This window comes from Saccopteryx bilineata, chromosome 1 (assembly GCF_036850765.1).
Source record: "Saccopteryx bilineata isolate mSacBil1 chromosome 1, mSacBil1_pri_phased_curated, whole genome shotgun sequence".
NCBI classification, from domain to species: Eukaryota; Metazoa; Chordata; class Mammalia; order Chiroptera; family Emballonuridae; genus Saccopteryx; species Saccopteryx bilineata.
The window spans coordinates 152444239-152711097 of record NC_089490.1 but is presented as its reverse complement, the minus strand read 5'-3'; the positions used below and the strand labels follow the sequence as shown (position 1 = coordinate 152711097).

At 46.7% G+C, this 266859-nt stretch overlaps 7 protein-coding genes and 2 non-coding genes across 18 annotated transcripts; 4 read left to right on the top strand and 5 right to left on the bottom strand.

Moving 5' to 3' along the window:
* The first annotated feature begins 53780 nt into the window (after positions 1–53780).
* ACSBG2 (acyl-CoA synthetase bubblegum family member 2) lies at positions 53781–71538 on the top strand. The gene is made up of 9 exons (XM_066253365.1): positions 53781–53813; positions 54769–54918; positions 60714–60890; positions 63649–63830; positions 63956–64189; positions 68278–68495; positions 70492–70631; positions 70770–71016; positions 71465–71538. The coding sequence occupies exons 1-9, from the start codon at positions 53781–53783 to the stop codon at positions 71536–71538; spliced, it is 1455 nt and encodes a 484-aa protein (XP_066109462.1).
* A 9769-nt stretch (positions 71539–81307) lies between these two features.
* Positions 81308–157039, bottom strand: MLLT1 (MLLT1 super elongation complex subunit). Of its 5 annotated transcripts, XM_066274559.1 has the most exons (13): positions 156816–157036; positions 153516–153575; positions 147784–147964; positions 137059–137141; positions 102281–102424; positions 98366–98491; positions 93922–94476; positions 89523–89610; positions 87633–87741; positions 85041–85140; positions 84592–84663; positions 84310–84381; positions 81308–84088 (listed from the first exon to the last, which is right to left on the bottom strand). In XM_066274559.1, the coding sequence occupies exons 3-13, from the start codon at positions 147878–147880 to the stop codon at positions 83960–83962; spliced, it is 1575 nt and encodes a 524-aa protein (XP_066130656.1). In that variant the 5' UTR covers positions 147881–147964; positions 153516–153575; positions 156816–157036; the 3' UTR covers positions 81308–83959. The 5 variants fall into 5 exon arrangements, with proteins under 5 accessions (XP_066130656.1, XP_066130684.1, XP_066130647.1 ...); XM_066274587.1 differs by lacking the exon at positions 137059–137141 and having other exon boundaries at positions 156816–157039; XM_066274550.1 differs by lacking the exon at positions 153516–153575 and having other exon boundaries at positions 156816–157035.
* TRNAS-GGA (transfer RNA serine (anticodon GGA)) lies at positions 128608–128683 on the top strand. Its single transcript has one exon. It is a non-coding gene; the product is annotated as a tRNA-Ser (tRNA).
* Positions 157040–159264: 2225 nt separating the features above from the next.
* ACER1 (alkaline ceramidase 1) lies at positions 159265–185411 on the bottom strand. Of its 5 annotated transcripts, XM_066274503.1 has the most exons (7): positions 185256–185360; positions 184670–184791; positions 168194–168308; positions 167971–168112; positions 166697–166834; positions 163596–163733; positions 159265–163320 (listed from the first exon to the last, which is right to left on the bottom strand). In XM_066274503.1, exons 2-7 carry the CDS (start codon positions 184775–184777, stop codon positions 163152–163154), a joined length of 810 nt encoding a protein of 269 aa, XP_066130600.1. In that variant the 5' UTR covers positions 184778–184791; positions 185256–185360; the 3' UTR covers positions 159265–163151. The 5 variants fall into 5 exon arrangements, with proteins under 5 accessions (XP_066130600.1, XP_066130617.1, XP_066130625.1 ...); XM_066274520.1 differs by lacking the exons at positions 184670–184791; positions 185256–185360 and adding an exon at positions 184567–184646; XM_066274528.1 differs by lacking the exons at positions 184670–184791; positions 185256–185360 and adding an exon at positions 184523–184627 and having other exon boundaries at positions 159266–163320.
* A 25954-nt stretch (positions 185412–211365) lies between these two features.
* On the top strand, positions 211366–217854 carry CLPP (caseinolytic mitochondrial matrix peptidase proteolytic subunit). Its single transcript, XM_066274446.1, has 6 exons — positions 211366–211596; positions 211684–211755; positions 212281–212377; positions 214078–214265; positions 215046–215151; positions 217500–217854. Exons 1-6 carry the CDS (start codon positions 211399–211401, stop codon positions 217670–217672), a joined length of 834 nt encoding a protein of 277 aa, XP_066130543.1. The 5' UTR covers positions 211366–211398; the 3' UTR covers positions 217673–217854.
* A 5628-nt stretch (positions 217855–223482) lies between these two features.
* On the top strand, positions 223483–225709 carry ALKBH7 (alkB homolog 7). Its single transcript, XM_066274478.1, has 4 exons — positions 223483–223727; positions 224912–225085; positions 225174–225298; positions 225479–225709. Exons 1-4 carry the CDS (start codon positions 223524–223526, stop codon positions 225639–225641), a joined length of 666 nt encoding a protein of 221 aa, XP_066130575.1. The 5' UTR covers positions 223483–223523; the 3' UTR covers positions 225642–225709.
* A 135-nt stretch (positions 225710–225844) lies between these two features.
* On the bottom strand, positions 225845–228764 carry PSPN (persephin). Its single transcript, XM_066274491.1, has 2 exons — positions 226366–228764; positions 225845–226283 (listed from the first exon to the last, which is right to left on the bottom strand). The coding sequence occupies exons 1-2, from the start codon at positions 226508–226510 to the stop codon at positions 225976–225978; spliced, it is 453 nt and encodes a 150-aa protein (XP_066130588.1). The 5' UTR covers positions 226511–228764; the 3' UTR covers positions 225845–225975.
* Positions 228765–228872: 108 nt separating this feature from the next.
* GTF2F1 (general transcription factor IIF subunit 1) lies at positions 228873–240946 on the bottom strand. Of its 2 annotated transcripts, none has more exons than XM_066274465.1 (12): positions 240568–240946; positions 240444–240490; positions 238728–238800; positions 236491–236684; positions 234124–234294; positions 232337–232521; positions 231605–231755; positions 231339–231517; positions 231143–231216; positions 230915–231053; positions 230596–230710; positions 228873–230505 (listed from the first exon to the last, which is right to left on the bottom strand). In XM_066274465.1, the coding sequence occupies exons 1-12, from the start codon at positions 240577–240579 to the stop codon at positions 230301–230303; spliced, it is 1545 nt and encodes a 514-aa protein (XP_066130562.1). In that variant the 5' UTR covers positions 240580–240946; the 3' UTR covers positions 228873–230300. The 2 variants fall into 2 exon arrangements, with proteins under 2 accessions (XP_066130562.1, XP_066130553.1); XM_066274456.1 differs by having other exon boundaries at positions 231339–231520; positions 240568–240945.
* A 23617-nt stretch (positions 240947–264563) lies between these two features.
* TRNAM-CAU (transfer RNA methionine (anticodon CAU)) lies at positions 264564–264639 on the bottom strand. Its single transcript has one exon. It is a non-coding gene; the product is annotated as a tRNA-Met (tRNA).
* Positions 264640–266859: the final 2220 nt, after the last annotated feature.

The window sequence follows — 266859 nt, the reverse complement described above, 5'->3', positions numbered from 1 at the left end:
GAAGCACAGAAAGATGCTGATAAGAGAATGGAACAAAAAAGTTTCTCCTGGCTGTAGCCCTCGGGAACCTTGACTCAGTTAAAAAGCCTGGACCTCCTAGGAAGGATGGAACAACGGGATGCCAGCCCCTGAGACCTGATAATGTGCATACTGCAAAGAGATCAGACATTGGAAAAATAAATGCTCCAACCAGAAAACAGCCTCTGGCCCCACTGCCAAAACCTCAGTCAAGGAAAGAAAAGTATCAACCAGAACCAGTGGTCCAGAACTTGATTGGGCTAACTAGGGTTGCTTTTGATTAGTTAAGATTGGGCTCCATGAAGTCAGGCCGCCAGGAGCCTATGGCCAGCAGGATGGTAGGGGGCCAGCCAATTACTTTTATGGTAGACACAGGAGCAGAACATTCAGTGATCACCATGCTGTTTGCACCCTTTACCAAATGGGAAGCCACAATAATTAGAGCCACGGGTGCCCAAACTGCTCAACCCTTCTGCAAGTCCCAAACATGTTGACTGGGGGGACATCAGGTTGTTCATGAATTCCTGTATCTACCTGAATGTCCTATCTCCCTCCTAGGATGGGACCTACTGACTAAGCTAGGAGCCCAAATAACCTTCACTCCTCGAAAACCTGCCAGCTTCACTTTAGGAACACAAGAAAAAACCCTAATACTGTCTGTAACAGTACCCAGGGAGGCTGAACAGAAGCTCCATGCCCAGGAGGTAAATGAGAAAAACCCTCCTGAACTCTTAGAAGAATTCCCACTGGTCTGAGAAGAGGAGAATCCTCCTGGGATGGCCAAAAATCACACATCTGTGGTAGTGGACCTGAAACCCAAGACCGTCCCAGTGAGACAAAGACAATACCCAGTGCCTAGGGAGGCTTGGCTCAGAATTCAAGAACACATAAAGATACTCAAGGAGGCTGGGATCTTAGTTCAATGCCAGTCCCCCTGGAACACGCCACTATTACTGGTAAAGAAGCCTGCTGGAGGTGGATATTGGCCAGTCTAGGATCTGTAGGCAGTTAACACAGTCACCTCTGGGTTCCAAACCCTTACACCCTCATGAGACTACTTCCTCCTGGAGCCAGCTGGTTCACCTGCCTAGACCTTAAAGATGCCTTTTTCTGCTTGCAACTGGCTCCCAAGAGCCAGACACTGTTCGTCTTTGGAAGGAACCTCACACAAGCAGAAAAACCCAGCTAACTTGGACACATCTGCCTCAGGGATTCAAAAATTTACTCACCTTATTTGTTGAGGCTTTGGCTGCCAACTTCACAGCCTTCCTGTGGAGAAAGGTAAATTGTGCCCTCCTACAATATGTAGATGATCTTCTCCTGGCCAGCAACTCCTGAGAAGATGGCTGGAGAAGTACAAGAATCCTGCTACACTTGCTGACTGACAGAGTACAAAGTGTCATGGAAAAAGGCCCAAGTGTGCCGGCCCCAGGTCCAATATCGCTGGTTCATCATCACTAAAGGACATTGTTGCCTAGAACCCGAGAAGAAACAAACCATCTGCTTGATCCCTAGATCCGACAACAAAAGGAAGCTTCGAGAGTTCCTAGGAGCAGCAGGGTTCTGTCACAACTGGATCCCAGGGTTTTCAGGGAAGGCAAAACCTCTATGTGAGGCACTAAGTGAGCCAGAGGGAAAACCCCTGGGGTGAAAAACAGGAGATGGCATACCAAGAAATAAAGAGACTGCTTGCCAGTGCCCTGGCGCTAAGACTGCCAGATGTAAATTGTGAGTTCAGTCTCTTCATCTGTGAAAAGGGCCATGTGGCACTAGGGTTCCTCACCCAGCCTGTCGGGCCATGGCAGAGACCAGTGGCCACTGGGTGGTCCTTTTGCCTCCAGGCACTAGCCGCCACCATGACACTAGTCAGGGAGGCTGACAAGCTCGCCTTAGGCCAGAACATCCATGTGAAAGTTCCACATGCACTGACAACCTGATGAACAACCAGGGGTACTGGTGGCTAACCAGTGCCAGGATAGCCCACCACCAGGGACTATTGTGCGAAAACCCATGGGTGACACTAGAAATAGTATACACACTGAACCCAGCCACATTCCTCCCCACTAAGGCCAGGCTGCCAGATCATGACTGTGAGGAAAGCATGGATGAGGTCTACTCAAGCTGATCTGATTTAACAGACACCCCCTTCACTGAACCTGAACTGTTCACAGACAGGAGTAGCTTCATCCAAAATGGAGAACGGAAAGCTAGATATGCAGTGACCACCGACGACCGGGTCATTGAGGCAGAAGCGTTACCACAGGGATGGTCCACTCAGAGCAGAACTATAGGCACTAATCCAATCGCTACAATATTCAGAGGGGAAGAAGGTCAACATTTTCACTGACTAAATATGCTTTCACAACCCTACATATGCATAGGGCAATTTAGCAGGAAAGACTAACAGCTGGGGGTAAAGAAATAAAAAACAAAGAAGAAATTCTTCAACTATTAGAAGCAGTCTGGAAACCCAAAAGAGTAGCAGTCATACCCTGCAAGGACATCAAAAAGGAACAGACCCAATAAGCTTGGGAAACTGTTTCACTGACCAAGTGGCAAAGAGGGCTGCTAAACAGCCTGGTACAAACTCTGGCTCAGGACAGACTGCTAAGATTCTATTGGCGCCAGATCTGTCCAAAGAGCCAAAATACACCCCAGAGGAGGATCAGTGGGCAAAAAGTGAAGGGTACACAAAAACTGATCAAGGATGGTGGCAGTTGCCAGATCAAAGACTCTATCCCCAAGGGACTAGCCTACTACATAACAAAACAGTATCATGAACTGACCCACTGGGGCAAGTCGGCCTTAGAACAGGCCCTTTCCCAATACTATTATATTATGTAGCCAGACTTCCAATGCTATGTGCCCGAATCAGTGCCCGCTGTACAATTTGTGCAAAGAACAATGCAGCACAGAACTTTAGGCCAGTCCCAGGAATTCAGTCCACAGGAACAATCCTGTTCGAAGACCTAGAAATTGAGTTTACTACAGTAAAACCATGCCAGGGTTATAAGTACTTACTTGCCTTAATATATACCAACTCAAAAGAGGTTGAGGCCTTTCCCACCTGCACTGAGAAGGCTCAAGGACTGAGAGAAATAATACCCTGATATGGACTTCTGCTCTCCATTGGGTCAAATAATAGGCCTGCTGTCATGTCATCCCTTGTTCAGGCAATAGCAAAAGTATTAAAAATCAACTGTAAACTACATACTGCATACTGCCCTCGGAGCTCAGGGAAAGTTGAATGTATAAATTGGACCTTAAAGACTACCCTAGCTAAGTTCTTCCAAGAGACAGGCCTCCCTTGGGTAGATATGCTACCCCTTGCCTTCGTGTGGACTTGATGCACTCCTGGACCCACAGGATACTCCCCCTTTGAGATTTTACATGGGAGACCCCCACCTCTCATTAATAAGCTGAAAGGAGACCCCTGACAGGTAGAAGAATTAGGCCTCTCTACCAAACTCCAGGTGCTAGGAAAAACATTCCACAAAATAGCTTGAAATGTTTTAGAAAGGACCCCAATTCTGCTAGGAAACTAGACCCACCCCTATCAACCTAGAGATTTGGTATGGGTTAAGAATTGGAAAAAGGAACCACTCCAAACTGTTTGGACAGGTCCACATATAGTTGTCTTGGCTATTCCAACTGCCATTAGAATTGCAGGTATGGCACTGTGGATTTACCACACCCTAGTCAAGAGAGCCAGCCCCGAGGACCTGCCAGAGATCAGGACTGCCCAGAGGGACTCCTCCAGGCCATTATGAATAACATTAAAGAAAACCATAGCCAAGAAAAAAGACTTGAAGGGAATAACTGTGTGCCCTCCTGCCCACTTCACCATTGTCGAACTCCTCGCTCTGCTTGCAGGAATTGGGTTAGTAGGAGCAGCCCTAAGGGATTAGACTCTAGTAGAAAGACTTTTCCTTACTTGTCTACTACTTGTAGGATGTGTGCTTACCCTACAATGCTTGTAATATTGACTCTTTTTATTCTCCCTGGGTACCTGATGGCCCCCACTCCAGGACTTCCTGGCCTCCCAGCACCTTGAGCAAACCCTGAATTACACCCATCAGTTTTTAAATAGATCCAACCCATCCTTGGCAGGAGTCTGTTGGCTGTGCCTGTCATTGTCTTCCTCTACTCATACTTCCATCCCCACTCCACTCACCAGATGGGATCAGGTCAAAGTAACCCTCTCTTATAAGAAGGAACTCGGGACCATTACCACTGAGACAGCCAACACGGCCTTAGGTACCTACATGACCTCCAGGGCTGAACAGGCAGCCTACCCTGCTTCTCCGAACTTATACTGAAGCCCTCTCAAAACCTGAACTAGACCCCTGGCCAATTGGCTCAGCAGTAGAGCATTGGCCTGGCATGTGGAAGTTCCGGGTTTGATTCCTGGTCAGGGCACACAGGAGAAGCGCCCATCTCCTTCTCCACCCTTCACCTTCTCCTTTCTCTCTATCTCTCTCTTCGCCTCCCACAGCTAAGACTCCATTGGAACAAAATTGGCCCAAGCGCTGAGGATGGCTCCATGGCCTCCACCTCAGGCACTAGAATGGCTCCCGTTGAAGCAGAGCAACGCCCCAGAAGGGCCTAGCATCACCCCCTGGTGAGCATGCTGGGTGGATCCCAGCCGGGTGCATGCAGGAGTCTGTCTGCCTCCCCCTGCTTTTCACTTTGGAAAAAATACAAAAAAACCCACAAAAAACCCTGAACTAGGCCAGACTGAAAAACCAATATCCGGCTCAGTCTCGGTAGATACCCCACTATTAACCCAGGCCCCCCATGCTTCTCCAGCACTACGGAGAATGTCTCAGTAGGGAGCTTGTCAACAACTGCCTGCAGCAGGACAGTGACTATCCAACTCTCTAACGGTCACTGGAATCAACGGGTTAATTATCAAGTTTCCCTGGAAGCCAATGGAAAATTCCTACAACCTGTACAATAAACAGGCTTCCCCAAGGTATTGGCGACTGGCCATAATTGTTCCTTTCCCATAATGTCACTGTTGCCTTGGATAACTGACATCTCTGGTGTCACCACTCATTTTCACTGTGCCAGGGTTGGCCAGAGCCACCTATCTCTCCTAGTCAGTAGTTCTCTGGCCTTAACCCTGTCTGCCTAGAGCACTGAACCTGTAGGCTCCAACAGTATCTCTTAACTCTCCTATTCTCGCTCCATCTCACAGCCTGCCTTACAGGTCAAAGAATATTTTTCCTTTGGGGCAAGAGTGCATATTTGTGTCTACCTACTAATTGGACAGGCATCTGTACCCTGGCCTTCCTTAGCCCCAATGTAGAAGTTACTCCCAATAGCCAATCTTTGCCAGTCCCGCTAGTAGGACATGTCTGAAGCAAGAGGGCAGTCACCGTCCTCCCCCTCCTGGCAGCACTAGCTATCACAACAGGAGTGGGGACAGATATTGCGGGGCTGATGACTGCCCTCTAGTATTTCCAGGCTCTCTCCTGGATATAGCAAAAAGTCTACTCCAACTACAGGACCGGGTAGATTCCTTGGCTGCAGCTACTCTACAGAATAGGAGAGGATTTTATCTCCTCACCGCAGAAAAAGGCAGACTCTATTTCTAGAAGAACATTGTTTATATGTAAACCAGTCTGGTCTAGTTCGAGATGCAGCAAGGAGACTAACTGAACACACTGCCAACATCAGGGAATGGCAGGCTAGTATCTGGTACACGTAGCCACAGGGCATTAACTAGTCCACCTGGTTACTTCCACTTATAGGACCCCTGTTACTCTTAATCAGCTGTCATGTTTGGCCCCTGCCTTATTGGCTTATCATCTCTTTCCTCCTAAACCATATCCCGGCCATCACAACTCAATCAATAGGGCGGATCCTTATAGCCAGGGGTATCAGCCCCTCAAGCCTAGGCATCCAGACTATCATCCCATAGACACCACATATAATGATGATGCCCTATAGAGTTTAGAGATAGGGCATCAGAGGGGGAATGATGTGATAAGGTGCCAAAGAACTGTAAAACTTAGCATTGGCAACACCATTTTAAAGATGAAAAATCAGACCTCTTACCCCCTCCTTTCTGTGGAGAAAGGAAAGAAGAATGCAGGAGCTTCCTGGCTTACAAAGGCAGCTGGGTCATCTAGTCATAGTTTAGCTGATTCCTAGAATTCTCTGAAAGGGTGCCTGGGGCCACTTGCCACACAGAGCAAAGAAGATAGAACTTATCTGAAAACCTTAGAAAACAGTGTTTATGTACCTTAATCAAGAATTCCTATACTCAGACTCACCCTAAAGTCATGAGAGTAGCATATACTTCTAGACAAAGGAATCACAAGCCCCTCCTTACCCACTCCAGCCAGTACTTGATTTTGTATAAAAGCATCTCAGAACTGTATTAGGGCCCTGGCCAGTTGGCTCAGCGGTAGAGCGTCGGCCTGGCATGCGGGGAACCCGGGTTCGATTCCCGGCCAGGGCACATAGGAGAAGCGCCCATTTGCTTCTCCCTCCCCCACCCCCTCCTTCCTCTCTGTCTCTCTCTTCCCCTCCCGCAGCCGCAGCCGAGGCTCCATTGGAGCAAAGATGGCCCGGGCGCTGGGGATGGCTCCTTGGCCTCTGCCCCAGGCGCTAGAGTGGCTCTGGTTGCGACAGAGCGACGCCCCCTGGTGGGCAGAGCGTCGCCCCCTGGTGGGCGTGCCGGGTGGATCCCGGTCGGGCGCATGCGGGAGTCTGTCTGACTGTCTCTCCCCGGTTCCAGCTTCAGAGAAATACAAAAAAAAAAAAAAAAAAGAACTGTATTAGGCCCTACATGATTTGGGATTGTGCCCTGTGTAGCTAGCCGGCGAATTAATAAAGCTCCTCCTAAAATTTCTTCTGTAAACTGCCTTGGTGTCTCTATGTAACCCGCAGTTTAAAGTACAGTACTTTTAACAATGATATAGCTATGACTAAGTAATGGCAAAGCAGAATGCTTCACCTGTAACTGTCCTGCTTTGCTAAATCTAATTCTGCTTTTGTAACCTTGCTTGCTTCTTGCATCAGCCAGGGCTATAAAAGGCCCTGAAGCCCTCCGGTTGGGGCTCAAACTTCGGAGTGCTAACTCCTGTGGGCCCACCGGCATAATAAACTGGTTCTCCAATTCTCCGAGTGTGGCTTGGCTTCTTGGACGTTCCAGTCCACCATAACACAGGAACAGTTTAGGTCCGCCATCAGCACACTCTGATCCAATGGGCACCCACTGCCTGTTTTTTATAGCCCACAAGCTGAACATTTAAAAATATTTGTTATTTAAATGGTTAAAAAAAAAACCAAAAGAATCTTTTGTAGCATGTGAGAAAACATGAAACTTTATTTGATTGACTCTAGTATTTTCATTTCCTTCCAAGAGTTGCCAAATTGTGGCCAGTGAGCCAAATTCTGTCTACCTGTGTTTGTAAATAAAATTTTATTGGAACAGACTCTCACTCTAAGGGAAATGGAGGGAGGCTTTCACACTACAGGGTCGTGGAGAGTTGAGTAGTTGCACAAAGGCCGAATGGCATAAGCAGAGCCAAAAATATTAATATTTACTATCTGGTCCATCGCAGAAAATGTTTGACAGTCCTCTTCCCTCCCCTAACCCTCAAATGGTAGGTTCAACTGAGTAGGATATTTGCACCAAGGTCAGAATGAGAAGGGAAAAAGAAAGAAAATTTCAGGAATTCAGAATCCCTGGGGTGGAACTTGTGTCGAACAAACAAAAAGCAGGTTCTTGGGTGTGGCTGGAGCAGATGAATAGGGGGGCAGGAGTGGGTGCAGGGTGGTGAGTCAGAGAATGGAGGGAGTTATTACATTTGAGGCCTCATGGGCCATGGAGAAGAATCATTGGCAGATTGGGAAGCCATGGGAGGGTTTTCAGCAGGAGGAAGATGTAATCTGATTTGTGATTTGTGATTTTTGAAGATCATGTGTGGAAAACATTGTAGAAGAAAGAGAATTTGGGTGTGTTACAGTTCCCCTGGGCTTGGATTAGGAACCTGATGGAGGTGAATATGAATGGGTAAATTGAAGGTACGTTTTGGAGAACATGCTAATGGGCTGGATGTGGGGAGGTGAGAAATAAAATTTTAGGGTGTGATGGGAGGTGCCTTGGAGCCATCTTCATTGTCTATTCTGTTATAACTTCTGTTTTGAAAATGTGACTTTGTCCTAATAAGGTGACATATTTACAGTAGTAGTTATACGTTTCTTAACCAAGTAACATGTGTAAAAGTCTGCTATCTCAAAAGAAATCAGGAGGGAAATTAGAAAATACTTTCAGATTAATGAAAATGAAACACAACATACCAACATTCTATAGGATACAGCTTAGTAGAGGAAATTTTATAGCTGTAATCACACATGTTTTAAAAAGAAAGATCTCAAATGAATAATCTCACCTTCCACTTAAGAAACTGGAAAATAAGAATTATCTAAACCAGAAGCTACCAGAAGAAATGAAATGATAAATATTAGGGCAGGAATAAATGAAATAGAGAATAGAAAATGAATAGAATTAACAAAAACACAAGTTAGTTTGATATATTAATAAAGTTATCAAACCTTTAACTAGACTCACAGACAAAGATAGAGGACTCAAATTACTAAAATCATAAATAAAAGAGGAGACATAACAGCAAACCTAGAAAAGGTGATAAAACAGTACTATGAACAATTGTATGCCAACAGATTAGACATCCTGGATAAAATGGACAAATTCCTAGAAAGACACAAACTACCAAAACTGACTTCAGATGGAAGAGAAATCATAATGAGCCTATAATGAGTAAAGAAACTGCATTAATGATAATAATAATAAACCTCTCACAAAGAAAAGCCCAGGACTATATATGGCTTCACTGGTGAATTCTACCAGATGTTTAAAGAATTACCACTGCCTGACCAGGCAATGTTGCAGTGGATAGAGTGTCAGCCTGGGACTTAGAGGACCCAGGTTCAAAACCCCAAGGTTGCTGGGTTGAGTGCAGGCTCATCCAGCTTGAGTGTGTGGTTGCTGGCTTGAGTGTGGGATCATAGATATGACCCCATAGTCACTGGCTTGAGCCCAAAGCTCTTGAACCCAAGGTCGCTGGCTTGAGCAAGGGGTCACTCACTCTGCTTTTGCCCCAGGGTCAAGGCACATATGAGAAAGCAATCAATGAACAACTAAGGTGAGGAATTGATGCTTCTCATCTCTCTCCTTTCCTATCTGTCTGTCCTTCTCTTTGTCTCTCTCTCTCTCTCTGTCTCTGTCTCCCATAAAAAAAAAAAAAAAAGAATTACCACTAATCTTTCACAAACTTCTTAAATATAGAGGAAGAGGGAATAGTCCTGGAGTCTGTTCTAACATTATTTGAAGCAAGTATTATCCTGATACCAAACCGGACAAATATATCACAAGAAGGAAAAACTAAAGATCAACATCTCTTATGAACATAGATGCAGAAACCCTAAACAAAATACTATGAACTAAATCCAGAAACATATAAAAAAAATTATATACCATGACCAAATGGAATTTATCCCAAACATGCAAGTTTGGTTGGTTCAATATAATTTTTTTTAGTAGAATAAAGGACAAAAACTACATAATCATCTTAACAAATGCAGAAAAAGCATTTGACAAAATTCAATACTCTTTCACGATTAAAAAAAAAAATTAACAAATTCCAAACAGAGGAGAACTTCTTCAACCTGATAAAGGGCATCTACAAAAATGCAACTGAGAATGATACTTAATGGTGAAAAACTGAGTACTTTCCCCCTAAGCTCAGGAACAAGACAAAGATGTCTGCTACATCCATTTCTATTCACCATTGTACTGGATGTTCTAGCCAGGGTAGGTAGGCAAGAAAAATAAATAAAAGGCACCTAGATTGGAAAAGAATCAGGAAAACTACCTCTATTTTCAGATGACATGATCTCATGTGGAAAATTCTAAGAAACCCATCAAAAAGCTATAAAAATTAATAAAGGAATTTAACAAGGTTTCAGAGTTCAAGCAAATATATACAAAACTCAATTGTTTTTCTATAAATGAGCAATGAACAATCTGAAAATGAAATTTAAGAAAAGAATTCAATTTATAATAACACCCAAAAGAATAAAAGACTTAGAAACAAATTTAATAAAAAGACATGAACAAAGAAAACTAAAAAAATTATTGAAGCAAATTAAAAACACAAATAAGTAGAAAGACATTCTATGTTCATGGATTGGAAACTTAATGTTATTAAGATAGCAATACTCCCCAAACTGATCTACAGACTCAATGTAAGCTATCAAAGTCTAGCACCTTTTTTTTTTCTTTGCAGAAATTGACAAGTTGATCTTAAACTTCATGTGGAAATGCAAGGATTCCAGAATAGCTCAAACAATCTTGAACTACAAAGCTATAGTATGATTTTGGGATAAAGCCAAACATACAGATAATTTGAACAGCATTGAAAATTCAGAAATAAACCTGCACATTTATAGTCAATTGATTTCTGACAAGTGTGTCAACATTTAATGGAGAAAGAAAAGTCTCTTCAACAAATGGTGCTGGGACAATTGGAACTCCATATGCAAAAGGATAAAGTTGAACCCCTACCTCATACCATATACAAAATTAACTTAAAATAAATCATAGACCTAAATGTAAGAACAAAAACTCTAAAACTCTTGGAAGAAAATATAGGAGATAATCTTCATGGCCTTGGTTTCTTAAATATGATACCAAAAATACAAATGAAAAAAGAAAAAAAACCCAGATAAATTGGACTTCAAAATTTAAAACTTTTGTGCTTCAAAGGACACTTTTTTTTTTTAATCTTTTTTTTTTTTTTTTTTTTTTTACAGAGGCAGAGATAGACAGGGACAGACAGACAGGAACGGAGAGAGATGAGAAGCATCAATCATCAGTTTCTCTTTGCGCGTTGCGACTTCTTAGTTGTTCATTGATTGCTTTCTCACATGTGCCTTGACCGTGGGTCTTCAGCAGACCAAGTAACCCCCTGCTGGAGCCAGCGACCTTGGGTCCAAGCTGGTGAGCTCTTTGCTCATGCCAGATGAGCCCGCGCTCAAGCTGGCAACCTCGGGGTCTCGAACCTGGGTCCTTCCGCATCCCAGTCCGATGCTCTATCCACTGCGCCACCACCTGGTCAGGCCAAAGGACACTTTTAAGAAAGTGGAAACACAGCCCCAAAGTGGGAGAAAATGTTTGCAAATCATATATCTAACAAGGGGCTTGTATCTAGAATATATAAAAGCTCAACAATAAAAAGACAACCCAATTTAAAAGTGGGCAAACATTTCTCCAAAGAAAATATGCAAGTGGCCATAAGCACATGAGAAGATGCTCTATCTATTGGTCATATGGGAAATAAAACCTGAAATCAAAACCACAATGAGCTACTGCTTTACACATATTAATAAAAAGACAGATAATAAGTATTGGTGAGGATATGGCAAAATCAGGACCCCTGTACACTGCTTGTGGGAATGTGACATGGTGCGACCACTGTGGAAAACAGTATGACAGTTCCTCAAAATGTTAAACAGAATAGTTATGTGACTCAGCAATTTCAGTCAAGTATACATACCCAACAAAATGAAAACATATGTTCACACAAAACTTGTATGCTAATTTTCATAGTGGCATTATCCATAATCGCCAAAAGTAGAAACAATGCTAATACTCATCAAAGGATGGATGAATGAATAACAAGATAAATCCACACAATGGAATATTACTAGGCAATAAAAAGGAACAAAACCCTGATACATACTAGCACATGGATGAACCTTCAAAACAGTATGCTAAATGGAAGATGTTAGTCACAAAAAGGTCATATATGGTATGGTACCACTTATATGAAATGTCCAGACTAGGCAAATCCAGAGATAGAAAGTAGATGAATGGTTATCAAGGGATGGATGAGGGGGAGGGAAGTGACTGCTAAAGTGTATGGTGTTTCTTTCTGGAGTGATGAAAATATTATAAAATGATTGTGGTAATACAATAGTTGCAAAACTTTGTGCATATTCTAAAAAACACTAAATTATATGCTTTAAAAGGATGAATTTAATGGTATATGAAGTAGCTGTTAAATGTCTACAACCATATTGGTTGTTTCTTTTTAAAACTGTACAACTTACTGATGATATTTTTAGGTATTGTCACTGTAATCCAATTTTACCACAAGCCCTGTGGTTTTTATTGTGTAATTTAGCCCGGGGCAGTGATTTTTTAGGAACATATATATCAGGTTATAGCAGAACTGACTACCATAGTAAGCTGTTTTGGTTCCATGTTAGTAAGCAGGAGGTTTAGGCTGATCAAGTGACAGCTGTCCTTGATAGAGAGACAAGACAAAGTGGGAACCCTGCCCAATCACAGGTTAAGAAAATCCAATTACTTTTGGCCATTTAGTTCAAAGGGAACCTCCTCAGAAGTTTAGCAACAGCCGGTAACATCACAGCTCTTCCCTCCAATGACCTACATTGGATTGATGTCTAACATTACCGCAAAGTCTTGCTCAGTCCCTGGAGGAAGGAGAAGACCAAAGACTTTGGAGCTAGAATACTGAGCTGCACCCTGCCAGTCAGCCTGTGTGAAGACTCCTTGTTCAAATGATTAAGAATTTCAAGATGTGACAACAGAGCATTATTAAACCAAGCTCAGGGGTCCCTGGATACACGCCCCCCCCCACTTTGGTGGGCTGTTGTGGGCAGTACCAGGCTAAATTCTCTACACTGACCACAACTTCCTATCTTCCTAGGGATTCAGGAACCACCACCTCTTGCTTATGTTCTGTTCTGCGAGAAGGGGCAGGATAGGCTTAAGGAGAAATTTTAAGATGCCCCCATGCCAGCTGTCTCCTGTTTATGACATGAGCACATCGAATTCCTGAGAAACACACCACTCTCCCAAACAAACCCAGCATTTGCAGGTCCATTCCAATGAGCAGCAAGCTGCCTTTGCCCAGCTGCCAACAGACAAGCAGCCCCCTCTGGTCCTACAGTTCCCGGGAGGAAGCAGACACCAATCCAGCATCCTTCCCTGGGGTTGCTGCATTGCACACTCCCTGCCCCTCTGGGCTCTTGCTTGAGCCAAAGTGCGCTCTTCAAGTCCCCCTGACCCAGATTAGGGCGAGTACAGACCCCTCCTCGCAGTCAGCCCTCAGCACCATGTATGTTCTCTGTTGAGAAACCCTTTTAATAATCTCTCTTTCAACGTCCTCTCGCACCTGTCTGTATGCAGGCTTTTTGACTTGGGAACCTCTTTCTCAGTTATTTTCTCTGAAGCCTGCATGTCACTAGGGAATTCCACAACCTTCCTGTCTTAGTGCCTGGTTGCAATTTCAGTTTCACACCTGTTTAAATTTGTTTTCTGTCCTGCAGGGGACATTGGGCAATGTCTGGGAACCTCTGTGGTTGTCCCACAGGGAAAGTGGTATTGCCTTCACTGTGTAGAGACTAGGGATGCTGCTCCGTACCCCACAATGCCTAGGATGGCCTCCCATGGAGAATGATGAGCCCAGTGTCTGCAGTGCTGAGAAAAGCCTGTGTTCATTTTCTGGGAAGAAGCTGGAGTTCGGTCTCTGCTCACACTAAGCACCAGAATAAATTCCCAGTGGGTTGAACAGGGTGACCCCAGCATCTGTGAGTCACCTCCTCTCTTCATCCCACCCAGGCTGTGTACTTGAATGTGTGCAGCATCCTAGGACCTTGGAAATCAGATGGTTATGGAATGCAGAGTCTCCGGGGGGGGGGGGTCAATGGAATCCCTAACACAGAGAGATCTCACCTGGGGTGATTCTGTTCCTTAGAGGACACTGGGATGTCTGGGAACATTTTTGTTGTCATAGATTGGGTAGGGAGAGCTCCTGGCATTGAGTGGGTAGAAACTGAGCATGCTGCTTAACACCCTACAATGCTCAAGACGCCCCACCAGAGAGTGACCAGTCCCAATGTCAAGAGTGGAGGCTGAAAAACCCTGGTCTAGAAAAAGTCTCGGAACACAGCTACTCCTCAATAAGTTGCTGTGGAGTAAATGGATGGTGGAATGCCAAGCCTGCAGGTGCAAACTTCTTGCCCAAATCTGTTTTTAAATTTAAGGCTTTTTTGTTTGTTTGTTTACTGAAGTTCCAGTTTAATTTCCCATACATACAGAGTTATATAGTATGTTAGGGCCAGAGGGCACAGATGTGAATTTCTCGCAAGGAAACTTTAGCTTGGGACTTATGCTCTGCTCCATCCCTTTTAGCTCCTCACTCTTTATTCTGGCCCAAGAAGAAAGAAATCAAAGAAGGACCTGACCCCTGCTGACACAGGACACTCAGGGCAGACAGGGAGAAGAGAGATGATCCTCTGTTCCGAATGGACTGGACGGAGGAAAAGCTGAGACTTCTCTCCTGTGGACTCTGCCCCCAGGCCACCCCAGAGAGGAAGCTCTGCCTGCTTAAAGAAGCCACTCAAGGCCCTGGCTGGTTGGCTCAGTGGTAGAGCATCGGCCTGGCGTGCAGGGGTCCCGGGTTCGATTTCCGGCCAGGGCACACAGGAGGAGCGCCCATCTGCTTCTCCACCCCTCCCCCTCTCCTTCCTCTCTGTCTCTCTCTTCCCCTCCCGCAGCGAGGCTCCATTGGAGCAAGGATGGCCGGGCACGCTGGGGATGGCTCCTTGGCCTCTGACGCTCCTGGTGGGCAGAGCATCGCCCCCTGGTGGGCATGCCGGGTGGATCCCGGTCAGGCGCATGCGGGAGTCTGTCTGACTGTCTCTCCCCATTTCCAGCTTCAGAAAAATACAAAAAAAAAAAAAAAAGAAAAGAAAAGAAAAGAAAAAAAGAAAAAAAAGAAGCCACTCAAGGAAGGACACTGGACTCGGGGATGTGAACACATAATACAGCGTACAGATGATGTGTTGTGGAATTGCGCACCAGGAATCTGTATGATTTTGTTAACCAGTGTCATCCCAATAGGTTAAATAAAAAGGGGAAAAAAGAAGCCACTCCAAGCACACAGCAGTCTTTAGAGGGCACAGCTTGGAGGTAAATGGCAGAGCAAAAGTCTGCAGCACAGGAAGCCACAGAACCAGAAGAGCCGGGCAGTGGTGGAGGGAAGGGGATGCACAGAAGGCAGGGCCTGGCTTGTTTTGTCCTCTTATCGAAAGCTTGAAGGCAAATGATGTCAGTGCGGAATCATTTATAGGGTGTGGGCAACTCGTCTCAGTTTCTTTGGGACTTTCCCACTTTTAAAACTTAAAGGCCCAGCTCCTCAAAAAGTTAAACAGAGTTACTATAGGACCCAGCAACTCTACTATGTATATAACCAAAGGAACTGGCGAAGTTCATCCACACAAAAACTTATCTGTGAATGTTCATAGCAGCGTGATTCCTCATAGCCCTAAAGTGGAAATGACTCAAATGTCTATCAAAAGATGAATGATTACACAAAATGCAGTCCATTTACATACTGGAATGTTACTCAGCCATGAAAAGGAGTGAAGCACTGACACTTGCTACAATGCAGATGAACCTTGAACACATGATGCTCAGTGAGAGAAGCCAGACACAAAAGGCTGCAGAGTGTGTGACTCCATTTACATGAAATGTCCAGAACAGGCACATCCAGAAAGACAAGAAGAGGATCAGTGGTTGCCAGGGGCTGGGGGTGGGGGGATTGAGGGGAGGCTTAATGAGTACAGTGGTATAGGGTTTGCTTTTGGATTAGTGAAAATGCTCTGGAATTAAATAGTAGAGATGGTTGCACAACAATTTAAATACACTAAAACCACTGAATTGTACTCTTTAGTATGATGTAGGTCATGTTATGTGAATTGTACCTGAATAGTAATTTAAAAAAAAAATTTTTAATCCTGAAGGTTCCATGTCCCAGGCAAGTTTCACCTCAGCCCTGAGCAAACCAGACAGTCACTCCAGCTGTTGCAGTTTGTAGGTTGTAGGCTTGGGTACAGACAAATAGATAGTGAGTCCCTGCGACTCTTTGCTTACCAACAGTCTTACTGACTATAGCCAGATGCTCCATGAAGCAGGGCTCTGAAATGAAATGATGACAGTGTCCAACAGCTTATTAAAGGCCCTGAGAGGTCCTGTGACCAATCAAAGTTAGGACCACAGCTTTTGGAACCTTCAGACTTGAATTGAATTAGGATCTGCTGTGTGTTAGCTGAGTGCTGTTGGACAAGTCACATAATCCTGTGAACCATAGTTTCCTCTTCTGTAAAACAGGTTTCTAATGAAAGCCTACTGAATGGGGCTGATGATTAATTGAAATGAACTCTGTAATTCATTGAAATGAACTCTGTGCCTGGGATAGATATTGCAAGTGCCCAAGAGATGTTACTATTATTTGTCAATGAACTTTGTTAATTCTTTTGAACTCCATGTTTCCCAACCTATTTAACCACAGGCCCTATTTTCCCTTTATAACACCTATGAACCCCTTTGCCTGGGGAACAGCAGTTAGCTATTAAAGATTATTCTGGTGTATTCCCAAATTGCTGTCTGTGTATTGTGTCTTTGCCTGAGTCATTCCCACAATAAAGCCACAGCTCTATTCCCACAGAGGGCTTGTGAGGTGTGCAGCAGCCACTGGAGACCTGTGTTTGGGGTCAGACAGCTGAAAAGGGAGAGGTTCTGACTGAAGGTAGGGGGTGCCATGGAGCACTTGGCCTCCAGGAACCACAGCTTGAAACCTTGGTTTGGAATGATTCCAAAGATAGGTCTCTTCTACCTCAAACAGTCCATAACTAAAAACATCATTATTTATAATGGGCACTGAGACAAAATGGATGACAAACCTGGGGACATCCTGCCTGACCAGGTGGTGGCGCAGTGGATAGAGCGTCGGACTGGGATGCGGAAGGACCCAGGTTCGAGACCACAAGGTTGCCAACTTGAGCGCGGGCTCATCAGGCTTGAGCAAAAAGCTCACCAGCTTGGACCCAAGGTCGCTGGCTCCAGCAAGGGGTTACTCAGTCTGCTGAAGGCCCACCGTCAAGGCACATATGAGAAAGCAATCAATGAACAACTAAGAAGTCGCAACGCGCAACGAAAAAAACACTAATGATTGATGCTTCTCATCTCTCTCCGTTCCTGTCTGTCTGTCCCTGTCTATCTCTGCCTCTGTAAAAAAAAAACAAAAAAAAAAACACCTGGGGACATCCTAAACCACCACCAATAAAAGACTCATTAAATAAAGTAGTATTCAGGTAAACAATGGAATACTATGCAGCAGTGGAAAAGAACGAGATGACTGTGTGAGCCGATGCGGGAGAATGGCTGTGATCTATGTATTAAACCAGGGGTCCCCAAACTTTTTACACAGGGGGCCAGTTCACTGTCCCTCAGACCATTGGAGGGATGAACTATAAAAAAAACTATGAACAAATCCCTATGCACACTGCACATATCTTATTTAAAGTAAAAAAACAAAATGGGAACAAATACAATATTTAAAATAAAGAACAAGTAAATTTAAATCAACAAACTGACCAATATTTCAATGGGAACTATGGGCCTGCTTTTGGCTAATGAGATGGTCAATGTGCTCCTCTCACTGACCACCAATGAAAGAGGTGCCCCTTTCGGAAGTACGGCGGGGGCCAGATAAATGGCCTCAGGGGGCCGCATGCAGCCCGCGGGCCATAGTTTGGGGACCCCTGTATAAAAAGTAAGTGCACAGCCTGACCTGTGGTGGCGCAGTGGATAAAGTGTTGACCTGGAATGCTGAGATCACTGGTTCAAAACCCTGGTCAAGGCACATATGGGAGTTGATGCTTCCTGCTCCTCCCCTCTTCTCTCTCTCTCTCTCTCTCTCTCTCTCTATTCCTTCTCTCCTCCCTAAAATGAATAAATAAAGTCTTTAATAAAAAAAAAAAGTAAGTGCAGGACACTGTAGTGTTTTCCTATTTGCATTTTTAAAGGAGAACATTCCTTTTAAAAGGGGATGAATTTAGGAATATACTATCCTTTTTAAGTAAATGTGTAAACATTTATTGAGTGCTTACTATGTGCCAGGTCATTTTCTCATCATTTTGCTAATATTAACTCATTTCATCTTCACACTAACTCTTTTGTGTGTTTGACAGAAACAGAGAGAAGAATAGATAGGGACAGACAGACAAGAAGGGAGAGAGATGAGAAGCATCAATTCTTTGTTGCGACACCTTAGTTGTTCATTGATTGCTTTCTCACATGTGCCTTGACCGGGGGGCTTCAGCAGACCGAGTGACCCCTTGCTCGAACCAGCGACCCCGGGCTCAAGCTGATGGGCCTTGTTCAAACCAGATGAGCCTGTGCTCAAGCCGGTTACCTCGGGGTTTTGAACCTGGGTCCTCCGCATCCTAGTCCAATGCTCTATCCACTGCACCACCACCTGACCAGGCTCTTCTTACTAACTCTTGCATTATGAGTCCCATTTTACCTATGAGGGAGCTGGGTATATTAATTATCTACTGCCCTATAACAAATTGCTCCCAAATTTAGCAGTTTAAGCAACCAACATTAATTATATCAGATAGTTTCTATGGGTCAGGAATCTAGGTGCAGCTTAGCTGGGTTGTTCTAGCTCAAGGTCTCTCTCATGAGGTTGTGGGCAAGCTGTCAGCTGGGGCTGCGGGCTCACTTGAAGGCTCAACTGGGAAAACAGTGCCCTTCTTCCTTCCATCCTTCCTTTCTTTTTTTCTTTTTCTCTTTTAAATTGTGTTAAGAACACTGAAAATGCACCCTTATAACAAAATTTTAAGTATACAGTGCAGTGTTGTTAAGTGGAGGCACACAGGTGTACAGCAGAGCTCTAGACCTTACTCATCTTGAATAACTGAAACTTTATAGCTACTGGAAAGCAGGGCTCCATGGAGGAGGATTCACTTCTAAGCTCACTCACATGTTGTTGGCAAGTCTCACTTTCTTATAGGCTACTGGCTGCTTGAGTGTCATTATGACATGGCAGCAGGGACCTGGCAGCTGCCTTCCCCCATGCACTCAAGACAGAAGCCACAGTCTTTTTATACCTAATCTCAGTAGTGATGACATCACATCAATTTGGACATATCTGTTAGAAGCGAGTCAGTAAGTTCAGCCCCCACTCAAGAGAAGAGGATTACATAAAGCTGGGAATAGAAGGAAGTGGGGATCACTGAGGGCCATTTTATTTGGGGGCATCTTAGAGGCTGCCTACGCTTTTGGGGTACAGAAGCATCCCTTCACTTACCCAAGCTCACAGAGCTAGCTAACAAATTGCAGAGCTGGGGTTTGAAGCCAGGCCGTCTGGCTCTGATACCACATGCCTAACTGCCCAGTACTCCCTCTCCTCCTTGCTCTTTTGCAGCATGCTTGTGTGTGCAGAGAATATTCCTGGAAAATGATACATAGAAACTAAGACTATACACAGCAGGAGGAGGGAAGCTAGGCTTTTCACATTGTTGAAGCTGTCTCTATATCTTTGTATGTATTTCCCACGTGCAAGCCTTACTTTTCTAATGTTGAGGGGCTCCAAAAGCCCCCAAAGGCATGATAAAATGAAAATATATCTTTTGCTAAAATAAAAAATAAAAATCCAACAAGAAAATGTAAACCACATACTTATGAGAATAGAATTAGCTAGTACAACCACAGGGCGACTACAGATGAGTTTTGAGTACAAGGATGGTGTGGAAACACCGCCCAGGAGCTTTACAGGTACCCTCCGGTGGACTCACCCTCAGTGGTTATTAAAACTTTTTTTTCCCCCTCCCAGGCAGGCTTCTTCCTAATTGACTCTTTTTTATTCAACTAATGACTGTTAATTAACCAGCGCTGTTAGGACTTTAAAGGCCATTTATGCCTTGGTGGGTGGTTTTAAGAGCCACTTATTTGGCACAGACCTGAGTGCAAGCATCTGACATGCACCATTCAACAGTGGCATAAAAGGACAATTTCCCTAATGACAGGCTTCTGAATGGAGCATTTTGTATGGAAAGCACCTGTGTGCTACGAAGACCTTTCTATGTATTTCTCACGGCTTTCTTGCCATCTGCAACCACATTTCTTCGCGATGCTGAATTATTTCCATAGCAAACTGCCACAACAACCAACAGCCTTCAAAGGGGCAGGCTGAATACGCGTCCAACACATTTTTTCCTAAGTTCCATTTTTTCAGCAAGTGTATCAACCACTTCTAGGCAACCGGGGTGCAGGGGAATAGAATGGTCGTGTCTAAGTTCCGTATTGACTGCAAATAGAAGGAAGAAGGAAAGGAAGGAGGAAAAAGAGAAAAAGAAGGAGAACTAGAGGTAAATGAAAGTGAAGAATGAGGAGGGAAAGAAAGAAAGAAAGAAAGAAAGAAAGAAAGAAAGAAAGAAAGAAAGAAAGAAAGAAAGAAGGAAGGAAGGAAGGAAGGAAAGAAAGAAAGAAAGAAAGAAAGAAAGAAAGAAAGAAAGAAAGGAAAAGAAAAGAACCAGGAAGATAAACAATTCAATGGCAAAACTAGTCAAGAATTTTTATTACTTGCCTTACAAAAATGAAGCTAAGAAAAAAAAATAATAAAAATAAATAAAAATAAAAATGAAGCTAAGAATGTTTGATTCTGAATTTACTTCCAACTGCTCTGGTTGTAATGGTAACAGTGCTGACTAGACAGGATTCTATACGTGAAAATAGTGACTTTTAAGAAATTATAGAAGGATCTGCCTAACATTTTGGCAAAACAATCTAACTGGGGGCGGGGCTGCACTTCAAAGCTTACTCACATTTTTATAAAGGACTCTGGTTATCCATGTTACTGGGGGGATGTGAATTCTGCCACATTCATTATTACTTGGAGGAAATTGCAAATAGGAAGAATACATAATTTCTTAAACAATGTGAATGGGTTTATGGAAGGTGTTAAGTGTGGATTTGGTGTTCTTCTGAATTTTCTTGTGGACAGCTAATCTTTTTTTCCCCAGACAACTACTGTTGCAGAATATTCACCTTTTTTTGTGTGTGTATTTTTTCTGAAGCTGGAAACAGGGAGACAGTCTGACAGATTCCCGCATGCTCCCGACCGGGATCTACCTGGCACGTCCACCAGGGGGCGACACTCTGCCCATCCGGGACATCGCTCCACTGCGACCAGAGCCACTCCAGCGCCTGAGGCAGAGGCCATGGAGCCATCCTCAGCGCCTGGGCCATCCTTGTTCCAATGGAGCCTTGGCTGCAGGAGGGGAAGAGAGAGACAGAGAGGAAGGAGAAGGGGAGGGGTGGAGAAGCAGATGGGCGCTCCTCCTGTGTGCCCTGACCGGGAATCGAACCCAGGACCTCCGCACGCCAGGCCAACGCTCTACCACTGAGCCAACCGGCCAGGGCCTCGCCTTTCTTTTTAAAGATTTTATTTATTCATTTTTAGAGAGAGAGAGGAGATAGAGTGAAAAGGGGGGAGGAGCAGGAAGCATCAACTCCCATATGTGCCTTGACCAGGCAAGCCCAGGGTTTTGAACCTGCAACCTCAGCGTTCCAGATTGATGCTTTATCCACTGTGCCACCACAGGTCAGACCATTTTATTTTTCTTAAATAAGAGAGGCCTGAGATCCTTCCCCAGCCACCAGGAGTCTAGGAGATACGTTTGGGGACCTTGAACAAGTAAATTGGGCTTAAAACACAGGTGAAATAAAATTACTGATGTTGTTAAAGTTACAATGAATTCTGGTTTTATCCTTCACTTTTGGTTTAAGAAGTGGTCAAATAGAGGGGAAAGAAGCTGATCTTTCAGTTCACATCTGGGTGTATTTATTTTATCCTGTTAGGAGGATAGGCAATAAGGATATTAATAAATAAAAGGATCTGGATTAAAATGAACAATTCTCAGTCTTTCAGTGTTCTTCAATCATTCTTGCTGCAAGGTCTACATTAAAATGGTATTTATGTATTCATATAAAATTTCCTCATGAAATTTTTTAACCTTTTAATAAAAACCTGAGCTTTTTTGCTTTAATATAACTTTATACTTCTATACTACATACAATTACTGATTGAGAAATTTTGTGAATGATCTCTTGAAATTCTATTTAATACTATGAAATGTTTATAAACTTTTTGATAACATTTTTATTTTTTACTGAGCTATAACTTACATCAAGTGAACAGTTTTTTATTTTTTACGTATGTGATTTTTTTACATGTGTGTGGACCTTTGTCACCAGCACCTAGGTCAAGGTAGAGAACATGTCCAGCCCCACAAAGGATTTTCTCATATCCTTTTCCAGTTAATAACCCCACACATTTATTCAATTTCTCTCATCATATTTACTTTATTTATTCTTGAACTTCATATCAATGAAATTACATAGAATGTACTTTTTTGTGTCTTTTTTTGTGTGTGTGTCTGGTTTTTTTTGTATAATATTACATCTGTGAGATTCATCTCTACTGTTAAGTGGATCAAATTATTCTTTTTAAAAAACTGTGTAGTTATATTCTATTGTATGAATATGCCACTATTTATCTATTCATTTTCCTGTTGATAGACATTTGCTTTGTGTTCAGTTTCCTCAAATACTTTTTTTAATGATCTCTGAAATTTTTAATTGGCCTTCTGCCCCACAAGGGTATACCCCACTTCTGCACCTTAACGCCTCAGAACTTTGGTGTCATTGACTTCAGATACCACCTTGCTGTCCACAATCCTGCAGTGGCGTGTGTGTGTGTAGGGGTGTCTTTTAAACGGATTGCATGGAATTGCTGTTGTCCAGGGTGTCACCAAGATTGGAATCCTTCATTTCTTCCAGCTTGAGCTTGTTCAGCAGGGCCTCGTATTTCTGGGTCTGGTGCTGCTTGTCTGCATGGCATAGTGCATCTCCACCTCCCTCAGGCTGTTCTCCAAACTGGCCTTCAGATTTCTCATAGAATCCAGTTGCAAGGACTGGAAGCTTATCAGAGTGGGCCCAGATGTTCACCATGATATTGCTGTGGTCCTGAGAATTATAAGCATCAAGCACCAGAGTTGGCAATCTGGTTTTGTAGACCATTTACTTCCTTCTCAGGTTCTTCTTCAGGAAGAGCAGTTACTTAACGACAATGGCATGGGTGACTGCATGGAGCCCAGGGTCTGGTAGTCCTTGTGGAGAAGCTGGAGCAGGTGCTGAAGATCATACTGTTCTGGGAGGAAGGTGAGAGGCTGAGACTCAGTTTTGAGCAGCAGTACAATTGCCACAAATTCTGTATAGGCACAATTGGCAAGAAATTTTGGGTGTACACAAACAAGTGGTAAAAAATTAAAAAACAAACAATTCTTGCAAATCACTCAAAAATTGCAACAGGTAAAATATAGAAAATTTAAGACCACCTTTTGCAAGTTATTCACAATGAAAACATGTGAAATTGTATTGGAAGACCCCTGTTCTTCCTCCTTGTTCATTGACAGATACAAGTATGACAGTTTCTTCTAATGATGTGCTTGGATTTTGAATCCAGCTGAACATTTTTTCTACCAGGAATTTCACATAATGATGATGCTCTTATTTTCAGGACATGTTTGCACTGTTAGAGTAGTCATCAGCTTCTGACTTGGTCCCTACGAAAAGGGACAAAAAAGCCTCAAGTTGATACCCATGAGGATGGGGACCTGAGCTTTTCCCTGGAGCTGTCTCTACTCAAAGCTCTCTTCTGTCTCCTTGTGTATTGTTACTCTTTTTTTTTTTTTTTTTTTTTTTAATTTTTCTGAAGCTGGAAACAGGGAGAGACAGTCAGACAGACTCCCGCATGCGCCCGACCGGGATCCACCCGGCACGCCCACCAGGGGCGGTGCTCTGCCCCCCAGGGGGCGATGCTCTGCCCATCCTGGGCGTCGCCATATTGCGACCAGAGCCACTCTAGCGCCTGAGGCAGAGGCCACAGAGCCATGCCCAGCGCCCGGGCCATCTTTGCTCCAATGGAGCCTTGGCTGCGGGAGGGGAAGAGAGAGACAGAGAGGAAAGCGCGGCGGAGGGGTGGAGAAGCAAATGGGCGCTTCTCCTATGTGCCCTGGCCGGGAATCGAACCCGGGTCCTCCGCACGCTAGGCCAACGCTCTACCGCTGAGCCAACCGGCCAGGGCCTGTTACTCTTTCTTATAAGGACACCAGGTATTGAATGTTGGGCCCATTTTATTCCAGTATAACTTTACCTTAATTTATCTAATTGCATCTGCTTAGACACTATTTGCAAATGAAATGGCATTCTGAGGTTCCAGGTAGGCATGGACTTTGTGGGGAGGGGACACTATTCACCCAGTCCAGCATCTTTGAAAATTGTAGAGCACTTTATAATGTTAAGAGGATGAAACAGGACGCATGAGAGAATGCTGACTCTCCGGCCACAGCTATAGCAACAGTAGGTACAGCGACCAGATTGGAAGATTTGGATTTGGATTTGGGGTACAGAGGGTTTACAGACCAAGATTCCCAGAGGACAAAAAGGAAACTGATAGATTATCCTATGTTGGGGGTTGGCCAACTTTTTCGGTAAAGAGCCGGATGACAAACAGTTTTGGCTTGTGGTCATATGGTCTGTTGAAATTACATAGCTCCACTGTTATGGTGCAAAAGCAACCAGAGACAATTCAGACATGAATGGGTGTGGCTCTGTGCCAATAAAAATGTAATTATAAGAACAGGAAGGGGCCAGATTTGGCCTGCAGTCTGTAGTTTGCTCATCCTTGTCCTATAGGTTGGAGTATATGGGGGAAAATAACCCTTTGGTGAGCCCATGGCAAATGTAATAGGAAAAAGTATTAAAGCGTACAAGAAATGATGATTGACTACCAGGGCTAGGATATTTGTAGGGTTTGAGAAGGCAGGGGTGGCACAGAGGTTTGTACTTTGTTACAAACCTTTATGATAGTTTTGATACTCAAACAACAACAAAAATGTGTATGTATTACCTTAGTAAAAAAAGGAAAAGCTTGGTTAAAAACAGCCAACTGTCAGGGCACTCAATCGTTGTTGCCGGAATTATACCGGATTCTGCACGAGAGTCTCTCCCTGCCTGTGGAGAGAGGTGGGAGCTCCCACCAGGCGGCGCTGTGAGAAAATTTATCAGTTTTTCTCTGGTAAATAAAATAAAAATCTCCCTAGCTACTCTACTCTAGGACTAGCCAATCTACCTCGGGTAGTGGGGATGGGGGTGGGACAGATCCCACGCTCTGCCAGAATTTATTCTGTTTGTTTGTTTTTTGCTTTGCTATTTTATTTTTATTGAGGCCTAGTTGACAATTTGATATTGACATATATTGCAAAATGCTCACCACAGTAAGTCTAGTTACCATCTGTCACCACATACAAATACAGAATTTTTTACTTGTGATGAGAACATTTTTAATTAAAAATTTTTTATTTAAGTATAGTTGGTATACAATCTTTTATTGTTTAGTTTCAGATGTACAATACAGTGAGTCAACATTTTTATGCCTCACACAATGTAATTACCCACTAATTCTAATAATCATCTGTCACCATGCAAACCTATCACAATATTATTGACTACATTCCCCTTCTCCTTTTAATCACCCCGTCCCTTCTGGTAAACATCCCTTTAGTCTCTGTTTCTTTGAGTTTATTTTGTTTTGTTTTTAGATTTTACATATAAGTGAAACCATATGGTATTTGCATTTCTTTGCCTATATCACTTAGCATAATAGCTTCTAGGTCCATTTTTGTTGCCACAAGTGGAAAATTTCATTCTTTTCTTTATTGCTGCACAATATTCCATTGTATATAGGTATGTATGGGTATTGTATCATCTTTATCCATTCATCTATCCAATGGACACCTAGTTTGCTTCCCTATCTGGGCTATTGTAAACAATGCTGCAATAAACATAAGGATGCATGTATCTTTTTGAATTAGTGTTTTCATTTCTTTGGATAAATACCCAGAAGTAGAATTGCTGGGTCATGTGGTATATCTATTATTATTTTGATGAATCTCCATGCTTTTGTTTCCCATACGGACTGTACCAGTTTGCAGTCCCACCAACAGAGCACAAGGGTTTCCTTTCCTCCACATCCTTGCCAACACACATTATTTGCTGACTTTTTTTTTTATTTATTCATTTTAGAGAGGAGAGAGAGAGGGAGAGAGAGAGACAGAGGAGAGAGAAACAGGGGGGAGAAGCTGGAAGCATCAACTCCCATATGTGCCTTGACCAGGCAGACCCAGGGTTTCGAACCGGCGACCTCAGCATTTCCAGGTCGACGTTTTATCCACTGCGCCACCACAGGTCAGGCTTTGCTCACTTTTTGATAGCAGCCATTCTGACTGGTGTCAGGTAATATCTCATTGTGATTTTGATTTGCATTTCCCTAATGATTAGTGATGTTGAACATCTTTTCACGCCTGTTGGCCATCTGAGTGTCTTCTTTAGAGAAATGTCTTTATATGTCTTTTTATGTCTTCTTACAATTTCTTTTTTTTTTAATTTTTATTTATTTATTTTTTACAGAGACAGAGAGAGAATCAGAGAGAGGGATAGACAGGCACAGACAGACAGGAACAGAGGGAGATGAGAAGCATCAATTATTCGTTTTTCATTGCTCATTGCAACACCTTAGTTGTTCATTGATTGCTCTCTCATACGTGCCTTGACCACGGGCCTTCAGCAGATGGAGTAACCCCTTGCTGGAGCCAGCGACCTTGGGTTCAAGCTGGTGGGCTTTTCCTCAAACCAGATGAGCCCGCGCTCAAGCTGGCGACCTCGGGGTTACGAACCCTGTTCCTCTGCATCCCAGTCTGATGCTCTATCCACTGCGCCACCACCTGGTCAGGGTACAATTTTTTTTTTAGAGAGAGAGAGAAGCAGTCATTTGCTGTTCCATTTAGTTGTGCATTTATTGGTTGCTTGCCGTATGTGAACTGACCAGGGATCAAACCCACAACCTTGGTGTTTCCAGATATAAATAAGTGAGATCATATGGTGTTTATCTTTCTCCGTAACTTATTTCACTTAGCATAATACTGTCTATGTCCATCCATGTTGTGGGAAACAGTAAGATTTCATTCTCTTTTTTTATAGCCAATTAATATTCCATTGCATATATGTACTACTTCTTTTTTATCCACTTGTCTATTGATGAACACCTAGGTTGCTTCTATTTATTGGGGTTAATCACTTAGATAACATCTGCCCATCATAAACTGTTAGCTGCTGTAGTTAGCCCAGAAATGTCATTTGAAGCTAGTAAGTTATCATTTTTGACTACATCTAAAAGAAAATGTGGGCTTATTTTTCTCACAAGATCAGGTAGGCTGACTGAGGCACATGTGGTGAATGGAGGTGAGATCAAGGCTAACATCTGGCCATCCTTTACATCTCAGCTCACGGAACCTCTCCAGACCTCCCTGCCTAAGTCAAATTCCTCATCAAACTCTCTCAACACACCTTGGGTCTCTGCACGATTGTAAGTTTGCATTTGTTTGCGCAGTTCTAGATTTCCCTGCTTTCTCCTTAAACAGACCTCTCCTGATTTCGCTCATTTTTGTGTCCCCAGCTTTCAGCACAATGCTCGACACAAGGGCTGTGGCTCCACACAGACTTCATCAACACATGCAGAAGTGTGATACATGTATGCATGCATGAGTGAATGAATGAGTGAACAAAAAAACAACTGCAGCACTCCTGGCTAGGGAGCGGTTTCCTCCAGAGGTGGGGGTGGGGTGGGGAGGCAGGGACAGCCTGTGATGTCACAAGAGGTGTCTAGGACAGAAGGTTCTGGAAAGTTGAATGGGGTAGAAGGGTTGTCTGGGAGGGAAACTGCCCACCTTCCTATCTCTCATCACCACCCCATCCTGATTGGACCAGATGGTGACAAGGGCTGGAAAGAGGCAGCACATGTTCAGGTTTCCAGGAGGGCAACTTGTTGATCACCTTTGAGGAAGAAGAAAACACCTTGAATGCCCAGATGTCTCAGCAACCAAAGATTTGTTGTGATGACCAGACTCATACCTCATGAAGAGTGGCAGGTACTAATGGTATGGGAGAGGGGCACCTGGGGGTCCTTTGGGATTCAGTGTCTGACTATCATTCAACAGCATATTTCACTAGGATTTGGTCAAACCACAGACACGCATTTTGGCCTTAAGCTAGACCAATTGTCTTTTTCTATTACAATTTCTTATTGGTTGTTCCAGAACACAAGAAAGTTGTTGATTTTTTAATACTGATCTTTTGCCTAGTCACTTGACAGAACTTTTTATCTAATAGCTTTTCGGTTTGTAAAATAGTATAGGAAGTCAAATTATTTGCGAAATGACAGTGTCTGTTTCCAATCTTTATTCCTCTCATTTCTTTTTCTTATCTTACTGCATTGGCTAAGAATCTCCAGGCCAATGCTGAATAGTAACAGTGACAACTGATGTATTTGTCTTAATTCTGACTCTGTGGAAATTCTCCCAGTGCTTTTGTTGCTATTAAATATAATATTGATTGTATATTTCTGGTAGATAATCCTTTATCAAGTTAAAGAAATGTCTTCAATTTCTTATTTGCTAAGAGATTTTCATAAAAAATGGGTATTTCATCAAATTCTATCTTGAAATCATATGGTTTTTTATTCTTTGCCCCTTATATGTAGTAGCTCACATTGATAGAATTTTAATGTTGAATAATTTTTGCACTGTTGAAATAAACCAATATGGCCTTTTAAAATTGTAAAACACACCACCTGACCAGGTGGTGGCGCAGTGGATAAAGAGTCGGACTGGGATGTGGAGGACCCAGGTTCGAGACCCCCAAGGTCGCCAACTTGAGTACGGGCTCATCTGGCTTGAGCAAAAAGCTCACCAGCTTGGACCCAAGGTCGCTGGCTCCAGCAAGGGGTTACTCAGTCTGCTGAAGGCCCGTGGTCAAGGTGCATATGAGGAAGCAATCCATGAACAACTAAGGTGTTGCAACGTGCAATGGGAAACTAATGATTAATGCTTCTCATCTCTTTCTGTTTCTGTCTGTCTGTGCCTGTCTATCCCTCTCTCTGACTCACTGTCTCTGTAAAAAATAAATTAATTAATTAATTAAAATTGTAAAACACACCTTAGACACAAAATAACATGCAAAACATATCTGCACAATTTATTAATAGCAGTAAATACCTATGTACCTACTTCCCTTCCTGAAACAAATTATTACAAGTAACTTTGATGCCCTCTGTGTGCCCTACCTTTTTCTCACGTTCCTCCTTCACCTGAAAAAGGTAACCACTATCCTGAATTTTCTGCAGAACTCCTAAACAAGTACTAATTAATGCTGTCTGTTTCTAACTTTATATAAGCAGAATCATACTGCCACCTCCTTTTTTATAGCATGGCTGGGAGATGCAGCCAGGAGTTTTTGCATCTGTTCCTATGTTTTCATCGTTAAATAGTATTCCATAACAGATGCATCCATTCTTCTGTTGATGGACATTTGGGCTCTCTCCAGGGTGGGGTTCTGTGAACACTTTTTTCAGGTCTCCTGAGGCAGATGTGCAAGAGTTTCTCTTGGGTAAGTACCTGGGAGTGAAAATGACAAGTCAGGGGTACATGCGTGTTTACTATTAATGGTTAACGCCACACTCACTATTTTCCTGGTTGGGGTGCCATCTTTAGCTCCCACAAGCAGTGGAAAAGAACTCCCATTGCTCTTCTTTGCCAGCATCTGGATGCATTTCTGCTTGTCTACTCGGTAGTGAGATGATATCTCATTGTAATTTTAATGTACATCTTCATGATTACCAAGGAACCTGAATATCTTATCCTGGGTTTAGAATCCTTTTTTTTTTTCTGTTCTGTGAACTGTCCATTCATGGTCTTCACTTATCTCCTGTTGGATTGTTTACCTTTGTCTTATTCATCCAGAGCAGCTCTTTGTATAGTCTGGATAAAAATTCTTTCACAGAATGTGAGCATAACAAATATCTTATCCTGGTTGGTGACTTGTCTGGACTTACTACTGTCTGATGTCTTGATGAGTGGACATTATTCATTTGATCAAAATTCTTTTAATACACAGCTGGATTTGCCTTGTTGAAGAATCAGATCACCCCCCACTTACCAGCTGCACATGATGAGCAGTTCCCAGGACCAAAAAAAATTGTGCTGTGACCATAGGCAAACTAACATCATCATGTTTCAGTTTCCTCATTTGTAAAATGGGGAATAAGAGTAACAGTACCTACCTCGTAGGAGTGTTGTGAAGAGTAAATGAATCTGTGCATGTAAAACTTTCAGAACCACACGAGGCACATGGGAAAGACACATGTTGCTTGCTTTTATTACTGTTGTTGTTTTGTGTTTAATATGTTCACCAGAACTTAACTCTTGCTGGTTTTATGGGGCCCCTTTCCACCTGACAGTATAGAACAGTGGTCCCCAACCCCCGGGCTGCAGATTGGTACTGGTCTGTGGGCCATTTGGTACCGGTCTGCAGAGAAAGAATAAACAACTTACATTATTTTCGTTTTATTTATATTTAAGTCTGAACGATGTTTTATTTTTTTAAAATGACCAGATTCCCTCTGTTACATCTGTCTAAGACTCACTCTTGACACTTGTCTCGGTCACATGATACATTTATCCATCCCACCCTAAAGCAGGTCCATGAAAATATTTTCTGACATTAAACCGATCCATGGCCCAAAAAAGGTTGGGGACCACTGGTATAGAAAATGTCTCTCTTTGTAGGACTCTCTGTATTACTTCTGGGTACAGAAAATATTCAAACTGTGCTAGCTATTTGCATATTGTAACTGCATTGTCTAGTTCAGGGTTGCTCCATGTCGATTCTGTTGACATTTGGGGTTGAATAATTCTGGGTTGTAGGAGCTACTTGTACATTGTAGGATGTTGTAAAGTACCCCTGGCCTCTACCCACCAGATGCCAGTAGCAACCCCAACTTGTGACAACCAAAATGTCTCCAGACACTGTCAAGTGTCTTCTGGAGGGCAGAATTGCCCCTGGTTAAGAACCACAGGGCTAATTCAATCAAAATATTTAGATATGTATTCATTCATCTAATATTAATCCTTTTCTGTGCCAGGTACTGTGCTTGGTGTTAGGGATATAGCAATAAAAAAGATAGCTACTGGAATTAGGGGGGGAAGGCGGGATCTGGGGGCCGAGAGCGGTTCGCGTGCTTGGGGCCTAGTCTGGACTCGCCGCCTCCACTGCCATATTCCCATGGCATCTTTCTTTGTCCGTATTCGGGCTCGCGATCTGCCCTCTGGAGCCATGTCAGGAGTGGACTTGATTGATATATATGTGACGAGGAGTTCAATCAGGACCCAGAATTCAACAATACAGATCAGATTGACCTGTATGATGACGTGTTGACAGCCACCTCCCAGCCCTCAGATGACAGAAGCAGCAGCACTGAGCCACCTCCTCCTGTTTGCCAGGAGCCATCTCCCAAGCCCAATAACAAGACCCCTGCAATTCTGTCCACCTACAGTGGCCTGTGTAATAGGCGAGCTGCTGTTTATGTGGGCAGCTTCTCCTGGTGGACCACAGACCAGCAGCTGATCCAGGTTATCGGCTCCATCGGAGTCTATGATGTGGTGGATCTGAAATTTGCAGAGAATCAAGCAAATGGCCAGTCCACAGGGTATGCGGAGGTGGTGGTAGCCTCTGAAAACTCTGTCCACAAATTGTTGGAACTCTTGCCAAGAAAAGTTCTTAATGGAGAAAAAGTAGACATGAGACCAGCCAACAGGCAGAACCTGTCACAATTTGAGGCACAGGCTCAGAAACGAATACTTCCACGGACTCATTCCCGAGAGTTCAGTGATTCTGCTAATGGACGGGCCACACCCTCTGAGAACCTTGTACCCTCATCTTCCCGTGTGGATAAGCCCCCCAGCATGCTGCCCTACTTCAATTGCCCTCCTCCTGATGGGTCTGCCCCCACCTCCAATTCCACCCCCACCACCTCTCTCCTCAAGCTTTGGGGCCCCCCCTCCTCCTCCTGGCATCTACTACCAGCATCTTACGCCCCCTCCTCCTCGATTACCTCCTCATCTGGCTGTACCACCCCCTGGGGCCATTCCACCTGCCCTTCACCTCAATCCAGCCTTCTTCCCCCCACCAAATGTTACAGTGGGGCCTCCACCAGGTACATACATGAAGGCCTCAGCCCCCTATAACCACCATGGCAGCCGAGATTCGGGCCCTCCGCCCTCTACAGTGAGTGAATTTGAAGAGATCATGAAGTGAAACAGAGCAATTTCCAGCAGTGCCATTTCCAAAGCGGTATCTGAAGCCAGTGCAGGGGATTACAGCGACGTGATTGAGACGCTGCTCACAGCCATTGCTGTTATCAAACAGTCCCGGGTCACCAATGAGGAGCATTGCCGAGTCCTCATCTCCTCTCTGAAGGACTGTCTTCATGGCATTGAAGCCAAGTCTTACAGTGTAGGGCCAGTGGGAGATCGTCTAGGAAAAGACATCGGTCCTGAGAGAGGTCACTGTAAAGCCAGTAGCCACGGCCACCATCACAGCCGCCTGGCCCATGCAGGTTCGCATGGATTCGGACAGTCGGTAAAGAAACAATGGAGCCAAGAACTGGTGGGCCTTCATCTTTAAGTCTAGCTTGCACCCGGTGGGCAAGTAAAAACACACACTGGGCTCCAAAACCCACTCACATTCAGTGCTCACAAAGCTACTGATTTATCCGAGTTTCCTAGAATCAAAGGTTTCTAGCTCACCAGCCTTATTCTCCTCAGTTCCCCATGTCCTTCCTTCTCTCTACACAAACTGGCATCTCACTCAGCACTCCGCCATCTTGGCTGCTTCTCCTGGCCACATGGCCTCTTTCCGCTGCTCTCTGCTCTGCTCCCTCTGCTCTCATGCTAATCATCCCAGGAACCAAGAGAGCAAGCTCTTGTTCTGCCCCCATTTTATAGTGTAGAAATCCAAACCTTTAATCCAATATACAAAATAGGGAAGTCTCTACTACAAAGTCACTTCTCTGAGGCATGATTGGATTGTACTGCCCCACATCAAAAAGGGTGGGAAGGCTTAATCCCAAAACCAAGCCCCAGGCTACAAGGATCCTGCCTGCCCCCAACACACATTAACATCACCTGGGCTACGGCCTCACGTGGGCATCACCATCTTTAACAAAGTGAGCATAATACATTTTATCTGCCCAACAGTCACCTAGCTATAACAAAGTGAGCATAATACATTTTATCTGCCCAACAGTCACCTAGCTAGTCCCCGGAGAGCAGCAGGAGGCACCGGGACCTGCTTCACAATGAAGATCGGCATGATGATTATTTCCAAGAAAGCAACCGAGAGCAGGAGAGACACCGGGATAGAAAGCGGGACCGGCACCACTGAGAAAGGAGTCTGGTTGGAAGCAAATGTGTTTTTAATGGACTTGCATCTCCTCACCTTGATCAGGACTAAAGGACAGAGGCCGCTCCACCTCTCTCTCCAAACCCCCACCCTCCAGGCACCCAGGGACATCCTCTGCCCACAGGACGGGAGAGTGCCTGCGGCCCTCCCAACCCCGCCCCCGTTTGCCAGAGGAGAGAACCGAAAGACTTGGTGTGATGGGGAGAGAAGGCTGACAGGAAGAAAAGATGTCCAGGCCCCTGGTCTCCATAGAGAATGGTGCTTTGTTCAAGGAAACAAGAGTTTCTGATTCTCCAGGAGCAGTTAAGTGGTGAAGTTGATGGGAAGTCTTCCTTCTCAAAGAAACTGAGTCCTTCGTGTGGGATCTGGGAGAGTGACTGGGTGTGCCAAATATGCCCGGGGCCCTGTCCTCGGCACTGGATCTGATGGGGTACGAGGGTCCAGACCCTTGCTAACATACCACTTTAACTCCTTCACCTTCCCAGCCCTTTGAGGAGGGACCATGAGAACAGAAATTTTCTTAGGAAAAGCTTCTTTTATTCTTGCTTTTCCCTCTTACATATTGACGGTTTGTTTCCCTGACCTCCCAAAGGGCTGAGTCCTTACAGCTCCTCTGCCCAGCCTCAGTGGACTTGCCCCTCCTAAGCAGAGGCGGCCTACGAGGCTGCTTTCTGTTGGGGGGCCCTGCAGAGCCAGTTACTCCCTCTGCTACTTCTGCTTGGTTGCAGCTTGGAATAAACAGCTCTACTAGGTGTTCCCTTCCCCCAGGGCTTTGCCATGTCACAGTGGAGCCCTTCCCCCAAGACTGCTGCTTCATTGTTTTAGAGGGAGGGTGCCATTGGGAGGGTGGGGACATTGGACCTCAGCGCTGAAGAACCCTTGTGAAGTACCAGGAGTGGGGAAGGCGCAAGTGTGGCAGGGTGCAACCTACTCCCATAGGCTTCTCTGTTTTCAGGTTTGATGTAAGCATGGGCTTGCATCCCCCAGGTACTAGTTTTGCTTACTGTGGGATAACCTGGCACTTGAGACAGGTAAAGGTCACAAATTTGATGTCTTTCCACCTTTTGACTCTTTGACTTAATAGCTCTCCTTGCTCTGCCTGTAGGTACTTCCTGCCTCTGATAAGGAACAGGGAAGAAGTGGAGCCTGACTTGAATGAGCTCAGCATTCTAAGGACCACCGATCTAGGGGCCATTTTTCACACAGGCATATGGAATTGCTTTTCCTGTCACATCTAAGTTGTGGTGTTCTTGTTGCTGAGGGAAGCAGCAGCAACAGGGTCCTGCAGTGCCCATGGGGCAATGGATGCTATTTGTGTGTGCATCTACAGGGCACATGAATCCAACACGAGAACAGACGTGGCATGTGAGATGTAGGGTCATTGGGATGTAGGACCTTTCTGGCTCAAAGGGGAGAGACTGAATTGGACTGAGCCCTTCCTCATCCCTGCACGTTTCTGACATAGCCCTCAGTCACCGAGGGAGGCCCCCAGGGTTGGAGAGGCACGTTCCCTTAGGACAGAGGCTACAGGTTTGTAGCTCCTTTTTCCCCTGTCCCAAATCACCTTCCCTCCTCCACTTCAAAACATGGCAACCCCCCCAACTGGCCAAGTGTTAAGTGATGCGCCTATCCTCTAGAGCAGCTCCAGCCTGACCAGGCGGTGGCGCAGTGGATAGAGCGTCGGATTGGGAAGCCGAGACCCCAGGTCGCCAACTTAAGCGCGGCTCATCTTGTTTGAGCAAAAGCTCACCAGCTTGGACCCAAGGTCACTGGCTCGAGCAAGGGGTTACTCGGTGTTGGGCAGATAAAATGTATTATGCTTACTTTGTTAAAGTGGCGCTGCCCACGTGAAGGCCATTGCCCAGGTGATATTAATGTGTCTCTGTGGGCAGGCAGAATCCTTGTAGCCTGGGGCTTGGTTTTGGGATTAAGCCTTTCCCACCCATTTTGATGTGGGGTGGTACAATCCAATCATGCCTCAGAGAAGTGACTTTGTATTAGAGACTTCCCTATTTTGTATATTGGATTAAGGGTTTGGATAGCTACAGTATAAAATAGGGGCAGAACAGGAGCTTGCTCTCTTGGTTCCTGGGATGATTAGCATGAGAGAGCAGAGTGAGCAGAGCAGAGAGCAGAAAGAGGCCATGTGGCCAGGAGAAGCAGCCAAGATGGCGGAGTGCTGAGTGAGATGCCAGTTTGTGCAGAGTTTGTATCTGGGAGAAGGAAGGAGATGGGGAACTGAGGTGAATAAGGCTGGTGAGCTAGAAACCTTTGATTCTAGGAAACTCGGATAAGTCAGTGGCTTTGTGAGCACTGAATGTGAGTGGGTTTTGGAGCTCTGTGTGTTTTTACTTGCCCGCCGGGTGCAAGCTAGAATTAAAGAAAATGGCCTATCAGTTTTTGGCTCCATTGTTTCTTTACCGACTGTCCGAATCCAATGCGAACCTGCATGGGCCGGGCAGCTCTGATGGTGGCCCCGGCCCTGGCTACTGGCCATACACTCGGTCTGCTGAAAGCCCGTGGTCAAGACACATACGAAAAAGCAATCAATGAACAACTAAGGTGTTGCAATGTGCAACGAAAAACTAATGATTGATGCTTCTCATCTCTCCTTTCCTGACTGTCTGTCCCTGTCTATCCCTCTCTCTGACTCTCTGTCTCTGAAAAAGAAAATTTTAAAAAAACTAGAAAAAAAAAAAAAAAAAGAGCAGCTTCGGGTGTCTTTTTAAAATATAGAAAAACCAAGGAAGGTGACAGTGTAAAGAAAAATATATAGAGAATACCAGAAAAACTGTTTACCTGGAGATTTTTTTTCTCCCCACTTTGTTTTGTTTTTACTCAATGACACAATTTTTAGTTTTATTTCCTGATAGCAAAAGGAAAGAAAAAAAAACCCCAACCCTCAAAAGGCTAAAGGCCCTGTCCCCCTATTGTCGGTGATTTGTTTGTCCTTCTGATAGGTTGAAAATTGTGTAATAAACTTGATGACACTGTCAATCTTAAAAAAAAAAAAAAAAAAGATAGCTACAGCCTGACCAGGCGGTGGCGCAGTGGATTGAGCGTTGGACTGGGACATGGAGGACCCAGGTTCAAAACTCCGAAGTCACCGGCTTGAGCATGGGCTCATCCGGCTTGATTGTGGGGTCACTGGCTTGAACGTGGGATCATAGACATGACCCCATGGTCGCTGGCTTGAGCCCAAAGGTCTCTAGCTTGAAACCCAAGGTTGCTGGCTTGAGCAAGGGGTCACTCGCTCTGCAGCAGCCCCCCAGTCAAGGCACATATGAGGAAGCAATCAATGAACAACTAAGGAGACACAACAAAGAATTGATGCTTCTCATCTCTCTCCCTTCCTGTCTGTCCCTATCTGTTTCTCTCATTCACTCACACACACACACATACACACACACACACAAAGATAGCTACACACACACACATATGCCTAATTGCAAAGGTAGAAGTGCAATGAAGAAAAAGAGAGTGAGATGAGAGGGCGTGGAGTCCAGCCCAGCCTAAAATAATAGAGGATATTTCCCTGGTGAATAAACTCATAAGCAGAAGCTGAGAATAGTGGGGGTGGGGGAGATTGATAGATGAATATTAGGAAGAACAGTGTTTTGAGAAGAAAGGACAGCAGGTGCAAAGGTCTTGAGGTAAAAGGGAATTTGGAGTGTGTGGGGGATGGAGACAAAGTCTAAATAGCCCTAGCTAAGGTGATGAGGGGATGTGGCATGAGGTGGGATGGTCTTTGTATTTCTTTATTTCCATATACCTCTCTCTCCCAAGGTGCCAGACATGCATACTTCTGCACCTCAAGCATGCCAAGCTGGTTCCTGCCTTACATCCTTTGCATTCATAGTTTCCTGTGCTTAGAACACGACTCCCCAGTAGAACTCTCATATCCTTCAGGTCAACTTGGATGTCACCTCCTCACAGAAGCCCACCCAGCATTCTCTATCACAACGTCCTGTTCTATTGTCTCCATTGTGGTCATTACTAATTTGATTTTTTTTAATTGAAGGGAGACCCACATTACACAAAATTCATCATTTTAAAGTGCATAAATCAGTGGCATTCAGGACATTCACAATGTTGTGCAGCCACCACCTCCATCTAGTTCCAAAATATCTTTGTCACCTTAAAAGAAAACTCCATCCCCATTAGCAGTCGTGCACGCCCCATCTCCCCAGTGCAGCCCCTGGGAACCACTGATCCACTTCCAGTCTCTGTGGGCTTTCCTGTCTGGACACTTCCCGTGGGCGGAATCACACAGTACAGTAGTGCTCTTTGCCTGTGGTTTCAGTGTCTGCGGCCTGAAAATATTAAATGGAGAAACCCCAGCCCACGTCATCTCATCACATAGGAGGTGCGTCATCTCACGTCATCACAGGAAAGATAGTGCAGCATAGTAAGATATTTTGTCAGAGAGAAACTACATTCACATAACTTATTACAGCACATTATTTTAATCATTCTACTCTATTTTAAGTTTTTTTTTCATTGATTTGAGAGAGACAGAGAGGAAGGGTGTGAGGGAGGGTGAGGGGGAGAGGGAGAAAGAGAGAAGCATCAACTCTTTTTCATTTAATTGTTTCATTTAGTTGTGCATTCATTGATTGCTTCTTGTATTCACCCTGACTGGGGATCAAACCCACGATCTCAGCGCACTAGGATGATGCTTTATCTTCTGAGCCACCCAGCCAGAGCCTAATTATCTTATTTCATTATTAGTTATTGTTAATCTCTTACTGTGCCTAATTTATAAATTAAACTTTATCATAAGTGTTTATGTATAGAGAAAAACATAGTATACACAAGATTTGCTGCTATCTGTGGTTTCCGGCATCCGCTGGGCATCTTGAAGGTAGCTCTGCAGATAAGAAGGGAAGATTATGTGTCTTTTGGCTTCTTTCATTCAATATGATGTTTTTGAGACTCATCCTGTTACTATCTGAATTGATCTTTATTTCCTGTGTGTTTCTCCCATTGCCAATTCCAGGAGGGGTTTTTGTCCCAAGTGCCTGGAACACTGCCTGCACACAGCAGTTGCTCAGGAAACACAAAGGGAAGAGAACAGCTGAGACCCAGAATCAAACCTTCTCCTCTCTCGCTGAGTGTGCAAGAAACATTTTTAATTCTGGTTAAGCTTGTAAGAGATCAGGGCAGGCCCCTGATGGCTGCAGGCTCTTGGGGACTTCATGATATCATCATACCTGTCATCCGGTGATCCATCTTCCCCTTCTCAGGGAATCAGCGGTCAACTTTGGGGTCAGATTGCTTGCATTTTGCATGATGATAGCCTAGGAGGTAATGGCTTCTTAGACCATTGATAGACACACATTTTTTTTAATAATTAGGGGTTTTTTTGCCTGACCAGGTGGTGGCACAGTGGCTAGAGCGTCAGACTGGGAAGCGAAGGACTCAGGTTCGAAACCCCAAGGTCGCCACCTTGAGCACGGGCTCATCTGGTTTGAGCAAGGCTCACCAGCTTGAGCCCAGGGTCACTGGCTTGAGCAAGGGGTTGCTCAGTCTGCTGTAGCCCCACCCCATCCCCCTCCAGTCAAGGCACACATGAGAAAGCAATCAATGAACAATTCCGGAGCCTCAACGAAGAATTGATGCTTATCTCTCTCTCTTCCTGTCTGTCTGTGCCTATTTGTCTCTGTCTCTGTCACAAAATATATAATAATTAGGGGGTTTTTTGTTTTTGTTTTTAAAAATATTTTTATTGATTGATTTTAGAGAGGGAGGGAGTGAGAGAGAAACTTCAACTTGTTGTTATACTTATTTATGCATTTATTAGTTGATTCTTGTGTGTTCCCTGATTTGGGACTGAATTGGCAACGTTGGCGTATTGGGACGACAGAAATCAGCTGAGCGACCCAGCTAGGGCTACAAATTTTTTCTAGAGTCATAAACATATATACCCATCCATCACCTACACAAATGGTCAGCTTCTTTATATATTGTCCTGAATCTTCATTTTTTAAAATTTAATATTATATCTTGAGGAACATCTCATTTCAGTAACAATGAACAACTTTTCTGGTGTTTTTTTTAATTTTGAGAGGAGATTCACGTAACATAAAATTAACCATTTTAAAGTAAACAGCTCGCTAGCATTTAGTACATTCACAATGGATTGAACAACGATCACCTCTAATTGGTTCCAAAACATTTCATCATCCCCAAAAGGAAACAGCCACTCCCCACCCCACCTTCAGCCTTTAACCACTGTTAATCCACTTCCTGTCTCTGTGGATTTGCCTAATCTGGACATTTCACATAAGTGGAACCACACAACACGTGACCTCTTGTGTGTGGCTTCTCTTACTGAGCGGCGCGTCCTCAGGTCCATCCATGTTGTAGCGAGTGTCAGGATTTCTTCTGGTTTTTTTTTTTTGTTTTTTTTTTTTTTTTTGATTTCTTCTGTTTTTGTGGCTGATTAATATTCCATTGTGTATGTGGACCATATTTTGTCATCCATTCATCCGTTGACGGATTTTGGGGCATTGTGAACTGTGCTGCTGTGGACAATGGTGTTTTCCCACAGGTCTAGCATACTCCACCACATGATGGTTCAGTGCATATTATCAGTCTTCTACCGTGGGATGTCTGCATTTTCTCCGGTCTTTTGCTCTTCAGATAGTGCTGCAGTGACTATTCTTTGTGTGTAGTTTAAGTAGCTGTCAGGTGAATAATTCTTTGACATTTCCAGTTGACTTTGGTTTGTCCTAATGGGTGTTCATTCAATGTATTTCCAATCCTAACGCTGTGGAGACAGACATTCTGTGAATATCCTGTACGGCAGCCACAGATGGCTTGTCCTGGTGTCTGGCATGAGGTAGATCTTTCAATACATGTTTATTACTTTTTATCCTAAATTTCACTTTTTGGGGGGGGTTATACAATTTTGGTGTACAATATACTTTTTCCTTTTTTAGTTTGCCAAGGTAAACCTTCATTTATAAAGCATTAATTGGTGGAAATTTTTTTTTGTTTAGGCTGATAGAATGCTATCACCATGTAACATATTTGAGAAAGTGATGAAGATTTTTTAACAACTAATACATGATTGACATATGAACAAGACCCAAGTCTATGTAGAAACTGGGAAGCTATTTGCTAATGTTATTTTTTCCTTATATTTTATCTTCAGTAATACCTGAAAACACAATGAATTAGCCACAGAATACTTTTAAATTTTAAGATATATAGTCCACTTTTTCCACATATAATAGAGTTTAGTCTTTTTTGATATATAGTTCTATAGGGTTTGACAAATGCATAGAATTGTTTAACCACCAATTAGGTCAAATACAGTATGTTTCCCTTACCCCTCCCCAAGTCCCTCATGTTTCCCCTTCGTAATCAACCCCTCATCCTGCTACAGCCCTTGGCAAGCTCATACCCGTTTGTCACTATAGTTTTGTCTTTTTCAGAAAGTGACATAAATGAAATCATGAAGTGTGTGGTCTTTTGACTCTGTCTTCTTCTACTCAGTGTAATGCCTTTGAGACGCACTCAAATTATTGTGTGAATAGTTCACTCCTCTTTGCTCCTGAGGTCCCCTGTGTGGATGTACCACAGGAGTGGTGGAGAGGTGACTTGCTTTCCCTGAGGAGACTTCAAAATGTTTTCTTACCCACAGGACCACATATAGGTTTGACCCCATATTCCAATGTTTAAGAGACTTCTGGAAACACAAATTGAATATTTTCTGGACTTCACAATTGCTCTATGATCTGGTATACAAGCCACTCTTCTCTCCTCCTAGGCCCAGAACCGTCATGCCTCATGGCCCCAGGGTTCTAGGCAGGCGTGGCCAAGGCTCGGAGGTGGCCTTAGCCCTGCAGCCCTTTCGCAGTCCCACCGAGCTCCCTGCTTTATGCCTTGCAGTACTGTGAAGAATAGTCTCTGCGGACCTGGAAGGGCTGAAACTCCAACTACTCAAGAGGAGGCTGAGGGACCCTGGAACGGACATGAGTAAAACAGAAGGCACGTGTGGGAGAGAGAAAGGTGCATTGGCTTGGCCCAGGCTTTTCCTAAAGGGGCCTGGTGTGGGAGAGTCAGGACACAGCCATTCTGTGTCTGAGCCCCTGGCCTCGGCCAAGGTGCCTGAACCTGGGAGGTGGAGGGGTGGGGGGGGGGCTTCTCTACCACTCAAGGAGTACAGGCTTGTGATTTCACAGCCTCATTTATATTTTATATTAGGGCAGCACTGACAATAGCACCTGCCTATTAGGAGGTGAGTCTGTGTGGGAGGGACTATATATAGTGTGTCTGTAAAGTCATGGTGCACTTTTGACCAGTCATAGGAAAGCAACAAAAGACGATAGAAATGTGAAATCTGCACCAAATAAAAGGAAAACCCTCCCAGTTTCTGTAGGATGATGTGGCAGCATGTGCGCATGCGCAAATGATGACGTAACACCATGTATACAGCAGAGCAGCCCACAGCCATGCCAGTCGAGATGTGGACGGTGGAGAGGAAAGTTCAGTGTGTTCTGTGGCTTGCTAAATTCCAATCCGTGACCAAAGTGCAACGTGAATATCGGAACGTTTATAATGAAGCGCCACCACATAGGAATAACATTACTCGGTGGGATAAACAGTTGAAGGAAACCGGCAGTTTGGTGGAGAAACCTCGTTCTGGTAGGCCATCACTCAGTGACGAGTCTATAGAGGCTATATGGGATAGCTACCTAAGGAGCCCTAAAAAATCTGTGTGTGAGCCCACATTGAACTGCACTGAATAGGTATGAAACTGGGAGAGCTTTCCTTTTATTTGGTGCAGATTTCACATTTCTATTGTCTTTTGTTGCTTTCCTGTGACCGGTCAAAAGTGCACCATGACTTTACAGACACACTGTATATATTTGATGTAATTATATATATAGTGCAGATATAATATATATAGTGCAGATGTAATATTATAAACATATAGTGCAGAATAATATTACATATAAAGACCAGATGTAATATGTGTACAGCTATAACATAGTACAGATGTAATATATAGTGAAGATATAATAATATATAGTACAGAGGTGATAATATATCATATATAGTGCAAATGTAATAATATATAATATAGTAGATGTAATTTTTATAATGGTCTTTTATCATTATGTTGTACACCCGAACACTTGGAGGCACCACACGATGATCAAGTGCCTTTGTCCTCTAATAGCGGCCCTCTCCAGGCAAATGATTTGTTGGTGAGAATGATAACTTTCACAGTCGTTCTCAGAGACTAGTCTTCTAAGTCTCATTTTGGTTATTGCTAGATTGCTGGGACGGCCATGACAAAGTCCCCAGACTGGGTAGTTGAAACAACAGAAGTGTCTGCCTCCCAGTTCTGGAGGCCAGAAGTCCAAAATCCAAGTGTCAGACAGATTGATCCCCTCTCGAGGCCATGATGAAGAATCTCTTTCATGCCACCGGTGGCTGCTGGTGATCCTTGGTGTTCCCTATCTGCACCCTCATCACTCCAATCTCTGCCTCTGTCTTCACGTGGCCTTCTACATCCTCTCCTTTTCTTGTAAGGACACCCGTTGTTGACTTTAGGGCCTATTCTCACTCCAGGATGATGTCATCTTGAGATCCTCAACTGATTTCTCCTGCAAAGACCCTATTTCCAAATACAGTCACATTGGAGATGCTGTACATGAACTTTGAGGGAACACTGTTCAACCCACTATAGTCATTAAAATATCCCCACACGGCCCTGGCCAGTTGGCTCAGTGGAAAAGTGTCAGCCAAATGTGTGGATATCCCAGGGCTGATTCCCGGTCAGGGCACAGGAGAAGCACTGATCTGCTTCCCCACTCCTCCCCCTCTTGCTTCTCTCTCTCTCTTTCTCTCTCTCTCTCTCTCTCTCTTTCCCTCCTGTAGCAATGGCTTGATTGGAGCAAGTTGGCCCTGGGCACTGAGGATGGCTCCATGGTCTACACCTCAGGCACTAAGAAGAGCTCGATTGCTAAGCAACAAAGCAATGCCCCAGATGGGCAGAGCATCACCCCCTGGTGAGATTGCCAGGTGGATCCCAGTTGGTGCATGTGGAAGTCTGTCTCTGCCTCCTCACCTCTCATTGAATAAATATATATATCCCCACCCATATCCAGGTGATACCCCTCCATATATTTGCCCAATTTCAAGCTTCTCCACTCCCCCAGGTTTTGTGTGAATGCCTGGGATGGTGGGGGCCAGGGAGTCATGATGACCTTCAATGTCCTTGTGCCCCATCTCCACTAGGCAATTTTGTTACGAGCTGGTGAGACTCCCACTGCTGATTCTCCCTGGGAGGTGGGGGGAGCTATGAACTAGCCTTTTTTTTAATGTAGATTATTATGGGTTGAATTGTGTCTCCCTGCTATGGTCTGAATGTTGCATTCCCCCTCCATTTATATGTTGAAATCTACCCCCACTCCCACCCCCAATGTGATGGTATCAGGAGGTGGGGCCTTTGGGAGGTGATTGCATCATGAGGGTGGAGCCCTCCTGAATGGGATTAGGGCTCTGACAACAGAGGCCCCAGGGAGCTCCCTCCCTCCTTCTTCCATGTGAGGATACAAGGAGGTGACAATGTCAATGAACCAAGAGGCAGGGACACTGGATCTGTTGATGCTTTGTTCTTTGACTTCCCAGCCTCCAGAACTGTGAGAAATAAATGTCTGTTGTTTCTAAATGACCCAGGTTATGATATCTTATTATGGCAGCCCAAGTAGACTGAGACATTTCTCCCAAATTCATAGGTCGCAGTCCTAACAGTTACCCAGTGCTTCAGAATGTGACCTAATTTATAAATAAGGTCATATTTATAAGATTGGATGGGTCTTAACCAATATGACTGGTGTCCTTATACAAAGTGGAAATTTGGACACAGACTTCCATACAGGGAGAACACCATGTGAAGATAAAGGTGAATATCAGGGTGATGTTTCACGATCCAAGGAACTCCGAAGAGTGCCAGTGAGTCACTGGAAGGCAGGGGAAAGGAGAGGGCAGACGCTCCCTCATGGCTTCAGGAGCAACCAAGCGGCTGGCACCCTGATCTCAGACTTTCTGTCTCCAAAACTGGGCGAGAATAAATCTTTGTTTCAGCCCTCTGTCTAGAGCACAGGCATATCTCGATTTATTCCGCCTCACTTTATGCACTTGGTAGATACTGTGTTTTTACAAATTGAAGGTTTGTGGCAACCCTGCTTTGAGCAAGTCTATCAGCACAATTTCTCCAAGAGGCTTAGATGATGGTTAACATTTATTTTTAGCAATAAAGTATTTTAAAGTTAAGATATGTGCATTGATTTTTTTAGACATAATGACAATTAATTCTGGACTGTGGACCATTCATCCGGATGGAGAAGTCCTTCTGAGGTTCTCAAAACATGGGCCAGGCCATGAGACCCCGATAACCATCCCAGATTTTTTTCGGGAGTCAGTCAACCGATTTGGGGCTTATCCAGCCTTGGCATCAAAGAACAGGAATAAATGGGACGTACTGAATTTCAGACAGTACCACGAGGCTTGTCGGAAGGCTGCGAGAGCTTTAATCAAGGTGTATTAGTCATTTATTCCTTTTTCCTTCCTTCTTTCTCTCCTTCCCTCCCTTCTTCCTTCCTTATCACTTATTAAACCATTCATTCAGAATAGGAAATACATATACACACATATGGTATAAAATGCACAAAGCACCACAAGATGGTGAAGGGTAGCTGGTGAAAAATTTCTCTGCAATTCTTTGGCCAGGTGGTGGTGCAGTGGATAGAGCATCCCACTGGTATGCTGAGGACCCAGGTTCAAAACCCTGAGGTCACCGGCTTGAGTGCAGGGTCACTGGCTTTAGCACGGGATCATAGCTATGACCCCATGGTTGCTGGCTTGAGCCCATAGGTCACTGGCTTGAAGCCCAAGGCCACTGGCTTGAGCCCAAGGTCGCAAGGGGTCACTCACTCTGCTGTAGCCCCCTGTCAAATCACAGCTTATTTTTCTCATTGATGAGAAAGAAATCAATGAACAGCTAAGGAGACTAAGGAGCCGCAATGATGCTTCTCATCTCTCGCCATACCTTCCTGTCTGTCCCTGTCTGTCCCTCTCTTTGCCTCTCTCTCTCTCTCTTTCACATACACACACAAAAATTCCTTTTAATTCTTAATTTCTTTTGTATGTAGGCAGCCACCATTGCCAGTTTTTTGTACATTCTTTTGGGGAATAAATTATGTGTATGTATTATATAATATGTCTGTATGCAAATGTTTACACACATGGTAGCCTACTATACCCACGATTCTGCATCTTGTCATTTCCCCTAAGCATAGTATCTCTATGTATTACTTAACTACTGCTGCATAACAAGTCTCTCCTAAATTTAGTGACTTAAAATGACAAACATTTATAATCTCACAATTTCTGTGGGTCACAAATCCAGGAGAAGCTTAGTTGAATACTTCTGGTTCAGGGTCCCTCATGAGATTGCAATGGAGCTGTTGGCCTGGGCTGCATCATCTGAAGACTTGAGTGGTGCTGGAGGGCTTGCTTCTAAGCTGGCAATTGGTGGGAGGCCTCAGTTTCTTGCTCCATGGCTTTTCCCATAGGGAATCCGTGGAGTATTATCACAATATGGCACCCAGTGAACATAATGGGAATCATGATAGCTTTCATAATCTAATCTCAGCAATGACACACTATCACTTTTTCCATATTCTATTGGTTACACAGACCAACTTGATGCACTGAGGGAGGAGATTATGCATGAACACAAATACCAGAAGATGAGAATCACTGAGGACATCTTGAAGGCTGGCTCCCACACTCTGGGGTCTTTCCCTGTTGATTTATTTGAAAACATTCACATTCTTTTCAACAACTGCAATGATGTATAGAACAGTATGACTTAACCAGCCCCCTACAGTGGCCATTTCAGTTATTCTTAGCCTTTGCTACCAGACATGGTGCCACAGTGAACTTTGCACAATGGATTCTCACATAGAGGTGCCTGGGCACACCCATTCCAATGTATGAGAGGATCTGCTTGCTTGTATTCTTGCCAACATCGTATTATCAAAAATGTTCGTTGTGGCCAGTCTGATAGGCATGTGAGGCAGAATTCTAAGATGACCCGAGATTCCCAGCATCTGGTATATCATGCTTATAGCCTCCTCTCCTCGAATGCAGGCAGGACTTGTGACTAAGAAGGATTTTCCTTCCAATGGTGGCAAAGGTGAAGGACTTTAACAGATGTCATTAAGGTCCCTAATCAGTTAGTTGGCTTTGAGTTCACCAAAAGGAGAAGTGCTCAGGGTGGGCCTGACTTAATAGGGTGAAGCACTAAAGGAGAGATTCTCCTGCTGGCTTTGGGGAAGTAAGCTGCCATGTTGTGGACAGGGCCACAGGGCAGTGAGAGGCAGACAGCCTCTAGAAGTTGAGCACCATCCCCAACTGACACAGCTACCAAGGAAATAGGACCTCAGGCATTTAACCACAAGGAAATAAATTCTGCAAACGACCTGAGAGTTTGAGAGAGAATTTCATGCTTCAGAGGATGCCACAGACCCCACTGAGACCTTTACTGAAGCTTTGAGAGATCCTAAGCAAAGGACCCAGCTAGACTGCCCCTATCCTCCTGACCCGTGGAAGCTGAAATAATAAATGTGTGCTGTTTTAAGCTGTTAAATTTGTAGTAATGTGTTATGCAACAATAGACAATGACTGTAATAGGTATCTCTCATTGAAGAAGGGTATCTTCTGGTGGTTTGTTTGTTTGTTTATTTTAGCAGGTAAGAGAGAGGCAGGAAGGGAAAGAGATGAGAAGCATCAACTCATAGTTTCATCACCTTAGTTGTTCATTGATTGCTTCTCATACATGCCTTGACTGGGAGTTAAGCTGAGCCCATGATCCCTTGCTCAATCCAGTGGCCTTGGGTTTCAAGCCAGCAACCTTTAGGCTCAAGCCAGTGACCATGGAATCATGTTGATGATCCCACACTCAAGCCGGCAACACCATACGCAAGCTGGAGAGCCTGCACTCAAGCCAGATGGAGCCTATGCTCCAGCTAGCAACATCAGGGTTTTGAATCTGGGACCTCAGTGTCCCAGGGTGATGCTCTCCCCTGTGCCATCACCAGTCAGGCTCTGCTGGTGGTTTTAATATGCAGAAAGTTAGGTCACATTTTTTTTTAAAGAATGCTTTTTTTTATTATTACAGAGACAGAGAGAGAGTCAGAGAGAGGGATAGATAGGGACAGACAGACAGGAACGGAGAGAGATGAGAAGCATCAATCATTAGTTTTTCGTTGCGACACCTTAGTTGTTCATTGATTGCTTTCTCATATGTGCCTTGACCATGGGCCTTCAGCAGACCGAGTAACCCCTTGCTCGAGCCAGCGACCTTGGGTTGAAGCTGGTGAGCTTTTGCTCAAACCAGATGAGCCCGCACTCAAGCTGGTGACCTCGGGGTCTCGAACCTGGGTCCTCGGCATCCCGGTTCGACGCTCTATCCACTGCGCCACTGCCTGGCCAGGTCACATTTTAACCCTGACCCCAGTTTCTCTCTCCCCTTTCCTGTTGCCCATGTGTCTTTATCAATAGACTGTGAGATGTCACAATTAAGAACCATCTGCTTGGGCTTGGTTTCTTTTGGCTGCCCCATCCCGTGCCAGAGTATTGTGATTAGTTCACCTCTCCCAAAAGGTGAGCCTTGTTGGCTATGCCCTTAGTTGTGGAGCTCAAGGATCCTCTACTTTCCTAACCTCAGGGATTCAATCACAAATACATCAGTTTATCTGCACTGGAATAGAGACATACTTCCACAATGAGGACAACCTTTTTGTCACTAAGCAGAAACATTTGGCATTGTGTTCTGAGTATTAGCAGACGCTGTCCAAATGCTTGTGTTTTCCCTTAGAACAGATGTCCCTGCCAGCCTTGCTTCATATGACCAAAAAAGCCAACAAAGTTGGAGTTACCCCAAACCAAACGGGTCACTCACACAATGGTCACCTTTAAATCCAGGCTTCCTGGTTCATCCTCGGCCATAGTTCAGACCAAGGCTATATCTTTAAAAGTGCAATTTCTCTCCATTATAAAATATTTTTATGTTCAATAACTTGTGTTATTGAACATAAAAATAAATTGACCTTAGCTGGGAAGCTCAGTTGGTTGGAGTGTCATATTGATACATCAAAGTTACAGGTTTGATACCCAGTCAGGGCACATATAAGAATCAAACAATAAATGCATAAATAAGTGGAACAACAAATCAATGTCTCTCTCTCTCTCTCTCTTTCTTTTTCTCTCTCTCTTCTTCCCTCTCTAAAATCAATTAATAAAAAAATTTAAAAATAATAAAACTAAATTCACACCCATTAGAATGTCTATTATATATTTTTAAAAGAACAGAATATAACAAGTATTGGTGAAGATGTAGAGAAATTGGAACCTTAATGAATTGCTGGTGGGAATGTAGAATGAGGCAGCCACTGTGGAAAGCAGCTTGGCAGTTCCTCAAAAAATTGAACATTGAAATACCATCTGACCCAGTGATTCCACTTCTGGGCACATACCCAAAACAATTTAAAGCAAAGACTTAAACAGATAGGTGCACACTCACGTTCATAGCAGTGTTATTCACAATGGCTAAAAAGTAGAAGCAACCCAAGTGTCCATCAATAGATGACGAATAAACACAATGTGGTCCATCACACAATAGGATATTATTCAACTTTTAAAAGGAAGGAAATTCCGACATGGGCTACAACCCAGATGAACTTTGAGGATATTGTGCTCAGTAAAATAAGTCAGTGACAGAAGGACAAATACTGTGTGATTCCACTTACATGAGGCCCCTAGAGGAGCAGATTCATAGACTCAGGAAGGAGATGGGGGGAGCCAGGAGCCAGAGGAGGGGTTGGGGAGTGAGTGTTTAATGGGGACAGAGCTCTAGTTTGAGAAGATGAGACAGTTCTGGAGATGGATGGTGGGGATGGTCACACAACATGAATAAACTTAATGCTTCCGATTTGTATACTTAAAATTGGCGAAAATGGTACATTTATGCTGTAAATTGTTTACCACAATAAAACTAAAGCAATGGGGGCAACCAGGATCCCAATAGTCTCTAGAAAGTCCCACCCACATTTTAGCCTCAACTCTGTTTCTTCCCCATGCAGTGGGCTTGAAGCATGCTCTCCCATGTCCAGTGAGCAAAACAATTCCATTTCCTGTTCATCTGTTTTTGCCTTCCCAGCTGGGCTTGGAGCGGTTCCACGGAGTCGGAATCCTGGGGTTTAACTCCATCGAGTGGTTTATTGCTTCTCTTGGTGCCATCTTAGCAGGGTAAGACCTGGCACAGTTTGCTGTCAATGTTGATGGGTGGTGCTCAGGGCCTGGAGCCCTGGGCTTGTTCTGACTGAGATGTGAGTGGGGACTTCAGACGCAGCCCCTGGTGAGCAGGTGAAACAGACACAAAGATCAATTAACCTAACGAAGGACGGTATCTTGAATATAGAAGGTACTTCTAGAACTCAGTAATAAAAAGAAAAAATATTTTAAATGGGCAAAAGACTTGAACAAAAAATATCACAGCCTGACCAGGCAGTGGTGCAGTGGATAGAGAATCAGACTGAGATGCAGAGGATCCAGGTTTGAAATCCCGAGGTTGCTGGATTGAGCGTGGGCTCACTAGGTTAAGTGCGGGGTCGCTGGTTTGAGTGTGGGATCATACACATGACCCCATGGTTGCTTGAGCAATGACCCCATGAGCTTGAACCCAAAGGTCACTTGGCTTGAAGCCCAAGGTCACTGGCTTGAAGCCCAAGTTCACTGGCTTGAACAAGGGGTCACTTGCTTGGCTGTAGCCCCCCCCAGTCAAGGCACATATGAGAAAGCAATCAATGAACAACTAAGGTGCAGCAACAAAGAATTGATACTTCTCATCTCTCTCCCTTCCAGTCTGTTTGTCACTGTCTGTCCCTCTCTCTGTCTCTCTTTGTCTCTCTCTCTCTCTCTCTCTCTCACACACACACACACACACACACACACACGAAAGAAAAGAAAGGAAAGGAAAGAAGGAAAGAAAGAAAGAAAAGAAAGAGAGAGAGAGAGAGAGAGAGAGAGAGAGAGAGAGAAAGAAAGAAAGAAAGAAAGAAAGAAAGAAAGAAAGAAAGAAAGAAAGAAAATCATCACAAAGCAAAGTAGGGGATGAGGAGGAGTTGAAAAAATGCTTGATGTCAGCAGTCATGGGGGAATGCAGATGAACTCCACAGCAGGACAGGTAGAAGCAAGGACGAGGGGCTGTGGAAGAGAGGCCCAGGTGCCTGAGTGGGGTCCAAATCTCATCTCTGACATTCATTATCCTCCATGCACTCTGAACAGAGACTCCACTACTCGAACTCTCTGTTTCCTCATCTACAAAATGGGGTGCTGTGGGGGTTCCACGATCTGATGTCCTAATGACATCAGAGGAGTTGCTTTCACCATCATTATCATCTGTGCTGTTTTTGTCATTGAGTTGTGGAGGGAGGGAAGCGTGTGCCAAGACTGCAAACTCAGAACTTGCCTGCAGACCTTTCCCCCCATCCTTGACATTCTCCCCTCGCACGCATGCACATGACAGGCATGTGAATTTTCTTTTCCCAGGGGCATCTGTGTTGGCATTTATGCCACCAACTCTGCAGAGGCTTGTCAATATGTCATTGCTCATGCCAAAGTGAACGTCCTGGTGGTTGAAAATGACCTACAGCTACAGAAAATCCTTTCGGTAAAATCCCTCTCAGCACTGCCTGCCAGTCCCCCAGGGGGGTCTTGGGGCTCTGACCAGGTGTCTCCATGCTCCCAGGTAGACGCTAACGATGCCCCCCACTGTGGGGCAGCCAGTGGGGCTTGCTGCACTCACAGGGTCAGTTAGAGCCCTCCACCACTAAAGTGCAACTGGCAAAGCTGCTTTTGTGAGGAGCAGGGTAGATTGGAGAAGTTTCATTTCCAATTCATGTCAATTTAATTTCCTACTCAGCCTCCATTTTAAAAAAAAAACAAGTTAGTGCATAATTTTATACACAGTCCACTGCTATTTTTCGTTTAGAAGTGTGATTATTTTGACCCTTGTAATTTTCTTTGTTTCTTAGAACTGTCTGCCTTTCCGCAAGCAGCGCTTCTGTCTTCGTCTTCAGTTTCTTTCCGGAGTTCCGCAGCCTCCTGCCACTCTCTCTGGCCACCGGCGCCCTCTTCCCTGTGGCTTTGCTTTGTGTTCTTCCTTCCCAGCTGTGTTCACTTCCTTATGTTTTAAAAGTTATGCTGGAGTGCGGGGTGGTAATTTTTCTTTGCTCTGTAGTGACTTCATGAAATGTGTCTCCTCTCTTATTGTCTCTTTTTTTCGTTGTGGTATCTTTGTGTGAATATTGTGGAAACTTTTCCTTGTGTTTGAATGAGCTGCGGTTGCCTGAACCAGTTTGGGCAGGAAGATCCGAAGGGGAGGGGAGGGTTAGGGAGGGCTGAGCCTAGATGACCAGACTCATCGCTCAGCCTAAGGGCCACTGTGACTGTTTTTAAGTATTTCATCACTTCTGAACTACACACTTCTCCACTTTTTAATGTCTCTGGAGTCGAGATGTGTCTGGCCATCGATGCTATGTGGATGTTCTCTCACATTTTCACACCTCTGAAATTAAGGTCCATTTTCTAGACATAATGAAATCCTAGCTGGACTCAGTGAAACGGAACATGTCGTGCCACCAAGTGTCCTTCCACACCTCATTCCTGACATGGTTCAGACTTCTACCTGCAGCCTGGAGCTGTTTTTGGTACTGCTTACTTACATGTTGCTTCTGTGGTCCCTGATACTCATATCATGCCCTGCCCGCTCTGTTCCTAGCAGGACACACTAGGGATGAGGGATGCGTGATGAGTGTGGGGCTTCTTATTCTTGCCATTAATACTGGCTTACTATCGTGGAAATCATAGAAGCAATAGCAATTAATGCCTTCTGATATTATGTTGTTACTAAGCTATCTTGCAGGTGCACTCCATGTATCTTTAAGTAAAAGTTACATTTAATGTTATGCCAATTTCTCAGTAAACAAGCTTTTTGAAGTCTTGTGAATAAAATTAGGACACAGCGTGAACTCGGGGCCATTTGCCTGAGCGAGTGGTGGTCCTTTGCTAGTCCTTGATGATTTCGTCTGCTGATCTCTCTCTTTGTGCCCCCGACTCACAACAGCTTACGATCTGGATTTTTCCACTGTTAGAAAATTCCCTGTATCCCATCTTTCCCCCTGCACCAACTTCACTTCTATGGCTTCCTGTCCTACTTCTGGTATATTTGACCTCACATGCGTAAAGAAATACCCGAATTATTTCTATTAGTCTGATTGGAGGTATTGCTAGTGGGGGATTTGTGGTTCTGGTTGCTCTATATCAGCGGTTCTCAACCTGTGGGTCGCGACCCCGGCGGGGGTTGAACGACCAAAACACAAGGGTCGCCTATCTTTCTCTATATGAAAGATTCAAAGCCAGGCTCCTGACACACTCCTCCCAAACTGCATATTCAGCTCCACTGGGTAATCTAATTCTGGGCAGCCCTCATGGCTTATGCCTCTGCAACTCTCCACTGTTCCCCTGACACCTTTAGGATAAACTTCAAACTCCCTGCATTGCCTCCATCATGGCCTGCCTGGACCTCACCAACCTCTCCTGCCTCCTCCCCTGGTCTCCCCTCCATCCAGTCCAGCCTTCCCAAACTCTTCTCTTTCTCAAACATCCCAGGCTGATGCCTGCTCTGAGCATTTTGGATATCTGCTTCTCTCTCTGGAAAACTCTTGTCCAGCTATTGTAAGCACTTCTGTCATCTTTTCTCTCCCATCCACACCACCAACATGGCTATAATTATAATGAGCTTCATGAATGCTGGAAGTGACTTTCTCACAGGATTGGCTAGCAATGAAGAGGGTACAAACATCCCACAGGCCTGGTCTCGTGAACTATACCGTTCTAGGTATGGGTATAAAGTTCTGAACCTGTCCAGGTCCCAGCCACCTTCACAGAGGATTTTTGTGGCCTGACTCCAACAAGAATGTTCATGGAATCCTGGCTGCCTTGTGCAAGCTGCCTGCTCACTGATTCTGCTGCAGAATTCGGCCAGAGCCTGTTGTCTCAGGGAGGCTATTGTCTTCACCCCCTTCCATTGTCACAGGCTACTGATGCTGGCCACAAAGAAACCAGCAGTCCTAAGTCAGTCAGGACAAGAAGCACCACTTCACAGAAAAGAGAAAGAGGGGATAAAAAGGCACTAGGGTTGTAGTAGGAAAGAGCTTGGGACAACCATCCAGTTTCTGTCTTTCCCAGGGCTGGGTTGCCATGAGGCCCATGCTGAACTTTCTTTCAGATTCCACAGAGCCAGATGGAGACCCTAAAAGCGATTGTCCAGTACAGGCTGCCAATGAAGGAGAGCAATAAAAATAACCTGTATTCTGTAAGTGTGGGAGGGGCACAGAGCAGAGGGGACGGTGGGACTCTCAAAGGAAGTGGATAGTGAGCAAGAGAGAGGGCCAGGTTCCACAAAGGAAGTGCGCAGGCCTTAGAGACAATTTTTTAATGAAGAGTGTAGTTTAAGCAAAAGGATAATTTGTTGACTCCTGTGACTACAACTCAGGGTGTGGATTTCAGGCATGGCTGGAACTAGGAGTTCAATTGTGACCCAATCTCCATTTTGCCCTCTTAGTTTCTTGACTCCACTCTATGCTTGTTTTCTCCCATAGTCCTGAGATGGTCCAGTAGTTCCCAAAGGCTACATTTTCACTCATTCTTGTCTAGATAGCACTTCCAGCAAAGGCCCTGACTTTCATTGTGATTGGACCAGCTAAGGTCACGTGCCCAGACCCAATCCAATCACTGTGGCTCATGCAAATGAAATCCTCTGCCTTAAACCAATCAGGACTGACTTCTGGAATTGAGGGTGGAGTAGGCCCCATCCATCCAGTCACCAAGAAATTTGGGGTGTGGAGTAAAACCTGGGAAGGCAGAGATCAAATAATATCAAACTCTACTGTCTAAGCATTTTATATATATTAATTTATTTACTGCTTAGAACAACCCAAGAAGTTGTGTTCTGATATCATTTCCATATTATGAATGAGGAAGCTGAGGTGGCCTGCCTGGGAGTGCAGGAACCCGGAGCAAACAATGTGCATTGTAGGATGTTGAGCAGCATTCCTGGTCTCTACCCACTAGATTCCAGTAACACCCCCCAGTTGAAACAATAGCTTTTGTAAGAGGAATCAAGACTGGCAATCCTAACTAAACCTTTGCTTTAGGAGAAGCCAGTGGGACAAAATATGACTGGGGAAAGGGGATACTTGACATTCTGAGGTCACTTTTCACACTTCCTGAGTCTGGCCCCCACCCCGGCTTGTCTTTTCTTTCCACAGTGGGATGATTTCATGGAACTTGGTAATAGCATCTCTGATTTCCAGCTGGACCAGATCATAGCGAGCCAGAAGGTCAATCAGTGTGCTGTACTCATCTACACTTCTGGGACTACAGGCAGCCCCAAAGGAGTGATGCTCAGCCATGACAATGTAAGTGCTGTCTCTGCCTGCAGTAACCAGCGTGGTAGCATCCAGAATCCCTTCACTCAGGGGCAGTGGCCTTCAAGACCCACAGGAGCAGGGTGGCATTTGGGGGTCTAGCACACAGCCCATAATCAGTGGCCTATAGAGAGTCACATGGACATTTATGAGGGGCCAGAAGAGTGCAGGGGTTGAGATCATGGACTTTGGATTAGACCCAGGTCCAAACCTGCCTCTGTGATATTGAGCAACATATATAACATCTTCAAGCCTCAGTTTTCTCATCTGTACAATGGATGTGATATAATAGTTGTTCTGATGATGATATAAGTTAATATTTTCAAAGAGCTTAGAACCATGTTTGATTAAGTAGGTGAAGGCTGCCTGTTTGGGAAACACTTAGATATGTCTGGATGGAGTCCAAGACTGATGGTAATTAAGATAACTGTCAGGAAACAAAAGGGAATACATGCTAAAAGATGTCACTTATAGAAAATCCTAGAAACTCAAACTTATCTATAGGGACTGAAAACAGGTCAGTGGTCACCCAAGGAGGGGCCTGAGGGAGGCATCACAAAGGGACATGTGGAAATTTTGGGGGGTAATGAAAATTTTTGTATCTTTTTTTTTTTGGTCAGAGAGAGGGATAGATAGGGACAGACAGACAGGAACAGAGAGAGATGAGAAGCATCAATCATTAGTTTTTTGTTGCAACACCTTAGTTGTTCATTGATTGCTTTCTCATATGTGCCTTGACCGTGGGGCTACAACACACCAAGTAACCCCTTGCTCAAGCCAGCAACTTTGGGTCCAAGTTGATGAGCTTTTGCTCAAACCAGATGAGCCCATGTTCAAGCTGGCACCTCAGGGTCTCAAACCTGGGTCCTCCACATCCCAGTCCAACGCTCTATCCATTGCGCCACCACCTGGGGTGGTACCTTGACTGGGGGGGCTACAGCACAGTGAATGACCCCTTGCTCAAGCCAGTGAACTTGGGCTCAAGCCAGAGACCTTGGGCTCAAGCCAGTGACCATAGGGTCATGCCTATGACCAGTGACCTTGGGGTTTCGAACCTGGGTCCTCCACATCCCAGTCCAACGCTCTATCCACTGTGCCACTGCCTGGTCAGGCCAGATGATATTTTTCCAGATGAGAAACTGAAGCACATGGAGGTTGAATTACTTGGCCCAGGTCACACAGCAAGCAATCTGTGAGCAGATTCAGGATTTGAACCCAGGCAAGCTGGCTCCACTGTTCACATTTCTAACTATACTGTAGATCTGTGTGGCTGATGTACAAAGATATTTAAATAGGCAATATAAACACTTAAAAGTAGTTACAGAATAGTATACAGAATACAATATAATTTTTTTTAAATGAGAGGACTGGAGGTAGTGAAACAGACTCCCATATGCACCCCAACCAGGATCCATCTGGCAACCCCTATCTAGAGCCGATGCTTGAATCAATCAGCTGAGCTATCCTCAGTGCCCAGGCTAAAGCTTGAACCAACCGAGCCACTGGCTCTGGGAGGGGAAGAGGGAAAGAAGGGGGAGAGGGAGCGGAAGAAAAGCAGATGTGCCCTGACCAGAAATCAAATTTGGGATGCCCGTATGCCAGGCCGAAGCTCTATCCACTGAGCCAACTGACTAAGGCCATGAATTTTGTTAAAAACTAAAAAAGGCTCCAAGTGATTTGCAACTTGTGTAAGTTTTAAAAGCAGAAAAATGTCTGGCAGGACACACATCCATCTGGCCATGTTGGTTCTCTTCATGCGTCAGAAAGAGTGCTAGTTTTAAAATGAAGATTTTCTACTTTATAAGGGCTTTGCCCCCAACCTAACTTAATAGTTACCAGCACACCTGACATTTACACTGGCCATTCCCTCTGCATATCAGAGAGCTACCCAGCATGCTTCTTTACCTCCTTCCAGTCCCTGTTCAGACATTTCTTCCATCAGGAAGCCCTCCCCGACTACCATGTTTAAAATAGCAAACAGTAAACCATCTCATTTGATCCTTCATTCTCCTCTGGCTGGTATTTCTCTTACACTGTCATACAGTCATTTGTTTACCATGGCCATCAGCTACTTGAGGGCAGGGGGTTGTCTGTCTTGTTCACTGTTGTATCTCCAGTTCCTGGCACAAAGGAGACTCAGTCCACTTTTGTGGAATGAATGAATGAAAGGCATTTTATTAAACTCTCACCAGACCCTGACCGGTATTTATACTCTCAGTGTGCTTATATCTGGTGAGATAGTTTCGTAACATTGGTATGACAAGCATAAACCCTGGAGCGAAGCTTTGCGTTGCATCCTACCTCTCCTACTTGCTAGCTGTGTGACCTGGGATAAGTTCCTTAACTCCTTTGGATCTCACTTTCCCCATCTGTAAAACAGAGACTAGAATGGTTTCTACTCTTAGAATGGCCACGAAGGTTGAATTCTTTCATATACCGTGTCAGTTAGCTACTGCTGCGTAACAAGCCATTCTAGAACTTAGCAACTTTAAACACCAACAGTGTGTTATATCTGGGTTTGGAATTTGGACAGAGCTCAATGGGATGTTTCTTCTGCCCCATGCAGTGTCAGCTGGGGTCACTCAGCTGTATTCAGCTGTTGTTTGGGCCAGGCAGGAAAGTCCAAGAAGGACTTTACTCATGTGCCTTGCAGCTTGGGCATCCTCACAGCACAGTGGCTCAAGGTTGTTGAACTGCTTAACATGGTGGCTAGCTCCTCCCAGAGCAAACATCTCCTTATACCAACACAGAAGCTGCAGTCTATGAAGGCTCAACATCAGAAATTACAGTGTCATTTTGCTCCATTCTGTTGGTCAACAAGTCACCAGGCCAGTCCTGTGAAAGGAAAAGAAAACAGACTCAGGCTTTGAGTAGGAGGGTGGCAGAGAATTTGCTGCTGTCTTTAACCCACCACACATAAATAGAATGCTTAGAACAATGCCTGGCACACAATGAGCCATATCAGTGTTAGCTATTGTTAGTTTTTAAGTCATCATCATCCTCTTTATAGTAAGAACTTAAAGCTAGCCCAATATTCTCAACATATATCAATAGCTCAAAGTTTCTCCCATTTATAGGGTAGTAACTATTTAACACACTGAGAAAAACACATGTTGATTTCTCACAAAAACCCCAAGAGGTAAGTTGTGTTGTTCATGCCTTCCACAGATGGGGAAAGAAAGGCTCAGAGAAGGGAACTGACTTGCTCAAGGTCACAGAACCAAGAAAGGTCTGAGCCAGGATCTGAACCCAGGAGTGCCTACACTGTACACAGTTCACACACGCTGAGCCTTTCCCTCAGTAAATGGGTGTGGGGTGCGTTGGAGCACAGGCTGTGAGTGACAGGGCTTATAGAACAGAAGTAAAATCCCTTCATCCTAAGGCCCAGAGAGGGAAGTGGGACTAATCTTGAGGGCCTACTATGGGCCAGGTGTTTTGCATACATTACCACACTTAATCACTTCTGTTTCCTCATTCATTCATTCATTCATTCATTCATTCATTCATTCAACAAAAATGTATTAAGCTTGTACTATGTACTGGTGATACAGCATTGAACAAAACAAGCTCAGTTGTGGCCCTCAGAAAAACAGAAAGGGAATGAACATATAAAACCATTTGATCTCCAAGATGACAGCCAGATGGCCAACAGACACATCAGAAGATGCTCATCATCACTAATCATCAGGGAACTGCAAATCAAAACCACCGTAAGATATCCCTTCACCCCTGTCGGATTGGCTATCATCAAAAAATCAACAAAGAACAAGTGCTGGCAAGGATGTGGAGAAAAAGGACCCTCCTTGTGCACTGTTGGTGGGACTGTAAATTGGTGCAGCCACCAAGGAAACAAGTATGGGAGTTCCTCAAAAAATTAAAAATAAAACTATCATATGACCCAGCAGTCCCACTTCTGGGTATTTATCCAAAGAATCCAAAATCATGCCTGACCAGATGATGGCACAGTAGATAGAGCATTGGACTGGGACGTGGAGGACCCAGGTTCAAAACCCTGAGGTCACCGGGTTGAGTATGGGCTCATATGGCTTGAACATGGGCTCACCAGCTTGAGCGTGAGGTTGCTGGCTTGAGCGTGGGATCATAGGCATGACCCCATGGTCGCTGGGGCTTCAGCCCACAGTCACTGGCTCAAGCAAGGGCTTTCTGGCTCTGCTGGAGCCCCCACCCCCACCCCCCGTCAAGGCACATATGAGGAAGCAATCGATGAACAACTAAGGTGCTACAATGAAGAATTGAGGCTTCTCATCTCTCTCCCTTCCTATCTGTCTGTACCTCTCTATATCTCTCTCTGTTTCTGTCACCAAAAAAAAAAAGAATCAAAATACTAATTTGAAAAGACATATACACCCCTATGTCCATTGTAGTGTTATTTACAATAGCCAAGATATGAAAACAACCTAAGAGTGTCCATCAGTAGACAATTGGATAAAGAAGATGTGGTATATATTTATTTATATATGTAATGGAATGTTACTCAGCCATAAAAAAGAATGAAAGCTTGCCATTTGTGACAACATAGATGGACCTAGAGGGAATTATGCCAAATGAAATAAGTCAGATAGAGAAAGACAAATATCACATGATTTTACTTTTATGTGGAATCTGAAGAACAAAATAAGTGCACAGACAAAACAGAAACAGACCCACCCATAGGTACAGAGAACAAGCTGATGGTTGCCAAAGGATGAGGGGGTGGTACAAGGATGGGAATAAAAAAAAAATTAAATAAAATAAAGAAAGCCATTCAGGTTATAGTGAATGATACCTAGAGAATTAGATGTTAGTGATATTTAAGCAGAAACTTAACATGTGAGGAGTCAGTCATGGGGAAAGCTGGAAGAACAGCAGTCCAGGCAGCGAGAAGAGCCAGTGCAAAGGCCCTGAGGCTAGATCCTGCCTGATGTATTGGAGAAACAGCACAGAAGCCCATGTGGCTGGATTAATGAAGTAACTGCTTACAAGAAATTTATGATACCAGAGAGAAATACAGACTACAAAATTATACACTAAAACTTTACATCACTGTATGCATTGGAGAAAGAAAAACATTAATATGTTAGTTGTTGGGTGTTTATGGGATGGGATTATGGTTGGCCTCTTTGTTGAACAATATTGGTTCCAGAATTTTATACAGGACAGGAGACAGCTCTCTGCCCATTTTACAGATGAGGAAATAGAGGCTGCAAGGGATTTTAAACAAATAGCCTAGGGTCACCCAGCTAGCAAATGGAGGAGTCAGAATTTGATTCACGGATACTTAACTGAATCCTTCAGACTTCTGACTTTCCAGGTAGATATTCTGACTCTAGGATCTGTTGTTGGACCCAGGGTGTCTATTTAACCCCCAAAAGCTGCCACTGAGCTTTTTGTCTTTTTTTTTTTACAGAGACAGAGAGAGAGTCAGAGGGAGGGATAGATAGGGACAGAGAGACAGGAACGGAGAGAGATAACAAGCATCAATTCTTCGTTGTGGCACTTTAGTTGTTCATTGATTGCTTTCTAGCTGCCGCTGAGTTTTAGAACTCCTTCCAGCTGCAGGCAAATTAGTTGACTCTCTGTGCTTCTGTTTTCTGTCATAAAATAGGGGTAATTGTACTTACTGACCCCAGCGTGTTATGATGAGGATGAAACAACTTAATGCTTGTAAAGGATGAGAGTGGTGCCCACCTCCTAGTAGATGCTTTGTGTTTGTTAAAGAATTGCATATAAGTGGCTGTCCAGCCAGGATAAGGCACCCTGGATTGTAAACCCCACTTTTGTTCCAGATCACGTGGTTGGCCGGGATGCTGGCGAAGGACTGTGGCCTGTCTGGCGCCCCAGAAAAGCAGGAGGTGGTGGTTAGCTATCTTCCCCTCAGCCACATTGCAGCTCAGATGATAGATGTCTGGGTACCCATGAAGATCGGGGCATTCATCTACTTTGCTCAACCGGATGCTTTCAAAGTAAGGCTGATGGGGATGGTTTCATTAAAGCCCCAGTTCCAGTGCTTCCTTCTCTGTTTAATTTTATGCTTCATTTAGCATTATTGAAAACAGTTGACCACATTCTTGTAGTTTTTATTTTTACCCGTGTCAGGGCATCCATGTATGGTTATGTAGATTGTACACTGAACATCCCAAGACTAAGATGTGAGGGGTACTGGAAGCGCAATGTGTGTGTAGTTCTTTTTTATTTTTAAGACAGTATTCCCAACTTTCCCAAACTCCAAAAACCAAACCTATCTCAAGGCCCTAATCACATCTGTAAAGTCTCTTTTGCCATGAAAGATAACATATTCACAGGTTCAGGGGGTTAGGATGTGAATATCTATGAGATGCCATAACTGTGCCTTCCACACTCTATCAAACAGGCTGTCGTAGGACCTTTTGCAACTCCTCCTAGAAGGTTCATTTTTCTGTTCTTTGTGTGAGTGATAACTCCTTGTCATTTAGTTCTCTGCTTAAATTTTTTCTTGGCCCTTCTCACATCCCCCAAGTTTAGTGTTTGAGATGTAGTAGTTACTCAATAAATAGTTTTTTTGGCCTGACCTGTGGTGGCGCAGTGGATAAAGCGTCGACCTGGAAATGCTGAGGTCGCCAGTTCAAAACCCTGGGCTTGCCTGGTCAAGGCACATATGGGAGTTGATGCTTCCAGCTCCTCCCCACCTTATCTCTCTGTCTCTCGCTCCTCTCTCTCTCCCTCTCTCTCTCTCTTTCTCTATCCTCTCTAAAATGAATAAATAAAATAAAAAATATATATTTAAAAATAAATAAATAGTTTTTGGCTGAATACATAATGTATACACATGCACTCACCTACAGGACCTGAGAAGGCCCCATTCTCCTACATCCTCATCAACCCTGTAATGTCACCAAAAACTTGAAATAATCAACCTGACAGCTGAGATAGGTCTTTCACAGTTTAAGGAACTGACAGGCTTTCCCAAAGTGGCCGCACCATTTTATATTCTCACCAGAAGTATATGTGAGTTCCAGTTTCTCCTCCTCACTCACATGTCATCTTCATTATTATGATTATCCTGATGGATGTAAAGTGGTATCTCACCCTTTTCAGTGGCATTTGCCTAATGACTCATGGCAGAGAAGTTTTCATGTGCTTATTGGCCATTTGTATATATTCTCTGAGAAAATGTCCATTCACATCTTTTTGCCCATTTAAAAATGTGGTTGCAGCCTGACCAAGCAGTGGCACAGTGGATAGAGCATCGGACTGAGACATGGAGGACCCAGGTTCAAAACTTTGAGGTTGCCAGCTTGAGCACAGGCTTATCCGGCTTGAGCGCGGGGTCGCTGGCTTGAGCATGGGATCATAGATATGACACCATGGTCACTGGCTTGAGTCCAAAGGTTGCTGGCTTGAGCCCAAGGTCGCTGGCTTGAGCACAAAGTTGTTGGCTTGAGAAAGGGGTCATCGGCTCTGTTGTAATCCCCCCACCCCTGGTCAAGGCCCATATGAGAAAACAATCAATGAACAACTAAGGAGCCACAATGAAAAATTGATGCTTCTCATCTCTCTCTCTCCCTTCCTGTCTGTCTGTCCCTATCTGTCTCTCTCTCTGACTCTCTCTCTTTGTCTCTGTCAAAAATTAAAAATAAATAGATAAAAATAAAAATGTGGTTGCATATCTTCCTATTCTCAAACTTTAAGGGTTCTTTATACATTCTGGATATAAATTATTTCTTAAATATATAATTTGCAAATACTTCCTCCCAGATCTGTGATTTGTCTTTTCGTTTTGACTCTGAAGTCCTACTTCTTTATTTGTTTTTCTTTTTTTTCATGCTTTTGGTGTTGTATATAAGAATCTTTGCCCATTCCAAGGTCACAGAGATTTTCTTCTGTGTTCTTCTGCAAGCCTTTCAGTTTTAGTTCTTACATGTTAGATTGGTAATCCATTTTAGGTTCACTTTTCTCTTTGGTAAAAATTAAGGCTACAAATTAAGCTCTTTTTTCATTTTTGGGGGATACGAATATCTTACACCATTCAATTGCTTTGGCAGTTTGATTGAATGTTAATTGATTACAAATGTGATGATCTAGCTCTGGGTTTGATATTCTAGAAGTTCCATTGAGCTATATGTCTATTCTTACACCAAAACCATACTGATTTGGTTTTCCTGGCTTTATGGTAGGATGGCTATCTTGTCCCAGTTTGCTGGGGACTTTCCCAGTTTTGTAACTGAAAATTCTACATTCCAGAAACTCCTTTAGTTTTGGGAAAACTGGGATGGTTGATCATCCTATTTTATAATAAATTTCAAAATCAAGTAGCAGTTTTTCCGATTTTGTTCCTTTCCAAAATAGCTTTGGCTATTATAGGCCCCCTGCATTTCCATATCAATTTTAAGATCAGCTTGTTAATATGAATGAACAGGCCTGCCTGGACTTTGATAGGGATTGCATTGAACCTATAGGTCAGTTTGGGGGAGAAATTTTAACAGTTGTAAAATATTCCACTGCATGCTTGGCCAACAGATTTTTGGTTTGTTTTTTTTTTACCAACCTGCCACTTTCCATCCTAGAGAGAGATCTAATTGGCTGCCAGACAGTCAATGAATTAGCTTGCTTGGGCCAGGAGCTCACCTTATCCAATCAGCCAAGAGAAGGATGTCCTGGGCTGAATTGAGTGGCTGGGCTGAGATGGACATCTGGGGTCCAAGAAAGGTTTAGGTATGGCTAACCCAGCTCTGTCCCATGCAGGGCACCTTGGTCAGCACTCTAAAGGAGGTACAGCCTACCGTTTTCCTGGGGGTGCCCCGAATTTGGGAGAAGATGCAGGAGAAGATAATTGAAAGTGGTGTCAAATCTTCAAACTTAAAGAGGAAGGTGTTTTCATGGGCAAGAACTATTGGCCTAAAGATCAATACAAAAAAGATGTTGGGGTAAGTGAAGGGCCCAGTGGGTTGGGTGGGGAAGGTGGTGGCTGAGGGGCTCAGCCTTCTGCACCTGGGACCCATCATCCTGTTTGGATTCAGGGTTATAGAGCTTTCCTTGGCATTGTTCACAGGACAAATGACACCACCATAAGTTACCACATGGCGAAGGCACTTGTGTTCAGCAAAGTCAGGAATGCCCTTGGCCTTGATCACTGCCACCTTCTAATTAGCGGCGCTGCACCCCTCAGCACACAGACTTCTGAGTTCTTTTTAAGCCTGGACATGCCTATAGGCGAGATGTATGGTATGAGTGAAAGCTCAGGACCTCACACTGTGACTACTCAGACTGACTACCGGATTTTAAGGTACTGGCCTCCTGAACAGACCCGCAGTCCTTCAGCAACACAGGGCCCGGGGAAAGAAGATGGGAGGTGGTTGGGCCTCTGGGCTAAGATGAATTCTGACTTGGTGCCTCCAGAAGGATCCCTGTTCTCCTGCTCCCAAGCCCCAAATCTTCATAACCGGGGGAAGTCCCAGTTGTCAAGAGTCCACTGACTAAGGGAAGGGCTCTCAGAACGTTGCATGGTCTCCCCCTGATAGCCACTGGTGAGCTCTGCCTCCAGAAAGACCACCTGCGCTTACTCACCCAGGTTCACCTGCTGGGACCTCAGGGCCCTTTATCTCCGTGACGCTCCCTCTCGAACACGTCCATGGGCCTTTTCTGGCTTTCTCCCAGGCTGTAGGATTGAACCTAGTAACTCTGAAACAGTAAGAATACCAAAGGCAGGGTCCACTCTGGGTCTGAGAGTTCGATTCCTTCGCAGAACCTGCCGGGTGTCTCTCTTTCTTTCCTGCCGCTATGTGCAAGGCCAGTTTGTCTGTCATGCTTGGCCAGGTTTCACTGACTTTAAATTAAGTTGTAATCCAATTTGGTCCTGGGAGGTGGCAATTGGAACATCTGCCTACTCTGTCGTCATCTTTGAATCTTCATCACTGACTTTAAATTTAGCAAAAACTAACTTCAATCTTCTTAATCTGCAAATCATCTCTTGCCTTTTACTTTAACTTGTAAATTTGATTTGTACCTCAGTATCTCTTCCTCTCCACTCCACAATCTTATCTGCGGTCTGTTTTCTGCAGAACCCAAATGATTTTAACCAAAACAAAAGGATATTCCTTCTCTAAAGAGAGGTGACACTGTCCCAACTCTGGAGGAAAGGTACAAACTCCAACAAGGAACACATGCACACAGAAAAATCAGCAGGTATAAAATGATAGAGTGAAAAGTTCCCTTCCTCCTGCTCCAAACCTCCTGTTCACCCTGGGTGAATTTGCTGGGCTGCCATGACAAGATCCCACAAACTTATACACAGAAATTAATTTTCTCACAATCTGGAGACTAGAAGTCCAAGATCAAGATGTCTGCAGGGCTGGTTCTTTCTAAACCTTGTGAGTGAGAATGGGTTCCATGCTCTCTCCCAGCTTCTGGTGCTTACAGGAACCCTGTAGCATCCTTTGGCATCATCCTAATCTCTGCCTTCACTTTCACATAGCACTTCTTTGTGTGTGTGTCTGTGTCCACACTGCCCCCTTTTTATAGACAACAGTCATGCTGGATTTGGGGCCATGCTTCTCTAGTATGACCTCTCCTTAATTTCAATTACATCTGCAAGGATCCTGTTTCCAAATTAGCTCACATTCTGAGGTACTGGGAGTTAAGATGCAAAATAAAAAAAAAAAAGATACAAAATATAAAAACAGGTGGGCACAATTCGATCCATAACACCCTCAAAGAGGCAAAATAACTACACCATAGTCTTTTAAATTAATAGTGCATTGCCTGACCAGGCAGTGGTGCAGTGGATAGAGGGTCAACTTCGGATGCAGAGGACACAGGTTTGAAACCCTGAGGTCGCCAGCTTGAGCACAGGCTCATCTGGCTTGAGCACGGGCTCATCAGCTCGAGCATGGGTTCACCAGCTTGAGCGTGGGATCATAGACATGACCCCATGGTTGCTGGCTTGAGCCCAAAGGTTGCTGGCTTGAAGCCCAAGGTCACTGGCTTGAGCCCAAGGTCGCTGGTTTGAGCAAGGGGTCACTCACTCTGCTGGAGCCCCCGGGTCAAGGCACATACGAGAAAGCAATCAATGAACAACTAAGGTACCTCAACGAAGAATTGATTCTTCTCATCTCTCTCCCTGTCTGTCTGTCTGTCCTTCTCTCTCTCTCTCTCTCTCTGTCTCTCTGTCTCTCTTTCTCTCTCAGTCTCTGTCTCTCTCACTAAAAAAAAAAAAAAAGAATGCATTACATATACACTTTTATCTCAAATGGAAGCATTTCCCACATAAAAATGGACACAAAACTCATCCTTTCTGCTATGAGTTCAGGAACCAAAACATGATATCCCTCTGGATTCATAATACAAACTTCTACTCAGTTTTGACTCACACCATCCAAACTCAGGAACCAACAAGTTTTGGTTACTAAGAGGTTCTTGTAGAGATTGTTTTCTATCAGAGCAAACGGCTGCCTCGTTTTTAACAACTGCATAGTATTCCACTGGGTGGATATAGCATAATTTATTTAATTGGTCCCTTTTTTGATAGATATTTAGGGCTTTTTTTCCTCCATTTTTTTTGTCACCATAAACAACACTAAAGTGAATACTTTATATATATACCATATGTTTTGCTAAATCAATTGGAGGAAATGGTATCCCATCACAACTGACCTTTACATTCCTTTTATTGTAAATGAAGTTGAAAAAAATCTTTTCATACGTTTAAAAGCCATTTGTATTTCCTTTCCTCTGAACTCTCTGTCACTATCATCTACCTCCTTTTAAAACTAGATTATCAGTCCCTTTATTATTGGTTTGTTGGCACTCTTTATATATTAGGAAAATCATCCCTTTGTTTTTGTATGAGTTGCAAATATTTTACTCCTAGGTTTATAATTGAAATTTAGTTTTAGCTAAGGTGATTTTTGCTGTGCAGAATTTTTTTTTCTTTATATGGTTGAATTTATCAACCTTTTCTTAATGGCTTCTGTGTTTTTCTACATCCCTAGAAGGGCCTTCAGTGGGGAAGTCATAAGGAAGCTCTTAATAAATTTTTAGCTTCTTTGGTGTACCTTATTTTTTCTCTTGCAAACTAAGGGAATCCCTACAATTAGCCCTAAAGCCACAGGCCCTTTTACTGGTGAAATAGATCTCAGCAAAGCCTCCCTCCCAAATGTTATCTCTAGGAAAATAAGCCTTATAAGAATTCAGATTTCATATATTGCTATTATCTTATGGAAGTAACTTATTTTTCTTTTTTTGAGAGAGGAAAGGACAGAGATGAGAAACATCAACTTGCAGTTATATCACTTTAGTTGTTCATTGGTTGCTTCTCATACGTGCCTTGATTGGGGGGGGGACTCCAGCCGAGCCAGTGACCCTTTGATCAAGCCAGCAACCTTGGCCTCAAGCCAGCAACCTTGGACTTCAAACCAGCGACCTTTGGGCTCAAGCTAGCAACCCCGCACTCAAGCTGGTGAGCTCGTGCTCAAGCCAGATGAGCCTGCACTCAAGCTGGCGACCTCGGGGTTTCAAACCTGGGTCCTCCGCATCCCATAAATATGGTTCTGATGCTCTGTCCACTGTGCCACCACCTAGCCAGGTTAGAAGTGACTTTAACCTCTGAAGAAATGCTGGTTGTTGTCCTGGTCTTTGCCTGCAGGTCTATATATCTATCTGTCTTCTAAAAGATGAGGGGTTTTGTTGCTATTCTTAAGCCAGAAGCACTCTGTCCTTCTCCCATTTAATGTGGAGATTAAAACCTATAACTTCTGGGCGCTGGCCGGTTGGCTCAGTGGTAGAGTGTCGGCCTGGTGTGCAGGAGTCCTGGGTTCGATTCCCGGCCAGGGCACACAGGAGAAGCGCCCATCTGCTTCTCCACCCCTCCCCCTCTCCTTCCTCTCTGTCTCTCTCTTCCCCTCCCGCAGCCAAGGCTCCATTGGAGCAAAGTTGGCCTGGGCACTGAGGATGGCTCTGTGGCCTCTGCCTCAGGCGTTAGAATAGCTCTGGTTGCAACACAGCGATGCCCCAGATGGGCAGAGCATCACCCCCTGATGGGCGTGCCAGGTGGATCCCGGTCGGGCGCATGCGGGAGTTTGTCTGACTGCCTCCCCATTTCCAACTTCAGAAAAATACAAAAACAAACAAACAAAACAACAACCCTATAACTTCTGTGTTTCCCAGTTCACCAACTATTTGAGAATTTGACTCACTGGATCAAACACCTGACAAACACCTTCTTATGCCCCCAGGTCCTGGGGAGAATGAGAGAAACAAACCCAGCCTGGGCCAGCTGAGCAGAGTGTTAGGAGCCTGAGCTATAGACCCAGGCTGATTTGTGTCCGTGACCTTGTCTTTCTAAGCCTCAGTTTCCCTGTTCCCATTCCCTGGCAGCTGTGGCAAAGTCATAAGCGGGTGTCAAAACATGCTGTACAAGCAGAACGATGATGGCACTGGGGAGGTCTGCATTTGGGGCCGGCACGTCTTTATGGGCTACCTGGAAAGGCAGGAAGATACCGTGGAGGTCATTGATGAGGAAGGCTGGCTACATACCGGGGACTTAGGCCACGTGGACAACCATGGTTTCCTCTACATCACTGGCCGCATCAAAGGTACTGGGGCCAGGCTCTGCAGGGGTCTCCTGCAAGCAGGCCCACCCTGAACATCTAAGGGCCTGGCATCCCAGCACAAATGGGCCCTCAGCTCCCTTCCTCCTGTGGGTGCACAGCATGGATATACAGGGTCATTCTGTCCCGCACAGCCCAGCTTTGTCCTTGTGCACAGCTTCTGGTTCTCGGCATGATGGACCTGGGAAAGATGCCCACTCCAGCCCTGAAACCTGTTTCTTCCCCTGTAATTTGAGAATAATAATAATCTACAAAATTATAATGATTAAATGAGGATGAAATGAAATAATTAGAACAGGGATTGGACAACTTCTCCTGTAAAGGGCCCGATTGTAAATATTTTTGGATTTTCAGGACATATGGTCTGTCGCTGCTGCACAGCTTGGCAGAAGGACAGCAGGGACGCAGCCACAGACAACGTGTAGACAATGAGTGTGACTGTGTGCCACTATGAATGTCGTATAACTTTCTTTAAACATTTTTTAAGTGTATTGATTTTAGAGAGAGAGGGAGAGAGAGGAAGAGAGAAAGAGGGAGACAGGAACACAGATTTGTTCCTGTACGTGCCCTGACTGCGGAACGAACCAGCCACCTGAGCACTTTGGGGCCACTCTAACCGAACAAACTCTCTGGTTAGGGCTCATGTGATTTTCCTGTATCATAAATACTATTATTCTTTGGATTTCCTTCCCACCATTTAAAATTGTAAAATCCATTTTGGGCTCATGGCCATACAAAAACAGGCATAAGGCTGCATTTGGCTCGTAGGCTATGGTTTACCAACCTCTGATGCAGACCAAGCATTTGACCCTGAGCCTGACAGAGGGAGTAGCTACTCAGTAAGTGGGCGGTGTTAGCACTATTTCCATGATAAGCAACAGAAAACTCTTCTTAAACAGGTTTGAGTGAAAAGGGGAAACTTGTTTCAAAACTGAAAAGTCTTTTGCTTCAGGCATGGCTGGATCCAGGTGCCAAAACAATGGCACAATGAATCTCTTTATCCTTCTCTTATGGAGCTATCTTCTATGTTGGGGCTATTCTTGAAGAAGCTTTTCCACATTTGGTGACAGGATGGCTGCCAACAGTCTGGGCTTACCCTAACTCCCAAGAGATGTGTGTGTGTTATTCTCAATAGTTTCAGCAAAAGTTTTAGTCCGGACTCTCACTAGGTCGCATCTCAGAATGAATCACTGTAGAGGATGGAATATGCTGATAGGTCAGAACTGGTCACGTGCTCACCCTATTGTTCACCTGCCCAAATCACATAAAGATGGAGAGTAGTTAGTTCCCTTGGGTAACACCACAGTGCAATTATCCAGATGAATCAGTGGGAAGACAGCATGTCCATCATTATTACTACTGTGAAAATGACATCACTCGAGGTGACTGCGAGATCCTGAGATGAGGTGGAGAGAGTTTGGGTACGTGGAACAGGAAGCAGCCAGCATCCCAAGATGAAAGAACAAGTGAAGAATGTGTCTGCGGTAGGAGGAGGAGCTCTTAGAGAATATTAGAGGTTTACGGGGGGAAAAGTGACACAACGTTTTTTAGACATACCAAAATTAGGGATGCGACACAAAACCCCTGGGTAAGACTGGACTTAAGTTTTTGGGGGGTTGCCAAGTGATGGAAAAATCGGACAGAGAGACAGGATATGGCCAGAAGCATTTCACTATATTCCAAGTGAGACATTAGAGGGTCTGGACCCAGGGTATGAGGGACTGAGAAATAGGCAGTAATGAATAAGACACTGTCCAGGTGGAGTGCACAAGATTTGGACACTTCATGGAAACTTGAAAACAGGAGAGGAGGGGCAGTGACTTTGGGTCTGTGGCTTGGAGAAGGGCAGGTTCCTCTTCTGCTCCTGGGGTTCTATAGGTGAGTGGCTATCTGTGCCAATATCTGTCCCCTCAGATCCTCAAGAGGGTGGGGGTTTCATATTGTTGTGGTTGAACTCACATGGAGCTGTGCACTGTTCCAGAAATCCTCATCACGAGTGGCGGCGAGAACATATCCCCTGTTCCTATTGAGAACATGGTGAAAGAAAAGATTCCCATCGTCAGTAATGCCGTGTTAGTGGGTGACAAGGAAAAGTTTCTAAGTGTCCTGCTGACGCTGAAGGTAATGTGGGTGCCCTGCGGGATCTCTGCCCCAGCGTCCAGAGGGTGCGCCCCTGCAGGTTCCGGATCTCCTCCTCGGTCCTGAGGGCTGGTGGGGAGTCTGTGTGTTGGGTGTGGTGACAGGGGTGTCTTGGGGCAGTGTAAGATGAACAGGTTGAGTGGAGAGCCGCTGGACAAACTGAGCTTAGAGGCCATCAAGCTGTGCCGGAGGCTGGGCAGCAACGCGTCCACTGTGACTGAGATTGTGGAGCTACGAGACCCACTGGTCTACATGGCCATCCAGAAAGGCATAGACGCTGTGAACCAGGAAGTCTCCTCTAATGCACAGAGGATTCAGAAGTGGGTCATCTTGGAGAAGGACTTTTCCATCAATGGCGGAGAGCTGGGTGAGTGGCCTGGAGAGCTGGTGGTCTTGGCAGTTGGAGGCTGGGCCCTTGCTAGTGTCCAGGACCATACAGGCTCTGAGGAGACATGCCCTATTCTGGGAATCAGAGGGTCTGTGGGACCAGCTGGGGACAGAGAGAGGGAAGCTGCCACTTCTATCTGACTGGTGCCCAGTTCCTTCGATCACAGGCACACAGACACACAGCTCCTTCCACCCATGTAGCCACATCCCCCACTTTGGGAAGAAAAACCAAACTCCTTATATAGCTCCATGTGAGCTCTCGCCATCTGACCTCTCCTTGTCACTTACTGCTCCCCAGTGATGGCAAAGGTGGTGCACACAGGAAGTGGGCCACCAGCTAGCCCCAGCCATGTGACCGTTATCTAGTCATGCACAGGGCATGTGGACTTTTATCTTTACAACTGACCTGGCTTCTCTTTTCTCAATAGGTCCAACAGCAAAGATCAAGAGACATTTCATAACCGAGAAATACAAAAAGCAAATCGAAAGCCTCTATCACTGATTTGACTGACAGAGCTGCTCTTAGCTGTCCCTATGGTGAGACTGACTTTCCTGGGCTGTGCCTCGAGTGAGTCCGACAGAGGTAGTCTCCGTGTGGCAGGCAGGGTCTATCAGCTGAACTGCAGAGGCCATGTGTGCACATATATCCACATTCAGTTGCCATGGGTCTGGGTAGTATCTGGCCTCAACTCATGCTCTACCAGAGTCATGGCAGGGCACACAAACTTGTTCACGGTTGGCCACCAAAGTTGTTAGTTGTTCTTCTGGCCTTTTCCACATGTCTCAAAGATGGAGCAGAGCAATTTTCCCATGTAGGACTAGAATTTTTTTCATTAAACATCCAAATGTTTCATTGTGGCTTATTTGGAGAAGGCCTTCTGGCCAGAAACTTTGTGCGGGTGGGGGGTAGTTCTACTAGTCAGGAACCTAGGGAATGAGCTATGTTGGCCCATCCCAGATGGTAAGGGATGGAGAGTTGAGTTACTCCAACCCACTCCTTTTCCTCTCCTTTCCCCCAAGTTTCATCCAGAGGAGCCCCTAGGACACCATGAGTTACTAGATGCACAGTGCAGGCAGAGTAGAACGCATGGCCAGTTATCCTAAGGGCTACTTGTAGCCCTTTCACAGTGAAATCATTCCCTCTGACGCCCCCAACCAACACACTGCATTTACCTACTAGGGCTGTTATAACCAAGTGCCACAGACTTGGGATCTTAAACAGTAGGAATATTTTTTTCTCACAGTTCCGGAGGTTGGAAGTCTGAGATCAAGGTGTGGGCAGGGTTGGTTCCTTCTGAGGCCTCTCTCCTTGGCTAGTAGATGCTATCTTCTCCCTATGTCTCTGTGTCCTCAAATTCTCCTTTTGATAAGGACACCCCAGCCACATGGATTGGGGCTCACTCTAATGATCTCATTTTAACTTGATTATGTAGGTAAAGATATCGGTCTTCAAATAATCATATTTTGAGGTACAAGGGGTTAGGACTTAAACATATAAATTTGGGAGCGAGGGGATACAATGCAGCCCATAATACCACGACAGTCTGTTTTCTTTTCTTCATCATTAATTGGTTTAACAACTCCACATCTTCACTTGTCAAAGTCTGTGGGTGAGCCCAGCAGGTAAACACATCATTCCTCATCTTTTGAAACATTTCCAATTTCACTTTGCGTTTGGGTAAGAGATCATCGACACTGATTGGGGGATGGAAAATGGACCCTCTATACCAGCGCCGCTGTCCACAATGTGACACATCTGAATTGAGGTGTACTGTCAGTGTAAACTGTGCATTAGGTTTTTTTAAACTTTCTTTTTTTTTTTTTTTGTATTTTTCTGAAGCTGGATACAGGGAGAGACAGTCAGACAGACTCCTGCATGCACCCGACCGGGATCCACCCGGCACGCCCACCAGGGGGCGACGTTCTGCCCACCATGGGGCAATGCTCTGCCCCTCGGGGGCGTCGCTCTGCTGCAACCAGAGCCACTCTAGTGCCTGGGGCAGAGGCCAAGGAGCCATCCCCAGTGCCCGGGCCATCTCTGCTCCAATGGAGCCTTGGCTGCGGGAGGGGAAGAGAGAGACAGAGAGGAAGGAGGGGGTGGGGGTGGAGAAGCAAATGGGCACTTCTTCTATGTACCCTGGCCGGCAATCGAACCCGGGTCCCCCACACGCCAGGCCGACACTCTACCGCTGAGCCAACCGGCCAGGGCACTGTGCATTGTTTTGAAAGCTTAATACCAAATTCAGAACATAAAATGCCTCCTTAATTATTTAAAAATATTCATTACATGTTGGAATAATATTTTGGATATACTGGGTTACATAAAATATATCATTTAAATCAATTTCACCTGTTCCTCGTTTTGTGGATACTAGGTGGTTCACAAGCTGTTTTTCTTGGACAGTGCTGCTCTGAAGTTCATTGGACAGGGACTCAAGTTATTCTCATTTATAAATAGGCCCATTCATTTGGGAATATTTTCATCTTATGGTAACTGTGAGGCCTCACAGAATGAATACATTTTTCAAGGACTCCCATGTGATAACTTGTCTTTCTCCTCTCTCTAGTCACCAACAGGAAGGCCTACCTCATCTTCATACATGAGTTACTGCTCTGGGTAGGGACTTTCTCTTGTTTTCAAGAAGATTCTGTATGTGTCAGTCTGTCGTTGAAGAGGTGCTTCATAGGGACCTGCCAATACCATTTGAAGTGATAGGATCATCATAATTATTTGAATTTCCGATGCACCTTCCAAAGGAAGGTTCCCCTCCTAAGGGAAGCTTATGGGGAGTTATATGAAGAACTGTCTGTTTTAGAAGAAAAATCTGATCTTGTGGGTTTCAATTGGATTTGTTTTTCTCCCCAGAGGATTGACTGAGCCCTCATAAAGAAAAGCATTCACAAGTTTGAAGATCTGCCCCCCAAAACGACTCATCTTCCAGGATGCAACTGTGAAACTCTTCTAATCAGTTCTGTTAATAAAGCACATCAGCATCCAGTGTCCAGACACAAACATTTTGTCCTTTGTTGAGAAGCTCAGACTCTGAAATTAGTTCTGGGTTCAAATTCTGCCTAGCTGTGTATGAGTTCAACCTTCTGAGTCTGGGTGGTATTTTTATCTATAAAAATAGACCCTCACATCATAAGGTGGCTATGAGGTTCACTGAGATGACCAACAGGAGCGCAGCATCTGACACCTGAAAGCCCTAATACTCATTAACAATGATCATCAAAACCCAATTGGTCTTGGTTAACAGCTCGGATTGTTTTCATTTAGGTAGAGATCAATTAATTTTATCAGCTATAATTCTTGATGAATTGCATCTTTTGGGATGAGTTGTGCTGTGATCGTAAGGGCAACTGGAAGCAGATGGTCCCTGCCGTCCCTTGGAGCTCTGGCAGCCACCATAACTGCCTCCCCCACATCACGACATGTCTCCTGGCCCTGGCTGCCTGGCCCTTAGGTGGGTTGGGGACAGTTATGTGCAGCTCTGTTCAGTTGGGGCCTGAGGGCCAGGGTGGGATGGGTCCAGGGCGGCTGTGGTGGGGCTGGCAGGATGCCTCATCATGCCATGTGGTTCAGGGCTCTCTGATCGACAAGCTGCATGAGTGAAGATAGCATCCATGAATCTAGGAGATTGTTGGATAACCTGAAGACCAGCCAGCTTGCCTCCACCCTGTTCTGGTTGTTGATCAAGAAGTGGTCCTTGGGTGAGACTGGGACGCAGGGCTGCATGCAGGGGGGCCTGCTGGGGCCAGATTGGGCTTCCTGAAGCCTCACCCTGTTCCTCTCTGTCTGCTTCTTAAGGCAGATCCATCTCTCGCTGTGCTTCAGCCTTGCCAAGAGGCGGCATTCAGGAAACTAAGCCAGGAAATCCCTGGGCCTGCACTGCTGCCAACAGTTCCTCAACACGGGCAGGGGCTCCCCAGGGCTCCCCTGCATCACTTTCTCATCCTCCACCATCTTTTTTTCTTTTTTTCATCAAGAGAGAGGAAGAGAGAGACAGACAGGGAGAGAGATGAGAAGCATCAACTCGTAGTTGTGGCACCTAACTTGTTCCCTGATTGCTCTCCCATGAATGCCTTGTCCGGGGGACTTCAGCTGAGCTAATGACTCCCTTGCTCAAGTCAGTGACCACACTCAAGCTGGAAACCCCGCGCTCAAGCTGGTAAGCCTGCACTCAAACCAGTGACCTCAGGGTTTCGAACTTGGGTCCTCAGTATCCCAAGTCAATGCTCTATCTACTGCACCACCACCTGGTCAGGCTCAGCATGCCCATCCTTGAGCTGTAGGCTTGTCTGAGAGCACAGGCATCCATGTGCTCTCCTGCCAACAGGACTACAGGCTGCTCAGATGGGTTCCGGTGGAGGGATGGCCAGGGTCAGCCTTGAGCTTTTGTGCACTTCCTGAGTACATGCTGTCAGTCACCCTGCTCTGCTCCGCATCTCTGTGTGCACATCCAAAAGGAAATGAGTGAAAGCAAGAGAATTCATCTGTGGGATGACCTGAAGCTCTTCGGGTGTATTTTTTAGTTTGAAGGCCATTATTTTTACTAATAGCTTATTTTTTTACACCCTGGCATCTTGAGGGTAAAAATTAACCCCAAATTTAGCAGCTCAGGACAAGAAACATCTCACAGTCTGGGCGGGTGGGGAATTTGAGAGCCCCCTGCCTAGCTGTGTGGTCCTGGCTCAGGGTATCTCATGAGGTTGAAGTGAAGCTGGTAGCCAGGTTGTCTCATCCAAAGGCTTGACTGCAGCTGGAAGAGTCGCTTCCAAAGTGACTTCCAATGTGGGTGCTGGTGGGAGGCCCCAGTTTCTAGAGTGCTGCTTGGAAGTCCTCCCAACATGGCAGATGGCTTCCCTCAAGTGAGAGAGCCAGAGAAAGCAGGTAGAAGCCACACTCTCCTTTGGGACTAGCCAGATTAGGCAAATAAAAACATGAGTGAAATGTGAACTTAGAAAAATGATGGTTTTTTTTCCTGCCTTAGTATATCCGTTGCAGTATTTAGGACATACTTATATGAAAAAAAGTGTTTTGTTTGTAATTCAAATTTAACCAGGCATCTTGTATAGGACCTGACAATCCTGTTATGCTCTAACCTCAGAAGTGACACTTGGTCATTTCCACCACCTTACAGGGCACATGAGATATCCTGTTTATGAGGGGAGAGGGTTACATAAGGATGTCTATTATGTGCAGACAAGAGCATCTTTGGGGGTCATCGCGGAGGCTGGCTACCACATCTGCTGGTTTAGTTCAGATCTCCCATGAGGTTTCCTGGAGGATTCAGCCTGTGTTGGGGGAATGGACAAGATGGAGGACCTAAAGTAAGTCACGGTCCTTCTGATGTGCGGGCTTTCTCCCCTGGTCTCAATCCTCCTAATGCCAAGTACTCTTCTTCTTTTTTTTTTTTTTTTTTTAATTTTTCTGAAGCTGGAAACAGGAAGAGACAGTCAGACAGACTCCCGCATGCGCCCGACCGGGATCCACCCGGCACGCCCACCAGGGGCTACGCTCTGCCCACCAGGGGGTGATGCTCTGCCCATCCTGGGCGTTGCCATATTGCGACCAGAGCCACTCTAGCGCCTGAGGCAGAGGCCACAGAGCCATCCCCAGTGCCTGGGTCATCTTTGCTCCAATGGAGCCTTGGCTGCGGGAGGGGAAGAGAGAGAGAGGAAAGTGCGGCGGAGGGGTGGAGAAGCAAATGGGCGCTTCTCCTGTGTGCCCTGGCCGGGAATCGAACCCAGGTCCTCTGCACGCTAGGCCGACGCTCTACCGCTGAGCCAACCGGCCAGGGCTCAAGTACTCTTCTTTTAAAGGGTGACCACATCAGAGATACAGTCCGACACTAGTTAAAGCGATGGGGCAGATTTTATTCTTAACACTACTGCAGGAGGGAGAAGGGTCCAGTGTGAACTGAACTTCTCTCTGGGCAGATGTGATTGGGTGCCTCACAGGGAGGATGAGGGAGTGGGAAGAGTGGTTGGGATTTGAGCAATTGAGGAAATAGAAATTCACAAAAAAGGGAAGGGGTGCTGTCAAGGTAATCAGGCCCTTTGGGCTGATTAGCACTCATTTGGAAAAGAAACAAACTCCTCTGTTAATGATAGGAGGCCCTGGTGTACGCTAGAGCTAGAGCAAGGCACTCTACTCTGTCAGTGAGGCCCTTTCCCTCCCCCAGGGACCAGAGCATTTCAAAGCCACAGCTCCCAGCCCCCCCCCCCCAGGAGAGGGTTCTGGTGGTAGCTTTGCATCTCAAAGGGCAGAGAAAGTGCTTATCACTGCAAACTTTGTAATGCAACTGCTCTAGGATGGGTCTGGGGGCCATCTGCCCAACCCAGGTTTGTAATGGAATAGTCAATTCTCCTGGCAGGGCAGAGCTTTCTCAGGAAGAATTTATGGGGTTGAGTCATCCCAGGGATGTGGCCTTGAGCTAATGTTTGCTCAGGCCTCTTAGTGTGTGTGATGGTGTTGGGGCAATGGATAAAATCATTTGTGCTGACAGTCTGAAGTTCTTCTAGCCCAAGGTCAAGACCTAGTGAAGACAGCTCATTGAAATCTGACTAGAGTTTGCTCAAGGAGAATCTGTATCACCATCCTTAGAATGATCTTGGCTTTGGAGAGCTTGAAGCACCTTTCAGCAGAGACAAGGAACTACTTTTCTCACCCTCGGGGTCTCCTTAACCCCCACCTCCAGACACAGACAGGCAGGGTGGAAAGGGGACAGGCTGAAGGAAGCAGAAGTTATCTGGCCAAAGTTATCAACTGGCTGAGTAATGGTATTCAGTTTCCATTCCAGAGACCAACGATGATTTCTAGAAGGCCGTTTTCACTTTGGATGCGTGCTGAGTGATCACCACCTGCCACAGTGTTGTGGGTGCTGGGCTTATGGTGGGAAATCAAGGTCAGCAATCCCTGCTGCATGAAGCCTAGGATCGAAGCAGCCACATAGCTCTAGACCTATTCAGAGGTCCAAGCACAGATCAAGACACATGAGACTAAACAGCTCGAGGTGGGGTTAGATGGCAAACAGAGGACCATATGAAGGCCTCTGTTTTCCATGCATACGTTAGGTTATTTGTTCATTCCTTCAGGGAACATTTGAGTGTGAATATGGAGCTTGTATTGTGCTAGGGGTTGGGCATCAAGACAGGCCTGGTCCCTGCCCCTGAGAGGTAGTTCTTGGCTTACGCTGCTATCACAAAATACCAGGCTCGAGGCTCAAACCACAGAAAATTATGTCTCACAGTTCTGGAGGCTGAAGCCTGGGATCAAGGTGCCACCTGTTCAGTTCTGAATGAAGCCCTCTTCCTGGCTACAAGCAGCCAGCTCCTTCTCGCTGTGTCCTTACAGGGCAGAGACGTAAAGAGGGGGCAACCTCTTTTATGTCTTTGTAAAGGGCACCAAACCCATAACGAGGACCTCATTTCTCAGAACTTTATCTACCCAATCACCACCAAATGTCATCTCATTTGGGATTAGGGCTTGAAACAGGAAGTTGGAGGGAACAAGATTCAGTCCATGTAGGGGTGCACCCTGGGTATTGGCGGGACTAGCTCTGAGGCCCCACTTGGGGTCTCCATCCTGGGGAGAAACTAGGGTGAGGATGGGTGCCCAGGCGCCCTGATAGAAACCTGAAGCTTCGAGAAGGTGCTGGCTCCCCAGTTTCCAAGGAGACAAGCAGAATGGTAGATCCATCATTCTCACCTCCAGCCTCCAGAAGAAACACAGGCCTGCTGACACCTTGATTTTAGCCCCATGAAGTTGATTTCAAATTTCTGAACCCCAGAACTATATGAGAATAAATTTATACTGTAAACAAACAAAACAAAAAAACACCAGAGATAAAAGACATATTATCCTCAAAGGGGCAACAATGACCCTGGTCAGTTGGCCCACTTGGTACAGCGTCAGCCCGGCATGTGGATGTCCCGGGTTCAATTCCCAGTCAGGGCACACTGCTTCTCCAACCCTCTCACTGCTCTCCGTCTACCCCCACCCTCCTCCTGCAGCTATGGCTCAATTAGCTACAGCACCTTGGCCCCGAGGATGGCTCTGTGCCCTCACTTCAGGAGCTAAAAACAGCTCAGTTGCCAAGCAATGGAGCAATTCCTCAGATAGGCAGAGCATTCACTATAGGGGGCCTGCTGGTTGGATCCTGGTCCAGGGGTATGCAGGAGTCTGTTTCTTTGCCTCCCCTGCTCTTTAAAAAAAGAAGAAAAAAAAAAAAGGTGGCAACAATGAGACTTAACAGCTGATTTCTCAACAGAAACAATGGGAGCCAAAAACAACAGAATGAGGTTTTGAAAGTAAATGCCAGCCCTGGCCAGTTGGCTTAGTGGATAGAGTGTCAGCCTGGCATATGGACATTCTGGGGTTGATTCCTGGTCAAAGCACAAAAGAGAAGCAACTATCTGCTTCTCTCCCCCTCCCTCTCTCCTTCTTCCCATCCCGCAGCCAGTGGCTAGATTGGTTCAAGCATAAGCCCCAGGTACTGGGGATAGCGTGGTTGGGCCCAACATCAGCCTCAGGTGCTTAGAATAGCTCAGTTGATTTGAGCATCAGCCCAAGACTGGGGTTACCAGGTGGATCATGGTTGGGGTATGTGTGGAAGTCTATCTCCCCTCTCACTTAGAAAAAAATGCCTGCCGACCTAAAATTTTATACCTAGTAACAAATATTCTTACAAAATAAAGATGAAAATAAAAATGTTTTTGGATACACAACAGCTGAGAGAATTCATAGCTGCACTAAATTAAATGCTAACAAAAGCTCTTCGGGCTTAAGGGAAATGATTGCAGAGGGAATCACAGAAAGATGAGAGTGACATAGGACAATTATGTGAGTAAACAAATAAACACGCACTGCCATAAGCAACAACACATATGTGGGCCTGAGTATCAGAAATGAGCCTACTAGCTGTATTGTAGGCAGGTCAATGCTGTCTCTTCATCTGTCAATGGGGATTCTGATGGCAGTACCAACCTGAAGTGACTGTGAAGGGTCTGTGAGATAATTCTTAGTGTAGCACCTGGCCTACAATGAGCCCTACTGTAATTTTCACACCAAGTAGTCCCACTGTCTTATGCAGATCTGAAAACTGTGAGAACCACTCTAGACTCTCACTCAGATCCAAAATTATCTCAAAAGGCCTACACAATCTTTCTGTGTAGGAAAAACATGGGCAGCAAAGGCCATAGTCCTGATGTTAAAAATGGGGTTTCTGGCTATCGACTAGGAAGGACAGGAACCTATACCTCAGTGTGACCAGCTGTCTCCCCAGCTGCTGCAAACAGGGTGGCCAGAAGGTAGTGGCCTGCAATGGTGACTACTGGCAATAGAACATCTGGCTCTTCTAGTGAGGCTAGGCTCACAGAGTGGACAGGGCTGCTTAAATGGGCTGCAAGAGCTTTGTCCCCTTGGAGTTCACTCAGCTCCACTACACTGAGTCCAGAGTAAAAAACCATGGACAAACTGGCAGATGGGCAGCCCAGCTTCCAGCAAAGGATGTCTTTGCCCACATTTTTGTGTCAGACTTTCCATCCATCCATTCATCCATCCATCCATCCATCCATCTTCTGAAGTCAAGCATGCTTTCCAACCTAAACTTTGCTGCTAACATCCAATGAAAGAACATAACATCAAAAGCAAAATCTGGCCCTGGATGGTTGGCTCAATGGTAGTATGTTGGGCCAGTGTGTGGAAGTCCCGGGTTGGATTCCCGGCCAGGGCACACAGGAGAAGTGCCCATCTGCTTCTCCACCCCTCCCACTCTCCTTCCTGTCTCTCTCTTCCTCTCCCGCAGCCAAGGCTCCATTGGAGCAAAGCTGGCCTGGGCAGTGAGGATGGCTCCACAGCCTCCACCTCAGGCACTAGAATGGCTCTGGATGCAACAGAGCATCGCCCCCTGGTGGGCATGCCGGGTGGATCCCGGTTGGGCACATGCGGGAGTCTGTCTCTGCTTCCCTGCTTCTCACTTCAGAAAAAAACAAAGAGGAAAAACCTGAGACCAAGTTCTTCACCATCTTCTCCCTCTCAGATTCCTGGTGGCATTATCTCTATTCCTCTAGAATGTCAACCTTTCTCATACTCCATCCTCCCTCCTGCTGCCCCATAGGCTTTGTACCAACCTTCTCACCTCTTCCTGGTTGTTGATCTAGAAGCACTGAAACAGGGAGAGAGGACAAAGGGCCCAAAAGTATTTTGTATTTCTCCTGTCAACTCCAAAACAGTAGGAACCAAAGGGATGAACAGGTCTACATATAGGTCTGCTTTCCCATTTGACTTTATTTCACTTTTTTTTCTATAAAATTCCTCCATAATTTCACAATTTAACAAAAAGTTTAAAATCCAGGACAAAAACAATCCTGTAACTTATTACAAACACGATTCTCCTTATTCCTTTAATCCAGGAGTTGGTCTTGGGCTGATGAGCGTCCTAGTTCCTAGTGAGACACAATCTTTGTAAAAACCCTTATGGGTAAGAAAGGTATTCGATACCTTTGCTTTTAGGTGTTGGTTTACATTTTGTTCAGGAGATAGCAAAACAAAGGGATTTGCACTGGGGGCAGGGGGCTTAACACTAAACACGCAGCAATCACAAAGTGCCTGCCCCTTCCTATGGAAGTGTTCCCAGAGCCCTCATGGGCCCAGCTGCCAGGCAGCTGGGGGGTGAGTAGGGGGCAGCTGGGAATGCTGTGGTTGGGGCCCTGGCTGCCTGGCATGTCCATTAGGTGGTCATGGGCCAGCACTGGGCCCAGAGCAGCTATAGAGGACAGCGCTGGAAGCCTTCTGGCCAGTGGAGGTAACTGAGAAATGGTTCGGTGCTTCTGAAGGCCCGGAAACAGCAGGAAGGGCCAGATGGTGCTGACGCTGAGGGTGAGCCAGACAGCCTTTCTCCAGCTGCCTCCGGTGCGAGCCCAGCTCCAGAGCAGACAGCTGCCTTTGTAACCACATGAAGCCTGCAGCCCTTTCCAGGAGATCCTCATGAAGGAGAAGACTAGTGCCCTTGAGCTGAGGCTCCTGCCTGGGACCCCTGGCAGACTGTGCAGAGGGCCAGGCAGCTGCTGCCTTTTGAGTGGCCCATGTCAGGCAGTTCCTTCTGTCCAATGTCCTGAAGTTTCCAGAGAAGGATGGTGCCCACTTTGGAGTACTGCTGGCCTGCCTGCAGAAGGGGGTGGCAGGAGCACAAGGCCTGCCACACAGGCCTTGACTCTTCTTAATACCTCAAGGCAGTGGGTCAAGAGAGAATCTGAGTGAACGGTGAGGTGTCACGATAGTTTCCTCTGAAAGTTCTTGGGCCTTCCCCCAAGAGTTCTGGGGCTCTCAGCAGGAAGGCTGGAGTTCAGGGAAGCCTTAGAGGCAAGGATCACCAGGGAGTGTTCAGGGTCTGCCTGACAGACGGAGTCAGAGCATGGACACGAGACTCAGGGACCACAGGGGAGGGATCATGGCGCTCCCCACATCAGAACTCAGGAACTGGGAGAGAGGCTGACAGTGGGTTGGAAAGAGGTGAGCCTATCTCTGGGCCCCCACATCTTGTTCAGGGCAAAAATTGAGGGGGACTGGAGGAGCATTGAGTCAGGGTCTGAGGAAACAGAGGCTGAGCAAACAGGTTCTCAGGAGCCCCACCCAAGGTGGGCTGACTCCTTGAGGACATTCTGACCCTGGAAGGTAGGCCAGAGGGAGGAGGAACCGGCCTGGCCTCGGAGAATCTCAGTCATTTGAGGATTAAGTCTCAGGGCTCTGGACAAGTGTGAATGGTAGGTGTTGGAGGGCCAAGCCCAAACCAGGTAGAGACAGGTGTGCCCAGGAGGGCCTGCCAATGGCGGGGCCCGGGCATGAGGAGCTGGCTCTGAGTCCTGATACTCCTTGAAAAAACTGCACAAACTATCATGTCTTATTTGGCAAAAGCTCATTTTTTTTTCAAAGTTTGAAGACTCGATCAACAGAAAGGAGGAAGAGGATCCTATGGAAGGAAGGAGAGGCCGAGGCCCAGGGTGCCGTTACAAGTGGCCTGTAGCTGGCTGGAGCCCAGCAGGTCTGCTCCTAGAGACGGCTGCCAGTCTGACCAGTTGCCTGAGGACCTATTGCTCCATCGTAGTGTTCACGGGCCCTGGGCTGTGCCTTCTGAATCCTGGGAGGAGGACGAGGCGTCCTTGTACCACTGAGGGAGGATTCCTCCCTGCACCTGGAGAAAGCCAGCTGGTGCTCCGGCTCGGCCTCTAGCCCAACGACAAGACCAGTGGAGACATCTTAACCTAAAAGTCCCACCTTACTCACCCCCACCCCCCACGTGCACTGCTGCCACAGAAATGCACACCTGGAAACCGCTCTGGTACCCACAGTGCATACATACATATATAACAGAGAACTATACAGCACAGAGTCCCAGCACAGTGAGAGCCAGCGGGAGCTGCACCCAGCTCACATGGAGGACGAGCCGAGGCCTGGCCTGGAGCAGCTAGACCCTCTGAGGTCCTGGGGAGCTGTGTGTCTGAACCGTTTGGGGAGGCTGAAGGTGGTACCCTAGCTGCTCAGAGAGGCCTGGGCAGTGACACTGTGCCACATGCCCCACCATGAAGCAAGGCTGGGCACATTTCTTCCCCTATAGGAATGAGGCCCAGTGCTACCTTTAACACAAGCCACTTTCCAACGGGGACCCAGGTGATGGTCCCTGAGTGTCAGGGAGCAGCAGCAGCACTGGCCCAGCCCCCCTCGGCCCCAGGGCTCCCAGTGAGCTGGTGGGCAGGGCAGGCTGAGAGCCAATGAGGAAAGTGCAGCTGGCCATGTGGGCCAAGAACAGGGTGGTCACTAAGGCAGTGCTGCGGGCGGGTGAGTCGAGAGAAAGGCAGGCAGGCGGGGCCCAGACGTGGCCTCCCGAGACCCCGATGACAGGGGCCGGGCACCTGGTCCAGGGTCATGTGGCCACGGCCTCCAGGTAGCTCTGCAGCTTACGCACGGTGGTCTCATCCAGGGAGAAGAGATCAAAGTCGAAGGTGGTGTTGGTGACATTGAAGTGGCCTGTCTCCTCGATCAGGTTCACAATCTGGAAGTTGGTGGCAGGGCAGCTTCAGGAGACAGGAAGTTGGGCTGGGGTATCCCCCCACCCTCTAGAAACCCCTGAGGAAGAGGAGGAGGGTCCCTGGAGCTGAAGCAAGGGGTTCCAGCAGCCTGCAGGCCATACAGGCACCACCGGCCCCAGGGACTCGTGTGTGATAACCCGTGTCCTCAGCAGAACCGAGGGCAGGGCGGGCTCCATCCTAGTACCTGTTGCAGCACGTTGCGCTCCCGCAGGGCCATCAGTCTCCGATGCAGCTCCACCAGTTCATCCGTGTAGGCCTGGGAGTGGGAGACAGGCACTCAGCAGGCAGTCTCAGCCCTTCCAACTGCCCAGCCTTGAGGGACCCCACCTGTGGTCCTGCCCATCTCAGCTGGGGACCTGGGACAGAGGTTGGCCTTGTGCCCCTGGGGCCAGCACCCTGGCACATCTGGGTTCACCCAACCAGTTCTGAAGCCCTGGGATTCCCTCCACCCACCCAAGACCCCCACCTTGTCGTAGGTGCCCCTCTTGAGGATCTTCTCAGACTTGCTGCAGGACTCAGGGCTCCTCCGGCCTGATGCCTGCAAAATGAACTCAGGTCTGCTCTCAGCTCCTACCCATACCCCATATCCCTTCCCAGCCCCCCACAAACTGTTCAACCTCACCAAGGCCACCACTGACTGCTCAGAGCCAGCCCAGAGCTCTGGGACTGCCCAGCCTCCTTCCTCTGGCATCTGACCCTAAGGGAAGCCCATCCAGGGAAGCAGACATACCTCCAGCAGCTGGGAGTGAACCAAGCCTCTCTCTGCACCCACCACCCTGTCTGGGACCCTTGGACAACCCCAGGCCCAGGACCAATGTAGGCCCAGCCTTTAGCCCTGCCTGCAAGACGTGACAGAGACTTGCCCACTGGGTAGACATCCTTCTCTGGGCAGAAGCCCCTGACTCCTGAGCTCACCTTACTGTTGGGTGGGGGTGGCTTCTTGGAGGGAGGGGGCTCGCGGCTGGGCAGGCAGGAGTCAGCACTGTTATCACTGTCGCTGTCACTGAAGCTCAACCTGAACAAGGGACAAGATGCTCTGTCAGGCCTCTGCCACCCTGTTGCTTTGGGATCCATGCATGACCCATGCTCACCTGACAATGGAAGACCCCTTCTTGTGGGGCAAGCATGCTCACCCTAGACCTCAAGAGATTAAGCTCACTTAGCTCTGGGCAGTCACTGTTGACTTAAAACAAAAATAGAACGTGCCGGTGCTGCCTTCAAAGGGCAAAGAAGCCAGAGTCACAGGCATGCACCCTAAGAGGCACACCCCATGATATAGGTCTCCTGAGACCAGCACAATGGGGGGGACACACCCTACAAGCTAAAAGGATGGGGTGTGTTGGGTTCTGCTCTGTTCACATGGTCCTGCTGCAACCACTGTAGTTAAGAGGGCAGCTTGCAGGACTCTCTGAAGGAAACCTTCCCCTTAGCAGTTTCCACCTGCCTGAGCACTTTGGATGCCAGGTTTCCTCAGTGACATCAGGGCATTCCCCTGTGGGAGGGGCCCTGAATGTGATGTGTCTCCCGGTGACTCAACCTCAAACTTCCTGGGGGGCAGGGCCCTAGTTGGATCCTCAACCCCGCCTCCATTTCCTTATCTGTAAAATAAGGTCCAGGAAGTAGCGCACAGGGGAGGGGTGGACTCACAATAAATGGGTCACTAGGTCTGGGGAGGGGGGGAGGTAAAGGTATGGTTAGTCACAGTTCAAAATCCCCGATTAGCTAGAATTGAAAAGCCTCTCTGTAGAGTTGCAATTCTAGAGTCAAATTCTCTCTCTCAGTCTCAGTCTGGATCTCAGTCTAGAAAACATGGGCTGGTCCATTTCTTCCAGCTTTTTCCAGAATCTCACACACAGTGAGAGGGTGTAGAGAAGCAGATTCCTCTCCAGCTCTGCCCCTGCCCCGGCTGGGAATGACCTGTTCTCCTGGGGGCCTCCCTTGGGAAAGACTCCCTCTGGGATCCCTAATCCCTCACAGACATTTTGGGCTTGATCCAGCAACGAGAACCGAACAACTGTTCCTCCACAACACGTCTACACACAGTCAACCCTGCCTGCCGCCTTCTTCCTGCCTGAACCGCCTCACTGGGAAAGCAGTGCCAGGAATGCTGCATGTAGCCTGGGCCTCAGGGGCTCCTGTCTTCCTTCCCTTCAAGGCCAAGGCTGTCTTATTTCCTCAGGAAAAATTCTCCCTCAGTAAGCATCAGGCCCTGGGACCCCTGCTCTCCTGAGGCCAAGAGGTTTCTCTCCTTGACTTCCCAGCTGCAGATTACACCAGTGGGAAAGGCAATAGTGTCTCCTTGTTGCCTAGGTGACACTACCGCATCAGCCAGACCCAGGCTCATCCCACTGTTCTGTATACCCCTCAAGTCCCCCTCTTCCTGGGGTCTACCAGGTGGCAGCTGAGGGCCAGCAGACTGTGGGCCTCCCCAGGAAACACACCAGGATGAGATGAGACTTGGCCAGCTCCTTCTAGCCAGCTGCAGCGCTGATGTAAGGTCTGTATGGCCACTTCCCTGACAATGGATGCTATGCCCCCCCTTGATGCCCAGGGAAGCCCCCTAGGCCTTCCATGTCTGTCCCTGCAAAAGGATGCTTAAGGTGCTTCTATGTGTTTAGTCCCTGCACCACTGTGGGAAACCCTTAAAATGGGACCTTCTCAATTCCCTGCTTCTAGTTTCTGTGCCGTAGGCACCCACACTGAATGCTGCCAACACCAAGCAGTCAGGAGCCATGGCCGTTAACCCTACCTCCCACCCCCACCCCAGTTAAGTCTCCTTTAAATAGCTTCCCATAGCCACACACTCAGGATGCTGTGTTTCATCAGCTAGACTGACATAGACTGCCTATAAGCACCTGTTAGGCATCCCTGTGCCTTGTGGGTGAAGACTGGGTGATTGGCCCAGCTCAAGGAGCTGCTAAAGCCTGGAGGCCTTAGCCTCCCAAGGAAGAGGGGCTGAATCTGAGCCCAACTAGACCTCTGACCACTGAGTGTGCCCCTTCCTTGGGCCTGTGGCCAAGGCTGGCACTTGTTCTGGGCTAGAGGCTGAGAACACAGTTATCCCCAAGGTGCTCACTCCCACAGGACATTTCTTAGATTGTCCTCATCCTGTGCCATACACGTGGGGAAAGGGGAAAAGGTCCCAAAGCCTGAGGAGAGTGAAACCAGCCTACCCCCATCCCAACCCCTGCCTCTGATCAGAACTGGCCCTAGGATTGCTGGGCACTGCCTCTCCCTACTTCTTAGATGGTCTCCCTCATCATCCCACCCCTCCCCACCAGGCAGCCCACACTTTCCAATGACAAGAGGAGGGATGCCACCTAAGACCTTTCCACTTCAAGAAACAGGAAACACCATGTGGCCCCAAGGCAGGGCACCGTCAAGGCGGCTAGGATGCTTTCTTTGCCCCCACCCTAGGGAAGCTCCTGTCCTAGTCCTGTATCCTGGAGGCCCCACAATCTCAGAAGTCATCGGCATTACCCCCCCCCCCCCCACCAGCCTGGGCACCTGGAATCCCTTCCTGCATTTGTCTTGCCGGCAGCCTCCTCGCCTGATGAAGAATCATCCTCGTCAGACTCTTCAGACTGCAGGTCCTCCACCATGGAGCGCAGGGGTCCTAAGCCGGGTGGCAAGGAAAGGAGGAGGGAGAAGACAAAGTGAGGTCAGGTCTCTGCCTGGCCCCTGCAGGGTCCCCACCAGCTCCAGAGCCATACGAGCTTCTTGACACCATAATCCCAAAAATGTACCCACACAAACCCACCCAGGAAGTCGCTTGGCCATGTGGGGCCTGCCACCCATCTCCAAGGACTGTCTCCAAGGCCACCCTCTGCCTAAGGGACACTGGCTCCCCGTTACCCCCCTACCTTCCTGGCCCTGCTCGCAGGCCTCTGGCCCCTGGCCTGAGGCAGGAGCACAGAGCCCTTCCATTGCCAAAGCCAAACAAGCAGCCTTCCTCTGATCCTAGTACTGAGATTGGAGTCTCTGCTTGGAGACAGTACCAGCCAGCCTGCCCGGAGAATGAGGCGGCCAGAGCCCAAAGCCACAGGTTCTGCCACCAGCCTGTGCTCCTGAGCAGGCTTGCCCAGCACCTCAGCAATCCCCTCTGCTGCTTCCAGCCCAATGTCCTCCCCTTTCTCCAGAGGCACCCGGTTCCAGTCCCCTACAGAGGAATCTTTGGTTTATATTCTTGTTACCAAGGCAACAGAGGGACACAAAGCCCTCAATTACCTTGGTCACATGATCCTGCTTCAGCAGGTTCCCCCTCCCTTCCTCATAGATAAGAACACTTGAAGAGAGTAGGGGCTTCTAGCACCCCATCCCCCAGGTTCCCTCAGTGACTGCACATCTGAATTCCGGGTTAGACCTCCTCATTCCCAAATACACTTTCCTCCTTCAGCTTTCCGCAACCCTTGAAAAGGATTCTAGGCTATGGGGGGGAGGAGACTGCAGGTCCAATCCACCAGAAGTAATGCTTCAGGATTGAGGGAGAGTGGCAGGGTCAGCAGGGCTCGTGGGCCCACCCTGCACCTCAGGAAGGCCCTCACTAATCTGGGGAAGCCAAGTGGGCCTTATGCCCTCTCCCCTCAACAACCTCCTAATTCCCAGGGGTCCTACAAGAAAGTGGCAGAAATGCAGACTGCTGAGTGCCAGCCAGACCTGCTGCAGGAGCAGAGCATCCCTGCCCTGATCCATGAGAGCTCTCCTGTGATGAGATGGGTGAGAGGGCTGGCAAAGGAACATATGCTGCCTTGTCGGGGAGGAGCTGGTGAGGGTGTCTGGAATGGATAGGTCCTAAATCAGAAAGGGCCTTCTCCGCTGGCCCACAGTACTTCATCAGCACAGCTCAAAGCCCTCATCATATAGCAGGGTGTTCTGAGGGCCCAGGGGATGGATAACAAAAAGAGTAGCACTTTTCACACCTGGCTGACAGGGGAACTGTTCCTGCTTTTCTTTTTAATATACTCCCAGAGCTTCAACAACCTATGAATGTGAGTCTCTGGGGGCCCAGACTGGGCAAGCAGCAGTACACTGAAGAAAAGTCCAGGGTAAGTTCAGCTCAGGCATGAGGCTCCTGGCCTTCCTCATTCAGGGCTTCCTCCCCCATACTAACACTTCTCCATCACTCCAGACCCATCCCCTCCATCCCTACCCTCCTCCTCACTGAAGAGCCTGCTCCTCACACCCTGCCTTGGGTAAGGTCAATGGGTTTTTCTGGCAGCTGTCAGATTCTGAAGCTCAGGCATGGAGTAAGCCCCACGTAAGTTATGGAAATTATATATAAACCCCCTCTGATTCAGTAACAAACCCAGAACCCTACCAGCCTCCAGACAGAGTCAGGAGCTGTCCCACAGCATTAAGTCACAGCACTTTCCATCTCTTTCCTCTGTCATCACCCACCTTGACTGTGGTTCTGAGATGGCTCAAAATCCGAATCTGAACTGGAGTCAGAGCTGGAGCTGGAGTTAGATAGGCTCGACTGGGCGGACTTCACCCCACAATAGGGGTGCAGTGGGACAGCAGGGAGAGAAGACAAGGATAATCTTTTAGCCCAAAAAAAGGAGTGGATGAAGGCACCAGGCTCAAAGCACACAAGAGGACCCCTGCATACACACTCCTGAGAACATGGCTTCCTGGGTCCACAGGCACCCAACTCCCACCACACCCCAACTTCAGACCACCACCAGTTTGCATTCCAAATGCAATGGCCTTTCTTTTTCCACTGACAAACTTTAAATTTCTAGTAGTTCCAGAACCTAAAATCAGTATGCTGATTTTCCCATATATCTCGGCAGAAGGACAGAGAACTCCATGAAAGGGGGAGGGGGGCTAGCACATCTGTTTGTGGGCCCTGCCATCCTCCTATGAGGGCTAGAGCTGGCAATGGAGGCTGTGATGCCATGGGGAAGAGAGGAAAGATCTAAAACAAGAAAGGTGGGTGCAGAGACCCAGCTTCTCATTCTGCTCCTTGATTCCCCACAGCCAGTCCTGAGGCTGAGTGATGACAAGAAGCTGTCTCCCTGCCACATGCTGCTGTCACCCACCAAGTGTCCTGAGGCGATGACGAGTGTGCCTACTGTACCCAGAGTAGGGTTACATCCTCTTCTTCCTGCAGCTGTCTATCCCAACTCCACCACCAGGGGGCAGTAAAAGCCAAAACTAGGCCACTAGGCCTTAGGATACATGGGTAGAAAGGAACTGGTCACTTCAAGACCCTACTCAGGGAAAGGGCCTCTAGTCTCACCACACTGAGTGCTAAGCTAGAACAGGGCCCTGGTTTCTGCCAACAGGCAGCTTGTAAGGTATCTATGGCAGAGCCAGCCACATATCTGCGGCACAGGCTCTGAAGGACACAGGGCAAATTCCACAGCTTTGAAAGTCTGCCCTGGCCCAGAGCGCCCCAGACACCTGGAGGCTGCCTCCCCTGCAGGAAGCTGTCATCATGTCAGGCGCTGTCTAGCCCTCTCGCCTCGGGGGAGGACCATCTGGAGCAGGGGTCCCCAAACTACAGACGGACACGGCGGGCCACATGCGGCCCCCTGAGGCCATTTATCTGCCCCCGCCGCACTTCCAGAAGGGGCACCTCTTTCATTGGTGGTCAGTGAGAGGAGCATAGTTCCCATTGAAATACTGGTCAGTTGGTTGATTTAAATTTACTTGTTCTTTATTTTAAATACTGTATTTGTTCCCGTTTTGTTTTTTTTTACTTTAAAATAAGATCTGTGCAGTGTGCATAGGGATTTGTTCATAGTTTTTTTTTATAGTCTGGCCCTCCAATGGTCTGAGGGACAGTGAACTGGCCCCCTATGTAAAAAGTTTGGGGACCCCTGATCTGGAGGAATGGAACACCTTGAATGCTTGGGACTATCCACCTCTGGGAACCTCCCTTGTCAAGAGGAGAGGGGACCAGGTGTCAGGCAGAGGCCCCTAACAGCATCTGCTCAGTCCTGCATTTGTCACGTGAGAGAAGATCCCAGGAAGAGTCCTGGACCGCAGGGAAAGTCCCTCCTGAAGGGTGAGCTGAGGGCAGCTCCTAACCTGCAGAAGGGACCCAGGAAGGCACAAGTCTCTGCTCACTCAATAGACACAGAGAGTGATCAGGCCACCCGTGGAAAGAACATTTGTCACCCGAAGAGTTAAGAGGCCTCTTCTCTGGAGTTAACCTCGGCCCAACCCACCTGCTCCAGGCCCTCCCACAAGGTCCTGCAGACGCCCTCCACTCACATGCCTCCACACTCGAGAATCCTTCAGGGGAAACCCAGCCTAGATTAGCATCAACCACCATCTACTGTGGGGGTATGACACAGACCAGCATAACTTCCCAAACCCCAACTGGCCTGGAGCCACATGGCCCCTCAAGCATGCAGACCCCTGAGTTTTTATTCTGGTTCAGGGTCCTGGTTCTGACTGTGGCTTTGTCACCAACTAGCCAAGGCCATTCCCACCCAGCTTTAAACCTTAGTTTCCCCTATCTTCAGACTCTGCAAGTGTTTGTGTCAGCCACCAGCACACGAAGGCTGGTGCCCATTGTGCCTCTGCCATCTGGGGCAGAGAATTTGAATAGACCTCCTGGGCTGGGGGCATGAGCAGCAGGGTCCATGAGGCTGACACAAAATAGCAGGTTCAGGCCCGAAGCTGGACCCAGGTGGCTGCCGTTGAGTATGCAAGCTCAGGGTAGTAGGCTGGGCTGGCTCCAGACCCTGTGCTGGGGCCAGAGGAGGGACAAGCTAGTCAGGCAAGCTTCTCATATGCATTTGACCCTTTTCCTTCCACACAAATCCAAGAGGCAGGAATGGTTTGGGCCCAATGGCAGAAATGGTGAGGGTCCATAAGTACAGAAGGGGTAGTTGTGAGTGCTGCTGATAAGGGCCATTGCTCGGCCACATGCAGTGTCCAGGAGGGCAGAGGGGCCTGCTGTGCTCCTAGCACTCCGGGCCCATGTCTGAATAGGACCCCACAGGCCAACGAGACCATAAAGAAGCAGCTGGAGGAGCTGGGAGCTTGGCCCAGGGACTCAGACAAGAAGCCCCTGACCACCTCTCAGCCAAGTGGGAGGAGGCAACTTAGGTTCCATGCTATGGTGAGCTTTCCAGTGGTGGTGCCCCATGCAGCCTCAGGGTGGGATGGCCTGAGACTGTCAAGAGAGGTATACGCAACACTATCTCACCTTCTCCTCCATAGATGTCTGTGCATCACCAAGGTCCCAGGATTGGAAACATCACTGAGTCACTGTCCAGCAGCCCTACACACCCCTGGGAACCCCATTAGTGGCCTGGGTCTCACAGCTACATGGACCCTGAATGGCTAAAGCTTATCACTGAGAAGTCTCTCAGGGCTGGGATGTGCCACTTCAGCCAGGAGAAACCCCCTTTTTTATGGAAGCCAGGGCTACCAATACTAGCCAGTATACCAATACCAACCTTGGGTGCAGAAGGGCCTCACTTGAAACCCTCTCAAGTGGAAAGGGGGTAAGGCACCTGCCCAGAGCTCGAGATGCTGAGCAGATAGATGAGATGCTGTTTAGCACCCAAAGAACCTGCAGCAGCTGAGAGGGATACTGATATGGCCCTGGATGGCCAGGAGGGTTCCAAAGAAAAGATGTTCTAAAGTCCTGCCCCCTTACGTTCACGGCTCAACAGCGTCTCCTGGTTGTGAGGAGCGCTAGGCACATGGCATCACCAGCCCATGTGTTCCTAACCCAGTGGGCTTATCATTACTCATGGACCAAATTGTCACCCCAGCACTGTTGCTTCCAACGGGGGTACCTCTGGAAGCCATGCACTCATGACACAAAACAGCTCTAGCTTCATCTCTGAAAGACACTTTCAAAGACCCAATGGAGCCCTGAGAAGCAATGATGGAGGCAAAGTTTCAGCCTTTGAGAATGACTGAAGATTTAGAAATAGCAAAAGGCCACTGAGCACTGGGGCGGTGCTATAGGTCAGGGGATCACTCATCACTCATCCATCCATTCATTCATCTGTCTGTCTGTTCAGGCATCTGTTCTCTGACCACCAGATACCGAACACAGCACTAGAAGATGACATCACCACCTGAGGCCTCAGTGAGGTCTGGACACACAGTCAGCAATCTGGCTACAGGCTCCTTTGTAGTTCAAGGGATCTCTCACAGTGATCTTCAGAGTTACCTAGAAACACTGCTGCAGGAGAAGGCCAGAGCCTCTCAGTTAGAGACTGCTGCTCCCAGAGAGGGGTTCTGGCCCCTGCTTAGAAAATGAGCCTTGCCAATTCAAGATCCCTGTGTCTGGGCTCCATGAGCAGGAGTGGACTAGCAGTAAGGGTGGTAAGGCCTCAGACCCCACCAGCCATCTGAGAAGGGAGCCTGGCGAGGCTCAATGGCCAGCATTAAACTTCCAGACCAGAAAAGTAGGAGCAAGTTCCCTAACAGAGCAACCCTGCGGTGGCCAGGGAAGGGGCAACAGTGAGACACGACTGCCCACTGACCCCAAAGTGGCTACCAAGACCCTGAGCCATGCAAGGGGCTCCTAAGGTAAAGAGCTCAGAACCAGGTACCAGACTATCATGTTCTAACAGAAACATCCTTCCCTAAGCACCAATGCCAGAGCCCCCATAGACAGGCTTTACTACCCTTGAGAGAAAGGGAGACAGGCTTAATGAGGTGTCAGGTATGCCCAAAACCACAAAGAGTAAGCAGGAGTCCTGGGCCTGGGATCTCAGCCTCCTTGTCTAACCTTTGGGCTGACAAGGCTTCCAGTGGTTCAGGGTGGGGAATGAGCAAGAGGACAGGAGTGACAGGATGGGGAAAGGAGGCACCTCACCTCTGTCTTAAAGGAGGCCTCGTCCTCTGAGTTGGACTCCTCCACCTCCGGGGGCTTTTTGATCTCCCGGGGCTCAGTCTCAGTCTTGATCTTCTCCACTTTGGCGCTGCCCTTGTCCTTGGCTAACTTTTTGTCCGAGAAGGAGGAAGATGAGGTGCGGGGTGAAGTGCTGGGGGCACTCCTAGACCCCTTGGAGCTGCTCTTTTTCTGCTTTTTGGCACTGGGCTTGGGTGAGTCAACGGCGGCTGGCCGCTTGCTGGAAGACTTGGGTGGGGGTGGGGGTGGGGGGCCGCCTTTGGGGGACAGGCTCTCCAGTTTGGTCTCCTTCAGGGCCATCTTGGGTTCCTTAAATGCGGCCTTTGGCGGCGGGGCCTTTTCCTCTTTGGGTGGCCGGCCCTCGACCAGCTTCCGTGCGGCATCCTTGGCACTCCGAGCCTGTTCGCGCTCGGGCTCCTTGGAGGGGCCCTTGCTCTCTGAGTCTTTGCGTGGCCGCTCCCGGTGCTCCTTGGCTGTTTTGTGGGCCTTGCAGGCCTTGCTGCTTTCCCTGCTGGCGTCCTGAAATGTTGGGCGGGAAGGGAGAGACATAGTCAAATGGCATCTCCGGTCACCCTGCTCCACCTCCCCCGACCCCTACAAAGTATAATCCACCTGATTCAGACTCAGCTAAAGAAAATCTTCCAAAAAGCGAAAAAGTAAGGCAGCAGGTGAGAGTTTTAAATGGAGCTGTCCCTTTAAACTACTAGGAAGTGTCAGCAGGTCCCAGGCGACAGCAGGCTAAGACTCCCCTCTGAATTGAACTGACATTCCCTGAGGGATTCAAGAAGAGCACATGTGAGTCACACAGAGAAAGGCAGCCACACAGACCCCTCCCACTCCAACACCTTGCAGCTCCCCGCTGGGGGCACTAGCAAGCAGGATCCCCTTTTCTGTTCCCACTACAGAGCCTGTGTGCACTCTGCTTGGTCACCCCAACCCAGCCTGGCCTGCCAGGCATAATGGTTCTTTCACTACCATAGTCAGCACTCATCAAGTGCCTGCTGGGTTCCCAGGTGTGGTGCAGGACCAACAGCTCCTGACTTCTTGGAATAGAAGTAGCCTGGGCAGTTTTTTTACAATGTGTATGGTTCCTAGTAAGTTCAGAGGGTTCAGGGTGGATCAGCCAGGTCAGGAGGTTCTGGCTGGGGACAGAGGCAGAAAGCAGCAGCCCCGCCCCAGGCTGCTGGGAAAGCTGGGCCAGGTGATGCCAACCCTTTGTGCCCACACTTCCTCTGAACAAAGGCAGGACCACCTACGTCACCAGTGATAGTGCAGGGGCCTGGCTGATAGCACTTGATCATGGGGGCTGTAGCCACCTCCCCCCCCCCCCCACCCCACCATACACACATCCAGCGCACCCTTTGGGTGGAATCCTGGTCTGACACCTTTTTTGTTTCCTCTCTGTCAATACCCCTTCATCACCCCACATGTCCAGCGTTGCTGGACAGGGGCCTGCTGCTGTCAGCTGCCAGGAGCTCCACATCCCACTCAGTCAGGTTCACAGCTGGGGCTAAAGGCTCTCCAGATCAAAGCTCACCAGGAAACCAACAGCAGCCAGACCCCAAGGGTGGCATGCTCCACCTGAGGCAGCCACACTTTACCAGCTCACCCTAAGTGCTGATGAGATGGGCGAGCCAGTTAAGTGCTCAGCAGTGGGGACTCTGCTTCCTGCTCTCCCAACCCACCTGAGGATCCAATGACAGATTCTCACAATAAAGGCCTACAGGGACAAAGGGCACAGTCTCAACAACCTTGGATCTATTTGGTCACTGTTTTCTTGCAAACCCACAACCCACAACAGTGACAAAAGTCTGGGGACAGGCTTATGTGGCTATGGGCTCTTGCTGCCTCCCTGGAGAAACATCAACCACTGGGCTCTGGCCCTGGCTCTTCTGTCTCCAGGGCAGTGGAAGGGGTACTCACACCATAAGCCCTGAGCTGACTATCTACAAGGGCGCCCCCTCAGGGTGGTGTACGGAATGGAGCCAGACTCTGGGGCTCTACTCCCCAGCAGTCTGGTCCCCTGAGGAGAGGCAAAAAGACCCCAAGTGTAATTCCAGCTTCTTCTTCAAGTATCCACACACCCCTTCCCAATGGGCAGGTCTGCCAAAGGCCTCAGCACAGTCCCACCATGTTTCCCAGACCTGGGGTCAGCCAAGCCTCCACTGCTGCTCAGGGCCTGCCCAGCAAGCAGGGGCCTTCTAAGCAGCAGCTCTTCACCTGGGCACAGTCACTTGAGACAGGGCTCTCTGAAATCACACACTAAATTATGAAAGTAATGTGGACATTCCCAGGGGTGAGGACCCCTCACAGTCACATTCCCGAAGTCATTAATGATTCAAATACGGCTAAGAATCAAGTTTTAGAGAAATGTTACCCAGGCCAACTGGCTGATGTCAGACAGGAAGAAGCTACAGGTATATAAGTCCAGGGGTGCTGTAGTCCAGAACCAATGGGAATATCATCCTCAAAGTACAAGCCTTCAGGGGTCCCACTCCTCTCCCAGGAGTCTCCACCTCCTACCTTCCATACTACCCACCAAGGAGCCATACGGTGGGGACAGACCATCAGTGATGAACCTGCTCAGGGGTACAAAAGCTAGACTCTCCACTCAAGCAGCCCCTAGGTTGGGGACCCTGACAAGCGAGGCCCTGCATGATCAACCCCTTCCCTCCTGGACCACTCCTCCTGGAGCATGTGACCTGGCAATCAGACTCTTCGGGTCCAGGCAGCAGAGAACCAATATGGGGGTACAGTCAGTACCCAAAAGAAGGTCCTCATCTAGAGGAAGAGGCTGGCACACAGACCCTACTCTCCTAGAAGAGCAGAGTGAGGCTGATGGCTCGGAAGCCAGGACTAGACAACAGGCAGAGGAGGCTTCCAGCAGAGAAGAAGAGCCTGCCTTGTGCTACCTGAGGAACCTATGTAGGACCCTAAGTCATGCCAACCAGGTGGCTGGAGAAACAGTCTGATACAGAAAGGGGTGGAGACAAGGACCCTACCTACAGGCCTCTGAGCCTAGCAGATATGCCCACTTGGCCTGGGGTCTCCTGGGGGTTGGTCACAAAGACATTCCAGTGAGAATGCCATGAGCAACTTCCAGCAGATGCAGCTCCACAGGCCACCGGAGCATTCTTGCCACCTGGAAGGTACATCTTCACAGGGTTTTGGGTCACTTGCAAGTGACACATATAGAAGAAATAACAATTCCTACCCTTTCAATTTTGCATGGACTTCCAGACAATTTTGAGTGGCTGAGAGAGAAACTACCAAGATCTCTAGCGAGAATTTCTATTTGTCCTCCATGAGACACAGGAAGGAGGGGCCAGGAGGCCAGCATGGTGAAGACTCTCTGAGCTGTACTATGTACGTAAGACTCTGGCCTCACACGTCTCAAGGGCTTAAGTCAGATGAATCTAAGGATTTTAAAGACTGACTGGCCTGGGGAAAGTGCCAGGAAGACCCTGCCTGGGTGATGTGCCTCTCTCCCAGTATTGCTGATGAGTGAGGCTGTAATTTGGCCTGAGAGGTCAGCCTGTCTCACCTGGATACCCCAAGCCTACAACAGCCAACTGGTAAGTGAAGCAAGAAAAATGCAAAGATGAGAAGTGGATAACCTTGAGGGGTCGGTGATACAAAGACAAGCAGCTGGCCTGAGAACCAGATGGAACATGGCCCCCGGGACACGGAGCTTTGTAGGCGGCTGCAGGGGAACCGGACGAACACCCAGGAGTTATGTGCACATTGTGACACCATCAGAAGGGCTCTGGCAGCCACTCTGGGACGATTCAGAGAGTGGTCTCAGGAAGGCAGAGTGCCACTCTCCTGATGGGACTGAGAGAAGATGATAAAATGTTTCTTCTTGAGAAAATCAGCTCCCTCACATGGTTCTACCTGGCCTCTCCTCCAAGTAAGTTTTCTCTATTGGGAGCTGCTGCTAAAGAAAGAAGCCAAACCTGGAGCAGCCCAGAGAGGAAGCACCTAGCCCTGGTGGATGGGGCATCCTGGCTGTCCTCAGAAGGCCTGAGAAGGTAGGCAGTGGTAGCTGCAGATGACACACTGTCCATGGCTCCCAAACATGTGAAACTATCTTGGGGTTCTGTCTGAGTGGTCCTAAGCCCACTGACTCAGTGGGAAGGGGGAGGACAGGGAAGGCTCTCTGGCCTCAAGAGGAATATGGCAAAGAGCCTATGATTACTAGGCTGTTCTACGTACTTCAGGAGGGGCTGGCCCTTCTGACTAAGTGGCAGAGAGCAGCCACACAAAGCAGAGAGAGCTCCAAGAGGAAGATGCTAAGGGAAAGAGTCCAGGGACGGAAGGTCCAGCTCTGCAGAGGGAGCGTCCTGAGCCCAGGACCCCCTGCTGGGCCCCAATGCTCCCATGTGACTGGGCCTTCCGCCTCACTAACCTTGGAGCCGTGGGATGGTTTGGTCTTCTTGGGGTCAGAGAAGGCAGAGAGTGGAATTGTGGGTAACATGGGGTAGTCAGGACTGGGCCTGGACACCGTGTCTGCTCCTTCGGGCATTACCATCACCTAGTGATAAAGAAGAGACAGATGTTATCAGCGAGCAAGGAGGCAGGCTGGAAATCCAATGGGCAAGAGGAAGTTGGTTCGCAGTAGAGCAGCTAGAGGTGTCCAAGCTTCCCTCTTGGGGTGGGGGCCAGGGAGAACCTGGGCGTCACTTTCCCAAAAGAGTCAAAGGCATTTCCTCCATGAGGGTCTGGGTGCTGAGCGCTCAAAGTGAAGCGGGATCATGGTGGAAAGCGAAGAGAGCAGGGTCCCAGGATGGCTGGGCCCAGGTGCAGGTGGCAGTCTTGGGGAGGAGGGCCCCCGGCCAAAAAGACTGGTGGTGTGTTCAAGAAGCACAAGGAGGCAGCTGTGGCCAAAGCTGGCCTGCGTGCTGCAGTTAAGAAAGACCAGAAGCATAAAGGCAAAAAGCCAGGCAGAAACCCACTCTGGGAAGGCGTGCGGCAGAGAAAGCAACTTCTGTGGGATGTGCATGTGTGTTACTTCACCAGGTCCCACATCTCCTGGGGGAGCCTCACTCCTCCACTCTCAGGTGAATCAAGTTGAGAGAAACAAGGAGCGAGCAAGCAGCGAAGCCGAGGCAGGTGGGAATTGCACGGGAGCTTGCCAAGCTCTCCGCAAAAGCCATCTCACTGGAGCCTGCAGGAGAGGGATGAGAGCTCTGCCCTTTGTTAACTAGGAGGAGGAAGGGCCTGAGCTGCTGCCAGGAGGTGCTCCCGGAAACACCTGCCCAGGTCCAGTGAGGCTCCCGTAGCACCTGCTGAAAGGAGAGAAGACTCGGGGGCAAGTTCTCAAAATACTGATATTGAAGTTCACACTATCGTAGTCAGCCACTCAGAGAAAACCTTCCAGATGGCAACAAGACAGAACAAAAGAATAAAGTTCACATTTAAAAAAAGGGAAGAAAAAGAGCATTTAGCTTTAATTAACTTTGAGCACTTAGGATCCTTGACGAGCCCAACTTTTCATCTGAGGAGGCTGATGTAATGCCGTCATGGTCATGGGGACAATGGGTTGAAAGAAGGGTAGGGGAGCCCTTTCTGCCACTCTAGCCCCCACCTCCAACTCTGAGGCAGCAAGGCCTGAGGCCAAGTTGCTCATTAAAGCCTGTCTCACCATAACACTCTTAACCCCAGGCCCCAGAACCTGTCTGACCCTGGCCTGCACAGCTGAAGATAACCAGGTCTCGGGAAATCACCACTCTAAGGCAGGGGTTGGGAACCTATGGCTCGTGAGCCAGATGTGGCTCTTTCGATGGCATCTGGCTTGCAGACAAATCTTTAATTAAAAAAATAATAACGTTAAAAATATAAAACATTCTCATGTATTACAATCCATTCATTTCCTACTGCTCTTGTTCACGGTTGCGGATGGCTGGAGCCAATCACAGCTGTCCTCCGGGACAACACCAAATTTTTATTGGATAATGCGTAACATTCACGGGTCATTGTATGGCTCTCATGGAATTACATTTTAAAATATGTGGCGTTCATGGCTCTCTCAGGCAAAAAGGTTCCGACCCCTGCTCTAAGGCCAGCAAGGACATGCACAAGGTTAGACAACCTAACCCAGAAGAACAGACAGGGGCCTCAGTCCATTCCCACACCAACTATGCCTTCTCCTTTTGTTTTCATTTCCCTTCTCTCCTTCACAAGAATGTCTTAGACTGACACTATGCCAGGACAATGCAGCGAAGGCCTTGCATTTTTCTCTCCTTTCTAACAGCCTTTTGACAAAAAGGTAAGTGAACAAATGAATCCATTTCTACCTCCAGCACTGGGGTTCTTAAGAACAGTCTCACCTGATGGAAATACAGACCCTTGACGCTGATGGCACAAAGGATGAAACATCAGTGATGTGGAAGGGACAAGCAGGGCTGGCCTCTGACCATCTAGAAAAGTGGCCAAGCCACTCTGATCACTGCTAAGAAGGTCTGAACCTCATGCGAGGAATTACAGAACTCGTGCCCCATAGTGAGGGCCACAGAAAGCAGCTCTCATCGACTTAGAGATCACATGGTCCTCCAGTTCTTCTAGCACGAACGTCAACACAGGTGGGTCTATGGTCACTTGCCACCAGATGGCAAATGCCAGCCCCACTGGGAACACTCAGAACTCCAGACTGGCTCACACAAAGGCCATACACAACTCAGGTCTCAGGAACAACTGTCTCATAAAGGTCCCAGGCTGCTCCTAAAACCAGAGAACCTAAGCCCCAAAGGTCCACAGTCCCAAAGGACAAGAATGTTCCTGACTATACAACTAACTCTCTGGACAGCCCTCACCAAGGGTTGAAAAGTACCTCAGAGACCACTGGGCCACCGCCCAAGAGCCTAACTCTCCCTCTCTCCTGGGCTGGCCCTTCCCAAACTGCAAGATACACCCTGCCATCCCAGCCTCTCTACCTCAACTCCTCATACCTCCTCCTCCTCCTCCCTGCCCCTCCAGTTTGATAAGGTTTAGATGCATATTGAGCCTTCATCTCTTCAAAACAAAGAAAACCTCCTGATGCATGGAGCAGAGGGGGACAGTCTCTTGGTCCTGGAGCTCTGACAGGTACACGGAATGTTGACTGAGCATCTACCCAAGATATGACTATAGAACCCCTGGGTAACATCTCAGGGAAGTATTTTGGAAAATAAGATGGAGAGACAGAGCTGAAGAGGACTGTTGAACCTGGAAAAACCACCCCACTTTCTTGGTTCTTCCAGAACTCCTGGGCAAACCTCAGAACAAATGTCTATGTCAATTGATTCCAACACCTCCCTGTTCTGTTACCAAACTCCATCAGCAATCATATTCTAGGTCGAAATTCCAGACTAATCTTTTATTAGGGACATAGCAGAAATTACTCAAATTTTATGCAATAAATAAATAACTTTTTTTTTTTTTATAAAAGACCCAATTAAATGAAAAGAAAAAGACTGCTCCCTAGGCCCAAAGAAACTCAGCAAGAACTTGTATTCGCTGGGGAGGTGGGTCTGCCACACACACACACACTCACTCACTCACGACCTAGACCTGAACCGTCCACTGCAGACACCTCTGGCAGCGAGGCAAATGCTCAGTGACTTTGGGTCACTAACAGGTGGCTTTGGGATATACTATGTACTCAGCCTACACCTCCTTCAGCACACATAGTCCAGCCTATAATCAAGTGCCCTGCCTCTTCCACAACCAAGCATCCATCAGCACCAAGCACCCCACCCCCATTCTCCAAAAGCTGACACATGCTCCTGGCATCCTGCCACCACACCAGGATCACTAGCCAATGACTCACGACAGAGACCTAGATTCTGAGAGTGGACACCCTCATCTGGCCTCAGAAGGACACAACTGCCAGGTGGTATGCATCATAAGGGACCCTGCAGAGCCCTGTTTCCCCAGGTGACAGGGCTTCGGAAAGGCCTTGCCAATCCATTTAAAAGCTGGCTCCAGCACCTTGCCAAGCTGACAGGCTGGCTTCATGCCCACTCCTCCCCTCACCCCCACCACCTTATAGAAGAAGATGCTAATTAATCACAAGCCAACCAGGAAGCTATGAGGATAAATAGCAACTAGTCATTCCCAGCAGACAACATCCCCGCACAGACTCAGACACCTGGCTTCTACCGAGCGTTGACAGATGCTACCTGTGCAACCTTCTCCTCTGAGTATCAGGTGTCCAACCATAGGCTGGAGAGACGTGCCCGGGAGAGCCCAAGGCATCCTAGCATAGGAAGCAGAGACAAATGCACGACAGAGAAGCTACGTCCGTTCGAACAGAGGCAAGGCCTGCCCGCTCTGGCACACTCACCCCGCCAGCCATCAGGAGCTTGTACCGGAACTCAATGGTGGGGTTGTTGAAAGTCAGCTTCTCACAGCGCAGGTGGTTTACAGGCGGGTTGCCCTCCAGGTTCAGGAATAGGTCATAAGTGAAGCAAACCTTCCTCGGCTCCTCCTTAAACAAAAAAACAAACAAACAAGGAAGCTCATTTCAGAGGATGGATAGGAGGCTGCAGAGACAGCCACAGGACAGAAGTGGACACATGCTCCCCACTGCCAGCCCCTACCTTCCTTTCTCCTTTGGTTGGCTTCCACTTTTCTCTGTGTGTGCCTACCCAGTTAATGAATTCACTTATTCTTTGCAGAGGATCCAGCAAAGCAGGCCCCACAACAGAAGCAAAGATCATTAAGAATGACATTCTCAGATGGTTAATAGAAATATTCTTGCAGATAGCATATACATCCCCCACACCCCCCTCTTCCCCTTGAACTCTCGCAGTACCTGCAAAAAATGGAGAAACCAAGGCTTGAAGACACATAGCTGCTAAGTGACAGGGCTGAGACTTGATCACAGGTTGAGATTCATGATCCTAGAGCCTCTACCCACCCCTTTACCAGAAGGGAAATTTCCCCAAAGATAAACAAATCACCAATAAGCACATAAAAAAATGTTCAACATCATTAATCATTATGAAAATGCAAATCAAAACCAGGAGATACCACCCTACAACCACTAGGATGGCAATTATCAAAAAAAAAACAAAAAATAACAAGTGTTGGTGAGGATGTGGAGAAACTGGATCTCTGTGCATTGCTAGTGAGAACGAAAAATGGTACCATTGCCTGACGCAGTAGCGCAATGGATAAAGTGTCAGACTGGGATGTGGAGGACCCAAGTTCAAAACCCCAAGGTTGCCGGCTTGAGCACGGGCTCATCCAGCTTGAATGTGGGGTCACTGGCTTGACATGGGATCATAGACATGACCCCATGGTCTCTGGCTTGAGCCTAAATGTCACTCACTGGCTTGAAGCCCAAGGTCGCTGGCTCGAGCAAGGGGTCACTCTCTCTGCTGCAGCCCCCCCCCCCCCGGGCAAGGCATATATGAGAAAGCAATCAATGAACAACTAAGGAGACTAAGGAGCAATAACGAAGAATTGATGCTTCTCTCCCTTCTTATCTGTCTGTCCCTATCTGTCTTTGTCACCAAAAAAAATAAGTAAAAATAAAAAATTGCTTTGGAAAACAGTCTGGGAATTCCTCAAAATGTTAAAATAGAATAGCTATGTGACCCATATACATATATATCTCCTACATATATACCCAAGAGAAATGAAAAACATATCCATACAAAACTTGTACACCTATGTCCAACCAGCATGATTCAAAACAGCTAAACTGGAAACAACCCAATGTCCACTGATGGATGAATGGATAAACGAAATGTGGTCCATCCATATACTAGAATATTACTCAGCCATGAAAAGAGTGGAATATTACTCGGGCGTGAAAAGGAGTGGAGCACCAACACTTGCTACAAAATAGATGAACCTTTAACACATGATATTCAGTGAGAGAAGCTAGACACTAAAGGAAACAGAGTGTTTGACTCTATTTATATGAAATGTCCAGAACAGGCATATCCACAGAGATAAGAAGTAGATTTGTGGGTGCCAGGGACTGGTTAGGGGGACATAAAAACTAACTGCTAATGGGCACAGGGTTTCTTTATGGAATGAGTAAAATATTCTGGAATTGGAAAACTGTTGGCCCTGGCAAGGTGGCTCAGTGGCTAAAGCGTTAACCAAGTACATCAGAGGCCATGGGTTCAACCCTCGTTCAAGATACATAGGAGAAGCAATCAATACTCGAGCACATAAGTAAATGGAACTAAATGAAAAAACAAGTTGATGCTTCTCTCTCTCTCTCTCTCTCTCTCTCTCTCTCAAATCAATAGAAAAGTTAAAAAAAGAAAGCTGTTTTGATTGCACAACACTGTGAAGATACAAAAAATCACCAAATCTGTATGCTTTAAAAGGGTGACTTTTCTGAAATGCTCTCCACTGGGAGAGAAAAACCTAGGAGAGTATGGGAGCCAGCAAAGGTTTCTCAGCAATTCAAAGGGGACGACAGGTCAGCCCAGAAAGGGAGGGGGAGCAAAGTGGCTGAGCCCCCAACACAGACATTGTCCATACCCTCTTCTCTTCCCCCGAACCCCTTGGGGCAACCTCGGGGTTTTGAACCTGGGTCCTCCGCATCCCAGCCTGACACTTTATCCATTGCGCTACTGTGTCAGGCGATGGCACCTTGCCCCTCCCCGTAGCCTCTCGTCCCAGGAAGCAAGGGTTTCTACTTTAACCCATCTAAACCAGACTTGGAAATGTTCCTCTTGTCCAAAGTGGATGTGTGACCTAGTCTGGGACGATGAAATGTAAGGGTAGAGGGAGGGTGTCAGTCTAGGGAAGGCTTTCCTTCCCAATCAAAAATAAACGTGCAGCTTGACTGTGGTGATGCAGCAGATAGAGCATTGACCTGGGACACTGGTTCAAAATCCCAAGGTCACCGGCTTAAGCACAGGTTTACCAGCTTAAAAGTCGAGTCATTGGCTTGAGCATAAGATCATCGACATGATCCCAGGGTTGCTGGCTTGAGCAAGGGGTCACTGGCTTGGCTAGAGTCCCCCAGTCAACACACATATGAGGAGCAATCAATGAACAACTAAGTGCAGCAACTACAAGTTGATGCTTCTCATGTCTCCCCTTCCTGTCTCTCTCACTAAAAAAATAAAATAAAATAAAATAAAATAAAATAAAATAAAATAAAATAAACGTGCAGGGAGAAAGTCTCAGCGCCTCTCTTTCCTGCCAACTTGTGTGATGCACTGCCTGGTGGTGCAGTGTCAACTATGGGAGGACTGCAAAGGAAGCCAGGAAAGTCTCAGGTAGAAAGTGCTAGTACCATGGAGGTGCTGTCCCAAGGCTATCAGCTGCTTCCCAATGTATTGTCAAGGAGGAAGACACTCTGTAGTAAGCCCTAAACATGGCAGGTGCACCTCTGTTCCAGCACTGCCCCGTGCCCACCCTTATGAAGGCACCTGTCACAAAGGGTATGTCTTGCCACCAAACTGGGAAGCTCTTGGAGGCAGGGGCTCTGTCTGGGGACTGCTGTCTTACACTCCCTCCAGGTGTCTGACCAGGGGAGGTACTTCATATTTGCTAAAAGAATGAAATGAGAGGATGAATAAGAGAAGGCCTGATCCAACAATGGAGTAAGAAAGGGGCCAGGAATGGATATTAAGGAATTTTGAATTTGTAGGTGCAATACTGGTATTTTTATTATTATTCTTTTTTTTTTTTTTTTGTATTTTTCTGAAGCTGGAAATGGGGAGAGACAGTCCGACAGACTCCCGCATGCGCCCGACCGGGATCCACCTGGCATGCCCACCAGGGGGCGACGCTCTGCCCACCAAGGGGCGATGCTCTGCCCCTCTGGGGCGTCGCTCTGTTGCGACCAGAGCCACTCCAGCACCTGGGGCAGAGGCCAAGGAGCCATCCCCAGTGCCCGGGCCATCTTTGCTCCAATGGAGCCTCGGCTGCGGGAGGGGAAGAGAGAGACAGAGAGGAAGGAGAGGGGAAGGGGTGGAGAGGCAGATGGGCGCTTCTCCTGTGTGCCCTGGCCGGGAATCGAACCCGGGACTTCTGCACGCCAGGCCGACACTCTACCACTGAGCTAACCGGCCAGGGTCTTTTATTATTATTCTTAAAAAGCAGTCCTTATATTTTAGAAAACATTACGGACTACTGATATGTAAAATGCTGATAATGTCTGAGATGGGCTCCTAAATGACTCAGGTTGGGGGAGTGACAGGCCAGGTATGAACCAAAGTGGCTACATGATACATTGGATGTATGTATCACATGTGGCAATGGCTACAAGAGGGCTTGTTCTATCACTCAGTCTATTTCTGTAGATGTTTCAAACTTTCCCTGATAACCTTTTTGGGTGGATACAAGGCAGTGAAGCACATTCAGAGGAGAAGCTTGACTCGGAATGCATCAGGGAGGGGAGGGTGTCCTGGGTCCTCAGGGACACCAGCAGATAGGCAGGCACTGGATCAGGTTGCAAGGCTGGCTGGGGCTTGCCTCTCACTGGCTGCCCAGCCTTGGTCACAGGCCTGTCATTCTGAGCCTCAGTTTCTTTACCTGTAACAGGCGGAAGATTCAATGAGATAACACAGTTGAAGCACTCAGCTCAGTGCCATTCATAAATAAAAGCTACTGTTTTTATCTGAAAGAGAGCTGGCCTAGAAGAGGGCACCTGGGAGACAGAGCTGACTGATGGTACCTGAAGTCACAGGATACCCCAAAGGGAAATAGAGGGACACTGAAAGAGGACTCCATAGCTCTGCCAAATACAGGAGCATGCCAAGGCTCAGAAGCAAAATCCACCCTCCTGGCTGCACCATCCTTAGCTGCAGCTTCACTTTCTGGCTTCTAGGCAGGTCCGGCTGCTGCTTCCTGGCTCCTCAGCCAGCCTCTCCTCTTCGTCTCCCTAGACCACTTCAACAGCCCCTAACCGTCCAGCTGCTTCAACTACAGCCCCCTTTAATCCACAAAATGTAAACTGGCTCTTGGCTCATACCCAACCCACTTCTTTAAAACCTGCCAATGGACTCCCTCTGAGCCTGGAGCAAAGGCCAAACCATCACCACAGCCAATGCAATCTGGCCATCTCAGGCCACGCTGCCATCTTCTACTCCCCCCATCCAGCTCTCCCCTGGGCTGGCCCAAACTTCCAGTTTGGGAACATCTAAACTCATCCCGGGGCAGGCCTTCTTGGATCACTGTCCCCAATCACAGTGTGTGATTCACTGTCATAAGTAGGACTAATCAAGGTCCACAAGATGGATGTCTGTTTTCTGTCCACCCACTCCAATAGACTGTGAGCATGATGGACAAAGGGACCCTTTTTTCTGATGGGCCTGGCACTGACCGAATACCTGTGTCTGTTTAATGTGTCCACATACTCATTTACTCTAAAAAAATTTAATGGGTGCCTGCCATGTGTTCAAAGCAGTGACTGAGACCAAGGAAGGATCTCTGACCTTATGAATACTCAGGGTCTGTAGATGAAGAGCCACACCACAGCAGTGATAGTGACATGACACTGACTCTATACTATGTAGCACCACATTTGGGGAGCATTTACTGTAGCCAGGCACTTTTCCAAGCACTTAATATATATGAATGCTTCAGAGCCCTTACTGAACACACGTGCTCTTACTGTCACCATTTCACAGATGAAGAAACTGAAACAGAAGCAGTAACGTGCCTGGTACCATGTGGCTGGTTGGTGGAGAGTGAAAATACACTATGGGCAGGCGGTATTCTCCAGAACCTCTGAGGAGGATTTCATACCCACACGAACCAAACAGGTCATGGCAACAGCCCAAAACAGTAGACCAGGAAGAGTTCTGTATGACTCCCCAGAGATGCAAACTGCGGACAGCATCAGGGCGAGGCAGAGGCCTCCCCAAAGGACCGGCATGTGACCTGCAGCTGATGTGTACTTTAAAGCACACTGAGAAAAGCTGACCGGAACTTCCTCTGGACAAGTTTGAGATGCTTGGGAACTTCCAGGAAGGTGAGAGACTACTTCCTGACCAGCCCCTGGGAAACCAGCCTCCAGAGAAAGCTGAGACACAGCCAGCACCACAACACCCTGAAAAGCCAGCAGCATACTTGGTAAGGAGTGGCCACGTTCCAGGTGTACTGGCCAGTACCAAAGAGTAACATCCTTAGTCCTGCCAGACCCCTACATGTGCCCCACTCATAGAAAGGCAGCTGAGTCCTGCCTCAAGTGTTCTCAGACAAGACTGTGGGCAGTCACCCACACCCCAGGTCACTGGCCACAGGCCAGCATCTTCCTCTGGCCTTGGCCTCAGCAAACTCAGATGTGGAGGAACTGGCTAAACTGGTGCCAGCAACCACAGACAGCACGTGTGCACCCATCCTCAGTATGTGGGGAGTCAGGCCCTGGCATGGGGCACATCAAGGCAAACTGGGCTGACTGCACTGGGAGCTCTTGATGCTGCCTCTCCATCACCTCAGACCCTCCTGCCAATTCCCCAAGCCATCTCCAGGGCCCTGCCCTCTCCTGCAGCTAGCAGGGCTGGCCCTGGAGAACCCACAGGTTTACTGCCCCACTCTGGGATACGAACAGAAAAGTAACCAACCCCTCAGACTGTTGGCATTCCAGAGAACACCTGGCTCCTCAGGATCCTCAGGGCAGTCTCCTCACCATGTCGGCCCTGCCCACACCTGTACCTGGGGCCTGTTTGACTTTCCTTTGTGAGGAGCCCTGGAGTTCATATTTGCAGGTCTTGAAAAACAAAAACAAAAACAAACAAAAAACCGGAAACCTGAATCTCATCATGGACCTTGTTCTAACTGCTGGTTTAGAGGGCTGCTTTCAGCAACATCCCTATGGGACAAATGATACAGCTTTTTTAAATGCTTTGCAAAGAAAGAAAGAGAAATGGAAGGAGAAAAAAGATTGAAAGAAGCTTAAGAGCTACAGAAACCAATAGCAATGCACTGACATTTGAATCCTGATTTAAACAAAATTATTTACACTCACACACATATGACAATTAGGGAAATTTGACATTATTGGATATTTAATATTAAAGATTTATTAATTTCTAGAAATGACAATATTGTGGTTAGGTTTCTTATTATTTTTTGTTTGTTTGTTTACTTTTTTTTTTTTTTTTTTTGTATTTTTCTGAAGCTGGAGAGACAGTCAGACAGACTCCCGCATGTGCCTGACCGGGATCCACCCGGCACGCCCACCAGGGGCGAAGCTCTGCCCACCAGGGGGCGATGCTCTGCCCCTCCGGGGCGTCGCTCTGCTGCGACCAGAGCCACTCTAGCGCCTGGGGCAGAGGCCAAGGAGCCATCCCCAGCGCCCGGGCCATCTCTGCTCCAACGGAGCCTTGGCTGCGGGAGGGGAAGAGAGAGACAGAGAGGAAGGAGGGGGGGGGCGGGGGTGGAGAAGCAGATGGGTGCTTCTCCTATGTGCCCTGGCCGGGAATCGAACCTGGGTCCCCCGCACGCCAGGCCGACGCTCTACCGCTGAGCCAACCGGCCAGGGCAGGTTTCTTATTTTTAAAGAGACTTATCTTTTACAAACACAGACTGAAATATTTGCAGATTAATTAACTCTCCCCTCCCCTCCCTTCCCCTCCCCTCCCCTCCCCTCCTCTCCCACGCTGTCTAGCACATGATTCAAAATAATCCTGAGGGTAGAGATGAAAACGACACTATCCAAGTGACTGCTGATTCAATAAAAAAAAGTTTAAAAAAATGCTACAAATACCATTTAGTTACCATCAATAAGATATTTGTTTGTTTTCAAAAAATGCAAATGCTGACATTGTCCAGAAAAATTTAACAGATTTAAAATTATTATGAAGCTGAACTGCTGAAATATATTCACTGAAACATTCTGAAATACATTAATGCTTTATGTCCCTGCATTTATAGTTTAAAAAATTCACACACAGACCTGTGGTGGCACAGTGGATAAAACGTTGACCTGGAATGCTTAGGTTGCTGTTTCAAAACCCTGGGGGCTTGCGGGTCAAGGCACATATGGGAGTTGATGCTTCCTGCTCCTCCCCCCTTCTTTCTTTCTCTCTTTCTTTTCTAAAATGATTAAAATCTTTAAAAAATATTCACACACAGGCCCTGGCCGGTTGGCTCAGCGGTAGAGCGTCGGCCTAGCGTGCGGAGGACCCGGGTTCGATTCCTGGCCAGGGCACACAGGAGAAGCGCTCATTTGCTTCTCCACCCCTCCGCCGCACCTTCCTCTCTGTCTCTCTCTTCCCCTCCCGCAGCCAAGGCTCCACTGGAGCAAAAATGGCCCGGGCGCTGGGGATGGCTCTGTGGCCTCTGCCCCAGGCGCTAGAGTGGCTCTGGTCGCAACGTGGCGACGCCCAGGATGGGCAGAGCATCGCCCCCTGGTGGGCAGAGCGTCGCCCCATGGTGGGCGTGCCGGGTGGATCCCGGTCGGGCGCATGCGGGAGTCTGTCTGACTGTCTCTCCCTGTTTCCAGCTTCAGAAAAATGCAAAAGAAAATGCAAAAAAAAAAAAAATATTCACACACAAATGAAAATGAAAAAACTGCCACAACCTGATTTCTGTCCATTATTTTTCACTTGCAATCATACACTTAGGTACCTTTTGACTCCTTGGGGGGGAAAATCAATGTTCAGAACTACCAACAACAGGAAGAGAATTTTTTTTAAAGAGTGAAATGTTTCTCATCATAGTGGATTCTTAAGCACATTTCCACAAATGTGGTATTCTAACAGGATTTCTTTTGGCATGGCTGTTACCAAATTTGGGATGGATAACGCACAGTTTGGTATCTTCAAAAAGAAGATGGCAATTAGATAGGCCACTTGCCTCCTGCAAAGCACCAAGAGCTGTGCTCTGTTTTGAAGTCCTGAACAATTTCTCACACTTTGAATCAGAAGTTCAGTGGACTTCTGATAACATCCAATTACATGAAGCGCCATGATACCAGGCCTGTAATGATGAGTTTCTTCACTCCCCCAGTAGAGGGCACACTCTTGTGAACAACTTTCATAGCCAGTGCTTCCTGGGTGCTTTACCACTGGGGCAGTCTCCTTCGTAAAAGCCATGGTATAGAGATTTTTTTTCTTTAAGGTGAGAGGAAGGGAGATAGGTAGACTCCTGCATTTGCCACGACTGATGGGGATCCACCCAACAACCCCATCGGGGACTGATGATCGAGTACCGAGCCACTTCTAGCATCTGAGGCTGATGAGCTCCAATGGAGCTACCTCAGTGCCTGGGGCTATGCTTGAACCAATCAAGCCACCGGTTGTGGGACAGAAAAGCAGACAGAAGAGGGAGAGGGACAGGGGGAAGAAGCAGATGGTCACTTCTCCTGTGTGCTGTGATGGGGCATCGAAGCTGGGATGTCCATATGCCAGGTGGACACTCTATCCACTAAGCCATGGGCCAGGGCCTCAAGACTTTCTTACTTACCCATCTTCTGCTTCAGCTGGAGTCTGGCAAGCTAGAAGCTGTGCTGGCCTTAGGAGAGTGATTGCAGCAGCAGCTGTGAACACTTATGTATGTATAGTATTTTTAAGTTTTCTATATTAAATATATTTAAATAGGCCCTAGCTCATTGGCTCAGTGGTACAGTGTCAGCCAAGTGTGTGGATGTTCTGGGTTCGATTCCTGGTTGAGGCACTCAGGAGAAGTGCCCATCTGCTTCCACCCCACCACCCTCTCACTTCCTTATCTCGTCCACTCCTGCAGCCATGGCTTGACTGCAGCAGGTTGGCCCTGGGTGCTGAGGATGGCTCCATGGCCTCTGCCTCAGACGCTAAGAAGAGCTCAATTGCTGAGCAATGGAACAATACCCCAGATGGGCAGAGCATCGCCCCCAAGTGAGCTTTCCAGGTGGATCCTGTTTGGGGCACGTACGAGAGTCTGTCTCTGCCTCCCCTCCTCTCACTAAAATAAAAATAAATAAGTAAACAAATACATTTAAATATGTATGCTTGGATCCACCCCCAGCCTTTCTCATGGTGCTGCATCTGAGTACCTACTAACTCGGGTTGGGAACCTATGGCTCACGAGCCAGATGTGGCTCTTTTGATGGCTGCGTCTGGCTCGCAGACAAATCTCTAATTAAAAAAAAAAATGTTAAAAATATAAAACAGGCCCTGGCCGGTTGGCTCAGTGGTAGAGTGTCGGCCTGGCGTGCCGGAGTCCTGGGTTTGATTCCCGGCCAGGGCACACAGGAGAAGCGCCCATCTGCTTCTCCACCCCTCCCCCTCTCCTTCCTCTCTGTCTCTCTCTTCCCCTCCCACAGCCAAGGCTCCATTGGAGCAAGGTTGGCCCAGGTGCTGAGGATGGCTCTGTGGCCTCTGCCTCAGGCGCTAGAATGGCTCTGGTTGCAACAGAGCAATGCCCCAGATGGGCAGAGCATTGCCCCCTGGTGGGCATGCCAGGTGGATCCCGGTCAGGCGCATGTGGGAGTCTGTCTGACTGCCTCCCCATTTCCAGCTTCAGAAAAATACAAAAAGGAAAAAAATATATATATATAAAACATTTTTATGTATTACAATCCATTCATTTCCTACTGCTTATGTTCATGGTTGTGGGTGGCTGGAGCCAATCACAGCTGTCCTCTGGGACAACACCAAATTTTTATTGGATAATGTGTAATGTACACGGGTTGTTGTATGGCTCTCATGGAATTACATTTTAAAATATGTGGCGTTCATGGCTTTCTCAGCCAAAAAGGTTCCCAACCCCTGTACTAACTACTGTGACGGGCTCTGTCCTGGCGGAAGGGGGGCGTGAACACACAGACAGGGCAAGACCCCATAACAGAGCTCAGAGGAGCTCAGCTGAGGCCCCATGGAACTCTCTGTCCACAAGTCCCTCAGGTCCTCCTTGGCCACCAGGCAAATGCCTCACTATAGCACCTGCCCACTACCAGTACCACTTAGTCAACCCTTCCCAGGGCCAGGTACAGTGCTATAGGGTTTATCTAGCATTTATTTCATCCTCGCAAATTCTCACTATCCATCAGGAAAGGAAACAGGTTTAGAGGCATTTACTCATTTGCCAAGGCCACAGGGAACATATCAAACCAGACCTGGGAATCCATGTGCCTCGGCCTCTGGCATCTTCTTGTGAACACAGCCTTGACCCACACATGAGCCAAAATGGGAGTGCTCCAGGGCTACAAGAAAGAACTACTCACTGCCAGGTAGAGACAGCAAGGGAAGGAACACAGAAAAAATGTCCCCAAACCAACCCTACCAAACCTGAAATTACACTTTCAGGATTTGGCCCTATAAGCTTGTGAACAAACGTTTGAGGAATGTCACCAGGCAGCACTGCAGCAGTAAGAGGCCTAGAGAAGGAACAAAGTTCTCTAGGGAGGGAGGTTGGGGGAATTACTTTTGGTCCAAGCTGAGGAAGAGTGCTGCAGACATCACAAAGAATGAGGTAGAGTTATGTGTACTGACACAGGAGGGTCCACAGCTCTTTAGTTTAAACATGTGCACACACACACACACACACACACACACACACACATATGCCCCAGAACAAAATGTTTCTGGAAGGACTTGCAACTAATGCTCATAGTGGTTACTTCAAGAAAGTAGGTGGAAGACAGGACTTTAAATCCTTGTAATATATATATATATATATATATATATATATATATATATATATCACTTTTGTAGTTAGAAAAAGAAAACTTTCAAAAAGCCTAAGAAATACACTATAATGTGAGCTGAAAACCGTGTGTTTTGAGGTCTGAGACCTCCTGGATGCCAAAATAGCTCCGCCACTGTTTCACTGTAACCCTAGACCAGCGAATCTACCTCTCTAAGCCTCAGTGAAAGGAGAAAATAAAACAGGGTTCTGGGAGCACACAGGAAGAAAGGAGAAAAAGCTATAACTCTGGCTGGCAGGACAGCATGGACAGCATCAGTCCAGGTACTCACCACATCCAACTGACCTGCCAAGAAGGCCAGGGAACCTTTAGGGCTGGCCAGGACTAGGTGTAGGAAGTACAGTCATCACAGCACTACAGGCAACAGAGTTTCATCATGCTTGTCAAGAAGGGGCTGTCTCACCCTGGCCAGACAGCTGGGTTGCTTGGAGCAACATCCCGAATCGGAGGTTGAGGATTCGATCCCCGGTCAGGGCACATACAGGAACAGATCGATGTTCCTGTCTCTCTTCCTTCTTTTCTTGCTAAAATCAATTTAAGGGAGGGGGAGGGGCGGAAGCTGTCTCCGAAGATCGGGGGTGCGAGAAACATTTTCTTTTTGTACTTTTGAATTCTGAATAAAATAGTGTGCGCCCACTGAGGGTACTCACAGACCACAGTGACAGAGGAGGCAGACTCTGGAACTAAACTAGCTCTTGCACTTACTGGGTCACCCTGAGCTAAGGGTACATCATCCGTTTGTGCCTCAGCTTCCTCACCTGCAAACAGAAAGGATGGAACCTACCTTATACAAGCACTCAAAAATGCTGGTCACCATTACACACAGACGTGAAAAGAACTCCAAGACAGGCTGTTGACCGAAGAAGGCAACAGCACAACTGTGAGTCTAACAGGAGCCTCGCTACTTTCACATTAAAGACCTCACTCCTACACGAGTATAAAACAGGGAAACCTTCTGGACAACAGACACTCAACCATCCATCCACCTTGAGAGGTCAGAAAGAGTGGGGGGTGTAAAGGGAGAGAAAGGGAGGAGTCCCATTCTTCTACTCTGCATGCTTCAGTATTATCTGAATTTACAGTAACCTGAATATATGCATGTACTGATAAGCAATTAGAAACTAAAACAGGAAGGCACAAAGGCACACACCACATTTTAAAGATCGTGTGCCATGAAAACAAACACTTTTATGCTGAAAGTAAGCTTCTGTTATCTGGAGCCCTGACTTAATGATTCATTCCCAACATAAACACCAAAAAGAGTGAGAAAGTAGCCTGCAGTATAAACACACACATAAAGTGGCAATTCGACAAAGAAACCTGGACCAAAACAGACAAAAAGGGAGGAAAGGTGGTGTCCCCAGGATGAGACCATGAAAGCTCAAAGCCAAGGGGACCTGAGAATCATCGGTCTCCTCTTGAACCTCACTCCCCTCCTTGCCCCAGTCTAAGAGAGACCACCACTTCCACATCCCACAGTTGCTGTAAATCAAAGAGACACAAGAGCCACATGGGACAGATTCTCCCAAGGCCTGAGCTGACACTGTCCAAACCACAGCTCTGACTCCCAAGAAAGTGAGGGGCTGGGCTGATAATGCCAACCACCCCATTACTCCCTGCCCCACCCATATTCAACTGCATCCCTCACTTTGGGGTGGAGGGCTGACAGTGCAAATGACGTGATTCCCATATTTACAGGAAAACACATAAATCAGTGAGGAGAGAGGTTCTCCGGGAAGCTGACTGAGGCCAGTGCGTCCACCCCCTTGTGGAACAGGCAGAAATGGACTGGACCTGGACCGGTCTCCAGGTCCTGGGGTGCCAGTGATCAGCATGGTCAGGCAGCACCTCTTCTTGCACACACGTGCTCTTTCATGCACTTCTCTTTCAAGGCAGCTCTGGACACTGACTGAACCTCTAGGAAATACAGATACTTTTGGGCTCCCAAATCAAGGAACAGAACAATGCTCCAGGGAAAGACAAACCAAGCCACACATCTGGCAGCATTCACCCGGCTTGTCACAACTCAGCAGCCCCCTGACCTTTCCCTGGGTCTCCTTGCATGATGCCCCTACTGTTCTGGCTCCTCGGCAATCTACCAGTGATGGTAGGCCCCCTCGGCCACATCAACCAGCCAACTCTCCCTGTGCAGAGCAGCGGGCTCCACGGGGTGGGGCAGGTGGCTCCTCCACACACCAATCTGGGGCGAGGGCAAGGGATTGAAACCATGGTGACTCCAAAAGGGGCATGCTGAACTGGGGTAACCTGGGTTCCTGCTTAACCACTCAAGACCAGCTCTCAGCCACCAAGTCTCAATTTAGACTGAGGATAGATGGGAAAAGCCTGCCCAAGCCCAACATAAGTGGGGTTTTGCATCCCAGAGCCACTTCTACTTTAAGAGGGCAGGGAGGGGCGGAAGATTTGGTGGCCCTGGGACCTCCCACAACATGCTGCCAGGCCTGCGACAGTGCCTACACAGCTGCTTCCCCCTCACCAAGCACAAGTCAGCAAGGATGTGTCCAAGAAGCTGCAACTGAAGGCTTAAGGCTCAGAAACCAGCACTGTTTTAAAAAACCCATTCCGACAAAACCACACAAACTTCCTAATAAAATGTACCAAAATGACCTTTCTGGGATTTCAGACAGCAGCCTTTGAGTAAAGCCACGGGAAGTTAGTGATGGTTAAAGCTCCCTGCACACCAATAGCTTGTGGGAGGTAGGATGGAGGGCAGGGAGGATATATAATACTAGCAGCAAATGACCAAACTAAACTTCTTCACATTTTACCTTTTCTGAAAATTGGGCTCTTTTAAAGTCAGGGTGTACACTGGTATGTTTTATTTCTTCTCCCAAAGTGTTTTAGTGGACTGATAGTACATCTATCTCACAACGAAGGGAGATGTATACCAGAGGAAATGGGGTTAAGGTCAGCTCTAGGGGATGGTTGAGCTGTAGGTTTGATACCAAAACATGGCCAGGCCAGCATTCCTGCTCCAACAAACATCTACAGGGCATAGGAGGGCACTGCTGGCCTGAAGCAGGTAGGAGAACATTAGAAGTTTTCTTTAAACTTAAGTTCTTGTCTCCATCCTATGATTGATTTTCTTTCCTCCTTTCAGTGGCACCAATCACAAGCCAGAAACTCAGAATTAAGGGACAGCATCTTTAATTTGAAAAAGCAAAATCAGTTCAGCTGCCCTGTACCTGCTCTCATCTAAGACCAAGCAGCCCTCCAGGTCCATCCTAGAGCCCTCCACCCCTCTCATCAACCCTGCTTTCTAACAGATACTAGAACTCAGTCAAATGCTTCCTGTTTGGCAGCCACTGAATTACTTCCTTGAAAGGCTAGTCCAGGTCTATGTAATAATGTGGCCGTGCTACCACAAAACAATCTGGGACAGGTAGGAGATGGCACCTGACTGGGGATTATGAAGCCGTGCCACAAGATCTTAAGCCTAAAGAGGTAGCTGAGCCCAGAGGGATCAGAGGAATTGACCCTTCACTGAGGGCCTAAAAGCACATCCCCTCGCCACACAGAGGTTGAGAGGTCTTTTTAAAAAGCAAATGTGATCATGCCATCCCCCAGATTAACTCTCCAAAGGCTCTGCAATGTGCTGGGAATGAGTGGCTCTGCCAACCTCACCCATCTGTTCCCCAGCCTCCCTTTTGAACCCTGATGTCTCCGACTCTCCACCTTCACACTATGCACCTTACGCCTGGAAAGCACTGTCCTCTCTGCCCAGCTGACTCTTCCGCACCCACAAGTTTCTGAGTAAACCTCACTTCCTAAGGGAAACCTTGCCCAACCCTTTCTAACTGGGTCCCTGTAACACACACAGCATCCACCGCTGCTGCTTCAATGCACAGATGACTTGCCCTGATGATGTAGCCACCTTCATGATTGTCTGACTAGTACCCCTCACCGCTGTCTGTCTGGGAGCTCACAAGACATGAGACCATGTGCACTTTGGTCCCCAGCGTGTCCTAAACTCAGTAAATATCTGCTACATGAATCAATTAATGACACTACAGCAGAGGGCAGAAGAAAAGCCATTCCTCTTCTTCATTGTAAGTCAACCAATTTTTCTAAAAAACTCAACTGCAAAGAATCAGACAGTGGCATCCTCTACTAGAAATCATCTTCCTATTTCGTTTCCTTCTGCCTCTTTAAACAACTGTTTTGGCATAAGCTCCCAGTGGGTGGCAAAAAGAAATCACGGGCCTGGGGTCTGGCAAATGGTTGCTAGATACAACACCAAAAGCACAAACCATAAACGAAAAAACAATGGTAAACAAACTTGAAAATGTTTCCAAATTGTGTACTAAACAAAAAATTTATATTCAGACTATATAAAATACTAAGCTCAACAATCAGAAAACTACCCAATGTTTTTCGAAGGCAACAATTCTTAAAAGACACTTAAAGAAAATCTATGAATTGCAAACAAAACATGCGAAGATGCTCACTGTCATTCACCATCAGGGAAATGCAAATCAAAACCTAATGACACTACTCCATATCTACCAGGTTGTCAATAATCAGAAAGACAGAAAGTGGGCAAGAAACTGGAGAAACTGGCCCATGTACATGACTGGTGGGAATGTAAAGTGGTGCAGCCACTGTAGAAAATAGTTTGGAGGGTCCTCAAAAAGTTAATCACAGGATCACCGGAAGATCCAGCAATTCCACTCTTCAATATATGCCCAAGAGAAATTAAAATATTTATCCACACACAAAAAAACTTGTACACAAGACAGCTAATACGTGGAAACAACCCAAATGCCCATCAGCTGATGAATGAATACACAACATGTGGTCTATAAAATATATTCATCAATAAAGAAGCAAAAGCACTGACAAATGGTACAATGTGAACGAACCTTAAAAACAGTCACAAAAGGCCACACAGCATTTGATTCCATTTATATAAAATGTCCAGAAAAGACAAATCCATGGAGATAGAAAGTAGGTTAGCAGTTGCCAGGGCTGGGGGAAGGAATAACGGAGTGACTGCTAATGGGTGCAGGGCTTATTTTAGGGTGATAAAAACATTCTAGAATTAACGGTGATAATTGTACAACTTTGAATATACTAAAAACCAATGAAATGTACACTTTAAATGGGTGGATTATATGGTACATAACTTACATCTCAATGTTATTTATTATTTTTAGTGAGAGAGAGATGGTGGGGGAGGGAGAGAGGGAGAGAAACAGACAGGAAGGGAGAGAGATGAGAAGCATCAACTCATAACTGTGGTACTTTAGCTGTTCATTGATTACTTTTTCATACACGCCTTGACCTGGGGGCTACAGCCAAGCCAGTGACTCCTTGCTCAAGCCAGTGATCTTGGGCTTCAAGCCAGCGACCTTGGGCTTCAAGCCAACGACCTTTGAGCTCAAGCCAGTGACCCTGAACTCAAGCTGGTGAGCCTGCCCTCAAGCCAGATAAACCCTCACTCAAGCTAGCAACCTTGGGGCTTTGAACCGGGATCCTCAGCATCCCTGGTTGATGCTCTGTCCACTATGCTACCACTTAGTCAGGCTCAAAGTTTTAAAAAATTTTTTGAAGATACCACTACACCAGTGATGGGCAATCTTTTGAGCTTGGTGTGCCAAAATTCGCCAAAAAACCGAGCATAACTCGGGTGGTGTGTCACTTCAAGAAAAAACCCATAATTTCATGATATTTAGTTTAAATAACAAAAATGTATAATTGTAATATATAACTGTATTTAATAAACCAAAAACTAATTATTTAACTTACCTGCTTAGTGACTTCTTTGTTCATCTGACAGTTGGTTTCTTTTGTTGGTCTTGATATTATTTAACTTGTGTGGGGTGCCCTGAACTAAGATAAGTGAGGGGGAGGGGGAATTCTTTAACTAACCTGACTATTAGTGACTTTTTTGTTGCTAAATTTCATTGGCTAAATCTTCAACTGAAGGTTGGTATTTTGTACACTTCAAGCCCAAACAAGCGCTACTAACTTCATCTGTCAATCTGTTTCTTTTGTTGGTTTTGATATTATTTAACATGAGAATAAGGTATCACAAAAGTACGTAGAGGGAAAAATTATGAGTAAAGCCACTGCTATATTTTTCAGGGTGCTAAGTGTCTGATAATCGGTTCCAGGCACTCCAAATTTCCTGTTCATAGTGGCACTCCTCTTGATTCTCCAAGTGGCACCTTTCCAGATTCTCAAGCTTTGACCTCAAGTTGACAAACACCTGAGCCCAGGTGCTGTCTTGAAATTCTGCAAGTTGCATCTTATATAAATTAAGATGGCTGCCACTATTTCTAATGGCGGGAAACGGCACCCATAGCATAGGCCCTCGCCTCTCCCAGCTCCCTCTCACTTATCTCAGTAATGATGGTCAATTAGAAATCCACGACACTCCAGAACAGTAGATTGGATGATGGTTGCTGTGGTTATGTGGTTGCTGGTAATGGCGATCACAGGGCCCCCAGAGATGCATCCCCCACGGCATTCTGCTGCTCCCTGCTCCACCAGCCGGAAATGAGGTCAAAGATCCCCTAACGGCCTAACTGGAAGTCCCAGAACTAAATGCTCTGTGCCAGAGTTCTGTTGTTTTGGCCTACAGACCTCCGGCACAGAGTGTCTACACTACAGCAAATGTTTTATCCTCGGCTACAGGAGCTGAGGATGAAACATCCTTCTCGGCATGTGGCCCCATACTTCTCTGGTATGCAGCCGCATGTCATCAAAAATGGCTATGCGTGTCAGTGCTGATATGCGTGTCATAGGTTCACCATCACAGCACTACACACTCATTAGAAAGGCAAAAAGAAAATGACCAACCTTATTGAGTCCTGGTGAGACTTCAGAGGAACAAGAACCCACATCAGCTGCTAGGGGTATGGCACTTTAGAAAACTATCGGGCAATTTCTTATAATGTTAAATATACCTGTTCCCTAAGACCCAGCACTCCCACTTCTGGGTATTTACTATCAAGTGAATTGAAAACTTCCCTTCATACAAAAATCTTTGCATATGAATCTACATTCATATGCAAATGTTTAGGGCAACTTCACTTATAACCACCAAAACTAGAAAGCACCCAGATGTCCTTCCCTTGCAAATGGATCAATAAAGTGCAGTGTATGCAGACAAAGATGAATGAACTCTTTAACCATGCCAACAACAGGGGTGCATTCTAAGTGCCTCCTGCTCAGTGAAAGAAAATAGTCACAAAGGACTGTATGTTCTGTGAGTCTATGTATATGACATTCTGGAAAAGGCAAGACTACAGGAATGGAAAACAGATGAGTGATTTCGAGGGACAAAGGGTGGTATGAGGAGCTGACTTCAAAGGAACAGCATGAGGAGGTTTTGGGGACAGGACTGTTCTGTGTGGTATTGTCATGGTGCAGGCATGACTCTATGCATGGCAAAACCCAGAGTAAATTTCACTGAACACAAACTAAAATAATAACCAGATGGGTGGGAGCAGGGGACCAAAGATGGGGTACAATCTGTGACTAATGAATTTAACTACATTACAAATGTATGACATAACCACACTGATACAGGTGGAGAAAAAGTGTCACAAATAACTTTGTAAAGCAGAGTTTTAATTGGACACTGGAAGGCTAAAGAAAAAAGAACATGCAAATACTGCACTCTAGCTGGTAAAATTACTTGTCACAGGGTTACTGGTTAGCAATCCTGAAACTACCTTCCAGGTATACTAAAGTTAAACAAATAAGCAAATATACTGTGGATAATGAGAGCCAGGTTTCTTCCTTCAGAGAAAAAACTTAAAGTGAGCAACAGAGGAATGGTAGAATGAATGCAGCGGTGCTGGTCTGGAGCTGGAGGCATCAGTGTAAAGTAATGTTTATTTTTATAGACAGACAGAAATAAACACAGGAGGGATGATTAGTATACATGCAGACCTTTCCTATGCTCTGTCATATGAGGGGATTAAAAGCAGAGACACTCCAGGAGCTGTGAACAGACTTTGCTCCCATAACTTGGCTTTTAAATACCATTTGCCAATAAAAGGGATCAGGACTTCTTGGAGAAATGGCTGATTCTAGGGCTGGGGGAGAGGAAAACCAAGATGAGCCTGGAGTACCTTGCAGTGCCAGAAAGTGAGGAAGTACCCAAAACATCATGGAACATTGAGAAGGCACAGGGACCAACCTGAAGAAGACCTTACTCGCCAGAGTGAGAACAATTTGAACAGAATAAATAACAGCATTGGATTATGATCCAAAGGAAAAAAAATACCCATGGATATAAATAAATGACTGAATAAATAAGTAGGGGAGAAAAGACGAGCCTTCCTTAGATAGAAATCCCCCATTAATAAATATAGAAGAAATGACAGAAATAGAAATCATCAGAGAACAGCACTGATGGATGCTAATCTAGTGGATGAAATGTGAAAAGAAATAGGAGATATGCAGTCTCAAAACACCTCTCCCCAGCTGGATATTACCTGCTGTGGTGGTTCTAACTGTGCCCACCCAGTGTGGGCTGGACTTGAGTGACTCACTTCTAACAATACAGAAAGGGACAGACAGTAACTTGGCAGTGGAAAAAAAATGGGAGACACCACCTTAACCCAAAGATCAAAGTTAACATCCCCAATAAGTCATCAAGTTAATATTAGCCCCATCCTACTATGATGTGCTGAGGGGGTTCTTAATCTCTATGGTTGTTTTACCAAAATCTACAATCCCAGTCTAACCATGAGAAAATATGAGACAAACCCAAGATGGGGGCATTCTACAAAATGCCTGACTAGCACATTTGCAAAATAGTGATGTCATAAAAGATAAGGAAAGACTGAGAAATTGTCTTAGACCAGTGTTTTTCAACCACCAATTCACAGACCAGTCTGCCAAAAATTCCATGCCAGTCTGCGAAAGAGTTAACTACCCTGATGTATGAAGATTATAGACCTAATGATCTTGGTCAAATTCACTTATGCTCAGGGTGATTTCTGCTTTAGCAGTCCCCCAAAATAATTTTATATGACAGCTAAATGCAATGTAAGACCCTGGAGTGGATTCTAGAACAGAATGAACAGTAGAAGGAAATGGGAAAATCCAAATAACAACTGTTCACAGTAAATATTATACTATTGTTCATTTCTCTGTTTTGATCACAGCCATGGTCATGTAAAATATTTACATTAGGGAAGTAGGATGTGGGGGGTATAAGGGAACTCTATGATCTTTGTAACTCTTCTGTGTTTCTAAATTATTTCAAAATTCAAAGTTAAAAAGAAACATGACTATGAGACAGTCCAAACTCAGTTGAGTTACGAAAGGTCCTTATGTATCTCTGAACAACCTGGTTTGGTGAATCTATTTTTTCTTCAATTCTGAATTCTGTGGGACCTAAATACATAAAGTCTTTCTGATAAAACCCAGTGGCTAAACTTAGATTTGCAGTAAATATAATATACATACCACTGAAAAGACAGTATAAAAAAAAGAATGTGAAATAGGTAGTAAATTTAAAATACTGATCACAGCCTGACCAGGCGGTGGCGCAGTGGATAGAGTGTTGGACTGGGCTGCCGAGGACCCAGGTTCGAGACCCCGAGGTCACCAGCTTGAGCGCGGGCTCATCTGGTTTGAGCAAAAGCTCACCAGCTTGAACCCAAGGTTGCTGGCTCGAGCAAGGGGTTACTCGGTCTGCTGAAGGCCCGCGGTCAAGGCACATATGAGAAAGCAATCAATGAACAACTAAGGTCTCGCAACGAAAAACTGATGATTGATGCTTCTCATCTCTCTCCATTCCTGTCTGTCTGTCCCTGTCTATCCCTTTCTCTGACTCTCTCTCTCTCCCTGTAAATATAAAAATTAAGGCCCTGGCCGGTTGGCTCAGCGATAGAGCGTCGGCCTGGCGTGCGGGGGACCCAGGTTCGATTCCCAGCCAGGGCACATAGGAGAAGCGCCCATTTGCTTCTCCACACCCCCCCTTCTTCCTCTCTGTCTCTCTCTTCCCGTCCCACAGCCAAGGCTCCATTGGAGCAAAGATGGCCCGGGTGCTGGGGATGGCTCCTTGGCCTCTGCCCCAGACGCTAGAGTGGCTCTGGTCGCGGCAGAGCGATGCCCCAGAGGGGCAGAGCATTGCCCCCTGGTGGGCAGAGCATTGCCCCTGGTGGGCGTGCTGGGTGCATCCCGGTCGGGCGCATGCGGGAGTCTGTCTGACTGTCTCTCCCCGTTTCCAGCTTCAGAAAAATACAAAAAATAAAAAAATTTAAAAATAAAATAAATAAATAAAAATTAAAAAATATATATAATACTGATTATATGTTGAAATCAAAGTATTTTGGATTCATTAGGTTAAATAAGTTACATTATTAAGATTAGTTTCACCCATTTCTTTTAATCTTTTTTACTGTGAATACTAAAAATTTTTAAATTGCATATATGGCTTGCATATTTCTACTGGACAACCAAGGTACAAGATATAATTCAATTTTGGAACAAGAAGGGCTTCAAATACCTCTGGCCAATTCCAGGACAATGAGCAGATATAAAGGAAGCACTTCACTTGACTCCGTTCACTCAATCAGTCCTAGGATACTTAGGAACCAATCTCTCCATCCTGGACACACTGCTTTGTTCTGAGGAAGCACCAGCATGCTCTCTCAGGCCACAACCAACAAATGCCCAGTTCACTTTCTAAAGGAACAACTCAGCTACAGCACTTAGAGGCTTCTGGGTCAACATATGATCAGAGGGCGACCATCTGGATCCCCCTTTATGAGCTTGAGCTCACAACTCAGGGAAGTTAATATCACACATTCATTCCATACAGCAATGTGCTTTACTATTGGCACTGACAAACACCAATTCAAATCTGGGCAAAGGACTTGAATAGACATGTCTTCAAAGAAGACATACACATGGCCAACAAGCATGAAAAGATGCTCAGCATCATTAGTCACTAGGAAATGCAAATCAAAACCACAATGAAATACCATCTCATACACCCACTGTCTATAATTTTTAAAATTAGTAAGTAAAACTAGAAAGTAACGTGTTAGCAACAGTGTGGAGAAACTGGAGCCTTCACACACTGCTGGTAGAAATGAAAAATGGTGCAGCTATTGTGGAAAACAGTTTGGCAGTCCCTCAAAATGTTAAAGCATTACCATATGACCCAGCAATTGCACTCCTATGTATTTATTACCCAAAGGAATTGAAAACTGGTACTCAAACAAGTACATGTATAGACTATATTATAGAACCAGATGATTCACAATAGCCAAAAGGTGGAAACAGCCCAAGTGTCCATCAACAGATGAACTGATAGACACACTGTGTTATATCCACACAGTGGAATATCTTCAGCCATAAAAAAGAATGAAGTCTGACACACTCCACAATGTAGATGAACTCATAAACAATTATACTAAGTGAAAGAAGCATGGCACAAAATATCACATGAGAAATAATTGCTTAATGGGTACAACAAGGTTTCCTTTTGGGGTAAAGAAAATGCTTGAAACTAGAAAGAGGTAGTCATTGTGCAACACTGTAAATACATTAAATGCCACTGAATCATTCACTTAAAAGTGGTTAATTTTGTTATGTGATTTCACCTCATTTTTAAAAGTGGGAACGGGGTTACACATTGGTTGTGTTACGAAGTTTCCTGACAGACAACAACTGCCCCTTCCAGACTCAACCTGGTTCATCCATGTAGTCACTTATTCAACAAATATTTACCAAGTGCCATCTCTGTGCTAAAGGCCAGTATCACAGAGAAAAAAACTGAAAGGGCCCTAATCTCAAGATTACATTCCAGAGGTAGAGCAAGCATTAGATAAGTAAACACATCCATTTAAGCAGTGGTCCTCAACCTTTTTTGGGCCACGGACCGGCTTAATGTCAGAAAATATTTTCACAGACTGGCCTTTAGGGTGGGATGGATAAATGTATCATGTGACTGAGACAAGCGTCAAGAGTGAGTCTTAGATAGATGTAACAGAGGGAATCTGGTCATTTTAAAAATAAAACATCATTCAGACTTAAATATAAATAAAACAGAATTATTTATTCTTTCTCTGTGGACCAGTACCAAATGGCCCACGGACCGGTACAGGTCTGCAGCCCAGGGGTTGGCGACCACTGCATTTAAGTACTATGAAAAAAGAAAGGATAGGGCCCTGGCCGGTTGGCTCAGTGGTACAGCGTCGGCCTGGCGTGCAGGAGTCCCAGGTTCGATTCCCGGCCAGGGCACACAGGAGAGGCGCCCATCTGCTTCTCCACCCCTCCCCCTCTCCTTCTTCTCTGTCTCTCTCTTCCCCTCCCGCAGCCAAGGCTCCATTGGAGCAAAGTTGTTCATTGCCCGGGCTCTGAGGATGGCTCTATGGCCTCTGCCTCAGGCACTAGAATGGCTCTGGTTGCAATGGAGCGACGACCCAGATGGGCAGAGCATCGCCCCCTGGTGGGCATGCCGGGTGGATCCCGGTCGGGCACATGCCGGAGTCTGTCTGACTGCCTCTCCATTTCCAACTTCAGAAAAATACAAAAAAAAAAAAAAAAAAAAGGGAAAGGATAGTATGCTAAAAGAAAAAGCAGAAAGAAAGGCCAGTCTGACTGGTGGTGGCACAATGGACAGAGCATCAACCGAGTGTCAGCTGAGTGTCAAGGTTGCCAATTCAAGCCCGAGGTCGCTGGTTCAATACTTGGTCAAGGCACACGTGAGAAGCAATCAATGGATGCACAACTAAAGTGGAACAATGAATTGATATTTCTCTCTCTCTTCTTCACCCCCTGGTTCCTCTCTCTCTCTCTCTCTCAAAGAAGGAGGAGGAGGAGGAGGAGGAGGAGGAGGAGAGACCAAATTCAGATAGTAAGATCAGAACAGATCATTCTGGGTTCTCCCACATTATACCTGTGAACTGTGGGCATGTTGATTTCTCTAAGCATTCATTTTCCCACCTGTAAAATGAGACCTAGCTCTTTGTGGGGTTGTATGAGGATTATGGGAACTACTGTGTAAAATGACTTATATAGCCTCTGGCCAAGGTTATCATTAAATACTTTTTTCCCAAGTTTAAAATTATATGAGGTGTAACAATATTATAAAAAACAAAAATCAGCCTGACCAGGCAGTGGCGCAGTATATAGAGCATCGGACTGGGATGCGGAGGACCTAGGTTCAAGACCCCGAGGTCGCCAGCTTGAGCACTGGCTCATCTGGTTTGAGCAAGGCTCACCAGCTTGAGTCCAAGGTTGCTGGCTCGAGCAAGGGGTCACTCAGTCTGCAAAAGCCCCTAGTCAAGGCACATATGAGAAAGCAATCAATGAACAACTAAGTTGTTGCAACAAAGAATTGATGCTTCTCATCTCTCTCCCTTCCTGTCTGTCTGTCCCCATCTGTCCCTCTCCCTGACTCTCTGTCACAAAAAAAGCACTCAATAAACTAGAAACAGAAGAAAACTACCTCAACATAATAAAAGCCATATATAAAAAACCCAAAGCCAACTTCATACTCAATGGTGAAACTGAAAGCTTTTCCTCTAAGATCAGGCCAGCACATATATGCCCACTCTCACTACTCTACACAATACAGCCTTAGCCAGAGCATTAGGCAAGGGAAAAAAGGGCAAAGAAATTGGAAAGGAATAAGTCAAATTATCTCTGTCCACACTCTTATATGTAGAAAACTGTAAGAGTATACACATACACTGTTAAAACTAATAAATTAGCTAAGGTGCAAGATACAAAATCAACACACACACATACACACTCTCTCTCTCTCTCTCCAACTCTATTTCTCTGTAGAAATAAACAATCAACAATGTGAAAATTAAAAAATAAAATACTTAAAAATAAAGCAAAAAAGCCCTCAGTTAGTAGTTCAGACAAAGAGCATTGTCCCAATCTGCCTATATTACAGGTTCGATCCTCAGGGCACATATAAGAATCAACTAATGGCCTGACCAGGAGGTAGCGCAGTGGATAGTTGTGTCAGCCTGGGACACTGAGGACCCAGGTTCAAAATCCCAAGTTCTCAAGCTTGAGCATGGGCTCAACAGCTTAAGCACGGGTTGCCAGCTTGAGCATGGGATCATAGACATGACCACATGGTCGTTGGCTTGAAACCCAAACTTGCTGACTTGAGCTCAAGGTCACTGGCTTGAGCAATGGGTTGCTGGCTCTGCTAGCGTACCCCGGTCAAGGCACATATGAGAAAGCAATCAATGAACAACTAAGGAGCCGCAACTAGGAGTTGATGCTTCTCCTCTTTCTCCCTTCCTATCCTCTCTCTCTTGCTTAAAAATTAAATAAATAAAAAGAAATCAACCAATGAATGCACAAGTGGAACAACAAATCAATGTCTCCTGGCCTCTATCTCTAAAACCAATTTTTAAAAAATTTAAAGAAAGAAAATTTTCCTGGCCGGTAGCTCAATCATTTAAGACCGTCGACCTGAAAAGACAAGGTTGCGGGTTCAATCCCCTGTCAGGGCACACACAGGAAGCAAACAAGGAATGCACGACTAACTGGAACAACAAATGAATGCTTCCCTTCCCTCTCCCCTCTCTCTTAAAAACAATAAAAATTAAGCCCTGGACAGATAGCTCAGTTGGAGCATAATCCCTGAGCATAAAGGTTGCTGGTTTAATTCTCCAGCCAGGGCACGTACAGGAACAACTTGATATTCCTGTTTCTCTCTCTCTCAAAAAAAAAATATATATAAAACAATTCCACTTACATTAGCATCAAAAAGAATAAAATATTTAGGAATTTACTAAGGAGATAAAATATTTGTACAGTGAAAACTACAAAACACTGCTGAAAGAAATTAAAGACGACAAATGGAAAAATACCCCATGTTCATAGATTGAAACTTTATATTGTTAACTTATCAACACTGTGCAAAGCGACCTACAGATTCAATTCAATTCCTATCAAAAAATCCCTATTTTCTGAAGAAATATAAAACTCCATCCTAAAATCCAAATGGAATCTCAAGGATCCCAAATAACAAAAACAATCTTGAAAAAAAAAGTCAAAAGAAAGACACACTTTCTGATTTCAAAACTTACCTGAAGGCCCTGGCCGGTTGGCTCAGTGGTAGAGCGTCGGCCTGGAGTGCAGAGGTCCCGGGTTCGATTCCCGGCCAGGGCACACAGGAGAAGCGCCCATCTGCTTCTCCACCCCTCCCCCTCTCCTTCCTCTCTGTCTCTCTCTTCCCCTCCCGCAGCCGAGGCTCCATTGGAGCAAAGATGGCCCGGGCACTGGGGATGGCTCCTTGGCCTCTGCCCCAGGCGCTAGAGTGGCTCTGGTCGCAACAGAGTGACGCCCCGGAGGGGCAGAGCATTGCCCCCTGGTGGGCGTGCTGGGTGGATCCTGGTCGGGCGCATGCGGGAGTCTGTCTGACTGCCTCCCCATTTCCAGCTTCAGAAAAATACAAAAAAAAAAACAAAAAACTTACCTGAAGTATGGTAATTAAAACACTGTGGTACAGGCATAAAGACAGTCATACAGACCAATGGAATAGACGGAACAGACTAGAAAGCCAAGGAATAAATCCTCATATATATGGTCAAATCATTTTCAATTTCAACAAGGGTGTCAAGATAATGTAAGAAAGAATAGATAGTCTTCTCAATAAATGTTGCTGGAACAACTGGGTATCCATACTTACAAGAATGAAGTTCAACCCTTAACTAACACAATATCCAAAAATTAGCTCAAAATGAACCAAACACCTAAACGTAGACGCTGAAACTATAAAACTCTTAAAAGAAAACATAGGACAAGCAAAGGTTTCATGACACTGAATTGGGTAATGATTTCCTGGATATGACATAGGCAAGGCACAGGCAAAAAAAAAAAAAAGAAAAATAGAACTTCATGAAAATTAAAAACTTCTATGCATCTAAAGATATGAGTAATGAAAAGGCAATCTGCAGAATGGGAGAAAATAATTACAAATCATATATCTGATAAGGTATTAGTATCTAGAATATAGAGAGAACTGCTAAAATTCTACAAAAAAGAAACCACTCCATTCAAAAATAGGCAAAGAACTTGAACAGATATTTCTCCAAAAATGTGCCCAATAAGCACATAAAAGGATGTTCAGTAATCACTAGAGAAATGCAAATTAAAACCACAATGAGATATCATCTCACATATTATTACGGACAGTATCAAAAAAAGAGAAAACAATTGTTGACAAGGATGTGGAGAAATTGGACTCTGTGTGCACTGTTAGTAACAATGGAGAATTTTACAGCTGCTGTGGAAAGCAGCATGATGGTTCCTCAAAAATTAAAAATGGGTTCACAAGACCACCTAGCAACTGCACTTCTCAGTACATACCCAGAAAATTGAATACAGGGTCTCAAGGAAATATCTGTTTACTCATGGTCATAGTAGCATTAATCACAGTATCTAAAACAGGGGTTGGGAATCTTTTTGGCTGAGAGAGCCATAAACACCACATATTTTAAAATGTAATTCTGTGAGAGCCATACAACGACCCGTGTACATTACGCATTATCCAATAAAAATTTGATGTTGTCCTGGAGGACAGCTGTGATTGGCTCCAGCCACCCACAACCATGAACATGAGCGGTAGGAAATGAATGATTGTAATACATGAGAATGTTTTATATTTTTAACATTATTATTATTTTTATTAAAGATTTGTCTGCGAGCCAGATGCAGCCATCAAAAAAGCCACATCTGGCTCGCAAGCCATAGGTTCCCGACCCCTGATCTAAAACATAAAAGCAACCTGAGTGTCCACCATAGTTGAATGGATAAACAAATGTGGTCCATCCACACAGTGAAATATTATTCAGCCTTAAAAAGGAATGAAGCATTGCCACACACTACAACGTGGGTAAACTTCCATAGCCAGCAGGACAGTTAGTTGTAACAAGACAAAAAACAGAAAAATTACAAGCACTGAGAAAAACATGGAGAAATAGGAACACTTAGATATTGCTGATAAGAAGGTGAAATGGTGCAGCCACTGTAGAAAACAGTTCAGTGGTTCCTCAAAAAAGTTAAACACAAATTACCATCTGTACCATCAATTCCACTCCTAGGTATCCACCCAGAAGAACTGAAGACTTGAATTCTAACACGTACATGAACAGACATGTTCACAACAGCATGATTCATAGCAGCAAGTAGGTGGTACAGTCAATCTTCATTACTCGTGGATTCCACTGAAATTTATAACCTAAACCAGCACTCATGGTTTTCCTTTTTATTTCTTTTTCTTTTTTCCTGAAGCTGGAAACGGGGAGAGACAGTCAGACAGACTCCCGCATGCGCCCGACCGGGATCCACCCGGCACGCCCACCAGGGGCAAAGCTCTGCCCACCAGGGGGCGATGCTCTGCCCCTCCGGAGCGTCGCTCCGCCGCGACCAGAGCCACTCCAGCACCTGGGGCAGAGGCCAAGGAGCAATGCCCAGCGCCCGGGCCGTCCCTGCTCCAATGGAGCCTTGGCTGCAGGAGGGGAAGAGAGAGACAGAGAGGAAGGAGGGGGGGGGGTGGTGAAGCAAATGGGCGCTTCTCCTGTGTGCCCTGGCCAGGAATCGAACCCGGGTCCCCCGCACACCAGGCCGATGCTCCACCGCTGAGCCAATCGGCCAAGGCCTCATGGTTTTCTTTCTTTCATTTTTTTTTAGTATATAAGCACCAGCATTGTGGTTTTCACACTCACTCATGGACATATAGAGCGGTGAAAACTTTGAGTCACCCAACAAGCTGTTCCCAGCTGATGCTGACCATGGCAACACTCTGCCTTACTTCAGCTCTCAGGCTATAACCAAGTGTCCTCCTGGTATATATTTCATGCCTTATTTTACTCTTGTGCTTTTTGTTGCTGATTTTGCTATTTAAAATGGCCCCAAGCATGGTGTTGAAATGCTGTCTACAGTTCCTAAGCACAGGAAGGCTATGACATGCCTTACAAATAAAATACATTTTTTTATATAAGCTTGGTCCAAGCATGAATTATGGTGCTGTTGGCTGAGTTTAATGTTAGTGAATCAACAATGTATACTAATAAGGTGGCTTTAAACAGAAACACATAGCACAGGTTTTATATATATATATATATATATATATATATATATATATATATATATATATATATTTTTTTTTTTTTTTTTTTTTTAACAGAGACAGAGAGATAGTCAGAGAGAGGGATACACAGGGACAGACAGACAAGAATGGAGAGATGAGAAGCATCAATCATTAGTTTTTCATTGCGCACTGCAACACCTTAGTTGTTCATTGATTGCCTTCTCATACGTGCCTTGACCGCGGGCCTTCAGCAGACCAAGTAACCCCTTGCTTGAGCCAGCAACCTTGGGCTCAAGCTGGTGAGCTTTTGCTCAAACCAGATGAGGCCTCGCTCAAGCTGGCGATCTCGGGGTCTCAAACCTGGGTCTTCCGCATCCCAGTCTGACGCACTATCCACTGCGCCACCACCCGGTCAGGCAACACAGGTTATATATTGATCAGTTGATGAAAACACTGTGACTAGAGGCCTGCAGGAACCTAACCCTATATGCCCCCTCGTAGCAATGATCCAGTTTTCACTAATTCAATGTTCTTGGTGACTTACAGTACATAACTATTGCAAGTAATGAGAATCAATTGTATATCTATGCAAGAGTATTAGCCATAAAAAGGAATAACGACCTGATATAACACAGTGGCTCCAAGGCCTCACTTCAGGCACTGAAATAGCTGGGTTGCTGAGCAATGGAATAGCAGTCCCAGATGGGTAGAGCATCACCCTGTAGGGGGCTTGCAGGGTGATCCTGGTTGGGGAGCATGCAGGAGTCTGTCTCTCTGCCTGCCTCCCCACCTCTCACTTAGTAAAAGGAAATAATAATAAAATAAAATGGTTAATTGTATGTTATATGAATTTTACCTCAATAAATTATTTATTTTTATAATTGTGGTCTTATAGAAAAATATTTTTTCTTTTTTCCCCATTTCCTGCCACACAAATCTCCTAAAACCTTTGCTTACATTAGGGTAGAAAAGCCATCAGTGGATCCATTCACGATGACTCTGTTTCCAACACTACTCCAAACCTGTAGAAGCTGCTTTTGCAATGAACTATACTATACCATTCACTTTTCCACAACTGTCTAATCTTTACAAAACTACTAAAGCAAGGACCCATATTTAGGTATTTGCACAACCAATACATAAAATCATACTGTCCCTGTCACCCAGATGTCAGCAAAACCCAGAATTTATGAACAGCTCTTGCTCTAGGTCAAGCCTGTCTCAGATGTACATATAGGACTACACACTCCGCTGGTTCAAATCCCAGCTCCACAACTCACTGTGTGGCCTTGAGCCTATGACTAACTACCTAGGAGCTCCTTCATCCATAGACTAGGGACATCACCTTCCTCTGGGGCTTGTCTGGAGACTAAGTATCCATTTAACACAGTAAGCTAAGAACTCACTTGTATGAGTTCTCACTTGTAAGAAGTCACTTAGTAACTTCACTTGTATCCCAGGCTCTTTGTGTGGTGGCCTCACCTCCATGCACTCTCAGTGGACATCTCTGAGGACAAAACCACAGAAATAGAGGACTCCAGCAGGCAGCATGCAGAGCACAGCATCCAGCATTTGTCCTGAGTGAGTGAAGATGCTGTAATTCTGAGAACAGGCTCACAGCGGCACTCTGGCCCTAGCCACACAACTTCTGCAAGAATTGGTCACACAAATAAACCTAGAAACATGACTTTTTTTGTTACAGAAAAACCAGCCATCTGCCAAAAGGGTTCAGACAAAAACACATGCTGAAATTTGAAAATCTATACCAAAAATGGGAAAATTTTGCTGTATTAAGTGATACTTCAAGAAACTGGACCAGAACAAAAACCCTCAATCCCAAACCAGTTTTTGACATGACGGCTGGCTGCTCAGGATATTAAGCTGCACACGTGCTCCTCTAAAGGGCAGCACCTCAGGGCCTCACCCAGGAACAAGGCGATCAAAGAGGAGCCCAGCATGCTGCACTGCCTGTGGAAGACATGTACAAGCACACGCATCCTCCAGCCCCTCGTCCCACGTGAGCAATCCCACAGAACTGAAAGGTCAGGGCACCCTTGGAGAGGCCCTCTGCCTTTCAATGCCCCAGTGTGTGTGAGGATGCTGTAACCAGCAGGGACAAGTCCTACAGTCAGAGGTTGCCTGCCCCCTGCCCTACCAGGACGGGACATAGGAGTGGAACACCTCAAAGCCTCAGTATAGAAAAGGCCCTGAAGTCTGGACACAAGGCCCAGGTGGGTACTGTTCAGGTAAGGGCTGAGAGAGGTGCTGCCCCAAGCAGTCACCTCTTCCCCAGGGGCCCCTTTAGAGGGAGCACCTGTGTACCTCCCCATCATCCATGTGAGAGGTCTGAGGCCCTCACAGGTTGCAGAAGCCATCACAGGGAAAGGTCCCAGCTGAGGCAGGAACACCAAGCACCTCACCTCTCTCCAACCTCTTGGGAGAATCTGAAGACCAGCAAAGATCCCCAGGGCCAGGAGAACGGGTGCTAAGACCCACTGGACATCTCTGTGGTACTATCTAGCTTCAGTATGACGCCCCTTATCCCTGGGGTAAGCTGGAGCCACTGGGAAGACCCCTGGGGACAACATGAAGTGGAGTGAACACTGCCAGGGCCCGAGCAGACACTGCCAGAGCCCAGCTGGCTGCAGACACGCCTCTGGGAGGAAAAAAAAGGTCTGTGCATCAGGGACCAGACAGGTCTTAGGGGGCACAAAAGCTTGCTGACCTGTGGGACTCAAAACGGCTTCTAAATCTCAAAAGAATTTAATGAAAATCCAGAGATGAGCTTAACTGGCTTCAAGGACTCCATCATCACCACTGCCCACCCCTAGTTCCAATGCACAGGGCCGCTGGCACTTTCTGCAAATGGATTCACCCCACCAATCAGGGAGCTACTTTTATCATCCCTTTCCATAGGCTCCTCATAGGGCACTGGAGAGCCCGGTAACAGCAGCTCCAGGACTGAGTCCCCAGCACCAGTCTCTCTGCCTCCACACTCCTTGGCTTGGCCTCCCTAAGCAGGTCCTTGGAAGAGTGCCCCCAAAGGCTTAGCATTTCCTCTGCATCTCCCCCAGGTCCCCCCTGCTGAAAAGACACGGGGAGCCTTGGCTTGCACAGGCAGGCTGGGCTCTGCTCTCAAAAGTGGCTGGTCACTAGGACTCTAAGGCATCAATTCCATGAAAGCCTTGGGTGACCCAGGCTTCTGAGAACTGGGCCCCTGGGGGTCGTAGAGTTGAATGCCACTGAGCTGCACTTGCTGAAATGTCCTTCAGCTCCCTGTGGGGCAACACACCTGAGCACCATTCCCAGAGGTCCTTGACACCAGGTGGTTCGCAGAACAGCCAGGTATAAACAAGGAATTCATTAAGGGAGTGGTGGCATCCCCAGGCCTCATGGGGGAATGTCCTGTCTGGAAGACAGGGGAGCTGCCTGCAGTAAGTCTAGCTGTACCTGTAAAAAAATACCCAGCCACAGTCAAAGTACTTCCATGCCAGGAAAGGTCACCATGGCTTCTTGGTGGTGTCTGTGAGAAGGAGCAGAAGCAGGCTGCTAAGAAAGCTCTTTTTTTTTTTTTTTTTTTTTTTAATTTTTTTTTTTTTTTTTTTTTTTTAATTTATTTTTAGAGAGGATAGAGAGACAGAGAGAAGGGGGAGGAGCTGGAAGCATCAACTCCCATATGTGCCTTGACCAGGCAAGCCCAGGGCTTTGAACCGGCAACCTCAGCGTTTCCGGGTTGACGCTTTACCCACTGTGCCACCAGAGGTCAGGCAAGAAAGCTCTTTTAAAATTTTTAATTATTAGGCTTAAAAAACAAAACAAAACCAAAACTATGGTCTGAATGTGTTCCTGCTCCCCCAAAAGTTCACATTAAAATCCTAACCCCCAAAGGTGATGGTGTTAGAAGGCAGGGCCTCTGGGAGGTGGTTAAGTCCTAACAGTGGAATCCCAATGAATGGGATTAGAGCCCTTATAAAAGAGGCCACGTCTCACCCCTTCCTCCACGTAAGGACACAGCAAGAAGTCTATGACCGGGAAGAGGGGCTGAACTTAAGACTTCCAGTCTCCAAAACTGTGAGCAATAAACTTCTATTGTTTATAAGCTACACAGTCTGTTGTATTTTATAATGGACTAATGGTTACTAATATATATTCATTGTAGACGTTTAGAAAATATACATGGAGTGCCTGACCAGGTGATGGCACAGTAGATAGAGCGTTGACATGGGATGCTGAGGACCCAGGTTCAAAATCCTGAGGTTGTTGGCTTGGGCATAGGCTCATCTGGCTTGAGCGCGGCTGGGTCAACGGCTTGAAGCCCAAGGTCACACTGGCTTGCGCCCAAGTTCACTGGCTTAAGCAAGGGTCACTGACTCAGCTGGAACCCCCCCCCCCCCCCCGTCAGGGCATGTTATGAGAAGCCATCAATAAACAACTAAGAGAGCCGCAACTATGAGTTGATGCTTCTCATCTCTCTCCCTTCCTGTCAGTTAGTCTGTCTGTCTGTCTGTCTGTCTCTCTTATGTTTCCTGTGTGTGTGCCCTGACCGGGGAATCGAACCCACAACCTTGTCGTTTTGGGATGACAATCTTAACCAACTGAGCTAACTGGCCAGGGTTTTATTTCTTTTTTTTTTTTAAGTGAGAGGAACGGAGATAGTGAGACAGACTTCCACATGCACTCCAACCGGGATCCACCCAGCAACCTCCATCTGGAGCTGATGCCCTGCCATCTGGGGCCATGCTCACAACCAAGCTATTTTTAGTGCCTGAAGCCAATGCTCAGACCAATCAAGCTATCCTCAACACCCCGGGCCAATGCTCAAACTAGTCAAACCACTGGCTGTAGGAGGGGGAAGAAAGAGAGAAGGGGGAGAGAGCAGATTGTTGCTTCTCATGTGTGCCCTGACCAGGAATTGAACCTGGCACATCTATATACAGGGCTGATGCTCTATCCACCAAGCCACCACCCAGGGCCTTAACTTGATTTTTCATTCAATGATATTAAGAACTCCCCTCCCCTGCCCCAGGTTATCAAAAAGCCCATTCAGGAGATGCACCATAACTTTATCTAGCTAAAGCTTGCCAACTATTGGACATTTAGGTAATTTCCAGATCTTCGCCACTAGTCACAGTGAGTGACTAACCCTCTAGGACCAACCACGGAATCTAGTCCTATCACGACACGTCACTGTTAACTCAGGGACCATATACACTTTCAGGTGATACTTGGAGAGGCCTCATTCACTTGCAATTCCACCTGCCAGTGGTGTCTCCATTTTCCAAGTCCCCATCTTCCTTAAGAGAGGTGGACAAAAAACACTTTGCCCACCAGCACTCTAGTGTGGAAGTCTCTGCTACCAGTGATCCCAGCATTCTATCACCCATGTGTCACTGGTTCTACTTCTTCTTTTGTGAATTGTGCGTCCTTCCTGTGGTCACTTTCATGATCCTACCTTGTTTTTGAAGTACACCTCGATGGGCATGATGAAGCCAGCGTAACCCGACTCCTCCACTTTGTACGGGGGCTCCTTACACACTAAAAAGAAAGGGAAAATGCATCTGTCAGCTTCCTGTCCATTCAAAGGCCCAGCCACCAATAGGGTAGGCCTGCCACCCTCTTGCATCTCCTCTCTGGGGCTTGCTGGTATCACAGGAGCATGGCTTTTCAGGAAGCCAGCTTCCCCTATGAGTGTTGAATCCCGTGCCCAATTCCATGCCAAAGGGGTCCCAGGGAATCAAAGGGGCAGAAAGGAAAAGCTGACCCCAACACACCGTGGTGGGGAAGTGAGAGAGTACAGGAGATGAGCTAAGGCAGAGCAGTCAGAGCCGACCACAGGTCACACAAGTTCACCTGACTCAGGGCAGTGAGTGTGACACGGGTGAAGTGGGGGACCCAGCGGGTCCCTGGTATCCCAGGCAGGGCAGTGCACGCTGCAGCCTTCACCTGCTTCCACTGCTCACTCAAACAAGTGAACTGATGCCAGGAGATGGACATAGCCTGGGCTCAGCTGGGACTCTCTCCTGAGTCCATCTTAGCACCTAACAAAAGCATTCCCAAATATCTGAGTGATAGGAACAGAGACTTATTTAACCTCAGCAATTAAAAAAAAAAAGTTGAAACTCTGAAGAACAGCAGAGTATAAATAAAATAATCCTCCCCAATCCTACCCTCCAGAATGTACTGTCAATGTTTTGACATATATGCTGTCATTATGCAAGAAACATGAAAATATTACTCTCCTGCTTTTAAGAAAAAAATCAGAACAGTACAGATCAAATTCCCCCTGTCCTCCACTACTGGAAGACAGGAAAAATCCTGCTAATTCTTAAAACCTTTATGTATATTATGTTGACATCAGTCAGACAACTCTTTAAATGGGCCAGAAATTGCTGGAAAACAATACATAAAATGTAATAAAACATGACTCTTTTAAATTATAACATTTTAAGATTTTTCTTTAAAAAATATTTTTTCTGGCCCTCCCTGGTTGGCTCAGTGGACAGTGTTGGCCCGGTGTATGGATATCCCAGGTTTGATTCCCACTCAGAACACACAGAAAAAGCGACCATCTGCTTCTTCCCTTCCCTCTCCCTTTTCTCTCCCTCTTCCCCTCCCACAGCCAGTGGCTCCTCCAAGCATCTGCCTCAGGTCCTAAAAATAGCTCTGTTGATTGAGCATCAGCTCCACACAGGGGTTGCTGGCTAGATCCTGGTTGGGATACATGTTGGAGTCAGTCTCACTATCTCCCTTCCTCTTATTTTAAAAAAAACCAACCAAAAAATGTATGTGTGTGTGTGTGTGTGTGTGTGTATCTTTTTTCAGCTCTCAAATGTCTCATGTATTTCACTTATCCAAAGAAAACCAGCAGGCAGAGTAGGCTTGGAGTCATTCGTGACCCTGCAGAGCAGAGCTGACTAGACAGCCTTTTATGGACCCGAATCTGCAAACCCCAGAAGAGCAGGAGAGAGGCTTTGTAGCTCAGTCTTGGGGAACCCCTCCTAGCACAGACCTAGGCCCCAAACCTCTATTCCAGCTAATCCTCTTCTGTTCCTTGGATATACTCCATAGATGCTAGATAGGCAGCTCAAATACAGCCTTCCCCAAATCACCTACTCATCTCTTCCTAAACCTGCACCTCCCCCAGGGTCCCACAACTTAGAACCCAGGTTGTCTACCACTCACCCAAGGACTGAGGACTACCAGACTCCTCCCTCTCCCATAGATCACCTGTTGCCAAGCACTATCAGGTCCACCTCCAAACTGCTCTGCCTAGCACCCTGTGCCTCTAGCGATGGTCATTACCCCGTGCCTCACTAGCTGTCCTGCCTCAAGTTCACTCCTGGACATCTACACAGGCAGCAGGAATGACTGTTCTGAACTGCAAACCTGACTGCACCCTGATAGCTCCCACTGCCCTCAGGACCAACTTCAAGCCCCTCCAATGGGCCTGCTGGGCACTTCATCACCTCCATTCTCATCTCCTGACAGCTCAACCTCAGGTCCTAAGATCCAAATCACAGTTTATTTCCTCTAAGACCCCTGCTCTGAGCCCCAGCCCCCATTTCCAGGTCATGCCCTCCCCTCCACAGGCCTCCAGTGCCCAGTGTCAATCACAGAACTTCCATGCTTCCTCTGGCCATCTTTTCCAATCCCTTATCAGCTCTGTCTCACTCACTGTCACATCCCCAGGGTAAGGACCAGGGCCAGACCTTTCAAAAACATTCAATAAGAATCTGTCAAATACTGCTGAGAGGGTCACATGCCTTGCCTCCCTCAGGTTCTCCACCAAAGTAAGGGGACGGACCAGGAACAAGAAGTGACCTGGACTGGGAGGCCAGATCATAGCCTGCCTCTCTCTGAGCCTCTGGATCCTATTTGAGCAGACCGAGAGAACAAGCATGAAAGCTGTCTGTCTGGTGCCTTGCCTGATCTCACCAACCATGAGCGCTCTGAGCCCAAGTCTAGCACAGGGCTGGGCACCTGGCAGGCACCTGAATATCTGCTAAATTAATCTGAATCCAGGAAGGAAAGTGGAAGTGGCGCAGAGAGGAAAGGTGGCCTGTCTTCACTGCACAATCCCCCATAGCAGAGGGACACATGAAAGGCAGGGCAAGAGAGGGGCCTATAGATTTACTCCCAATTCCACCCCCCTGACCTCATCCTCCCAACCCACCCCCAGTCTAACTCCCACCTGCCATCAAGGCCTCAAGTCAAGGTCCATCTCTCTGACTTCTGCTGAGGATAATTATCTTTCCAGGGATACGGGATACTTGTCACATCTGATCCCCAGGTCCCTGCCAAACAACAAACCCTTTGAAGAAGATCCTATTGTGTGTTTCCCAATCTCTCTCCAAAAGCCTATCACATGATAAGCACTCCAAGGCTGAAAAACCTCTATCCTTTCAGAGTTGGGGAAGAGAGACCAACCGGATGCCCACAGAGACCAAAGTGAAACAAGTATGATAGGAAATAAAGCTGGTAAAGAGGAAAGGGAAGTTATGTGAACTCTGGACAAACTTCTGGAAGCCAAAAAGTAAATGACAACATGCTGGCAAGCAAACAGGAAAAGGAAGCTGTAGCCAGAACATGCCATGGGGCACTGCATGGCAGGCAAGAGCCCAGCTAGTGCCAGATCCCCAAAAGGCTAGAGGTGTGGCATCGACGATTCAGTGAGGGGCAAGAGAGAAGCTGGAAGAGGGAAAGAGAAGAAGAGAGGGAGTGATGCTAATGGTGAGCAAGAAGTTTATCTATGTGTGGGGTGATGAAATGTTCTAGAATGAGAGAATGGTGATGGTTGGACAACTTTATGAATACAATAAAAGCACTGAATTGTACACATTAAAAGGGTGAATTTTATCATGTGTCACTTTTATCTTAATAAAGCAGTTTTTTGTTTTTTAAGAAAAAAGCCAGCCTGACCAGGCGGTGGCGCAGTGGATAGAGGGTCGGACTGGGATGTGAAGGACCCAGGTTCAAGACCCCGAGGTCGCCAGCTTGAGCACAGGCTCATCTGGTTTGAGCAAAGCTCACCAGCTTGGACCCAAGGTCGCTGGTTCGAGCAAGGGGTTGCTCCGTCTGCTGAAGGCCCATTGTCAAGGCACGTGTGGGAAAGCAATCGATGAACAACTAAGGTGTTGCAATGTGCAACGAAAAACTGATGCTTCTCATCTCTCTCCGTTCCTGTCTGTCTGTCCCTATCTATCCCTCACTCTGACTCTCTCTCTGTCTCTGTAAAAAAAAAAAAAAAAAAAAAAAAAAGCCAAATGGCAACGCTGTACTAAACATCCCTGGATTCATCCTGCCACCCACCCCACCCCCAGGCACAAGCAGCTTCAAGTTTCCCTCTGGGGAAATCCAGATCGTTCATGTCTAGGGAGCAGTCAACTGTCTGTAGGAAGCTAAAGCCTATAGTATGAAGACTGGACCCAGAATGAAGTCCTCCTCATCTAGGAAATTTGGAGGTCCAGCTCCCTAACCAGAAGCCTGCTGGTCAACAGAACCCATCCTGACCTAAATAGCGCTCAACAAGAGTTCCTACCTCCAGGAGCCCACAGAGACAGGAAGACTTTAAAGACCACAAGAAAACTTGGGAAAAGAAAAAACAAAAACAAGAAAGAATGTCTGATCAGGCGGTGGCACAGTGGATAGAGTGTTGGACTGGGATGTGGAGGACCCAGGTTCAAGACCCCGAGGTCACCAGCTTGAGCACGGGCTCATCTGGTTTGAGCAAGGGGTTAGTTACTCAGTCTGCTGTAGCCCCACAGTCAAGGCACATATGAGAAAGCAATCAATGAACAACTAAGGTGTCGCAACGAAAAACTTATGATTGATGCTTCTCATCTCTCTCTCTGTTCCTGTCTGTCTGTCCCTATTTATCCCTTTCTCTGACTCTCTCTCTGTCCCTGTGGAAAAAAAAAAAACAAGAAAGAAAGTAGAGCCATTGTCCTCAGGTCCAAGATATGCCACGAAATGAAAATGAAGGAATAAAGACAGGGCTCTTAGCACAAATATAGCACTAAAATTTACTTTAATGCAAACACTAGAAAAGACCCAAGGAAATTTCCCAGAATGTAGAGCAAAAATATATATTTTTAAAAAAGAGACACGAAGAAACAATTCGGCAGATTAAACAAATTCTAACAGCAGTTAACATTTATAAAGAATCTACTATGTACCAAGCATTACTCTCAGCACTTGATACATACTAAGTCATTTAATCCTTACAACAACCTGGAGGCGGATACAATTGTTTCCATTTTACAGATAAAAAGGTTTAGACCTAGAGAAGTACTAAATATCCTAAAAAGAGAAAACAGCCTGGCCAGGCAGTGGCGCAGTGGATAGAGCGTTGGACTGGGATGCGGAAGGACCCAGGTTCAAGACCCCGAGGTCGCCAGCTTGAGTGCAGGCCCACCTGGTTTGAGCAAAAGCCCACCAGCTTGGACCCAAGGTCGCTGGCCCCAGCAAGGGGTTACTTGGTCTGCTGAAGGCCCACGGTCAAGGCGCATATGAGAAAGCAATCAATGAACAACTAAGATATTGCAACACGCAATGAAAAACTAGTGATTCTCATCTCTCCGTTCCTGTCTGTCTGTCTCTGTAAAAAAAAAAAAAAAAAAAAAAGAGAGAGAGAGAGAGAGAACAGATAAAAGAAATAAATAAAAGGAAATTGTTAAAGCAACAAAAAAAATTTTCTGGAGCTAAATGAAGAACACAAAAGTCAAAAAATACCCCAGAAACAATGTTTTAAAAAATATCTTGCCTGACCTCTGGTGGCACAGTGGATAAAGCATCGACCTGGGAACATTGAGGTTGCCGGTTCAAAACCCTGCACTTGTCTGGTCAAGGCATATATGGGAGTTGATGCTTCCTGCTCCTCTCCCCTTTCTCTCTCTCTCTCTCTCTCTCTCTCTCTCTCTTTCTCTCTCTCTTCCTCTCCCTCCCTCCTCTCTAAAATAAATAAATAAAAATAAATTCTTAAAAAATATCTTAAAATGCTTCTAAGAAAAAACAAGTGATCTACAATAGAACGAGAACCCAACTGCATCAGACTTTCCTGAAGACCACAAAGTAAATATTTTCAAAGTTCTATATGACAGTAATTCTCAAACTAGAATATTATATTCAACCAAACTATCATTCCAGTGTGAGAACAGACTAGCACTTTCAAATATACTAGGAGTCAGTTTATTTCCCACACACCTTTCTTGGGAAACTGTGCAAGTAATCCATCTCCTTGGGACATCACGTGAGAAATTACTCCAGAAAAGCAAGAAAATAAACCAAAACATAAGGTGACAAATAAATCCCCCAGGAGAACAGTAAAAAAGAGTGTCTCAGGGGGGTGGCTAAAAATGTGGCCTGATTACAAAAAGGAAGACAAGAGAGAACCAGAATGAAATATCCAGAGGGGAGAAAATCCATCAACTAAATGAAATAACTGAGAATAGAGAAAAGTAAAGGTATAATGGAGACACAATGCAACAAGAGAAAAAAGGAGAAGCAAAGGGGCATTTGCAAAGTCAGGGCCTGAACATGAAGCAAAGTAAACAGGGCTGAATTTTAACCAAGAATAATCAAGAAAGAACCCATTTGACCTTAACATGACCTTGAGTGTTCTCCTTTCAGTGGTCCAGAGTTCACAGAGAGGATGAATGAAATCCTGGCATCCTGACTAGCCTGACAGTGAACAGAGTCAATACTGTTCACTGGTTTCCAATTTTTAGTCCATTTCTGATCCAGGTGTGAAAGTCTGTTTTAGTTCAACAACCTTAACAATGTCAAAATGTCAAGGAGGGGTGTAAGATTCAAGGAAAGACAAGGGTGCTGATGTCTTTCTCTTCCTAAGCAGAAAGTCAGAAGATATTGACAAAAGCTGATAGCACCTATTGCACCCTTCCAGCACCAAGAAGACAGCAGTAAACTATATACAAATCTGATGAACAAGATAAGTAATATAAATAACATGTTAAGGTGGCACTAAAGAGGCCTAGGCCCATTGACTCATTGGATAGAGCATCAGCCCTGCACGTAGATATCCTGGGTTCAATCCCTGGTCAGGGCACACATGAAAAGTGACCATATGCTTCTCTTCCCCTCTCTCTCCCCCTTTTCTCTCTCTTTCCCTCTCACAGCCACTGGCTCAACTGGTTCCAGCATCAGCCCAGGTGCTGAGGATAGCTTGGATGGCCCAAGCATCAGCTTCAGGCACTAAGGATAGCTCAGTTGATTTGAACATTGGCCCAAGACAGGGGTTGCCAGGTGGATGCTGGTTGGAGTGCATGCGGGGAGTCTGTCTAACTCCTCTCCTTTCACTTGGAAAAAAAAAATGGTGCTAAAGAAAAAAATAAAACAGAAAAAAAGGCTAGAAACATGTGGCTGTTTAGGTGTTTTCAGCAAAGAAACTATGAGTTAGACCTGGCAGCCAGAGGGCTTCCTAAAAAGGGTGAAAGGGAGCTTTTGTGAAGGATCCAAAAGGTAAGCAGGTCTGCTCATTATTAAAGATCACAAAGACAATCACCACAACATGAATTACTTAAGTATAAAACATTTAGAGCAAATGATAGATAAAAGGAGTTGGAAGCTTATAGTATAAAGTCTAGCCTTTTATGTTCCTAAGTTAACATTTTTTAAATTTGAAAATCAAGAACTGTCCTAGGCAGATAGCTCAGGTACTTAGAGCATCGTCCCATTATGCAAAGGTTGCAGGTTTGATCTCTGGTCAGGGCACATACAGGAACAGATGGATGTTTCAGTTTCTCTCTCTCTCTCTCTCTTTCTCTCTCTCTCTCTCTCTCTCTAAATAAATTTTAAAAAATTAAGCCTGACCTGTGGTGGCATAGTGGATAGAGTGTCAATCTGGAATGCTGAGGTTACTGGTTCAAAACCCCAGGCTTACCCGGTCAAGCCACATACAAGAAGCAATAAATGAACTAAAGTGAAGCAACTATGATCTCGCACCCTCTCTCTCCTCCCCTAAAATCAATAAATAAAATCTTCTAAAAATGTTTTAAATATGATTTTTCAAAAAAAATAAAAATCACTAACTAAGAAGCCAATTCACTTTTACTAACTTAAGGTGTTTAAAAAAGACACAACCCAGAAAGAACTAGAAAGATTGCCCCTGGAGTGGTGTGACCAGCAATAACATGGGAAATGGAAACTTCCCACTTGGCACATTTCTATTGAGTTTGTTATGTGTATATGCTTGATTTAAAAAATACTTTTTAAATATATAACATATAATTTCAGAGCCTAGAGTCCTGTAAGAAACTCACTCGCTCTTTAAACTGACCCATTTTTCACTGAAAACTGGCAAAGTATAATCCAACTAAGTTTTGTTCAACATGACAAATAGCCAACAGGGCATTTACTATTTCACACGTTTTGTGCAGACTTGGCAACAAGCACAATTCAACTAATTTAAACTGCCTGCAAACTGACACTTTAAGAAAGTAGGCCTCACTCATCACCCATTTTCTTGGAGTTTAGAGCTGTCTCTGCTGCTTCCACATACCCATAAATAAGCTGGTTACTGGGCCTCTCTGACCCTCAGTTTCCATATCTACCTGGCAGGAATTCTGGGACATACACTGTCACAGGGCTGTCATGAGCAGAGCACAAAGACCAGTGAGTGCTTGACAAATGCAGATCATTATTAATATAATTTCTAGTAGCTGCTTGGTTACTGACCCTGTGGGGACAAAGATGAAAGATAGTTGTTTTTTTTTTGTTTTTTTTTTTTAATAAATTTTTATTAATGGTAATGGGATGACATTAATAAATCAGGGTACATATATTCAAAGAAAACATGTCTAGGTTATTTTGTCATTAAATTATGTTGCATACCCCTCGCCCAAAGTCAGATTGTCCTCCGCCACCCTCTATCTAGTTCTCTGTGCCCCTCCCCCTCCCCCTAACTCTCTCCCTCCCTCCCTCCCATGTCCTCCCTCCCCCCACCCCTGGTAACCATCACACTCTTGTCCATGTCTCTTAGTCTCATTTTTATGTTCCACCAATGTATGGAATCATGTAGTTCTTGTTTTTTTCTGATTTACTTATTTCACTCCTTATAATGTTATCAAGATCCCACCATTTTGCTGTAAATGATCTGATGTCATCATTTCTTATGGCTGAGTAGTATTCCATAGTGTATATGTGCCACATCTTCTTTATCCAGTCTTCTATTGAAGGGCTTTTTGGTTGTTTCCATGTCTTGGCCACTGTGAACAGTGCTGCAATGAACATGGGGCTACATGTGTCTTCACGTATCAATGTTTCTGAGGTTTTGGGGTATATACCCAGTAGAGGGATTGCTGGGTCATAAGGTAGTTCTATTTGCAGTTTTTTGAGGAACCACCATACTTTCCTCCATAATGGTTGTACTACTTTACAGTCCCACCAACAGCGAATGAGGGTTCCTTTTTCTCCACAGCCTCTCCAACATTTGCTATTACCCGTCTTGTTGATAATAGCTAATCTAACAGGGGTGAGGTGGTATCTCATTGTAGTTTTGATTTGCATTTCTCTAATAACTAAAGTTATTAGATGAAAGATAGTTTAAAGGTGAATGGAAATCAACATCCTGGGCTCACTGAGAGAAAAGGGAACAGGACAGGCAAGGGAGATGGAGAAAGAGCTGGAGTGCAAGCTGCTAGGGAAACAAAGTGAGCTCAGTACACCAGAAAGGGGTAGCCACAGTTTCTACTCTGCTGTCAGAGCTCAACAGCAGCCACAGAGGACCCCCAAGTGAACGGGCATGGCTGAGTGCCAACAGAAACAGGCAGCACTACCAGATCCTCATGCCAGTATGCAGACTCCTGCTTTAAAACACAGGAGCCTTACCTGGCTCCCTTGAGCCTGTTTCCCCATCCATAAAAGAAGGTTGTGTGGAAAATGCATTGAGACCCTGCAGGAAGTGCATGATAGGCAGCATGTATTACCTATTATTATTATTAGGTATTTTATAGATATCTGCTGTTGTCAGTAACATGCCTGCTCTCCTCCAAGAGGCTAAGAGAAGGAGGAGGAGGAACAGACTTCTGAGAGGAAAAATTAGGGAAATAAACAGCTGAAAGCTGATGGAAGAAACCATAAGAAAAAGAAATGACTACCACACCACTAGAAATCTCAAGTTGCCTTGCCTTCTAAACCAGAAGTTTCTGCTTCTGTAACATAAGTCATCTCCCCACAACCATCAGCCACTTGCTGGCCCAGGCCAGGATGTGCTCTTGCTTCTGCTTAAAGCTGTCCACACTGGCTCCCAGCTCAGCCGTGGGACCCCGAACCCTGCACCACAGGCAGAGGGGTCAGCAGCACAGCAGCGGCTCCCCTACTTGAAGTACTTTGCTAGCAAAAAAGGCCTTTATCAACACAACCACTCCAGAAATATTTATTGAACCCCTGTGACACCCCAGTCTTCACACTAGGGACTCAGTGGTGAGAAAAGCGGGCATGGCCCCCACAGAGCTCACAGGACGGCCACGAACTATGTTTCCAAATGCCCCAGGAAGTGTTCTCTGCCCCATATACTGGGTGAATCCCCTCTCTCTGCCCTGTCAGACTGCCAGGTCACAGGAAATCAGAATCTTTGTGAAAACATGAATGATGCATTTCTGCTCATCAAACATCAGTCTGAGGTGACAAAGGAAAGGAAGACAGTGGTGAAATGAGCACCTTTAATGTTTTTGTTTTTCTTTCCCCCAACAAATATCACAAATTCTTAAAATGGCACCTCTGATCAAATGTAGGTCCAATAAGCAATTTCCTGATTACTCACCAAGTGGGGGCATAATTCACCTTTTCCCACCCACTGGCTACTGACTATATGTTTTCTCTGGAGATTTCTTAGATCCCAAGTCTAAATAATGACATAAGAAACAGTCAGTTATCAACTCCCTTGGATTTTCCCTCCTATGAACTTGACGGCTAAAGAAGAAGTAGAAGGGAGGGGGAGGACCTTTACAGGGTCAGAGAGGGCAGAATGCTGGCTGGGCAACTTCTCACCAACATGCTGAGGAGTGCAAGCCAGAACCTCAGAGTGTAAGCCCACTGCCTCTGGGGAAAGGTGAACACCAGCTTTGCAAGGAGTAACTCTAATGGGTCAGTGTCACAGATACTTGGCTTTTTGGGGCTGTCCAGCTGGTGTATGTGGGGGTGGGGGGCAGGGGCCACTCACCACGCTTGGGTTTCGGGAAGCTGTCATGAAGCCGGAAGACCACCTTCTCCACGAAATGCTGGATTTCACATTGCTCAGGGCCACGGACAAACACCATCCAATCATGCGTGAACCCCTCTGTGGTGGGCTTCTTGCGCAGTTGGGCCCGGTGTCCCAGCTCTAACTTGACTTGGACAGTGCACTGGTGGGAGAAAGAAGCAGGCACAGGGTCAGCGCAATGCCCAGAGCAGAAGACTGCCAGCTGTCCATGAGGAACAAGTACCATGTGCCTGCTTTACACAGCTTCCCTCCCCAGCAAGCCCAGGCCAGGCCCACGGCTCCTCTCCACCCTCCCCTTCGACCTCTCCATTCCCACCTCAGGGCCTCTGACAACAGTTCCCTCTGCTTTGGGTGCTCTTCCTCTACCAGGGGTCCCCAAACTTTTTACACAGGGGGCCAGTTCACTGTCCCTCAGACCATTGGAGGGTTCCCACATACAGTGCTCCTCTCACTGACCACTAATGAGAGAGTTGCCCCCTCTGGAAGTGCGGCGGGAGCTGGATAAATGGCCTTAGGGGGCCAAATTGCGGCCCGCGGGCAGTAGTTTGGGGACACCTGCTCTAGGCCTTCCCATGGCAGGCTCCTTCCCATCACTGAGGTTTTGGGTGGACTGCTGGCATCTCAGGGAAGCCTTTACTGACCACCTAATATAAAATCACCCACTTCCCATCACTCTGTCACATCCTGTCCTAGCATTTTTCACTATCAGAACTCATCTTGCTAATGGTTTATTCATCTGCTCTAACATTGGTTCCTCAGAGATGGCTCCTTGTCTGGAGCTGGATCCCCACCAGAACTTCCCAGAACACAACTGTGCAACCCAAAGTGTGATTACCTCCTTCTACAGATGAGGAGCCTAAGGCTCCAAGAGTGCGCTGCCAAGCAGTGCATACAGGGGGTCAGCTGGTAGGGAAGACAGCCCAGACTCAAGCCTAGGTGTGTCACCCAAGGGTCTGCTCCCATAGCCACTCTGCCAGCTTGCCTCCCTGGTCAAGCCTACCACACTCCTTCATTAAAGCATCTTCATTCTCCCTCATCCTACAGAATGCCTCCTGGAAAATAGAGAATAGAAACCAGAGGTATCACCTGAGTCATCCACACAAATGGTGGCTTAATTTAAAAGCAGAATGGTAAGAATGGAGGGCAAGTGTAAAGCCACCTGGGACAGGTCCCAAGTAGACCTGCTGCCCTGGTAGTCAGGCGCCCTTCATGATGCTTTTGTCTGCCCCAAAATACAAGGTAGCTTATGCAGTTCTATTCCACTTTATGGACACAAAACTTCAAAGCACTGGCAACATCTGGCAGAGGGGGGTCTAAACACCGCAAGGGAATCTCCTGTAAACAGCCATCTCCTCAGTAATAGCCACCCCACAATTCCCATAGACACAGCTTGACACAGTATCAAATGCAGGAATGATACAAAGAAAGCAAAGGCCAAGTGGACACTTGTTCCTAAGTGCTAAGATAACCAGAAGCAAGTCGTGGGTGGTGTGGATGCCACACTTTCCAGACAAAGCTCCCTAGTGATGACTTTCCAGCCCTCCCTTGATAGAACCACCCTCTTAGGTCCTAACCAGAAACCTCCCACTCTTCACTTTCCACCCTCTTTCTTACCCAACCACGGATGATGTGTATCCTTATGGCTGCAGTCCCTCTGTACCTGCCTCTTCAATGTGATTCAGCACCTGTTCAGTCCCACCATCAGCATCCTCCACACACCCCTTCACCCTCCTCTCGCTGCTCAGTCATTGGCAATGAAAGCAGGGCAGACAGATCCTATCTTTCCCTGTTTCATAGCCTTCCGTGGTTCAACACACCCTCAGAATAAAGTCCAAATGCCTCAACACACTGCCCCTCTCCCACTTGCATTTCCTCAAATCTGAGACACTCTAATTTTTCACTTTTTAACCCTTTGAGGTCATATTGTATCTTGCAATCCATGTGTAAGTTTCACATACCAAGGGGGTTCCTTCCAAGGCACACACACACAAAGAAGCTGTTACTAAGTCGGTGATGTGCCCAAGAGGATCAGAACTGAGAAATAGAATATGTGCACCACCTCTGTTCCAACTTAGACGGACACTAGCACCCCAAAACACAGGGGACATCCACTCCTGCCTGCCTCTGATCCTTCTGGCTCGCAGCCTAGGTGCCCTACTCATTTCCCTGCTGATCGAATTCCACTCATCTCTTAAGCCCCAGCTTCACTGCTACTTTCTCCAGAGCCCTTTCTGAATGCTGTGTGTATACAACCATTTCCATGGTGCCCACTTCATCCTGCCATTGCTCCTGGGCTGTCCGTTGCCGTCTCCCCATGACCAAATCTCATTCGTCCTTTTAACCTCTATCTTAGAACCACAGTACATGAGGCATCAACTATACTAAATGAATCAAACTAGAGGGCCTTTCTAGATCAATGCGTTCAATGTGTTGCTTTCCAAGAGGAACAGCCAATAAGGACAATGGTAAAGATAAGAATGTGATGGATGAAGAGCTGATGAAGGCTCTGGGTACTTGGCAAGTAGCTGTAAAAAGAGAACAGAATGAATTCCCCTCACACAGGACAGTTCCTGTGGGGCTCCTTGGGAAAAGAGCAAGAACTTCCTGGTACCAAATCTATTGGAGGGTGGGGTGGGCATCGGGATGGAGCATTTAGATTTAACAAAACAGAAATGACAGTCAATTGTAGGCAATTGATGTCAGGACACATTATGTGAGTAAATGGGCCTGGGCAACCTGTATAGTCTGGGCTGAAGGCAGAAAAGAACAAACAAACAAGCCTACATGAAGGCAACCAGAGGATGCAGCTGGAAAAGGAAGTTAAGTCAAGCCTGAAATAGGAGAACTCATGGGACCTCAGAGTGGATAGAGGAGAAGAGCTGAGGAGGCTCAAATAACTGACACCCAGGGAGCTGGGATGCTGCTGTGATGGTAGGAGGCGGTATTGGGGATATTCAAGCAGAAATACTTCACCACAAGCTAGAGACAGGACTAAATGTCTGGATAAACATGTAATGCTCAAATCAACCATAAGTATGTCTGTGGAGTGCTACATATAGACAACATTCAACATAAGCAAACCCAAGTGATATTTACATTATCCTATCCTGAAAGGCAGTAATCACCATATACATTTCCACGTATGTAAGAAACTCTGCCTTTGTCTCTAACCTGTTTCACACTGAGAAACTGGGAGGCAATCCCTGGATCACTGAGACAGTTATAGGTGGAAAACTAAATATATATTATCACAACAATAATATACTGGCAAATGACTTTTTGTTCTTTGGAATTTAGACCTCTGTAATGAGACATCTCAGATTCTGTTATTCATCAATCCGGCTGCCTTCCCAGCGTTTCTGATTATGTAGGGTTCCTATCCAGGGCACACGAGTGTCAAAGCAGTTATTGTGAAAGAATAAAGACCACAGTTCCACTGGAGAAGGGAAAATGGAAGCGCCAAAAATACACTCGAGAGGCTAAAGTAAACAAACAAGAAGATTTTGAAGCAGCCACTGGTCATCTCTGCAGCTGGCAGGCCATACCCAAAGCTCACTGGCTGGCATCTGTGCCCTGGGGGCTGGCACCAACTCAGCCTTCACACCCCAGGTTCAAGGTGCCAATGACTATACAATGGGGCCCTCAGGAGAGGATCATTCCCCTGAATGCTGGAATCTTCTAAACAATAAAAATGGTAGAATAACAAAGACTCTGGACTCTTATATTAGAAGTCATCAATTCAGTAAGACATTCAAACTACACTGAGCTAGAGGCAAGCAAGAAGCTGAGTCCTGGCCAACTTCTCTGATTTGTCAAGTCATAATTTATTATCATGGTTAAGCCAATTCCACCTCCAAAGATTCCACTGGCCCCCTTCCTTGCTCCACCTGTACTCCATCAATTGATTCATTGAAGCAAATCGGCTCTTTCACTAGGAAGGGTACCTTGCTAAAGGGGTTAACTGCTGGTTAGGTTAATCTGCCTTGGAATGAAGAACCTCACTGCTTGACTGCATGGAGGCCCTTTGTGGAACCTTCTGGGTGGATGGCTGGAAGTGGCTCTGAGACCTAGCTTCAGTTACTGCCATGTCCCAGCATCTTGGGAGCCACTTTGTCACCCACTCCCCCAACAAAAGCCTGGAATATTCCAGGCCTGCCTTAATAAGGCAAGACTTCTAGGACATCATCCCAAGACAAGGGATGGAGATGGAGCAGCACAAAGACTCCAGGGGCCATCTGGGGACAGTCAACCTTGGGCCAAAGGCCCCAGTTGGGCACTACCTTCTCTGCAGGCCAACTGGCTGAGGACATTTGCAACCCAAAGGCCAAACTCCAAAGTCCTGCAAGCCAAGCACAGATCCTGGAGGGCAGCTCTCCAGGAACTTCTTCACTTGAGCACAGAGTCCCTCAACCCCATGTGGACTCAAGCAGCTCCCACCTGGCAAAGGGAAAGAGCCAGCCTGGTCCCAACAGCTCCACCCCTCAATGTGCTTTCTTCATCTATCTTTTCCATACCCCACAAACCCTGTCCTCAGCCTGGGCCCCAGAAAGCAGATCTTTAACAGGTTTTTCTCTAAGATTTCCCCTGATTTTCTGGTGGGGAATCTCCTTAACAGATGCCCTTTCCTCTGGGAATTGGCATTTTAGTGAGTGCCATAATTATGCCTGGAGTTGGCTACTGCATCGAATTCCCTCAGCTGTGACAATTCACTCCCCTCCCAGGAGGAGAAAGCACCCAAAAGTGTTTTCCCTCAAGTCCAACGGGACCCCATGCTGGCTACATGGTCCACACATTACAGAAATGGGAAAAAGTACTGGTCACATAAAGCGATGGCAACACAAGACAAAATACTCTTTGCAGAACTTTTTCCCTCCAAACCCAGTGGGGGCTCTCAGAAGCAGCCACTGAATGAGAATGTGAGAAAGACAGGAAATAAAGGATGTCCCTCCGTGACAATCCCCTCTAGAGGAGGATAGCCTGCCCACAGATGGGGACAGTACCGAGGCCCTAGTCTTCTAACTGTTGGCACACAGGGGCGTGGCAACCAGCACCTGCACCTCTCTTCTGGCTCTATCCAGCCTTGTCCTTTTCACCTGGGGCACAAGGTTAATGACAAAGGGATGAGACGGAGCTTAATGAATGCTCTCTGGAAACTCTCTAAAGATAAGTGTGCAGGTATGTGTATATACAAATACACCTACAATCATTAGTTTTCAGGTTACTGGCAGGAAAGACCCTCACCAGCCTGCCATGAAAGCCTGAGAAAGGGCATATATTATATATGAGATGCCTGTAGACCTGCAGATGGCACATATGCTGGATGTCTCCAAAGTTTTCCAGGGAGCAATTTGGGGAGATATTTTTAAAAAATGCACACAACTCTAATAAAGGCAACTGTGGCCAAGCCAGGTGGGCCTGGTTAAAAGGGGCTGATACTTAGAGATACTTTTATTAACCAAGAGTAGACAAAACTTGTGCAAAACTGTGTTACATGGACATCAAGGGGAACAGGACTCGGGTCCTTGCCCTCAAGTACTTTACAACATATTAACTTCAGGACAAAAACTTGGCATGCTAACTTTCCAAGAGATAGTTTCAGAGCCAGGTAGGGGAGAATCTGGTCACCCTCACATCAGTGCTCTGACCAATTCCAAGCATTTCTCTGCAAGGTCTCAGGGAAAGAGCAGACCTACCTAAGAATGCCACCAGGCCTTGACTCCTCTTGGGGCCTTCCTGGGCCTGCATTTCCACATCTGTAAAATGGGCCATCGCTGTTAGAAACAAACCTCTCCTTCCGGAACAACAGAGTATGGTCACAAACAGTTGCTCCCAAATTCAAACTCAGGAGAATCTTTTGAGGAATTTGCATTAATTCAACTGTGTGATTCAGTGGATTGGCCACCCACCACAGGTGCCAAGCCGAGTGCATCTGTGAAGGGAGGACACCTTGGTCCTTTGACTAACAGAACAAACCAGACACTGACACTGACACCAATTCTAGCTCCCCAGGCAAATCACGTACCCAGGCAGCCCCTCCCCAACCTCCCAGCATCTGCTCGGCCTTTAACTATGTCCTTTCCTTTCCCATCAACCTTGGAGATAAATCATATACCTAATGGGCAAATACCTGTCCCCCTCAAAGTAAGTGATCCCTTTTCCCCTGAGAAAATACAAGTCCCACAGACATTGTACATGATAAATACAAGCTTGGGATCAGGACAGAGGAAACCAGACTTTTCTGACCTATAGGGAAAGATTTCGATGCTAAATTAGGAGACCAGAGCAAAATGCAGAATCACCTTTCTTAGTTGGGCTGAAAGTTCTAGAGAACAGAACAAGAAAGTATAGAGAAGCAAAGACTCTCAAAGCTGGTGGGCCCTTAGGGGAAAGTCCTGTCATTCCCCATCAGACCGAGGCACTTATGGGTTTGAGGTATCCTGGAGGAGGAAGGGAAGGCTGAGACTGCTGAACTGAAAGCCTTTGCTGGGCACTAGAAGTCATTCTGGAAAAGACTGCCAATTCACCTAGTTGGGTACTCTCCCAAATTTGCATAAAACACAGCCAGGATGGAGAATAGGTCTAGAGGGTGACACATACTTTCCTTTGGGACCAGTTCACTTGCAAATACTTCTGCAAGAATCTAGACCAGTTCTGTCCAGCAGACCTTCCTGCCATCTCTGCATGCTGCCTCCATGAAGGGGCTGAAAGGTCAGGAGTAGTTAATGTAGCTGGTGTGACTGGTGCACTGGCCTTTTCATTTTGGTCCTCTTTTATGTTTAGAGCCCCAGGTGCTGGTGGCCACAGCACTGGGCAGTGCAGATCTCACTCTGTCAAGTGTGAGCCCTAGTCCACTGTCACAGACCAAGAATGCAACCTATTCTCACCATTCTACTCACATAAATGACAACCATCCAAGGGAAATGGGCACACTGGGCCTAAGACATCTTCCCAGGGGAACAGAAGGTGGGGTTAAAGGTGGGACCGATAGTCCATGCCTGTGTGGGGCCCAACAAGCCCTTCTAGAGACGGGCTTTGTTGAAAGCAGATACTAAAGTGTATTTTGTTTTGTTGTTTTAACTCAGTGTGAACTGAAGGCAACAAGCTGTCCCTTCAAGGGAAATGAACTCATACCACTCTGTAGAACTCCACAAGTCAACTGTGATAAACTCTTCCTTCCCTCTGAAGAGAAAGGTAGTAACACCAAAACCACAAGGGAAATCATGGTGAGAAGGTGCCACAAACACAAGCCTCAATGATCCTGTGCCACCACAGGCAGCCAGGATAGGCAGGGGAAAGGTCTCCTGCCCTATACCCCTGAAACCTCACAAGACAGAGCACTTTACCAGACAGAGCCGCCTCAGTGGCGCCAGCAGCCAGGGACGCCCCAACCTGCCCTTGCTAACAGCGGAGATTTCAGCTGCCACCCCCACAGTCCCACACCGCCTTTCCTGGCCTTGAGCCCCTGGAAGCCAGGGACAGCAAGGGAGGATGAAGAAATAAATGATCCTATGCTAGGGGCCAGTGTCCTGGAGTTGAGGAGGGGAAGGGGCCTTGGTACTGAAGAGAAAATGCAGAGCTGGTGAAGGGGAGACTAGAGGCCAAAAAGGCCCCAGGTTTACCAGAACTGACAGAATTGGTTCTGTTTCCAGAAGGAATGGAGAGGGGCCTTGGAGTGAGTTTACAGAGGTTAGGGAACCACACAGGATTTGGAGCAGGCTCTATGTAGAGGCTCTAAGATGCTGGGGAAGGAGGGAAAACGAGTTGTGTTGGGAGAAGAGGGCTGAAAGTCACAGCATAAGGGAATAGTAGAATAAAGTACGGGACTTTGAAAGTAAGAAGAGAGACACTGGGATTCTAGGAAAACGCAGGTGTGTGAAGGGAGGTCAACAAAGGTTAGGAACCAAACTGATGAGAGATCCGGATTGGGGGAGGGGGTAGAAATGCACAAACCAGGGCCTCAGCGTCAAAGAGGGTCCAAGCTGAGGGAAGTGAGGCATTTCGTGCCTGATGGGTGCGGGGACTCCAGGTCAGAGCAGAATCCGCCCCTGGACCGTGTCTAAGAGAAAAGAGTCTGAAGGTGAAAGAGACAGCCCCCAAGACACTGGGTGTTCAGGGAGAGTGACCAGGGCCTGAAAAAGAGGGAGCTGAGGCAGCAATCCCAGGTCTAAGGGGGGCGGGGGGGGGGGGCGGAGATGCTCAAAGGCAGGCTGGGGTCCTTGTGGGAAAAGACCCAAGCCCCCGGCCAGGGTTTGAGGTGAAACAGACACTCAAGCTGGGGCAGGAGCAGAATCAGAGGGGCGAGAGGGTTCAGGCCTGGAAGAAGGCTTCGGGTTGGAGGAAGGAGAGGGTTGCAAAGCAAGGTCCCAGGGATTCCAGGAGGACTCAACGCCAGCTTAAGGGAGAGAAAAGGCAGCAGGCTGGGGACTGAGGGAGTTTGAGAGGACTCAAGTCCAAGGGTCCAGAAAGGAAAGGAGACACAGACCAGACTGAATCCAAAGGAGAAAGGGATTACAGGCTGGGTTTGAGAAATTTGAGGGGATCCCAGGGGCGCCTGTGGGGAAGCTGGGCTGGGGTCCCAAGGGATGTCCCAGGGGGCTCTGGGTTGGGCCAGGGTCCCAAAAGACTCCCCCAAAAGGTCTGGGGCGCCTGTGGGATCTCTGGGCTGGGTAGGGTTCCCGAGAAGCGTCCGACAGGGTTCTGGGCCGGACTGGGGTCACAAGAGGCATCTCAAGGGGCTCTGGGCTGGGCCCGCCCGGGGTTCTCGAGGGTCCCAGGCGCTCCAGGGAGGCCCGGGTCGCGGATGGGGGAGGGGCGTCCCTGCCCCACATAAAGACCCGGGGAGCGGCGGGCGCACACAAAGCGGAGCGGGCGGGCACCAAGCGGGGGCGGGGAGGCCGGGACCCAGAAGGGCCGGACGGCCGGGCGGAGGGAGGGAGGAAGGGGGCCGGGCGGACGGCGCGGGCTGCGCTGGGGCGGCGCGGCCGCTCCCTCACCTGATTGTCCATGGCTGCCGCCCAGCCCCGCCCCCGGGCCCCGCGTCGCTCGCCGCCGCTGCTGCCGCCGCCGCCGCTCAGCGCCTCCCCTCGGCCCTCATTGTCTGTCAGGCGCCGCCGCCGCCGCTCCCGGCCACCCGCCCGCCCGCCAGCCCCGCGGAACCGGAAACCACCGCCAGCCCGGGTCGCTCACCGACCCCGGGCCCCCTCCACCGACTTGGGCCCGCCACCTCGACTGACAGCCCCCTGGACCAATCAACAGCGCGGGAGGCCTCCCGTGGGGCCGGTCTTCCGGCGTGGCTCAGGCCGGCCAGGCGGCTAGCTGAAGGATGAAGTCCTTGGCCAATGGGAGGCCCGGACCGAGGGGCGGGAGGAGGGAGGCGCGAGGCGAACTCCGCCGAAGGAGTGCGAGGTGTGCGCTGCACGTGGAGGGGGGCGGGGGCGGGACGGGCGCGCCGCGCCTGCGCACTGCGGCCCGCAGGGGGCGCTGCCTGGCTCCTGGAGTTCCGCCCTGACCGCGCCTCCCCAGGCTGGAAGTGTGGGAGCGGGTTCCCGCTCTGAGGAGGGAGCCCCCGGAACCCTCTGGTTTTCTGGTCGCGTAGTGTTACTATGTGATGGAATGAGTTTTGGAACTGCAGATTAATATTCCTATTTTTGAACGCCTCCGAGGCGAGCCTAGTCAACCGCCTTCTCCGTTAGCACATCTGTAAAATGGGAACGATCATAGTATGGCGTGATGCTAGTTGATGCTAATTTAGATGATACAATTTTTTTAATTGATTTTAATTTCTTGTGTTTACATAGATTCTAGTGTTGCCCCGAATGCATCCCCCCTCCTCTGTATTCCCCTCATGGATGATACAAATTTGAAACCGTGCTGCATTAAATTATCAAGAGGATCTCATTTTATCCCGACATTTACAATGGTAAACCCTCCATAAAGCAATTTTGAATTAACCCACGGACCTATAACTTCACAGCGACTTGTAAACTATATTTAGATTGGATATAGACACATTCCTTCATCTTTTTCAGGATCTTTTAAGCCACTGGTCTCCCGGACATTAGGACTTCTAACTGCGATTTGAGGACCCTTGTGTAATTATTTAAATTTCTTCATATAATTAAAAATCGGTTTGGGATTTTGTTTGTGGGTTTTTTCCCTTCCACTTCTCATTTAAGTATTAGTCAGGTATTCATTAGGTGTGGCTGGTACTTTGCAGTGAAGAAGCACACCAGAAAATCAATAACTGGATTGTCAGTAAGTCTAGACAAAAACTCTGAAGATCCCTATCATGGTAACACTGTACTTTTTAATTTAAGGCAGGATATGCTGGGAGCGGGTGGTGGTGGTAGAATGATCATGCTGAGAACAAAGTAGGTACTTTAGCGTCGATGCAACTTTAATATTTTTAAATCCTATAACTGGATTTAAGTAGATCAGTGGTTCTCTGTGGTCCTTGAACCAGCATGCTCAGTTCAGCATCATCTGGGAACTTTGTTAGAAATGTCAATTCTTACCTGACTGGGTGGTGGCGTGTGGATAGAGCATTGACCTGGGACACTGAGGTCCCAGGTTTGAAACCTCTGGCTTGAGCGCAGCCTCACCAGTTTGAGTGCAGGGTTGCTGGCTTCAGCATGGGATCATCGACATAATACCATGGTTGCTGGCTTGAGCGGGGGTTTACTGGCTTGGCTGGAGCCCCCTCCCCCCAGAGTCAAGGCACATATAAGAAGCAATCAATAAAAAACTAAAAAGTGCCACAACTACGAGTTGATGTTTCTCATCTCTCTCCCTTCCCATCTGTCTCACTAAGAAAAGAAATGTTAATTCTGGTCTCCCTATATTTATGGAATCAGAAACTCTGTGAGTGTGGCAACACTCAGAGGTTTGGTTTAACCAATTCTGCGGATGACTGACTGAGACTCAACTACCAAAACCAATGCCTCAGGTAAAGAGACAAAAAATGAAAGGGGCAGCAATTTGTCTCTTAAGGAAGCCTGCAGTGAAGAACCTTTTAGCTACAATTGTTGCAAAGAGCCACCTTCTTAAAAGTTCAGACAGGGCTCTGGTAGATTAGCTCAGCTGGTTAGAGTGCCTGAAACACCAAGGTTGTGGGCTCAATCCCTGGTTAGGGTACATATGGGAAGTGACCATTGAATGCACAACTAAGTGGAATAACAAGTGAATGCTTCTCTCTCTCTCCTTTCCTCTCTCTGTCTCTCTGAAAGCAATAAAAAAAGTTCAGATAGGGACTCTAATGTGCAGAGAGGGTTAGAATCACTGAACTAAAGTTAATAACACTTTTCATTGTTACTGTATCCAGTTTTAAGATTAGTGACAAATGGCTTCTTGAAGTGACACAGTGTTTCCTATCTAAATACATCAGTGTGAACGAAGAAAACAAAGCAAATAGTAATTTGAGCATATGGCAGACTTTGTGATTGATACATGTTATTTCAATGTTACAAATAATGAAGTTGATACACAGAGGGAGATATAAGTAGACAAAAGTTACACAGCTAGAAAGTAACATTTTGAACACAGGGAGTCAGTCTAGCTTACTGTCTGTAACTTAACTGCTACTACTATGTTAGGTCTCTATCGCCTTCTAGCGGTCAGGTTTATTAGCAGCCAGAAAGAGGTCTTGACATTTAGTCCCCTTTCACCTTGAAGATGGTTCAGCCCTTGGAAATTTTTTTTTCCTTTAATCCTCTTTCTGATCTACAGCATTTTCCCTGTACCTCCCTGATTCCTGTCATCTATAAATGTAGTCAGCACAGTTTCCTGCCAACCACAAATGTACATACATTTTCAGTATGTGCATTCAGTATTGCCACTCATGGCAATATTGAATATGACCAAGCTGGAGCAGAGACCAGTGGCTAGTTGGAGACCTACTCCAGATTAACATCAACTCAGAGCATACCTTGACTATCACACTAGGGCATTGGGTCTTTATCTGTGAGCCATGGACAGAGATGAATAGTTCTGGAGCCAATCCAAACTGTGCAACAAGGTATTTCCCCAGAAAAGGGCAGTAGATTGGACACTGCAATTTCTTAGTATCATTCCCCCTTTTTTTTCTGGCAATAGTCCCTAATCTGGGAGCTCCTCCCAACACCAATATGAGCCTGTAAGTCACCTTTGTATGAATTTTTAAATGACAGCCATTCCAGGAGGATACCAACTCATGACAGTGGACAAATCTTGAGGGCTTCAGCCCCCACATGTCCCTTCTTCCCCCTTTCAAGCCTGATGTAGGAGTGGGGCTCTTATCCCCTCACTTCTCTCCTTCAACTCTCCACCTCAAACCACAAGGAAGCACGTGACCAGGTCTGGCCAATTAAATCAAAATACTGCATCTCCCTGGCTACTGAGATTGGTTGAGGGGAGTGGAAGGAGGCATGGCCTAAGACCAATAGAGAGTGACTGGGAGAGTTTTATTAAATCTTAATTGAGGTAAAAATCACATAACATAAAACTAATCATTAACCATATCAAAGTGTACATTAGAATGTTCACAATGTTGTGCAGCTTCCACCTGTATCTAGTTCCAAAACATATTCTCCCCCCCCCAAAGAAACTCTTGTACCATTTAGCAGTCACTCCCCATTCCCTCTTCTCAGCCCCTGACTACCACTAATCTGCTTTCTTCCTCTATGAATTTTTCTATTTCTGGACATTTGTGGATATATGAATGGACCTTTTGTGTCTGGCTTCTCTTACTGAGCATCATGTTTTCAAGATTCATTCACATTGTAGTGAGTGTTAGTGCTTCACTCCTTATAGCAGAATAATATTCCATTGAATATACACCACGTGTGGTTAATTCTCTCCTCCATCATTGGGTGTTTATGTTGTTTTCTACCCTTTGGCACTTATCAGTAGTGTGTCTATAAACATTTCTGTCCAAGTATTTGTCTGAATACCTGTTTTCAATTCTTTTGGGTATATACCTAGCAGTAGAATTGCTGTATCATATCAGAAGGTATGGCCCTGAGCAAGTAGCTTGCCCTTTTTGAGCCACCTCAATAAAGTGAGGATATTCCTCTCTACCCAAAGGGCTGTGGTATTAGGTTCAATGATATGTGTCATGGGCATAGATCACATGTAGCCACTCAATAACATGAGTGGCCCCTCTCTTTAATATCACAATCTTTCCAATGAGCCAGATGGGCTTGCCTGTACTCCTTTTTGAGTGTGGCACTCAAATAAGGTCCAGATAACATGCCCTAACACCCATCTTTTGCAGAGAATATCAAATGGTCCGTGGGTACTAAAACCCACCCAAGGTACCTAGATTAAGAACCATTTACTCTGCACCTCCTTTAGTTCCTAAGCTCCTACAGCAGCTGTCTTTCAGTTGCTGCAGTGCATTCTCACCCCAGGAGTTTCACACCTGCCATTTCCTCTGCCCAGAATGGTCTTTCCCAGCTCTTGCTATAGTTAGTTCCTCTCATCATTGAGATCTCATTGGGAAAGTAAAAACCCCACTCACTTTCCATTTAAAAGGGCTGCTCTACCACTACATGGTTCTCTAGAATATTACCATGCTGTATCTTCTAGGCAGACTCATCAGTGCCTTGAATTGCCTCATTGCTGTGTCTTCTTGTCTAACATGTGTCTCTTCATTCCCTCCCCAGGGTAGGAACTTTGTATGTCTTTGTTGTCTTGTATCTCCAGGGGCTGGTGTAAGACATATAGTAGACAATGTATATTTGTTGAAGAGATACATGAGTGAAAAAATAGGTGGGATGGTTGGAAGAATGACAGAATGATCTGGATGAATAAATTAATAGATAAATAGATGGTTACATATGGATGGTGGATAATGGGTAAATAATTGGATAAATGGATGAATGAAAGGATGGTTGAATGATTTGAAGGGATAAGTGAATAAACATGGATGGCTAAATATAAATGGATAGATTAATGGAAGATGAGGGATAGATAACAGTCAGTTAAATAGATGGATGGAAAAACAACAGGTGGTGGATGGATGGATGAAGGAATGGGTGTTTCAATGAACAATTCAATGGGTGGATGGATGAATGAATGAATAAATTAAAGGATGAATAGATGGACAGATGTTTGTCAGACTCCATGCTAAGCACTTTACATACATTTTCTTATTTTATCTACACAAAAATTCCATAAAAGAAGGAATATTTCCAATTTTTTTTGTATTTTTCTGAAGCTGGAAATGGGGAGAGACAGTCAGACAGACTCCTGCATGCGCCCGACCGGGATCCATCCGGCACGCCCACCAGGGGGCGATGCTCTGCCCCTCCAGGGTGTCGCTCCACCGCAACCAGAGCCACTCTAGCGCCTGGGGCAGAGGCCAAGGAGCCATCCCCAGCGCCCGGGCCATCCTTGCTCCAATGGAGCCTTGGCTGTGGGAGGGGAAGAGAGAGACAGAGAGGAAGGGGGGGATGGAGAAGCAAATGGGCGCCTCTCCTATGTGCCCTGGCCGGGAATCGAACCCGGGTCCCCCGCACGTCAGGCCAACACTCCACCGCTGAGCCAACCGGCCAGGGCCAGGAATATTTCCATTTTATAGACAACGTATTTGAGCTGTAGGAAAAATTACTTCTCCCGTATTATACAACTAGGAAACGGTAAGAGCAAGATTCAAACTTAGGCCTCCTGACTCCAAGCCCTGTGCTCTAACCACAATGGAAAATCATCCTCCCCTCTCCCTTTACTTCAAGAGCCTAGACTGGCCACCCCAGCTCCCCTCCTGATGCCCATGCCCGATAACACCCAGATTGCCCGCAGGTGTCCATGTCGCTCCACTGTCAACCAGTGAGATGGCCCCAAGTCCATTTGTGAATGAGTGTAAAGACCTGCAAGGTCTCTACATGCATGAGTATGGATAGAACAAGGTGACTGGAAAACATGTCCATTACCAGGAAGATGGCATGGCCAAAGACAGGTTCAAAGAATCTGGTAGTGACTGCCACTATTAGTAACATGCATGTGGACCAAGCCCAGCCTGAGGTCATTCCCAGTGGATGTCATGTAATCACACCAGCTGGTGATCCAGCCCCACCAGGTTGTGTGACAACAGGGAAGCAGTGAACACAAGGAGGAAATGAAAGAGAACAAAGGCAGGTCATGGAGGGGAACTCTGCCCGGCAGTCCCACAGGGTCATCAGACTGTTGTACAGAGAAGTCATGAAGTCCATCCCCTGCTGTGGGGTGTGGCCATGCAGGACAAAGTGGATGGGGAAAGGGAGCCAGAGGAAGGAACTGTGTCTCTCAGATCCAAGAATCTCCTCCAGACCCAGGTGAGTTGGCAAATGGTCAGGGAGTCAAGCAACAGACAGACTTTAGCAGTTCTTGTGGTCATCGCTGATTTCCACGTAGGGCAGCCCCATGGGCCAAGTGTCCCGAGGCCAGTAGCGGACTTTGAGGGTTTGGTCCGTCATCTCATACCTGGCGTCCACTAAGGCCATGGTGACCATACCATAAGGGAAGGTGATGCTGATGAGCACATGCCTGTGGGACACAGAAAGAGGGTAGTGAGGGTACAAGATGCCCTTGCAGCCAGCTAGATGTCCCCAGCCCCACTTGGGTCCTCTTTTTACTTCTCATGGATCCTGAACATCCAAAGGAACCTTCTGAAACTGACTCCCCTGGCTGCAGTCAGTTACCCCCAAACACACAAGACCCAGTATCTGTGCCTTCCTTCTATGTCCCCAGGCTTCTGCTCCAAGCTCTGGTATCTGAAATTTTCTGATTTGGGGGCCCCAAGCCACAGGATAGGTGCTTACCAGATACTGTGCAGGTAGCAGAAATTAATCCGCTGCCAGAAACTGCAAAGGAAGCGGTCACAGATCCAGCTGGTCAATGCAAAAGCCCACAAAACCACAGAGATCTCAATGAGATGTCGAAGCTCCTTATTATTGGTCCTAGGGAGAGCAGAAGGGACATGAGAGCCTGACACAGAGAGTAGAACCTGCAGGGGCTGATGGGAAATTCCTCCACCAAGGAGATGAGGCAGGGAAGAGGAAAGAATCCAGAATACCAGGGGCAGGGGTCCTCATCAGTGCTTATGGCTAATGTGCAGAGTACTTACAGGATACCAGGTGCAGTTCTACAAGTCCTTCAGATAGAAACTCAGTCCTCACAACAATGCTAATATTTCCATATTATAGTGAGAAAATAGACCCATGAGATTAAAGTATGCCCCAACCACACCCCAAGGTTACACAGCTAATAAAGGGCAGAGCTGGGGTCTGAACCAGGGTTGTCAGATTGCAGAATTGTTAACCAACAAGCCCTTCTGTGTTTGTATGTTTGTATGTGTGGGTGTATGGGTGTGTGTGCACCTGTGAGTCAGTGCTTGAAAATTCTTGTCTTTGTGACTATGAGAATGTGTATGTCTGCATGTGGGAGCATGATTCTCTGATAGCCACATCTTGGGACAACTCAGGATTGGAACCTATGTTTCTCCAACAGTAGAGCTAACACAGTGACCCTTAGGAAAGAGTGTATTGGGGATTGATAAGGCAGTAACTCCTTTATGGTTAAAAGCACAGGTCCTCCCCACTAGCCTAAAATGAGACAGTTTGAACAGCAGAAAAAGCATAATAACTAAGAACTGGTGAAATCTAAATAAAGTCTGTGGTCTGGTTAACACATTGTCCCATTGTCAATTTCTTCTTTTTGAAGTTGTACTATGGTCACATAAGCTGCTGCCACTGGGGGAGGGGGGCTAAGGAAAGGATACAAAGAACTCTGTACTGGTTTTGCAAGTCGTTATGAGTCTGTAATTATTTTAAATTAAAATATTAATCATGTAACACAGTGGCCCAAAGAGGTTAAAATGCAAACATCCTTGAGTTCATTAACAATACTTAGAAACAAAACCAACTTCATTGGTCCCTACTAGAGACAGCTAAGGCACCAACTCTGATAAATAAATGGAAAGAATCTATGCTATGGTCTCTCCTGTCTTTTCCTGTTCAAACTCTATTTCAAGGTTGATGAGTGAAAGTCCTTGATGGAAGAACTCTAGCTAATCAATGCAGAGGGAATAACAGAACCTGCAAATCACTGTTTTGCATCCCCTAATGAGGTCATGAATGGAGGCAGGGGCATCAGTGGCTGCTGAAGTCATTAGGTGACAGGTCAGTAGAAAACTTGTCAATAAAGACACAGGTGGCATCTTTTGAATACCCTGATTGACCTTACCAGCACTAAATGTGGGACAACAACTCATTCTGCAGTCCAAATGGGATGAAGCAGGAAGCACCTAGCACCACGCATGAAATATCCTGGCCTAAATAAATTTAAACCTAAATCTAGATCTAATTATTAATTTGCAGGAAATTCAAAAAGTAAGGAAACACATTCAAAGATGCCATAGGAAGCAGTCAGTCAAATCCAGAATGCAGGATATTCTACAGGACAAATGACCAAGTGCATGTTTTCAACAGACAACAGCAAAGGGAGAGGAAGAACTGCTATGATTTAAAGATCCAAGAAACTGGTTTAGATCCTGATTTAAATAAGACCAGGTGTAAGAAGGGATCTTTGAGAATCTGAGCAAACATTGGTGAGGGCTGGGTATTAGATACTATTGTATGTTAAGAAAGTATCTGTATCCACTGTGCCAAGTAGGATGCGGAGGACCCAGGTTCGAGACCCCAAGGTTGCCAGCTTGAGTGCAGGCTCATCTGGCTTGAGCAAAGCTCACCAGCTTGGACCCAAGGTCACTGGCTCGAGCAAGGGGTTACTCATCTGCTGAAGGCCCACGGTCAAGGCACATATGAGAAAGCAATCAATGAACAACTAAGGTGTCTCAACAAAAAACTGATGATTGATGCTTCTCATCTCTCTCTGTTTCTGTCTGTCCCTGTCTATCCCTCTCTCTGACTCTCTCTCTCTGTCTCTGTAAAAAAATATATAAATAAAAAATAAAAAAGAAAGTATCTTTAACAGAAGTGTGTCTGCTATAACTTTCATTTGTCCCTCTATATTTTTTTCCACCCTTCTTCACCCTGCCTTATGACTTGGGGGAAGAGAAAGGGTGGGGGAAGTCAGTGCTGGGCTGTGTGGACAAAATCCAGAGCCTCTCTTGTCTTTGGGCTTTTAGTTGGTTTGGCTGGTGGTTCCAGTTAAATTGGCCAATGGGGAGCCCCAGCAGAAAACCAAAGGGTGAGGGAGGGCACTGTTAGATTTATTTTCAAAGCTCTCTCTCTGTGGGATTGGCTCAGACTGGCTGCAACCAAGAAGTGGAGGTCATGGCTCTTGCCAAGGAGACATTGCGGGCTCTCACCTTCCAGATTCTTGCAACCACCCCTCACCTCTCACCCCTAGGTCTCTTGCTGGCCACAGAATCTCACTCTTATTAGCATAGGTGTTTTAAATGATGCCTAGTGATTTTCCTCCTCCTGCCCTCTCCTTTGAAAATAACCCTTTTATTCAACTCTCCTCAAATGGCCCCACTTGAGAGTTCCCTCTCTATCCTGTTAAGACCTAGTATGGGTTAAAAAATAATTATTATTTATTGAGAGAGTGAAATCCTGACAAATTAATGGGTGCCATGATAAGAAATCTGAGGGGGAATATATAACGCAGGCTGGCAAAATGTTGATGTTGTTGGGCCTCCTTAGGGGGCACATGGAGGTTTATGGTGCAACACTCTCTACTTGTGTATATGTTGGGGATTCACAATGAAAACGACAAGCTCTGCAGTCATACAGCCTTAGGTTCAAACCCTGGCTCTGCTCCTTGTTTGGGGATGATCTTGAGCATGGAGTCAATAAGAACTCCGTGCCTGGTGGGAGAGGGAAGATTGAGGGGTGAGAAAGTCATCCTGGAAGGGGGACAGGAGCCACCCTCCCCAGCGCCTGCAGCCACCACCCACTTCTTATACTCCTGGAACACGATGTAGAGGATATGCACGGCGATGCTGTTGAGGGCATACGCGTTGACCGTAGGCCTCAGGAAGGACAGGAAGGTACTGATCATGGTGGCGATGATGACCAGGAAGATAAACTGGGGCCTGGAGGGAGAAGGGCTCAGCTGTGAGGGTGATTGAAGAAAGTCCTTGGTGGTCCTGGCCGGTTGGCTCAGTGGTGGAGCGTCGGCCTGGCGTGCGGAAGTCCCAGGTTCGATTCCCAGCCAGGGCACACAGGAGGGGCGCTCATCTGCTTCTCCACCCCTCCCCCTCTCCTTCCTCTCTGTCTCTCTCTTCCCCTCCCGCAACCAAGGCTCCATTGGAGCAAAAGATGGTCCGGGCGCTGGGGATGGCTCCTTGGCCTCTGCCCCAGGCGCTAGAGTGGCTCTGGTCACAACAGAGCGATGCCCTGGATGGGCAGAGCATCGCCCCCTGGTGGGCAGAGCATCGCCCCTGGTGGGCGTGCCGGGTGGATCCCAGTTGGCGCATGCGGGAGTCTGTCTGACTGCCTCCCTGTTTCCAGCTTCAGAAAAATACAAAAATAATAATAATAATAAAAAGAAGAAGAAGAAGAAGAAGGTCCTTGGGGATGGAGAGGATTAGGCAGGGTCACATGGTGATTTTGTGGCAGTGGTGGGTGAGAAAAGGGAAGGGGTTCAAAGGAGCGCAATCAGGCTCAGAAAAAGGTCTTGAAGCTCCCAGGTGGGCTCAGCAGAGGATCCCAGGGCTCAAGTGAGTCAGTGAAGGGTACCAAGCCCAGGTGAGGTCAGGCAAAAAATTCGGGGAGGACCCAGGTTGGATTAAAGTAAGAAGTGCAGGTGTCCCAGAGGTGACCACTTGAGGGTTCTTGGAAGGCTCAGAATCAAGTAGAATCAGAAGATAATTTCAGAGTGTTCTCAGGCAAAGAGAAGGGCCTAGGAAGATCATATAAAAGATTCCAGTTGATAGACTTAGTGGATAGGTCCCTGAGGCCCAGGTAAGCTTAGACATGGGGTACTGGGACCTCCAGGTGAGCTCAGACAGGGTCTAAAATATCCCAGACTACCTGTGAAGACATTCTAGAAATACCAAGTATGTTTAGAGGAGGGGGCGCTGGGAGCCCAGTTAAGTTAGGCAGGGTCAGGAGAAAGTCCTGGTGTAGTCACGGGAGGGATTTCAAGGACCAGAAAAGGGCTCAGAGTGGGGACCCAGGAACCTAGGTGGGCTCCGACAGGATCACAGAGGGCCAGCCCCCACCCCACCTGTTTTCCCTTAGGAAGGCAGGAAAGTAGCAGCGGGGCAGCCAGACGCCATAGCCACCGGCCAGCATCCACAGGATAGAGATCTCATCTAGCAGTTGGCCCAGGAAGCTGAGTGTCATGTGGAAGTACACGGAGAACAGACCTGGAGCAAGAGACAAAGGCAAGTGGTCAAGAAGGTGTTCGTTCCCACGCCTCTGCTCCACTGTTGCAGAACCCTACCTACCTATGATCATGAAGAGGACACAGATGACATAAACGCAGGGGGAGCGTTTCTGGGCATAGGGATGCATCAGGAACATCATGAGAGGCCCAAAGATGAAGAAGGGGACATTGCTGAACTGGAGAGAGGAGAACATAGGGAAGGGGTGTCAAACAGGGGGGGCAAAGGAGGGCTGCCCCTATGTTGAAACCCTCAGTCATTAGTCAGTCACCTGTCTCCTTTCAAGCTATAGAACAACCCAGAGTTTGTCAAGTCTTTCAGCTGATCTTGACAGTCAATGGATCATCAATAGATCTATAACTCCATCCATTATCCTATAGTTTCATTCATTCATTCATTCATTCATTCATTCATTCATTCATTCAATGAGTGTGGCAGACTATCTACTAACATTCTACCTACAATATTTACCCATGTATAAGATGTTCCCATGTATAAGACACACCTTAATTTGGGGGCCTGAAATTTGGGGAAAAATATATTACATAAGGTTTTTGAACTCAAGTTTTATTCATCATAAAATTCATAAAACTCCTCATCAACATCCATTAGCTTGTCCTCATTTGTGTTTGATGATGACGAATCACTGTCTTCAACAATGAGTGTAAGACAAGCACGAAAAAGCAAGAAATGTAAGTAAAAGAATCTACAACCACTGTATAAGATGCACCCCGTTGTTTTTTTTGTTTGTTTGTTTGTTTGTTTTTAACAGAGTCAGAGAGAGAGAGAGAGGGATAGACATACAGGAACGGAGAGATGAGAAGCATCAATCATTAGTTTTTCATTGCGCGTTGCAACACTTTAATTGTTCATTGATTGCTTTCTCATATGTGCCTTGACTGTGGGCCTTCAGCAGACCATGTCGGGCCGTGCTGGGGGCCCACCCCTTGCTCGAGCCAGCGACCTTGGGTCCAAGATGGTGAGCCTTGCTCAAACCAGATGAGCCTGCGCTCAAGCTGGCGACCTCAAGGTCTCGAAACTGGGTCTTCTGCATCCCAGTCCGATGCTCTATCCACTGCGCCACCGCCCAGTCAGGCTGCACCCTGTTTTTAAACCTTAAATTTTTTTAAAAAGTGTGTGTCTTATACATGGGGAAATACAGTACCTTCTTCCCCTTTTCCTTATAAAAATAGTACTGTATCCACCAAGTTTTAGCTAGGCACATAGCTACTCAGCTAAAGACTACATTTCCCAACCTTCCTTGCAATGTACCATGTCTCATGACTTGGTGTAGCCAATGGGATAGGAATGTAAGTAAATCTATTACTTTCAGGTCAGTTCTTAATAGGCAGCTTAAGGCTTGAATTCCACTTCCTGTGGACCAAAATGCAGCTGAACCTATATCTTAAGTTAAGTGTGCTTCTTTTCTTCCTTGCTAAATAAACCTGAATTATGTTCAGGCATCAGGAAGACATGGCTTTCAGGAAGCCAGGATTTAGCCCTGGGGCATGAATCATTCCCACTGCCACTGACTGGTTGAGGAATGAATATGTGATATAATTCTGACCATGAAACATGGAAGGTATGATGAGGGATTTCTGGGAAAGTTCTCTTTACTGAAATCAGGCCCACTGAAAAGGCCTTTGGACATTATTGTGATGTTTAAGATATGGCAGCTATTTTTTTTTATTTTACTTATTGATTTTATATATAGAGAGAAAGGCAGTGAGGAGAAATAGGAGGCATCAACTTGTAGTTGCTGTGGTGGCTTCATATATGCCTTGACCAGGCAAGCCCCAAGGTTTTGAACCAGTGACCTCAGTGTTCCAGGTTAATGCTTTATCCACTGCACCACCACAGGTCAGACTCAAGATGTGGCAGCTATTTTGCAGCTATGAGGAAAGCAGGTTGAAAGCAAAACAAATATTTGAGAATAGTGATTCTCAAACTTTTTGGTCTCAAGACCCTCTTATACTTCAACATCATTGAGGCCCTCAAAGACCTTTTGTTTATGTGAGCTACATATATCAAGATTAACTGTATTATGCTTGACTGGTGGTGGCACAGTGGACAGAACAGTGATCTGGAATGCTGAGGTCTCAGGTTTGAAACTTCAAGGTTACTGGTTGAGCACAGGCTCACCAACTTGAGTGTGGGGTCACCAGCTTGAGCATGGGATCATCAACATGATCCCAAGGTCACTGGCTTGAGCAAAGGATCACTGGCTTGGCTTGAGTCCCCTGGTCAAGGCATGTACAAGAAGCAGTCAATGAACAACTAAAGTGAAGCAACTACAAATTGATGCTCCTCATTATCCTTCCTCTCTCTTTTTCTTTCTCCCTCTCTCAAAACAGGAAACAAATAAAAAAGATTAATTGTATTAGAAATTAAATCTAAGAATATTTCAAAATACATTACTACACAAGCACACATCCCATTGACCATCAGAGAGATGATGTCATCACACGTTATGTGGCCACTGAAAGATTCCATTGTATCCTTGTGAGATAATCAGAGTAAAAACAGGCAAATATTATCTTCATATTGTTATGAAAATAACTTAGACCTCAAGGAATTTCTGAAAGGGTCTCAGGGACCCAAAGGGTCCCTGGACAATATTTCAAAAATCACTTCTCTAGGAATATCAGAGTAGAAAGGTAGAAAGAATGAAGAAGCTTGATGATGTTGAGCTGCTGAGATAACTTATTCCAGAATGATCTACAAACAAACTTTTATTTTTTTTTAGATAAAGTATTGTTCTTTCTATTTAAGTTGTTTTTAGTTGGGTGTTTTATTTGAAACCAAAGTTTTCCAGTTAATGGGCTTCTGGATTAAAGTTACATGGGATTGGATCCCTGCCACCTCACTAACTGTGGAGGCTTGAGAAGGTAACTTCAATGCCCTAGTGCAGTGCTTCTCAAAGTGCGCACTAGAAGACTTCCAGGTGTGCCCTATGGTATTCCAGAGAAATATGTGCCTGCTGGGGACCAAAAAACCAACAGGATTTTTGGAGTTTAGATTTTTGGAGGACAGAGGTGTGGGGAATTGACTGTAAACTGACAGTCTGTCCAACCCCCCACCTCACTTCCCTGATTAGGTTGCAAAAGGCTGTTAAGCTGTGGTGCTGGATTGTGTACACTACCCCCATGTTCCCTGGAAACACTGAAGGCAAGTTTCTTTTATCCTTTGTTTGGTGTAAAGTTAAGATGATATGTACGGTGGGAGTTTTGGATTGATGATTAAACTTAAGGAATTGTTTCTTGAAGCTTTTTGGATTTCTATAAAAGAAGAATATGTGGCAATATCTAAAAAAGCTTTGAACATTTTACTACAATTTTCAACATCCTATTTATGTGAATTAGGATTTTCTACCCTCAACACAATTAAGAGTAAAAAGAGAGGAATTCTTCAATGTATTGATGAGGAAGTAAGAGTTTACCTTTCAAATATATGCCCAAACATTGAAGAAATTGCTAGAACACATCAGGCTCATGTTTCTCATAAACACGAGAATGAAAAAACTTAACACATTTGTGCTAGGACCTGCCGAATTTACTAAATCTTACTAAGAATGTATCTATATATATAAAAAGATAACATTTTTCATTGTTTTTTTTTTTTGTATTTTTCTGAAGCTGGAAACGGGGAGAGACAGTCAGACAGACTCCCGCAAGCGCCCGACCGGGATCCACCTGGCACGCCCACCAGGGGGCGACGCTCTGCCCACCAGGGGGCGATGCTCTGCCCCTCCGGGGGCTCTGTCGCGACCAGAGCCACTCTAGCGCCTGGGGCAGAGGCCAAGGAGCCATCCCCAGTGCCCGGGCCATCTTTGCTCCAATGGAGCCTCGCTGCGGGAGGGGAAGAGAGAGACAGAGAGGAAGGAGAGGGGGAGGGGTGGAGAAGCAGATGGGCACTTCTCCTGTGTGCCCTGGCCGGGAATTGGCCGACGCTCTACCACTGAGCCAACCGGCCAGGGCATTTTTCATTGTTTTTAACCCCTCTTTTTTTTACAAATTCTAAAAAGCATAACTCAAAAAATGTAACATAAAATGTTTTTTAATGTCAGAATAAATTTAATTTTGTCTTATTTATTTCATTTAACTACTGTAAAAGCACGCTTGGACTTTATTATTTTTTTAATATTTGACTTAATTATTATAACATATTTCTCAGAAATATGTATATAGTGCGCCTACAATTATTTATATGATTTTAAATGCACCCCGACTTCAAAAAGTTTGAGAACCACTGCCCTAGCGCTTTATCTCTGCATTTGTGGTATATGCATAGTATCACCTGCCCTTTTGTGCTGTTGACCCAAAGGTCCCCAGGCTTCACTAGCCTATGAGTACAATTTAGGTCACAAAAACATTTGCACCAAAATTCCAATGGCTCAGTGTCCCTAATTCTGACACAGGACTTCAATGCCCTCAAAGTCTATGCCAAGTATGCCAAGGTGAGTGTCTGACATAAGCTCAGAAACAATTAGTCTTCTTGACCTGCCAATTTGAAGTCAGCCAGCTAGCTTGTTCAATAACACCCTTCCCTCTCCAATAAAATCTGCTTCTTGTAAAGGTCTTCTCAATTGTCTGTGTCCCATTCTAGTGAAGGAATTGTGCCCTGTTAACTAGCGTGCTCTGTTATTTTTTCAGAACTTTGGTCTTAAGGATGCTGACTCAAAAATTCAGAGCACAGCCTGACTGGTGTGGCGCAGTGGACAGAGTATAAACGTGAGACGCTAAGAGTGTGGGATCATCAACATGACCCCATGGTTTCTGGCTTGAGCCCAAAGGTCACTGGTTTGAAGGCCAAGGTTGCTGGCTTTGCTTGAGCCCAAGGTCACTGGTTAAGCAAAGGGTCAAAGGCTTGGCTGGAGCCTCCTGGTCAAGGCACGTCTAAGAAAGCAATCAACGAACAACTAAAGTGATGCAACTATGAGTTGATGCTTCTCATCTCTCTCCCTTCCTGTTTGCCTGTCTGTCTGTCTGTATCTCTCTCTCTTAAAAAAAAAAAAAGAACATAGAGCACAGTAGTGGGTGGGATGAAATCATTCATTTGATACAATGTCATCATCTGTGAGCTTAGGTCCTGGGAACTTGTTCAGGTTGCCAAGGGAAGCATCCTCCTGATTATCCATCCTTCCATAGAATCCTATGGAAGCCCATAATTCTCTTTGGGTCTTGGTGGAACCAGCTCAAAGTTCACAATTTTAGGACCCAGCTTTGTCAGATTGGTTTCCCAGCCCATAGTCCTACCCACGTCCTTGTTTTCCATGTCAAGGTCTCTTGCGCCTATCAATGGACAAGGCCAAACACATCTCTGGGACAGCCACCAGTTCTCAATGGCTACCCTAGAACAGAGGTACCCCCCACGCACACATGTGCCATGTCTGTATCATGAGACTCCCCCCCTCCCCACTGGAGTAGACACCTATCCCAAACTGAGCCAATCAGATTTTCTCTTCTGAGAATTTAAAACTGCAAGCAGATACAGAGCTTGAGAGTTACCAAATTGAGTCACATAGTTGACAACTCTCTAGCAAAGCCTTGTGATATTATCATTATGCTTAAGAAATGGAAGCCATCTTGCCACCACAAGGGGACGAGGCTGAAAATAAAAACAAACACTCAAGGGCAGTATTTCCAGAGCTGCTCTAGGCCCAGCCCTCCCAAGCAACTCATTTTTCCATTTTCTAAAACTGTTCAGTACTTTTATAATGCATTCTCTCTCTCTCTCTTTCTCTCTCTCTCTCTGTGTTTTATTTCTTTTCTTTCCTTTATGCTTAAGCTAGCTTTCTATTACTTGAAGCCAACAAAATTATCAAAAGTAGTATATTAACTAGGCTTCTTTGGAAACAAGCAACAGAAAATGATTCTGGTGAACTTACACTGAAAATAGTGTGTGTGTGTGTGGTTATCTTCTTAATTGATTCATTCATTTATTATGTGGAGTTCATTAATCAAAAGAATAGCACAGTCAAGAAAAACCAGAAGCCAGAATAGCTCCGACCCTTGAATGGATAGTCTCCTCAGGGAACCGCTTTGAGCATGAATGAAAACAACTATATATGTTCAGTCCTATGTCCAAGCCCAAGATTCAAGTTCTGGAGAGTGGGTAGCCTGTGCCACATCCCCTGGCCAGAGGAGCGGGAGCACCTTTATTGATTATCCATAGAGACTATAACCTGTAAGGAAACAGCAGTTGATTGTCTAAGGGAAAATGGGACTATAGTAACCAAATGGGCAAAATCCCAAAGAAATCTGTTCTCCCCTCTGCCTTCAACCAAACACCAGCCCTTGGGCATACCAACCACACCCAAATATGCTGAGCCAATCACTCTTCCAAACTTTAAAATACATCTGTCACTTTAAACTCAGAATAAAATTAAGTCAATCAATCAATCAAATAATCAACTGATCAATCACATCTGTGACTCCCTTGAGTTAAAAATTCAGGCTCTTACTTGGCTTATAAACTCCCACCATTACTCACCTGTCTCCACTTTCAACTTTATATTCCTGGTGGAAGGAATAACTCAGATCCTCTGAATGAGCCATATTTACTCTTGCCTCTTGCCTTCAGCAGTTTGCATATGTTGTTCCCTCTGCCTGGAACATTTTGCTCTCTACTCATCTGCCTTGCCAGGACAACTACTACTTCATCTTTCGCCTGGGTATCACTTTCTCGTAAAGACTTCCTAATGTCCCAAGGCAGGGTTAGGTGGCCTTCCTTTCTTTTTTTTTTTTTTTTTTTTTGAGAGAGAGAGGAGACAGAAAGAGACAGAGAGAGAAAAAAGAGATAGAAAGAACAGAAGGCATCAACTCCCATATGTGCCTTGACCAGGCAAGCCTGGGGTTTTGAACCGGTGACCTCAGCGTTCCAGGTCAAGGCTTTTACCCACTGCGCCACCACAGGTCAGGCTTAGGTGGCCTTCCTTTGTGCTCAATGCCATCCTACTCCCTAACACTTGTCCAGCTGCTCTGGAACTGTCTGGCTCTCCTGCTAAACCTAGCCCTAAATTACAAGCTGTGTCTTCTCTATTCTTCATTGTAACCTCAGGAAACAGAATATAGTAGGTACTCAATAAATATTTCTTGTTGACCAGATTTTAAAACAGATGCAGGTGGATCACCCATCATATGCATGAAAACACTTGACAGAAGGTCTTATACCTAGAAGGTTTTGGATAGAAGGCTCCATGACTTACTTTCTCATCTTTTGATCGCACACCTTTTCAGAGACTGGTTTTTTTTTCTTTTTTTTTTTCTGAAGTTGGAAACGGGGAGGCAGTCAGACAGACTCCCGCATGTGCCTGACCGGGATCCATCCAGCATGCCCACCAGGGGGCGATGCTCTGCCCATCTTGGGGCGTCGCTCTGCCACAATCAGAGCCATTCTAGCGCCTGAGGCAGAGGCCATGGAGCCATCCTCAGCGCCCAGGCAAACTTTGCTCCAATGGAGCCTTGGCTGCGGGAGGGGTAGAGAGAGACAGAGAGGAAGGAGAGGGGGAGGGGTGGAGAAGCAGATGGGCGCTTCTCCTGTGTGCCCTGGCCGGGAATCGAACCTGGGACTCCTGCACACCAGGCCGACGCTCTACCACTGAGCAAACCAGCCAGGGCCAGAGACTGTTTTTAATCCTTGCACAACCCCAAAACCCCATGTACTAGCTCTTGTTTGGCAATGAGAAAATTGAATCTCAGAGAGGTAGAGTGACTTCTCTGAGGCTGCACAGCTCTAGAAGAGTCTGAAACTTGATTTGCCTCCCTGCCTTGGAAAGCGGGAAGACTAGACAGGTGGCAATGATGAAGGAGGGCTTCCCGCTTCAATAAATAGCCAGAGCTGCTGCTGCTGCTGCTGCTGCTGCTGCTGCTGCTGCTGTTGTTGAGGAACATAATAATAACAGCCTTGTTAGTAGTGTAGCTGCTTCAAGCTCAGAGGCCGGTAGAACTCAGGAGTTGTAAATAGTGACCCAGTGTGCAGAATGAGGGCAGAGAACTAGGCGGAGCCTATGACTAATGGGCAACAACTGGCTCCAGAGTCTCTGATACCAGGATCTCCTCCCTTCCCTCAGGGGCTGGGCCCCCACATTTCCCAATTGCTGGCCCCACCCAGGCTCAGCAGGGCAGGAGAGGCACATCCAGGATTGTGTTCAGAGCCAGCCTGGCCCTCAGCTCTGGACACACCTGAGCTAGACTCCCTGGGCGCAAGCCTCAGCAGGTGCCTTCTCATTCATTCATCCATTCATTCACTTGCTCAACAATCATTTCTCTAGTACCTATTATGTGCTCTAGGACCTTAGCAGTGTCTGAAAACAAAGTCCCCGCCTTCACAATATGTATCCAGGGTTTGGAGGACATTATGTGCTCCAATTTCCTTCTCTACCACTGAGCACCATGGTGAGGATTAAAGAGCAAAGTGCCACAGGGCTGAGAGGCCAGCTGTTTTCTTCCCTGCTATGAACCCCCCCAGTGTCTAGAACAGTGTCTGGTGCAGAGTAGGTGCTTAGTAAGTTAGTGTAGATAACAACATATGCCAAGCCTGACCTGTGGTGGCACAGTGGATAAAGCGTCGACCTGGAAATGCTGAGGTCACCGGTTCGAAACCCTGGGCTTGCCTGGTCAAGGCACATATGGGAGTTGATGCTTTCAGCTCCTCCCCCCTTCTCTCTCTCTCCTCTCTCTCTCTCTGTCTCTCTCTCTCCCTCTCTCTCTCCTCTCTAAAATGAATAAATAAAATTTTTAAAAAAAGAAAAAAGGAAAAAATAATAACATATGCCAAGATACATGTGAATAATGTATGCATTGCCTGGCATGGGAGCTGTAATGTCTGTGTACAACCATGTTGCTGTTATTCTAGTATGTTTGTTTTTAGCGAGAGAGACAGAGAGAGGGACAGCTAGGGACAGACAGGCAAGAAGGGAGAGAGATGAGAAGCATCAATTCTTTGTTGTAGCACCTTAGTTGTTCATTGATTGCTTTCTCATATATGCCTTGACCAAGGGGAGCTACAGCTGAGCCAGTGACCTTGGGCTCAAGCCTAAGACCTTGGGCTTCAAGTCAGCGACCTTTGGGCTCAAGCCAGTGACCATATGGTCATATCTATGATCCCATGCTCAAGCCAGTGATCCTGTGCTCAAGCCGGCTACTGCAGGGTTTTAAACCTGGGCCCTCTGCATTCCAGGTTGACGCTGTATCCACTGTGCCACTGTCTGGTCAGGCTGGTTTTCTTACCACTGGTCCCCAGTGGAGCATCTGGTAAACAGATGTGGCTGGATACCTTAGGACTGGAAGAAGGAATGGAGATATTGAGGGAGGGAGGAAGAGAGGGAGCACAAGAAGAAAGAGGTGGGGAAGAAGGAAAGAAGAAAGGGAGAAAGGGAAGGAAGAGAGAGGAATAGATTGACCTGAATTGACTCCCAGCCTCAGCCTCAGGAAAAGGCAAAGGCTGAATCCCTTTTGCATTTATCCCAACCATCTGGGCTGACCCCACAGCCACCATGACTACCCCGCCCCTCCATTCCCACCAAAAACTTTTCTGCAGATCCACTGTTTCCCTGGAGGAGTCCATTAATTCATTCTCACTGCCTTTATTGTCTGTGCCCTTCCCACTGAACTGTGAGGTTATCCTTGGATGTGTAGCTGTGTCCCCAACACCTATTACACTGAGCACCCAATAGATACTCAAGAAAAGTGTGTTGAATCAATCAAATTAATGAACATGGCCAAGATCCCCTCACTTGTTCTCTCCACTGCCAAAGCCCAAACTCCCCCCACCACCCTCCTGGCTCCATCATCTGTCCAGTATCCCAGTCTGCATCCATTTAACAGGTGCACACAAATGTTGGAGCTGGTTGGGGCTAGAGCAATAGCACCAGCCACAACCACGATCCCTCCCTGCATGTGACTTATTTGCATGAATTCAGATACACACAATTAATTGTTAATGACTCAGTAACAGAGACCTCACAGCACTGTAGTTAAGTGGGAGACTCTGGGACCAGGTGGACTGGGTTTCACGCTGGAACTTCCAGCATTTGCAACTTTTGTGCCCTGACAATTACATGCTGTGCAACTGTTCAAAGGAAACATAACCTCTCTGAGCCTTTACTTACCAATCTGCAACCCCGCTCCTGTCTCTGTGGATGTGCCTGTTCTGTACGTTTCACATAAATGAAATCACATACTCTGACTTTTTGTGTCTGGCTTCTCTCACTGAACATTATGTGTTCAAGGTTCGTCCACATTGTAGTGCATGTAGTGGCTCTTTATTATGGTTGAGTAATATTCCATGGTATGGATAGGCCACATTGTGTTTACTCATCGTTAGCTGATGGAAATTTGGGTTGTTGAGTACCTGCTTCATCCTGTCCATGGTTCAATGAGTTAAGTACTATCAGCACCCCATAGTTGCCCCTCTGTGAATGTATGCTCAATAAATGTCTGCTGAGTAAAATAAATATAAATAAATAAATAAATGAGTTTTTCTTCCCTAGCACATACTGCCATTCTTGTGCCCTTGACATCTGTTTATTGTTTGTCTCCTTCATCCTCCAGGACACCAGCCCCATGACAGAAGGCATTCTTTAATTTTATCTTATTATTATTATTTTTTTAATGAGAGAGAGAAAGAGAGGGAGAGAGATGAGATGCATCCACTCATAGTTGCATCATTTTAGTTGTTCATTGACTGCTTCTCATCTGTGCCTTGACTGTGGGCGCTCCAGCCAAACCAGTGACCCCTTGCTCAAGCCAGCCACGTTGGGCTCAAGCCAGTGACTATGGGATCATGCCTATAATCCCATGCTCAAGCTGGCAACCCTGCTCAAGTTGGCAAGCCTGCACTCGGGCCAGATAAACCAGTGCTCAAGCCAGCAACCTCGGGGTTTCAACCCCGGGACCTCAGCGTTCCAGGTCGACACTCCATCAAATGGGCCACCACCAGTCAAGTGAGAGCAGGCGTTATTGTCTGCTTTGATCACCACTGTGTCCCCAGAGCCTGAAATAGTACCTGGCTCAATCAATTCTTGTTGAATGGTGAGCAAAATGAGGGGATGCTGTCCCCTTAAATCAGACCCCTTTCCTCAAGAGGCTAGCATGGTAGAACCACAAATGTCTATTTTTTCAAAGGAGGAAAGAGTTCCAGAGGGACTTATCAACTTGGGGCCCTGGATGTGTCATGAGCATAATCACCAGTTTCATGGGTGTAATTATTCAATTAATGGCCTCTGTTCTCCCTTAGGCCAGGGACTGTGCCCAGGTTTTCTGCAGGGCCTGGCAGACCAGAAGTGCCCAAAATTACTTTTGCTGTGAATGTTGGTGAAGAAAAGGGCAGAGGAGGGAGGTGTGGTTTAGAGCTCATGAGACCTGCCAGTCACAGCAAGGGCTCATAGAGGGGGGTGGTCTCCTGCTTGAGTCACACAGCATTCAGGGAAGACAAGGACTGGAATCACCACATGGCAGAGGCCAGCTGCAGGGAAGGCTCCATTGGAAGATGAAGTGGGAAGGCTGTTGGAAGTGCAGGCAGTGCAGCTTACGACCCCCTACATACCCTTCCCGCTCTGATCCCCTTTCTCTTTGATACTTACCATCCACAGTCCTCCTACTCATCCCACCTCCCTGCCTTCGCCTACACTGTTTCCTCACCAGCTATGCTGTCCCTTTGCTCTATATCTAAGCATTTGAGAGGGAGTTTTCTGGAGATGAGCTTCTGAGCTTCTGAAGCTTTGGCAAGATCCAAGAGAAAAATTCAGTAGCACAGCTGCCTCCGGAAGCTGGGGGGGGGGAGGCTTGAAACTTGTCCCCACATCACTTGGAACTCTTCTAGGATGTCAGCGGGCCAGAAGGCGGCCACACCTGGAGGCCACCAAGCCAAGCAAGCAGGTGCGAACTGGAGCAGTCCATACCTTCACTTCTACCTCTGCCCTTGATCTACCCTCCTACATCCAGGACTTCTGTTTCTATTAGATATACATTCTTGGCTCTGCTGGCTGTCTGCAAAATCGACCAGGTGACCCTGACAAAAGCCATCCCCACAGAACACACACTCTTCTGCCAGCCATTCCTGAGTTGGCCTTGGAAACCTCCGCAGCCCTTTTTCTCACCCTTGGTCCCTCCTGGGCTCTGACTCAAGCAACCTGCTGTTCTCTTTCACCTCAAGACCCATGTTGATGCTGTTCCCTTTGCCCCATATGCCTTGGAGAACATTTAATCATTCTTTTTTTTTTCTTTATCTTTTTTTACAGAGACAGAGAGAGAGTCAGAGAGAGGGATAGATAGGGACAGACAGACAGGAACGGAGAGAGATGAGAAGCATCAATCATTACTTTTTCATTGCGACACCTTAGTTGTTCATTGATTGCTTTCTCATATGTGCCTTGACCATGGACCTTCAGCAGACCGAGTAACCCCTTGCTCAAGCCAGTGACCTTGGGTCCAAGCTTTGCTCAAGCCAGATGAGCCTGCGCTCAAGCTGGTGACCTCGGGGTCTCGAACCTGGTTCCTCCATATCCTAGTCCGACGCTCTATCCACTGCGCCACCACCTGGTCAGGCTAATCATTCTTTAAGCATGGAGGTTCCCTCCCCATTCAGCAAGTGAAGGCCTCATACCCCATCCACATGGCTCCCTACCACCCTGATTTTGGCTCCTGTTTCTCCCTTTGCCACAACTATGGAGGGCTCACTTCTAATCCTGAATTTCCATCCACATCCTGGGACACTGAGCCTCTCTAGGACCCCAGGATCACCTAGCACAGGTTGGTTTATAGCATTTTTGTTGAATGGATGAGTCCATCAGTGAGTACAGATACATTTCAAACACTCCAACTCAGCGTTCAAAACATTCATCTTCATCTCCGCCCATATTCTAGCCCAGAAACATACTCATCCCTTTCCCAAGTTGCCCAGCCCCTCTTTTACTTCCAGGACTAGTCCATCCTTTTTCTTTCTTCTATTCTCTTTTTTTTTTTTCAGCTGCTACCCCACTTTGTGAGCTCCTAGTCATCTTTCAAAACTTCACTGTTAGGTGCCCTCCTCTCTGAAGCCTCCCGCCACCTGGACTAAGTCTTCTAGTTCTTCCTTCTTCCATGCCCTGACCACGTGGGGCTGGCCCTTCACACATCCGGCTCAGAGCTCATTGCAAGCAGAGCAGCAAGAAAGCAAAAGATTCTCAGGGATCAGTATTTTCCAACTGAGTTGTGACTCCTAAGTGGATCCTGATGTGAGGCCCTGGCCAGGTTGCTCAGTTGGTTAGAGTGTTGTTCCAATATGCCAAGGTTGTGGGTTGGATCCCCGGTCAGGGCACCCACAAGAATCAACCGATGATGGCATGAATAGGTGAAACAACAAATTGGTGTTTTTTTCTCTCTCTCTCCCTTCCTTTCTCTCTAAAAATCAATAAAAAGTTTAAAAGAAAACATGCTTTTAAATAGCTGCATAGTATTTCAGCAGAATGTATTGAGCCTTACACAGAGTGGTAAAAATATTATGGCTTCCTTTTTATTTATCTATTTACTTATTGCAATTACAATGACCCAAAGATAACTTTGTATATAAACTCATCTATTGGGATTATCTCTTTGGTTAAAGTTTCTAGAGGTATGATATTGGCATTGAGGATGGGGATTATTTGTGATTTCATGTCTCAGCGCAAGATGTCAGTTTACCAGAGGTAGATACAAAATATGAGTATGTCCATATTCATTATAAAATAAGGTTGTTTTTGAGAGGCCAGAAAAGAAAAATATCTTGTTTTCTATTTGACTGGTTTTTTAATTAAAATTTTTGTATTGATTGATTTTAAGAGGAAGAGAGAGAGAGACCAATTTGTTGTTTTACTTATTTATTTATGAATTCATTGGTTGATTTTTGTATGTGCCCAGACTGGAGATCAAACCCACAACTTTGATGTATCAGGGGGATGCTCTAACCAACTGAACTACCTGGCCAGGGCTGGGTTTTTTTTGTTTTTTGTTTTGTTTTGTTTTTTAATGTAACTATATCAGAGGTGAGCCCACTGACATGTTTTGTGTGGTCTATGAGCTAAGAATAATGTTGACATTTTTTAAAGATCAAAAAATTAAAAGAAGATTATCTCATAACATATGAAAATTATATGAAATTCACATTTCGACATCCACAAATAAACTTTTGTTGGCACATAGCCATACTCATTTGTTGACATCTGGCCGATGGCTGTTTCCCAACTATAGTGGCAGAGTTGAGTCATTTCTACATAGAGTGTATAGCCCCAAAAGTCAAAAATATCAACTCTCCAGCTTTTACAACCGAAGTTTGCCAACCCCTGAGCTATATGATTTATTAGCTATGATAACAGGTTTGAGATACTCAGAAGTGTTTTGGGGAAAACCCTTTATGATATAACTCAATTTCTCATTCCCAAACCTATCTGCCAGGGCCTTTTCGATAGAATAAAAGTAAAAATACCCAAGTGTGTTCCCACCAGGGAAAGTTAAGTATTGCTTTGTGAAACATCTGTTTCTGTTTGATAAGTATCTGGAAATGCAGGTACTAGGTGATGATGGTGTAGAAATCTCGTATGTGTCATGAGCAGAAAGTGTTTGAGACCTGCAGCCTTGGGGTATACCTGAAGGTTATTCAATGTACTTCATTTAAAGACTGGCTGAAGAAAGTTGGAGTGGAGGAGAATTTTGCATGAGAGTACAGCTAATGCCTCTGTCGGGTGGGCCAAACAGAAAACATTCTGAATCACAGGGACTGCCAGGGACCCCAAACCGTGTTCTCAGCCTCCAGAAATCAGCATATTTAATCTTCTTCCCATTTTTCAGGTGAGGGTACTGAGCATCTGAAAGGATCAGTGTCTCTGGCCAGGAAGAACAAAAAAACAAGATCCCTGGCTACCCTTCAGTCTCAGACTCCTGCCTCCAAGCTCTGGGGAGCCAAGAGGATCAAAGCCAACAGAGTCAGAGCAACCTGACTATCCTGGGACTGAGCTCCCATGCCCTGTGTGCCAAAAAACTCTCCTGACCTACCAAGTTCCAATCCTGGCTCTAAGCATCAAGGTGACCCTGGGCATATCCTCAACCGCCCTGCAGGCCATTTTTCTCACCTGGAAAATGGGATTAATTCTATGTACAATATATAGTGCTGAGCTTCCAAGTCATTGTGAAGATGAAATGAAATTTTTCATGTCAACTGTTTAGTACAGCCTGACCAGGTGGTGGTGCAGTGAATAGAGTGTCAGCTTAGGATGTTGAGGACCCAGGTTCAAAACCCTGAGGTGGCTGGCTTGAGGGTGGGATCATAGATATGACCACATGGTCACTGGCTTGAGCCCAAAGGTCGCTGGCTTGAGCCCAAAGGTCACTAACTTGAGCCCAAAGGTTGCTGAGTTGAGCAAGGGGTCACTGACTCAGCTGTAGCCCCCCAGTCAAGACACATATAAAAAAGCAATCAGGCTCTGGCCGGTTGGCTCAGTGGTAGAGCGTCAGCCTGGTGTGCGGGAGTCCCGGGTTCGATTCCCGGCCAGAGCACACAGGAGGAGCGCCCATCTGCTTCTCCACCCCTCCCCCTCTCCTTCCTCTCTGTCTCTCTCTTCCCCTCCTGCAGCCAAGGCTCCACTGGAGCAAAGTTTGCCCGGGCACTGAGGATGGCTCTGTGGCCTCTGCCTTAGGCGCTAGAATGGCTCTGGTTGTGGCAGAGCGACGCTCCAAGATGGGCAGAGCATCGCCCCCTGGTGGTCATGCCGGGTGGATCCCGGTCGGGCACATGTGGGAGTCTTGTCTGACTGCCTCCCCGTTTCCAGCTTCGGAAAAATACAAAAAAAAAAAAAAAAAAAAAAAAAAAAAAAGAAAGAAAGAAAGAAAAAAAAGAAAAGAAAGCAATCAATGGGCCTGACCTGTGGTGACTCAGTGGATCAGGTGTCAATCTGGAATGCTGAGGTCAACAGTTCAAAACCCTGGGCTTGCCCGGTCAAGGCATATATGGGAGTTGATGCTTCCTGCTCCTCCCCCCTTCTCTCTCTCTCTTTCTCTCTCTCTCTCTTCTCTAAAATGAATAAATAAATTTTTTAAAAAAGCAATCAATGAGCCTGACCTGTGGTGGCGCAGTACATAAAGTGTCAACCTGGAATGCTGAGGTCGCTGGTTTGAAACCCTGGGCTTGCCTGGTCAGGGCACATATGGGAGTTGATGCTTCCTGCTCCTTTGCCCCTTCTCTCTCTCTCAAATGAATAAAAAACAAAAAAAAAAGCAATCAATGAACAACTAAGGTGCTACAATGAAGAATTGATGCTTCTCATCTCTCTCCCTTCCTGTCTGTCTATCCCTGTCCGTCCCTCCATTTGTCTCTTTCAAAAAAGTTTAGTACAATGCCTGACATACAGGAAGCATTCAGTCAAGATCACTGGTCACCTACTATGTGAAGGGCACAGAGTGAAGCAGGCTGCCTGTGTTACCCACTATCCCGGGAGCTCTAGAAGGCAAGCATCCGGCCTTGTTCACCATGGTGTCCTCGGCTCCCCACATCAGGATAGCATAGCTGCATGTATCTTTGGCTGCTCACATCTTTCAGACTTTGGTCAAATGCCATTGTCAGGTAGGCATCCAAGATTTTGAGGTCCTTCCAGCGTGAGGCTGGGGAAAGGATGACTGACTGTCCTGGTAGATTCATAACTGAAGGGTCTCCTGGAACATGGGAAATACAGTGCTGAAACCAGGACAGTCCCCAGCAAATTGGGATGAATTGGTCACCCTGGACTAAAGATACAGCTGAGAACAAAGCAGACACAGTTACCTCCTCCAGTAAGCCTTCCCTGATCCACCCCTCCATGCTGACCCACCACCTCTGGGCCTCTATGAAGCTGCCTATGTGTCCTCTATTACAGAATCACCTTGGGTTGTGAATGACTGGAGTCACTCTTTTCCTAGTCACTGCCGCCTTTTCTAAACCTACCACAGAACCTAATGTCAGATAAAGACAATTAATGAATGAAAGTCAGTGCCCCTTGCCTGGCACATCAGCAAACTGAGGCTCAGAGAGGTGAACTTCTCAAACAGGATTCCCAAGCGAGGACATGGAGGAGTCAGGTTTTGAACCCGGGTCTGATGAGACTGCCACCTCCCAGTACTCCCACCCGACTGGCCCTCACCGTGTTGTAGAACTCGGCCACCAGCTCCGAATGCTGGAAGTTGCTCTCGCACCAGTCCACCTCGGAGCTCTGGTAGGCGAAGATACTGGGCATGGTGACGCAGCGCCCGCTGCCTGCTGGCTGTGTCTGGCAGAGAGGAGCCTGCGAGCCTAGTAGGGCTGGGCTCAGGTGAGGCGGGGAGGGCACAGCTTGGTGCTCCACAGCACGCTGGGAGGAAAAACCTGCTGAGCGGCTCCCCAGTTGCACCAGAGCTGCCTAGCAATGCTATGGCAGCTGCCCTGGGCATAAGCAGAGGGGGTGGCACCATCCAGGCAGGGAGAGGTGGGTGGGATGGGAGTCCCCCTTCTTGTCCACTAGGAATGAGTCAGAGTGACCATGTTAGAACAGTAATTTAAACTAATAATAATAATGAGCCCACTGAGATGAGTGTTCTTGCTATCCCCACTGTACAGATGAGCAGACTGAGGCAGAGAGAGCAAAGTCACTTGTCAAGGGCTTGCAAGGTGGTAATGCCAAGATGGGAAAACAAGCCAGCTGAGTCCAGACCCCAGGTTCCTAACCATTAGGTTTTACTACCTCACACTATCTAAGCTTCATGCAGCTGCTTCCCATATCAAGGGCAAACAGCTGCACGCCCACCCCAGTGAGCTCAGCTCAGCTGCCTTGTAGTATGTAACCTTACCCAATCAGTTCTCCTTTGGGGGGTCTCAGTTTTCCTGTCTGTGCTGTCAGAGGTTGGGCTGGATCGAGTCATTTTCCTTGGGCAGTCAAAACATCATATGTGTAGAGTGTCACAGATTTCACCAGGGACCACCTTCAAAGCCCCCTTGAGGAAAAGATTCTGCAGAGCTCCAGGTTTGGACTACCTGGTCCTGGCTTCCAAGGACTGTGGAAAGTTATGGTTTTAGAGTCAGACAAGACCAGGGTTTGAAATCTGAGTTCTTCCTCTTCCTAAGCAGTGTGTCGTTGGGTAAGTAAATTTACGTCTCTGTGCCTCAGTTTGCTCCTCTGTAATAAGGGAAAGATGGTGATAGACCCAACTATTACAAAGACACACAGAGCTAAAAGAGGTTAAGTGCTTAGCTCACTGCCTAGCTCAGAGTGGACCCCACAAAGAGTGGTAATGAGCTTTCCTATTGTAGCTGGCTTTAAAGTTTAAGGCAACCTTATAGAACAATAATAATAATGGCACACTTTACCAACAACTTACCAGTGCCAGGCTCTTTTCTAAGTGCTCAGTAATTCAGAATTATCTCATTTAATGTTCTTAACAACTTTAAGGGAGAACTACAGTTATCTCCAGGTCACTAGGAGGAAACTGAAGCCCAGAGAAGTTATGCTATTTAGCCAAGGTCACACAGCTAGATAGTGAGAATGGGCCAACCCACTCCACCTTTGTGAGCCTCAGTTCCTCACCTGTAAGATAGAAATAATAATAGTACCTCCTCCTTAGGACTGCCATGAAGCTTTAATGAGCTAGTACAATGTTCCCCTAGGAAGATAATTTTTGGTAATGCATGGACCCGCATTCGGAATCATTGAACTGCGTGACAAGTATTCCACTCTCTCTTCAATTCTCAATAGTTCAAAGAGAGAGGCTCAGTTGGTGTTTAAACATGTTTATACCTTTTAACACTTAATCCCTGTATTTGGTTTAAAAAAAAAAAACCTTCAGTAAGGAACAGTATCCACCTGAAATATTGTGACATTGTTTACATTGCTGTTATTATTGACTTGAGAGAGAGAGAGAGAGAGAAACATCGATTTATTTGTCCACTTATTTATACACTCACTGGTTGATTCTTGTATGTGCCCTGACCAGGGATCAAACCTGCAACCTTGGAATATCAGGACAATGCTCCAATCAACTAAATTACCTGGCTAAGGCTTCCATTGTACTTATTTTTGCGTGTGTTTGGTTTTTTTGTTTTTTGGTTTTTTTAATTTTTATTTTATTTATTCATTTTAGAGAGGAGAGAGAGAGGGAGAGAGAGAGAGAGGAGAGAGACAGGGGGGAGGAGCTGGAAGCATTAACTCCCATATGTGCCTTGACCAGGCAAGCCCAGGGTTTCGAACCGGCAACCTCAGCATTTCCAGGTCGACGCTTTATCCACTGCGCCACCACAGGTCAGGTGGTTTTTTTGTTTTTTAAAAAATTTTGTTGGGCCTGACCAGGTGGTGGCACAGTGGATAGAGCATCGGACTGGGATGCGGAGGAACCAGGTTCGAGACCCTGAGTTCACCAGCTTGAGCACGGGCTCATGGGGTTTGAGCAAAGCTTGGATCCAAGGTCACTGGCTTGAGCAAGGGGTTACTCGGTCTGCTGAAGGCCCACGGTCAAGGCACATATGAGAAAGCAATCAATGAACAACTAAGATGTCGCAATGAAAAATTAATGATTGATGCTTCTCATCTCTCTCCGTTCCTGTCTGTCTGTCCCTGTCTATCCCTTTCTCTGACTCTCTCTCTGTCCCTGAAAAAAAAAAAATTATTGGGGTGACACTGGTTAATATAATTTTATTTATTTATTTATTTATTTATTTTTTACAGAGACAGAGTGAGTCAGAGAGAGGGATAGACAGGGACAGACAGACAGGAACGGAGAGAGATGAGAAGCATCAATCATTAGTTTTCATTGCGTGTTGCAATACTTTAGTTGTTCATTGATTGCTTTCTCATATGTGCCTTAACCGTGGGCCTTCAGCAGACTGAGTAACCCCTTGCTGGAGCCAGTGACCTTGGGTTCAAGCTGGTGGGCTTTTGCTCAAACCAGATGAGCCCGCGCTCAAGCTGGCGACCTGGGGGTCTCGAACCTGGGTCCTCTGCATCCCAGTCCGACGCTCTATCCACTGCACCACCGCCTGGTCAAGCTGGTTAATATAATTATACACGTTTCAGGTGCCCAATTCTACTACATATCTCTGTAGTCCATATCGTGTTTTTGCCCCCCTGCCCTGTACTTATTTTTAAATAAGCTTGTCTTAGGGCTGGCCATATACACTTGCCATGTATGGCATAGATGCAAAGTTTCTTTTTAAAAATAAATTAATTGCCCTGGCCGGTTGGTTCAGTGGTAGAGTGTCGGCCTGGCGTGCAGAAGCCCCGGGTTCGATTCCCGGCCAGGGCATACAGGAGAGGCGCCCATCTGCCTCTCCACCCTTCCCCCTCTCCTCCCTCTCTGTCTCTCTCTTCCCCTCCCGCAAGGAGGCTCCATTGGAGCAAAGATGGCCCGGGCGCTGGGGATGGCTCCTTGGCCTCTGCCCCAGGCGCTAGAGTGGCTCTGGTCACGGCAGAGCGACGCCCCAGAGGGGCAGAGCATCGCCCCCTGGTGGGCAGAGCGTCGCCCCCTGGTGGGCGTGCCAGGTGGATCCCGGTCGGGCACATGCGGGAGTCTGTCTGACTGTCTCTCCCCGTTTCCAGCTTCAGAAAAATAAAAATAAATTAATTTAGCTTGACCTGTGGTGGTGCAGTGGATAAAGTGGAATGCTGAGGTCTCCAGTTCAAAACCTTGGGCTTGCCCAATTAAGGCACATACAAGAAGCAACTACTAAGAGTTGATGTTTCCGCTCATCCCCCCTTCTCTCTCTCTCCTCTCTTTAAAATCAATAAATAAATTTTAAAAAATAAAATTAATTAATGTATGCTTTATAATTCTGGAAGTGTTTACATAAATCTATATATGATTGCATAGACACACACCCATGAATAAATGTAAAAGCTGTTGGAATCTGAGTAAGTTTTGTAGATCATATCAATGCAAATTTTCTGGATTTGGAGTTGTGTAGTTACATAAGATATACCATTGGAGAAAAGTGAGTAAAGGGTACACAGACCACACTGTACAATGTTGGCAACTTCTTGTGAGTGTATAGTTATTCCAAAATAAATAGTTTCTTGTTGTAATTGATTTAGGTTTTTAATTGGAAGATGGATCTATCAACAAAATGTGGTATAGCCATATACTGGAACATATTTCAGCCTTCAGAAGGAGGAAAATTCTGACAGCTGCTACAACATGGATGAGCCTTCAGAGCATTATGCTCAGTGAGGTAAAACAGATATAACAGGACAAATACTGTATGACTCCACTTATATAAGGAACCTAGAGTCATCAGATTCATAGAGACAGAAAGCAGACCCTGGGTGCCAGGATCTGGGGCGTTAATGTTCAATTACAGTTTGGGAAGGTGAGAAAGTTCCGTGGATAGATGGTGGTGAGAATTGCACAACAATGTGAATGTGTTTAATGCCACTGAGCTGTACACTGAAATATTAAAGTGATACATTTCATGTTATATATATTTTACCACAGTTTTAAAAAGCAATTAACTTATGTTTTTAAATGGAGTTATATTTTACTAAACATCTTAAAGAAATAAGAGTTCAGGTGGGAAGTGGATATAATAACATCCTGAGGGCGGTCTGTGAAGGTCAGAGATTTAGCAACTATTGAGGTTGTGCATGCTGCAGGCTCAGCCCAGAGCTGTGCTGAATGAAAAAGAGGCTGCTGTTGTTGTCTATGAAGTGTCAAATGCTTCTGTGTTTACACTCTGCCAGGGGCCCAGAGAGCCATCTTCAAGAACTTCTGGAGAGATGAAAAGATGCCAGGTTTGGAGATGAGAGGTTTCCCAGGACCTGAGTTAAAAAGTTGACCTGACTCTGCATTCCTCCAGAGCAGTGACAACCCCACCATTTAGCCATAGCCCTGATCCCCAACACCCCATCCAGGTGGGCCAGTGGCATACATACACTCCCACCTCCACCCCCACCCCAACTGAAAGCAGAGAGCCTCCCCCATGAAGAGGCCATGAGGGGTTGGACCAAATGGCCTCTGAGGTCTTTGCCTACTCAAATCCAGGGAAGAGTACAAGTGCCAGGATCTGGCTCTTTTGGACCTCTGTGAAGAGTTAAGCAGCAGGAAATACGGTAGTGACAGGAGCCCACGCCCAGCCTGGACTGGTGAGTTTGGAAATCACCCTGGATAGAGCTGGCTAGGGAAATAGGACAAGCAGACAGGTGTGTGGGTGCTGAGGCAATGCTCTCCCTCTGCTGGGAGAGAAATGAGCTAGAGAGCAGGCATGAAGAGCAAGAGCCTGGAGGAGGGGTGTGTGAGTTTTCATGGCTGCTACAACAAATTAGCACAAACAGCAGCTTAAATCAACACACATTTATTATCAGGAGTTCAAAATGAGTTTGATGGGGCTTGGTTTCAACAGGGCTGGTTTCTACTGGAGGCTCCAGGGAAGAATCCATTCTTTGCCTTTTCCAGCTTCTCGAGGTTGCCTGTGTTCTTTGGCTCAAGACCTCTTTCTCCTTCTCCAAAGTGCATTATCTCTTTTCTCATTTTGACATTTCCCCCCTTTTCTCTGATGTTGACCCTCTTCTAAAGACCCTTGTGATAACATTGGACCCACCCAAATAATCCAGGATAATCTCCTCCTCTCAAGATCCTTAATTCAAACACGCATGCAAAATCTCTTCTGCCACTGAAGGTAACATACAGTATTTCCAATTTTCAAGAATGAAGACATAGACATTTCAAGAGAACCATGAATCTCCTTACCACAGTGGGAAGGACATGAGCCTGGGGATATTGGGGCTAGAGAGTGAGAATGGGAGTGAAATAATCTGGGTAGACGTGAAGATGGAATTGGGGATAATGCTGGGGATAAGGATGGATTTGAGCCTGAAGACCAAGTTGAAAAGGGTGTTGAGGTTGTGGGAATGGAGAGAAAGATGGAGTTGGAATGGAGAAGCGATTTGGGAAAGGGCTTTAAAGGAACTTCAAGGCTATGAAGGACATGATTGTTAACTACTGAAATTTGAACATGGACTATACACTAGATCGGGGTAGTCAACTTTTCTGTACCTACCGCCCACTTTTGTATCTCTGTTAGTAGTAAAATTTTCTAACCACCCACCGGTTCCACAGTAATGGTGATTTATAAAGTAGAGAAGTAACTTTACTTTATAAAATTTATAAAGTAGAGTTACAGCAAGTTAAAGCATATAATAATAATTACTTACCAAGTACTTTATGTCAGATTTTCGCTAAGTTTGGCAGAATAAATCTTTATAAAACAACTTACTATAGATAAATCTATCTTTTTATTTATACTTTGGTTGCTCCGCTACTGCCCACCATGAAAGCTGGAACGCCCACTAGTGGGCAGTAGGGACCAGGCTGACTACCACTGCACTAGATAATAGTATTGTATCAATGTAAGATTTTTGAATTTTTTTTTTTTTTTGCATTTTTCTGAAGCTGGAAATAGGGAGAGACAGTCAGACAGACTCCCGCATGCGCCCGACCGGGATCCACCCGGCACGCCCACCAGGGGTGACGCTCTGCCCACCAGGGGGCGATGCTCTGCCCATCCTGGGCGTTGCCATGTTGCGACCAGAGCCATTCTAGCACCTGAGGCAGAGGCCACAGAGCCATCTCCAGCGCCCGGGCCATTTCTGCTCCAATGGAGCCTCGGCTGCGGGAGGGGAAGAGAGAGACAAAGAGGAAAGCGCGGCGGAGGGGTGGAGAAGCAAATGGGCGCTCTCCTGTATGCCCTGGCCGGGAATCGAACCCGGGTCCTCCGCACGCTAGGGCGACGCTCTACCGCTGAGCCAACCGGCCAGGGCCTAAGATTTTTGAATTTGATAAATAAATTGTGATTATGAAGGAGAGTATTCTAGTTCTTAGGAGACACATGCTTAAATATTTAAGGACATGATAGGACATGTTGTCGGCCACTTGCTTTGAAATAGTGCTACAAAAATGGAGAGGGGAAGAATGGCAAAATGCCAGAGATTGATAATTTGGATGGAAGATACATCCATGTACTCTTGTTGTAACTTTTCTTTTGAAATTTAAATATTTAAAAATTAAAAATAAAAACACCTTGGCTAATAAAAAGTGTTGGTGAGGATGAAAAGCAAGGGAACTTCCATCCCTGACTGGTAGAAATGTGAAATGGGCAAGGGAGAGGATTTTTGGAAAACAATTTACACTATCTAGTGTATTATTGGGCAGGGTAGGTCGATGGCTAGAATAGGAAAATACAGCATATTCAGCAGCTTAAGAGTAAAACTTTATTTCTCACATAAGCAAAGTTCAAACTGGAAGGCTGTCTGTCAAGTGATCCAGGCTCCTTCCATCTTGTGATGCCTTCATTCTGAACATGTGACCCCTACCCCTAAATTGTGGCTTCTACCACCAACATGAAACTTTCAAGGAGGTCCTCCTAGGAAGAGAAGTCCACAAGAAGTCCACCCCAGTCCACAAGGACGTGCCTTACTTTGGTGTACTTTCTATTGGTCAAAATGAGTCATGTGACCCCAACTAGATTCAAGGGTAGCTGGGAAATGTAGTCTGTTGCTACATGAGGAGTAGCTGCTCCTCAGAAAGGGAGCCAGAATCTTTGTGACAGAGTGGGTTGCATCTGCCACATCCAGTAAAGTTGCAAATGACCATATCCTGCATTGGGTACTCTCCTCCCAGATTTACATCCCCTTGAGAGACTCTCACAGATGAACCCAGAATTCACGCACAAGATTATTCAAAGCAACCCTCCTGAATTGTAGATTTGATAAGATTGACGAATTTATTCAATGGGATGCACATAATTAAATGCTCAGGGACATGTGTAAATGTGAATGATTCTCAACAAGATGGTGCTGGGCCCCCCAAAAATAAAACATGTCATAAAACAGTATATTTGTTTATAGAATGATTTAAAAAAACCAGGTTACATTTAACAGGTAGTATTTAGGGCAAGGCTGCTACTCAGCAGTCATACACGTGTATAAATGTATCGGTTATTAAAATACAATAACACTCAGCAATTAGCTGTTGCTTCAAGCCTCTCTCACTTTAATTGTGACTCCTGCCCACCCTGGCTTTGTCCCTGTGATACCACAGACTTCATGACCCAGAAACTAATAGGGTGAGATCTGTTGAATATTTGTTTTTATATTGCCTTATGTTTAGGGACACATGCATATGTGAAAAAAATGCTTTTTTTTTTTTTTTCCATTTTTCTGAAGCTGGAAACAGGGAGAGACAGTCAGACAGACTCCCGCATGCGCCCGACCGGGATCCACCCGGCACGCCCACCAGGGGCGACGCTCTGCCCACCAGGGGGCGATGCTCTGCCCATCCTGGGCGTCGCCATATTGCGACCAGAGCCACTCTAGCGCCTGAGGCAGAGGCCACAGAGCCATCCCCAGCGCCCGGGCCATCTTTGCTCCAATGGAGACTTGGCTGCGGGAGGGGAAGAGAGAGACAGAGAGGAAAGCGCGGCGGAGGGGTGGAGAAGCAAATGGGCGCTGCTCCTGTGTGCCCTGGCCGGGAATCGAACCCGGGTCCTCCGCACGCTAGGCCGACGCTCTACCGCTGAGCCAACCGGCCAGGGCCTAAAAAAATGCTTTTAAAAAAAGAAGAGCCCTGGCCGGTTGGCTCAGCGGTACAGCATCGGCCTGGCGTGCGGGGGACCCGGGTTCGATTCCCAGCCAGAGCACATAGGAGAAGCGCCCATTTGCTTCTCCACTCACCCCTCCTTCCTCTCTGTCTCTCTCTTCCTCTCCCTCAGCCAAGGCTCCATTGGAGCAAAGATGGCCCGGGCGCTGGGGATGGCTCCTTGGCCTTTGCCCCAGGTGCTAGAGTGGCTCTGGTCACCCCGGAGGGGCAGAGCATCGCCCCCTGGTGGGCAGAGTGTCACCCCTGGTGGGCGTGCCAGGTGGATCCCGGTCGGGCGCATGCAGGAGTCTGTCTGACTGTCTCTCCCCATTTCCAGCTTCAGAAAAATACAAAAAAAAAAAAAAAAAGAAGAAGAAGAAGATAAAAGCAGTGGTGAATACCAAGTCTAGAAGAGTGGTCATCTCAATGGTAAGATCATTGGGGGAGAGGATGCACTTAAAAAGTCACATAAGCCTGACTGGGCGGTGGCGCAGCGAATGGAGCGTCGGACTGGGACGTGGAAGGACCCAGGTTCGAGACCCCAAGGTCACCAGCTTGAGCGCGGGCTCATCTGGTTTGAGCAAAAGCTCACCAGCTTGGACCCAAGATTGCTGGCTCCAGCAAGGGGTTATTCAGTCTGCTGAAGGCCCGCGGTCAAGACACATGTGAGAAAGCAATCAATGAACAACTAAGGTGTTGCAAAGCACAACAAAAAACTAATGATTGATGCTTCTCATCTCTCCATTCCTGTCTGTCTGTCCCTGTCTATTCCTCTCTCTGACTCTCTCTGTCTCTGTTAAATAAATAAATAAATAATTAAAAAAAAAAAGTCACATAAGAGCCCTGGCCGGTTGGCTCAGTGGTAGAGTGTCGGCCTGGCGTGCAGGAGTCCTGGATTCAATTCCCGTCCAGGACACACAGGAAAAGCACCCATCTGCTTCTCCACCCCTCCCCCTCTCCTTTCTCTCTGTCTCTCTCTTCCCCTCCCGCAGCCAAGGCTCCATTGGAGCAAAGATGGCCCGGGCACTGGGGATGGCTCCTTGGCCTCTGCCCCAGGCGCTAGAGTGGCTCTGGTCGCGGCAGAGTGACGCCCCAGAGGGGCAGAGCATCGCCCCCTGGTGGGCAGAGCGTCGCCCCCTGGTGGGCGTGCCAGGTGGATCCCGGTCGGGCGCATGCGGGAGCCTGTCTGACTGTCTCTCCCCGTTTCCAGCTTCATAAAAAAAAATACAAAAAAAAAAAAAAAAAAAAGGAGGAAATAATAAACTGTCAAAAGCTGCTAATGGGACTAACAATATAAGGAATTGACAATTGACTGTTGAATTTATTGTAATTTTAGGTCACTGACTCAAGATCTTCCTTCTGTTTTAACCCTTTGAGTAGTATGAACGTCCATGTACGTCTTCGTGCCTCCTGACCATCCAGAATATGATGGTAACAAAAATTTTTATTTTAAAAATGTGTAAGGCAACATTAAGTGGCAAATGTATGTCCTTCTTGTTTTCATAAATTGGTTATCAAACAAACATGATTTTAAGTTAATAAAACTGGAACTAATTTCATTTTTTGAAAAAAACCCTTACTTCTGGGGGTCAGCGAGCATGAAAAAAACTCACTAATAAAGGGGTCAATTTTCCTTTAGGAATGGCTTTAGTTGCATTTTGATGTTGTGTCTTTATTTACATTCATATCAATGTATGTTCTAATTTTTGTCATGTGACCACTGGATTTTTGGCCATCTGGAAGTCACTAGGGAACTTGACAGGTGTCTCAATGGAATTGTGGGGGAAAGCCTGATTAGAATGGGTTGAGGAGACAATGAAAAGGGAAGGAGTGGAAACCAAGAGGAGATACAACTTTTAAAGGAACTTATTTATGTAAATGAGAATAAAGAGATGGGTGGTGAAAATAAAGGATGGTGTGAGATCACGTGTCTAACTATTTCTTAAGAATGGAAAAATTATCACTTGTTTATGGGTTAATGAGAATAATCAAGAACAGAGGAAACATCTGATGTAAGAGAAAGCAGAGACCTAACAAAGTAATGACCTTGAGTGGAATGGAATCCATGGAGGTGGAGAGTTGACCTTGTCTGGGAGCATGACAGCACTGTCATGATTACAAGAAAGAAAGTAGTGTTGATGAACCAGATACAAGGAAATGGATAGATGTGGTGGGACACTATGGACATTCTTTTCTGTGGCTATGTTTGCTCAGGAGATAGCAGGCAAGCTCAAAGCTGAGAGTTAGGAAGATGGGGAGGCTTGAAGATAGAAGGAAAAGTGGGACGTTACTGTATGAGAAAGTGGATGAGTGCGTGGGACCAGAGGATGCAATAGGACTGAGGGGCAGTGATTAGTGGTCAAGAATGTCAAGGGAAACCATTTGGCATGGCTGTGTATCAGGCTGCCCAGAGGCAGGCGAGGAGAAGGGTGGGGGTGGCTTCAACCACGCTAAGTATGGCCAGGTCGATGTCAGAAAAGAAGAGGCAGACGGGCAGTTAGGAATATATGTCAAAGAGTTATTATAACGACAGACAATAGCACTAAACTGGGTGAGGAGACAGAGGAAATGGGGCCAGCAGTGGTGGGATTCAGCTGGTTCGCACTGATTCGGCAGAACCATTACCTAATATTTTGTTGAGTTCTGCGAACTGGTTGTTAAAATGGCACTTGTAATCAGGGTTCTCTCTAAGGTGGGTGCCTGGGCAGCTGCCCAATGTGGAAATCACAAATTTACATACCTTACTCTATTTTTTAAGCCTTTTTATTATTTTTTATTTTATTTTTATTTTGTTGACAGAGACAGAGAGAGGGATAGATAGGGACAGACAGACAGGAATGGAGAGAGATGAGAAGCATCATTAGTTTTTCGTTGTGACACTTTAGTTGTTCATTGATTGCTTTCTCATATGTGCTTTGAACATGGGGCTACAGCAGATCGAGTAAGCCCTTGCTCAAGCCAGCAACCTTGGGTCCAAGCTGATGAGCTTTGCTCAAACCAGATGAGCCTGCGCTCAAGCCAGAGACCTCAGGGTCTCGAACCTGGGTCCTTTGCATCCCAGTCCGACGCTCTATCCACTGTGCCACTGCCTGGTCAGGCAGGCTGGAAATATCTTAAATAACAGTTTTATTGTTTTTTGTCAGGTATTATTTAATATTTTCATTAATATTTTTTAAATCCTTTCTTATAACATGATTTAATTTTGTGTACTTCTTTTGTTGTTCTTATTTAAGTATTAAATGCATGAAATAATAAACTACTTTTTGGTATATCAGTTTTTTACACTTAAAACAGTCATGCCTGACTAGGTGGGAGCACAGTAGATAGAGCATTGGACTGGGACGCAGAGGACCCAGATTTGAAACTCCGAGTTGTGGGCTCATTCGGCTTGAGCAGTAGCTCATTAGCTTGAGCAAGGGGTTGCTGGCTTGAGTGTGGGACCATAGACATGATGCCAGGTCGCTGGCTTGAGCCCAAGGTCACTGGCTTAAGCCCAAAGGTCGCTGGCTTAAGCCCAAAGGTTGCTAGCTTGAGCAAGGGGTCACTCACTCTGTGGTAGCCCCCTGGTCAAGGCACATATGAGAAAGCAATCAATGAACAACTAAGGTCCTGCAACGAAGAATTGATGCTTCTCATCTCTCTCCCTTCCTGTCTGTATGTCCTTATCTGTCCCCCTCTCTCTAACTCTCTCTCTCTCTGTCTCTGTAAAAAAAAAAAAAAAAAAAAAAAAAAAAAGTCATTAGGGCAGAGAACCAGTTGTTAAATTATTTGAATCCCACTATTGGAGACAAGGGTCCATGGATTACAGGTTCTGGCAAGCTATTTGAATAGGAATACCAAATGGAACAAGCCAGAAAGAAAAGAAGTCTGAGTCAGTGAGCAGGGTGTTTGACAATATGGAAAGGGATGAAGTTTTTGAAAATGACAAGATCTAAAATAAGACCATCAGAGCCTGTCCAAGTGGTGGCGCAGTGGATAGAGCATCGGACTGGGATGCAGAAGACCCAGGTTTGAGACCCCGAGGTCCCCAGCTTGAGCGTGGGTTCATCTGGTTTGAGCAAAAGCCCACCAACTTGAACCCAAGGTCACTGGACCCAGCAAGGGGTTACTGGGTCTGCTGAAGGCCCGCAGTCAAGGCACATATGAGAAAGCAATCAATGAACAACTAAGGTGTTGCAACGCTCAACAAAAAACTAATGATTGATGCTTCTCATCTCTCTCCGTTCCTGTCTGTCTGTCCCTCTCTAACCCTTTCTCTGACTCACTGTCTCTGTAAAAAATAAAATAAAAAACAAAAAAGAGTCTGTCTCTGCCTCCCCACTTAAAAAAATAAAAAATAAATAAAATAAGACCATCAGAGCTGGAGACAAGATCTTTGGGAGAAAAGAGCTGAAGTAATTGAGAGTCACATTTCTGGAAGAATCATCAAGCTCAGTGGTTCTAAACCATGGGCAATTTTTCTCCTCCGGGGACACTTGGTGATGACTGGGGACATTTTTGATTGTCACAGCTTGGGGGTGTAATGATACTGGCATTGAGTGGCTAGAGACTGAAGATGCAGATCAACATCTCACAATACATAGGGCAGACCCCACAAGCAAGAATGATCCGTCCTCGAATGTCAGCAGTGCCAGGACTAGGAAACCCTTATCTATTTAGATACTGAAATCATTAAGAATTATGACCAGAGACATTTTCAAAGAAGGGAAAGTGAACAAGACGGTAAAGTAGTAAAAGAATGAGAGGGCATGATCTGAGAGGCTGATAGATGAAGCAGAGAGTAGCAGAGAATATATTGTCTGATAACTTAGATTTGAAACTGCTGAGTTTTAGCGAAGAATAAGAAGCAAGGATGGAGCAGGGACACCTGCCTTACCCCAAAAAGCACAAGAGTGTGATGAGTTAGGAGAAAAAATAGCCACAACTTTAGAGCTTAAAGTCTCCAGGGAAGCTCTGGCCGGTTGGCTCAGCAGTAGAGCGTCGGCCTAGTGTGCAGAGGACCCAGGTTTGATTCCCGGCCAGGGCAAACAGGAGAAGCGCCCATTTGCTTCTCCACCCCTCCGCCGCACCTTCCTCTCTGTCTCTCTCTTCCCCTCCTGCAGCCAAGGCTCCATTGGAGCAAAAATGGCCCGGGCGCTGGGGATGGCTCTGTGGCCTCTGCCTCAGGCGCTAGAGTGGCTCTGGTCGCAACATGGCGACGCCCAGGATGGGCAGAGCATCGCCCCCTGGTGGGCAGAGCTTCGCCCCATGGTGGGCGTGCCGGGTGGATCCCGGTCGGGCGCATGCGGGAGTCTGACTGTCTCTCCTGGTTTCCAGCTTCAGAAAAATGCAAAAAAAAAAAAAAAAAAAAAAAGTCTCCAGGGAAGATCCAGGCTTCTTGGGGAGAGAAGGTAGAGACAGTTCTGAGAAGAAATTGACAATGTGGGAACTTTTTCTTAGGAAGAACCATTACTTCAGGAGGGCAAAACTGAAGCATTTCAGGATTTGAGATCATTAAAAAATGAAAATAAGAAAACAAACCAAAAAAAAGGCATGTCATTAACTTAAAGACATACATCTGACAAAGGACTTATTGCCACAATATATCAAGAATATGTACAAGTCGCCTGACCTGTGGTGGCACAGAGGATAAAGTGCTGACCTGGAATGCTGAGGTCACCGGTTCAAAACTCTGGGCTTTCCCGGTCAAGGCACATACAGGAAGTAACTGCTATGCTTCCTGCTCTTCCCTACCCTCTAAAATCAATAAATAAAATCTTAAAAAAAAAAAAAAAAAGAATATGTACAAGTCAATAATAGAAAGACAAACAAAATGGCAAAGGGTTTAAAACAGACACTCTGCAAAAGAGGATACAGAGATGGCCAAAAGGTACATGAAAAGTGCTTAAAATCATTAGTCATCAGGGTAATAAACATTAAAACCACAGTGGGATACCACAACACACCCACTAGGAGAATTAAGATTGTAAAACAACAGCCTGTCTGTACAGTGATGTTGAGAATGTCAAACAACTGAACCTCTCATATGTCACTGGCAGCTTCTTCAAAAGTTAAATATGCATCTTTCATATAATCCAGACAATCAATGTTCGATATTTATCCCAGAGAAGCAAAAATGTACACTCTCACAAAGACTCATACACAAACATTCAGAGCTGCCTTATTTATAATAGCCCCAAACTAGAAACAATGCAAATGTCCATCAACTGGTGAACAGGTAATCCCTGGTACATCCATACACTGGAATATTATTCAGCAATGAGAAGAAACAAATCAAAGAATATACACACAAAACTGGTAAATCTCAAAAACATTATACTGAATGAGAGAAGCTAGTGACAAAAATTACATACTGAATACTTCCATTTATATAAAGTTCTAGTAAGGGGAAATCTAATGTACAGTGATAGAAATCAGATAAATGGGTGTTTGGGGATGAGGACAAAACGAAGAAACCCAAGAGATCTTTTGCAGTGACAGAAATGTTCTCTGGCCTGACCAGGCGGTGGCACAGTGGATAGAGCGTCGGACTAGGATGCGGAGGACCCAGGTTCGAGACCCCAAGGTCACCAGCTTGAGCGCGGGCTCATCTGGCTTGAGCAGAAAGCTCACCAGCTTGGACCCAAGGTTGCTGGCTTGAACAAGGGGTTACTTGGTCTGCTGAAGGCCCATGGTCAAGGCACATATGAGAGAGCAATCAATGAACAACTAAGGTGTCTCAACGAAAAACTGATGATTGATGCTTCTCATCTCTCTCCGTTCCTGTCTGTCTGTCCCTATCTATCCCTTTGACTCTCTGTCCCTGTAAAAAAAAAAAAAAAAAGAAAGAAATGTTCTCTCTATCTTTATTGGGGTAGTGGTTACATGGATTTGTCAAATCTCGTCAAACTGTACAATTGAATTAATACATTTTATTATATGAAGTTAGACTTCAGTAGAGTTGACTTCAGAACAAGTTGGTGGCCCTGGCTGGTTGGCTCAGCGGTAGAGTGTCGGCCTGGCGTGTGGGGGACCTGGGTTCGATTCCCGGCCAGGGCGCATAGGAGAGGCGCCTATTTGCTTCTCCACTCCCCACCCCCTCCTTCCTCTCTGTCTCTCTCTTCCCCTCCCGCAGCCAAGGCTCCATTGGAGCAAAGATGGCCTGGGCGCTGGGGATGGCTCCTTGGCCTCTGCCCCAGGCGCTAGAGTGGCTCTGGTCACGGTAGAGCGACGCCCCAGAGGGGCAGAGCATCGCCCCCTGGTGGGCAGACCGTTGCCCCTGGTGGGCGTGCCGGGTGGATCCCGGTCGGGCGCATGTGGGAGTCTGTCTGACTGTCTCTCCCGGTTTCCAGCTTCAGAAAAATACAAAACAAAAAAAACACACACACACACAAAAAAAACAAGTTGGTCAGCCTTACCAGGTGATGGTGCAGTAGATAAAGCATGGGCCTGGTATGCAGAGGACTGAGTTTTGAAACCCTAAGGTTGTTGGCTTGAGCGTGGGCTCATCAAACTTGAGCACAGACTCACCAGCTTGACTGCGGGGTCGCTGGTTTGAACGTGAGATCATAGACATGATCTTATGGTCCCTGGCTCAAAGCCCAACATCACTGTCTTGAGCCTAAGGTCACTGGCTTGAGCAATGGGTCACTGGCTCAGCTGGAGCCCTCAAGTCAAGGCACTTATGAGAAAGCAATCAATGAACAACTAAGGTGCCACAACGAAGAACTGATGCTTCTCATCTCTCTCCCTTCTTTTCTGTCTGTCCCTATCTGTCCTTCTCTCTGTCTCTCTCATAAATAAATAAATAAATAAATAAATAAATAAATAAATAAATAAATAAAAGAAGTTGATCAGAGAAGGGAGAAGAGTTCACATAGAGGTGTACAGAGTTGTGGTTTTTTGGTGATGAAGTTCCAGGCTTCTTCTGAAACGGCAGAAACGAGTCAGGCATCCAGCGGGCTTAAGTGATTGTTCCATAGAAAGTTTGAGGCAGTCAGGCTGAGGGCACCTCACCAGGAGCATATGGGAAAACGGCACTCCTCTCTCCACACTTACAACAACACTTTGCTTTCATTGTATTTATTCAATCTTCATCCATTTCTAATATTATATATGACACCAAGCTTACATGAATGGCAGCCATTTAAAATTTTTATTTAAAAATAAATGTATTTAAATATTTGAAGGGGGGATTTGAAGTAAAAGAATCATGATTGTATAGCAGGTATATACACACTCAAATGACTAACGTTTAACAAACCTCATGGTTTCCCAACAATTTTTACTGTGTTCTTTCCCAAAACACAATTGTAAGAGGCTTGGTTTATCAGATGAACTGCATTTTTCTATTTTATTTTTTTGTTTTTGTATTTTTCCAAAGTTAGAAGCAGGAAGGCAGTCAGACAGACTGCATGCGCCAAACTGGGATCCACCCGGCATGCCCACCAGGGGGCATTGCCCTGCCCATCTGGGGTGTTGCTCTATTGCAGCCGGAGCCATTCTAGTGCCTGAGGCGGAGGCCATGGAGCCAAGATGGACTGCACTTTTCAAGCGAGTGCATGTGCATGTGTGCGTGTGTGTGCGCGTGTGCATGTGCATGTAAACAGGGGGGAGTGACAGAGACAGACTTTTATGAAGCAACCAATCACTTGCCCAAAAGAGGATTCTCCATGTTCCGCAGGTGAGGAAACTGTGGCTCTCAGAGGTTTCCTCACCCAAGGTCCGCAGACTAAGAGAGGTAGGGTTGAAATCCAACCCAGGACTCTCTCCCTACTCTACCACCCCCTAACTATTCATAATTATCACTAAATAATAATTTAATATTTTCCAATTTAAAGGATTGAAACCATCTTTACTCCTATGATAAACACAAAACATGCTCAATGTTCATCAACAAATGAATGTATAAACAAAATGTGATATGTCCACACACTGGAGTATTACTCAGCCGTAGAAAGGAGTGCAGCACTGATACTCGCTACAATGTACATGGACCCTAAAAACATGATGCTCAGTGAGAGAAGCCAGATACAAAAGGCCACACAGTGTGTGACTCCATTTATGTAAGATCTCCAGAAAAGGCACATCCACAGAGACAGGAAGTGGATTCGTGGGTGCCAAGTGCTGGGGTGGGGAATAGGGAGTGACTATTAATGGGGAAAGAGTTTCTTTTTGGGGGAGATAAAAATGCTTCAGAATTAGATAGAGGTGATGGTCATACAACACTGGGACGATACTAAATACCACTGAATTGTACACTTCAAAACGGATAATTTTTTGACCAGGCGGTGGCGCAGTGGGTAGAGCGTCGGACTGGGATGCGGAGGACCCAGGTTCTGAGACCCCGAGGTCGCCAGCTTGAGCACGGGCTCATCTGGTTTGAGCAAAGCTCACCAGCTTGGACCCAAGGTCGCTGGCTCGAGCAAGGGGTTACTCAGTCTGCTGAAGGCCCACGGTCAAGGCACATATGAGAAAGCAATCAATGAACAACTAAGGTGTCGCATTGAAAAACTGATGATTGATGCTTCTCATCTCTCTCCGTTCCTGTCTATCTATCCCTCTCCCTGACTCTCACTATATCTCAGTAAAAAAAAAAAAAAAAAAAAAAAAAGGAGGAAAAAACCCCCAGGTAATTTTGTTATATGAATTTTACTTCAAAATTTTTAAAGATTTTTTATTGATTATACAGAGGAAGGTGGAGTGAGAAGTATCAACTCATAGTTGCTTTTTATTTATTTATTTTTTTAATTTTTTTTTTAATTTTTACTTTATGGTAAGGAAAGATTTTTTTTTATTTTTTACAGAGACAGAGTGAGTCAGAGAGAGGAATAGACAGGAACAGACCGACAGGAACAGAGAGAGATGAGAAGCATCAATCATTAGTTTTTCATTGCGTGTTGCAACACCTTAGTTGTTCATTGATTGCTTTCTCATCTGTGCCTTGACCGCGGGCCTTCAGCAGACTGAGTAACCCCTTGCTGGAGCCAGCAACCTTGGGTTCAAGCTGGTGAGCTTTTGCTCAAACCAGATGAGCCCGCGCTCAAGCTGGTGACCTCTGGGTCTCGAACCTGGGTCCTCTGCATCCCAGTCCGACGCTCTATCCACTGTGCCACTGTCTGGTCAGGTTCATAGTTGCTTTTTAGTTGTTCATAGATTGCTTGTCGTATGTGTCTTGATTGGGCAAGCCCAGCGTCTAGAACCAGCTTTGATTGGTACTTTATCCACTGCACCACCACAGGTCAGGCACACTTCAATTTTTAAAAAAACAAGATATGTTCATAATGTGAAAATTACCCATATCTCACAGACTCTTTGGATCCAGGTGTGTATGCTCCCAACTCATATATAATATTTGCAATAATGAGATTGTGGTGTCAACACCGTCTTATTACCTGCTTGTTTTCCCCTTAGAAATTACATCAAAGGAACCCAAATGGTGGTATCCTGGGTGTACTGGCTGAGAAAGGGCATGAAGAAACTTTCTAGATCTTAGGATGGTGGTTACATGGGTCTATACCCACATACAAAATTCGTTGAGCTAGCTGTACAGTTGAGATGAGTATGTAATACTCCAATTATTTTTATGTTACACCATGGAACTCCCTCTACAACTATCCAGACAAAAAATGATGGTGACTCAAGTCAGGGAGGCAGCATGGACTGGTGAGAAGAGGTTGAGTTTGGATAAATTTGGAAGGTCGAGCCAACTGGATTTGCCAGCAGATTGAACTTTGGGTGCTATGAAAAGAGATAAATCAAGGATGGCTATACATTTCTTAGTATAAGCAAGTGGGAGGATAAAGGAGGTGTGCATGGCGTGGGGGATAAGATTAGTAATTTGTTTCAAACATGTTCATTTTGAGGTGCCTAATTGGACATCCAAAGAGAGATGTGAAGGAGTTGTGTCTGGTGCTTGGAGAGCTGTCTGGGTGAGATAAACCTAGGAGGCATGGGGGCACACAGGTATTTAAAGCCAGCAGACCAGATGAGATTAGCAAGGGGGTGTAGATAAAGAAGATCAAGGAGAGCCAGGGCTCTCCAAGGTAGAGGGGCCCCTCTAAAACAGTAGTCTCCAACCTTTTTTGGGCCACGGACCAGTTTAATGTCAAAAAATATTTTCACGAACTGGCCTTTAAGGTGGGATGGATAAATGTATCACGTGACCAAGACAAGTGTCAAGAGTGAGTCTTAGACGGATGTAACAGAGGGAATCTGGTCATTTTTTAAAAATAAAACATCGCCCTGGCCTGTTGGCTTAGCGGTAGAGCGTCGGCCTAGCGTGCAGAGGACCCAGGTTCGATTCCTGGCCAGGGCAAACAGGAGAAGCGCCCATTTGCTTCTCCACCCCTCCGCCGCACTTTCCTCTCTGTCTCTTCCCCTCCCGCAGCCAAGGCTCCATTGGAGCAAAGATGGTCCGGGCGCTGGGGATGGCTCTGTGGCCTCTGCCTCAGGCGCTAGAGTGGCTCTGGTCGCAACATGGCAACGCCCAGGATGGGCAGAGCATCGCCCCCTGGTGGGCAGAGCTTCGCCCCATGGTGGGCGTGCCGAGTGGATCCCGGTCGGGCGCATGCGGGAGTCTGTCTGACTGTCTCTCCCTGTTTCCAGCTTCAGAAAAATGAAAAAAATAAATAAATAAAAATAAAATAAAAAAATAAAAAAATTAAAATAAAACATCATTCAGACTTAAATATAAATAAAACGGAAATAATGTAAGTTATTTATTCCTTTCTCTGTGGACCAGTACCAAATGGCCCACGGACCGGTAACGGTCCGTGGCCCGCGGGTTGGGGACCACTGCTCTAAAAGACAACTCTGATAAGGGGAGAATCTTTCATTACAAGAAAGATAACCATCAAGCAGGGACTGCTTAAATAAATTATGGGTCTTTTATATAATGGATGTAATGCAGCCATAAAAAGATTGGTGGCTTTTTAAAAAAAAAAAATCATAGGTTGGGCTCTCCAGGAGAAAGACAGAGAGATGGAATTTGGGCTACACTATATTTATGTTTAGTAAGGATTGACAGCTCTGAAAGGAAGAAGAAATGGGCAAAGGGAACTTTGAAACTGAACTGTGATTTAGGCTGGACAAAGTCTGATCAACTGATAGGGGATCCCTGAGTGAATACTGACAGTCGGAGTCACATGTCAAGTTAGAATGGCCAGACACTATTCCTCTGCCTCTCTCAGTCTGGGTGTGGGCTGCCTAGGAGCTTGAGTGAGGTGGTTTTCTGAACTGAGACTGACCCTAAAGGTGGAAGCTGGAGGCAACTGCTGACCATATTTCCCTCATCTGGGTGGCAAGTCCTTCCTTGATAAGAAACCTGAGAATGGAAGGTAAGGCTCTGCAAAGGCAGGGATCTTTGTGTTTCTTTGTATTTGTTTGTTTGTTTTCTTTTATTCCTGCTATATCCCTGTGTTGTGCACATAGTTGGTGCTCAGTAAATATCACTTGCATGAACAAATTTCCCAGCCTCCTTTGCAGCAAGGTGTAACCATATGACTAAGTTCTGGACAATGAGGTGTAAGCAGAGGGGTGGGAAGCAGCCTTCCTTCAAGATTGGCTGGCCTGCACCTTTGCCTGTTCTTTTCCTCCCTCCTCCATCTACTTTTCAGAATGGAAATGTGGCAGCTGAAACTCCATTTTGATTTTTTTTATTGACTTTTAGAAAGAAAGAGAGAGACAGAGAGGGGAGAAGTGGGAAGCATCAATTCATAGTGGTTGCTTTCTATATGTGTCTTTTTTTTTTAATTTATTTATTTATTATTTTTATTTTTTTTTTTTTACAGAGGCAGAGATAGACAGGGACAGACAGACAGGAACGGAGAGAGATGAGAAGCATCAATCATCAGTTTCTCGTTGCGCGTTGCGACTTCTTAGATGTTCATTGATTGCTTTCTCACATGTGCCTTGACCGTGGGCCTTCAGCAGACCAAGTAACCCCCTGCTGGAGCCAGCGACCTTGGGTCTAAGCTGGTGAGCTCTTTGCTCAAGCCAGATGAGCCCGCGCTCAAGCTGGCGACCTCGGGGTCTCGAACCTGGGTCCTTCCGCATCCCAGTCCGACGCTCTATCCACTGCGCCACCACCTGGTCAGGCTCTATATGTGTCTTGACCAGGCAAGCCCAGGTTTTCAAACTGGTGATCTCAGCATTTCAGGTCAACACTTTATCCACTGTGCCACCACAGGTCAGGCTGAAGCTCCATTTTAAATCTTGAAGATTAGGAGGGCTCTACCCTAGGAATGACTGAGGTGTGAGCTGAACAGATGTCTCCAGGGACTTTCTGATAGAGAGTCACTCTACCCACCCTGTCACTTGAAGAGACTCTCCTACCTCATCTAAATTCTGGTACTTGTGGATGTCTTGGGTTCAATTCCCAGTCAGGGCACACAGGAGAAGCATCCATCTGCTTCTCCACCCCTCCTTCTCTTACTTCTTGCTTCTTTCTCTCTCTCTCTCTCTTCCCCTCCTGCAGCCATGGCTTGATTGTAGCAAGTTGACCCCGGGCACTGAGGATGGCTCCATGGCCTCTACCTCAGGCACTAAGAAGAGCTTGGTTGCTGAACAACAGAGTAACACCCCAGATGGGCAGAGCATTGCCCCCTAATGGGCTGCCAGGTGGATCCCATTTGGGGCACATGCGGGAGTCTGTCTCTGCCTCCCCTCTCTCACTGAATTAAAAAAAAATGCTGGTACTTTAAAGTTTTCCTCTGTCAGAGTCATACCTTATTAATAAACTCTGGACTAAAATAGGCACTCAGTAAATATCAGCTATATTCCACACTATAGATACTTGATAACTTTTTTATTTTTAAATTTAAATTATTTTATAAGTCCCCTTTTATGGGGCTTTTCTTTCCAATATTTTGCTAATATAAATGTGGTAGACTATCTCCAAAGACAGCCACCACCAACCAATTCCTTCTACCTTGTATGCTCCCACCAGTCCTCATACCAAGAGTCTATTTCCCCTCCTATTCCCCTTAAATCTAGATTTGGCTGTATGACTTGTAGGCCAAGCTTTTAAGAAGGCAGGTAGCTCCGGCTTTCTCTCTCTGGGAAGCTGCTTGCTGTATGAGATGTAAAGACTGCCATACTGGGCCCTGGCCGGTTGGCTCAGCAGTAGAGCGTCGGCCTGGCGTGCGGGGGACCCGGGTTCGATTCCCGGCCAGGGCACATAGGAGAAGCACCCATTTGCTTCTCCCCCCTCCCCCCTCCTTCCTCTCTCTCTCTTCCCCTCTGCAGCCAAGGCTCCGTTGGAGCAAAGATGGCCCCGGGCGCTGGGGATGGCTCCTTGGCCTCTGCCCCAGGCACTAGAGCGGCTCTGGTTGCGGCAGAGCGATGCCCCGGAGGGGCAGAGCATCGCCCCCTGGTGGGCAGAGCGTCGCCCCTGGTGGGCATGCCGGGTGGATCCTGGTCGGGCGCATGTGGGAGTCTGTCTGACTGCCTCCACGTTTCCAGCTTCATAAAAATACCAAAAAAAAAAAAAAAAAAAAAAGACTGCCATACTGTGGAGGAAGCCCAAGCAACCACGTGGAGAAAGAGCTCCCAGCCAGAGAGCTAGATCTATGACTGAAGAATGTTCATTGTTGAAATTCCAGCCCCAGCACCCCATGTGAAGAATAATTACTTCATTGAACCCAGTCCAGGTTCCCAAATTTTGAGAAACAGTAAACTGTGGATGTTTTCAATCTTTAATCACAGGGGTGCTTTGTTTGTTACATGGCAATAACTAACTGAAACAGGTATATAACAGTTCTGCCATAAACAGCTTTGCAGCCAAATCTTGGCACTCATCTATGATCATTTCCTAAAAATGAGTAACAAGAAATAGACTATGCAAATTTGAAATTTGATGTCACCTCAGTTTCCAGAGAAGTAGCAATGTCATTAGTCATTTATGGAGTATCCATTTACCCACAGTCCTTTCAATCCTTGGTGTTTCCATTTCATTTTTAAAAATTTTCAGTTTCCATCAATTCAATAGGCCTGTTTTACATTCATCTTAGAAAAGGTAACTGATCAGAGCTCCTTTCTGGTTATATAGTGATTACCTAAAACTGGTAGGATCAGCTGATTTGCAGCCAAGAGCCATTGCAGCCAAGAGACAGTCATTCATTCATTCATCTATTGAAACTTTACTGAGCAAAGTTTGGAGGAGTAAATATTAAATATTTATGAAGTGCCTACAGTGTGCCAGGAACTATTTAAAAGTTACTTTTTTTCCACTTCAAGTCACTACCCACTTTAAGTCAGTGACTTTTTTTTAAAGATTGATTTATTCATTTTTGGAGTGGAGAGAGAGAGAGAGAAGGGGAGGAGCAGGAAGCATCAAATCCCATATGTGCCTTGACCAGGCAAGCCCAGGGTTTCGAACTGGTGACCTCAACATTCTAAGTCAATGCTTTATCCACTGCGCCACCACAGGTCAGGCAAAGTCAGTGACTTTTAACTTGGAACAATTCTGTCCTCCAGGGAGACACAGCAAAGTCTGAGGCATTTTGGTTGTTATGATGGGGGGAAGGAATGCTATTGGCATCTAGTTGGTGGAGGCCAGGGATGCTGCTCAACAGCCTACAATACCAGGACAGCCTCCTCCACCCAAGGAATTATCCAAGCCTTAGAATGTCATTAGTGCCAAGGTTGAGAAACATTAATATAAGTTAACTGGAATAAAATAGGACAAAACAGAAGTATCAGAAGATATTCCTAAAGTAAGGATAAATATAATTTCATAAAACTTTTGTATTTTTGTGTATTCTAATACTATATGAGATGTATTTCTCCTTATGAGTCCTAACCCAAAAGGTTTGATAACAGCTCCAAGGGCCACAGAGATGAGTAGGACCACACAGCCTCTGGCCTCACAGAGTTCACTTCTATAGACAATAAAGAGGAAAACAAATAAATCAATGGGGTTGTTTTGGATAAGCAATTAAACATGGCAAACATTCCAGAGTTCCTGGGGTGGCTAGTGGAGTCAGAGAATGCTTCTCTAAGGAGATGATGTTTGAGCAGAGGTTCAGGAGCTAGATACAAGAAAAGAGCACAAGAAAAGGCTGGATGGTTATACAGTGCCTGGCATGTCTGAGGAACAGAAATATGTCCAGGGTTGCTGCTGGAGCAGAGCAGGGAAGGAAGGTAGAAGGAGATGAGGCTAGAAGACAGCAGAGTGATAGACAGCCAAGGAGAGGATTCTAGGCAAGGAAGGGACATGGTCCAATTAGCTTTTATGAGGATAACTCAAGCTGCTGAATGAAGCAGTAACAGCAGGGCACCAGACCAGGGTGAACTTGGGACACCTGTGAGAGCATCACTGAGGGTGTTTACGAGACAGAAGAGGTAAAAAGTAGTTGAACTTTGGATAGATAGAGCAAATATCTGGGAGGCAGAGAGGACAGAGGGTGTGGTAAAGTGTTGAGGGGAAGGAGGAAGATGTGGTGATAGCTGATGACCCTTCTCCTGAGGGGAGTGTGGGAGTTCAGACCCTATGGGAACCAGGTGGGCAGGGCCACCCAGCTGACTCAATAGCAGAAATTGGGACAGCCTACACTGCCCACCTACCTCCTCAGTCTTCACTGGGGAAACACCACTCTCATTATCCAAATGCCAGCTCCCCCCACCCCCCACCCCGCCCCCCCACCCCACCAGTGAGGCCTAGATCTTGGCCTTCTGTCAGGCCTGCGGCCAAACTCTTCCATTTTCATGTCCTTTCCTTTGCCTTGCTCTGGAGTCAGTCAATAGGGTGGGGAGTGTCTGTGTCCTGCCCTATTTCCCTATCAGACTGCGATCCCCTGTGGGTATGAACAGTACAAAACTACCCTTATCTAGGGCACCCAGTATTGAGTTTAGAGTCCAGCACCTCAATTTTGTACACCTGCAAATTCCCACCTCTGAGTCAAAATACACTTCAAATACACCCTCACTAGGGAGGACTTCTTGGACCCCCATGGTTCGTGATCTAATACACATCAATAGCTAATTCAAATTTAGCACTTACTGTGTTCCAGACTCCATTCCAAGGACCTGAGGCACAATAATCCTAGGACTAGGTTATCATAATCTCCATTTTACAAATTTGAAACTGAGGTTCAAGAACAAACTAAGTGGTGGAGCAAAGATATGAACTCAGGTGACTTCAATATGCAGCCTCTGCTGCCGGTATCTTTACATCATTCCGTGTGAGATTTATCATCGCCATGTTCCAGATAAGAAATTTTGAGCCATAGAAGGGAGCAATGCACCTAAGATTACACAGTAATTCAGTGCTTGAGCCCACCCTCGGGCTCCCATAACCTGGGACCCTCCCTCTATCCCACAACAGACCATGGTAAATGACAATGTCTCGATAGGAGTCAGCCTAGGTCGCGAAGGCCAGGACCCATTGAGCACAATGTTGATATTTTTACCACCCCGCCCCCCACAATCCGGATCCGTCCCACTGACGTTAGCACCGGCAGTCGAATGTTGATTTTTAAAACACGTAATGACTAGCAGAAAATTATGACGAATTTAACGGGAAAAAGACCCAAACTAGAGATTCTAAAACCCCCCAGCTTTCCCCCGGGTTCACTTTCCTCTACCGCCTCCGCCCCGCCCCCACACAAATGTGCCCACCCATCCTCCCGGAAGTGGGCAATCTAGAGAGCAAGTGCTGTAAACACAAAGCACGCCGGGAATTGTAGTTCTGCTATCAGACGGAAGCCGGGACGGATGAGCGGCAGAATGTGGCACAGAATATTGGCGGGCGCGACCGTGTTGGCGGCAGGCCGGTGCCCCATGTTGGGGCCTCGCCTCGCCGCCCGCTTCCGCACACAGCGGACGCCCGAGACTGGCCTGGCCTTGCAGCGGAGCTTGCAGACGACGGTGGCCCGGGCTATCCCGCTCATTCCCATCGTGGTGGAGCAGACGGTATAGCGGTCGGTCGAGAACATGTCCTGGAGGCTCGGGCTGGGGGCACGGCTGGCGCTGGGCCTCATTTCCGTCTTTGTTCTACAGGGTCGCGGTGAGCGAGCCTATGACATCTACTCGCGGCTGCTGCGGGAGCGCATTGTGTGTGTCATGGGTCCGGTGAGCACCCCGCACGCTGATCCTCCCCTGAGTCTTCCGGGACCCTGTTCGCCCCTTCTTCTCTACCCCCTTGGCCCTCTGATCCCTCCTACTTGACTTTCGCCCCTGGACTCAGCTCTGGACTCAACCTGACACCCTCTTCCTTGCACATAAGGCTTCGAACTCCCTCCTGGTCTTAAGTACCTCTCTCCATTCCCTCCTGATCCCTTCATCAAATCCTCTTCTCCCTGACTTCCGATTACCTCCCACAGCTGTGATCCCATCCCTATTTCTGGATTCCAATCCCCCAACCCTCCCGATCTCTTCCCTTCCTGTGCTCCAAACCCCCTGGGTCCTAACCACACCTCCCTCAAACACACACACACATCCTCGCATGAATTCTTAATTCTGCCCCGCTTGTCTTGGGCTCTGACCCTGATCCTGGTTCTCTGACTCATCTCATCCCCAGCCACACCAAAACCCCTTTTCCTTAGCCCTCTCCCCACCATTCCCATCTGGGGACACCCCTGTCCTCCCTACTTGCAGATTGATGACAGTGTGGCCAGCCTGGTTATCGCACAGCTGCTGTTCCTGCAGTCCGAGAGCAACAAGAAGCCCATCCACATGTACATCAACAGCCCTGGTGAGCTGGGGCCTCCCTGAGTGCAAGGGGGCCCTCCTTGTATGTACTGGGTGTCTCAGACTCAGGGTACCCAGACTCTCACTCTCTACCCCATCAAGGATGTTCTCTCTCTGGAGAAAGAATTCAAAGTTTCCTTCTGAATCCCCAAAGTGTGAAACTTCCAAAAGCTGTCTGTTCCTTGCTTTTAAGTCTAGGTTCACAGACCTTCAGCTGAACTTTCCTCTTTGATCACAGACATAACTTTTTTTTTTTCAATTACAGTTGACATTCAATATTATTTTATATTTGTTTCAGGTGTACAGCATAGTGGATAAAAAGTATTGTAATTTACAAAGTGATCCCCCTGATCATTCTAATACCCACCTGGCACCATACATGATTATTACAATTTTAGTAACTATACTCCCTATGCTGTCTTTCCATCCTTTTGACTATTTTGTGAGTGCCAATTTGTACATCTTAATCCCTTCGCCTTTTTCACCCAGTCCCTGAACCTCCTCCACTCTGGCAACTCTCAGTCTGTTCTGTGTATCTATGAGCCTTTTTCTGTTTTGCTTATTTGTTTATTTTTTTCTTTAGATTCCACTATATGTGAAATCATATGGTATTTTGTCTTTCTCACACACATTTTACCAACCTGACATTTAAAATATCAACATTTAAAAATTGATAGATTCCACTATCACCGCCCTCTCCCTCCAAAAAAAGAATAGCCAGTCTTGACTGAGTGCTTAGTGTGCGAAGTGCTTTTCTAAGCACTTTACGTGCTTTTAAATTATTTGGTCCTTATGGCAACCTTACATGGTAGGTACTATTTAGTTATAATCTGTGAAGAGACACTGTGGCTCTGACAGGCTAGATAATTTGCCTAGGCCACACTGATGGTAGATTGCCCAGCCAGGGGGTCAAACCCAGGTAAGCCTCCAGAACTTCATTCACCCTCAGCCACCACTTGTCCCAATTTCTAGTATCTCTTGAAAATTTGGCAGATCTGGTCGCCCTGGGCCCACTTGCACATGACAACAGTTAGCTCACTCTGGTGCAAGCACTCTCATTTTTTTTGGTTGTGTTTTACAGAGACAGTGAGAGAGTCAGAGAGAGAGACAGATAGGGACAGACAGACAGGAATGGAGAGAGATGAAAAGTATCAATTCTTTGTTGTGGCTCCTAAGTTGTTCATTGATTGCTTTCTCATATGTGCCTTGACCCGGGGGGCTACAGCAGAGCAAGTGACCCCTTGCTTAAGCCAGGGGCCTTGGGCTCAAGCCAGTGACCTTAGGCTTTAGCTAGCAACCTTGGACTTTAAGCCAGTGACCTTCGGGCTCAAGTTAGTGACCATGGGGTCATGTCTATGATCCCATGCTCAAGGCAGGACCCTGCGCTCAAGCTGTTGAGACCGTGCTCAAGCTGAATGAGCCCGTGCTCAAGCCAGTGACCTCAGGGTTTCGAACCTGAGTTCTCCGTGTCCCAGTCTGACGCTCTATCCACTGTGCCACCCCCTGGTCAGGCCAGGCACTCTCATTTTGCTCCCATCTGGCCTGTGTCACCTGTTTCTGTCACTTCCGTCCCTTCACCCCAAGCCACAGACCCTCCTTTAACAGGCTGTGTCCACACCAGCCCTCCCTAGGACCAGAGGCTGCAATAGGGAAAGGATGGCAGGAGGAGCTGGCACATACCCTAACTCATGCCCCCACCCATAGGCGGCTTGGTGACCTCGGGCCTGGCCATCTACGACACAATGCAGTACATCCTGAACCCCATCTGCACATGGTGTGTGGGCCAGGCTGCCAGCATGGGCTCCCTGCTTCTCGCTGCGGGCACCCCAGGCATGCGCCACTCGCTCCCCAACTCACGCATCATGATCCACCAGCCCTCTGGGGGCGCCCGGGTGAGTGCCAGGCCCTGTGAACTTCCGGGATGGGGGACAAGGGTCTAGACAGAAGGACTGACTAGGTGAAACTCATGCAGGAGTGTTTTAAAAGTGTAGGGTTTATTATTCAGATTTAGTGAGGTCAACTGAAGAAGACTGCTATTGAAAAGATAGTTTGTTACAGTTTCCAAGAGGAGAAGACATGCCAGGCTACAGCACGGCCCACCGGGAAATACCAGTTGGTCAGGAGGCAAAGGGAGCAAGCAGCAGGAAGAAAACTTGGCAAAAGCCTTTATTGTAGTTTCTGTGGGAAAAACTGGGGGCAAGGCAAGATAAACAGGCTTATGATTGGCAGTTTGAATAGCTACAACAAGCTCTGAGGTGGAATAGTTCTCCCTAGTTGTCTGGCAGCTGGCCCTGGGGTGATCAGGGCAGGGGGATAGTGAGTTAGGATCCCCATAGGAGGTGGTGGGGCTGTGGGCTCTGGATTGTCTCGTTCATGAAAGGTAAGCTTTTAGGTGAGATGTTTACTATTTGTGGGAATTAGCTAGCCTTGGGAGAGACCATTTCTCTGGGTCAGTAAGGTCCAGATACAGAAAATAAGAACATATATTTATCCAGGAAGCCTCATCTTCCTTATGGTGATGAGGATGAAGCAGGATGTGGAAAGGACTTGCAGAGCCCTGTCCCACCTGCCTGAACACTGAAGTCCAAAGGGGGCTCCTGAGTCCCCATCTCCAGCCTCCCTGTGAGTAGCTGACACTGGTTCCAACCTTCTCCTTCTTGGGACGTCCCCAGGGCCAAGCCACAGACATAGCCATTCAGGCAGAGGAGATCATGAAACTCAAGAAGCAGCTCTACACCATCTATGCCAAGCACACCAAACAGAGCTTGCAGGTGATTGGTGAGTGCCCTGTCCCCAGGCAGACTTCCCAGCTGCTCTCCTTTATTTGAACCAGCATAGATGTAAAGGTCAGTTTTTGCACTGAGCCAGGGCCTCTCAACTTCGCCATTGTTGATGCTCTGGGTCAATCATTCTCTGTGGTGGGGGTCGTCTTATATACTGTAGGGTACTGAGCATCATCCTGGCTGCCACCCACTTGATGCCAGGAACACACTCCAATTATAATAACCCAAACTGTTTGCAGACATTGCCCAGTGTCCCATGGCAGATAAAATCACCCCCAGTTGAAAATCCCTGTTCTGAGGACTTAAAAACAAAACAGCCTGACCTGTGGTGGCGCAGTGGATAAAGCGTCGACCTGGAAATGCTGAGGTCGCCGGTTCGAGGCCCTGGGCTTGCCCGGTCAAGGCATATACGGGAGTTGATGCATCCAGCTCCTCCCCTCTTCTCTCTCTCTGTCTCTCTCTCCTTCTCTCTCTCCTCTCTAAAAATGAATAAATTTAAAAAAAAAAAATTAAAAAAAAAAAAAAAAAAAAAAGGCCTGACCTGTGGTGGCGCAGTGGATAAAGCGTCGACCTGGAAATGCTGAGGTCGCCAGTTCGAAACTCTGGGCTTGCCTGGTCAAGGCACATATGGGAGTTGATGCTTCCAGCTCCTCCCCCCTCTCTCTCCTCTCTCTCTCTCCCTCTCTCTCCCTCTCTCTCTCCTCTCTAAAATGAATAAATAAAATAAAATTAAAATAAAAAAAAAGATTAAAAAAAAAATGGATTCCCACCATTTATTTAAAAAAAATAAAATAAAATAAAAAATAAAAAATAAAAACAAAACAAAACACAGACCTGTGGTGGCGCAGTGGATAAAGTGTCGACTTGGAAATGCTGAGGTCGCTGGTGCAAAACCCCGGGTTTGCCTAGTCAAGGCACATATATATGGGAGTTGATGCTTTTCGCTCCTTTCCCCTTCTCTGTCTCTTGCCCCACCCCCTCTAAAAATGAATAAAGGCTTTAAAAAAAAAACAAAAAAACAATTTACAGAATCCTCGAAACTTAATTGAAATAGGTCAAAAAGTTTAAGCAGGGTCTTCAACAAAGAATATTCCAAGTGGCCAAGAAACATAAGAAAAGATGCTCTCCGTCTCTAGTGATGCTGTTTAATCATGACATCAGGAGTTAATAAGGGAAAAGAAATGAAGGCCACAGCAAGGTACCATTTCAATCCACTGGAATGGCAAAAATATACTAATAACAGCAAATGCTGACAAGGATGTGTAGCAACTGGAACTCTTATCCACTGCAGGTTGGAGTGAAAAGCGTATAACCAGTGAGGCTCTGACTTGCAGCTTCCTAACTCCAGCTGTTTGGTACTACTGGCTAAGGCCAACCATGTGAAAAGATGCGGACAGGAATGCTGACGGCAGTCCTATTTGTACAGGCCCCAAATGGAACTACCCAGATGCCCGCAGCAGTAGAATGCTTGTTATAGTGGTGGTTATTCACACAGTGGAATACTACACAGCAGCGAGAGACACAGCAGCCGGCGTGAATCTCAAAAACCTAATGCTGAATGTAAAAAAGAGTCAACACTGTGATTCTACATATTTAATGAACAAAAACAGGCATAACTGTTAGGCCACTGTGAGGATTGTGTTTATTCTTGGGCAGGAGAACTTGGTGACAGGAAGTAGGGCCTGAGCAAGGTTTCAGGGGATCCAGCAATGTCCCATTTCTTTCTTTTTTCCTTTTTTTTTTTTCAGTCAGGGAAGGGGAGGCAGAAACAGACTCCCACATGCTCTCCTACATCCACCCAGCATGCCCACTAGGGGGCGATGCTCTGCTGCAACTGGAGCCATTTTTTAGCGCCTGAGGCGAAGGCCATGGAGCCACTCTCAGCATCCAGGGCCAGCTCGCTCTAATCAAACTATGGGTGTAGGAGGGGAGGAGAGAGAGAGAAGCAAGAGGGGAAGGGGTGGAGAAGCAGATGTGCACTTCTCCTGTGTGCCCTGACTGGGAATTGAACCCAGGACATCCACATGCCGGGCCGACACCCTACCACTGAGCCAACTGCCAGGGCAATGTTTCATTTCTTCATCAGGGTTCTGGCCATTTAGGTATATTCAGTCTGAAATTCATCACATTATCTACTTATGATTCATGTCCTTTCTTGTATTCTTATACATTAATAACAAGTAAAAACATTAAAATTGAAATAGGTATTTTAGCAATGGGGAAACAAGTACAAAGCAGGAAGGCCAAGGTCACAAAGGGAAAATGTAGCAAAAGGGGACCCACACCTTGCCCCAGGTATCTGCTTTAAATCACCCATGTCCTGCCTACCCCTTCTCCCTGTAGAGTCGGCCATGGAGAGAGACCGCTACATGAGCCCCATAGAGGCCCAGGAGTTTGGCATCTTAGACAAGGTTCTGGTGCACCCACCTCAGGACGGTGAGGACGAGCCTGAGCTAGTGCAGAAGGAGCCTGTGGTGGCAGCGACGACAGCAGAACCTGCCCCCGTGAGCACCTAAGTGGACCTCACCCTGTGAAGGAAAGTTGAGGGGCCAGAAGCTATGGCTGCTGCCCTGCCAGCCCCTCACTGCTGAGCCTGGAGAGCTCCTTGAGAACCTTTGGACTTGGAGGTGTCTGTAATGGCGGGTAGCCTCACTCAGATACTGTGATTTTAAATTAAATCTTTGTAGTCTTTGCTCCCCTTCTGTGGCTCCTTCCTTCCCTGCTCTACCCCTGTGCATGCATATCACTTCACAAGGCCCCTTTTGCTTTGACCCTGACCCTGAGGCTCTGATCTTCAGCTGAACTTCAGCAGCCTCAACTGAGCATATATACCATTTGTTATATATAGCATATAACATCTCTAGCCACTGTTCTAGAGACCACTGCACATCGTGAAGGAAACAAAAATCTTATTCTGTGGGGATAGACAGTTTAAAATTAGGAAAAGCAGTATGCAGAATGTGTGTGTGAAAGATAGTTTTCTTTTAATTAATTTAAATTTTTTTTTGATTGATTTTAGAGGAAGGGAAAAAAAGAAATGTCGGTTTGTTATTCTACTTATTTATATATTCATTGGTTGATTTTTTTATTTTTCTGAAGTGAGAAGCAGGGAGGCAGACAGACACTCCCGCATGCACCAGACTGGGATCCACCTGGCATGCCCACTAGAGGGCGATGCTTTGCCCATCTAGGGTGTTGCTCTATTGCAACCGGAGCCATTCTAGTGCCTGAGGCGGAGGCCACAGAGCCATTCTCAGCACCCGGGCAAACTTTGCTCCAATGGAGCCTTGGCTGCGGGAGGGGAAGAGAGAGACAGAGAGGAAGGAGAGGGGAAGGGGTGGAGAAGCAGATGGGCGCTTCTCCTGTGTGTCCTGGCCGGGAATCGAACCTGGGACTTACAAGCCAGGCTGACGCTGTACCACAGAGCCAACCGGCCAGGGCTCATTGGTTGATTCTTATATGTGTCCTGACTGGGGATCAAACCCTAAACCTTGGGGTGTCAGGGCCACACTCTAACCAACTGAGCTACCTGGCCATGGCAGTGTGTTGAGTTTTAGATGAGGTTGCCAGCAAAGGCTTTGCTAAGAAGGTGATACTTGAGCAAAGACCTGAAGGAGATGAGGGAGGGAGACATGTTGCTATCTTGGGACAGACCAGTCCAGGCAGAAGGCACAGTGAATGTAAAGGCCCTGAGGCAGAACTGTGCCTAGCACCTGGTAGGAACCAGGTGCTAGAGTGGAGAAGATTAGAGCAGAAAGGGGAGAAGTACAAATCTCAAAAGGCCTGGTAGGTCTTAGCAAGGAGGGAGGTGAACTGCAGAAGGTTTTGAGAAGAGGAACAAAAAGGATGAGTATGTCTGTCTCCCACAGAGAGTTGGGAGGAGTGCAGTAAGCTTAGAAAACTGGAGGACCAGCCTGACTAGGCGGGGCGCAGTGGATAGGGCGTCGGACTGGGATGCCGAGGACCCAGGTTTGAGACCCCGAGGTCACCAGCTTGAGTGTGGGCTCATCTGGTTTGAGCAAAAGCTCACCAGCTTGAGCACAAGGTCGCTGGCTCCAGCAAGGGGTTACTCAGTCTGCTGAAGGCCCGTGGTCAAGGCACATATGAGAGAGCAATCAATAAACAACTAAGGTGTTGCAACACGCAACAGAAAACTAATGATTATACTTCTCATCTCTCTGTTCCTGTCTGTCTGTCCCTGTCTATCCCTCTCTCAGACTCTCTCTCTCTGAAAAAAAAAAAAAAAAAAAAAAGAAAGAAAGAAAAAAGAAACCTGGAGACCAGATAGGAAACTGGAATAATTCAGATGCAGGCTGAAGGCCTGACCAGGTGGAGAGGTCAGATTCCAGCCAGGTTTTAAAGGCAAGGCTGACAGGTGGGATGTGAGATTTGAGAGAGGAGTTTGTTGGAGTTATCTTTATAAACTCCAGCAGACTGGCCCAAAGGAGCTAGAAAGATAGAGAATTGTTAACTGAGACGAGAAGGCTGGTGGGAGGAGCAGGTTTGGAAGCTGATTTGAACATGTTATGTTTGATGTTGGATGAGCCTTAGATATCCCAGGGAATGGGTAAGTCTGGGGTCTGGGTTTGAAATAAAAATGTAGGAGTCATCAGCTTGTCAATGAATTCGTGGTCAGGCTCAGAATTGACCATTGGATTTGGCACACTGGAAGTCACTAAGTGGAACTAAATAAGCACTTTCAGTGCTGTAGGGACCCAAAAAGAATGGGCCAGAAAATATGGGGGCCTGACAAGTCTTTTAAAGAATTTGCTGTAAAGAATAGCAGAAGAGCCTGACCTGTGGTGGCGCAGTGGATGAAGCGTTGACCTGGAAATGCTGAGGTCGCCGGTTTGAAACCCTGGGCTTGCCTGGTCAAGGCACATATGGGAGTTGATGCTTCCAGCTCCTCCCCCCCTTCTCTCTCTGTCTCTCCTCTCTCTCTCTCTCTCTCTCTCTCTCTGTCTCCCTCTCCTCTCTAAAAAAAAAAAAAAAAAAAGAAGAAGAAGAGCAGAAGACACAGGGCTGGGGCTGGAGGCAGAATTGACGTGAATTTTATATTTTTTAAAATTCAGAGGACTTTTTAATTTGACCATCTTCATTAGTTACATTTGGCTGAACTTTTCATTCCAGACATTTTTTAAAATTTGAGTTTTAGAGAGAGGGAAAGGGAGAGAAACATCAATTTGCTGTTCACTCATTCATGCCATCATTAGTTGACTCTTGTATGTGCCCTGACTGGGGATCACACCTGCAACCTCAGCATGTGGGGACGATGCTCTACCCAACTGGGTACCCAGCCAGGCCCATGGACAATTTAAAATATATACAAAAGTAGAAACTATAGCCTGACCTGTTGTGGTGCGGTGAATAAAGCATTGACCTGGAACGCTGAGGTTGCTGGTTCAAAACCCTGCTCTTGCCCAGTCAAGGCACATATAAGAAGCAACTACTATGAGTTGATGATTCCTGCTTCCCCCCTTCTCTCACTTTTGTCTCTAAATCAAATAAAATCTTTAAAAAAAAGAAAATACAGGATAATGAGGTGTCCTGTACCATCACACTAATTCAACAATTCCAATTCAAGGTCAACTGACTCATCCCTCCTTGTCCCCCACTTCCCTGGATTACTTTGAAGTAAATCCTAGTTTTCATTACATCTGTAAATATTTCAGTATGTATGTCTAAAAGGACAAGGAATCCCTAAAAGACAACCACTTTCCAACCTAAAAAAAATTACAAGGCCTCACCAGTGGTGGTGCAGTGGATCAAGTGTCCACTTGGAACACTGAGGTTGCAGATTCGAAACCATAAGGTCACTGACTCTGAGCGGGGGAATCATCCATTTGATTCCAAAGCTCATCAGCTTGAGCCCAAAGGCCGTTGGCTTTTCTTTTCTTTTCTTTTCTTTTCTTTTTTTTCCTGTATTTTTCTGAAGCCAGAACGGGGAGAGACAGTCAGACAGACTCCCGCATGCGCCCGACCGGGATCCACCCGGCACGCCCACCAGGGGGCGACGCTCTGCCCATCCTGGGCGTCGCCATGTTGCGACCAGAGCTACTCTAGCACCTGGGGCAGAGGCCGAGGAGCCATCCCCAGCTCCCGGGCCATCTTTGCTCCAGTGGAGCCTCGGCTGCCGGCTGCGGGAGGGGAAGAGAGAGACAGAGAGGAAGGAGAGGGGGAGGGGTGGAGAAGCAGATGGGCGCTTCTCCTGTGTGCCCTGGCCGGGAATGGAACCCGGGACTTCTGCACGCCAGGCCGACGCTCTACCACTGAGCCAACCGGCCAGGGCAGGCCGTTGGCTTGAGCAAGGGGACACTGGCTCACCCTTGTCAAGGCACATATGAGAAGCAATCAATGCACAACTAAAGTTGTATAACTTACACAGTTATGCAAAACAAGTTGATGCTTCTCACCCTCTCTCAAAAAAAAAAAAAAAGAGCCTGACCTGTGGTGGCACAGTGGATAAAGCGTCGACCTGGAAATGCTGAGGTCGCTGGTTCAAAACCCTAGGCTTGCCTGGTCAAGGCACATATGGGAGTTGATGCTTCCGGCTCCTCCCCTTCTCTCTGTCTCTCTCTCCTCTCTCTCTCTCTCTCTCTCTCTCTGTCTCTCTCTCTCTCCTCTCTAAAAATGAATTAAAAAAAAAAAGAAAGAAAGACATCCCTGGCTGGTTGGCTCAGTGGTAGAGTGTCGGCCTGGTGTGCAGGAGTCCTGGGTTCGATTCCCGGCCAGGGCACACAGGAGAAGCTCCCATCTGCTTCTCCACCCCTCCCCCTCTCCTTCCTCTCTGTCTCTCTCTTCCCCTCCCGCAGCCAAGGCTCCATTGGAGCAAAGATGGCCCTAGCGCTGGGGATGGCTCTGTGGCCTCTGCCTCAGGTGCTGGAATGGCTCTGGTTGCAACAGCGCGTTGCCCCAGATAGGCAGAACATCACCCCCTGGTGGGCATGCCGGGTGGATCCCGGTGGGGCGCATGCGGGAGTCTGTCTGACTGCCTCCTCGTTTCCAACTTCAGAAAAATACCAAAAAAAAAAAAGAAAAAAAAAGACAAGGCCCTGGCAAGATGGTTCAGTGGATAAAGTGTCATGCCAGTGCACTGAGGTCACAGGTTCCATGTCTCATCAGGGCACCCTTGAGAGGCAATCAATGAGTGCACAACTAAATGGAACTAAGTGGAACAGCTAGTTGTGATTCTCTCACATTCTCTCCTTCTCTCCCTCAAATCAATTGGAAAGCCTTTTTTTTTTTTTTGTATTTTTCTGAAGCTGGAAACAGGGAGGCGGAAAAACTTTTTAAATTACAATATTTGCAAATACCCAACCAGTGTCCAAATTTCATTATTAAAAAAAAATTAATATACTTACAAATATACAACCAAATTTCCCCAGTCTGTTTTTCTAGTTTGTTGTAACTAGTTGACAGATCTCTAAATCTCTTGAAACTTCAGGTTTCCCCTCTAATTTTTCTCAAGCTCTCCCTTTTTTCTTGTCTTATTCCTCAAAATTCATTATTTGGAGAAACAGGGTTGTTTATCTTGTGGACTTGCAGTTTGGATTTTGATGATTGGGTCAGGAGAGGTGGTGACGTCTATCCTCGGTATTTCCTGTTACTTGGTGTATAAATCTAGGGAAATCTAATTGGATTCAGGTTTCACTTTTTGGCAAGTGACCTTTTAGCTGGGGATGTGTACTTCTATCAGGAGGCACGTAAAGTCCTCCGTCTCTCTTTTAGTGACATTAGGAGCCAACAAGAATCCTTGTTTAGATCCACTATATATTCCAATAAGGACTGCAAAATGATGATATACCAATTCTGCCATTAAGAGAAGAGTTTATTTTGTTTATAAGGTGCAAGCTAGCCTGTTTGTATGTGAGTGGGGATAATCCCAGAGGATAAATGGTTGATTCCTGCCTTTGACTTTTGGTGGCGCACCTCATAACTCCGACTCCGCAAAATTAGTCACATAATCATGACCTCACGTCATTCCCCTGACCCCTTCCTCTCACTTTAACTGTTCTCCACCGTTAACCTCCAGTCTTGGCAAACCCCTTAATGTTGAACTTGGTCCAAATTCTATGACCTCTAACCTCCGTCCCAAGCCAGATCCTGCCTTTGTCCTAGAAGACGGACTTTCTGGACAGCCAATTGTTTAAGCAACTGAGGGACGGCACCCAATACCGCGGGAGAGAAGGCAAGTCCTGGAGGAGTCAACAACGAGAAAGAGAGCCAAGCAACAACCAGTGGTCTTAAGTAGGAGGCGGGACATTGAGGAGAGCCAATCGCTGGAGGGACTCGGCGCAGCCTCACCCAAAGGTTCTGGAGTGGGGGCGTGGCCTGATCCTGGTCGGATCCACTCCCCACTCTGAGGCTATGTCAGGGGGTATGTGGCTGGCATTGCGGACGTTGTCCGGGCCTGGCTGGGTGAGGGGCTCAAGCCCCGCGGTGCTGAGACGCCTGCGGGACTCGGCTGTGGTGCGGCCCGGTTTCCTGAACGCGGAAGAAGAAGAGACTCTGAGCCGCGAGCTGGAGCCGGAGCTGCATCGCCGCCGCTACGAATTCGACCACTGGGACTCGGTGAGGTCGGCGGAGCTGAAGGCAGAGCCGTGTTGGGGGCGGAGCCACGGCAGAAACAGGGATATTAGGGACGGGAATGGGAATTGAGCTCTGGGTTGGGGCGGGGCTACGGGAGTGAAGCGTTGGGGGCAGGACCTTGGAATGGGTGCGGAGTCCTGATGGTAGTGTTCTTTTTTCGTGTTTTTTTTTTTTTAATTAATTAATTTTTTACAGAGACAGTGAGTCAGAGAGAGAGGGATAGACAGGGACAGACAGAAACAGAGAGAGATGAGAAGCATCAATCATTAGTTTTTCATTGTGCGTTGCAACACCTTAATTGTTCACTGATTGCTTTCTCATATGTGCCTTGACCGCGGGCCTTCAGCAGACCGAGTAGCCCCTTGCTGGAGCGAGTGACCTTGGGTTCAAGCTGGTGGGCTTTTTGCTCAAATCAGATGAGCCCACGCTCAAGCTGGCGATCTCGGGGTCTCGAACTTGGGTCCTCTGCATCCCAGTCCGACGCTCAATCCACTGCGCCACCGCGTGGTCAGGCTATGCTAGAGTTCTTTACCGCAGAGAAAACACTTTGAAAATGAGGGGAGGGCTGTAATTGGAAGCAGGACCTGGAACTGAGGGTTGTTTGGGGTACAGAACCAAAGTTAGGGAGAGGAATGTGGAGCGAGATGAAGGAGGCTCACCGGTTGGGGGTGGAGACAGACACAGAAATGAATATAGGGGCGAGGCCAGCATTGGGGCAGAGATTTGGGACTGGGTTGGAGCCCGTGGGTGGGTACAAAGGACTGAGGCCAAATTAGATGGGGCAGGGGTCGGGCTTGAGGCCCAGGATTGTGGTTTAGCTAGGACAAAGTTTGTAAGTTGAGGGCGATGTCAAGGATCATGCAAAACCAGCTGCTTGCTCTGCACTCTCTCCCTCTGTATTTCTATTTCCTTGTCTCCCCACTCGCCGAACCACCACCCCTACCTCGAGAGGGTCCCCCAACTTTTTACACAGGGGGCTAGTTCACTGTCCCTCAGACCGTTGGAGGGCCGCCACATACAGTGCTCCTCTCACTGACCACCAATGAAAGAGGTACCCCTTCCGGAAGTGCGGTGGGGCTGGATAAATGGCCTCAGAGGGCCACATGCACCCAAGGGCTGTAGTTTGGGGATGCCTGGCACAGGCTTGACCTGAGCACTCTATACAGGCCATCCATGGCTTCCGAGAGACAGAAAAATCGCGCTGGTCAGAGGCAAGCCGGGCCATCCTGAGGCGTGTGCAGGAGACTGCCTTTGGCCCTGGCCAGACCCTGCTGCCCTCAGTGCATGTGCTGGACTTGGAACCTCGGGGTTACATCAAGCCACATGTGGACAGCATCAAGGTGGGCAGAGGCTACCACCTTTGAGCTCTGGGCTGGGGTTGGGCCAGCCAGGCCAGAGCCTGACCCACCACCATGCGCCCTTTTCCAGTTCTGCGGAGCCACCATCGCTGGTCTGTCCCTGCTGTCTCCCAGTGTCATGCGACTGGTACACACCCAGGAGCCAGGGGAATGGCTTGAACTCTTGCTGGAGCCAGGCTCCCTGTACATCCTTAGGTACCACCCAGTCAAGGAGCCCCTGCCCCACTAGTCCCTGGTCAAACACTACCCAGCACTTGGAGCACCTTCTCTCATTCAGCCCTCCCAGCAAACACTGCCGTCTCCCACACAGAAGACGTGCAGCCTAGAACACGGTTGCCCTCACTCCACCCAGCCACAGCCTGTTTTCTCTTGCAGAGACTCAGCTCGTTATGACTACTCCCATGAGATCCTTCGGGATGAAGAGTCCTTTTTTGGGGAACGGCGGGTTCCCCGGAGCCGACGCATCTCCGTGATCTGCCGCTCCCTCCCTAAGGGGATGAGGCCAGGGGAGCCCGGACTGCCACCCCCAGCCTGCTGACCCCCAGGCCTTTCCCCAAGTTTCTCAGAGATACTGTGTTTGTAAATAAAGCTAGAGCATGGACAAGATGTCCTTCCTTGCACTGGCTGTTTGCTTGGGTTAGGATCTGCAAAGGGAGCCCAGGACCCACCTGCCCAGCAATTGGGGTCTAAGTTGGCAGGTTAGGATACACCCCACTGAATACAGAGTCAAGAGGCCCCAGAAGCAATTTCCTTTATTGTGTTCGTTGCTGGTAGCCCCAGCCCACCCCCACCTTCTCATCTCAGCATCCAAGTCTCCAATAAATAAGTCAGTGGACTCCTGGTGTGTCTGCTGGGCCCCAGGCTGGGCCCCCTCAGCCACCGCAGCCACAGGCAGCTGCCGAGAGCTGAGGCAGCCACTGCCAGTGGTGGTGGTCATCCAGGAAGGCCACATCAGCGTAGCGAGTGGGCCGGCAGCAGGGGCCACCATGTGCTCTGCCCTGACTCCGCAGCCAGGCCAGCGTCAGGCCATGCTGGGTGCGGGCACCTCGGGGACAACTGCCAGCACAGTAGCGGAAGATGATCTTCTCCTCTGAAGCATAGCCCAGGCCTAGCTGTGCCACCGGCAGGGTCAAGCTCCACAGCTGGCATGGACCCACTGGGGCTCGGCGCAGGCGGGCACCTAAGGGGACAAGGAACATCTGGCAGTGGGCAGGGGTTGGCCAAGGAGTTGGGGAGTAATGCAGGGTCCTGGGAGTCCTTACCCAGATGTGGCTTCCAGGTCTCTAAGTCTGCTGCTTGTTCAGATGAATGTGTTCCCTCCACCACTGAAGCACCAGGGCCCCCGCCATGGCCCAGTTGCAGGGACAGGAGCAGCAGAGAGCTGAGCAGGACTCTTCCTGTGGCCATTACGACAAGCAGGTCCTGAGGGTGGGGTGCCCTGCACTCTCAATTTATCCCTGGGCTGGGAAATAACCTCTTCACTGCCGGCTGCTGCATAGGCATGAAGGCCCTGTGTTCTCCACCAATTTGTCTCCATAACCTCAGACCCAGGCAGACCAGCCTCCTCTGCCCCACACTCTGTCGTTTTAAGAGTTAAGGGCTCACCCCCACATCCAGACATTCCACAGACCCATTTCAGACACCCCTTCCACCCCGATTGTGGCGGCAGCCAGGGCCCAGCCCAGGGTGAGCAACAGGGGTCCCTGCCCCACCTGTGATCTGGCAGTAGAGGTGGAGGGGGGGTTCTGTGGGTCCCCCAGTATGGCCCCTCCCCACTTAGGCAGGGTGCTAAAGCTCAGGAGCCCCTATGTTGGGCACCAAATGGAGTGGATGTCTTTGTGGGGATGAGATGGGTTGGCAGCAACTTATCATGGCTTCCGCCTGGAGGATTAAGAGATCACACCCGTCTCTGGGCCTTACTGAACAAATGTCAAAACAGGAAAAGGGAGAGGCCCCAGGACAGCCAAGAGTTGGGGCAGGAAGCTCACCCTGCAGGGACACCCATTTCTACAAGTCCCACCTGAGAACCCTGGGACCTCAGCCCCATCCTGGTGTCCAGGGCATTAGAACGAAAGGTTGACTCCCACTGGGTCTTGGAAGGAGTTGCAAGTCACAGTGACTTCCACACCCAGCCCCTGTGGCCCCTGGGAAGTGAGACTGTCCCTTACCTACAAAAGGAGGCCAAAGTCCCGCCCACATGGGGTTCTGAGGACAGTCATTCAGTGTTTAACATGGTGCCTAGCACTGAGAAGCTTGGGAGAGCTTTTGAAGCAAAGGAAATTAAAAAACTTTTGCATGTTTGAAGAGGTGCTCGACCTCCCACAGGTGAGACTGAGTTAAATAAAACTCAGTTGAGACTCTGCACCTAAGATTAGAAAATCAAAGTTTGCTTCCACATGACTTAAGTGTATGTGTGACAGAGGCACACTCTCATGCTGTGGGTGGGAATGTAAGTTGGTAGCAGTTAAGCAGGCTTCCCCAAACTACGGCCCGCGGGCCACATGTGGCCCCCTGAGGCCATTTATCCGGCCCCCCACCACACTTCCAGAAGGGGCACCTCTTTCATTGGTGGTCAGTGAGAGGAGCACTGTATGTGGCAGCCCTCCAATGGTCTGAGGGACAGTGAACTGGTCCCCTGTGTAAAAAGTTAAGCATTTGCTATTGAAACTGCGAATCCCATCCCTCTGACCGCAGAACTGCTTCAGGAACTCATGCTTAGCAGGTGAGCAAAGACAAGCTCAGTGCTATTTGCTCCTTGTTTATATCAGCAAAGGATCAGAAAGACTGAAAGTCCTCATACAGGGGATTGCTTCAGTAATTTGGTGTGGTTCTTATTTCTGTACTTATTGAGACTACTTTCAGAAGGGGAAAAAGTCACTTATTCAAAGTCAGAATTAAACACAGGCAGAATTTGAACCCAGGTCCCACTGAACACGAGGCCCCTGCTCCTACCTACTGAGTCACATGACTTGGCCGGGTGGGGAGGCCTTAGACCAGTGATCCCCAACCTTTTTTGGGTCACGGACCGGTTTAATGTCAGAAAATATTTTCACGGACTGGCCTTTAGGGTGGGATGGATAAATGTATCACATGACCGAGACAAGCATCAAGAGTGAGTCTTAGGGCCTGACCTGTGGTGGCGCAGAGGATAAAGTGTCAACCTGGAAACACTAAGGTTGCCAGTTCAAAACCCAAGGCTTGCCTGGTCAAGGCACATATGGAAGTTGATGCTTCCTGCTCCCCTCCCCCCCTCTAAAATGAATAAATAAAAATATATTTAAAAAAAAAAAAAAAAAAAAAGAGTGAGTCTTAGGGCCCTGGCCGGTTGGCTCAGCGGTAGAGCGTCGGCCTGGCGTGCAGGAGTCCTGGGTTCGATTCCCGGCCAGGGCACACAGGATTCCCATCTGCTTCTCCATCCTTCCCCTCTCCTTCCTCTCTGTCTCTCTCTTCCCCTCCCGCAGCCAAGGCTCCATTGGAGCAAAGATGGCCCGGGCGCTGGGGATGGCTCTGTGGCCTCTGCCTCAGGCGCTAGAATGGCTCTGGATGCAACAGAGCGACGCCCCAGAGGGGCAGAACATTGCCCCCTGGTGAGCATGCCGGGTGGATCCCGGTCCGGCGCATGCGGAAGTCTGTCTGACTGCCTCCCTGTTTCCAGCTTTGGAAAAATGAAAAAATATAAAAAGAAAAAAAAAAAAAGAGTGAGTCTTAGACGGATGTAACAGAGGGAATCTGATCATTTTTTAAAAATAAAACATCTTTCAGACTTAAATAGAAATAAAATAGAAATAATGTAAAAGTTATTTATTTTTTCTCTGCGGACCGGTACCAAATAGCCCACGGACTGGTACCGGTGCGTGGCCTGGGGGTTGGGGACCACTGCCTTAGACCACAGTCCACAAGTACAGGGGTTTAATTGCCAGGGCAAAGGGGCGAAGGCTTCTTTCCTGCTGCCGCAAAAAGGTGTGGCGGAAGGATGGGAAAGGAGGTTGGGCCAACATAGGACATTCCTAGGAATTAGCCTGACATCTCAGGCATTCCCATTCAACAGCCAAGGTCCTGTAGAACTGGGTGGGGAAGAGTTTTCCACCTGCAGCTTCCAGCGAAGGGCAAGACAGAAGCCCAGATCATTCAGGATGGGGCTTCAAAAGTAGTACCTGATGCCAAATTTTATTTCCGGCAGCATTACTGTCCATGTACTTAAAACAGTCCTCCCACTACAGATCACATAGCAATGCTGGAAAAATAAATGTATAACCAACTTGTAAGAAAATAATGGAAGCCCCAGAAACATCAGAGAACCACCTCACGTGGGCTCAGGCTGGGATTCCTGGGGCACCTGGTGGGAACAAAGGCAAAAACCATCTAAAAGTACTGGCCTGCAAAACAGAACATCCAAGAGTCCCACAGATAGAGCCCCAAGCTGGCCACTGGTTCTCCTATCCAAGATTACAAAACAGTCAATCACGAAGAGGAGTCAGAAGATAGAACTGGATGCCTGCGAACTTCAGGTGCTGATGTGTCTAATCAAAACTATAAGACAAGACACTTAAATTAAGAATGTGAAAGAAGTCTGGTCTGTGGTGGCACAGTGGATAAACATTCAGCCTGGAACGCCAAGGTTGCTGGTTCGAAACCCTGGGCTTCCCTGGGCAAGGCACATACAACAAGCAAGCAAGGAACAACTAACATGAGCAACTATGAGTTGATACTTCCTATTCCATGCTCCCCTTTCTCTCCTCTGTAAAATCAGTAAGTATTAAAAAAAAAAGAATGTTAAAGAAGGAATGAAAACCATTAAGGGCAAAACACTCAAAACAGACCAGCTTATCTGAAAAAACAAAAACAAAAACCACAAAAAAAACCTAAATACTAACTGGTTAGTGGTGGATAAGCCACAGCTGAAGAGAGAACTGGGAAAGTGGAAGGATAGACCTGAAGAAATCACCCCACGTGCAAAATAAGTCTTAAGAGACATCTAAAGGTTCCAGAAGGAAGGGTCAAGAAGAATAAGAGAAGTAAATTGAAGAGAACGCTGCTTAGATTTTTCCAGACTTATTAATGCTGGGTGCTAGGATTCAGAGAGCAGTGTGACAGGCGGGCAGTGGCACTCATGGCAGGCAGTATTTGGAATTCAAGACCCCATGAACTTCTGGAGACTAGAGCTTATTTTTTGGGCAGAAGGGTTGGGGCTAGCCCCTCACTCCTTAAGGGAAAAGTGCATCTTATCGTTGATCATCTTGCGCTCAGGGTTGAGGCGCTTGAGGATCTGGGCAAGCACATTCACCGTCTGCTCGCTGCTCAGCCCTGTCTTTTTGGTCTGGAACTTTTTCAGCAGGTCCTTGGTGGTCATGGGCTTCCGCGTCAGGTAGCGGCGCACAGCATCTTCTGTCACCTGCACATCACTGAGGAGCCCGGTGGAGAGTGGGGGGGTAAGGGGGAGGCCCTCCCTCCCAGAGGCCCCCACCCAGCCCCTGCTGTCCTCTTCAACTTACCCACCGCTGGGGGTTGACTTCCCAGATTGGGGCTGAGGGGTTGACTTCCCAGACAGGCTCTGGGGCCCAGTGTCCAGCCGCAGCCGCTTGGCTGCCGTCTCATTTGTCCGCTTTCCTGTGAGAGCCAAAGCAGGGCTGAGAATCAGAACTGGGAGGCTGGACCTGTTGGAGGGACCCTAGGTTGGGTGGTACCTGTATTATGGTTACCAGGGGTTCAGAGGCAGCTAGGTGTCTGCCCCCTGATCTGGCTCAGATCTTGATGCTCAATGCACAAAAGAACAAAAGTCAGAGGTCGCTGTGGGATGGAAAGGCCACTCACCCTGTTCCAGCTTGCTGGCGGCCGCCCGAAGTGTGGAGGAGGTGTTAGCACTCTCTGTGCTGGGTGTGCCTGGCCGGCTATTGCCTCTCGAGCTACCCCCTGATGGCTTCCGTTCTCTCTTGGGAGGTGTCTTCTTTTTCTGCAAATTTCCAGTTTGGGGAAGTGAGACTGGAAACAGACACCAAGGCTGACACCCCCCCCACATACACCATGGGGGCTGGGCCTTACAGCCATGAAGAGGGCTGAGGAGGCCTCGCTGTCGATGTCACTCTCTTCTGAGCTGTCAGACTCATCACTGCTGTCTGTATGGGGCCAAAGGAAAGGTGTCAGAACCAGACACACCCGAACCTACCCTTAGCTCTGTCTCAGATAAGGGGGTCTGAGAAGGAACAGAGGGGGCAGAAGCATCAAAAGCCAAGCCCACCTCTCTTCCGCTTCTTCTCCTGCGGTGTGGGTGCCTTCTTCTCCTCCTCCTCCTCCTTCTCCTCTTCAGGCGGCTTCTCCTCCTCGCTCTCCTCACTGCTATCACTGTGCTCATCCACGCCCTTGGGGCCCTCCTCCTGCTGGATGACCTTGGGCTTGCCCTCCAGCTCTTCTTCAGAGCTGCTGTAAGACACAGCGGGCAGAGGGTAAGTGAGCCCCTCCTCCAGACTGGTCCAAGGTCTCACACCTGCCTCCTGCCTGCCTCACCTGGAACCATCAGACATGTAGTCCACCTCCTGGCCCTCGAAGTCCCCGTCATCACTGTCCTCAAAGGCCTCGTCATCTGAGCCCTTCTTCTTCTTCTTCCGGCCCGCCTTACTCGTGGGCACCTTCTTCTTGGCCTTGGGAGCTTTGCCAGCTGGGAGGTGGGGGGAGGGGGGTCTGAGCACTCATCATGGTTTGTATATATTTGGTGACACTGGGATATCTCAGGGGCCCTTGACAATGCAGAGATGCCCAGGGCTAGCCAATTCTTAAGAGAAGGCAAAGGGCTTGACTAGGGGTGCAACCATCATGTGCAAACCAACCAATCTGGGATCTATACCCCCGGCCTTCTTTCTCTAATCTCATACTCAGGGTCATTGTCCCCTGCCCTAAATCACTCTTGGAGCCCAGAGCCCACTGGAACTATTCAAACTGGTGGATCCCAAGTGATCTCCCTGCCCTGCCTGTCTTTTCCCTTGGAAGCCCCAGTAAAGGCTGTGGACAAATCCTTCCCATCACTCATTTCTGCCTCCTACCCACTCTGATGCTTTCCCAAGTGGCCCTGCACAGCACGCTGTGCCTGCCTTTCACCTTCCACTAAACTCTTAACTACTTTTTTTCAATGGCATTACCCTCTCTGTGTTGTCACTCAGCCACCTTTGTAAAATAAGACCCAAGCACAATTCAGTCGCTGAACAGCCTAGCCACCCGGGGTGGGGCTCTACCCAGGCTCACCCTCCTCGCCACTGGCCTCGCTGTCATCAGATGACATCTCCAGGTCATCCTCCAGGTCGTGGATGCGCAGCTCACTGGCCTTCTTGCGGCCACGCTTGTCCTTCTCCTCATCCTCCTCATCCTGGTCCTGGTCCTTGAGCCGCCGCTGCTGCATGATGCTGAAGTGGTTCAGGACTTTGTTCCTCCTGCAGGCAGAGGTGAGAGGTATGGTGGGGTCTGATCACAAGCCTGATTCCAGGTCCCTCCTTCAGGAGCCAGGCCTCTTCCCTGCACCTCACTAGGTGTTCCCCAGAGGGGAACCGCAGACACGCCTTTGATGATAGGAAGGAAGGATGGTCTAGTCTCATGGGATTCACACATAGTATGAACACCCTAAAGTCACATGAGAAGAGCTGACTCTTCTTCAGTTCTCTCTGCTCTGAGCCCCTCAAGGAGAAGCTGTTGGTGTGATCTTGGCATCTCAGTACCTCTCTCAGCTCAAGACCAAGCTCAGACCCACACCACAATTACAACGGCAAAGGTTAAAGACAAAGAGAATCTTAACAGCAGTGAGAAAATAGTTACCTACAAGGGAGCTCCCGTAGACCGTCAGCTGATTTCTCAACAGAAGCATTTCAGGCCACAGGGCCTGGCATAAAATATTCAAAGTGAAGGACAAACAACCAAGACTACTATACCCAGCAAGGCTATTGTTTAAAATTGAAGGAGAAATAAAGAGTTTAAAAAAAAAGCTTCCCAGACAAGAAAAAGCTAGGAGTTCAGTACCACCAACCAGTATTACAAGAAAATTAACAGGTCTTAAAGAACGAGGAAGATAAAGAAAAACAGAGGAACATAGTTATAAAAAATAAAATGGCAATAAATATCAATAATCACTTTAAATGTAAATAGCTTAGCCTGACCAGGCAGTGGTGCAGTGGATAGAGCATCACACTAGGATGCGGAGGACCCAGGTTTGAAACCCTGAGGTCACCAGTTTGAGCGCAGGGTCGCTGGCTTGAGTCCAAAGGTCTCTGGCTTGAGCAAGGGGTCACTCACTCTGCTGTAGCCCCCCAGTCAAGGCACATATGAGAAAGCAATCAGTGAACTACTAAGGTGCTACAACAAAGAACTGATGCTTCTCATCTCATCTCTCTTTCTTCCTGTCTGTCCCTCCTGCTGACTCTCTCTCTGTCTCTGTCAAAAAAAAAAAAAAAAAAAAAGGAAGTGTAAGTGGCTTAAAAACTCAAAAGACATAGCATAACAGAATGGATAAGAAAATAAGACCCAAATATATGCTGTCTAGAAGAGACTCACATCAGAATGAAAGCTACAGATTAAAAGTAAAGGGATAGAAAAAGATATTTCATAGAAATGGAAAAGAAAAAAAGCTGGGCTTGCAATACTTATACCAGATAAAATAGACTTCAAAGCAAAGGCTATAACGATCAATCCCTGGCAACAGACACCTGCAATAGATCTAGCCATGGACATCCTGCCTGTGAGAACCCAAGCATCCTGGGACACCCTGCCCTGCTCTGCCAATTTATGCTCAGCCACCATCTCCTTAGCTCTCAGAGGCCCTGTGCATCCCTGATGGTTTGGTGTCTGATTCCCCACTGGACTGAGAACTCCCTGAGGGCCTGGTGGGGTCTGGCTTGGTCACCACTGAGTCCCTAGCTCCCAGCCAGGCACAAATTATGGTGAACCTACCTCATTTCCAATTAATTTGGCTCCCTGCTGGGGGAGCTGAAAGACAATATTGTTTAAATGCTGCCTCCCTCCCAGCCCTGCCCAGGTTTACTCACCTCTCCCATTCCTCCTCGGCCTCCTCTGCGGTGAGTGTACGGTGCCGGGCCAGCGGTGTGAAGTTGTACCAGTTATGCACGGGGAAAGCCTCAAAGGCCCCATCGGGGCACTGGGTGAATATATAGTAAGACGTGTTCTCTGTCACACCTCCCTTCTTTATACCCTTGAACCTGCAAAAGCCATTGTCACAGCCTGGTCAGAGGGACCACACCTGGCCCACCCATTCCCCTAGTCCTTCCCCCTCTATAGAGCCACCTGGTCTCTCAGCAAAATCAGAGGCTAGGAGGCCTTGAGTTAGCCCTTTAACTGTCTGAGCCTTGAATTCCACATCTGGAAGGCAGGGCCAGTGCTCTCCACCCCACAGAGCAGGCTCAGGGCTCCCCACATTGTACGTTTCATGGTCCTTTATAGAAGGAACATATTAGATTAGCCGTGAAGACCGTAAGTCTTGCAGTCAGACCCCTCTAATCTGCTTCCAGGCTCCTCCGTGGGCCTGAGCCATGCCAGCCTCTTCCAGGCCTCTGCCTTTACTCTTCCCCCATGAAATTCCAGGCAATCTTACACTGTCACTTCCCTGCCTACCACCTTCAAGGTGACCCCTTGCTTAACTCAAACAGGGCATGTGCCCAGGGTTCCTGAATCCTGGCCCTTACCGCTCCTATACAAGCAGCAACTCAGTCCATCTTTTTTTTTTTTTTTTTTTTCGTGAGACGAGGGGAGGCAGAGACAGACTCCCACATGCCCCCACATGCTGACCAGCATCCACCCAGCAAGCCCACTGTGGAGAGATGTTCTGCCCATCTGAGGCCCTTGCTCCACTGCAACTGGAGCCATTTTTTAGCACTTGAGGCAGAGGCCATGGAGCCATCCTCAGTGCCTGAGGCCAACAAGCTCCAATTGAGCCATGGCTGCAGGAGTGGAGGATAAGGGAGAGAGAGAGAGAGAGAGAGAAGAAAGCGAGAGGGGGAGGGGTGGAGAAGCAGATGGGTGCTTCTCCTGTGTGCCCTGACCTATAATCGAACCCAGGACATCCACATACCATGCTGATGCTCTACCACTGAACCAACAGGCCAGGGCCAACTCGGTCCATCTTTAAAAATAAAACTCCAAGGCCCTGGCCGGTTGGCTCAGTGGTAGAGCGTCACCTGGCATGCAGGAGTCCTGGGTTCGATTCCCGACCAGGGCACACAGGAGAAGTGCTCATCTGCTTCTCCACCCCTCCCCCTCTCCTTCTTCTCTGTCTCTCTCTTCCCCTCCCGCAGCCAAGGCTCCATTGGAGTAAAGTTGGCCCGGGCGCTGAGGATGGCTCTGTGGCCTCTGCCTCAGGCGCTAGAATGGCTCTGGTTGCAACAGAGCGATGCCCCAGATGGGCAGAGCATCGCCCCCTGGTGGGCATGCCGGGTGGATCCCGGTCGGGTGCATGTGGGAGTCTGTCTGACTGCCTCCTCGTTTCCAACTTCAGAAAAATACAAAAAAAAAACAACCCCAAAACAAAAAAAAACTCCATAGCTTGGCCTGTAGTGGCACAGTGAATAAAGCATTGACCTGGAATGCTGAGGTCCCCAGTTCAAACCCCTGGGCTTGCTTGGTCAAGGCACATACAAGAAGCAACTATACAAGTTGATGCTTCCCGCTCACCCCACCTCCTCTCTCTCTTCCTCTCGTCCTCTAAATCAATAAATAAAAATCTTAAAAAAATAAAATAAATAGCCTGACCTGTGGTGGCGCAGTGGATAAAGCATTGACCTGGAAATGCTGAGGTCGCCGGTTCAAAACCCTGGGCTTGCCTGGTCAAGGCACATATGGGAGTTGATGCTTCCAGCTCCTCCCCCCCCATCTCTCCTCTCTCTCTCTCTTTCTCTCTCTGTCTCTCCCTCTCCTCTCTAAAATGAATAAATAAAAAAAATTTAAAAAATAAAATAAAATAAATAAAACCCCATGAGGGAGGCATGACCGGTGGTGGTGCAGAGGATAGAGCATTGACCTGGGACACTGATGCTCCATGTTCAAAACCATGAGGTCACTGGCTTGAATGTGGGATCATAAACATGAACTTATGGTTGCTGGCTTGAGACCAAAGGTTTGAAGCTCAAGGTCTCTGACTTGAGTAAGGGATCACTAGCTCAGCTGGAGTCCCCTGGTAAGGCGTGTGTGAGAAGCAATCATTAAACAACTAAAGTGACACAACTATGGGTTGATGCTTATTTCTCTCTCTCTCACTAAAACAAAACAAAACAAAAAAACCGTAAGGAAAGACATGCTTTCACCCCCACTGTGCATATGGAGCATACAAGTTCAGAGAGCACCCCACAAAGTGAGGACATGAGGGGGAGCAAGGATGGGTACCTGCTGCCAATTTCACTTACTTCCTGCCTGATTTGCCATTGACTCGGAGCAACCAGGGCTGGTCCTCGGGCCGGAACTCCTTGAGGACAATGCCATACTTCTTCCTCCGAGCCTCCTCCCGAAGCTTGCGGTTGAATTCACTGCCCGCGCCTGACTCGGGCATCTCTTCCTCTTGGTAAATCTTCTTGTTGCTCAGGTCTCGCTCTAGCCGGGCCTGGGGGGAGAGGACGGGAGCAAAACCTCTCATCAGGACGCCTGCCTTTGCTCAGGCTGTGCCTCTACCCCAAGAACACCCATTACTCTCCCCAAGCTGAGCTACAGACACTCCAAGCAAACTTACAGCTTGGCAATAAAAGGTAAAATGTTGGGCCCTGGCTGGTTGGCTCAGTGGTAGAGTGTCGGCCTGGCGTGCAGGAGTCCCGGGTTCGATTCCTGGCCAGGGCACACAGGAGAGGCGCCACCCCTTCCCCTCTACTTCCTCTCTGTCTCTCTCTTCCCCTCCAATGCAGCTGAGGCTCCATTGGAGCAACGTTTGCCCGGGCGCTGAGGATGGCTCCGTGGCCTCTGCCTCAGGCGCTAGAATGGCTCCGGTTGCGACAGAGCAATGCCCCAGATGGGCAGAGCATCGCCCCCTGGGGGCATGCCCAGTGGATCCCAGTCGGGCGCATGCGGGAGTCTGTCAGACTGCCTCCCAGTTTCCAAATTCAGAAAAATACAAAAAAAAAAAAAAAAAAAGGTAAAATGTTGGCACCCAGTGAATGTGAGTGAAAGGATATTGGCAAGCTTTGTACTATGTCTGTCTGCATTTTTTGAAAGTTTGAAATTATTTCCAAATGAAAAGCTAAGAAAAAGAAACTAAAAAAATAAAAATATAAAAACATAAAACAAAAAAAGTAGTGGTAAAAACAAAAACAGGCCTGACGTGTGGTGGCGCAGTGGATAAAACGTCGACCTGGAAATGCTGAGGTCGCCGGTTCGAAACCCTGGGCTTGCCTGGTCAACGCACATATGGGAGTTGATGCTTCCAGCTCCTCCCCCCTTCTCTCTCTCTCTGTCTCTCTCCCTCTCTCTGTCCTCTCTAAAAAAAAAAAAATGAATTAAAAAAAAAAAAATAGTGAAAACAACCTACTTTAAACTGGCTCCTTCTCTTTCTGCATTTGAATCCAGACTGTCCCTTGAATTCAGGTGCCATCAAAGGCCGAGGTTTTACAAATTTCAGTCTCAGATAATTTCATAGTATATATTATTTTAAAATGTACATCTGTACTTCTGCCCTGACCCTCACCCCTCAATATCCATCAACAAACCCTGTCAATTCCAAAACACCGTAATCCAATAATTTCTCATCACGTGTTTGCTCCAACCCCCATCACCTCTCACCTGGACCAGAGATATCACCTCCACCCTGCTTTTTCTACCCTCTACCCCACAGCAGTAAGATCACTTTACAAAATCCCTGTTTAAAACCCTTGATGGCCTAACCTGTTGTGGCACAGTGATTAAAATGTCAACCTGGAACCCCAAGGTCGCCAGTTCAAAACCCCGGGCTTGCCCAATCAAGGCAGATAGAAGAAGCAACTGCTATGAGTCGATGCTTCCTGCTCCCCCCTTACTTCTCTCTGTCCCCTCTCTAAAATCAGTAAATAAAATCTAAAAAATAAATAATAAAATAAAACCCTTAACAGCCTCTGCTATAGACTGAATGTTTGTGTCTCTGTCCTAGAATGCAATTGTTAAAACCAAACCCACAATGGGATGGTATCTGGGGGTGGGGCTTTTGGGAGGTGACTAGGTTACAAGACTGTGTTCTCAAGGAAACCACAAGCAGGTTTCACCAGACACCCAATCTGCTGGTGCCTTATCTTGGACTTCTAGCCTCTTGAACTGTGAGCATTAAAAACATCTCTTGTTTATATGATGTTCTGTTAGAGCAGCCCCAATAGACTGAGACAACTTCCAAAGCCCTTTCCAGGGCCTCTGACAATGGGGGGCTCTGAAACTGTCTGTAGAATGTAGCCTTCTCCCTTACCCAGAAAAATCTAGGCCAAATATGCCCATCAGTGGGTACAATTTCTAAATGTTTCCCTTTCAAGAGAAGGCCTCCTGGAGGTCTGATAAATTTTACTCAGAGCCTACCAGCTCAACATGACCTCATTTATCTCCACTGGGGGAGAGCTGAGGAAACTAAGCGTTAGTTACCTTTACATCCACGAAATCCATAATCAAGTTCTCATCCCCCTCAGAACTGCGGACTTACTTGATTCCAAGTAGCGAAGTTGACTTTATCAGCTGCATTGAAGGCCATGATGTTATATTTTTTGGTTGTATTTCTGGAATGATCAAGAAAAGGCAGTCAATCATTCAACAAATCGTCCTGGGTTCAGCCCTTGCTGGCAGGCAATTCTGAAGACCCTTAAAACACCCCAGATGTTCCCCAGTCTCAGGGAAGCCAATTCCATACTCTCAACCCAATGCAGAAAGAGAAAAAGATTGTTTTAAAAATTATGTATGTATGTATTTATTTTTATTTTAGTGAGAGGAAGGGAGGTAGAGAGACAGACTCCCACATACACCCCGACCGGGATCCATCCAGCAATCCCTTACAGGGCAATGCTCTGCCCATACGGGGCCTTTGCTCCACTGCTCAGCAATGAAGCCATTTTTTATTTAAATATCCCTTCATTTAAAAATTTATTTATTTATTTTAGAGAAGAGAAATGGAGAAGGGGATAGAGAGGGAAAGAGAAGGGGGAGGAGCAGGAAGCATCCACTCCCATATGTGCCTTGACCGGGCAAGCCCAGGGTTTTGAACTGGCAACCTCAGCATTCCAGGTCAACGCTTGATCCACACTGCACCACCACAAGTCAGGCCCGAAGCCACAGAGCCATCCTTAGCAGCCAAGGCCAACTCTCTAGAACAAATCCAGCCATGGTTGAGGGAGAGGAGAGGGAGAAAGTGAGAGTGAGAGAGAGAAGAAGGGGAGGGGTAGAGAAGTAGATGGTGGCTTCTCCTGTGTGCCCTGACCGGAAATTGAACCCGGGACATCCACACACTGGGCCGATGCTCTACTACTGAGCCAACCAGCCAGGGCCAATTTTTTATGTCTTGATTTTAGAGAAGGAGAGGAAGGGAGGGAAAGAAAGAGAAACATCGATTTGTTGTTTCATTTATTTTATTCATTGGTTGATTCTTGCATGTGCCTTGACTGGGGCACAAGCCTTCAACAGTGGTGTATCCAGCCCATTCTAACTAACTGAAATATCTGGCCAGGGACAAGGGACAAAGATTTAGGAGAACCCAAGATATGGGGATAATCGGGTATTCAGCCCCAGACAGGCAGCAGGGCAAGAAGGGAATGCTTCCTGGAGGAGGAAAATACTGGGCCTGGATTTGGAGATTAACAAGAATCCACCAGCAGATTCATAGCATATTAATGTATTTGTTCATTCCCGTTCAAAAAGCATTGATGCCTGACCAGGCGGTGGCACAGTGAATAGAGTGTGGGACTCGGATGTAGAGGACCCAGGTTCGAGACCCCGAGGTCGCCAGCTCGAGCGCAGGCTCATCTGGTTTGAGCAAAATCCCACCAGCTTGAACCCAAGGTCGCTGGCTCCAGTAAGGGGTTACTCGGTCTGCTGAAGGCCCGCAGTCAAGGCACATATGAGAAAGCAATCAATGAACAACTAAGGTGTTGCAACACGCAATGAAAAACTAATGATTGATGCTTCTCATCTCTCTTCGTTCCTGTCTGTCTGTCCCTGTCTATCCCTCTATCTGACTCACTCTCTGTCTCTAAAAAAAAAAAAAAAAAAAAGCATTGATGCCCCAAGAGGCCCCTGCTCAACTCTAGCTCTGCCCTCAGGTCGCTGCCAGTCTGGAGGGCAAATCACAGTGAACGCCGGAGACACGTAGAGGCTCTTAAAAGTTTTAATCCCTTTTTGGGGAGAGTAGGAGGTGAGGTTAGGAACTTACTTGGGAACTCGAACGACGTACTCAGTGACATTCTGACTGCCGGGGCCCTGCGGGGAGGGAAAGCAGGATGGTGAATAAGGGACTGCAGAGGCCGTCGGGACCCCTGACCCCGTTTCATACTTACAAAGGCCGCCATAGTAAAGGATCGGTGGTTCGGGTCTGGTACGATCCGAATCCTTTTCCCCTCTCCTGAAATCTGTGATCCTTAAACCAGGGAAAGCAGCCTTAGCGGTGTCAGGTCTTTGGATGGAATCAAGGACCCCAAGACCGAACTACCATGGATCCTGGGTAAAGCTACCCGGAAGCACTGCGGTCGCCTCACTAGCCGCTCCTAATACGCCTGCGCTTGCGCCTGCGCCTGACCCGCGGGTCGTAAGGATAGCAGCCTCCTCCTGCGCCTCCGGCCCTTCAGTAAGCTGTCACTTAGCCTCCCGGCTCCTTACAAATAAGTGAGCTACTAAGACGCACACTAGTACTCTAGCGGCCGCGGACCGATTTATAGCGCGGCCAATCTAATCACAGTGTGCGGGCACGCCCACTAGTTACGTAAGCACGCGGGGCATCCCGGGAGGGGAGGAGAAACCCTGCCCCTTTGGCTAACTCTCCGAGCTTTGGGCTTGCACCGCCCTACTCTGGAAGAGAGTCTGAGGAGGCTGCGTCACCATAGCAACTAAGGCTGCCGTACCGCCAAGCTTCCTGGGCTTCCCTGAAACCTCTTTGTGGAGTTCATTTCTTCTCCCAACCGGGTGGGGACTCCATCATCTCGCTAAATCAGCGGTCCTCAACCTGTGGGTCGCGACCCCGGCAGGGGTCGAACGACCAAAACACAGGGGTCGCCTAAAGCCATCGGAAAATACGTATTTATTTTATTTAAAAATGTATAATAAATATGTATTTTCGTATTTATTTTATTTAAAAATGTATTGTATAATAAATATGTATTTTCGTATTTATTTTATTTAAAAATGTATTGTATAATAAATATGTATTTTCCGATGGCTTTAGGCGACCCCTGTGTTTTGGTCGTTCGACCCCCGCCCCGGTCGCGACCCACAGGTTGAGAACCGCTGCGCTAAATGATTGGGCCAGAGCCCCTGTGACGTTGAGTCGAGTCCGGAGGAGTCAAGCCTGAGCGGGGATGGGGAGCGACCACCCTGCAGGCCACTGGCCTCAAAGGATAGCGGGCCTCTAAGGCCCCAGGAGAGGGTAACATTGCAGGGGCGGCAGGCTTACTGGGAAGAAGAAAAGGAGGCAGTGGAGGGCAGGAGGGAGGTACCCCACCCTACTTTACCAGGTGTGTACACGCTCCTCGCCCATACCATAGTAGTAACACAACTAACTGAGCATGCTCACAGATAAACCGTTCATTAATCCATTTGAGCGCCTGCTGCGCTGGGTTCAGGCCCTCTATGGTGAATGTGTCAAACCAACTCCCTGTCCTCTTGGAGGATTGCAGTATAGTGGAGTAGACTATTTAGTCTCAAAACGTGTGCCACCCTGGCCGGTTGGCTCAGTGGTAGAGCGTCGGCCTGGCGTGCAGAAGTCCCAGGTTTGATTCCCGGCCAGGGCACACAGGAGAAGCGCCCATCTGCTTCTCCACCCCTCCCCCTCTCCTTCCTCTCTGTCTCTCTCTTCCCCTCCCGCAGCCGAGGCTCAACTGGAGCAAAGATGGCCCGGGCGCTGGGGATGGCTCCTCGGCCTCTGCCCCAGGCGCTAGAGTGGCTCTGGTCGCAGCAGAGCGATGCCCCGGAGGGGCAGAGCATCGCCCCCTGGTGGGGAGAGCGTCGCCCCCTGGTGGGCGTGCCGGGTGGATCCTGGCCGGTCGCATGCGGGAGTCTGTCTCACTGTCTCTCCCTGTTTCCAGCTTCAGAAAAATACAAAAAACAAACAAACAAACAAAAAAACATGGTGCCTACAACTCAGGAAATGTCACAGGAAAAGCACAGCTGAGGGTTCAGGGAGGAGTGGAGGTTTAAGTTGGGCTCTGCGGGATGCATAGGAGTTGTCTAAGCAAAGGCAGAGGAAAGCAAGACACCAAAATTGCACCATTTTTGTGTGTGTGTGTGACAGAGACAGAGGGACAGAGAGAGGGACAAATAGTAAGGTGAACAATTGTCCTCCTTTAGGGAGGACAATCCTTCTTTTGTAAGTTCCATCCTCTCTCTAAAAGTGCCCTCCTACATGTCCTCTTTTTTGATGTTGGAAGACTAATCTGTAAATGTCCGTATTCGATCAATGGCAGAGTTGATCCATTTTTTGTGATGTGACGTATTTGTATTTGACATGACAACTCATCAAGGATCAATCAGTACAGTGCCGCGAGATGCAATTATGAGACGCAAGCACTCCGCAGGGGAGAACTGAGAGAGTGCGCAATATACCGAGCACGCAAATGGCTTTGTGTACTTCTTACTGAAACACAACACAGCACATACGGCATTGTAAGCTCACGATTATTTCTTTCTCAGTGAATATTTAATAATAAACAGGTAAGCACAATTCACATTTTATTAATTCATTATCTATTTAATAATTTCCAAATACGTATAATTTTATTTACAAGTATTTTCCCGAAATTCGAGTTTTAAAGTGGAAATCTAACCTCAAACCATATCTATTAATGCATTTTGATTAAATAGTTGCATAAAACAGATGTTTTTTAATTGGAAAATGATAAATACACCCGAATATTACTCTGAATTAGTGGTTTTGTTTGATATTTAGTTTTACTAAATAAGTACTTTTTTCTTACAATTATTATTAAAGATTAATAGGCATGTAAGCATAATTACAATATAAAATATTACAAAGGTTTTTATTATGCATTTATCATATTATAGTGTATTGTTGCAATGAATAAAATGTTTCTTTTATTTATGATATTGTTTTCTTCAATTTATTTTTGTACTCCTTTTCATTGTAAAAACGTTGGTCACCATACAGATAGGGACAGACAGACAGGAAGGGAGAGGGATGAGAAGCATCAATTCTTTGTTGTAGAACAGCGGTTCTCAACCTGTGGGTTGCAACCCCTACGGGGTCGCCTAAAGCCATCGGAAAATACATAATGCATATCAGGTATTTACATTCCGAATCATAACTGTAACAAAATTACAGTTATGAAGTAGCCACCAAAATTGTTTTTTGGTTTGGGGTCACCGCAACATGAGGAACTGTATTGCGGGGTCACGGCATTAGAAAGGTTGAGAACCACTGTTGTAGAACCTTAGTTGTTCATTGATTGTTTTCTCTTATGTGCCTTGACTGGGGTGGGGGAGGGCTACAGCAGACCGAGTGATCCCTTGCTCAAGCCAATGACCTTGGTTCAAGCTAGTGAGCCTTGCCCAAACCAGATAAGTCCACACTCAAGCTGGCGACCTTGGGGTTTCGAACCTGGGTCCTCTGCGTCCCAGTCCCATGCTCTGTCCATTGCACCATTGCCTGGTCAGGCTGCACCATTTTTTTAATAATGTATTTTACATTTTATTTTATTTTTTATTAAATGAGAAGTGGAGAGGCAGAGACAGACTCCCACATGTGCCCCAGATCAGGATCCATCCAGCAAGTCCCCTACTTGGCCATGCTCTGCCCAGCTGAGGCTGCTGCTCCATTGTTCAGCAACTGAGCTTTTAGGCCTGAGGCAGGCCATGGAGCCATCCTCAGCACCTGGGGTCAACTTGCTCAAACCAAGCCATGGCTGCAGGAGGAGAAGAGAGAAAGAGAGAGAGAAGAGGGAGGGAGAAGAAGCAGATGGTTGCTTCTCCTATGTGTCCTGACCAAGGATCAAACCTGGGACTTCCACATGCTGGCTGACACTCTACTGCTGAGCCAACTGGCCAGGTTCCAAAATTGCATCATTAACTACGACATCCCATAGACATGTCTGTTAGCTGTGGATATTGATTTACTCTTCACCCACTACTGTATGTCAGGAACTGAAAACTACTTGAAATATAAGGACAAGTGAGACAAATAATCCTTGCCCTCATGGGGTATGGTGGCTGGGAGACAAAATTAAAAAAAAGTAAACAAAGTCATTACTGATCATGGCCACTGCTGTGGAAGAAATTGGGTTCCAACATAGGGAATGAGAGTGGATGAACTGTAACCTAAAGGCACTGAGGCAGAGATTTCCCAGATGGAGGGAACAGCGGTGGGGGGGGGGGGGGATGAGCTTGCCAAGTTCAAGGGTCAGAAAGGAGGCCAAGAGGCTGCTGGGGCTGGACTGGAGTGAAGAAAGGGAAGGTAGTATGGGATGGATCTGGACGATGGGTCCCTGCCCCTATCTGAGCCTCAGTTTCCTCGACTATAATACAGGATGATAGAGTTATTGTGATGCTTCAAGGAGATGATGCATGCAAGGGGCCTAGCTTGCTCAGGTTCACATCTTTTATCCACAGAACCCACAGCAGCATTAACGTATACCATGCCTGAAGACACCACTGGGCCTGGATACACACACTCCAACGCCACCCTAGGGCAAAAGTGGGTTTGCTAGCAGACCTGTGTCTGGTGTCACCCTATGGACTTGCACTGAGCTGTGGACACAATTACATTGGTGCCCATTGATCCCTTCAGACACTAATCCCTCTCCCTCCTTTCCTGGGCACCACTGACATCCTCAAGCCCCCCTGATCACCTTCATGATGGGTGGTCCAGGCTGTGGCAAGGGACACAGTGCAAGAACATGACGACTAAGTATGGATTCTGCCACATGGGGCTGGACCAACCTCTGTGGCTGGAGGCACAACACAGCATTGGACAGGGCCAGAAGATCTGTGACATCATGCTGCAGAGACTCCTGGTGCCCATGTGAGAGTTCATGGGTGCACAGGCAGAGGAAAGAAGGGGGTAAACTGGGACAAACTATCTGGAAAGACCCCATGGATGCTGATGAGCCCAGAAAGCTGTGTCTCCCTGCATGGCCACTGTTTTATTGCCCTAAGCCTCTGTGTCCTCATCTGTAAAAAGGGAAAGCAACTAGACCCACAGCAAGAATCTGTGGTAAGGGTTTGATGACATCATTCTTCTTAAGTGCTTGGTGGAATGCCTGCACTTAAGAAGCATTCAATAAAATTAGCTAGTATTTATTTTATTCCCTTTGTGACCCTGGGCACATATATAGTTAGCCCGTTCCCTATACCTGTTTCATCACCTGTAAAATGAAAGTCACTCAATACCTACCTGTAAGGTAGAAGTGATGAGTAAATGAGACCCAGCCAACCTGGCACATGGTGGGCATTCGCTCAGTAGACAATCACTGTTTCCACTTCTCAGAAGTGCTTCCAGAAGCCTCAGAGCATCAGAGCAGACTCAAAATCTCAGGTACTGGATGGGGTATCTGTTTCACCAGCGTTCCAGCTGGAGGAAGAGAACTTGCCAAGGTGACTGCATAAGTGAAGGCTCCTGGGCACTGATCTACCCACACCTTTCCTTTCCAGGGTGTCAACCTAGTTTTGATCAATGACAGCATGCTGTCCTGCCCAGGGAGCCAGAGCTTCCTCATCGAGGGCTTTCCCAGGAGCTTAAGCAGGCCAAGGAGTTTGTGCATATTGTGAGTGACCCAAAAGTATGTGAGGGTGTGAGGCATGAAGCCATTCTTCCATCCCCACCTTGGATGGAGATCTGGAGGGGTGAGACTCAGGGGAGAGGAGATGACCAGAGGGAAATGGAGGTTTGTATTATCAAGGGACAGTCAGGTTGTTGGAAGCATCCAGAGCCCACGTAATGCACTGGCTGGGTAGTTCAGTTGGTTAGAGCATTGTCCTGATATGCCAAGGTTGAGGGTCTGATCCCTGGTCAGGGCACATACAAGGGTCAATCAACAAATTCATAAATAAATGAAACAACAAATCGATGTTCTCTTTCTCTCTCTTCTCTCTAAGTCAATAAATAAAATAAATAAATAAAAATAAAACAGAACCCTGGTGAATAGCTGAAGAGTTCTATGAGGTCAGGGATGATGTCATTTTAATATCTCCCTGAATAGTTCCTGTCCACTGAGTAGCATGGAGTTTAGCAGCATCTCTGGGCCATAAAGATAGAATATAATTCTTCATTCATCTATTTATTACACCACCTCTATTTGTTCATCTATTTTTGCATCTAGCTAGTCCTTGAGAACAGGCTCTATCCTGGGGAGTTCATGAGACAGACTCAGTCCCTGCCCTTAGGATGCCAATAAGCCAGAGCAACAAGTGACATAAAACAAAAAAATTCTGGTAGTAGTAAGTGCAGTGAAGAACAGGAGACAAAATGACATCCTTGGAGGAATACTATTTCAGTTTGGGGGGTCCAAGTGACCCCCATGAAGCAGCAACACTGGAGAGCTGAGTGATGAAGGCGGAGCTAGCCGGTGCTAGGCAAGTTGGAGTGAACTTCCTCAGATTATTTTTACACATCAGCAATGCTGACCTTATGAAAAGGCCCATCCGGGCACTTGAACAGCGAGAACTGGAACATTTGGAAACAGTTGAGCAGGAAAAGAAAAACTGAGGCAGGCCCTGGTTGGTTGGCTCAGTGGTAGAGCATCGGCCTGGCGTGCAGGAGTCCTGGGTTCGATTCCCAGCCAGGGCACACAGGAGAAGCGATCATCTGCTTCTCCACCCCTCCCTCTCTCCTTTCTCTCTGTCTCTCTCTTCCCCTCCTGCAGCCAAGGCTCCATTGGAGCAAAGTTGGCCCGGGGCTCTGTGGCATCTGCCTCAGGCGCTAGAATGGCCCCGGTTGCAACAGAGCAATGCCCCAGATGGGCAGAGCATTGCCCCCTGGTGGGCGTGCCGGTTGGATCCCGGTAGGGCGCATGCGGGAGTCTGTCTGAATGCCTCCCTGTTTCCAACTTCAGAAAAATACAAAAAAAAAAAGAAGAAAAAAAAGAAAAGAAAAACTGAGGCAGGCTGTAGGCCTCCAGACTTATGCTGGATTCCAGTTGAAATGTCTTTAAAGAAATCCAGAAGGGCCCTGGCCAGGTGGCTTAGACTTAGAGGATAAAACGTTCTCCCTGGTCAGAGAAGCAATCAAAGAATGCACAAGTGGAACAAGTTGACCCAGCGGCTGCCCTAAAGTAGGGTCTCAGTCACAAGTGTCAGATGAATAATAGATTCCACAAGTGACTACAAAATCTTGGAACCTTATTTAGGCTCTGGACCTCATTTGATCCACTGTTCAGTTTGTACTCTAGAGCTTTTGGCCCTTTTAAAATTTTAAATTAGGCCTGACCAGGCGATGGCGCAGTGAATAGAGCGCCGGGCGTGGGACCCTGAGAACCCAGGTTCGAATCCTGAGGTCATCGGCTTATGCGTGGGATCATAGAGATAACCCCATGGTTGCTGGCTTGAGCAAGGGATCACTCGCTCTGCTGGAACCCCCTGGTCAGGCACATATGAGAAATCAATCAGTGAACAACTAAGATGCCACAGTGAAGAATTGATGCTTCTCATCTCTCTCCCTGCCTGCCTGTCTGTCTTTGTCTGTCTGTCTCTCTCTTGCTAAACAAAACAAAAGAAATGCATCGAATAAAGTGTGGGGTAAAAGTAGGTTTACAGGTGTTTGTATGGGAAAAAAATTTAAATTAGTGACCAACTTTGAAAAATCAGGAGATGTCACATCAAAACTCCCAGCTTCTCTGGCCTGATCAGGTGGTGGCGTAGTAGATAGAGCTTCGGATTGGGATGCAGAAGACCCAGGTTCGAAACCCCAAGGTTGTCAGCTTGAGTATGGGCTGATCTGGTTTGAGCAAGGCTCACCAGCTTGAGGCCAAGGTCTCTGGCTTGAGCAAGAAGTCACTTGGTCTGTGGTAGCCCCCTGGTCAAGGCACGTATAAGAAATCAATCAATAAATAACTAAGGTGCTTCAACGAAGAATTGATGCTTCTCATTTTTCTCCTTTCATGCCTGTCTGTCTCTGTCTGTCCCTCTCTCTGTCTCTGGCTCTCTTGCTAAAAAACAAAACAACACAAAAAAACTCCCAGCTTCTTTTGAAAATCATCTGGCTTGGCTACGCAGGGCCTGCATGTCCCCATGGTAACAGCAGTGTGACCTGGTCCTGAGCTTTTTACTGAGCCCAGCACAAGAACGTTTCTCACACTGTTAGCATTCCAGTTTTTCATGGGGGTCATTTTTTTGCCCAAAGTTACATAATTTAGGTAGTGAAGGCAAAACTGGGTTCGGAGTGGCCTGACCTGTGGTGGCGCAGTGGATAAAGCATCGACCTGGAAATGCTGAGGTCACCGGTTCGAAACCCTGGGCTTGCCTGGTCAACGCACATATGGGAGTTGATGCTTCCAGCTCCTCACCCCTGTCTCTCTCTCCTCTCTAAAAATGAATAAAAAAATAAAAATAAAAAAACTGGGTTCAGAGTCTGGCCTGGCACTTAGTTGGCATTGTATGTCAAACTAACACATAGGAAGCCTCCAGGGTATACTCTGCTGGGGGTGGTAGGGAGAACCAGACAATCCCTGTGCAGCTCCAATTATGGTAAGCAGGTTGGACCAAAACAAACGCCCAGGGTTTGGAGGCCCGTTTATCTGGGTCGATATTTCTCTCAAAGTTGTCTCCTGCCCTGGGGACAAAAGATTTTAGGGGGTTCATGAAAGAGCATTTAAAAACAATCATGTGTTTTAAAAACTTATTATTAGTCTGACCAGGCCGTGGCGCAGTGCATAGAGCATCGGACTGGGATGCTGAGGACCCAGGTTTGAGACCCCGAGGTCACCAGCTTGAGCACGGGCTCATCTGGTTTGAACAAAAGCTCACCAGCTTGGACCCAAAGGTCGCTGGCTCCAGCAACGGGTTACTCGGTCTGCTGAAGGCCTGCGGTCAAGGCACATATGAGAAATCAATCAATGAACTACTAAGGTGTCGCAATGCGCAATGAAAAACTAATGATTGATGCTTCTCATCTCTCTGTTCCTGTCTGTCTGTCCCTGTCTATCCCTGTCTCTGTCTCTGTAAATAAATAAATAAATAAATAAATAAAATAAAAACTTATTATTGATTTTAGAGATAGAGAAAGGGGGAGAGGGAGAAAAATATCAACTTGTTTCTACATGTGCCCTGACTAGGAATTGAACCAGCAATGTCTGTGTATCCGAACATTGCTCTAACCAACCGAGATATATGTCCAGGGCAAACAATCATGCAATCATGTATTTTAAAAAACTTTTTATTAATTATAGCCTCACATCTGACCCGATGTGGTGCAGTGGATAGAGCATCAACTTGGAATGTTGAAGTCATAGATTCTAAGCCCCAGGCTTGCCCAGTTAAGACACTCATAAGAAGCAATTACCTACAAGTTGATGCTTCCTGCTCCTCCCCACTGCTTTTCTCTTTCTCTCTCTCCTCTCTCTAAAATAAAAAAATAAAGGCTCAAAAAAATAAAAATAAAAACTCCTTTTTTTTTTTTTAAGTGAGAAGAGAGGAGATAATGAGACAGATTCCCACTCCATCCAGGATCCCACAACCACCCCGCCCATCTGGGGCCATGCTTGAATCAACTAAGTGATCCTCAGCGTCTAGAGCCAATGTTCGAACCAACCACCAACCAAGCCACTGGATGAGGGAAGGGACAAAAGAGAGAAGGGGAAGAGGGAGGGGGAGAGAAGTAGATGGTCAGTTCTCTTGTGTGCCTAGACCAGGAATCAAACCTAGGACCCAGCCAATGCTCTATTCATTGAGCCAACTGGCCAGGGCCAAATGAAAATAAAAATCTTTAAAAAATAAATTATAGCTTCAAGACTTTGCCAAGATGGTAGAAAGTTCTCATCATATTCTTCTCTCAGCTCCCCCAAGGTAACATCTTTTTCGACCTCCATTCAGTATCAAAACCAGGCTGTTAGCATTAATATGTATTTGTTTTACAGTTACCTCCAAGGCAAGTGACATTCACTTTCCATTTACCTAAGTGGTATCAATGCTTTTAAAAAAATTAAGTACAGCCTAGTGCTCAACTTACGACCATGATTGGTTCCGACAGACAGGTCGTAACATGATTTGGTTGTAAATTGTGTAGGCTATATGTACAGTACTGTGAAATGATGTTATAAAAATCTTTAAGTCATTTTTTATCATAAGTTTCTTGCATTATTATTATATATTATAATTTTCTTTGTTCATTTTATGCCATTTGTATCATCTCTACACCATTTTTTATTTTTACATTCGTCAAGTTTAAGTAAAACACTACATTACTAGTACAACTGGTTTAATATTTGCAAAACATACAAAATTACAAAATACAGGTGCATACAAAATACAGGTGTAAAAAATACCATAGGAAACATTTTTCCAATTGCAAAACATATCAAAATATATAAACATGTACGAAACAGTTTATTGCTGCTGGTGCTTGGCTGCGGATCATTGATGTCATCTGAGGCAGCAGTTGGGGTTACCAGAGTTGGTTTTTTCATAAACATGGTGAGCTTTGTCTGAATTGTATGTTTCTTTTTTTCTTCATAAATTTCACGATACGGACGAAACACATCATGGGCCATCCGTTCAATCCTTGCAAATCGTTCGATGTTTGGGTCCATTGCTTTGAAATGTATAAGAAATTTATTCAGTAAAGATAAACCTTCTGATAATCCCTTAGTGGTGAACTTTCTTTCTGGCTTCTCCTCTTCTTTCTCTGCTTCTCTTCTTTCTTCTTCTGCCACTCTTTCTCCTTCCAGTTCGATTAGCTCTTCATTTGTAACTTCTCCGGATTCTTTGTCTAGCAACTCTTTGACATCTTCCTTTCACACTCCAAAGAAAGGTCTTTAGCGAGTTTTACTATTTTTTCCCAAATCGTTTCAAGTTTATGTTCACTGTCAAATCCATCAAAATCATTAACATAGCACTTAACACAATTTTTTCAGATGCCATTCATGCACTTTGTCATCACAGCCTCCCAGGCAGTAGAAATCTTCTTGATACACATCAAAATGTTGTAGTGTTTCCAAAAATCTCGCAATGTTAGTTCTGAGTCAGCATCTATAGCGGATATTGCTTGAGCGAAGGTGGTTCGGAGATAGTTGGCCTTTAATGTAGCAATCGAACCTTGGTCCATAGGCTGGATGAGTGGAGTCGTGTTTGGCAGAAGAAAAACAAATTTTACATCTGGATGGAGATCGCCTAGATGTGGTGGGTGTCCAGGAGCATTATCGAGTAGCGATAAAATCTTGAAAGGAATATCTTTCTCCAAACAATATTCTTGAACTTGAGGAATAAAACAGTTCATAAACCAGTCTTCAAACAATCCTTGTGTTATCCATGCTTTACGTTGAGAACAAAAGTAGACGGGCAGTGTGTGCTTGTTAACATTCTTGAATGCATGCGGGTTGTCTGAGTAATAAATTAAGAACGGCTTCAGCTTAACCCTGCGATGTTCCCGCCAAGCAGCCGAGTTAGCCTATCCTTAAATGCTTTAAATCCCAGCATGCTTTTGGCCTCTTTGTGAATATAAGTGCGTGCTGGCATCCGTTTCCAAAATAATCCAGTTTCATCAACATTGAAAATCTGTCTGCTAGATATCCCTCATCTGTAATTAACTCATCCAGACTATCAACAAATTTACGTGCTCCTTCCTCATCCGCACATGCTACTTCTCCAGTCACGCGGACACTATGCATTTGCTTATTTACCTTCATTTTCGTGTCGAGATCGATGGCCTTTCGTTCCTTCTTGGCAGGCTGAGGCATAGACAAAGACAATTTCCTCTTGGTAGACATCTTGGGAGGGGTTTGATGAAAAATATCCAAAACACAAATTGCTGTACGGAGTCTGGGATAACAGTTGAAATGGTGCACAGGAGATGGTAGTGCTGTGGAAGCTGGTCCGCACTGTCGTAAGTCCAGCTGGGCAACGCTTGCACTGCCAGACGCAGAGCAGTTGTAGCTAGCGATTGTGGTCGTAAAGTCGAATGGTCGTAAGTTGCATAGGTCGTAAATCGATCAATACCTGTAGAGCCTGACCTGTGGTGGTACAATGGATAGAGCATCAACCTGGAACATTGAGGTCACCAGTTCAAAACCCTAGGCTTATCTGGTCAGGACACATACGACAAGCAACTACTATGAGTTGATGCTTTCCACTCCTCCACACTCCCTCTCTCCTCTCTCTAAAATCAAAAAGTAAAATCTTTTTTTAAAAAAATAACAGTGCTTACAGAGAACCACCAATGAATGTTTGTTTACCTGCAAAGCCTCAGAAAAACTTGGAAACATGGGTGAGCATGAAGGCATCCATGTCAATCACTTGTCCTCCCCAGTAAATAACTGTCTTCACCAAGAGAGAGAAGGATTGTGACATTTGTGTGTACTATGCTCCCTTCAGTAGAAAAGCCAGCAAGGAAATCTTTGGTATTTTTGTGATGCCAGATTTCAAACATTAACAGAATTGGAATAGTCACACCCAGATCAAGCCACTGTGGAGGTTTGGTCAGAATGTCTTGTGATTGCCGATTATATGTTTCAAAGCACATCCCAGATCCTTTTTTTTTTTTTTTTTTTTTTTGTATTTTTTCTGAAGCTAGAAACGGGGAGAGACAGTCAGACAGACTCCCGCATGCGCCCAACTGGGATCCACCCGGCACGCCCACCAGGGGGCGACGCTCTGCCCACCAGGGGGCGATGCTCTGCCGCGACCAGAGCCACTCTAGCGCCTGGGGCGGAGGCCAAGGAGCCATCCCCAGCGCCTGGGCCATCTTTGCTCCAATGGAGCCTCAGCTGCGGGAGGGGAAGAGAGAGACAGAGAGGAAGGAGAGGGGGAGGGGTGGAGAAGCAAATGGGCGCTTCTCCTGTATGCCCTGGCCGGGAATCGAACCCGGGACTCCTGCACGCCAGGCCGATGCTCTACCACTGAGCCAACCGGCCCGGATCCAGTGTATGGGCACTTCCTTACCCAACTTCTGCCAAGACAATTGACGTTAATTCCCTGAGACCATTTGATGCCCAGTCCTTATTCCCATTTTCCCAATGTCTGTCTGAAAAAATGTCAATTTGACTCCCCGCTGGTGAGATTTAGGAGTAAAACCAGGTCCATATCCATTAAAAGTCTGGACCAGTGATCCTGTAGAACATAATGTTTGGGATTTGTCCCAAATTTGTCTCATGTTTGCTTCCTTCCTTACAGCCCTACTTGTCTCCTTTCAGCCCTTGTCTGCCTTGTACACTGAAAGTTCACTACAAGTGTAGTTAGATTTAGGGTCAATACATTTTGTGCTTTTTAAAAATCCATAAATATTTCTATATATAATAGCGAAAACATGACTTTTATAAAATTTTAACACTTCCACTGTGCTTGATGTCATCAGATAACCAATCAACATTCAGATGTCCATGAATATCTCAAAGTCTTTTTCTTTTTGCATCTTGTTTTAATCAGGATTTTGGTACCTTACCAAAATCAGTCGCTATGTCTCTGACACCCCTTTTCATCTATAGGTGCTCCTTCCACCTCCATTGCTTTTGTTTTCTTCTAATTTTATTTATTGAAGAAACCACGTCCTTGGTTCTCCTTGTTTCACATAGTGTAGATTTTGCTGATTGCAAAATTATTTTTTTCTACCATGTTCTTCTCTCCTCTATATTTTCTGTAAATTAGTAGTGTGTCTACAGTCTGGTTTGGGACTCAGTTTGTCATATAGATATAGATATAGATATAGATATAGAATATAGATATAGAATATAGATATATAGATATGTAGATATATAGATATAGATATATATTTAATTGATTTTTGAGAGAGAGAGAGAGATCAATTTGTTGTTCCACCCATTCATGCATTCATTGGTTGGTTCTTGTACGTGCCCTGTCAGGGAGGGGATTGAACCTACAACCTTGGTGTATCAGGACAATGCTCTAACCAACTGACCTACCTGGCCAGGGCTAGATTGTTTTTTCAAGGGTACTTCATAGACATTGATGTGAACTTCTAGCAGGTGGCATGCATGCTTAGTCTCTTTGCCATAGCTGGTTTATTGTTTAAATGTGTTAAGAGGAGTCAAGCCCTGAATGTTCACCAGTACTCAGGATGTGGACCTGAGAAAGTGGGAGAAACATGTGTTTTGCTTGCAGAATTCTTTTTTCCTTCCTTCCTTTCTTTTTTTTTTAATTTTTTTTTATTTATTTATTCATTTTAGAGAGGAGAGAGAAAGGGAGAGAGAGAGAGACAGAGAGGGAGAGAGAGAGGAGAGAGAGACAGAGAGAGAAGGTGGGGAGGAGCTGGAAGCATCAACTCCCATATGTGCCTTGACCAGGCAAGCCCAGGGTTTCAAACCGGCGACCTCAACATTTCCAGGTTGACGCTTTATCCACTGCGCCACCACAGGTCAGGCTCCTTCCTTCCTTTCTTCTTCCCTCCCTCCCTCTCTCCCTCCCTCCCTCCCTCCTTTCATTCCTTCCTTTCCTCCCTCCCTCCCTCCCTCCTTTCATTCCTTCCTTTCCTCCCTCCCTCCTTTCATTCCTTCCTTTCCTCCCTCCCTCCCTCCTTTCATTCCTTCCTTTCCTCCCTCCCTCTTTCTTTCTTTCTTTCTTTCTTTCTTTCTTTCTTTCTTTCTTTCTTTCTTTCTTTCTTTCCTTTTCTTTTCTTTCTTTCTTTCTTTCTTTCTTTCTTTCTTTCCTTTTCTTTCTTTCTTTCTTTCTTTCTTTCTTTCTTTCTTTCTTTCTTTCTCTCTCTCTCTCTTTCTTCCTTCCTTTCTCTCTCTCTCTCTCTCTCTCTCTCTCTCTCTCCTTTTAGAACAATAAACATCTTTATTACATGAGCTAGGATAGGAGGGAGGAGGATTTATTTGTCTTTCCAAGCCTTGATTTTCCTCCACCTTAATCGCAGCTCGTTACCCTCCAGCACGTAGCCATCTGCACGGTCGCAGTGGCCTGGTCTCAAAGTGATGCATGCTACGTAGAAGCCTGCCCTCCTGGAACTGCTCCTAGAGTCTACAGGACTGCTACTTTAGGCATTTTTTTTCTTTTCCTCATATTTCTTATGAATTACCTTTGATTTTTTTCTTTTGATTTTTTGTTTGTTTAAAATCTGTTCCTCCTCAGAAGCCCATATGGCCCCATCTTGCAGCCCAGGGGCAGTGAATAGTAGGACTTGAACCATTATAAATATGGTATGCTGTCAGTGAGCATGATGCAGGTATTTCCTAGGGTCCTGGGTGGACAAGTTTGTTGTTGGATGTATTTGTAGGAGATATCAATATTCTTTGTTATGTGTGTACAGCACTTGGAACCCCAGGAGAAGTTGCTGCATCCAGCCTTGAGTCTCGGCACTTCCGCTGCCTCCCTGCATGCGGACTGTGCATGTGAATGCCATGAGGCCAATCTCAGTGCGGGGAGCAGGGTGTTTCAGTTCACATTTTCCTTTCTTTTGGTAGGTCTTTCTCTTGCCCCTGGCCTTGCAGTACTGGGCCAGTTATCCTGAGATATGCCCATGGCTTGGTGCTAGTTGGAAAGGGCCAGAGTTTATTTTTCTGTCCAATTCTGACACCAGCCTGACCAGGCGGTGGCGCAGTGGATAGAGCGTTGGACTGGGATGCGGAAGGACCCAGGTTTGAGACCCCGAGGTCGCCAGCTTGAGCGCGGGCTCATCTGGTCTGAGCAAAAGCTCACCAGCTTGAGCCCAAGGTCGCTGGCTCAAGCAAGAGGTTACCCGGTCTGCTGAAGGCCCGCGGTCAAGGCACATATGAGAAAGCAATCAATGAACAACTAAGTTGTTGCAATGCGCAACGAAAAACTAATGATTGATGCTTCTCATCTCTCCGTTCCTGTCTGTATGTCCCTGTCTATCCCTCTCTCTGTCTCTGTAAAGAAAAAAAGTAAAAAAAAAAAAAACCAAACCAAAAAAACCCAATTGTACAATTCTGACACCACAGGGCTGTGATATTCTGGGTTCCTCAGTGGTCTGCTTCCTCCCCTGCTTGCTGGTACATGAATCATTGTGTGTTTGGTGTAGAGTGCTGTGATTATTTCAGGAGGCTCCTTTATGCCTATTTGTCACACTCTTAGGAGGTCCTTTTTGAACCGAATTGTGCCTCTTCCCTCCAATCCATATGTTGAGGTCCTAACCCCTCCGACCTCAGTATGTGACTATATTTGGAGACAGGGTCTTTAAAGAGGTGATTATGATAAAAGAAGTCATCTAGGTCTTAGCAGGGAGTGGTGCAGTGGATAGAGTGTCAGCCTGGGATGCAGAAGACCCAGGTTCAAAACCCTGAGGTCGCTGGCTTGAATGTGTGTTCATCCAGCTTGAGCTCATCCAGCTTGGGCTCACCAGCTTAAGCCTGGGGTCACTGGCTTGAGCGTGGGATCATAGATATGACTCCAGGGTCACTGGCTTGAAGCCCAAGGTCGTTGAGCAAGGGGTCACTGGCTTCGCTGGAGCACCCCGGTCAAGGCACATATGAAAAAGCAATCAATGAACAACTAAAGTGCCACGACTAGGAGTTGATGCTTCTTATCTCTCTCCCTTCCTGTCTGTCCCTATCTGTTCCTCTCTCTATCTCTTTTGCAAAAAAATAAAAAGAAGTCATTTAGGTAGTTGCTAATCTAGTCTGACTGGTGTCCTTATAAGAAGAGATCAGGACTCAGACACACACAGAGGAAAGACCATTGAGGACAAAGGGAGAAGTTAGCCATCTATAGGCCAAGGAGAGAGGCTTTGGGGGAAACTGACCCTGCTGACACCTTGAATTTTGGACTTCCAGCCTCCAGAACTGTGAGAAAATAGAATTTTTGTTGTTTGAGTCACCCATCTGTGATATTTGCTGTGGCAGCCCTAAACAATCTACACGGTCAGATAGTGACTGCTGTAAAATGCTCATCAACCTCTTATCTCATGGGTTTATAACTTTCTTTCCAATATTCTCTACATTGATTAGCTGGAATTCTTCCCTAAAGAAACAATCTCCATCTTCAACTGGGGCTATTTGGTTATTCTGCAATATAGTTCCTGCCAAACAGGTGGGAGACGTGCTTCTCTTTCCCTTTAATGGCCAATTTTCAGATCAAAGTGTTGGTATCCTCATTACTTCCGAGGGTGACAGTGAGTTTTCTTATTTTGTTTTGTTCTCTCTCACATTATAAACTTATGGGTTTTCATATAGTTAATGTGTCAATCAACTGCAGTCTTTTTTTATTGGTGGTACTCAAGTTGTCACATCTTTGGCTAAGAGGAGCCCTTTCACATTGTCACTTGTGTCCTTTTTGATAAAAGGACAAAAGTGACTTTTTAAAAAGAATTATTGATTTTAGCTAGAGAGAAATGGAGCGAGAGAGAGAGAGAGAGAGAGAGAGAGAGAAATATCGTTTTTGTATGTGCCCTGACTGAGGATCAAACCCACAACTCTGTGCTTCAGGACAATACTCTAACCAACTGAGCCATCTGGCCAGGGCTCAAAAGTTATTTTTAAAATTACTTTCTGACACAAGACCTTCCACCCCACCTTTCACATTTCCTGCCCAGTCCTGGAATGGGCCATTTCTCAAGGTGCTCTTTCCTGGTGGTGTCCAGTCCAGGTGCCAGAGGTACTCACTGTTCCTGGGCTGCCACTGTCTCCAGGCTTTTCCAGTGGACAGACTTAGGAGACACACACTTTTGGAAGGAAAAAAAAAATCACAAGTCCATACTGATATTTCCAGCTCACACTTAACATCACAGTGTTTTTACTTCTCTTTTGTCTTTCCCTAAAAATTTTGGTTCATAATACCATGAACAACTAATTTGCATAATCCCAATAGATGCAAAATAGTTTCCAAATAATATGTCAATATTAATGACTGAGAATAAAACTACCGAAGGAAGTTTAAGATTTTTTTTTTTTTTTTTTACAGAGACAGAGTCAGAGAGAGGGATAGACAGGGACAGATAGACAGGAACGGAGAGATGAGAAGCATCAATCATTAGTTTTTTGTTGCGCTTTGCAACACCTTAGTTGTTCATTGATTGCTTTCTCATACGTGCCTTGACTGCGGGCCTTCAGCAGACCAAGTAACCCCTTGCTCGAGCCAGCGACCTTCGGCTCAAGCTTGTGGGCTTTTGCTCAAACCAGATGAGCCCTCACTCAAGCTGGCGACCTTGGGGTCTCGAACCTGGGTCTTCCACATCCCAGTTGACGCTCTATCCACTGCGCCACCGCCTGTTCAGGCAGAAGTTTAAGATTTAATTGCAGCTCTGATTTTCCTACTATCTTACTATGGACATACTAAAAACTACCAGTCACTTGAAAAAATTATTTTCTCTGTGTAGTCATGGCATTGACACACAATTGGGTATATTTGTTTCAGTTTTGTTTTTGATATTTAAGGATTGCTTTTAGAATTTTTGAATTTGTAAATTACTTCATGATTTCAAAGTCAAAGCCACAGAAAAAGGTATATTCACCAAAGAAAGCTCATTATCATTCATCCCTGCCCACCACCCACCTAAATTTGTGCCCTCCTTTCCCCATTGACAACCACTTTCATTAGTTTTTGGTTTGTCCTTCTGATGTTTCTTTTTGCAAATATAGAGGTGTATGTGTGTGTGTGTGTCCCTCATTCTCATAAATACTAGACTTCATTTTTTTTTTTTTTTTTTTTGGTATTTTTCTGAAGTGAGAAGCAGGAAGGCAGAGAGACAGATTCTTGCATGTGCCCGACAGGGATCCACCCGGCATACCCACTATTGGGCGATGCTCTGCCCATCTGGGGTGTTGCGCTAGCCATTCTAGCACCTGAGGCAGAGGCCATGGAGCCATCCTCAGTGCCCGGGCCAACTTTGCTCCAATGGAGCCTTGGCTGCGGGAGGGGAAGAGGGAGATAGAGAGAAAGGAAAGGGGGAAGGGTGGAGAAGCAAATGGGCACTTCTCCTGTGTGCCTTGACCAGGAATTGAACCCAGGACTTCCACACGCCAGGCCGACATTCTACCACTGAGCCAACTGGCCAGGGCCTTCTTTTCTTTTATCTCTCTTTTTTTTAAGTGAGCATAGGGGAGGTAGAGTGACAGACTCCCACATGTGCCCTGATCAGGATCCACCTGGCAACACCTGTTTGGGGATGATGCTTGAATCAACCAAGCCATTTTCAGTGCCTGAGGCTGACATACTCAGACCAACCAGGGTTGACTGCAGGAAGGGAAAAGGGAAGAGGGAGCAGGGGAGAAGCAGATGGTCGCTTCTCTTGTGTGCCCTGACTGGGAATTGAACCTGGGACAGCTGCACACCAGATCAATGCTCTATCCACTGCGCCAACTGGCCAGAGCCACATTTAAAAAAAACAAAAAACAAAATCTTACCTTATACAAAAATCTCTATCAGCATCAAGAGGTCTTCCAAGTTCCTTTTTACAACTAGGATTCCATTGCATGGCAGTACCATTGCTCATTCAGCTGATCTCCCATGGGCACTAAGTTGCTGGACAACTTATAGATAAACAGTAAGCTGTTTGCTTTTTTTGCCACTATGAACAATGCCATACCTTTGGGTGTCTTTGGTATTTTTGTCGATACCTTTAGGATAGGTTCTTAGGAGTTGGGTTACTGGATTTAAAAGAAATACGTAGATCATTTTGCTACTTATCACCTCACTTTTCACTCTGCATTGCCACCCACAATAGATAATAGTGCCTATTTCCTCACAGTCATATAAAAGAGAATGCTGCCAAATTTTTGGATGTTTGTCAACCTGATTAGGTGTGAAATGATATTTTGTTTTTTGTTTTTTTTTTTCATTTTTCTGAAGCTGGAAACGGGGAGAGACAGTCAGACAGACTCCCGCATGCGCCCGACCGGGATCCACCCGGCACGCCCACCAGGGGCGACGCTCTGCCCACCAGGGGGCGATGCTCTGCCCATCCTGGGCGTCGCCATGTTGCGACCAGAGCCACTCTAGCGCCTGAGGTAGAGGCCACAGAGCCATCCCCAGCGCCCGGGCCATCTTTGCTCCAATGGAGCCTTGGCTGTGGGAGGGGAAGAGAGAGACAGAGAGGAAAGCGCGGCGGAGGGGTGGAGAAGCAAATGGGCGCTTCTCCTGTGTGCCCTGGCCGGGAATCGAACCCGGGTCCTCTGCACGCTAAGCCGACGCTCTACCGCTGAGCCAACCGGCCAGGGCCTGAAATGATATTTTGATGTAGTTTTAAATGAGTATTACTTACAAGAGAGGTTGAGCATATTTTCCAAAGTTTAAGGTTCACTTCTTCTGGGTATTGCTATCTTTAGCTTTCTCCCCACCTAACAGATTGTTGGTATTCTTGATTTAGCCCAGGAACTCTTCATATATTAGCATTATTAGCTATTTGTGATATGATTGCAAATATTCCTTCTTCTAGTTTGTCAATTATCTTTTGACTTGGCTTTATTCTTTTGCGATGCACAAGTTATCTTTTTTTGCCTGACTGATGGTGGCACAGTGGATAGAGCATCAACCTGGGACACTTAGAACCCAGGTTGAAACCCTGAGGTTGCTGGTTTGTGAGTGGGTTCATCTAGCTTAAGCTCAGCCTTGCCAGCTTGAGCACAGGTTTTTCCGGCTTGAATGTGGGGTCAGCGACATGATCCCATGGTCACTGGCTTGAGCCCAAAAGTTGCTAGTTTGAAGCCCAAGGTCACTGGCTTGAGCAAAAAGGTCACTGGCTCAGCTGGAGCCCCCTGGTCAAGGCACATATAAGAAAGCAATTAATGAATAAAGTGAAGCAACTAGGAGTTGATTCTTCTCATCTCTTTCCCTGCATGTCTCTCTCTTGCTCTCTTGCTCTAAAAAAAAAAGTTATCTCTCTTTTTTGTTGTTAAATTTATCAATAATGGCCTGACCTGTGGTGGCACAGTGGGTAATGCATCGACCTGGAATGCTGAGGTTGCCGGTTCAAAACCCCAGGCTTGCCCGGTCAAGGCACATATGGGAGTTGATGCTTTCTGCTCCTCCCCCTTCTCTCTCTCTCTCAAATGAATAAATGAAATCTAAATATATATATATATATATTTTTTTCTGTTATTTCTTTTGGATTTTGGATTTTGAGACATAGTTGTTGAATTCTTTTTCCAATCCTAGGTTTAAAAGTGTACTCTTCTATTTAGTACTTGTGTGATATTATTTCAACATTTATGTCTCTGATCCATTTGGAAGTTATCCTAATTTTTGGGATGAGGTGAGGATTCAATTTGACCTTTTTCCAAATTGAGACTCAGTTGTCCCAACATCATTTAAAGTCTGTCTACGCCTGACCTGTGTGGTACAGTGGATAAAGTGTCAACCTGGAACACTGAGGTTTCTGGTTCAAACCCTGGCCTTACCTGGTCAAGGCACATACAAGAAGGATGCTTCCTGCTCTTCCCTTACCCCCTTCTCTCTCTCTCTCTCTCTCTGTCTCTCTCCTCTCCTCTCTCTAAAATCGATTAATACAATTAAAAAAAAACTCCTTAAAAAAAGTAAGTCAGTCCCCTCTCCATTGATTTAAGATGCCAAGTCTAGCCATATACCAATTTTCCATAGTCACTCGGCTCTGTTTCTGAACTTTCCATTCTGTCCCAGGGATTGTTTGTCCCCTTGTGCACTGTTTTAATGATGGTGGCTTTATTGTTTTTTTGTTTTTGTTTTTTTTGTATTTTTCTGAAGCTGTAAACGGGGAGAGACAGACGGACTCCCGCATGCGCCCGACCAGGATCCACCCGGCACGCCCACCAGGGGGCGACGCTCTGCCCACCAGGGGGCGATGTTCTGCCCCTCCGGGGCGTCGCTCTGTTGCGACCAGAGCCACTCTAGCGCCTGAGGCAGAGGCCAAGGAGCCATCCCCAGCGCCTGGGCCATCTTTGCTCCAATGGAGCCTCAGCTGCGGGAGGGGAAGAGAGAGACAGAGAGGAAGGAGAGGGGGAGGGGTGGAGAAGCAGGTGGGTGCTTCTCCTGTGTGCCCTGGCCGGGAATCGAACCAGGGACTTCTGCACGCCAGGCCGACGCTCTACCACTGAGCCAACCGGCCAGGGCGCTTTATTGGTTTTTTTTTTTTTTTTAAATATTTTATTTATTGATTTTTAGAGAGAGGAGAGAGAGAGAGAGAGAGAGAAAGGGGAGGAGCAGGAAGCATCAACTCCCATATGTGCCTTGACCAGGCAAGCCCAGGGTTTCGAACCGGCAATCTCAGGGTTCCAGGTTGACGCCTTATCCCACGGCGCCACCACAAGTCAGGCTATTGGGTTTTAATATCAGCTAGGGTTGAATGCTTCTCCCCTCCCAGGTTCTTCTGGTCACTGCTACTTGTTTTTGTATATGAATGTTAGAAGCGACTCAATCTGACTAAAAAAAACAAATCACATTTGGATATTACAATTATAAACTAAAGAACTCTCAGCTCCTAGCCCTGGCCGGTTGGCTCAGCGGTAGAGCGTCGGCCTAGCGTGCGGAGGACCCGGGTTCGATTCCCGGCCAGGGCACACAGGAGAAGCGCCCATTTGCTTCTCCACCCCTCCACCGCGCTTTCCTCTCTGTCTCTCTCTTCCCCTCCCACAGCCAAGGCTCCATTGGAGCAAAGATGGCCCGGGTGCTGGGGATGGCTCTGTGGCCTCTGCCTCAGGTGCTAGAGTGGCTCTGGTCGCAACATGGTGACGCCCAGGATGGGCAGAGCATCGCCCCCTGGTGGGCAGAGCATCGCCCCTGGTGGGCGTGCCGGGTGGATCCCGGTCGGGCGCATGCGGGAGTCTGACTGTCTCTCCGTTTCCAGCTTCAGAAAAATGAAAAAAAAAGAAGAACTCTCAGCTCCTTTATAATATTGAACCTTCTTTTCTAAGAACATTTGTAGCTTCTTTTTGTTTCAAGTCTCCTGATTCACTTAGGAATGTTTTATTCAAGTTTCCCTTGGTTTTCATTAAGACTGCACAATTTTGATAGTTTGGCTGATTTTGTATTTTATTTTTGTTGCTGTTGTAAGTGGGGCCCTCTTTCCTAACTGGTAAGTTTTGTGTACATGTTGGCTATTAACTTCTTTAAACAATTTGTGTGTGTGTGTGTGTGTGTGTGTCTGAGACAGAAAGAGTCAGAGAGAGGAACAGATAGGGACAGACAGATAGGGAGAGAGATGAGAAGCATCAATTTTTGTTGCAGCACCTTAGTTGTTCATTGATTGCTTTCTCATATGTGCCTTGACTGGAAGGCTACAGCAGACCGAAGGACCCCTTGATCGAGCCAGTGACCTTGGGCTCAAGCTGGTGAGCCCGCGCTCAAACCAGATGAGTCTGCACTCAAGATGGCAACCTTGGTGTTTCAAACCTGGGTCCACTGCATCCCAGTCCGATGCTCTACCCACTGCGCCACCGCCTGATCAGGCTTGGCTATTGACTTCTGTATGTAATGCTACATCCTTTTACTTTATCAAATTCTTTTAAGTCTATATGAGTTTATCTGTTGATTTTTGAGTTTTCCAGAAATATAATCACATCATCTGCAAACACATGGGTTTACCTCCTTCTTTGAAATTCAGTTTTGTCAAATCATTTTCTTTTGTCTTTCTAGCTAACTCTGTCATATAACCAAGTCATAGTGGCAAGAGTGGGCAATTTTGCCTTTTTCCTGACTTTAGTGGGAAAGCAAGTTTCCATGAAGTAAGATGCTGGCTGAGAATATAGTTATCAATTCCTACATCTTCTTTTTAAATTTTATTTATTTTTTCAAAATCTAAGAGAAAGTTTAGAAAGTTAAAGGTAGTAGAAGAGAGCCAGCTAGGCTGCGTAAGCTCAGGAAACAAGTTACACAAGCAAAAGAAGGGCCCTTGGAGCTTAGGAGAAAAGCAAAGCTAATATACCTGGAGAATGGGGGAAGGGAAAGGCACTGATATGGTCCCCAGAGGGAGAGCACAGCCATACCCTTTATTTTTATTCTATTTAATTAAAAAAATATTATTTTTAAATTGAGAGGCGGAGTGGCAGAGACAGACACCTGTATGCACCCTGACCAGGATCCACCTCCTACCAAGCAATGCTGTGCTCATTTGGGCCGCTGCTCTGTTGCTTGCAACCGTGTTATTTTAGCACCTAAGGCAGGGGAGGCCATGGAGCCATCCTCAACACCCAGGGCCAACTTTGCTCACCATTTGAGCCATGGCTGTGGGAGGAGAAGACAGAGAGAGAGTGAGGAGAGAGGGGGGAGAAGGTTGGAGAAGCAGATGGTCACTTCTCCAGTGTGCCCTGACCAGGAATTGAACCTAGAACTTTCACACATGAGGCCAATGCTCTACCACTGAGCCAACCTGCCAGGACTCCATTTATTTTTTAAATTGAGAATGCATGCTGAATTTTATCAACTGCCCTTTCTGTGTTTATGAAGATAATGACAATAAATTTATTACAATAAATTCTATCAAATCATTCTTGCTTTCCTGGAATGAATCCCACTTAGTTGTAATTTTTAAAATGTTTTTGGATTCTATTTTACAAATTCTGGAAGAACTGGGAGGAGGTGGAGCCATCATGATTCAAGAAGGTCTCCTTGAAGGGGCACTATCAAGGAGGATATACCAGTGGTGTCGGCAGTAGTAAGCTGGGTCCTCTTGTAGCTTCCCCACAAAAGTATGTGGGCAAGTGAAGACTGCTTAAGTTCTATCTTAAATAACACATCAATCTAAATACCATCAGCAAGGACTGGTAAAGTATATTATGGTATATTCATACAGACTACATAGTGGTTAAAAAGAATTAGGAATCTCCTTATGTGTTAATATGGAATCATCTTGAGTTATATGGAGTGGATACAAATCAAGGAAAACTAGTATCTTCATTTGTATGTAAAGAAAAAAAGGAAAAAGAATGTCAGAACTGGATTTGCTTGCACATTATATGCCAGAACAGAAGGAGGCACAAGAAGCAACACTTGCCTTCCCCCCAGGAAAGGGTGAAAATGGGTGTTTGGGGAAGGAGGAATGCTTCACTTTTTCCTGTTAGTGGTGTTTGGCTTAGGAGCTCTGCCATTGCCAAAAAATATATCAATATAAATATGTAAGACAAAAACTTGACCCTGGCCGGCTGGCTCAGTGGATAGAACGTTGGCCCGGCATGTGGACGTTCCAGCTTTGGTCCCGTTAGGGCACACATGAAAAGTGACCACCTGCTTCCCCTCTCCTCCCTCCTCCTTCTCTCTTTTGGGAGCCCCAATGGATCCCAGTCAGGCGCATGAGGGAGTCTTATCTCTCCTCCTCTCACTTAAAAAATAAAATAGGCCCTGGCCGGTTGGCTCAGTGGTAGAGCGTCGGCCTGGCGTGCAGGAGTCCTGGGTTCAATTCCTGGCCAGGGCACACAGGAGAAGCGCCCTTCTGCTTCTCCACCCTTCCCCCTCTTCTTCCTGTCTCTCCTCTCTTCCATTGGCCTCTGTGTCAGGCGCTAGAATGGCTCTGGTTGCAACAGAGCAATGCCCCAGATGGGCAGAGCATCGCCCCCTGGTGGGCGTGCAGGGTGGATCCCGGTTGGGTGCATGCAGGAGTCTGACTGCCTCCCCGTTTCCAACTTCAGAAAAATACAAAAATATAAAAAATAAAATAAATAAAATAAAAAGGACCCAGGGCCCCCGTTCTTACCAGCCCACGTAGTAGCCACCACACCCCTCTTCCTTACCTAGCCCCATTTCTGGGTGCCTAAGTGGGCTGAGCCCCAACATCGGTACCATGACTGCTCCATGGAGATGATGGTCTGGACAGTGCTGTGCCGGGGCCAGATGGGACACTGGATGATGGCTATAAGTCATCCAGCGCCTAGAGATGCACTGTACCCTGTGTCAGTAGTGACTTTCTACCAGCAAGGTATGTGTGTCTGAGAGGAGCACCCAAGTTCTAAGCTGACTGTCCACGGCTCCAGAGCAAAAGCATCCCCTTTCCTGGCCCATTGTGCCACAAGATGGGCTCCCTTAGGGCCATCAATGAATAGACTGCCACAGGGACAGGTTCCTAACAAATGTGGAAGGTCATAGGGCTGTGAACGGCCCAACCAGAAGTGGCACTGTTGCTGACTCCTGATTGGTGTGGCCATTTAAGCCTCTAGGTCCAGGCATCCAGATTTTGAATGTGAAACCCCATCTTTAAGTGTTATCATTCAACTGTAAATCTAAAAGGAACACTCCCCTGGGCCAGATGGTTCAAGCAGATCCTTAGTCCATTCTCCTATCTCCTGTCCTCATCCTTGGGAGGCAATGGCCTGCCACCAAGTACTAGGACTGGCGCCATTTCCCAGAACAGGCGAGTTTCCACCTCAGAGCTCTCTAATGAGCACATGTAGCAAGGCCAGGATAAGTCCTGTAAGGCAGAGTGCATCCATGGGAACACCTGTCTCTGGGGATCATCCTGGGTGCCTTGTTCCTCAAGTTCCCAGAGGGAAGAACTGGGTAGGGGAAGACTGCACCAAAGGTATAGCCTGCTTCTCCCTCCCAAAGCAAAATCAGCATACCCCCCTCTCACTGGCCAAGCCTTGTTCTTCTATAAACACAACTGCGGC

Bases quoted from the DNA above. Each gene is read 5' to 3' on its own strand.
- GTF2F1 (XM_066274456.1), bottom strand. The intron at 231,521-231,604 runs GTGAGGCAGGCA...TGTGTCTTACAG, and splicing joins TACATGTCTGATGGTTCCAG to CAGCTCTGAAGAAGAGCTGG. The intron at 231,054-231,142 runs GTAAGGCCCAGC...GGAAATTTGCAG, and splicing joins CCTCAGCCCTCTTCATGGCT to AAAAAGAAGACACCTCCCAA.
- ACER1 (XM_066274503.1), bottom strand. From the start codon at position 184,777: ATGAATCTACCAGGACAGTCAGTCATCCTTTCCCCAGCCTCACGCTGG. The intron at 166,835-167,970 runs GTGGGGTGGGGG...TTCTCCCTCCAG, and splicing joins GCCTTCCTAAGGGAAAACAG to GCCCCAGTTTATCTTCCTGG. The intron at 163,734-166,696 runs GTGGGTGGTGGC...TGCTCTCCCTAG, and splicing joins GTGTTCCAGGAGTATAAGAA to GACCAATAATAAGGAGCTTC.
- MLLT1 (XM_066274550.1), bottom strand. The intron at 102,425-137,058 runs GTAGGATCATGA...TTTTTGTTTAAG, and splicing joins AGGTGTACTTCAAAAACAAG to GAGGAGCCGAGGAAGGTTTG. The intron at 84,089-84,309 runs GTACTAGGATGG...ACCAACTTCCAG, and splicing joins AGCGCAACGTGCTGCAACAG to ATTGTGAACCTGATCGAGGA.
- PSPN (XM_066274491.1), bottom strand. From the start codon at position 226,510: ATGGCCACAGGAAGAGTCCTGCTCAGCTCTCTGCTGCTCCTGTCCCTG. The intron at 226,284-226,365 runs GTAAGGACTCCC...TTGTCCCCTTAG, and splicing joins GACCTGGAAGCCACATCTGG to GTGCCCGCCTGCGCCGAGCC.
- ACSBG2 (XM_066253365.1), top strand. From the start codon at position 53,781: ATGAAGGAGAGCAATAAAAATAACCTGTATTCT. The intron at 54,919-60,713 runs GTAAGTGCTGTC...CTTTTGTTCCAG, and splicing joins TGATGCTCAGCCATGACAAT to ATCACGTGGTTGGCCGGGAT. The intron at 71,017-71,464 runs GTGAGTGGCCTG...TTTTCTCAATAG, and splicing joins CATCAATGGCGGAGAGCTGG to GTCCAACAGCAAAGATCAAG.
- CLPP (XM_066274446.1), top strand. From the start codon at position 211,399: ATGAGCGGCAGAATGTGGCACAGAATATTGGCGGGCGCGACCGTGTTG. The intron at 211,597-211,683 runs GTATAGCGGTCG...TTTGTTCTACAG, and splicing joins CCATCGTGGTGGAGCAGACG to GGTCGCGGTGAGCGAGCCTA. The intron at 212,378-214,077 runs GTGAGCTGGGGC...CCCCACCCATAG, and splicing joins CATGTACATCAACAGCCCTG to GCGGCTTGGTGACCTCGGGC.
- ALKBH7 (XM_066274478.1), top strand. From the start codon at position 223,524: ATGTCAGGGGGTATGTGGCTGGCATTGCGGACGTTGTCCGGGCCTGGC. The intron at 223,728-224,911 runs GTGAGGTCGGCG...CACTCTATACAG, and splicing joins AATTCGACCACTGGGACTCG to GCCATCCATGGCTTCCGAGA. The intron at 225,086-225,173 runs GTGGGCAGAGGC...GCCCTTTTCCAG, and splicing joins CACATGTGGACAGCATCAAG to TTCTGCGGAGCCACCATCGC.